Below are 288358 nucleotides of genomic sequence, written 5' to 3'. Positions count from 1 at the left end.
TTCTGATGAAACACGGTTGTTTCATATTGTTTTGGCCGAATTTGGCATCTTGCCATTACGGTAAATAGGCCATGGAGTGGTACGCTGCCAACAACGTGCAGGTGGTTCCCAAGGACAAGAACCCTCCCAACACGCCAGAGCTCCACCCAATTGAGAAATACTGAGCTATTGTCAAGCGGATCCTAAAGAAGACTAAAAAAACTGATAAGGACGAGCAGCTATTAAGTTTGTCATATCATAAGATAATTTATTTTTTATTTTTTTAATTCTCATAGAAACATGAAAATATCAAGCAATAGATGAACAAATTTTTACACTTTTTAATGCCGTAAAAAACTTTGCCCAGTATTGCGGGTTGGCTTTATGATATCACCAAAAAACTTTATCTTGCTTTTACTATCCTATACGAACACTGTTGGTGTAAAAATATTTTTCGGACAATCACCTAAGTTTTTATAAAAAATATTTTTATAATTCAATCACCAGTCTGGACCTTTGAAATCGTGTTTCCAAATGCTGGAATATGATTGCTTTGCATCACGCGTCTGTTAATTTCATCCGTTCTAAGATAAATTTTAATTATTTTAGCTAGTAGAATTTTGTTTGTAGTATTTTTCACCCCTAAAAAAAAAAAGAAATTCGAACAAAGCCAAAAATCTCATCTTCTGCTTTACACTCACCTGTGGAAGTGGACGACGAGAGCGACAATGATGGGGTTAATGTCACCATCAAAACAACAGAAGTGCCGAATATAGAGAAAAATCTCGACACACGGCTGCTAAGTGGTGCGGCCAAGAGACGGCTAAGAAAGCTTATGGCTAAAACGTACCGTACGAAGAGGCAATACGCCTAATTTCCACTGCAAAGGGTACGCCCCCCAGCAAAAACGCCAAACGGGCGCGCAGTGGAAATAGCGCTGGTTCGAGCAGTGTGGAAAAATCGAAAGCCAAGAAGGCTAGAGGGCCACTAGCCCCAACGAGACAGCCATACTCAAATGAACCAAGACAAGCTCCACCACACGTCAATGATGCTCCTCAAGGTCTACATAGGGCCAGTCGCCCAATAAGACCCAAAGAGAAAACAAAAGGCAAGTCCAAGCAAAGGTCCTCCTATAGTGAGGTTGCTGGTTGCTGGTTTTTGGATATTAGCCAAAAATTACCCCAGCACACAGCTGAAAACAGAACAACTTAAAACGGTACAGCAGGCGATAAAACGGGCTGTTCCCGGTCAAAGGCAGGAGAAACTTAAACCGAAGTTTGCTCAATGCTCGTACAAGTCTGGCTTCATGGTTGTGACGTGTCTTGACCAGGCTACATCGGACTGGCTAAAGCAAGTTAGCAAGCCATGGGTAGGAGCTGAACTATTCGCCTTTGGAGATAATCAAATCCCAAGATCGGAGATCCTGAAGACTCACCTACCTGGAGCTTCCGAGGACGATATAGGTACGATTCAGGCTACAATTGAAAGCCAAAACGATGAGCTTAGTACTGAAAACTGGAGATTCTACGATATCCACAAAAAAGAATGAAGCTCTCGAAGTGGTTTTCACCGTTGACAAAACCTCGATGAAAGAGTTGGAGAAGAGGAACTTCGTCATTTACTATGGATTTGGTCCCAGTAAAATCTGGAAAATAACCAAGAAAAATTCAGAAAGCAGAGCTGTTGAAGGGAACACCACCGATAAAGCTGCTCAAGGACCTAGGGACCTAGGGGACCTAGGGACCGACTTCAGAGATACACGGAAAGTGAGGGCGGACTCTCGGGGAAACAGTTTGGTTTCCGTCGAGGTCGCAGCACCGTAGATGCCATCCGCTCGGTCATCGAGGTAGCGGACAGAGCCAGGCTGACCAAGAGGAGAGGGCTCCGCTTTTGCGCGGTTGTCACTCTGGATGTGAAGAACGCCTTCAACAGTGTCAGTTGGACAGCGATTGCGTCGTCGCTCATCCAAATGAGGATCCCGGCATATCTGTATAGGCTTGTGGAAAGTTACTTCCACAATCGCCAACTGCAGTATATGACCGGCGAGGGTTTGCGAACACAAGAGGTTTCGGCGGGTGTTCCACAGTGGTCAATACTCGGCCCGGTTCTGTGGAACATCACTTACGACGAACTCCTACGAACGAGCCTCCCATCGGGAGCCGAACTCGTAGGATTTGCAGATGATGTAGTCCTCTTGGCGAGGGGCTCCTCAACAGCGGAGGTTGAGCTACTGGCCACGTATCACCAACCTGAAATCACCCCAAACAGGTACCATTGCCGTTTGACCGTGCAATATCGTGTCCAAACGCGCAATCAAGTACCTAGGGGTGATGATTGAAGACAGGCTCAGCTTCACGAGCCATGTCGAATACGTGTGCAAGAGAGCGGCAATGGCCACGGCCGCACTCACACGAATGATGCCGAACTCCTCGGCCATCCAAAGCAGCAAAAGGTGGATCCTGGCAAGTGTGACCACATCGATCTTGCGGTACGGAGCAGCGGCCTGGAGGCAGGCCTTGGGAGGAAGCTGTAACCTGCAGCTACTTAGCAGCGTTCAGCGGCTGATGAACCTGCGGGTTATCAGCGGATACCGGACCATGTCGTCCGAAGCCGCCTGTGTAGTAGCGGGTGTTATGCCCATCTCGGTTTTGCTTGAGGAGGATGTCTATTGCTACGACCACAAAGACACGCCCAACGTTCGAGATCTCGCCAATGAGGACTCGATGTCCAACTGGCAGCAGCTGTGGGACAGCTCAACGAGAGGAAGGTGGACCCATCGTCTGATCCCGCACATCGGGAGCTGGATCGGAAGAAGGCACGGTGAAGTGGACTTCTATATGACGCAATTCCTGACTGGTCATGGATGCTTCATGAAGTACCACTACCGGTTTGGACATGTGGCTTCGCCATATTGCCCAGATTGTGGTGATGAAGAGGAGACACCCGAACATGTGATGTTTGTCTGTCCGAGGTTTGCGGCGGTACGTACCTCCATATTTGCCGCCTGTGGGCCTGACACGACAGCAGATAACGTTGTACAGAGGATGTGTGCGGATTCCAACACTTGGCATGCGGTCAGCGATGGGTTCACCCGGATCATGACTGCCCTGCAGAGGAGCTGGAACCAACGGCAGTCCGCGAACGGTGTAGGATGACTCCATCGGCGGGGAGCATCTGAGTAGTGTGCGTCCGATCCCTTGATCGAAGCTACAAAGATAAGGCAACATCTTCTGCGTAGCGGAGGTCAGGGGTGCGCCGCGAACGTGTGTAGGATACCCCAATGTCGGGGGGTATCCGAGTTGTGCCGCTTCCTAAGAGGGAAACTGCGGGGATAAGACTTTACCTTCCTCGTAGCGGATCTCGAGGGAAGAGGGTTAACCACTGTCGGGGGATACCCACGGGTAGAGAGGCTCTCGACGCCGGGCGAGCCTCTCGAGTCGGTGTAGGATGTCGTCACCGTCGGGAAACATCCGAGTCGTAGCGTTCCAAGTCCCGAATGTGTGCCGTGACAGGCGCGAGTCTAGGATAAGCTGCTCTCGATCTGGCACACAACGGGCAGGAAAATCCGCGGGCCAAAAATCCTAGGGTTGCCAACCAAGGGGGATAAAGAAGACCGGACAACGGTCGGAGTAGACTGACCCCATCGACGGGGGGCTGTCGAGTAGAGTGCGTCCGACCCCACGGTTTGAAGTTACAAAGATAAGACAATACCTTCTGCGTAGCGGATGCCGTGGGTGCGCCGCGTTCGTGAGTAGGATGCTGAACCTTCGGGGAGTATCCGAGTAGAGCGGTTCTCAACGACAGAAGCTGCGGGGATAAGACATGACCTTCTTCGCAGTGGAAATCGTTGGGAAAGGGTTATTCCACGTTCGGGGAATACCCACGGGTAGAGTGGCTCTCGACGCCGGGCGAGCCATTCGAGTCGGTGTAGGATGACGTCTTCGTCGGGAATCATCCGAGTCGTTGCGTTAAGTCCCGCGCGTGTGCCGTGACAGGCGCGAGTCTAGGATAAGCTGCTCTCGATCTGGCACACGACGGGCAAGGTGGCAAACTTCGAACCCTGAAGATAAGAGGTCGGGCTTCGAGTCGGAAGAGGAGAGGTCAGGCCTCAAACCTTCAGGCGGAGAGGTTTGTGTGGTAAACCCCGAGTCTTTATGATAAGAGGTCGGGTCCCGAGTCGTAAGAGGAGGGATCAGGCCCCTTACCAACAAGAGGAGGGGTACAAGTGGTCACCTCGAGTCATTACGAGGAGAGGTCAGATTTCAAGTCGTTAGAGGAGAGATCGGGCCTTGAATCGTGCAGAGGAGAGGTAAACCTCGAGTCGATGCGAGGAGGGGTCGGATCTCAAGTCGTTAGAGGAGAGATCAGGCGTCAAGTCGCGAAGAGGAGAGGTTTGTGTGGGAATCTCGAGTCATTGCGAGGAGATGTCGGTTCTCAAGTCGTTAGAGGAGAGTTCAGGCGTCGAGTCGTAAGGATGAGAGGTTTTGCTGAAAGTGGTCTCGTTAATGAGTATTGCCTTTGAGCGCGTTAGCGCGAATAGACCTCCCACTATTGAAGCATAGTGTACCAAACAGTTCGAGGTGGGAACCAGGTCTGCGGCCCCAGGTGGAGTTTAGGGAGTAGGGGGTATACACGGAGTATATCATGAGTCTTCCCATTGTACCCATGGACCCAGAGTAGCAAACTGGGGGGACGCGGTGGCTCGCCGTGCCTTGGAATACAATCCGTAAACCGGGATTTACCACCTGTGGTTACCAACTAAAAAAAAAAAAGGACCTAGGGAGCTAAAACAGGCCCTTGTAAAGGACCAGTCGGCGACAGACCAGGTCCAATCCTCAGAAGGAGAGTCGATTAGCAAAGAAAGTACCTTGGCGACACTCAATCTCAATGAACCAGGGCCAACCTATCAACCAGGGACAAAACTCAGGGACAAACGGGAAAAATGAGAAAAACCTCAGTAAATTCAATGCAGATTGCTCACCAGAAGGGACTAGGTTGTTGAACATGGGCCCATGTTTGGAACAAGATCAACTTAAACCAGGCCCGAGTGGAATGAGCAGTTCTAAAGGTAAAGTAACCATCAACAAACCTGCTAACACAAAATTCAGAACTACAAAGACTGGTTCAAGAAGCCTCAGCACATGGAGCAAACCAAAACGAGACAAGCAAACATGTGCAAATGGCAAAAAGCCGGTGCCTTGCCCCACCACCACGGGCAAAAAGGGTAAGGTACAAGTGCTTTATACGCCGAATGGTAAGATTCTTTACAACCCAGGGCTGCTTTACTAGTTAATAAAAGAATTCAATTTACTTCCTTTACAGAATTTATCGACGGAGACATCACGGCTATACGAATGGAAATACCGACACCTAGAGGTAAGCACACGGTGAGTGTAGCCTCGGCGTATTTCCCAGGAGATAGCACCGATATACCCCCACCGATGGTAGTAGACCCAGCAGTTTCTCATCTGCTGCGATCCTAACGCACATCACACGCTGTGGGGAAGTACAGACATCAACAAAAAGGAGCAGGACATTTACCGTAATTTTACAGGTCGAAAACATGATTACGTGACATTTAGTTTTTACTGTACAACTTTTTTATGGGACATTTGCTGTAATAATAAATGAAACTTTCAAGGAAAACAATTTAAAATTACAGGTTTTGTTAATTACAGGTGATTTATTTTAAATGTTGCAGTTTTCAGTGACACGTAAATAATAGTCAAAAAAAATTTCTGTACAAGGTTTCTACCAAGTAAATCTCTACTGTAAAAGGAATTTCAAAGAATGGCACTAGAACGAAAATCCTTTCCTCGTACGAGCAGGAATTTTCCGCAAGAAAACTACCCTCCGAAATCATATACGTGTACAAATTCCGAATGGAGTCCAAAGCTGACGCAAAATACGCCCTCAACCATCTTAAGATTTCGTAAGCACCGATGGAGTGAACAGCAACAACAATCGAGGACATAAGCATGTAAGTATGGCAAAGGTAATTGCCTTCATAGTTATTATCTGGAATGATACGGTGCTTTTCTCCCTCAGCTCCGAACATCCACCGGAAGCAATGTTTGCCGACTAAAAGGGGTTTTTTGCCGATGATATTTCTGTCAGACAGACAGTTTTCGACAATCGTCAACCAGAAGAGGAAAGGGGTGGAAGGAATATGTGAAGAATTTTCTCTGTCTTGGGTTTGGCGTTCGTTTATGTTCTTATGATTAGGCCGATTGTCGTTTGAGGGAGAAGAAACACATGTGAAATAATTCGGTTTATTAAACTGTTTATTTGGGTAAATATTGTTATAGTCGGTATGCTTTGGAGCATACTTTAGCTCAATTAGATATACGTTGCCTTAAGGAGCGTCGAGTGAATAAAATTGTATTGGAAGTAATAATTACATTGATGTGTTCCTCTGAAGTCGTATACGTTTACTGTGAAATTTCTTATAAGGTCTTAAAATAAGTTTGAATAAAACTTTCAAGACAAAAAAGAAACGTTTATTAACATTTATTCAAAAGGGACAGTAAACTAAAAAAAGATTTGAATATCTGAGAATCTCGCAGTATGGTATCTCGATGGTATCTTATTCACGCAAATTCTCAGCCTCACCATCCAAAACCTAACACCCGGGAATAAATTCATAACTTTTTGCACCCGCTGACATCCTCCTCAACCGGATTTCCATTTTTCTTGAGCGTGGCCCATCTTCAGTTCATTGTCTCTAGAAAACAGCCATCTCCGGATGGCATGACATAAATTTTGCAAATATGCAATTCCTTCTGGCGCGAGGCTACCCTCGTCTGAAAAATGCAAATTCAACAGCAACAGGAAGAGGAATGGAAAAAAAATCCAACCGAAAAGTGCCATCCATCAAAATATGCGTGCGAGCGCGTCAAGTATTTTTATAATGTGCGAAACATGTACTTATGACGTCAGGAGCACTCAATTTCCCCTCGGCTGTCAAAAGACGAGTAGGCCGAGGAAAAAATCTTTCGCAAAAATTGCCGGAACGGAAGGGCATTTTGTTGCGAAAAGCAAGGGACCAAGGAAAAGAAAGGTAATTCCTTGCAAATTTTCCAGCTGGGGACGACAAAACGCGAACCCACCGGAAAACAAAATAACAACAAAGGCAGCTGCTCTGATGGGATAAACGAAGTAGGCCACTGGAATGGAAGGACTCCCGGACTTGGTCTGGAAGACGAATGTGCTCGACATTTTTGTCGGTAAGGGAGCTGGAACCTGTCCGGATTAATACCTTGATGTTGCGAAAATCTGCCTCTTCGGGAAAACCACCACCCGGGAGCCATTTGCTGCCACATTCGATTGGTCCCGGGCACTCTGTCGAAGCGAGCGGCTTTTCCGGCACTCCCCAGCTTTGACATTAACGAGTGGCAATGCGTCAAACAGTAAATGTCTTTAATTAGAAATAAATTAGAAAACAGCCATTAAGTGCGACATTTAATATTACGTATAAATTAGACCCGGTGAGCTTCCATTCCGTCCTGATAGCTCCGTGCGAAGGTGGAAGTTGGATTTTTATGGAACTGTGAGACAGGGGAAAGAAAATTGGCCACTGACAGTTCACCGCAGCAAAGAGGAAGAGGAATTACACAAATAAACCATTATTTGTTTTATTGTTTTCGGGATTAATCACTGAAGCCTACCTATTCGCCCATGAAATGGGGACACACGAGCAAAGGAAAAGAACTAGAGAGGTGTCAAGATAGCAAATGAAGTGATTTTGGAGTAAATAGGAGGAATCTTTAAAAATTTAGCGACCGTTTGCCTCTAGCAGTCATAACAATTGATCAGTAGGAAAGCTTCCTGTAGAAAATGTAGCAGTTTTTCCAAAAACGGCTTAAAAAGATGGAGGACACCATCGGCACAAAACGTTTTTACTGATGATAAAGGGTATCCGAGAAGAAATTGCTACACTGAAGGATGATACAGTCAAAATTTGGTCAATATCAACTTGACGTATTTCTTTCAATTTTGCATTTAAAAAACCTGAACACCCCTCATTTTGAAGGTGTGTGTGTGTGTGTGTAGAATGTTGCTCCTATTTTGATTTTGGAATTCACTCTTCAGTTGTCAAAATGCCGTCCACGGAAGAAGAGCAGGGTATCAAAATTCGCGAATCGCGAAAATCCGAGCTACTCGCACGCGAAGCTGGCAAAATCGCTAAAAGTTGCCAAATCAGCCGTTACAAATGTAATTAAAGTGTTTGGGGAACGTTTGTCGACAGCCAGGAAGTCTGGATTGTGGGGAAATCGAAAACCGGATGCCGCTGAGACGACAAAGAGAGTTGCCGGTAGTTTCAAGCGAAACCCTAACCTCTCTCTCCGAGATGCCGCAAATATGCAGATATTTTCAAGCACATGAAATTGTCAAAGTTCGCGAAGAAATATCTGGTTTGACAAGCCATCTGTACCTGTGGCTAGAAAAGCAGCATTTTCATAGCTTCCGGGACTGTCAACCAAGAAATTTACGTGAAAGAGTGTTTGAATAAACGTCTGCTGCCTTTCCTGGAGAAACACGGTTGTTCCGTACGGTTTTGGCCGGATTTGGCATCTTGCCATTACGGTAAAAAGGCCAACAACGTGCAGGTGGTTCCCAAGGACAAGAACCCTCCCAACACGCCAGAGCTCCGCCCAATTGAGAAATACTGGGCTATTGTCCAGCGGAACCTAAAGAAGACCAAAAAAACTGCTAAGGACGAGCAGCAGTTCAAGGCAAACTGGCTTTCTGCGGCAAAGAAGGTGGACAAGGTGGCTGTACAAAATCTGATGGCAGGGGTTAAGCGTAAGGCCCGCCAATTTGAATTTGGAAAAGCGGAAGCCTAACTGAATATTTTTCCTGAGTTTTATACTAATTAAACTAATTTACACGCGTTTTCCCTTGACCAAACTTTGACCGTATCACCCTTTATGAAATTGCTCTAACTTTTTTACCATTGGGTAGAATTTTATGAAAATTTGGGTGGATTTAGTTCACAGTGCATTGTTTACATCCTGCAAGTTTTAAAGTCCTGTGATCAAAATTCGCGGAAATGGAGTCGAAAGAACAGCTCTTGCGTGATAAAATATTGCACATTCATCACGAGAACAAGGATCTCTCGCATCGTTCCATCGTTTGGGATGTGACGAAGAACTGCATCCAAGCCGAAGTTTTGTCCAGAAGGCCAAAACTAAGGCTAGGCTTCGAACGTTCAAGGTACAAAAGGCCCCTAATCGCGACGAGAAGCAGAACAAGTCCGCCAAAACCCATGCCAGGAAGTTGTACCTCAACATGCTGACGAGAGTTGAATGCTGCATCATGGATGACGAAACATATGTGAAGGTAGACTTCAAACAGATCCCCGGCAACCTGTTTTTCACGGCCAAGGATAAGTTCAGCGTTCCGGAGCATGTCCGCACTCAGAAAATGGGCAAATTTGTGAATAAATTCCTGGGGTGAAATTATGAATGCTATTCGATTCGAGTTACCCGTTTCGAGTTGAACTCGAATCGAATTAGAATCAGTATTACGAATCTCGTTCGAGTTCTAAATTTTAACGTACTAGATTTCGAGTAAATCGGGTAGTAGATCATCTCGAAACGTTCTATTCGAATCGAGATCGGTAATGCCAAAGTTGGTCGAATCGAACGAAACTCGATTGTTTCGAGTTCCATAATCCCGCCCCTGGTTTGGAAAGCCATCTGCACATGCGGGAAGCGGAGTGCACCTTTCGTGACCCAGGACACGATGAACGGACAGGTGTACATGAAAGAGTGCCTCTAGAAGCGATTGCTTTCTCTTTTGAAGGCCCACAACGTCCCAACAATCTCTTGGTCGGATTTGGTCTCATGCCTCCAAGGACGTGTTGAAGTGGTATGCGGACATAAGGTCAATGTTCAACCCTCCCAACACTCCGGAGCTCCTTCGAGAAGTACTGGGCGATTATGAAGCAGCACCTTTTTAGACGACCTAAAGTAGTGAAGACAGTCGAGGAACTGAAGAAATTAGAGGTTTACTTTACATGCAAAAAACGGTTGATTCACAGGTTGTGCAGAATCTTATGGCCGGGGTTAAGGCCAAGGTGCGGCCATTTGCGTATGGACTGTAAATTAAATACGAGTAAAATGGTAAAATGAAGTTTAATAGTTATTTCCAATCCCTGAAAATTTGATAACAATCGGACGAAAGCTCGAAAATAAATAAATAAATAAATAAAAGCTCGAATTTTGCGAGTCAATTTTGTGTGTGACAATTTCATCGTGGACACCTTTTAATGACAATCTGGAGAAAAACCATCGAATTCCGGACGACGGGCTTGAGTAACAAACGACTTGGAAAAAAAAGTTGCTAGATCGGTAAAACGGACACATATGTAAGTTTCACTAGATAAAGGATGATACGGTAAAAATTTGGTCAAGGGAAAACGCGTGTAAATCGGTGAAATCGTTTATTTAAAAAATCTAATTAAATTTCTTTTTCAAGTTTAATTAGTTTTAAAATTCAGGAAAAATATTCTTTATTCATTCATTTCTTTATTAATACATGTAACATAAGATCAATGATCTTTTTAATCGCTACAGTTTAGGATATAATATTAAGTTGAAAAATTTAACTAATCCTGAAGTTTCTTGTAATATAAGGCCATATTTTTATCTTGGTTTCATTCATTTCTATTAAGTAAAGTCAGTAAGTCCTCTTTGAACCTGTTTCGAGAGAAATTTAATTTTAATTGCATTGGGAGCTGGTTCCAGTTTTTAATACCTCTAATAATGAAAGAATTACTGTAGTATAATGAAGTATGATGTGGAATGAGAAAACGAGAGGAACGTACACTGCGCAAGGGGGTCAACAATGAATATAAATAGGGTGGTTTTTTACTGCTAACGATTTTAAAAATTGACATACAATTGCGAAATTTATAAAAATTGGAATAACTGCAACCAAGTAGATTTTTCTGAAGATAAGTTACACTGGAAAAACGATCGAGGCTGTAGACATATCTTATGCAAGCATTCAGAGCTATTCTCATGCGGTCCAAGTGTGAAAAGTTAGCGTTTGAAAAAACGAAACAACTGTATATGAAGTGTGGTAGTAAAAAAGTTTTGAACAGTTTAAGCTTGGTGTTGGAATCTAAGTGTCTAGTGCTGATATTTAATCTTTTCAGAGTAGCGTAAATTTTTGAAATCTGCTGCCTAATTTGCAGGTTCCAAATGAGATTTTTATCAAAAATGACTCCAAGATTGTTGACCTTATCAGAGAATTGAATAAGATCTCCATTTATGACTAAACTCGGTGGCTCTAAATCAAACTTGCTTCTAGAAAAAATGATGGCATTAGTTTTGGATGAGTTGATAGCTAAAACGTTATTGGCAGACCACTCTGCAAGTTTAGCTAAGTCTTTATTTATTTTATTAGCTACTAAAAAACGATTATATTCACCCGTATTACATAGATAAATTTGAACGTCGTCAGCAAACAAGTGAACTTGACAGCTTTCGAGTACCGAAGGAAGGTCATTAATAAAAAGGGAAAATAAAAGGGGACCAAGAACAGATCCTTGTGGTACACCAGAAGTAATAGTGGTACAATTTGAAAGGATATTGGAATGTAATACGGCTTGTTTGCGTTCACTTAGGTAAGATTTGACTAAATTTGCGGCAGATGAGCTAAAGTTGAAGAAAGAAAGTAGTTTCTGGTAAAGTTTTGAGTGTGACACTCGATCGAACGCTTTTGAAAAGTCGATCAACAACATGATTGCAACTCCTTTTTTATCGATACAATTCGCAATATCGTTATGAACTTTGATGAGCGCTGTTTCCGTACTATGATTTGCACGAAATCCAGACTGAAATTCATTTAGAAGATTAAAGTCATTAACATAAGCAGAGATTTGTTGTTCAGTTAGGCTTACGCTTTTCCAAATCCGAATTGCCGGGCCTTACGCTTAACCCCTGCCATCAGATTTTGTACAGCCACTTTGTCCACCTTCTTCGCCGCAGAAAATCAGTTTCCCTTGAACTGTTGCTCGTCCTTAGCAGTTTTTTGGTCTTCTTTAGGTTCCGCTTGACAATAGCCCAGTATTTCTCAATTGGGCGGAGCTCTGGCGTGTTGGGAGGGTTCTTGTCCTTGGGAACCACCTGCACGTTGTTGGCAGCGTACCACTCCATGGCCTTTTTACCGTAATGGCAAGATGCCAAATCTGGCCAAAACAGTACGGAACAACCGTGTTTCTTAAGGAAAGGCAGCAGACGTTTATTCGTACATCCTTCCACGTAAATTTCTTGGTTGACAGTCCCGGAAGCTATGAAAATGCTGCTTTTCAAGCCACAGGTACAGATGGCTTGCCAAACCAGATATTTCTTCGCGAACTTTGACAGTTTCATGTATTTGAAAACATCTGCTACCTTTCCCCTTCCTTTTGCCGTATGAAACTCCTGTCCCGGAAGCTGCTTGTAGTCGGCTTTGACGTAGGTTTCGTCGTCCATTAACAGAATATCCGTCATAACATTGTTTTTTTTAATTATTTTTATCTCAACACACACCCGAGATATTAAAATTGTCCCACGTTTCTCCATGGCCCACAATACTCTTATCTCCCCTACAAAAAAGATTTTATCAATATCTCTTCTTTTGGTTTTTTTAATCGTACAAATACAACAAGATCTTCATCTCTCCTACATCAAATAAATGATCTCAAGAGGATTCAAACCGGTAAAAAACGACTTTTTCACCTCGTTTTCCAACTCTACAACTTACCAAACGATAATTGCCATTGCCAGGCGGGCGGCGGCGGTCAGCAGTGGCAACAATTTCATTTCCATCAACCATTGCCATCATAAAAAAGCCGGGAAAATCCCTTCCGAACCGAAAAGTCCCGAAGCAACTCGACCGAATCTCATCAGCAAATATTTGCATACTCTTCAAAAGTGAAATGAATTCCTCCCATTCATCCTCGAAGTTGATACCTACCGACTAGTGACCAAAACGCCAAAACAAATGTCAACCCTCATTTGGAAAATCCGGTCCCAGGAATTCCGGTTTCACTTCGCTGGACCGGTAATTTGTTTGCCTTTTCCTTCCGATTAGCAAAGGGAGAAAAACAGCATGTTTTCGTTCTAATTTTAAAATTGTAAACAGTAACAGTTTGACCCCACTTTTTGGATCGGAAAAATTAACCTCTTTCCCTCTTTTTTCTTCTTCTTGTGGAACACAACGAAAACATAAAACCATTAAATCCCGGTTGCCAACTCATCCAGATTAAAAACTAAAATACACATTTAGCCCAGAGAAATTGATTTAAATCATTCCAGTTGTCGAGTTCTTTGAACGGAGTCAAAGGGGTTTGTACAAATAAATCATCCACAGCCTGCTGCCACTGCCTGGCTGTTTTCGAGAAGTAAGCTCCTGGACTTGTCACCCTCGTTGATGGGATTAATGGCACGCGCCCGCCAACTAAGAAAAGATTTCCATTCAGGGAGTGGGAAAATCTTCGTCATGGTTGACTTTGACTAAGTTTAATTCACATTCCCCTGAACGAACGGTTATGTTCTTTGATATTGAACGTTAATTTTCGTGGGGGTGGTTTTCTTTTTTGTTTGTTTTAAGGGTTGATAAATATTCTTTCAATCTTGAATAAGGTTTGAAAACTTAGAATGCATTTGTTTTTTTTTAGCTATAGGTAGTTAGATTACAATCGTCAATTCAACCCAATATCGTTCACATTCAAAGGACAACTTTTGGTATTCCAAAAACGTGACCTTCACGAGGATATTTCAAATATTCAAAGTGTCAAGAAGTTTTTGGCAAAATTCAACAGTCCTAGACGTGGTTGATCAGCGAAGGAAATTCTCTCATAAGAAAGTGCAATCACTTCTCTTAAGAGCTGAATCAACCAAAGAAGAGTCAACAAAACATTTGAGTTGGAAGAAATCAGATTAACTCATACATAATTCATTTTGTCTATAGAAAAAAAGCGTACTAGAACTGGAGGAGTGCACCAGAAAGTTTTTCATTTGATTATGAGAGGATTTGAGAAGTCGTCGCCGTCAGCCGTCGATATGCTTCAGTCTTCTAGAATTCATTTTGCCAAAACCTCGAAAATCAACTGCTAAACAGAAAGATTGTTTGATGGGATCAGTTATTTATGAACAGAAAAAGTATCCTCCTCGGTCAGGAGAGAGCGAACAGAGAAAGGGAAATATTTATGATGTCCTTGCATGTCTTATCACGAACATCATTAATCATCGGTCTCGGGAGAAATAATTGTTTGATGTGATTTGATGTGGGATGGGCTGGCTGGACGTGGCTGGAAAATTACAACAACTGCCATTGCATTGATTTTGTTCTTAGGAACGATATCGGAGAATGTGGCGTAATGTAGATTTGCGGTTGTTACTTTTTTCGACCTTTAAGGTTTTTTTTTAGGAAATCGGAGCTGAAAGACATTCTACTGGAAGGAAATTTGTGGCGTTACAAATTAGAAATAAAAATGTTGCTAAAACGTACTTATTTTATCTATTTGTATTTCATTACTGGTTTGTAGATTTTTATTATAGTAAAATTCTACCTACTGGTTGGTTAATGAATAAATTGGTTTTCATCGATTTCAGTCACGTGACAGAAATCGCCGAAAATCAATTTATTGATTTTTATTATATTTATTTCAAATTTTTCATCGGTTTGATCCTCCATATGCTTTCAGAAGACCTTGACAAGGGCAATTGTCTATCAAAAAGTACCCAGTATCTCAAACAGGCCATACAAGCTGCTAAAAGTTGATCCCCGAAGAAAACAGCGCAAATTAAATACGGAATTACGGAAACCACGTTGTTCCTCTACCGGATTCAGAGCAGTTGATTCAATTTTTGTTTGAAAACATTCTCTGATACTTAATTCACAAAAATATGAAGGTAGTAGAACAGTATTTTTTTCGGCAATATTTACCTTTCCTACGCAGAGTTCGTTTTATCCGACCATTTTGAAATTATGGTTTAATTTGCAAGCATATTTAAGATTGCTTTAAAAACAATCTTGATGAAGGAAATTTACTAATGTCAATTGTAAATGTGACAGAAAACAACCTAAACTGCCCATCTGCATAAAGACTGCGATGAAAAAAGCAATATATGATTATCAATTGCGATTCTACCTTAGGATGTCCGTCCTACCCCACATTCCCCTATATCTTGACATGTATATCACTAATTTTTGTCATTTTTGTCATTTTTGTCATTTTTATCATTTTTGTCATTTTTGTCATTTTTGTCATTTTTGTCATTTTTGTCATTTTTGTCATTTTTGTCATTTTTGTCATTTTTGTCATTTTTGTCATTTTTGTCATTTTTGTCATTTTTGTCATTTTTGTCATTTTTGTCATTTTTGTCATTTTTGTCATTTTTGTCATTTTTGTCATTTTTGTCATTTTTGTCATTTTTGTCATTTTTGTCATTTTTGTCATTTTTGTCATTTTTGTCATTTTTGTCATTTTTGTCATTTTTGTCATTTTTGTCATTTTTGTCATTTTTGTCATTTTTGTCATTTTTGTCATTTTTGTCATTTTTGTCATTTTTGTCATTTTTGTCATTTTTGTCATTTTTGTCATTTTTGTCATTTTTGTCATTTTTGTCATTTTTGTCATTTTTGTCATTTTTGTCATTTTTGTCATTTTTGTCATTTTTGTCATTTTTGTCATTTTTGTCATTTTTGTCATTTTTGTCATTTTTGTCATTTTTGTCATTTTTGTCATTTTTGTCATTTTTGTCATTTTTGTCATTTTTGTCATTTTTGTCATTTTTGTCATTTTTGTCATTTTTGTCATTTTTGTCATTTTTGTCATTTTTGTCATTTTTGTCATTTTTGTCATTTTTGTCATTTTTGTCATTTTTGTCATTTTTGTCATTTTGTCATTTTTGTCATTTTTGTCATTTTTGTCATTTTTGTCATTTTTGTCATTTTTGTCATTTTTGTCATTTTTGTCATTTTTGTCATTTTTGTCATTTTTGTCATTTTTGTCATTTTTGTCATTTTTGTCATTTTTGTCATTTTTGTCATTTTTGTCATTTTTGTCATTTTTGTCATTTTTGTCATTTTTGTCATTTTTGTCATTTTTGTCATTTTTGTCATTTTTGTCATTTTTGTCATTTTTGTCATTTTTGTCATTTTTGTCATTTTTGTCATTTTTGTCATTTTTGTCATTTTTGTCATTTTTGTCATTTTTGTCATTTTTGTCATTTTTGTCATTTTTGTCATTTTTGTCATTTTTGTCATTTTTGTCATTTTTGTCATTTTTGTCATTTTTGTCATTTTTGTCATTTTTGTCATTTTTGTCATTTTTGTCATTTTTGTCATTTTTGTCATTTTTGTCATTTTTGTCATTTTTGTCATTTTTGTCATTTTTGTCATTTTTGTCATTTTTGTCATTTTTGTCATTTTTGTCATTTTTGTCATTTTTGTCATTTTTGTCATTTTTGTCATTTTTGTCATTTTTGTCATTTTTGTCATTTTTGTCATTTTTGTCATTTTTGTCATTTTTGTCATTTTTGTCATTTTTGTCATTTTTGTCATTTTTGTCATTTTTGTCATTTTTGTCATTTTTGTCATTTTTGTCATTTTTGTCATTTTTGTCATTTTTGTCATTTTTGTCATTTTTGTCATTTTTGTCATTTTTGTCATTTTTGTCATTTTTGTCATTTTTGTCATTTTTGTCATTTTTGTCATTTTTGTCATTTTTGTCATTTTTGTCATTTTTGTCATTTTTGTCATTTTTGTCATTTTTGTCATTTTTGTCATTTTTGTCATTTTTGTCATTTTTGTCATTTTTGTCATTTTTGTCATTTTTGTCATTTTTGTCATTTTTGTCATTTTTGTCATTTTTGTCATTTTTGTCATTTTTGTCATTTTTGTCATTTTTGTCATTTTTGTCATTTTTGTCATTTTTGTCATTTTTGTCATTTTTGTCATTTTTGTCATTTTTGTCATTTTTGTCATTTTTGTCATTTTTGTCATTTTTGTCATTTTTGTCATTTTTGTCATTTTTGTCATTTTTGTCATTTTTGTCATTTTTGTCATTTTTGTCATTTTTGTCATTTTTGTCATTTTTGTCATTTTTGTCATTTTTGTCATTTTTGTCATTTTTGTCATTTTTGTCATTTTTGTCATTTTTGTCATTTTTGTCATTTTTGTCATTTTTGTCATTTTTGTCATTTTTGTCATTTTTGTCATTTTTGTCATTTTTGTCATTTTTGTCATTTTTGTCATTTTTGTCATTTTTGTCATTTTTGTCATTTTTGTCATTTTTGTCATTTTTGTCATTTTTGTCATTTTTGTCATTTTTGTCATTTTTGTCATTTTTGTCATTTTTGTCATTTTTGTCATTTTTGTCATTTTTGTCATTTTTGTCATTTTTGTCATTTTTGTCATTTTTGTCATTTTTGTCATTTTTGTCATTTTTGTCATTTTTGTCATTTTTGTCATTTTTGTCATTTTTGTCATTTTTGTCATTTTTGTCATTTTTGTCATTTTTGTCATTTTTGTCATTTTTGTCATTTTTGTCATTTTTGTCATTTTTGTCATTTTTGTCATTTTTGTCATTTTTGTCATTTTTGTCATTTTTGTCATTTTTGTCATTTTTGTCATTTTTGTCATTTTTGTCATTTTTGTCATTTTTGTCATTTTTGTCATTTTTGTCATTTTTGTCATTTTTGTCATTTTTGTCATTTTTGTCATTTTTGTCATTTTTGTCATTTTTGTCATTTTTGTCATTTTTGTCATTTTTGTCATTTTTGTCATTTTTGTCATTTTTGTCATTTTTGTCATTTTTGTCATTTTTGTCATTTTTGTCATTTTTGTCATTTTTGTCATTTTTGTCATTTTTGTCATTTTTGTCATTTTTGTCATTTTTGTCATTTTTGTCATTTTTGTCATTTTTGTCATTTTTGTCATTTTTGTCATTTTTGTCATTTTTGTCATTTTTGTCATTTTTGTCATTTTTGTCATTTTTGTCATTTTTGTCATTTTTGTCATTTTTGTCATTTTTGTCATTTTTGTCATTTTTGTCATTTTTGTCATTTTTGTCATTTTTGTCATTTTTGTCATTTTTGTCATTTTTGTCATTTTTGTCATTTTTGTCATTTTTGTCATTTTTGTCATTTTTGTCATTTTTGTCATTTTTGTCATTTTTGTCATTTTTGTCATTTTTGTCATTTTTGTCATTTTTGTCATTTTTGTCATTTTTGTCATTTTTGTCATTTTTGTCATTTTTGTCATTTTTGTCATTTTTGTCATTTTTGTCATTTTTGTCATTTTTGTCATTTTTGTCATTTTTGTCATTTTTGTCATTTTTGTCATTTTTGTCATTTTTGTCATTTTTGTCATTTTTGTCATTTTTGTCATTTTTGTCATTTTTGTCATTTTTGTCATTTTTGTCATTTTTGTCATTTTTGTCATTTTTGTCATTTTTGTCATTTTTGTCATTTTTGTCATTTTTGTCATTTTTGTCATTTTTGTCATTTTTGTCATTTTTGTCATTTTTGTCATTTTTGTCATTTTTGTCATTTTTGTCATTTTTGTCATTTTTGTCATTTTTGTCATTTTTGTCATTTTTGTCATTTTTGTCATTTTTGTCATTTTTGTCATTTTTGTCATTTTTGTCATTTTTGTCATTTTTGTCATTTTTGTCATTTTTGTCATTTTTGTCATTTTTGTCATTTTTGTCATTTTTGTCATTTTTGTCATTTTTGTCATTTTTGTCATTTTTGTCATTTTTGTCATTTTTGTCATTTTTGTCATTTTTGTCATTTTTGTCATTTTTGTCATTTTTGTCATTTTTGTCATTTTTGTCATTTTTGTCATTTTTGTCATTTTTGTCATTTTTGTCATTTTTGTCATTTTTGTCATTTTTGTCATTTTTGTCATTTTTGTCATTTTTGTCATTTTTGTGTCATTTTTGTGTCATTTTTGTGTCATTTTTGTGTCATTTTTGTGTCATTTTTGTGTAATTTTTGTGTAATTTTTGTGTCATTTTTGTGTCATTTTTGTGTCATTTTTGTGTCATTTTTGTGTCATTTTTGTGTCATTATTGTGCCATATTTGTGCCATTTTTGTGTCATTTTTGTGCCATTTTTGTGTCATTTTTGTGTCATTTTTGTGTCATTTTTGTGTCATTTTTGTGTCATTTTTGTGTTATTTTTGTGTCTTTTGTGTCATTTTTTGTCAAATTTGTGTCATTTTTGTGTCATTTTTGAGTCATTTTTGTGTCATTTTTGTGCCATTATTGTGCCATTTTTGTATCATTTTTGTGTCATTTTTGTGTCATTTTTGTATCATTTTGTGTCATTTTTGTGTCATTTTTGTGTCATTTTTTTGTCATATTTGTGTCATTTTTGTGTCATTTTTGTGTCATTTTTGTGTCATTTTTGTGTCATTTTTGTATCATTTTTGTGTCATTTTTGTGTCGTTTTTGTGTCGTTTTTGTGTCATTTTTGTGTCATTTTTGTCATTTTGTGTCATTTTTTTGTCATTTTTGTGTCATTTTTATTTTTTGTAAATTATGCTTCCTCGTCAACAATGCCACAAAAATGAACTCTGAATTTTTAGAATCTTTTCCGCAGCCCAACTAAAAGCAAAATAAATGAAGCCATTCGCCTAGTCCACTTGGATAAAACTTGCTTCCAACTCTCATAAAGCAACTGAACTGGTCATAAAACACCCAATTCCAAACTAGATAGTGGAAGAAATATTCCCCCGACGGACGGAGAATGGCCGGACAAACCATGTGTAATTAGTATCCGCACTCGGAATTAGCTAGGAAGATCAAGACGACGAAGGCGGCGTTCCCAAGTCCTTCGCAGCTGGCAAGAATAAGGTTAACCTCTGACCGCCATCCTAGAACAGGACCACTTCATTTACGTCAACTAGTGAACCGAAATCCCGAAACCGGAAGTTTTGTCCAGACGGTCCGGTAAGTGCAGCACATGTGAGAAGATAGATTGTACTTGGAAATGCTTTTCTTGGCACGTCGTTTTGTCCCCCCCAACTCATGATTCTCACCGTATTTCACTTCCTTCCTCCTAAACTAGTCCTTACAAAAGTGTGTGGGCGTTCGTTTGGTGGCTATCGTAAGTAATGAACCGGAATTCACGGAACCGGAGACACATCAACATCCCTTCCCCCAGGTCTGTGTTTCGGAATCCTTGAGACGGTCATACGGAAAAAGAAAGACATTAAATTTATTTCCTCATCCGAAATGAGAGATGAGGTTAATGAGAGGCACTTCATCTCAAAGAAACGAACTGAACTGAACCGAACCTGGGCACATGTCCTGGAGTAGTCGAATGGCCTGTGGGATTCCAGGAGACCATAAAGCACCCCCGACAAATCTAAGGTGAACTTCGAAGGAGGGAACATCTGTCTGCATACCCAGGAAGGCCAAGAGAATGTGGGCCGATTCTCACGAGAATTGTGACATAAAACAACAATGTCTAATGAGTTGGTCGTGTTTCTTTGTTGTTCGTTTAGCTATTTCTGAATAAAGTAGAGAAGGGGTCAGATTTATGAGCTGAACTTCGCTCTTCAATCTAACGCTTTGGCCCTTCTATTTCCGTTAACAAGAAACAACATAAATTCGACAACATATTAAATTTCCATAGGTCATTTTTTCCGAACATTTCCAGCTTGAATATTCACTCACATCGTCAAAATTGTCGAAATTGTCAAAATATCAAAATTGTAAAAATTGTAAAAATTTTCAGAATTGTCGAAATTGTCAAAATTGTCTAAATTGTCAAAATTGTCAAAATTGTCAAAATTCTCAAAATTCTCAAAATTCTCAAAATTCTCAAAATTGTCAAAATTGTCTTACCTAATTGTCAAAATTGTCTAGAATCAGGATTTAAGATTAACGATTACATTTTGTAGGTGCTAGTTAAGGAGGAATATCGAAATTTATCTACTTAACTTTACTCCTGAATCGGACAATAAATCCTATAAAATTAAATGATAATATCTTCCCGGAGGCCACTTGAGGAAACCAAATTAGGCATCTTTCCGATTGACTTTAAATTGACTGTAAACAATTGGACAAACCGAAGGGTTGGCCAAACTTCTCCAATCCGAAATTGCCATTCGAAAATGGCCAGATTCTTACGCTTCGAATCATCCCCCCTTTCCCTGACTCTGAAAATCCAAGAAGCAGCAGTAGCAAAAAAGGTCAAAAAGTAAATCAAACTTGAGGTTATCCCCCGGAAAAAAGCATGTCCTTCCGAGCAGTTGAATTCGATTCCATTTGGTTCCATCATCGGTCCTGAAGGACGGACGGACGCTTCCGTTTGTTATTTCTTCCCCGCAAAGACGAGAGTTTTCGGTTTCAAGTTTTCCAAAAGGACCAGAAATAACATTTTCTTACAGCTCGGTTTGGCGTGCCCCTTCCTTCTTCCTGGTAAGTTTGGTTGCCCCTCTCGGTCGGTTTCGGTCAATCTTCGAATGTTTGCCAACAATCGTGGCTTTTCTGCTGTTGTTGCTGTTTGAGAATTTTTGGCACTCCAAAAAGAAACACATCTGTTCCGGTCCGGTTGGCCGAAGAAAACTCACGTCTTTCGAATAACCATTTCCGCAAGACAGGGAAAACCCCAAACATAAGTCATCTGCTTTTTGCTTTTGCATTCTTTCGGAACATTCAGCGACAGGATTCAGCATTGCAGCATCGATTCGGGACAGTGGTTCTTATCCGTTGTAAATGAAAATTACGATAAAAAATTTTACTGTTTAGAATCAACTAGAAAGCTTATACCTGGTAAAACAATATCAGAGCCCTGGATGGTATTACTTAAGATTTAAATTCATACTCAAGATTGTGATTCGGTAGGGATGGATTTACTTTTGTGAAGATTTGTATCTAAATTCCCATAACGGTAATATGTTCCTGTTGACTGAGAGAAAAATAAAACAGGGTTGAACTCATAAATTTTCAAAGGGTGGATGTGTCTTAACCTAATCATCCGCTTCTTGTATTCAAACTATTGCTTTTGGAACACTACTGGAACAGTGATATTCTTAAAATGGATAAACAAAATTCTAAGCCCGTTCTTTATAGATCAGATAAGTATAGACAATCAAATTGAAGAAAGTTCTTCAAAACTCCTTCCGAGATCCTAGTTGGGAGAGTGGAGAGACTTGATTACATTAATTTTCTAGTTTTTATCATAACTTTTTGTCCCGTTTTGAAAAAAACTAAACCTTAATTCTTGTTTCAGGAGACCTCAACCGTTATCAACTGTCAAGCAGAGTAGATAGATGAAAGGTCCATTGGCTATGTTTTCGACAAAGTGAGTCCTAGAAAAAGAGGATCCTTATCCCCATCCCAATCAACACGAAAACAAATGAGTCGTGAAATAATTTCAAGGATCTCAACATTGGAAAACCTTAAAAGAATTTCCTAAGTTCAGGAGCAACAATCAAATCCGGGATCTGAGAGCAAGATTGAGGATCAGGATTCGGGATTAGGCGTCAGGACTTAAAGTCCATGATTACCTAAGACGCAGAGCATACGATATCATATGACATCCGAAATAGGGATCCGATATCAAGCTCAAAATCTGAGCTGTAGATCCAGGATTATTATGAGAACCCAGTATTCTGGATCAGCATTCAGGATAAGGGTCAAGACTCAGGATCAGGGCTTAGAATCAGTATCCAGAATCTAGATGAAAGATTAGAATTCCGATTGAGTCCAGTTTCCAAGGTCAGTTTACAAAATGTGAAACCGGATTAGAATCCGGGATGTTGATCAAGATCTAGGATTTGCATCGGGATCCAAAACCAGAATCCAAGATCAGATTCCAGTTTCAACTAGAAATATCTGGAACCAGGATTACAATCCAAGATTTATTTTCAGTACTCGGACACGTGATAGTAATCCTATTCAATGATGCTTGATTCAGATTCATGATCTTTTAAGGATCAACAGCATTCTGATTTTTTCGAGAAAGCTTCGCTAACCGTCCTTATACTGACCATCCAGCGAATGTAGGCCTCGGATTCATCTCCCGGTTGGCGCACCACTTTGACTTTGAGTCTAGGTCACGTAAAGTATTACAAGCTCATATATTGCGTAAGAATTATTAACCCTCATCCGCATTAGATTTCATTACCCTAATCAGCACTTGTGGTGTCAATTTGACACCACAAGCTCAAATCGTTATAACTTTTGGCGTGTTCGACCGATTTAAACAAAACTTACATCAAAAGAAACCTTGTAATGTCAGTGAAATATGTTTAGAACATTATATATAGCTAAAGTTACAAGTTTTCTCGTTATTCAGCATGAAAGAAAAAAAATCCGAAAAAACATGCCTCACGAAAACTGCTGTAGTTCATATGTTACACGTTCAAAAAAAATATTTGCCTTATGCATATGAAAGCTGAAGTTAAGTCCTACATCATGAAGACAAGAAATATTTTTTTAAATTTTTTTTAATGAAATGGTCACAAAAAGTTCAAAAAAGTGGTCACGACACGCATCATTATTTCGTTTGTCGGCTTCGCTCTCTGCCCGAATCACCACCCACCGTACCTACTCGGAGAGCAAACAAACACGTTTTGCTGGACGAGATGCTTGTAGTTCTAGAAATTCTGGAATGGTTTTACGTTTATAATTTTCATAATTTTGTGAAATCTCACAGCGAGGTTTGTTGCACCTCACTAGAATTAAGATTAAAAGTGCTTTCCAATGAATATACTCTTGGTTGGTCCAAACAAAGTAAAAGCACTGATAATCCGGGTACAACCTGACGGTGGACCACAAAAAGAGATGAAATTTCAATTTGTAAAAAAATCGCGCAAAGTAGTGAACTTTGAAAAATTCCAGTAAATTCAATTTTTGTTGCATCAAAAATCTAAAGACAGCAAAATGTTGGAATTTTAATACATTTTGTAGTCATATTTTTTTCAAAACACTACCATCGCTCAAACAGTATTTACTAGCAATCGAATGAAAAGTAGGGTTTTTAGACCACTTTTTTGAACTTTTTGTGACCATTTCATTAAAAAAAATTTAAAAAAATATTTCTTGTCTTCATGAAGTAGGCGTTAACTTCAGCTTTCATATGCATAAGGCAAATATTTTTTTGGACGTGTAACATATGAACTACAGCAGTTTTCGTGAGGCATGTTTTTTCAGATTTTTTTTCTTTCATGCTGAATAACGAGAAAACTTGTAACTTTAGCTGTATATAATATTCTAAACATATTTTACTGACATTACAAGGTTTCTATTGATATAAGTTTTATATGAAGTTCATAATAATTCAAACGACTTTAATAGATTTTACTTTTGTGGTGTCAAAATGACACCAAAAGTCGGAAAAGGGAGTTTTTTTGTCCAGGCTTCCAGGGTTCGTCCATAAAAAAGTAAAGATGCAATATTGAAGAACTTTTGAATTCATTTAGGGTCCCCGAAGAAATTTTTGTATTTTGAAGCTTCTGAAAAAAGTTACAAGCCTTCAAACTTGCAATGGTGTCAAAATGACACCCTAATGCGGATGAGGGTTAATGAACACGATAGGTTTTGGTACCAAGGTACGAGAATCGCGATGTCTGGATAATGTAATATGATTCTTATTAAATGCTTTATCTGAGACTATTCGAAATATTGAGTGGATGATATGACATTGTGCTTATATTCTAACTACATACATAAATTACACAAAATTCAGCTTACTTGCTAATTCTCCGAAACGTCCTCCTCAGCGGTGATCACGGGGCCCCGGGTGTTTCTTCTGCATCCATGCACATGCAACGCACTCCCATGCACTGCTGCTGATCAATTTCTCTTTCGGTATTTTAATTTCCAATTCCACATAGCTACCCTATTCTCAATGAGATTCCTTCCTTCTCGATGTAAACAAACCGATTCATAAAGTGCATCGGGGAATCCCCAATTGGATTTTTGCTCACGACTCACTTATTGCTTGTTTACACCAACACTCTTGCATGCAGCTTAGCGGCGTCACCACTAGCATACAACCCAGGCTCTTACACACACTGTTGCCCGCAGGCCATCCCTTAATTCTCCACACTATGCTGACATCAATACGGCCGTAGCCCTTTCAGCAAACCATTCACAATCGACTATCGCCGCGTCAGCATTCCGGCGCCGATTCACCTGATACCGATAAACTTCGTTCCCGTGACTTTCACTAGCGTACCGGTGCCTACTAGGCACAGCCGACGCGTTTGATACGCTTTCCTTCGACGACGCAGATCCGAACCACCGTATACAGTAGAGAAAGCGCTCGTACTGGCTGATGCGAGAAATTGGTCACCAATACTCCGTGAGGTAATTGGAGCTTTCGATCGGCACTCAACTGGCTCGGCTTTCCACTACCACAGGGACGACTGGCTTGTTTATGTACCTAGTCACGATTGGCCATCGATGAGTGATTTTCACCGCCCGAATACGAAAATATTGTAACATAACTGTTCCTGTTGTAGTTATAAAACGATTAGAAACAGCGTAAAAAAACGTTTAGAAAATGATATCTGAAACCATAAAAAACATTGCACTTATCTTGAATTCCAAAACGACGGTCTGTTGAATATGGCGTTAAGTTATGTTACTGTTTAAAACTGTTAAAACAATTGTATGGGGAGACTGTTCTAGAAACAGTTTAGATAAAATCTAAAAATTGCTTACGGAAGCGTATTTTTTGTATCGAACTGTTTTTGTTACAGTTATTCTTAAAATTCCCTTGTAACTGAACTTTTACAGTAATAGTCGCAAAACGATTCGATATGACGTTCTTCCAACGTTATGCGTATCGTATTCTGAATCGTATACGGGAATGGAGCACGCACACACACTTACAAAAGTAAGCTTTATTTTCGTGTAAATATTACAAAAACGATTTTTAGATTTTATATACATTTTATTCACTTTTATTATACACTTTTATCACTTCTATGTACTAATAATAATAAACATAATTACCATCAACTCGGTAATCCATCAATCAACACCGGTTAGCGAATGGACGAATGGAGCAGGGATTCTCCTGGAGCGACGGCACCAAGTCCTTTTCGACTGAAGGATTCTAGGTCTCTTTTCCGATACACCATCCGTGTCCACCCGAACGTTGGCGTAGCTGCTGGATCCAGAAGTCAGGATGGTTTCTCCCTCCGTGACTTTTCTCCTCCAGGGAATATGTTGCTGAAATATAAAAAAACCTTTCTCATATGCGTTAAGATTAATATTTTTGCTAATGAAAATTACCTCTCGGAACATCGCTGGTGTTCGTTTCCCTGTTTGCAGCTGCCGATTGCCGTTCGTCGAACCGGAAAGGGTGCTTCTTGTAAAGCGTCCGGGAGTTGTACCACTTCGATCGCGCCGAAAATCGAAAATTTTTCTTGCGGTTGTTGACGTTTTGTTTATGTTGTCGGCAGTGATGCCAACTACACTGATTTTATTCATAATTGTAGAAATATAAAATAAAAAATATGAGAATTAAAAAGAGACATGATGATATGCTTTTACAGAATGTTATCTAAGCCGATAAGTTTTAGGAACAGAAAAATTTCAAGGACATTACATTTAAACGACATATCATTGAAAATAATTAAACGGAAGTAAGTGATATTCCTTGAACTCAACCAGCAATGTGTTCAGTTCAGTTTATTTTATAAATGTATTGCATCATGAGATAATTAATTAATGCAAAAATGATCAAAACTAATAAATCTTTGTTCGGTAAAAAGGTTAAATATATATTTATGAATGTGGCATGATTCATAAGTAACAAAAAAGAATTTTTTTATATGTAAAACTCATGTCAAAGTTCATTGTAGATAGCATGAGTCAAATCCAGAATAGAATATCAGAAACTCATATTAGTATCTAAATGAAAAGCTTGAAATTTTATCTATGTATCTAACATTTTATCGCCATCAACTATAAATGCTTATTATCAGCCCAATAATCTTAATGTAATGTAAGTTTTATTTTCTATGTACAATGCGTTAATTTTTAGTTCATATATCAACAAATAAATGATTGATTCGAAAAATATTTTTTAAAGATATATTAAAAACCTATGCTGAATTTTCTTTTTTCAAACCATCTGGCATCAGTGATCCGCGTTTCGATCATTTTTTACGTGAGTTTGACATTTGACATGGACGCTTAGTGTTATGGTTCTTGAAAAGTTTAACGATTATTGATAAAATTGAAGTAAATCGTTTAACCATTCTTTCACCTTTCCATGATACCGTCACTTATTCACATGAACGTTTATTTTGAGTTCTTATCGTTGTCGGAGTAAAGTTTAATATTATAGCTACGTTTAGAAATACAATCACTTTTTTTGGGACCGTAGATGTATCGTATTAACTATTTGAGATATAGTTTTTTAGTATGCGGGCGTACTTGCGAGGTGTTCGATGCACAAGGCCTTGAAGCAGCATTTAAAGCAGGCATGTCAAACTCGTTTAGGTGTGCGGGCCGCATTAAAAATTTTCTATGACGTAGAGGGCCGCAGCCAAAATCAGTTAAATCGGTACATTCAGCTTTAGTTTTTTTGCAGTAATATTTTACATAAAAATCAGTGGTTTTTTTTGTGACAATTTAAGACGGGGCTACGCGGGCCGTATTGACCCAGGCCGCGGTCCGCATGCGGCCCGCGAACCCCCAGTTTGACATGCCTGATTTAAAGGGCTCTGTAATTTTGATGAATGATTTAGAAAAGGGCGGTTCTAACTTTCGGGTCTACGAACGTACCTCGATGAGAGCCCTCTTTGCCTGGATGTGCGTTCACTGGTGTATCGAAGTTCACGGTCGATATTCGGTTAAAGTCTTCGGGATTATTTCTAAGGATGTACAATGAACTTAGCTTCGAGAATTTACAACTCGCGGTTATCTGTTACCTGATCAGAAACTAGGCCGTTGGAATAGTCAGAAACTGCCTGTTTGATTCCGTGTTGCAATGAGCTGTTAGGTGGGTGATAATGAGAAGAGCTATAGCACGTGTTTGTATTATTGACTTACATTCCAATTACCAAATAAGCCGGATGTTTCAGGAATGATCTCGCTGCTGTTCGCTGCTCTCTGCACGATTATTATCACCCGTCTTTGATAGATGTCTACAATAGTTTGTTGAAATACTAAATCTGATTTCGTTTTAATGTAAGGCATTACCTTTAGGCTTGTTGGCTTGGCATGCGCGACCCGGTTGTTTTGTGGTTTTCTTCTGGGCTTCTATAGGCTAGAATTAAATCCTTTTAGTTACCATACATTAGCGTTTACTTTTCTTTACCTTTACAGGGCTAGCTTGTCACTTATTCCACTTTTAGCACACTGTTGGTAACTTTGTTCACGCTCCTTACAAGCCTCTTAGAAGAATAAGCACCAGTTTTCAAGCGGAAGTCAAGCGGTGTCAAATTTCCTTATTTTTGATCAGTGGATTAAGTGGTTACATGACAGATGGGTTGTTTGTTGCGGGGGTATCTTGTTTTTGATGTACAGTGAGAACTCTGGTTTACTGTTCATTTTTATCACCTCAAACTGACAGCATATATTTTAACAATTTACGTTCACAAACAATATTATACTGTAATAAAAGGTCCAGGTCAACTTTGATCGAGGCTACAGGATTTCCGGGGAAATTCACTTTCTTCGCCGAAGAACGCCAATTTGCTGTGAACTGCTTATTCCTGCAAACCGGTTTTTGAGTCTTCTTAAGGTTCCGCTTAACTATCGCCCAATATGTTCCGATTGGACGAAGTTCTGATGTTTTGGGAGGGTTCTTATTCTTGGGCACAACCTGAATGTTGTTAGCTCATACCACTCCATGGCCTTTTTTCATAATGGCAGGATGCTAAATCCAGACAAGTCTTCAGAAAAGTTAGCAAACTTTTTCGAAGACATTCTCACAAGTAAGTTTCCCGGTTGCAATGAAAATGTCGCTTTTCTTGTCCAGGAAGCTGTCTGAAGTCTGCCTGCCGTCGTCCAATACCACGGAATCAAACTTTGTCAACAATGTCGTTTACAACTTCTGAGATCTAATTCTTTCCATCACCTACGAAAATGTGATTATTTTCAGGTACAAAGATGTATCAAGCGATTTCATAACACAGTATTGATTTCTGAGATCTTGTTTTTGTCGCAAGATTTTGCTTATCGTTTCGATTTGGTGTCACTACCTTCTTACAAGTCGATAGTCCGGATCGTTTTTTAGCTTCATGCACGTCTGTAGACAATATTCTCAACTTTTTTGCGACATCTCGAACGGAAAGGACGGGATTGCGCTTGAAAGCATTAGTCACTCTTCTGTTCGTCATTGCGGCACCCGGCTTTATATTTCCCCCAAATCCAGGCTTCCTATTTAGTTGTCGACAAACGTTCCCTGAGCCCCGAAAACTTTTTTCAACTTCTGTGATTTGGCTACATAGAACGACTTTGCTTTTTTTGCGAGTTCGTTGTTTTGATTTTCACGACGCTTGTACAAAATTATGATTCGTAGCTACTCTTTCTTGGACGCCATTTTGAAAACTACAGATCTATTGTCAAAATCCAAAAAGAAGCATCATTTTACACACACACCTACAAAATAAGGGGGGACGGTGTATTATGTTTTTTTTAGTTGATTACCCAGGTGGTAAACCCTTTTCTCGGATTGCATTCCAAGGCGCAGCAAGCCACAGCGTCCCTCCAGTTTGCAACTCTAGATCCTCTAACGACTTGAGATTCGACCCCTCCTTACATATACCTCTCCTTTGCAAGGCTCAAGGCTCGATCTCTCCTCTAACGACTTGAGATCTGATCTCTCCTCGTAATGACTCGAGGTAACCACTTATACCCCTCCTCTTGTTAATTAAAGACCTGATGTCTCCTCTTGCGACTCGAGACCTGAGCTATTATCGTAAAGACTCGGGGTTGACCACACCTCTCCTCCTGAAGACGTGAGGCCTGACCTCTCCTCTGCGATCCAGAGCAGCTTATCCTAAAGTCGCGCCTGTCACAGCACACGCGTGGGACAGCGCGCGACAAGACGTCATCCTGCACCGACTCGAATGGTTCACCCGGCGTCGAGAGCCACTCTAGCCGTGGGTATTCCCCGATCGTGGAATAATCCTTCCCCAACGATTTCCACTACGAAGAAAAGTCTTATCCCCGCAGCTTCGGTCGTTGGGAACTGCACTACTCGGATACTCCCCGAAGGTGGAGCATCGTAAGCACGAACGCGGTGAACCCACGGCACCCGCTACGCAGAAGATGTTGCCATATCTTTGAAGCTTCAAACTATAGGGTCGGACGCACACTACTCGACAGCCTCCCGTCGATGGAGTCAGTCTACTCCGAGCGGTCTTCTTTGAACCCTTTGGCTGGCAACCCTAGGATTTTCAGCCCACGGCTTTTTCTGGAGTCGCGCCTGTCACGGCATACATTCGAGACTTTGAATGCTGCGAATCGGATTTTTCCCCACAGTGACCTCCCGAGAGGATCGCCCGGCATCGAGAACCTCTTTACCCGTGGGTATACCCCGACAGTGGTTAACCCCCTTCCTTCGAGGCCCGCTACGAGGAAGGTATTGTCTTATCCCCGCAGTTTCCCCCTTAGGAAGCGGCACTACTAGTATACTCCCGGTGGTGGGGTATCCTACACACGTTCACGGTGGACCCAAGACCTCCACTATGCAGAAGACGATGCCTCTTTTTTCTTGTTTTTTGATTACACAGGTGGTAAAGTCGAAGAAGGAATTTTAAAAAAGAGGATGCCGAAATATCTCTGGGGAGGGGGAAACGAAGGCACACTACTCGGATGCTCCCCGGCGATGAAGTTACCCAGCATCGTTCGTGAACTGCCGTTGACTTCAGCTCAACAGTCATGATCCGATTGAACCCATCGCTGACCGCATGCCAAGTGTTGGAGTCCGTACACATTTTCTGCACCACGCTGTCTGCTGTCGTATCGGGCCCACAGACGGCAAGTATGTTGGTACGTACCACCGCAAACCTCGGATAGGCAAACACCACGTGTTCGGGTGTTTCCTTTCCGTCACCACAATCTTTTTTTATGAGTTGATCACCCAGGTGGTAAATCCTTTTTACGGATTGCATTCCAAGGCACGGCGAGCCAACATTCGGCCTCTTGTCACAATTTGAGGCTTAAGGATCGGCGCCTCTCCTTGGACTCGAGACCCTCTCACGCTCATCCCTCTTGACACAATTAGAGACGAGAACAACTCGCCTCTCCTCGTGTCTTGAGGGCCCTCTTTTGATCCGTCTCTTGACCCAATTCGAGACGAGAACAACATGCCTCTCCTCGAGTCTGAAGATACTCGCATCACCTAACGTGTTCTCCATCTCGACTCCTCGAGACTCTGGCCTAACCACCGTCGTGAGGCGATCATATCCGCGAATCGGGGCCAGGAACCTCCCCAAAAAGCAGACCGATCAAAACCCGCTCGAACACATGGTCGTCCCGTATATCGGGGTCGCGACTACCCGATACGCGTGACGACCCCATCCAAGTATTGACCCCTATGGCACAGCTGCCGAAACCTCTTGTGTCTGTATGCCCTCACCGGTCATATACTTGGCGATTGTGAAAATAACTTTCCATAAGCCTATAACATATATACCGAGACCCTTATTTGGATAAGCGACGACCCAATCGATATCCAACTGACGCTGTTGAAGGCGTTCTTCACGTCCAAAAGCGGGGCCCTCTCTTCTTTTTTATGCTGGCTCTGTCCTCTATCTCAATGACAGAGTGGATGGCGTCAATGGTGATGCGTCTTCTATGAAAACCAAACTGTTTCTACGAGAGTCCGCCCTCACTTTCAGTGTACCTCTGAAGTCGGTTCTGAATCACCTTCTCCAGGACCTTACCCGCTGTGTTCAGTAAACAGATCGGCCGATAAGCCTATGGGCTTCCTAGAGGCTTACCCTGTTTTGACCGAAGGACTAATTTCTTCAGGTTGTCCAGGTTCCTCTCCAAATGTATCACCTCGACGAATACGTTTTGGTCGAATTTTATTGTCTCCCAGAGGCGTTCATCTGTCCTAGACTCTCGTCTACCTGTCCGCGTACTTGATCCCAACTGATAGTGGATAGGTTGGGATCGCTATGTGTGTAGGCCTCGCACACCACCCAGTTGCATACCAACCGAAGGCTACCGAAGGTGACATCAATGGTTGACTCGCTCCCGTTCCTGTGGTAGATCCTCGTGTTACCTACAATCGCCACACACAAAATTTCCGAGGCCGAAAATTAGCAAAATTTTGCTCAAATTTGACCAGCTAAAAACTTAGCAATCAATTCAGCAATTTTTTTTTACTAAAATTTTAGCAAAATTGGAAAGAAGGTGTCCGGACTAAATTTTTGCTAATTTTTCAGTAAAAAAAATTATTTGCTAAAATTTAAGCAAAAATGATTTTCCAATTAAATTTACTAGAATTTAAGTAAATTTTAATTTTTAAAGATACCGTTGGTTTTCTTTTATAAAAAAGTAAACTTAAATTGGATTTTAATTGTTTTTAATTTATTTAATCAGGAAAGCTAGAAACGTCTTGTTTCATTTATTCACGCCGGGAAAATTATATTCCAACAGTTTATGGTATCCGGAGTCCGGAGCCTGAAATACCATGCGAGTTTCCATGCCGGTAGGAACGACGCTACTGAGGACGTTATCAATATGTCGGCAGATTCTGGGTATAAGGGTGATGCTGTTCTGTAAAAAATAAATGGTTTGAACAAAATTTAACTAATCATTAACGAATTTCTTGACACGAATGCCAAAGCGTTGGTAAAGTGTCACAAATAAACAAAAAAAAATTAACGAATTTCGAACTTACACCATTTTGCTAGCCCGCTTGATTCGACGGTTTCTGGTTTCATCCAAAGCATGACCGCGACCAAAACTTTGATAAAAGCGGAATACAGTCATTACAGGCCAGATCAATAAGCTTACCTGAAATTTTGTAAAAGAGTAAATTTTAATATTTTGTTAGACACCTTCCTTAAGTATGGATATATAAAATGGAAATTTTAAAGTTTTCCGGTACTCCCGGATTCCTAGCCACGCTGATTTTAATTAAGTATGAATCATATGAATAGCATAATTCTGAATAAGAAAAAAAATTGTGTGACTCAGCATTCAACCTAGAATTATATGATAATCAATTTAGGATCATTCTTTATTTTTCGATTATCCATTCCAGAACTGTAGGGATGAATCATTCGGGATGAAAATCCCGAGAAAAAGGAAAAAAAATCCAGAACTGTAAATAGTTTTTGAGTTTTGAAGATGAAGAATTATGAGACTACGAATCTCAGTTCAAAGTTCATGCTGAAATTCTTAACTTTTTTTTTCTTTCCGATAGACCTACATGAACTGGAAATTCATTGCTTAAATTTAATTCTAAGTTCTGAATCTGAATACTTAAAATTTGAATTCTAAATTTTAAAACTGCGTAGAAAATATGTATTTCAATTATCACTTTTTTAAAAGATATAGAACCATGCACAAATAATTTGAAAACAAAGGTTTGATTTTTTTTATCCTTGTGATTTTAATCTAAATAGTTTTCTATATTCTGACTTTGGTACATAGAAATTTGGAATCCAATTTCTTATTCTAAATGTTTAAGTGTACTGACTTAATTTTGACTATTTCTTTAAGATTGCAAGAAGTTTGGAATCTGAAGCTCTACCGAATTATGAAAACAAACTTTGATTTCGAAAGTATTATTTTACATATTTTCTGAGATTATGACGACGCAGATTTAAAATCAGGCCTACCATACTCGTATCACTGTGGTAGAATTTCCGTATGAGTTTAACTAATTCCCACCTGGAAGAGCTTTTTCCGGTGACTTCCGGGGGGAGGTAATTAGGCGTCACCAGTAGTCGTATGTTCGGGAGCAGCAGTAAGCTAGGGAAAATTATGTTTAGTAAAATATTTTTTTAATTAAGTTTAACTGAGGATTGGTACCTGTCAGCTTCCGATGTCAACTAGACCGGTCGTCCAATGGGCACATTAAGCACAATCATAATCGTTTCCTTTTCCGGAACCAAACAGGAAATTAACCATGGAAACCGTCAATGCAGCTGCATTGTTACATTCTTCGGATGTGCATTTTGTTCGGCATCTTTCCATCCAACCCGCTCAATGCAGTTCCGTACTTTCGATTTCAGATGAAGTTCCATGCATGGATGACGAGTCAACTAAAAATAATAAAACAGTTATCATCGCTGGAAATTTCAAATCTGAAAAAAAAATTAAAATGTTTCTTTCGAATTCAATGTTTCGATTTATTTGTTTCGTTGAATTTATATGTGATACACATTTCATTTATTTCGAAACAGACTTACCTTTCCGTCTGACGACACATAGAAAAGCGCTGGTTGGCCTGTAAGATTAGCCAGATTAGCAACTCGAAAATACAGCGCGGGAAAGGATCTGGTCACTGGCTAAGTTCGAACAGCAACTTTAGAAAGTCACCCCTTTATGCGCTATCTACCGTCAATACCAGCTGTTTCCGAATCGCCACACACCTACTTTTCACTGACACTTTCATTCTAACATCCCGGTGGAAATAGCGACCCGGGCCGAAATTTAACTGGAAACGAATAGGTACCGGGATCGATAACAAATTAAATTTTTTTTTTTTTTTAATTTGCTTGTCCTCCTAGGGACGGCTGAAAATTAAAATTTTCTCGCGACCGAATGGATGCACAACCGGTTAGGTAAACAAAACAAAAAGACGACCGTGGGTTGAGTACAGACTAAACGTTTGTGTCCATGCTGCTATAAATGCTGAAGTTGGTAGCAACTGAGTTGTTTTAACTCAAATTGAGCAAATCACTCGATGGAATGGGGAATTACTAACCCATCAGTAAAAAAATATTTATGCTAACGGAAAGTAACAGCGAAATTTTGCTAAGTGGAGCCCCGAAAGTTTTGTGTGCAGGTCTATATTCAGCCTTGCCACCAAGCCTTGTAACAAGTGTGCCTTGTAGTTCTCTTGGCCGTACACCTGCAGGTGGCAAGTCTGCAGACACGTTTCCACTTCGGACGACGAGGAAGTGAAACTACGGCCCAGAGCAGCGTTGATGTAGGTGTGCATCAACCTGCTTCCTATTCTCTTTATTCAAACAGAACGAAGTTTATCCTAAATGGTTTGTATCCTAAATGGTCGTCCAGACATAAACCCAAGTTATTCCGATACAATATTGCAGTATATTGTATCGGAATAACTTGGGTTTATGTCTGGACGATCGGTATGTACAAACCATTTAGGATAAACTTCGTTCTGTTTGAATAAAGAGAATAGGAAGCAGGTTGATGCACACCTACATCAACGCTGCTCTGGGCCGTAGTTTCACCTCCTCGTCGTCCGAAGTGGAAACGTGTGAAGCATGTATTAAGGCTTGACTAACGATCCTATTTCGAACAGTTTGGAGCCTGCATACAAGCTTGTGATTCATCGGTATGCTTCTAGGTGTTAACAAGGTAAGTGACTTTGGAGGGAGGAATACCATGAGTAAACCTATTGTAACCCTTAAACCAAAGTACCAATCTAGGAAGACGCAGTTTCTCGGTTGTGTCCAGTAGTCGTTTTTCAGCAGTATTAGAGTTGAAATCGGACATAACAGCAAATTACATATGTCTTCACTGTAGCACTTGGGCCGAATACTGGTGGCACCTTTGGTTGGAAGAACTCATTGGTAATATCGACGTTACCAGTTGCCGTAAGTTGTAAATATCAAATCAAATCAAAGAAAATGACCAGAAATTCAGTATTCAAAACAAGTGAAATCCGAAGTTGAGAAACACTTTTTCGAGAACCTAATCCATCCCAGCCCTCTTACGGTCGCTTTTGGAGGTCCACATATCCGTAACCGCACGGCTGGGCTTCGGACATAAATTTCCACAGAATCGAAACAGGACTGGAGCAAGGAACCGGTCAATTCTGCCAGACCCGCCGAGGTGTCCAAGCGGCGACCGGCACATAATTCTTATCGTGTTATTTCGGAAGCACTCCCAGTGGTGTCGTAAAAGACATTAACGTTTATTGGTCGGTGGAAGAGAGTCATCGACGACGCCGCCGTCACCATTCCGGAGAAGGTCGCCTTCCTTTCTTTGAATAAAAAAAATTGGCAAAAACTGAAAATAATAATAGTTAAATCAAGGAAAGGGTTTCTCCACGGTCGGTGATAAAAACGCCGATTTGGTCGGTGCGATAAATCACCTCTAATTGATTGGAAGGCCGTGGACAGGCCAAACGATACACTTTTCTTTTTTTTCTAACAGAAGACACCAACATCACAATGTGATAACAAGCAATCAACGTCAAATTATTGTCTTTTTGCTCAGTTGAGATAAAAAAAAACTTCCCCAAAGCAGCCGAAAGAAAATTGTCCGTCACTTAAATGATTTAATCTGATGGAAATCTTCCAAATCGAGGGAAATCCTTTAAAAAAAACAGAAGACTCAACAACAATGAGGGTGAAATTAGCTCTTGATCTTCGCTTTTTTATTCCGTGTTTTTTTTTACAAAGTAGAAAAAATGCCCAACAAATGACGACACAAGTGGATGGCGGTGGGAATCCGGAAGTCCTCAGGGGGTGACCCTGGAATCCCAGAGCAGGAGGGGATGTTTACTTTTCGTCATTCGTCACTCTTGCGGTACGATTCATCAAGTGGTGAAACACATCCCAAGGAATTACCTACCAAGGCTGACTGTGTAGGTTACAAGATCTGCCCCATCCCGTTAACTCTATTTATCTTTGAGATTTTCCCCCTCATGAGATTCTTGTGATTTTTTTCTAACTTTTGAATCAACAAGAAATCCAAACCATCCCTTGGCTCTTAGATGACTAAAGCTCTGGGTGGGGGATGTTTTTTCTTTCACAAATTCCTGCTAATCTCGTAATTTTCCTGGGCCATGTAGGGAGTTGGGCTGTTGTCGTGTTTTTTTTATTCTCTGTCTTTTTTATTGTCGACAATCCTTGATGTCTCGTAACTGGTGTGTTGATCGGAATGATCTCGACCCGGAAGTTAGACGAAAGATACGGAAGAAATTCCTCGTATAATTCAATCACATTTTCCTGGTCGTCTTTCGAGGGCCTTGGGCTATGGAAAGAGCGAAGAAAAATTTCGAGTGAAAAGTATCTGGTTTCTGTTTGACGTTTTGTCGGTGGGAAATTGACGATGAAGACGATAAGATGTCTTGGTAGATTGCGAGAATTTGATTCACTTGCCGTGTGGCTTTTTCCCTCCCACAGGAAGGAAACTTGCTTCCTACGAAAGTGGGAGGGGGTAGCGAAAATTTGCGTTTCAAGAATGATTTAATATCGTTAAAAGAAGCGAAAGAAAGTTTTACCCTCGCGTCCCCCCGAAAAATGGGACTAATATGAGAGCACCGAATAAGGAGATTAAACGAAAGAAAATGTTTTCGCAGCGAGGAAACGATAGGCCGGCTGCTGTTCTGATATCGCTAATCTAATTAAGATTTCCTCCGGACTTCCGCCGAACGACTAGAACTGGGACCGGTGAAGGTCTTGGCCCAAAATTTTTCGGAAAACGGCAAAATCTGTGGCCGAACAAAAAAAAAAAACAACTAAAGAACCGACCAACCGCCATCAACATCAGCTGCTGCATGCAGATTTTTGCCCCGCTCTTGCGGATGGCGCTCGATGCTGAAATTAGAAAACATTTCTCATTAAAGCTCATCCCCCGTCTTAAACACCCTCCCATCTTGCAGTTCTTTAACCGGTGAATTTGGGCGTGCTCAACGTTGGGTGTACGTATATGAATGTGGGAAGAAAAGTCAAAGATCAACCGCAGAAGGAGCCCAACCCAACTAAATTTTCGAAAAAGTAGAGAAAAAAAAACCACCAAGAAATATCTGAAAAGTCCAATCCGGTGTGATGGCGGCGAAGATCAAACGGAGGATGCTTTCCGGGAAAATTAAAAGAAAGTTCTGCTTCTGGCCGTTCTTCCTTTGACCTGGTGGCAGCCTGCAATTTTTTTGATGATGAAACCTCTCCGGGGCCAAAAGTTGATCACGTCAGTTTCATTCGAGTTTGCTTTGCATATAGCTCATCCCCACCGGTGTGCTTTCTCAGTCGATTGGATTTATTTAAAGAAAATCGATGCTTCCTATCAGTTTACTTTGTTTATTTTGTTTACTTTCTCTGTTTATGAAATTTCGGATTTTTGAGAAAATTTCAAAGAAATTTAAAACATGAATAAACCCTAGGCTGAAATAGTCCAAACGTTCATTTTTTATGCAAGAATTAAAATCAAGCATCAACAAACACGAACATCAAATGAAGCATTCAGATCACAGGTAAATTTTTCTTTTTTTTCCGTAGACCAAGAGCTTCAAACAAAAATGACCAAAATTACAGGAATGACAAAAATTACACAAAAAATGACACAAAAATGACAAAAAACGACACAAAAATTAACAAATGACATAAAAAAAGACACTAAAATGACACAAAAATGAAACAAAAAAGACAAAAAATGACACAAAAATGCCAAAAATGACACAAAAATAAACCAAAAATGACACAAAAGTGACACAAAAATGACATAAAAATGACACAAAAATGACACAAAATTGAAACAAAAATGACACAAAAATGACACAAAAATGGCACAAAAATGACACAAAAGAGACACAAAAATGACACAAAAATGACACATAAATGACACGAAAATGACACAAAAATGACACAAAATAGAAAAAAATGACACAAAAATGACACAAAAATGACACAAAAATGACACAAAAATGACAAAAATGTCACAAAAATGACACAAAATTGACACAAAAATGACACAAAAATGACACAAAAATGACACAAAAATGACAAAAAAATGACACAAAAATGACACAAAAATGACACCAAAATGACACTAAAATGACAAAAATGACAAAAATGACAAAAATGACAAAAATGGCAAAAATGACAAAAATGACAAAAATGACAAAAATGACAAAAATGACAAAAATGACAAAAATGACAAAAATGACAAAAATGACAAAAATGACAAAAATGACAAAAATGACAAAAATGACAAAAATGACAAAAATGACAAAAATGACAAAAATGACAAAAATGACAAAAATGACAAAAATGACAAAAATGACAAAAATGACAAAAATGACAAAAATGACAAAAATGACAAAAATGACAAAAATGACAAAAATGACAAAAATGACAAAAATGACAAAAATGACAAAAATGACAAAATTGACAAAAATGACAAAAATGACAAAAATGACAAAAATGACAAAAATGACAAAAATGACAAAAATGACAAAAATGACAAAAATGACAAAAATGACAAAAATGACCAAAATGACAAAAATGACAAAAATGACAAAAATGACAAAAATGACAAAAATGACAAAAATGACAAAAATGACAAAAATGACAAAAATGACAAAAATGACAAAAATGACAAAAATGACAAAAATGACAAAAATGACAAAAATGACAAAAATGACAAAAATGACAAAAATGACAAAAATGACAAAAATGACAAAAATGACAAAAATGACAAAAATGACAAAAATGACAAAAATGACAAAAATGACAAAAATGACAAAAAATGACAAAAATGACAAAAATGACAAAAATGACAAAAAATGACAAAAATGACAAAAATGACAAAAATGACAAAAATGACAAAAATGACAAAAATTAAAAAAATGACAAAAATGACAAAAATGACAAAAATGACAAAAATGACAAAAATGACAAAAATGACAAAAATGACAAAAATGACAAAAATGACAAAAATGACAAAAATGACAAAAATGACAAAAATGACAAAAATGACAAAAATGACAAAAATGACAAAAATGACAAAAATGACAAAAATGACAAAAATGACAAAAATGACAAAAATGACAAAAATGACAAAAATGACAAAAATGACAAAAATGACAAAAATGACAAAAATGACACAAAAATGGCACAAAAATGGCACAAAAATGACACAAAAATGACACAATAATGACACAAAAATGACACAAAAATGACACAAAAATGACACAAACATGACAAAAATGACCTAAATTTAAAAAATTACAAAATTTAAAAAAAATTATAAAAACTATTGAACTTACAAAAATTACAAGAATTACAAATAACAAAAATGACAAAAATTACAAGAATTACAAAAATTTCAAAAATTTCAAAAAAAATTTAATATGACAAAAATGACATAAAAAAATCAAAAATTAGAAATAAAACAAAAATGACAAAAATTAGAAAAAATTACGAAAAATTTGAAAGTTACCAAAATTACTAAAATTATGAAAATAACAAAAATGACAATAATCACCAAAATCAAAAGAATCAAATGTGTCTAAACGACAAATAAAAATTAAAACATATGTCCTGAATCTAAAATCATATTTTTTTTCTCTGGCGAACGTCATAACTTTAAATCGGATATTAACCGTGGGATGATTTTTTGTCAATCTTCACTTGGTACATTGCTGAAATTTCCATGAATTTATAGAAAAATTTGAATCTTAAAGATTTGTCAAATTATGTGGAACAAGTTTTCGTTGCCTTTTTCAAGATTTTTTTTTATTGTTAAATAGAGAGACACCGTGAAACGGTAGGCCTACCCCCAACAGGCCGAGTTGTTGCGGGAATTGCCCAAAGAGCAATTCCGGATTCCGTCCTGTTCCTGAGTTCGCCCGATCCCGTTACGTCGTTCCAGCAGAAGTCCCCCAACGAGTCAACCACCGAGAAACGGCCGCAACGAGATCATCGAGATACCAAATAAAAGCGCAAGTACAAAAAAAAAACCAAAAACTTACCATTTCCTCTTCTAAAACTTTATATACATTCGAGAAACAAAACTCTCAAAGAAAAGTGGATTGGAAAATTTCATGAATAAATTTTGTATGGTCTTTTCTTTCATCCAAATTGTCGAGTCTTTCTTTAAATGTGCATTCCCTGAAAGATTAAGAATATTTTTCCTATTGTTGTTTGTTTCCGTAAAGTTCAATTAAGGTTTAAAAGTCCGCCCTAGAATCACTATTTTAACAGTTTTAATTGTTGTAAAAGTTCCTCCGGTGATCAATACCATTTCCCCTGTTGAGCTAGCGCAGGGAAGTAGGGTCTAAACAAATCTAACAATTGGCGCCCAACGTGGGGCACGAACCCACGACCCTGAGATTAAGAGTCTCATGCTCTACCGACTGAGCTAGCCGGGCCTTTCTTTTTTTTTATTTTTTTTTTTTTAACAAGACACCACACAAACATGAGATATCTTATCCTAATTTTAGACATTTACGAACAATAATTTTTATTTACAATATTTACAAAGTTTTCATCCAAACTGGCCCAAAAATCACAATTTTTTTATTGTAACCATTAAATGAATGGTTACAACCGACGGCACATATCCACAATGGGTCGACGACAGCCATCAGTTGCCAGCCGAGGGAAATCCATTATCGGGGAAAACTCATTCGAATTTTCGCCAACTCATTCAATCACAATCCATCTCGACCCAGAGCCGGAGTCATCTGTCGTCGGCAGCATTTGCTGCCATCATCATCGCCCGGAACGCAGTCAAACTTCAAAATGAACAGTTAGTACAGTACAGAACGTACTAGAATTTTTCTGTTTCCTTTTTCGCGCGACGATGACGAACGTCCCCCCTTCCTCATTAGTTGCAATAGTTTTTTCCAACGAGAATTTTCCGAAAATTATCGAACCTCGAACGACGGGGAAAACTGATTGCTTTTCCTTCGACTCATTTCCACAACCACCATACAATGACGAAGAGACGCAACGACGACGACGTCGATGAATGGTTCATTAGAGTTTCAGGATTTTTTTCTCCACTCTCATTTCAGGTCCCTTTCGTCGCCTCGAAATTGTTGTTCTTAATTTCGTTCAGAGCTGACACTTGTCGTGACAGGAGACAAATAGTTGCCCATTCCCATTTTTGACAGCGACACACGAGCATGTTGGAGTTTTCATGCATCGCTTTCAGTACAAATGTTTGCTACCAAAAGTTAAACCTTTACAAGCACCGCACAACAAAATAACCAATTTTTTTTTTTTATCATTTAGGAATAATATGTAGGCACTTCAAAGCAGCATTTCCCAACAAAACATATTCAGTTTTCTTTTCAATAAGTTGAGTTTACGAATTTTGCAATTAATTTTTTTCCGGATGAAAATAAATTGACTTTATTATTTTCGATTATTCATCATTTATAACATAATTTTTTTTGAAAAATTTTGCTAAGTAAAGAAATTTTACTGCAAAATAACACTGCCGGCCATTAATTTGGAATCATCCCCTAAAATATTTGAATTTTGTTTGGTCATGTTTCAGCCATCTTATGATATATCACATATCTTTGGATTTCATTCGAAAGAGCTTAGACGTAGCTTAAAGTTGGAACATTTTCTGCAATAACTAAACTTAAAATTCAATCCCGGTGTGGGGTCTGTACGTCGGTTTGTACGTCTCGGTGGTCGAGTGGTTAGCGTGGTAAGACGGTAATCGCTGATCCACTGATGGCATGGGTTCGATTCCCATCTCGGTACTGGGTGTTATTTGTTAATCTTAAGTTGTCCACGTCATTTATTCAGTCTGTGAAGCCTAAATCGGCTAAGACGGTGTATGTCTTTTTTTTTGTCTTTTTATCAAAACACATTTGAAGAATTTTGTACATTTGCAGAAATTGCAATGTAAGCACTCAAAAAAAATTTAAAAAAATTGCTACTCAGATTGTCAACCAAAAGTTTGGTATCAGTCTTATAAAACATGCAGTATTATTTCGAGCTGTTATCAAACACCATTTTGTTTCTCTGATAAGCTGATTTGGAAGCCTTTGAATTAACACGTTCGACGCTACGTTCAATTTGGTTGTTTTACTAGCCGGGCCCAAAGAAAATCTCGGAGCGAAAAAGAAAAAGTTCTACCATTATTTGCAACCTGCAAGGACTAAAATCAAAATCAGAATCAAGATAAGAGTCAAGATTAGAATCAAGATCAGAATCAAGATCAGAATCAGAATCAAAATCGGGATCAGGATCGGAATTAGGATCAAAATTGTAACCGTTTGTAACCTAAAAATAATGTGTCTCCGACACTTTTGCAAAACAGACTACATCCCTGGTAAGGGGTTCTCACTAGCTCTCATCGAGAGACGTCAAAACAATCGCCACTCAGGGGTTCGTCCCATTTTACCTCCCATCCCTCTCACTACGCGGCTACTCTCTCCCGAGAGATACCCATGGGCGTGGATGAACAGGCTTTTGTTATCGCGAGGAAGTGTCATCACCCAATCAACGTCGCACACGTCATTTCCATTTGCCGACGTACTTATATATTGGTGTTACGGTCGGATGAACTCTATGTGATTCAAGGTTGCTTAGATTCGGCCTAGCAAGTAAAGGCTTCTTTCTGTCCGTGAACGCCTTAGGGCTATGAAGTGCGCGCCGTGTCCGTAAAGTTAAAAGTAATAATCACGTTTTTTAAAGTGGTTCAACTAATTCTAAAGAATAAATACTAATTACAGGTTAAAAAGTACAAGTAAGGTCTACAAGTTAAAAGACGTAAAACACGGAAAGTTAAAAGTGGCTAAAAATATAAGTTGTATGTTTGATAGAAATAGTACGTATAAACAAAGTCACGTGTTAAAATGTGTAACTAAAACATATTTTGTGTATCACACAGCTAAAAACGTCGTAAAAGTTTATAATAACAAAATAATAACAAGTTACACCGAATTACGAACGAAAAGGTAAAATTCTTAAAGTTTAGATTAAAATGTTAGAACAAACACCACGTGGATCTGTGCGAGAATACTTAAATTGTTTTCTTATATCAAATAGCCGTAAAACCACGTGAAATGTTACATAGAAGAAACACTGAAACAGATTAAAAACAAAATACGAAGAAAAAGGTAAATTTTGTTAAAACTTATATTCATATAAATATTGTAAAATAGTTATAAGAAAGAAAACATGCGGTAAACAAAAATATGACATCACGTGTAGTAATTGCTCTGGTCAGGTCCAGAGGACCTTTTTCTTCTTGGTTTATTCCCTTCAAGCTTTGCATCGACCTCGACAGGTGGCGGTTGTGGCCAACACAAATAACCACGCTAAATACGGACAGAAAAGTAAGACGCATCGGGTGGACATAACCTCAATCCAGTCTACCTAACAACAACCGCACCAACTCGGACCTGTATCAGCTATTGTTGATTCGACACCGTTTCGGGACGCCGAAATCGGTGAGAATCTACCAGAACAATCAACCGGGTCGATAAGGAAAGCTTCAAAGATCGCAACGCAAACAACTAACCAGAAACCTACACCTGTAAAACCGCAAGTATAAGAGCAAACGTGATGTTGAGTTTAGGGTTATTGTCGCCAATAAATAACCCCGCAGTACTTTGTAAACCCAATATCCTGTGTTAGTACTATTTATTTAGTTGAAGTTGTTTCCACTTTTTGATTTGTTATCGTTAATACTACGTTTTCCCATGCCTCCCCCTGATACGTTCCGAGAAAGAGTTTCTACTTTGGTCAGCTATGAAAATTAGTCTCCGAAAAACGGTTGGTGACATGCGAGGTACCACTCGCTTTTTATAACAGGGTTTGTTTGTTACGCTTTTGGACATCTCTATTTTGGGTACCCTTGCAGCACTCAAGAGGGAGTAGCCCGTGGTGATTCCTGATTACGACCCTGAGTCCACAATTCCACTCAATACACCTTTAACCAAAACCACCCACCCACTGAGTTAACCTCGAGTTACAAAATAAGGGTCAGAATCAGGAACAGAATCAGAATAAGAATCAGGATCAGAATCAGGATCAAAATCAGGATAAGAATCAGGATCAGAATCAGGGTCAAAATCAGAATCAGAATCAGGAACAGAATCAAGATCGGAATCCGAATCAGAACCAGAAACAAGATCAGAACCAGAATCAGAATCAGAAGCAGTATAAGGATTTGAATCAAAATCAGGATCGGAATTAGGATCAAAATAGGGATCAGAATCAAGATCAAAATCAGAATCAGGATCAGGATCGGGCTAAAGTTGAAAATCAGAATCAGTATAAAATGTATAATCAGAAACAGGATCAGAATCAGGATCAGAATCAGAATCAGGATCAGAATCAGTATCAGAATCAGAATCAGAATCAGAATCCGAATCCGAATCCGAATCCGAATCCGAATCCGAATCCGAATCCGAATCCGAATCCGAATCCGAATCCGAATCCGAATCCGAATCCGAATCCGAATCCGAATCCGAATCCGAATCCGAATCCGAATCCGAATTCGAATCCGAATCCGAATCCGAATCCGACTCCGACTCCGAATCCAAATCAGAATCCAAATCAGAATCCAAATCAGAATCCGAATCCGACTCAGAATCCGACTCCGAATCCGAATCCGAATCCGAATCCGAATCCGAATCCGAATCCGAATCCGAATCCGAATCCGAATCCGAATCCGAATCCGAATCCGAATCCGAATCCGAATCCGAATCCGAATCCGAATCCGAATCCGAATCCGAATCCGAATCCGAATCCGAATCCGAATCCGAATCCGAATCCGAATCCGAATCCGAATCCGAATCCGAATCTGAATTCGAATCCGAATCCGAATCCGACTCCGACTCCGAATCCAAATCAGAATCCAAATCAGAGTCCAAATCAGAATCCGAATCCGACTCAGAATCCGACTCCGAATCCGAATCCGAATCCGAATCCGAATCCGAATCCGAATCCGAATCCGAATCCGAATCCGAATCCGAATCCAAATCCGAATCCGAATCCGAATCCGAATCCAAATCCGAATCCGAATCCGAATCCGAATCCGAATTCGAATCCGAATCCGAATCCGAATCCGAATCCGAATCCGAATCCGAATCCGAATCCGAATCCGAATCCTAATCCGAATCCAAATCCGAATCAGAATCAGAATCGGAATCAAAATAAGAATCAGAACCAGAATCAGAACCAGAATCAGAATCAGAAGCAGTATAAGGATTTGAATCAAAATCAGGATCGGAATTAGGATCAAAATAGGGATCAGAATCAAGATCAAAATCAGAATCAGGATCAGGATCGGGATAAAGATGAAAATCAGAATCAGTATAAAATGTATAATCAGAAACAGGATCAGAATCAGGATCAGAATCAGGATCAGAATCAGAATCAGAATCAGAATCAGAATCCGAATCCGAATCCGAATCCGAATCCGAATCCGAATCCGAATCCGAATCCGAATCCGAATCCGAATCCGAATCCGAATCCGAATCCGAATCCGAATCCGAATCCGAATCCGAATCCGAATCCGAATCCGAATCCGAATCCGAATCCGAATCCGAATCCGAATCCGAATCCGAATCCGAATCCGAATCCGAATCCGAATCCGAATCCGAATCCGAATTCGAATCCGAATCCGAATCCGAATCCGAATCCGAATCCGAATCCGAATCCGAATCCGAATCCGAATCCGAATCCGAATCCGAATTCGAATCCGAATCCGTATCCGAATCCGAATTCGAATTCGAATCCAAATCCGACTCCGACTCCGAATCCAAATCAGAATCCAAATCAGAATCCGAATCCGACTCAGAATCCGACTCCGAATCCGAATCCGAATCCGAATCCGAATCCGAATCCGAATCTGAATCCGAATCCGAATCCGAATCCGAATCCGAATCCAAATCCGAATCTGAATCCGAATCCGAATTCGAATCCGAATCCGAATCCGAATCTGAATCCGAATCCGAATCTGAATCCGAATCCGAATCCGAATCCGAATCCGAATCCGAATCCGAATCCGAATCCGAATCCGAATCCGAATCCGAATCCAAATCAGAATCAGAATCGGAATCAAAATCAGAATCAGAATCAGAATCAGAATCAGAATCAGAATCAGAATCAGAATCAGAATCAGAATCAGAATCAGAATCAGAATCAGAATCAGAATCAGAATCAGAATCAGAATCAGAATCAGAATCAGAATCAGAATCAGAATCAGAATCAGAATCAGAATCAGAATCAGAATCAGAATCAGAATCAGAATCAGAATCAGAATCAGAATCAGAATCAGAATCAGAATCAGAATCAGAATCAGAATCAGAATCAGAATCAGAATCAGAATCAGAATCAGAATCAGAATCAGAATCAGAATCAGAATCAGAATCAGGATCACAATCAGAACCAGAATCAGAATCAGGATCAGAATCAGAATCAGAATCAGAATCCGAATCCGAATCCGAATCCGAAACGAAATCAGAATCAGAATCGGAATCAAAATCAGAATCAGAATCAGAATCAGAATCAGAATCAGAATCAGAATCAGAATCAGAATCAGAATCAGAATCAGAATCAGAATCAGAATCAGAATCAGAATCAGAATCAGAATCAGAATCAGAATCAGAATCAGAATCAGAATCAGAATCAGAATCAGAATCAGAATCAGAATCAGAATCAGAATCAGAATCAGAATCAGAATCAGAATCAGAATCAGAATCAGAATCAGAATCAGAATCAGAATCAGAATCAGAATCAGAATCAGAATCAGAATCAGAATCAGAATCAGAATCAGAATCAGAATCAGAATTAGAATCAGAATCAGAATCAGAATCAGAATCAGAATCACAATCAGAATTAGATTCAGAATCAGGATCACAATCAGAACCAGAATCAGAATCAGGATCACAATCAGAATTAGAATCAAAATCAGAATCAGAATCAGAATCAGAATCACAATCAGAATCAGAATCAGAATTAAAATCAGAATAAGAATCAGGATCAGTATCAGGATGTTAATCAAAATCAGAATCTGGATCAGAATCAGAATGAGAGTCAGGATCAGAAGCAGGTTTAAAATCTGGATAAAAATAAGGATTAGAATCAGGATCGGAATAAGGATCAGAATCAAGATCAGATTCCGGATCAGATTCTTGATTATGATCAGGATCAAAATCAGGATCAAAATCAGAATCAGAATCAGGATCAGAATCAGGATCAGAATCAGGATCAGAATCAGGATCAGAATCAGGATCAGAATCAGGATCAGAATCAGGATCAGAATCAGGATCAGAATCAGGATCAGAATCAGGATCAGAATCAGGATCAGAATCAGGATCAGAATCAGGATCAGAATCAGAATCAGGATCAGAATCAGGATCAGAATCAGGATCAGAATCAAGATTAGAATCAGGATAATAGTCAGGACTGATCCTGATCAGAATCAGGATAAGAATCAAGATCAAAATCAGAATCAGAGTCAGGATTAGAATAAGAATTAGAATCAGCATTAGAATCAGGATCAGAATCCTGATCAGGATCAAAAGCAGGATAGAAATCATAGTTTTTACCACGATCTAGAAACACCGTACGATTGATTTTTAGAAGATGTCTTTAATAGTGAAATAATAGAGTAATGAGATTTTTTTTTCGAAAAAAAATTATTGTACCATTATTTAGTTCCTTTCTTACGATGACAAAATATGCATTCACCAACAACACTTTTCTACCTATTCCTAGAGCTTGCAAGCATTATTTCATTCATCGTCTAATGTAATTTGTTCCTAAACATCATAATTAAGCAATAATGACTCTAATCCAATCATCAAACTTGACTGAGTTGTTACCAAACTGATTGCGACTCAATTGCAAAATTTCTGTTTCTCAGACAAGACTTCCGTATAATTTCATTGAAAATGCTAGGAACTAGTAATTTTCATACGACAAAGCTGAAGTTTCATAAAAATCTTTGATTTTTATAATTTCATGGAACAAAACAAAAGTTAGGGTTGCCATAATATGGAGGCAGTGCATCCATGAGAAAAACTTTATCAAATCTGTTTTCAGATCTTCAATTCTCTCTAAATATGTTAATTAGAGCTTTGATTCAAAGTTTTATTGATAATAATCATGTTTTTATTCTATTTAACCTGTTATTTTAGGATAAAGCCATTTTACAAACTTGATGGGGGCAAACAAAAACACTCCTTTATTTCATTTTCCAATAATTATGGAACCTCCATAGAAGCTTTATTTTTTTCTTTTTAAGTTCACTTGAATAAAAAACAAAAACCACTCATTTTTTTTTAGCTTCTTTGAATACGTATAATTTTGAAAAGTCAAAATATTACGTTAAAAGGTATCAAACCATTGCTGTATGAATTTTTAAATTTATTTTAGTCGTAAATTTATAGACATATCTTTACTCTGAACGTAATCTGAAGTTCTAAATGAATGATCATATCTAAGCACTTCAAGTTCAATGATTTAAGGTGGATATAAGTATTTAGTTAGCTAAGCAAAGCTAACAGTCAGTGGTAAAGGAACGCACTATGACGTTACAACTCCAATCGTTCATATTATGAAAATTATAAATTCGATAAAAACAGATTGATGCGCTTGTTTTCCTCAACTTACAAATATATTTTCAATAAATGAGCGCTATATTTGGATTAAAGATTTCTGGATTAATAACTCAGAATTCTGCTTTGGGAAACACAAAAAGTCAATAGCAAATTTTGATAATTCTATTTATCATAAAAATTGTTGCAAAATTTTAAGCTTTTCCATTTTAGGAAAAAACAATCTTGTCTTATTTCAACAAGACACAGCTCGCGGAACAACCGTTTGATGAAACTATTCGGCTCCCATTAGTCTTCAAGAAATCATCAAACATTAATGTAATTTTCCGACGCGTGGGTTTGGTTGATACCTACGCGGGAAAGCTAGACACACAAAACATAATAATCCAAAATCAGAAGAAGGAAAGGGAAGGGAATCAAAAATGGGCCTCCGCGCCGGTGATAAAATGAGCATTGACAAGCTAATAACATTCAGAAGTGAATAAATTATGGGCCTCGCTGATGAAGTCCTCGAGTTCTTCTCGCGAACTCTGGAATTCGTGTGTGAGGTGAGTATTTCATTAGCGAGGCGACCTACCAGCAAGTCGGATTCTAGCTAGAGGGTCCCCGTCTTTTCGAAGCTCCTCGTTTTAATATTCCACGGGAAAATTGTCTCTGGCTCCGAGCACACAGCATCCAACCAGAGCAGAGTGACTTCACACGGAAAAGCGGCCTATGAAAATTTTAATACCTCAGATATGTAAGCAAATATACCTTCCCCTACCCGTTTGCCCTCAATCGGGACATTCGCGATTTGACTGTTTCCACGGCTTTCAGCTCAAGACTTCTCAAAGAAGGGGAAGACACCTTCCAAGGATTGGAACAACGAAACGAGACGCTCGGAGTTAATCTTCTCGAAATTATTTTGTCATTTTGAGGGAAATTCTCCCGGGGATATATTTTTCACTTTGTTCTTTTCGCGAAACATGTCAAAAGATCAGGCGGCCCCACAACAACAACAACAACTGCTAGAGCAACTTTGTCTGTGCGGGTGAAATGGAGTCGCTCTGGTTGAAGAAGAAAAGCGAGCATATCGCTTTAGGCGCTGCTACTGCTCAGGTTGCTCTTCAACCGCACTCGCGTTCAAACCCACGTAAAGCGCAAGAAAACAGCGACTTCTTTGGAGTGGAACGTCATCTTTCTACTGTTGCTGCTGTCTATTTCACGAAAGAACGTGTGCGCGAAAAACGCGACAGTAACTCCGGAGAGTATCCTTGTGCTGGAGTTTCCAGTGGCGTACGAACTCAATCATTTTTTTAAGTTGATGAAATTGGTTAAGGTTCATGCTTGTAGTAAAAACTATCTAATTTTATGATTTTTAGAACGTAGGTACCGTGTCAGCAAGCAACACGACAGAAACTTAAGGGAAGAATAGGGTCTAACACTTTCAAAAAATCGTTTTTTTTTTATTTTCTTATTGTAAAACATTTCAAGAATGTTGTGTCAAATTTTCAAGTCAATCGAAGATAAACTGTAGAAATTATAGGCCTTCATCTTCTCTTATCTAATACTACAAGAGGGAGAGAGAGAGCAGAAACTTCAAACGCGTTTTTCTCGAAAGCACATTTTTAAAGTCCGTGGACATCGTCATTTGAAAACTACTTCACCGATTCTTTTCAAATTTGGAACATATTTTCTACATATAAAATACCAGACCCCAACGATTTTCTTTTTTTTTTAACTTTCGGGAGATTTTACAGCTAAAAAATGGCGGTTTTTTTCGTAAAAAATCGTAGTTTTTATTTCACACAAAAATTTCATAAAATTTTTTTAAGTTAAGTAAAATCGTTGGGGTCTAGAAAAACATCTATTAAAAATATTTTGCTCTGATTTTTTGACTTCAGATGATTCTGTGCTGAGATACAGTGTCCACCGCAAATCCTGTTTTCTAAAAAGCATACTCGAAAGTGCTCCGTCACCGGCTCATTTTTCAATATTTTTCTACGAAAAAATTACTAAATGTTCTTTTAACAATGCTTTGTATAATGCAAAAAATTTGAATACATTTATTTGAAGGATAGCTCTAAAAAAATTCGTGAAAATGGTGTTTTTTTTACCCGTTAGACCCTACTCCCCCCTTATACAACACCCGTTAACCAATGGGTAAACTAGGATCCTTATCCCAAAAAAACGAGGCCCAGCAGACCTTAAATAATACAATTCTTATGTGTATTTTTCTTGAGAAGTTAAATCTGCCAATATCCTGGCAAAATCCAGGCATTTCATTTCTAAATTGACGATCCAAAATCCGGGCAATATCCGGGCAAATTATGTCAAAACCCAAAAATTACTCAACAAAAATCAAGTTGAAAAAATTGAAAAAGAAACAGAATTTAAATCGTATTTTAGGTGTTGAAAAAACCTTTCATGATAATTTTGCAAAATCTGCTCAAAATATAATGATTTTTTGGTTAAATAAAAAAAAATTACAACACAATTAATTTTGTTTTGTTTGATTTGCCAAATAAAGAGAAAAAATCTGTGCAAAATCCGGGCATTTTTCATTTTTGTTCCCAAATTTTGAATCAAATATCCGGGCAAACCCGGATAAAACCGGGCAATCTGGCACCCTTATTTTAACCAGAACTATTAGTGTGTTGAGTAATTTTGATCAAAAAAGCTTTAGAAAAATATGAGAAACATAATGAAATAAAATAGAGCAAACTAAAACAATATAAAACTAGAAGATAAAGCATAACGGAACAACATAAACCAAAATTAAACAGGATAAGGTAAACAAGGAGAAAACTAGCCATAACGAAACAAAATATGTCAAAAAATATAAAATTGAATAAATCCGTATTAAACAAAGTAAAAAGACAAAACTTATTATTAAGAAACGGTCGTTAGGGAACCACGCGGCGAAACAAGTTTTTTCTGAGGATGACTGAAGTTCAGTAGGCCGAAACGTAAAAAAACAACAGTTTTAATTTTGTATTACATAAATCACCGAAAAATATCAATCAAAGAAAACCATAAATGATCAAGGTGTAATGGTAGGCTATGTCAGGCCCGTACGAAGTACCCGTCCATGGGTGGGTTTTCGAAATTCAAATTTAACTAGAAACAATAACAAAACCAAAAATGCACAATAAATCCGGTCTGTCATAAAAAAAATATTCAAAATTATGTAATTCCATATTTTTTTGTAAATATTGAAAAAGCAAAGCACTTCAAATGCATTGAATTTTTTCTTTCAAGTTGCTACTTGTAATTATTTTTGAAACTTTCCATAGATTAACTACAAAATCATGATCGATTCACGAAGATGATTTGAAATAACAAAATTAATTGAACCGTTCATAAACTTTCAAATGTATTTAAAATAGTTTTAAATTCAAGCTCTGAATATTTTTTTGCTGCCATTTAAAATATTGGGTTTTTTTTATAAAAATTTTAAGGAGATTTTGTTTTCAGAAACAAAAATTCAGTATTAAAAAAACAAAGACAAACTTATAATAGAATATCCCAACAAATTTAACCCTTTCCTTCCACGAGGTTTTTCACGTTTTAAAAATAGAAATATTGATTTACAACTTAAGTTCTAGAACAAAAGATGCATAATTTAAGGCTTCTTTGATGATCCATTCGATAAATTTGGGTCTTGAGGTGGATCATATATGCTCCATTGGGAAGATAACAACACATAGGGTGTAAATGAACAACAAGAAATAATTGCAAAAAACATGGAATTTCATCACCTCATGGATCACAAACTAAAACGATCCTATTTTGTGAAAAACTTCATTGGTATACGCATCCTCGATAGTCTATTTATTGAAATATTTGAAATTTTCATTTTTGCCATGCACAATGGCCGCCATGACACTTTGTGCCAGGAAAACAAAACATGCCGTTTTTCGAAAAAATCCCGAACTTTTACAAATATTTCGAGACATGTGGTCATTTTAGCAGATGAATTAACTAACCTGAAACGAAATTTTTTTTTGACAAAATGATTTTCATTAGCATTGACAAAAAGCTACTCAAGAAGAAATGTACGTTTTATTCCCAGTGTATCACCAGTGATCCACTTAACTTACTCGAAAATTTATATGTTTATGTGGAAATCTAAGTATACCATCATTTGATTCTGCATGCATAAGCAACCTTCTGCACGTCAGTATTATTTTTTGAGGGAAATTATAAAAACTTGTCAAGTTATTGAACAAGAAATGACGGCTTGATTTAAATTCGGAAAAAATTCGACTCCGAGAAAAAGGTGATTAGTAAATGAATAACTTTATTTCAGTTTTTCTTGTAATGTTTTAAAGTTTTGTCAAAAATATTCCGAATTTTCTTGAATTATTTATACATATGTTTAAAAATTATTTAAAAAAAAACAAAAGTTGATAGAAAAAATTAATTGCATATTGGGATTAAATGAATATAATGAAAAATAGCTCTAAAGTTCTTTGCACCTCGGAAAAATGTGAATTTTGTGGCCTTGTTTAATTTATCAAAACTCTCTTGAATGTAGAGTTGAGCATTTACAAGAACAAGAGGAAAACATAAAATTGAAGCCTGAAATTGTTTCTTGTAGAAAATGCATTATTATCAGAAAATTGATTATGAAGTTTATTGATAATCAAAATGATAAATATTAAAATTGAGGTGTTATATTTTTAGCTAATTCTGTTGAATTAGCCAAAAACCGTAATCGACCTGTCACATGGCTATCAATTTGTTGACATGCAAAATAAGTATTTGATGAGAGAATTTTGAAGGTAAAATGGTTAGCACAGACAAACAGACAAGATACTAAGAAGAAAATACGCATGATTTCTCGTAATGTGATTACATTGTTATCTAGTGTCGGTATTGCCCACCAATCAGCTATGCAAAATGTACATTCTAAGATTTTCATTCGATTTCCAGAAAAAAAATGCTGGAAAAGTTCTTCAATCCAAATTGTGCTGGAAACCAGCAATCGGTTTTGTTATTTCTGGATTTTTCAACATTCGGTCGCGTTCTTGTCATTTTTGCTGAAAAAACAGTAATCGGTTTTCAAATCACTGAACTTTCCATCAACTGAAATAGTTTGCTGGAAAATCTGCAATCGAGTTGTAAAATTGGTGTCTGTTAGTTTTGGCACGCTGTAGCAAGGTGAGACTCTAATTTAAGAATTTTTATTAGATTAATACAATTTTTTTATCACTATATACTACAGTGAGCGAAATAAGAATAGCACCACTATGTGTTTTGCTTGTTAAAATATGAATGATTGAAAATTAAGAAAATTTTCTTCCACAGTTTGTTCTGAACTGCTTACCGGATAAATCAAGCATAAGTTTACTTTTTTTGGACGTAGCAAATGGCGTTGAGGACCAAAAATGTGAAAAAGGGGATCGAAATAAGAATAGCATCACTTGAGTTTTTCAACAAAAACAAGATTATTTTTAAAAATGTACTGTGAAAAAGTGAATAATAATGCTTCTACGAACTATTTGAATAGATAACTGCATTTTAAGGAGTTTTCCAGAATTCCTAAGTTTTTCAAAGGTTTTAAAAGGGGGTTTTAAGAGATGCTCCTTTAGCGTTAAGGAATTTGATATTTGAGCTGTAATTCTTTACCAAACTACTAACTTTTTTCATTCAAATGACGTGAAATGATGAAACAAACTTTCGGGATTAGTTTTGAATCAGAAAAAATAGGTTGAAAATCAAAAACTTTGATTTTGTTCAGTAAACCACACTTTTTTCCAGTTTCAAGTCGTAGATGGCAGCACTATCTTACAGTTAAAACCAAATTTAGTCTCAATATTGATTTTCCAGGTTTATTTAGGCCCATATTCATCATTTTGAGGTATTTTCCCAAAATTCCTGCTCATCACAACTTCCGATTCAATTGCAAATCATACCAATAATACTGCCAGCCGTCTGATCCATCAAGCTCCATCGCAAAGTAGGTATAACTTTATTCTGATAATCGGTCCAAAAAATTCAGTTTTAGTGACCTTCATGCAATTCTAATTTTTTTTGGATTTAGTGATCTTAGAATTTCCAAAGCGTTCACAAGGTACATGTATTTATTTCTTGACCAAAATCATCCAGCACTCCCTAATTAATCCTGGATATTCGAAAATGGGCATGAATTTGGTTAAATCGCAAGATAGTGCTGCCATCTATGACTTAAAACTAGAGAAATCTAGAGTTAGTTTTGATTACGTCGTATGAACCAATGTAAACAAAATTGAGTTATTGAATGCAAACGATTGATAAACATGTATTCTATGTTTGGTAAAAATTTGGATTCATTTATTTATAAAATTGCTTTATAAACATGGCTTGGATTTAAGACGTATGATGACTTTCTCATTTTCGAGTGCAATTTGGTTTTAACGACTTTTTGCGTTGCACTGGATTGCCGTGCAGCCAAAGGTCGCAAAATAAACAGTTGAACTAGTTGGTTCATAGGTCTTTTTGCATCGTCATAGAAAATGCTTAGGAAAGTAGTGAAAGTTAATGGAAAATACAAAATATTTAGATGAATACTGTTTGAAAGAATAACTTAGGCTATCTTAACAGAACAGCTGGCTTAAATTTATTGGTGGGTAAGTAAAATTAGTGTTATTTTTTACTGGTTGAAATATTGAGCATATTTTTACTCTACAACAGATGAATCCAGCATTAGATATATTTCCACAGTCCATGATCGGATAACGGAGTTACCGCCTGCGACTCAAGGATAGTAACAAGCGGTGAATAGAACATTCCTGATAGACAGTCCCCCTCAACAGCGATTCAGGAAACATTTGAACGGGGATTCCTCTAATTTTTTGGATTTCGATTGTTCTGTACTTTGTTTTAATCAACGTGCGGAACGGAACGGAGCAGAAAAGTGTAGTTTTAAACATACGGAATCAAGTTTAAAAGATAAAACTAGTCAGTTTGCAAAACGACGTTTGAGCCAAAAAAATCAATGCCAAAGGACGTAAGTACATTTACACAAGTAAGATCTGAATAATACCCGTATTGAATATAGCAACGGATTTGTCGTCTATTTTTGAATTGAATTAAAAACTTCCGAAAAATTCCGACCGATATTTTTAAAAAGAGAAATTAAAAGGTGGTTGGAAACTTCCACAGCGATTTTCTCGAAACTCGTCAAGTGGTTCATAAGACCTAATCAAAACAAACTCTAGAAATAGTGTTTGACTATTAAAAAACATTAGTATTTTTGAATTCCAACCTGCTTTTTGGATTTAAACTCAGCTTCAAATTATGTTTCATCATTTTGCATCATACTTATGAATGTTAATGAAGAAATAAAGCAGTTTGATAAAGTTTTATAGCTCAAATATCAAATTCCTTAACGCTAAAGGAGCATCTCTTAATCTATTCAAATAGTTCGTAGAAGCATTATTATTCACTTTTACACAGTACATTTTTAAAAATAATCTTGTTTTTGTTGAAAAACTCAAGTGGTGCTATTCTTATTTCGCACCCCTTTTTCACATTTTTGGCCCTCAACGCCAATTGCTACACCCAAAAAAAGTAAACTTATGCTTGGTTTATCCGTTAAGAAATTCAGAACAAACTGTGGAAGAAAATTTTCGTAATTTTCAATCATTCATATTTCAACAAGCAAAACACATAGTGGTGCTATTCTTATTTCGCTCACTGTATTAAACTAGAAGAAAAAGCATAACAAAACTACATAAACCAAAATAAAACAGGATTTAACAAGGACAGAACTGGGCAGAACGAAACAAAATATGTCAAAAAATATAAAATAGAGTAAAACCATTTAAAACAAGGTAAAAATATAAAACGGCGTATTGTATATCTTGTTTTATCTATGTTCTATCTAATTTAAAAAAAAAAGACAGATGATGGTGAAATAAAAAAATACGAGAACAATAAACAAAACTTCAACGAGAACAACTGCTTTTGCTTGTTTGTTTTACTTTTGAGGGTTATTCTCGTTCTTTGCTTGTGTGCTGTGGTCAGCAATGATGAACTGATCCAATCGTAGAGGACCACCAGCGTAGAGGATTGCCAATGCAGAGGCCACGAGGTGCTCCAGGTCAGCCAGAAGGTGTCACTGGAGTTCGAGGCCAAAATGTCGGGTTTCGAGATGGTTACTCTCGATGTCGTCACTATTCTCGATGTCGTCACATGTGCGGTTAGCAGCATGAGTTTATTCCCGACGGCCAGGGCCAAATGCTCAAAATGAAGAATTAGCCTGGGTCGAAGGTTGGAAAAAGCTGCTTATAGAGGGGGTTACTCTCACCATTTGGAGCTATGCTGCGATAAGAACGCGTGAGCTCATCCCAGCGACAATATGATTTTTCTGTGGCTGTGGCGACGGTTAGTTGCAGGCATTTTCATTAATGCATCAGAGCCAGATCGGACTCATGCTGCTGAACGCTGCTCTCCGGTTTTTTGGGGCACTTGAAGCATTTAAACAGTGGAATGAAAAGCCATAAAGCTGCAAGATTAGAGAATTATTCTTCTCGATGTCTTGCTCATTCTCGTAAGCATCGAGAATTAGCACTATTAGCTACAAGAGGTCGCTTTTCTGGGGTTACCAGAAAGCAACATTCAAGAAACTCTGTTCTTTCGCGTGCTGAGGTTATTCTAGAGTATATGCTGATAAAATAAAATAATTCATATTCTTGAAGAAATCAATATCAGTAAAAAATAAATTCTATCAAAAAATTCGTCAAAATAAATATATACGATTTCTTCCAGTGCATTGCTTTTGAGTTACGGTAACCTTCCATATTGAATTCACCTTGTTTGATCGACTTAACAAGAAAAAAAATCGAGAATCGGCTCGGACTCCCTCGGACAAACGAGACGCGCAAAAGTTTGTTTATACGCACGCTCTTGGTTTTGAACTTCGCGTATTGTTTCGATGTCATGAACTAAAAAAGAACACGCTCTTTTTTTAAACTCAAAATTAAGTAGTTTTGGTTTAAAACAGCACTTCAGTGGCCCTCAACTTTGAGTTTGTCTGGGCAATCGCAAAACTAAGTTCTGATAGGCATACTCAATACTAAGTTCGGCAGCCGAACTTGAATTTATCCTTTTTTCGAGGGTAGCTTATTTTCAGGGAATTAAAGGATGTACCCGGATGTTGCTGTTCCGGTACATTGCATTGCAATTACAGAGCGGTGGAAAGTTTTGACACTCCCGGTCAAAGAAAACTTCCGGATGTTACTTCCTACGGGAAGTAAACAACATCCAGAAGTTTCTGGACATTCCAAGCCGCTCACCGTATGATGACAATGACGGACAGAATTTTACGCTGACACGGTGAACATGCATTCCATTATGAAGTTCCTTCATAGTCTTCCGGTAATTGTTCCGGAACGACAAAATTTTGCGACGTGTTCGTTGGTTGCTGTTCTGGTTCGAACTAAATTCGCTAAGTGTTTTCAGTCCAACAAAGAGAGTTCAATTTTTAGTTCATAAGGTCGAACTCAGCTTTGCTCCCTCGCCGAAGGAAAAAAAGGGATCAATTTTGAGTTCGCAGTTCGAACTCCGTTTTGAACCATCGCAAGGAGGAAAAGGGTACTTAACTTTAAGTTTATAGAATGGAATATGTTTTACGTCGTACTTAATTTTGAGTTAAAATGAAAGAGCGTGAACGAACTTAACGAAACACAAGTGCACGCTAACTTTTGGCTACCCCTTAAAGGCGTAAAATTGACCCGTTATTGAGAACCCCCACGATCTGTCAAATAACGGGTCATTTTTGCGGGTCAATATTACCCCTTATTTCGAAAAGCTCGAGTCCACTTCAAAGGGGTAGTTTCAGATGTTGTTACATTCATAACGTTGTTATTTGTCCGGTAAATTGGAGGCAATTAGAAAGATTGTAAGTATTTGATTGAATAAATATTTGTATTGCTTCCTTTCTGAAATTATAATGTCGTCATCTTATTATTTCAGCGCTGCGCAGTTCCCGATGATGAAAATAAGCCGTTGTTTGGAGCAGATGTTTAAAGGTCGATTCGCGATGGAGGGTAAATTAAAATTTTCAAATGATAAATTTTTTTTTAATATTATTTTCATTTAAATAAACTACATGAAACATATGATATTTTGTTGTGATTTATTTCCCAGCAAACATTTCCTATAAGAAGCTCCTCAAAATTCTCGACAAAAGCCTTTCAAATAAGAGGCAATTTTGATCCGTTACAAGCATTTGGAATAAGGGGTAATTTTCATCCGCTGAAGCGTTATCAGGCTGAGTACCCCTTAAAGGGTAAAGCGACTTTATCCGTAAAAAGGAGTTCTCCCAGTCTTATCGAATAACGGGTCAAAAGTATTCGTTAAGGGGTAGCCAAAAGTTAGCGTGTGAGAGCCCGGCTGAACGTATACGATGGGGGTTAAACGAATCAGTTTTGAGAGTATCGTTGAAATGACGAGTTGTGTTGCGGAATAGAAAGTAAAAACAAATTTCGACGTGAAGCACAGAATATGACAGATATCCAAAGGATTGAAATCAACAGTTATCAGCCTCCGGAATCAACGAATCATCGATTACGGTGCCAGTCAGCGTATGGCACGAGACGAGAGCGATGATCAAGATGACAGCCCTGGAGAAGTATGTGGTATGATAAGCGGTTGGCTTACCCTAAGTGACAGGCATCGTTGTCAGATCTACGGATTTCTCCGTAGATTTACGGATTTTCAGCATTTCTACGGAGCTACGGATCGATGCCCAAAATCTACGGACTTTCGGCATTCGCTACGGATTTTCTACGAATTATCAGAAAAAAATCGGTATTCTGAGGATAAACGAAAATTCTACCTGGCGACCAGGTCGGGTCATCAAGTTTCATTTTACTAAAATCAGTACATACTACATTTTTCGATTTTCAGCAAACCTACGAACTTGAGCGGTTTGCAATCTGGCAACGCTGGTGACAGGTCTCGTGACATGAAAGTTCGCTGGACAAAGCTGAACGATGGTGAGGTTATCACCGAACAGCCGATCAAAAAGTTGATCGGTTGTATCGGCAATATCTGGCGATACCATCGAGACCAGATATTCGCGGAGCGGTTAGTGCATTAAGTAAATACCAGGCCAGCATAGCGGAGAGCCACTGGCAAGGCCTCAAGCGTATTCTGCGATATCATTGACGTAAATATGAGCGATATGGCGTCGGTATACCGCAGAAACGCGAAACCGGAAACAATAATTGGATATGCAGATGCAGAATGTGCCGCAGCCGTGACGTAGAGGATAGATTTAAAGTTTCTAAGCCAGCGGGTATGAGATCGAATCCCGGTTACGGCATACATAGTACACTTTTTGTGGGTTGGTGCTTTTAGCATTTGTAAGATGCTAGCCATCATATCCTCGAAAGATGTACGCTTAGAGTTAAGAAAAAGAAATCTCTTCGAGGAAATACAAGTTTCATTGAGATCCTGTATGTATTTGTGTTCGTTTTCAAAAAAGAATATGCCGATGATTCCGATGACCGAAGATCTTTATCGGATCACACATACATGATCTCCGAGAATCTAATTTCGTGGTCTACGAAATGTCAGCAGCCCTTTGCCATGCAGTCAAGGAAGCTTTGTGGTTAACAAAATTCCTAAGTGAATTGATTGTGGTTAGACCAAACCCACCGGGCGTTGCTATTTCGGTCGGTATTTTAGATGTTTTGATAGGTTGCTTTTTTATCTACTTACTGGTTTTCGCATTCATTGTTGTCATCCAGGTTGGTATTTGTGTATGTTTATTTTCTCATAGCGACGACTGGCTGCGTTGCTACATAAAAGAATCCTGTAACAACCTACTGCTCGAATGCTATTTCTTGAATCAAGTCAGCGACTGTTGGTGCGATGATGGGTTGACAGATATGTTGCTGAATGTACTCGATTCGAGGTTTAGCAACCATTGGTGGGCCTGGTCTTAGCACTTCTTTCACGTTAATGGAGGACACATCCCTTGCATCCAGTATCTGGAAAAGACTCGAACCCATCAGCGGATGAAGCATCTGGACGTTAAGTATGCTTTCATCAGAGACATCATCAGAAGCGGTAAGATTTCTTTACGACACATCTCCACTGAGGATCAGCTAGCTGAAGCGTTCACGAAGGCGTTATCAAGGGAGAGGCACGCGAAGCTGTTCAACATTCTCAATTTACGAATTGCGGGGGTGTTGAAACTTGGTTGGTTTTCTGTTTGTTCCTCCGGCATTCTTGTGAAAAAACTTACAAAGTTTACAAAATTTACTAAATTTATAAAATTAACAACATTAACAAAATTTACAAAATTTACAAAATTTACAAAATTTACAAAATTTACAAAATTTACAAAATTTACAAAATTTACAAAATTTACAAAATTTACAAAATTTACAAAATTTACAAAATTTACAAAATTTACAAAATTTACAAAATTTACAAAATTTACAAAATTTACAAAATTTACAAAATTTACAAAATTTACAAAATTTACAAAATTTACAAAATTTACAAAATTTACAAAATTTACAAAATTTACAAAATTTACAAAATTTACAAAATTTACATAATTTACAAAATTTACAAAATTTACAAAGTTGATAAAGTTGAAAAAAAATACAAAACTTACAAAATTTACAAAATTTACAAAGTTGATAGAATTAAAAAAATTTACAAACTTCGTCAGTTTTTTTCAATTTCATCAATTTTGTTAATTATAAAATTTGAGTTAGATTGACAATTTTATTAGTGTGGTCAAATTTGTCTGTTAAGTTACCTTTATCAATTTTGATTTTTTTTAATCATTTTTTTTCTTCATTTTTCAATTTTATAAATTTTGTAATTTTGTTAATTTTTAAATTTAGTTTATTTTGTTTATTTTGCCAAATTTGCAAATTTTGTTATTTTTCTGAATTTTTCAAAATTTTTGTTAACTTTGTTAATTTTGTCCATTTTGTCAATTTTGCCAGTTTTGTAAGTTTCTTCAATTATTTTTATTTTGTCACTTTGGTCAAGTTGTTTTTTTTTTTTTTGCAATTTTGGCAATTTCAAAATTTTTACCAAATTTGTTTCATATTTTATTATTTATTTTTTCAAGTTTTGATATTTTTGTCAGTGTTTTTATTGTTTAGTATTATGTCAAATTTGTCAATTCTGATAAAAAAAAATTGCATTTTTCAAATGTGAATCAATTGAAAACGACAACTTTGAAAATATTACCAAAAATTTACAAAACTAACATAATTATAATTTTTTCGACCTGTTATTGGATTCTTTGTTATCGCATCGTATTTTACGATTCTAATTTTGCATAATTATTTTTCAATACCCTCGTTTTCTTCACTTCAGAGGATACGCAGAGCAAAGATTGAATTATTTGTAACACATTATTTTTAATTTTTTTTTTTAAATTCTAAGTTACCATATGCTTCTTAATTTCATGATTCAGAATTTTGAACTGTATCATTTGTTTATTATTCAGAGTCATATGTAATAATTTACAGGCTGTCAGGAAGGGTACAATCCACTGTTAAGTATATAAGAACGGGTTTATATCTTGTTTTTATCATAATTTTTCATAGCTGGTATTTTTAATTTTATACTTTTTCTTTGGTCTTATTTTTAAATATATCCATATTAATTTTCATAAAAAATCAGATGACCAGATGTATTTTTGAACAACAACAAATTTGCTTTTCGGATTTACGCATCCCAACGCCACTGGCTAAGTGAAATTTGCCACACAGAACAAAGATGCAAAATAGGCGCGGAACAACAGAGAAAATTTTACTCCCTCCCCTGTTTTCCCCCGTTCCCAAAACTGTCTCGCAAAGAAGACAATGTTGACGTTTGTTTACCAAACGAGACGATGGCGCACAATTCGGGCGGGGGAGGAACTTCAAAAGAAAGTTTTCTCGCGCTAAGGAAGCAACCAACAACGACAACTCACAACGAGCCACGACGACGCCAACCAACCCCGAAAAGGCGACCGACGACTTTTGAGACGCTCGAGAAACGTCGTCGACGATGGTGTTTTTTTCCGGAAAATTGAAAATTCTTTTACACCCACCCAAACTCGAGGGAAGAATTTGCGGTGAGATGCTGTTGCTCTTTGACTTTCTTCTTGGAGTCTCCTCCGCGGATGGAAATGGCAAACGTGTTGTTTGATTACTAATTCATGGACCAAGCGCGTTATGAATAATTGACAATGTGAAAATATTGAAATTCTAGATTTTCAATCGCTTCGTTGTACAGGGTGTTTTCCTGTGAATTGTGGATAATTGTTTGAGTTTTGGATTGCTCTAATTCAAACAAACGATTTCAATTTCTTAGAAATGAGAAAATACTGGTAAAAATTAGAAATAAAAGTTTAATCAGAAAGACTATAAAATGAAACAATAGGTTTCGGCTGTGTACAAATTTTGAATAAATCAAAATTCTGATAAGGAAAAACTTGTTTATTAACTGTAAAATTTCTCTTTGATATGCCATTGCTTTTTTGTGAGCAATCTTCTGAAAACAGTAACATAACTAGCTAATTTGAGTGGTGATAATCTGAAGTGTGAGTGGCCAGTTTCAATCATCTGGATTAAAGGCTAATGAAATATGCTAAATCGTGGTCCCTTTCAGCGAATCAATTCATGCAAAATCCCATTGACTGAAATACTTTTTTTCCTGCTTCCATTCACTCGTTAGAGTAAATGCACACACACGAAAAAAAACACTCCTTTCAAAAATCATCACACTGATGTCGTCCTTTCGTTTTATCGAGATTAAATGGATTGAATAGATCCCTCTTGCACCTTTTGGCAAATTTTCGTCCGCAAAACGCACAAACATGCAATCATCGGAAAATCGGAATCCGTTTGATCCCGCCGGCCGGCTCGTTTAGTAGGGACAGCAAAAAATGAGGGGACCAAAAGCATTCCCGGGAAAAATCCGAAAAGGGCAGTGAGTTAAAATGTGGGTGGGTGAGTGGAAAAAGCGAACATTGCAACACTCTAGTTGGATAGGCATGTTCAACATTTGGATACATTCGTTTCAAGTTCTTTTTTTTCCCTTTTATTTTGAAATATCACACATTGGCCAACCCTCTGCAATCAAACGGCAGTCGCAGTTCCGCTGGAATGACAGATTCGCCAAATGGCCATATGCCCTAATAGCTAGTAGATGGTCCTGCTGCCACCCACCACACCAGATAGGTCATTACTTCGGGTCATAAAATTTTATGAATATGAGCGTGTGTTCTCACATTCACGAGCTCACTCACTCACTCAGAAATAGAATAGGAAAATTTGCCAGAATGTTACCCAGAAAGGTGTGGCTTTTGCAAATTGAATCTGTCCCCGGTACGTGAGGGGGCTGCAAAGTGTGTTTCAATCACTTTTGGGGAGATTATGCGTCCTCTGGTTTGTGGCATTGAAGATTTTTTATTGAATCGGTGAAGTAGATTTTTGTTGAAAATTGCTAGAAAATTATCTTTATTGCTACATAGGAAAAGTACGCGTCACATCAGCTGTCAATATTAATCAAACAGTAGGAAATATGTAAATCGGAAAGAATGCATGGTTGATTTTCTTTGGTATAGTCAACCATTTTATAAATATTTTTGCCTAAGTGATATAAAGGGTGATACGGTCAAAATTTGGTCAATATCAACTTGACGTATTTCTTTCAATTTTGCATTTAAAAAACCTGAACACCCCTCATTTTGAAGGTTTGTGTGTAGAATGTTGCTCCTATTTTGATTTTGGAATTCACTCTTCAGTTGTCAAAATGCCGTCCAAGGAAGAAGAGCAGCGTATCAAAATTTTGCTCGCGCATCGCGAAAATCCGAGCTACTCGCACGCAAAGCTGGAAAAATCGCTAAAAGTTGCCAAATCAACCGTTACAAATGTAATTAAAGTGTTTAGGGAACGTTTGTCGTTAGCCAGGAAGTCTGGATCGGAGCAAAATCGAAAACCAGAAGCCGCTGAGACGACAAAGAGAGTTGCCGGTAGTTTCAAGCGAAACCCTAACCTCTCTCTGCGAGACGCCGCAAATAAGCTGGGTGTATCGTCTACAACGGTGCATCGAGCCAAAAAATACGGACTATCGACTTACAAGAAGGTAGTGACTCAAAATCGCGATGATAGACAATATACGACGGCCTAAGCGCGATTCCAGAGGCTGTACACGACGATGCTGACGAAGTTTGACTGCGTGGTAATGGACGACGAAACCTACGTCAAAGCCGACTACACGCAGCTTCCGGGAGAGGAGTTTTATACGGCAAAAGGAAGGGGAAAGGTAGCAGATATTTTCAAGCACATGAAACTGTCAAAGTTCGCGAAGAAATATCTGGTTTGGCAAGTCATCTGTACCTGTGGCTTGAAAAGCAGCATTTTCATAGCTTTCGGGACTGTCAACCTAGAAATTTACGTGAAAGAGTGTTTGAAGAAACGTCTGCTGCCTTTCCTGAAGAAACACGGTTGTTCCGTACTGTTTTGGCCGGATATGGCATCTTGCCATTACGGTAAAAAGGCCATGGAGTGGTACGCCGCCAACAACGTGCAGGTGGTTCCCAAGGACAAAAACTCTCACAACACGCCAGAGCTCCGCCCAATTGAGTAATACTGGGCTATTGTCAAGCGGAACTTAAAGAAGACCAAAAAACTGCTAAGGACGAGCAGCAGTTCAAGGCAAACTGGTTTTCTGCGGCGAAGAAGGTGGACAAGGTGACTGTACAAAATTTGATGGCAGGGGTTAAGTGTAAGGCCTGGCAATTCGGATTTGGAAAAGCGGAAGCTTAACTGAATATTTTTCCTAAATTTTATACTAATTAAACTTGAAAAAGATATTTTATTTGATTTTTTTAAATAAACGATTTCACCGATTTACTCGCGTTTTCCCTTGACCAAATTTTGACCATATCACCTATTGTTGTTCAATTTTATCGACGTCTTATTGCTCTGTCTTCTAGTGCTACAACTGTGTTCTTTTTGTGTGAAAAAGGTCTCAATTAGTTAAAATCGAAATAGCGTCCTTCTTCATCCTTCGGGAACCATTCGGTCGTGATAAAATCCTCCTCTCGGCGCAAAATTGTGTCTAGGAACTTAATTTTACCGTCAGTCTCGTGTCCGATGGTGAATTGAAACCTGTTTGTGACCAAACCTATAGTTTATAATATGTGTAAAATTTCCTTGAATTATTTCTATTTATTGTAAAACGTAAAAAAATTAATCATCCTAGTATAAGAAATAGCATAGCAGTGAGTTACCGGATGAATTGTTTTGACACGGAAACTCACCAACCAGCTGATGCAACAACAAGTCAGCATAAAACCAGTTGAAATAAAGTCTCGAGGTGGCAACATCGTCTCCGTCCTACTTGTTGTCTGTTCCGTCGGTCGAGTTTGTAGAAGTTAATAAAGTGGTGTTTTAATTTGTTCAATCGGTCGTCTATTCATTGTTTTTGAAGCACATCCGAAATCCGATACAGGTTTGTGCTGTGTGTTGTACTGCAGTGGAGGAGCTGCGAACCAACCAACCAATAGCGCTAATCGATTGACCAACCCAAGGTGCACCCGCTGCTGTTGCTGTTGATTGATGCGGAAGCAGCAAATGGTAAAGCCTCCGATCTAATTGAACCCGGTAAGCTACCCCCTGAATCCTCAACAAAACCTTTGATGAAAACTGTTGAAAGTGTTCAAAATTTCGATTTGTTGCTCGTTTTTGGCAACCAACAAACAATCGTCGACGTATCGCTTAAACAACACCGACGTGATTAAAGCCACCACAGGACTCCTTTTTGGGACTCCAAACTTCTGGATGTAGAATTTTCCGTTGTATTGAGTTGAGTTGAGATGTTGAGAGTTTTGAGATGAAAAAAACGTTCTCAATATCATGACCCAATTATTTTTCACTTAGTTGAGAACCCAAAATATGATGATAAAAAAAATCGAATTTCTCTGTTTGTTTTTCGAAAGTAAAAATATATCTTGCGCTGACGATCGCCGTGATAAATTATAAACCATTGGATAGGAGAAAGCCTCATAAAAAAACATATCTTAAAATCAGCTGCTAGTTTTTGCTATATTTTGAATACTATAGTTTTGAGTGGAACGCGTTTCAAAAATGAAAATTTTAAAGTATATAAACAGAGTAACTAAAACCATAAAACATCAGTTTTGATATTCATGCATCTCACTTAGAGGTATTTCGGAGCCTATACTTAACTTCAATAAAAGTTTTCATATATTGAATTTTCCAGTATGAGGCTCTAAATTTGTTCTGGAAATTTTAGAAAAAAATTACAAACATTAAAAATAAACAAATTTTTTTCCAACTTTCCTAATACAGTACAATCTTCAATAAAAAAGCTGTTTAAAAATTTTTGCCAACATTTTTTTGATTTTGATTCACTGTGTGACGTCATTTATATTTATTGCCTTCAACAAGCAGTTTCTTCTTATTTGCTCAGATACAAGAAAACAAAAAAATCTTCAACTATATATGTACGGATGTGATTTGCAATTTTCTCTAATTTTTCAGAAATTTCTACTATGTTTAATGAATTACAGATCTTAGTCGTTCTAAGAAGTGAAAAAAGGTATTTGGCCTTCAAGTGTAAAATTGCCTTTTTAGTAAGAAATTAAAATTGTAGTCAAATTCTCCACCGGAGTGATCAGTTTTTCAGTAGGCGCTTAAGAAAGGTATGTCTTCGATTGACAGTCTTACTTTCTTATCTTTTTTTTTTCAACATTTTACCAAAATTTCACATACCAAATTCAATCTTATTAGGCGATGGAAACGAAAAGTTAATCTTTCTCTCTTTAAGGAAACCCGTAAGATCTGTCAATAGTTGGGTGAAATTTCAGCTGCAAGAAATCCATTTTAAATGAAGATTCGGGCAACAGAAGGTTAACAGTAGGACTTTTTTATTTCAAAATATTTTCAAAATCGATGGAAAATCATCAATTTAGAATCAGGACAAAACATTCTATTAAAACTTTACTTAAAGATAAAAAGCAAATACGAATTCCAATATAAATTAAAATTTCAAATTAATTTTATGCTGTACTATTTTCACTTGCGCTTACAAGGAATTCATGAATAGATTGCAAAATATGAATTAAGGTGCTGAATCACAGTAAAATTGCACAAATTTATTTCACCCACAGTTTCCCATCATTCAAATATGAATTCTGAAACTTCAAATTAACCTAGAGGTATTATGAAATTCAAAAATAAAAATTCAGATTTTTTACACAATTTAATTTAAATCATTTTGAAATCTATTACATCAAACATTCATGGATGACCGTTAAAAAATGCAAGTACTGCCAAACAGAAATCGAAAATGAAATATTAAGAGTTTAAATTTTAATAGTAAGAGTTTTAATTTTAAAAACCGTTTCAAGATTTCTAAATTCAAGTAATGCGTTAAAGCACATGAGATTCCAGCAAAAATAAACCAAAAAAAATAGATAGTGTGTTTGTAACTTTTGCGTCCCCTATGAGTTTTTAGAGCCAAAAAGAAATGAAAAGTAGGTATTTATAAAATCTGTTTTGATACGAAGGAATTAGTGTTTTGCGTAAGAGATTTTAATTCATCTCCAAAACTCCTAATTATCGTTCACAATTATAACACAAAGAAACCAAAATTCACATTTTCCGAGGTACTGAGAAAACTGATTTTTACTTATTTGGGGGCACTGGATGCAAATTTGTATTTTGTCTATCAGCTCCCGTTTCCGGTATGTATAAGTTTTGAAAATAGAAGGTAAAAATTCATTGAAAAAATTAGTACACTTTTTAACAAAAGTGTAAAATCTCAAAACGAATGAGAAAAATTGGTTTTAAATAAATGATCAATTGTCCTGAAGACTGTGAGTAATTTGTCTTTTTAATTTTGGACGACAAAATTATACAAGTAAGTTTGTTTGCTCGTTTTGTAAAAAAGGGGATTATGTAAACATTTTTAACCAAAATCAATCCAAGATATTTTTAATACATAAGTGAAAATGCTTTTCAGCCTTCAACAAAGTTATGAAATGGATCAAATTTTCCATTAAAAAATCTAAATCGTTTTTTTTTTTTGGGAACGGCCACCTTGTGACATTCTTCCCTAAAATCTGTATCGTTGAATGAATAAAGAATAATGAAAGATTCAAAATAATTTTTGTTGTTCATCAGTTATCATTGATCGATTTAACTCCAATTTAGTTTTAAAATTACAAAACGCCACTAAAGTAGAAGTGATACACAAAATCTTACAAAAAAATCGAGTTAAGGATGCAAAAATCTTCCAAAATCAGTATTCCTGTGGTTTAATTTTTGTCTTTTAAATTAAAACTTTCCCGTTATCAGTCGACTATTTTTTCGGCAACAAGGCAATCTATCAAGCTAAACATTCGGAGGATCTTATAGTAAATTACAAAAATATTGAAATTTTCGGTAAAAACCAGTTGATTTGCATCTGAAGGTTTGGCTATTTCAATTGCAATTGATTAGGACTCTTCATTAAAGGATAGTATTAACTGTCAGAATTAACCCTGCATTTCATGATTTTTTATTATAATTAAAAATCATTTTTAAAAAAAACTTGAAATTATGTGTAGGTACCTTCATGAAGAAACTTCACTTTCTGCACGGAAGAATACGTTTTCTCAGGCACTTCTCCTTGTACATCTTGGAGTCCATGATCTTTTTTGTCACAAAAAACCGGGGTTTTTCGTCCGCAGCTGCAAATAATGCTTAGTTCTTTTAGAAATAGGACACTTTCTTTTGACGATAGCTCATTTACTAGTAACATTCACAATTTTGACAGCATTTGGTTGCCTGTAAAAATTACTAACCGACTTTTTTTCAAAATTTTAAAATCACGCGTTTGTGAAACATTTTCGATGCAAGAGAAATAGAAATATTTTTGTTTTGGACAGTTTCCTTCATAATTAATCATTATCAAGTTGGTAGCTAACAAAACCGTTTATTTTTTAAATAATTATCATGTATGAGTGGTGGAAAAGTATGCAATAGAGTACCCCAAATGACCCGACATTTTTTTTCATTTTTTTAAACGAACACAAACACATACAGATCTCAATGAAACTTGATGTTTCTTCGAAGAGATTCCTTTTTTCTTAACTCTAAGCGAACATTTTTCGAGGATATGGTGGCTAGCATCTAGCAAATGCTTAAACCACCAACCCACAGAAAGTGTGGGGCCGTGACCGGGATTCCATCTCACGCCCGCTGGCTTAAAAGACTTGAAGACTATCGTCTACGCCAAATTCATGCCAAATTTGGGCCAGATCGGATCACGAGAAAGGGTCGCTCAACGCCTTAAGCCTTAAGTTTGTATGGAATTTTGATACATTTTGTTCGGGAGGAACACGAAAATCCAGTTTTCTATGAATAACTTTGATCCCTTTCGGCCGATTTCTTTTGAAGACGGTTTTTCTTAAAGCTCAAACTATGACAAAGATTTCATCCGAAAACTGCATTTCGATCCAAGTTAAGTCACAAAAGTTATTAAGCTTCAAAAAATAGTAATATTTTTTAAGGGTGATACTCATCACTATTAATGAGGGACACTGTTTCGAACATTTCGACGCAGCATTAACAGTAAGTTTAATAACTTTTACATCTTAAGTCGAATCGAAATGCAATCTTCGGATAAAATATTTGCCATAGTTTAGGCTTTAAGAAAAACCGTTTTAAAAAGAAATCGGCCGAAGGGGACCAAAGTTATTTATGAAAAACTGGGTTTTCATGTTCCTCCCGAATCAAATGGCTCAAAATCCCATACAAACATTAGGATCGTTGAGCGACCCCTTCCAGTGATCTGATCTGGTCCAAATTTGGCATGAGACCTTGTACAAGGCCTATGATCAATTTAAGCTTGTAGCGCATAACATTTCGTAAGCTTGAAATTTCTCATACAAATTTGGGGCAGTCTAGTATGCAAGCATGTATTTGCTGATTGTTTTGTATAAAATATAATGATTTCCCAAACTTTCCCCCTGTGGAAAAACTACAATTTTCAAAACAAAAACTTTTGTTTTTGCTATTTTAAAAAGCCTAAAAAAACAGTCTTGTATGTACCCTTTAAAACATACGATCTATATTAACCGTTTATACTTTAAAATTAATCTCATGATGGTTTTACTTCGTTATTGTCTGGTTTTACCATCTGAAATTCCATTAAAAACGCTTTTAAGTGGCTCAAAAATAATCAAGTTTTGTTAATTTCGAAACAGCTATATCCAATAAATTGCCATCAGTTTCTTTAAAAAGAGAAATATTGGACCGAAAAGTAGCAGGAATTGAAGGAGGGTGTATCCACCTAAAATACAGATTAGTCGAAGTCAAAGTTGGAACTGATCAATATCATGACTGAAAAATGTGTGCACCCGCCGATGGGAATAAAGTAGAAATTTTTCTTAAAAAAACGATAAATATTTTTTGTCAAATTTTATTCATGAATTGTTATAAGATAACCTTTATTTCCTTTATAGAAAGAAATTCGATCAAACAAATGATTTTTGAGACACACGCATTCGTAACATCCCACTTCCGGGCACGTCCTTTGGCTACTAAATTCTGCTTCAATGTCCGGTTTGATTGCTTACTAGCCCGATAAGATCGTATTTCTTCGCGCAGACGAATCCTTCTGACGGTGCACCGGTTTGCCTTGATCGAATAAAATCGAATCGCGATGAAATTTTAAGCACTGAAAGAGGACACATTCCAAAACAAAGTTCTGTCAAACATTTCAGATCCGATTTAAGATGAACTATGCTTTATGACCTCCTTATGACCTCCAACTATTGTGTTATTCCATGAAATTATAAAACTAATTGATTTTAATGAAATTACAACTTTGACCTATGAGAGATGTCAGATTCTAGCATTTTCAATTAAATTAATCTAAATATTGCTGAACAAACTGAAATTTTACTTATAAAAATAAATAGGCGCATTCAACCCGCATGGTTTGAGGTTTGACAATTAACACAACTTTTATAATAAAAAAATTGTTTTCTAGAAAACTGAAGAAGATTTCCATGTAAAAATTACTCTAATGTATAGAAAGCATATGTCTTCACTGTCTGCACATGTGTAGGTATATAGTTTTAATACACATATCTGATGACATATTTGATAAAATATGTTCTCTGCTAAATAGGCGCATATAGCCTGCTTCTCCCCTATGTCGTTCTTAAACTTCTCCACCGTTTTTTTGGATTTCACATTTTGTCTAATACAAGAAGGATGTTGGTGAAGTAGGTACCCACGCGATTTATCTGTTGAACTTTAAAATAAGCCTAAATGTGCTTTTGAAATGGTGTCACGATGATACACATCATAAAAATTCAAATCATTTTGTACATCCTGTACGAAACCACAGTTGGCGACGACCGAAATCAACCGAATAAAACCACAGCCCTTGAAAAAATAAAGGATTCGTTGAAAGTTGTTTCGGAAAACGTTACCCCGCAATAAAAGGTTAACACCAGGCCTACTGAGCTCTAATCGTTCGCCCAGCTAGTGTGAATTCCGCTATAAGGAGCTGTTTATGATCCAGGACGTGGTTGCATTTGACATAAAACACGTCTGGAGAAGACCGGGAAAATCCCAGCAAACCGAATGTGGTTTTTCCCCACTATAAAACTATGCCGCTAACCCTACCAAAAAGTTCGGCGACGGTTGGGCGAAAAAGGCCGACTTTCCTTAACCACCTTCCGCGACGTATGTGTGATGTGGTTTCCGGAGAAAAACAATGGCTTTTCCACGGTCTGTCTCGCGGTAGACCGAAAAGTGGCGGGTTCCGGGACATCATCACCGTCTGCTGGAACCGGCTGATTCTTGTTTTATTTGTTTCCGGCAATATGCTGGAATTTCTGTTCGAGATTCCGGTACTCTTTCCGTCCGGAGCGTTTATTCTGGTTAAATGGTCTGTGAATTGAAGAAATTTATTGTTTCGCAAAACATGGTGGAATGGTTTTTTGTTGTTAGATGTTAGAAAACAAGGGTGACATTAATAAACAAACAGATCAATTATTGTAAAAACAGTCTGAAGTCTGAGTATGTATATTGTATACCTTTAAATTTACAGAAGATTTTTTTTTAATATTTATCAGATTTCTACGAAATGCTTACTGATGCAAATTTCAACATACAATATCCATTTTCGAAATGCGGTTCAACATGCTTGTCATAAGCTAAACCCATTCGAATCAAAACCAACCATAAATCCGGTCCTCATCAAAAATCACACACTCTCCCAGATGAACTTTTGATGGCCGTTAAAGTTTATTACGAGCTGCAATATTCATTCGCTACCAAATCATCTCGGAAAGTTGGCCAGAACGTGGAATAATTTCTGAACGCTGCTTTTTTGATGTTGATATAAATCGAGGAACGTGTGTCTCCTCCCGAGAAAAAGGGCTTCGACTGGAGACAATTCCCCAACTTTTCCCACTCGGAATGGCCCATAACCGTTTAAAGTAATTGATATTTTTCCTCCCCCGGGAAAGCTTCTCCATGGTTGTTCGAGTCAACTGCTAGTATGTATGTAGGTTATGAGATCTTCTACATATGCACGGTGTAATAATATCCGATTGCCACACAGGGACCTGTCTCGACTTTCACATTTGAATCCATCCGGAAAGAAGGCATCCCCTGATGGTGGATGTGGCATGTGGATGGGGGTTGCTGATGGTAAAGTCATGCGGCCACATCATCGTGTCATAAAACACGGTCCCATAATGGTGCTTTGATACTGTTGGAAAAATTCTAACCCCTTATGGTGTTCGCTTCTAGCATCCGACCACAAATAGGATTTGAAAAAAATTACAACAAGGTTTGAAACTTCAAATACCTAAGAGCATGTTCACTCTTGTTTGGAAAAATTAGTAGAAATTTGGACATTTGTAGCACATTTTGAAAACTTCACCATGCAAAAACATTTTCAAGCTCTGCGGCCATCAAGTTTTGTCCACCGGACTCGGTTCCCACTTTATTTTTATATCCACAAAGCTGCTTTCCTCTCCACCCTTCTGAATTCAATTTCAGATCGCTGGAATGCTCAATTCTTCCATTTCCGCCAACTGATTCAGCGAAAAGTTGGAGATAGTGTTTGTACAGTGTACACGTTATATTTTTTCTTTTTTACGTGGAATTGCTTTTCATTTTCAATCCTGAAAAGTATAGCTCACGATACATAGTGTTTTATGTTAAATTATTAACAACAAAACCCAGCAGAAATCAGCTGTCCTCCGGAATGAGCAGGGTTGTATCAAAATCTTGCTTACATATAATGGGACACCTTAAAGTATAATTTTATCACTTTCCTTAGTTTAACTATCCTTGCTTATTATTGTTTTGTTACTTGCGGACCACGGTCACAAGGAAAAAATCAATTTCCGAATTTTTTAACGCTCCTTCAATTCGTTCGAAGTTGGATGGACACGTTTTAAAATCCTACAAATACAATTCTTCTAATGATAAAGAAATGTTTGAGGATGAATACAGTAGCTTACGTTTAGTAATTTCTCCTTATACTTCTTTCTGTCTTGATTCCAGAAATGTGTTTCCGCTAACCACCTTTTATTTTAAATATGCTTAGTTTAAAAATGTTACACAATTTCTCAACTAATTTCTCACCTCCACTCAATTCAGCTTTAAGAGGTAATTTGGCACTTTGAGAACTGTGTTCCCACGTAGTTGTCTCCTTTACTTGAGCGATTGCACTTCAGTTTCACCTCCGTACTATTAATTTCAGCTAGCACTTTTGCTCTAGGATTTAGAAACTTTCAATTAGGTCTAAGTATAAAGTTCGCTCGTTTACGCCTATGCCTACCTTAATTTGTAAGAACAGATTATGAATCGCAATGTACAACAGAGTATTTATAAGAAACTTGTTAAATATGCCTCTATTGAAGTTGATACGCAACCACAATCTCTCCGTACTTGTTTGTTTTGTTTTGTCTTTTCCTCTAGCTTGGCCGCCTAATTTGCCGAACTCACTTCTCACTTATGTTTTCGAACTCATCATGCCATTCATTTATCGACCTGTCATTAAGATTAGATGCGTTCAATGCCGTCGATTTCAGTATCGGTCAGTTCAATGACACTTATGCTTATGCTTGATACATACACAGGCAGATCTTGTCAGAATTCTGGTAGGTAGTAAAGGTACATTTTCTACTCATCTTTATTAGGCCGGGCCCACTGTGCAGTATTGGAGGCAAAGACAACTGGAACACAGGGAGGAAGAAACGTGGACAACAGTTCCATACGTTCCCATGATTTAATATTTTTTACGTTGATAGTGTGCTCCTGGATTCCGATCCCCGATCAGTGTTCCTAATATAACTCATTTTTACTGGGCGTTTCTGATGGGAATTCTCAACGGAATGAACAACATACGTATTGTTTCGTTCAATGTTGTTGATCCAATCAGATCGTCCGATGACACTCAAATCATCGATGAGAAAGGAAAAACATCGCACGATGCTTGCTGTCAAAACAGAGCAGTACTATAAAGCAATCGGTATCTCACCAATGAGAGACACGCTCGGCGGATCATAGACGCCTTGACCCAGTAAACATGAATCGGCAGAGAGGTTACTCAAATCCCCAGAGGAATCATAACGATCTCTCTGGCGATTTTGCATCATCACATCGTCAGAGAGGAACACGCTATATGCGTGTCTCGGGTGAGTGCTACGAGATCTGAGTAGAAATGCTTAGACCCGCCCCAAGAGAGCACGATCCTAATTGTGCTCGAGTGTTCCTATCGTGGTGTGTTCGGCTCAGATCAGGCAGACGCTTGCCTTTTTCCCGCAGCGTACCAAAACAGATACATATAAAAAACAATTAAATTTATATTTACTGATCTAATCCGTAGTTTTCAGAAAACTTAGGGCAATAGTGTTTGATTGAATTTTCTTATACTATATTCCTTTTTCCAAATTATAAAATTCGAAATTCTAATTTCTTTTTCAAAATCTTCTTGTATTTTTTAATACCCGGCTAAGAATTGTTTATATGCAAATAGATATAATCAGAACAATATAATCAAGCTTCAAAATAGGGAATTTCGATTCATAATTTCTACATGTCAATCTTTTGACTCAGATACAGAATTTTAATTCAAATTCAGAATCCAGATTCTTGTTCGGAGTTATCGACTGTGATTCTTATTCGATGTTTTGGTTGTTGGATGGCCAACTCAGTCTTAAAGACCATTCAACAACAAAAACATTGTAGGTATCCAGATTCAGATTTGAGATACTACTACTCCTTCTACTACTCCTAAATAATGAAATGTTGCAGGGTAAAGTATGGTGTACGTTAATAAGTTTCCTCGCAAAAATGCTCTTTCGCTCTTTTCAACATCTGTAAAATTTTCTTCTCACTTCTCTATCCATCTTTATCAATTTCAGAACTACTTTTCACCGATATGCCGAAAAATAAATTTACAAGATTTGAGATACAGAATTCAGATTTAGAATTTAGATTTAGAATTCAGATTCAGCTTTCAAATCAAATTTTAGATAAAGGTTTCCGTGTCAGATTTCAAATTTATTTTTCAAAATAATTTTCAAATAATTTCAGATTTATATTTTAAAATTTAGATTCAGATTTATATTTAGAATTTCAGGTTTCATTTTTCAAATTAAGATTTCAAATCCAGATTTCAGATTCAAACTTCAAATCCAGAAGTCTGATTCTCATATTCAGTTTTCAGATTTAGATAGGGGAGAGTGGGGTATCGTGGGCCATGGGGGAAACGTGGGCCACTTTTAATATCTCAGATGTGTGTTGAGATAAAAATCTCAAACCAACTGTCATCGTCGTCGCTTTGCGTGAGCATATATTCCTATATGTTGTTGACTGAAATACGCATCATCTGCTTCTTTTATTTATCAAGCTAAAAAAATTAGAAAAATTTACTTACATAATTAAAAAACCACCCGCTAATTTCATCGATGGGGAACCTAAATTGCATAACAAAAATATGCTCATACGCTTATGATCTTAGTTTTGTCATGATCTTTCACGAGGAAAAAGAATTTTTGATGAAACATCAATAAGTCACACAAACGCAACCAATTTGCAAATCATAGCTTGTGGGGAATCGTGGGCCACACATCTTGAATCACCTATATTTTTATGTTTTTAAACACATTCAGACCTTAAAATATGTTTTTTCTATCTGTAAAGTTTTCCTATGCCAAATGAAGAGTTATGAAAAATATTTTGTCCATCCTATATAAGAAATTTTGCCAAAACGTTCGCGAGCCAGGTTTTGGAATCTATGCGATCATACACAGCTCTCTTTTTTATTTCATCATCTGAAATTGCTTTAAAATAACGAAATGAGTTAGGAAATAACAGTTTTCGATCAACTCATAAACTTTGCATGTTATTTGGTCAATTTGGATTTGGTGGCCCACGATTCCCCCACCATTTTTCAAAATCCAAAAAATATTGCTTTTTTTCAAACAGTCAGAATTTGGGGAAAATAACTTATTAAAAATTTTAAAAAAATACCTTATGATACCTTGAAAATGTAGAAAACCATGCCATATTTTATTTTCATTTTATCTTTTATAATAAAGAAGTTTTAGAACAACGAAAAAAAGTGGCCCATGATTCCCCACTCTCCCATATAAGATTCAGCTTTATCAGATTTTAGATTCAGATTTCAGATACAGACTTCGGTGTCTGATTACAGATTCAGATTCAGCATTATTAAGATTTCAGATTCAGGTATGAAATTCAGATTTCAGATTTGAAAATCAGATTAAGCTTTAAATTACAGATTAAGCATAATTCAGATTTTTTCTTCAGATTTCGGATTAAGAATTCAAATTCACAATTCAGATTCACATTTTGGAATTCTGATTCAGATTTAGAATTAAATTCAGATTTCAGATTCATAGTTCAGATTTAGAATTTATTTAGAAGCAAAAATCGTATTCAGATTTAAGATTCAGAATTCACATTCTTATCCAGAGTGGTTATTTGTACTTTTACCACAGAGAACAGACGTATAAGCTCGAAAAATCTTTAAAAAAGTGTGTAAAATTTCATATGCTGACACCCAAAAATATGTTGAAAATTCATTTGAAACAGTGTCATCTATTGCGCCGTTTAAAAGTTACAAATCAAATTTTCACAGTTCTCGTTCGTGTATTTGGAGACATCTGGTGGCTAAGCCAAAAAGGAAAAATTGGTTAAAATGTTCGTTGGAAATTTTACACAAGTTTCGTGAGAAAGTTTGAACGTCTGTTCTCTGTGTTTATTCAAGAAAAATATTCTGTTAGGCTTCTGCTTTTCCAAATCCGAATTGCCGGGTCTTACGCTTAACCCCTGCCATCAGATTTTGTACAGCCACCTAGCCCTCCTTCTTCGCCGCAGAAAGCCAGTTTCCTTGAACTGCTGCTCGTCCTTAGCAGTTTTTTTGGTCTTCTTTAGGTTCCGCTTGACAATAGCCCAGTATTTCTCAATTGGGCGGAGCTCTGGCGTGTTGGGAAGGTTCTTGTCCTTGGGAACCACCTGCACGTTGTTGGCGGCGCACCACTCCATGGTATTTTTACCGTAATGGCAAGATGCCATATCCGGCCAAAACAATACGGAACAACCGTGTTTCTTCAGGAAAGGCAGCAGACGTTTATTCAAACACTCTTTCACGTAAATTTCTTGGTTGACAGTCCCGGAAGCTATGAAAATGCTGCTTTTCAAGCCACAGGTACAGATGGCTTGCCAAACCAGATATTTCTTCGCGAACTTTGACAGTTCCCCTTCCTTTTGCCGTATAAAACTCTTGTCCCGGAAACTGCTTGTAGTCGGCTTTGACGTAGGTTTCGTCGTCCATTACCACGCAGTCAAACTTCGTCAGCATCGTCGTGTACAGCCTCCGGGATCGCGCTTTGGCCGTCGTATTTTGTTTATCATCGCGATTTGGAGTCACTACCTTCTTGTAAGTCGATAGTCCGGCTCGTTTTTTTGGCTCGATGCACGGTTGTAGACGATACACCCAGCTTATTTGCGGAATCTCGGAGAGAGAGGTTAGGGTTTCACTTGAAATTACCGGCAACTCTCTTTGTCGTCTCAGTGGCTTCCAGTTTTCGATTTCCCCCCGATCCAGACTTTCTGGCTGTCGACAAACGTTCCCCGCATGCGTTGGCGAAACTGCGATGAATCCGTGCACCCATGGTTGATTACCTACATACATACATATACCAGAAATAGAAAATAGACTTTAAAACCACCAAAAAAGTATTGACAACCATTCAAAATAAATTGATTGAAGAGACTACGTTTCGGAAGAAAAAAATGTATTGAAAATTTGAATATTTTTTTCCAAGAGAAGTTTCCAGAAAACATTCATTTTTTCAATTAACGTTGATTAATTATTCTCTTGACTGCTTGACTGCTCTTGACGGATTCCCGCTCTAAACAGCGCCTAAGGAAAACGATGCTCAAAGTTTTTACTTCGCCGAGGGAAACTAGAAACGACGATCACTTTTAACGATTGACACATTTGGAAGTACCATATTTCAATTTTATTTTTCCAAGTTTTAAATCAATTTGATCACTAAAATATTGAAAAATAAAATTTTCCTCGACAGAGAAATTTGCAATTTTTTCTATCAATCTGTAATGTTCTCACTATTATAGAAATTACTGAACTTACTGAACTGTACGCTAATATAGAATTTAAGGATATCAAGTAGTAGGTTTTTCCGAAGTTTAAATAAAACACACGCTATTAAGATTGCCTCCACCTTAACTGATGGCTAGACTTAAAGTGATCTCTTCGATCAGCTTTTATTCTTTTCATGTTCGAATTCTCTCTCGAGATAGTTCACGCTTAACTTAAATTATTTACAATTGCATGTGGGATACCACACAATCCTTTCTTGAATTGCTGCCAAGGCCAACTCAAAATCATTTTTCATTCGATTTCATTCCCATTAACAGGGCCACTCCCGGGAAAGGTCCCGTAAACATCTGTAATTGTTTCACACAGGATCTCGGTTTCAAGAGTAAACAACAGCGACATAAACGACAGACAGGCTTTCAAAAACACGTTTGAGCCGATAAGAAAATAAGAGCAATGAAAAAAAAAAGTTGGTTCACAAACGAAAACGAACCAGAACCTCCCTCCCCGGGATCATTAGGCAGCCCTTCCCTAAGGTGCTCGGTCTAACAAATGGCATCCCGGAGTCGGGCCGCCTGTAAGGACGTGTAAAATTACAAACAATTTTCCCCCTCGATTCTTTTCTCTGTGGAACTTTCGCCAAAGAATCTCACGCGTCAACAGCTTTCCAGCCAGTCGCTCTGCTCGGTGACGTGGCAGCAGCAGAAACAGCCTCTGTGTCTTAGAGCAAATAAACCCAAACCTAACCTCTCCTGGACCAAGAACTTCAACTGCCTGGCCAATGATCCTGGAGTTGGGGTAATGATTTGCCAGAAATCGCTCGAGACTTTCTTCCTTCAGTTGTTGTTGTTTAGAAAGGAGCGCGTTCTCATCGTGTTAATCAAATAATAAATGACACTTTAGTTATTTTGCAGGCAGCCCCCAAGTAGGCGACGACATGCCACGCCACGAGATGTTCTCGCTTAACTTGGCTGGCAGGCAGGCGACAAGACTAAAACAGGGAGCTCTGAAAAATTCCACAATCCGCGCGACGAAATTAATGTGACGTTGATTAATCGTTTGGAAATTTGATTTCCACTTTCCAACAGCAGCCGAGGCAGGGTAGCCAGGGCCAACTTTGATGGATGGAAATTGGGACGCAATTTTTCGGCAGGGTCGGTCCCAGCTGGTTGTAGAAAAAGTGCGGAACCCAGATGCTGTCGGGATGATGGAATGGGTTGCTATGGGATGTAGAGCGTTGTTTTGACATATTCATAGCAGAAGCTTTAAACGAGTGAGTGGAAGGACAAGGAAGGAGTATCGACTATCAAGGTTTGGAAATTCATTCAATTATGTTTAATCCTTGGGAAGTGTCATGGTAATATTGAGTTCAATCCCGAAGGAATTGATAGACAGTTGAGACCCTCAAAGCCAAAGATGTGTAGGTGCAAAAATGATCAATTTTTAGTCAACGATTCTGCATATTTCAAACTATTTTTGGTGATTTTTTTCAGATTTTAGGTTTTTTTACATAGATACCAATTCTCCCATTGTGCATTCTCTCGTCAATAAAACATTATTGAACTTTTTTTACGGTCGCCATTAAAGAGGCAAAGTCCATAAATAGTCAATTCATCAGTAACGGATGGTTAAATTCATTGGGATTTTTTTATTCCAGCCTTGTACATACTTGTTAGAATAGAGTTTTCGATCAAATGTTTCTATCTGAATATTAAATAAATCTGTTTAATAAAAAGGTAAACATCGACAGTAAGTTTCTGTCAATCTCAATACCCAAACGACACCAATCTGTAGCCTCTTAGTTGAGTAAACAAATTTATCGTCACATTTAAGCCGGCTACAAGCCGATGTGGTCAATTTCGACCGACACAGAACGCGAATTACCGATGGCAAAACGAAATTAATGAAACCAGATAAGGTTCAATTAAAATTTCTTTGATTTCCTTTGCCCTGTCTCGTCTTGTCTTAAACTTGGAGCTTAGGGGGATTCGGTTGTTGGTACTTTAGTTTCGACGATTACGTTAACCCCACCCCCAGTTTTCTTCCACCCTTTAGCTTCTGCTTAGCTTCAATGTTTTGCAATTGATTCCAAATCTTTGCGGCTGGAGGCTTACTTTAAAATGGTTCCGTAATTCTCAACCCTCTCTCGGCGCAAAATGTAGGTCCTATCTACATGCGGTAGCTTGTTGCACCTTTATAGGTTTACCGATTGAGAGATACAGAATACAGAATGTGCTCCGTGATGCTGCCGTTTTGTGTGGCACCTGAATTGAACCATGATGATGTTGTTTATCCTGTAAAAAGCCGCCCTCGGCAATTAAGTTTACTGTTTCAGATTTAGATACAGAAACAACCATTGGCATCGTCTCGATTCATTCGGTTTCTTGTTCAGTGTCTCTGCTGTTTCTTGAAGGAAGACAATCTGTAGGTACCTACTTCTCGGTTGGCTGAATCAATGTAACTCAATAAAATGTAAGATTTGCTTACCAGAAATCAGGGAACGTTTATTCAGAACAATGCATGGCAAGGGAAGTTCTAACCGGATCCATAGCTGGTTTTCAATGTGGATCCCGGCCAATCTTTTTAATCATATTTGTAAATTTTGTCATTGAAATTTTTGTTATTTTGTAATTTTGTAATTTTTGTAATTTTGTAATGTTTGTAATTTTTTGTAATTTTTGTCATTTTTGTCATTTTTGTCATTTTTGTCATTTTTGTCATTTTTGTCATTTTTTAAATATTTGTAACTTTTGGAACTTTTGTCATTTTTGTCAGTCTTGTAATTTTTGTAATTTTTCTAATTTTTGTAATTTTTGCCATTTTTATAGTTATTGTAATTTTTGTAATTTTTGTAATTTTTGCAATTTTTGTAATTTTTGTAATTTTTGTAATTTTTGTAATTTTTGTAATTTTTTGTAATTTTTGTATTTTTTCTATTTTTTGTAATTTTTGTAATTTTTGTAATTTTTGTAATTTTTGTGCTTTCTGTAATTTTTGTAATTTTTGTAATTTTTGTAATTTTTGTAATTTTTGTTATTTTGTAATTTTTGTAATTTTTGTAATTTTTGTAATTTTTGTAATTTTTGTAATTTTTGTAATTTTTGTAATTTTTTGTAATTTTTGTACTTTTTGTACTTTTTGTAATTTTTGTAATTTTTGTCATTTTTGTAATTTTTGTAATTTTTGTAATTTTCGTATTTTTTGTAATTTTTTAAATTTTTGCATTTTTTGTAATTTTTGTAATTTTTGTAATTTTTATAATTTTTGAAATTTTTGAAATTTTTGTAATTTTTGTAATTTTTGAAATTTTTGCCATTTCTGTCATTTTTGTCATTTTTGTCATTTTTGTCATTTTTGTCATTTTTGTCATTTTTGTCATTTTTGTAATTTTTGTCATTTTTGTAATTTTCGTATTTTTTGTAATTTTTTAAATTTTTGCATTTTTTGTAATTTTTGTAATTTTTGTAATTTTTATAATTTTTGAAATTTTTGAAATTTTTGTAATTTTTGTAATTTTTGAAATTTTTGCCATTTCTGTCATTTTTGTCATTTTTGTCATTTTTGTCATTTTTGTCATTTTTGTCATTTTTGTCATTTTTGTCATTTTTGTCATTTTTGTCATTTTTGTCATTTTTGTCATTTTTGTCATTTTTGTCATTTTTGTCATTTTTGTCATTTTTGTCATTTTTGTCATTTTTGTCATTTTTGTCATTTTTGTCATTTTTGTCATTTTTGTCATTTTTGTCATTTTTGTCATTTTTGTCATTTTTGTCATTTTTGTCATTTTTGTCATTTTTGTCATTTTTGTCATTTTTGTCATTTTTGTCATTTTTGTCATTTTTGTCATTTTTGTCATTTTTGTCATTTTTGTCATTTTTGTCATTTTTGTCATTTTTGTCATTTTTGTCATTTTTGTCATTTTTGTCATTTTTGTCATTTTTGTCATTTTTGTCATTTTTGTCATTTTTGTCATTTTTGTCATTTTTGTCATTTTTGTCATTTTTGTCATTTTTGTCATTTTTGTCATTTTTGTCATTTTTGTCATTTTTGTCATTTTTGTCATTTTTGTCATTTTTGTCATTTTTGTCATTTTTGTCATTTTTGTCATTTTTGTCATTTTGGTCGTTTTTGTCATTTTTGTCCTTTTTGGTCATTTTTGTCCTTTTTGGTCATTTTTGATATTTTTGTCATTTTTGTCATTTTTGTCATTTTTGTCATTTTTGTCATTTTTGTCATTTTTGTCATTTTTGTCATTTTTGTCATTTTTGTCATTTTTGTCATTTTTGTCATTTTTGTCATTTTTGTCATTTTTGTCATTTTTGTCATTTTTGTCATTTTTGTCATTTTTGTCATTTTTGTCATTTTTGTCATTTTTGTCATTTTTATCATTTTTGTCATTTTTGTCATTTTTGTCATTTTTGTCATTTTTGTCATTTTTGTCATTTTTGTCATTTTTGTCATTTTTGTCATTTTTGTCATTTTTGTCATTTTTGTCATTTTTGTCATTTTTGTCATTTTTGTCATTTTTGTCATTTTTGTCATTTTTGTCATTTTTGTCATTTTTGTCATTTTTGTCATTTTTGTCTTTTTGTCATTTTTGTCATTTTTGTCATTTTTGTCATTTTTGTCATTTTTGTCATTTTTGTCATTTTTGTCATTTTTGTCATTTTTGTCATTTTTGTCATTTTTGTCATTTTTGTCATTTTTGTCATTTTTGTCATTTTTGTCATTTTTGTCATTTTTGTCATTTTTGTCATTTTTGTCATTTTTGTCATTTTTGTCATTTTTGTCATTTTTGTCATTTTTGTCATTTTTGTCATTTTTGTCATTTTTGTCATTTTTGTCATTTTTGTCATTTTTGTCATTTTTGTCATTTTTGTCATTTTTGTCATTTTTGTCATTTTTGTCATTTTTGTCATTTTTGTCATTTTTGTCATTTTTGTCATTTTTGTCATTTTTGTCATTTTTGTCATTTTTGTCATTTTTGTCATTTTTGTCATTTTTGTCATTTTTGTCATTTTTGTCATTTTTGTCATTTTTGTCATTTTTGTCATTTTTGTCATTTTTGTCATTTTTGTCATTTTTGTCATTTTTGTCATTTTTGTCATTTTTGTCATTTTTGTCATTTTTGTCATTTTTGTCATTTTTGTCATTTTTGTCATTTTTGTCATTTTGGTCGTTTTTGTCATTTTTGTCCTTTTTGGTCATTTTTGTCCTTTTTGATATTTTTGTCATTTTTGTCATTTTTGTCATTTTTTTCATTTTTTTCATTTTTGTCATTTTTGTCATTTTTGTCATTTTTGTCATTATTGTCATTTTTGCCTTTTTTGTCATTTTTGTCATTTTTGTCATTTTTGTCATTTTTGTCATTTTTGTCATTTTTGTCATTTTTGTCATTTTTGTCATTTTTGTCATTTTTGTCATTTTTGTCATTTTTGTCATTTTTGTCATTTTTGTCATTTTTGTCATTTTTGTCATTTTTGTCATTTTTGTCATTTTTGTCATTTTTGTCATTTTGGTCGTTTTTGTCATTTTTGTCCTTTTTGGTCATTTTTGTCCTTTTTGGTCATTTTTGATATTTTTGTCATTTTTGTCATTTTTGTCATTTTTGTCATTTTTTTGATTTTTGTCATTTTTGTCATTTTTGTCATTTTTGTCATTTTTGTCATTTTTGTCATTTTTGTCATTTTTGTCATTTTTGTCATTTTTGTCATTTATGTCATTTTTGTCATTTTTGTCATTTTTGTCATTTTTGTCATTTTTGTCATTTTTGTCATTTTTGTCATTTTTGTCATTTTTGTCATTTTTGTCATTTTTGTCATTTTTGTCATTTTTGTCATTTTTGTCATTTTTGTCATTTTTGTCATTTTTGTCATTTTTGTCATTTTTGTCATTTTTGTCATTTTTGTCATTTTTGTCATTTTTGTCATTTTTGTCATTTTTGTCATTTTTGTCATTTTTGTCATTTTTGTCATTTTTGTCATTTTTGTCATTTTTGTCATTTTTGTCATTTTTGTCATTTTTGTCATTTTTGTCATTTTTGTCATTTTTGTCATTTTTGTCATTTTTGTCATTTTTGTCATTTTTGTCATTTTTGTCATTTTTGTCATTTTGGTCGTTTTTGTCATTTTTGTCCTTTTTGGTCATTTTTGTCCTTTTTGGTCATTTTTGATATTTTTGTCATTTTTGTCATTTTTGTCATTTTTGTCATTTTTGTCATTTTTGTCATTTTTGTCATTTTTGTCATTTTTGTCATTTTTGTCATTTTTGTCATTTTTGTCATTTTTGTCATTTTTGTCATTTTTGTCATTTTTGTCATTTTTGTCATTTTTGTCATTTTTATCATTTTTGTCATTTTTGTCATTTTAGTCATTTTTGTCATTTTTGTCATTTTTGTCATTTTTGTCATTTTTGTCATTTTTGTCATTTTTGTCATTTTTGTCATTTTTGTCATTTTTGTCATTTTTGTCATTTTTGTCATTTTTGTCATTTTTGTCATTTTTGTCATTTTTGTCATTTTTGTCATTTTTGTCATTTTTGTCATTTTTGTCATTTTTGTCTTTTTGTCATTTTTGTCATTTTGGTCATTTTTGTCATTTTTGTCATTTTTGTCATTTTTGTCATTTTTGTCATTTTTGTCATTTTTGTCATTTTTGTCATTTTTGTCATTTTTGTCATTTTTTGTCATTTTTGTCATTTTTGTCATTTTTGTCATTTTTGTCATTTTTGTCATTTTTGTCATTTTTGTCATTTTTGTCATTTTTGTCATTTTTGTCATTTTTGTCATTTTTGTCATTTTTGTCATTTTTGTCATTTTTGTCATTTTTGTCATTTTTGTCATTTTTGTCATTTTTGTCATTTTTGTCATTTTTGTCATTTTTGTCATTTTTGTCATTTTTGTCATTTTTGTCATTTTTGTCATTTTTGTCATTTTTGTCATTTTTGTCATTTTTGTCATTTTTGTCATTTTTGTCATTTTTGTCATTTTTGTCATTTTTGTCATTTTTGTCATTTTTGTCATTTTTGTCATTTTTGTCATTTTTGTCATTTTTGTCATTTTTGTCATTTTTGTCATTTTTGTCATTTTTGTCATTTTTGTCATTTTTGTCATTTTTGTCATTTTTGTCATTTTTGTCATTTTTGTCATTTTTGTCATTTTTGTCATTTTTGTCATTTTTGTCATTTTTGTCATTTTTGTCATTTTTGTCATTTTTGTCATTTTTGTCATTTTTGTCATTTTTGTCATTTTTGTCATTTTTGTCATTTTTGTCATTTTTGTCATTTTTGTCATTTTTGTCATTTTTGTCATTTTTGTCATTTTTGTCATTTTTGTCATTTTTGTCATTTTTGTCATTTTTGTCATTTTTGTCATTTTTGTCATTTTTGTCATTTTTGTCATTTTTGTCATTTTTGTCATTTTTGTCATTTTTGTCATTTTTGTCATTTTTGTCATTTTTGTCATTTTTGTCATTTTTGTCATTTTTGTCATTTTTGTCATTTTTGTCATTTTTGTCATTTTTGTCATTTTGGTCGTTTTTGTCATTTTTGTCCTTTTTGGTCATTTTTGTCCTTTTTGATATTTTTGTCATTTTTGTCATTTTTGTCATTTTTTACATTTTTTTCATTTTTGTCATTTTTGTCATTTTTGTCATTTTTGTCATTTTTGTCATTTTTGTCATTTTTGCCTTTTTTGTCATTTTTGTCATTTTTGTCATTTTTGTCATTTTTGTCATTTTTGTCATTTTTGTCATTTTTGTCATTTTTGTCATTTTTGTCATTTTTGTCATTTTTGTCATTTTTGTCATTTTTGTCATTTTTGTCATTTTTGTCATTTTTGTCATTTTTGTCATTTTTGTCATTTTTGTCATTTTTGTCATTTTTGTCATTTTTGTCATTTTTGTCATTTTTGTCATTTTGGTCGTTTTTGTCATTTTTGTCCTTTTTGGTCATTTTTGTCCTTTTTGGTCATTTTTGATATTTTTGTCATTTTTGTCATTTTTGTCATTTTTGTCATTTTTGTCATTTTTGTCATTTTCTTGATTTTTGTCATTTTTGTCATTTTTGTCATTTTTGTCATTTTTGTCATTTTTGTCATTTTTGTCATTTTTGTCATTTTTGTCATTTTTGTCATTTTTGTCATTTTTGTCATTTTTGTCATTTTTGTCATTTTTGTCATTTTTGTCATTTTTGTCATTTTTGTCATTTTTGTCATTTTTGTCATTTTTGTCATTTTTGTCATTTTTGTCATTTTTGTCATTTTTGTCATTTTTGTCATTTTTGTCATTTTTGTCATTTTTGTCATTTTTGTCATTTTTGTCATTTTTGTCATTTTTGTCATTTTTGTCATTTTTGTCATTTTTGTCATATTTGTCATTTTTGTCATTTTTGCCTTCTCATTATTTTCTTCAAAATTTTAACAAATTTTCTTTGATTTTGACATTTTCGATGGAATTTTGACTAGTTCGTTCATCATTGCTTTAAACAATATCTTTCTTTCCAACCGAAATTTCAATACGATAAAGTGTAGTATGGAAAACAAAAACAAATTCATTGTCAGTCCAGTAAATCCAATTTCTCGGAAACGGATTTTTCTACTTGATTTTTTTTAGAATTCTCCCCCTTTCGTTGGAAGAATTACGTTCAAATTAACGCGATTTCTGACTGCGAGTATGAAAAAAAACAAAAACAATAGGTACGACCAGGTCACATTTCCCTTCCATCCGAACACCGTTCACGATAATTAGGTGAATGAGTAAGCACGATTGGTGGCAATAAATTATGTTTAATTTGAATGAGCGGCAGCAACAGCTAATTTATGGTTTTTGTGGACAAATTAAGCGTGACGACTTGGTTGATCGCGGGTAGATTACGATCAAATCAACACAGTGTCACTTGAGTAGGTAATATATAATTAAATTTCGGCGAATCTGGGGAAGAGATGGAGAAAATTGTAGATTCAGTATTCAGAATTCAATCCAGAATTCAGATGAAGAATTTGGATATTTTCATTAAAATTCTGAAAATTCTAAAGGTCTATCCACAATATAACTGTTTTCCACTACAAAGTTGCTTGGAGAAGTTCACGACAACAAACCCATCTCACTTGATGTCGAGGTGAAAGTGCGTGACTTGAAGGTTGAACTTGTACCGAGAAAATCATCCCCCCATTCCCTGTAGATAACAGCAGATGATTGACCGGGGCAGCAGCAGAAAAACACTCACCACTCATTCATTCTTGGACCGGATAACAGAAAGAGAAAATTTTCCTGTCCCTCATAAGATGAAAGCAATGTTTTTCCCTCATCTGGAAGAGTCCTTGGGGGAGAAAAACTCCAAAAGAAAACCGACCGAGATGCTGGTCTTTTGATCTGTCATCTTCGGTCTTTGGACCAGTTTTTGTGTGGGGGTGTTTATGATCGGCTTTCGAGTTCGGTTTTTCCCACTCATTCAGAGCTTCCCAAAACAAAAATAATATGATGAATGCCGACACAGATAAGGTCTCATTTGGCCACTTAATCATCCGGATCGTTGACACTTTCTTTCTTTCTTTCGGGTGTTTAGGAGCAAGCACACTATTTATCCTGACTTCGGACTTGGACCGGTCAAATTGGCTGGAAAAGTGGTTCTAGTTGGCTAGCAAAAGATGACGACGGCGACGAACCGGCAAAAGTGGACGGATTTTTTCCGGCTCGCCGATAATAATTGGTACGTGATTTATTGGCCGTCCAGGGGGAAATTGAGTCGTTTTGTGTTTTCGTGAATGCAAACATTTGTAATTTTTTTCTTATTTATGGTTCCTGAATCTTACAGTATTTATTTTGAGGCTATAGAAACACTTGTTTTTTTTCTCTTGAATGCGTTCATTCAACATACCGGAATTGTTAAAATTTAAACAAAATTAAGTGGAAATAGTCAAAACCCCATAAACATTTTGAGCAGAATTCAGAAATACTCGGATTTTTCGTAGGAAAGTTTCAAAATATTTAATATGTGTACAAGTTTCTGTGAAGAGAAGAAGCATTTTTGTTATGTAAGTTATGTGGTTCATTTCACTTCAGGAGCATGGATGAAAAACTGTCGAAACCATACTAATTAAAAATAATCAATGGGCGAAAATGTGTAGATGTAGGAAACATTTTGCGGAAATTTTTCTCCTAACGCTGTTGCATAGATCAGGGGGTATAAATAATTAAAATAATATTTACAATAGTTATGTGTTAGGAATCTGGAATACACTGGCAGTCAGCATTTTTCCGAAGTCAACCTAAAAAAAAATTATCTTCAAAACTTTTTTCTAACTGCCCGAATGTAAATGAAATTTCGGTGTGTTTCGTAGAAGGACTTAAAGAAAAAAAATACAGTAACGCTAATTTTTGCATGGGCAGAAAGTAGAGCTTTTCCGGTTCATTTTCACCAAAAATTAAAATATTTTGTCGGTGACCCCTCATACATTTTTTTTTAATCTTCAAAAAATAAATATATTTTTGATGTTTTCGGAATGCTTATTTTCTAAGTTTTAATTTTCAGTACTTTCAAATTGATCTGGTAACTCAACAATGTCATCAAAAACTTTTAATTTTTTTTTAAATTTTTTTAAACTAGTTACAGAGCAGTTTAAACCTTAAAAATGCATAAAAATTATATTCTAATCCTAAAATTTAAAATTTGGCTTTGGAAGGTCAAATTATCTGAAATTATTAGGATTATCTGAAATAATATGAATCCATTTGAATCCATTATCTTTAGATTTTCGGATTGTGGCAACACTGGAAGGAATTTTATTTAAAAAATCTCAATGATTAAGAAAATCCGTAAACACTAGGAACCGCTATAACTTTTTAATGATAACGCTTATCGTGATGCGATCTGGAGTAGAAACGTTTGTATTAATTTAGGCTTAGAAAAAATTAATGAGATAAAGAATATTGAAAAGTAAACGATAAGTTATAAACAATTTAAGAAGAAAATCCGTTTTTAAACTTCTCCTAAGTTAAATGTCTCAAAATTTCATTAAGCTTCGTCTTTAGAGTATTTATAGAAACATTATTGATGAGCAATTACTTTTTATATTTTTAATATCGATGATGAATGATGATGACGATTAAATTCCATGAAAGAAGAAGAGCTGGAATACAGCTTGTAATCCAGCGTGTAATTTAGACCAATTCTAACCTTTTCTACAAATGATTGTCAGGATCTTTTGGATTGAAATTATATTTAATATTTATGATGTAAATTCCTATGCGCTCACAAGATTTAAAATTATAGACATTCATTATTTTCCATGAAGCTCTCACCATTCATAAAATTTTATTGCTTTTTTCCCTATTACGGGTATTTTAATATTTCAGAAATATTGTTATGAATAATAAAGTTATTATGGAGAAAAATATTTTTAACACAATATAGATCGTTAGGGATTTAAGGAATTTTCAAAAATAAAACCATCTTTGATGTTTAATGAAAATAGGTTCATACAGTGAGGAGGAAGGGCGTCTTGCACACTGCCCTCCTCATTCAATTTGATTTCATTGAACTAAATCAGAAATATTTTGAAACAATTTAAAAACTTGTTCATCTAATTTTCTATATCCTTCGATAAAACCACAAAAAAAAATTCAATCTGCAAATCTGTAATTTTCCCTGCGGTAACATTTTAATTTTCGGTAAATAGATAATTTATGAATTTATAATACCAAAGGGTCAAAAAAATAACGACATATGACCTCATTAAAACACTTGTTGTATAAAAAGGAGAAAATTTTGAGGTATCTTTTAATTATCTCTTTTCCTGACCTTCTCCATATCGAAATATTAATTATTCCCATTTGCTCCTTTACGTTCGAAAAAGCATGTTATTTTGATATATTTTTCTGAATAGTGATTCGAAAATATCTTGTTGTTTTGATCATTTCTGAAGTTCTTTTTGCATTGTGAATTTTGGTTTAAATCTACATTTAATTCTGAAATAAAATTATGATTTGTGATTCTGATGTCTTTTGTAACTCTACTTTCATTGATTTGCAATTAATGTCAAGCTCTCATATAAAGCTTTTAATATTACATATAACTTGCAATGGATGAAATGCAATTTCAACCTTTCGTTTCGAGTAGCAAGAAATTTGCAACAGAGAATGTACGAAGAAAGAGAGAAAAAAATTGTATTCCCTAATGGGCACATTTTTTCCATTTTTTAAATTGATTTTTAACATATAATTTAAAATCATGAAATAATGAATCAATTTCAGCAAAATTTACATTTTTTCGCTATGCAAAAAATTTAAGAGCTGGTTTTGACTGAACGTGTGGAATTCAAATATTTATCTTATTTTATTCTGCCAAATATTACATTTGAGATTCAGCTAACATTTGAAAATTTGAAAAAAATCATGTGATAAATTTTTGCACTATTTAAAAAAAACTGTAAAATGTTACGAATATATTGAAAATAATATATTTATTTTTCACCAAGGGTTGAAACGACCCCTTTAACAAAGTTGTTAAATAAATTAAAATATTTAATATTCAAATCTTCAAAACACATTTTGTGAGGTCAAAAATAAATGTAGGTATTCTTTTGAATTAAGTTATCTAACCATTTTAGAATGTCGCTTTTTCTAAAGTACCTCTGAAACTTGAAAACTGGGGAAAAATCTGTATCCTAATTAAAAAAAAGATTTTTCAGATAAATTAACCACCGTTAATTGATTTTTGTAAATTTATTTTCGGCATATCGGTGAAATTTATATTCTTGGAGAAAGAATATCAGAATTCAAAATTTAAAAAAGATGGATAGAAAAGTGAGGAGAAAATTTACAGATGTGAAAAAGAGCCAAAGAGCATTTTTGCGAGGAATACTTCTCCTAAATAATGAAATGTTGCGGGGTAAAGTATGGTGTACGTTAATAAGTTTTCCTCGCAAAAATGCTCTTTTGCTCTTTTCAACATCTGTAAATTTTCTCCTCAATTTTCTATCCATCTTTATCAAATTTCAATTCTTATATTCTTTCTCCAAGAATATAAATTTCACCGATATGCCGAACATAAATTTACTAAGATTAAAAAAAGATTATAAAAAGATTTGATATTAGGTTTTGGTTTTTATGTAGGTTTATTAGTTTATCAGCATTCAGCCATCTATTTTTTTTTATATTCTCTTGTGGAAAGAAATGATTGATGCGTAACAGTTAGATATTATTCAAAATCATTGAATACAATTCATGGTATTAAGGGGGGGTAGGGTCTAACGGGTATAAAAAAAACACCATTTTCACGATTTTTTTCTAGAGCTATCGTTCAAACAAATGTATTCAAATTTTTTGCATTATACAAAGCATTGTTAAAAGAACATTTAGTAATTTTTTCGTAGAAAAATATTGAAAAATGAGCCGGTGACGGAGCATTTTCGAGGATGCCTTTTAGAAAACAGGATTTGCGGTGGACACTGTATCTCAGCACAGAATCATCTGAAGTCAAAAAATCAGAGCAAAATATTTTTAATAGATGTTTTTCTGGACCCCAACGTTTTTATTTAACTTAAAAATATTTTTATGAAATTTTTGTGGCTGTTTGAAGTAAAAACTACGATTTTTCACTTAAAAATCCGCCACTTTACACCTCTAAAATCTCCCCAAAGTAAAAAAAATCAAAAAAGAAAAACGTTGGGGTCTGGTATTTTATATGTAGAAAATATGTTCCAAATTTGAGCTCATTGATATTCTTGGTGGTTTGAGTAATAATTCAAGGATAAAATTAAAAAAATTGAAGAATTGGTACTGGTGAATTTAAAAGTACTCGTGTGATTTGTGGCTGAAATTGTGTCTTTCTCGGTCGTTTATGGTTGCTTCCTATGTGAAATTTAAATAAAGTACAACAGAACGGGAAAAGAAAGCATAAACTATTTTCATCTTGTGCTAAACGAAAATATTGCTATTCTTCTAATCTATTTGAGAAGCATAGTGATTAATGAAAGGGAGTTGTGCTGAAATGTGTGCAAAAATTGTGAAGAAATCGGATGATGAAGCCAATCGATTGCAAGCAAATCAGCAGCCAAAAGCGCGCGAGCGGCGGAATTCAACAAAACGGAGAATCCGGTGAGCTTGTTCCTTAATATTTTTGGAGTTTACCACTTTTCATTTCCTTATTCTAGCTTCTGAAAGGGTGTTTTCTAAAGATTTGTATAGAAGTTGAACACGAAATATTTTAACGAAGAATATGGGAAGAGCTACCTTCCAATTAAACGCTCAATGTTTTATTTTTCTTTACTCCACCCACACACACGATGGTTTGATCGCAGCAATCGATAATTTTTCAAAATTCATCACCAGTTATACCTATTTAGTGGGTTTTTTTTTTCTTTACTGTTCTTTCCCATTTTATTCGGGTGGGTACTTTGTTCATTTAGCTAAACGTCCGGTTGCTAATTGTTTCATGTACCCGATAGAACGTTGCTGTTAGGAATCATTTGAACTAAATTTGCTTAAAAGACACGTAATAGGTGTTGTTGGATAATTGCTGCGACTTCGAATAGATACTGCGAGTTCCGAATTTGACATTCGGATTGAGTAATTGTTCATTTCGTGCTAGGGCGATTCCGCCCAACACCGCCTGGTATAAAACTTATTTCCACATTTTTTTTGTCAATTAATTGCAGGCGTATGAATGTAAAATAATTTTAAATATAATTTATCTCCGTGTGTAAATAATCGAACACCATACTGAAGCACTATAAAACATCATTTCACATACAACATAACTTCACTTGTTTACTTAATTCATGTTGAATCAAAAATATTAACTGAAGTTTTTTTTTAAATTTTGAAACATAATCTCAAAATAGTTTTTAACAGGGTTAAGATATAAAAATGTTTTAACAATTGAAAATTTAGCTAGGATGCAAAGATAAAGTGAGCTAATATGCTCTCCATAGCATAAGAGAAGAAATATTTTTTTAATATTGTAGAGTAAATTGTTATATCAAATATTGGTGCTAAGGTAGACAGATTTTTTTTTCGATATATCACTCAAAGTGATTTTATGCTAAATCTGACAAATGCTACGTATTCAGGAAACCGAAATTTTGCAAAATGACTTTTTCAAACATATTGGCAGCAAAGACAATGCTCCTCAGTGATTTTGTTTTGGAACCATAAATGTTAAACCGACATTTGTTTCCTATTTATCGCATTGTTCGATTAAGATTTATTATATTATCAATGTTGCAATATTATGAAATCCGTAAGTCATTTTTTCGTAAATTTCCTTTATTAAAGTTTTTGATCAATTTGAAAAAAAAAAAGTAATCGTCACGTCAATTGATAAATTCCAAAATGTCATTATAAAACCTAAATTAACAATTAAACATCATAGTTGAAGGTTCTTTACAGAAACCATGACAACTGTATTGCCCCCTAACTCAACATAATATTTGAAATTTTTATTACATTAAAAAAAATCCGAAAAGTTTGGAGTATGGTCAACAAATGGGGTTGAGTTTAAAGCTGCGTTGTGATTTGAGATGTGTAAAAGTTAGATAAGGTAGACACAGTAAATGGTAAGATTTGGGTTTCATAAAATGGTAAGGTTCATTGATTTTTTTAAATGTATATACAAATATAAGAACAACCAGAATTACCGTTAAATAGAAATTTCTTACCAAATAAAATAAAATTATCATCATTTAGCTTGGAATTATGAAGTTTAATTCCTTTAAATAGCTTAAAATTTGTAAGTGCAGTTGAGTAGCCTAACTGATCATTCACAAAATAATATGATTTTTTCATTAATATTTTTAGAAACGGATTAAAAGTCGGTAAATAGAGCTATAGCTTTAACACAACTGGTAAGATTTAGGGTGGAGTATGAAAAGGTAAGAGTTCACGGAGTGGTAAGATTTCATAAGTTTTCAACAATTTAATTTATTAAATAAATTATTTTTGAACGGCCACTCAGTTGCCAGCTGGGCAGGTATCTACACGTATGCGGAATACCTGTCGAAGATTCATAACACTGGAAATGTTATGAATTTTATACGGTTGCGAAACTGATTGATCGTTCTACAAATAACACATACACATACACGTAACACTCATTACATAACAGTTCATACGAAGCCATGGTGTCGGGTATGTGGCTGTTTGAATTGTAGATAGGCCGAACAATTGATCTAAAGAATGCAAATAAACACATACGTTGGCGAAACTGTGGTGAATCCGTGCACCCATGGTGGATTACCTACATACATACATACATACAGAAAATATGTTCCAAATTTGAAAAGAATCGGATAAGTAGTTTTCAAATGACGATGTCCACGGACTTTAAAAATGTGCTTTCGAGAAAAACGCGTTTGAAGTTTCTGCTCTTGCTTTCTTGCAGTATGAGATAGGAGGAGATGAAGGCCTATAACTTCTACAGTTTTGCTTCAATTGACTTGAAAATTTGACACAACATTCTTGAAATGTTTTACAATAAGAAAATAAAAAAATAAAAAAATCGATTTTTTTTAAGTGTTAGACCCTACCCCCCCCCCCCCCCCCCCCCCTTAATTACCCGTACCAGAATTTATACCAAGTATGTCTCTCTGTCATCAGAAATAATAACAAAAATGATCCAAATATAACGTTGATACCATCTCTTTTTACTCTAATGAATTCAATCGATTTTTTAAAAAGTGTTTCGTTTTGTTCGTTTTTCATATATTTATCGGAAGTTACAATAAGCATTCAATCAAAGAAAATAAATACGAAGATCAAACGAAACCTACACCAGCTGGAGGTTAAGATGTGATTAATTGTTTAAAAATAATTAACTCGAAATTGGTAATGTTTGAACTTATTTCAAAGCCAAATGGTATAAACGACTCGTTCACTTCTATAATTTTTTTTTGTCTTCATTTGAGAGTTTTCCAGCCACAGGCTGTTTCGCCTCTAAACTATGAGTTATTGAAATAAATGTTAATTTTTTTTTAAAGAAGCAGACCTGTAGTTTTTTCTTGTATAATTAAAAATTGTGAATACTTCAGCAAGATTTGATTAGGCCAGAAAAAACATAAAATTTTTCTTTTGTTAAATCTTCCTACCCCCCCCCCCCCCCCCCCCCCCCCTCCTTTCGATTTTGGCGAAAATCCCGAAGGTATTTTATGGAAACATTTGATAAATTCCTCGAAAATTGAAACAAATGAAAGAGCGAATGTCAAATTTTAGAAAATATAAATAGCATAACCTTTTTTTTCAACTTTTCTATCTAAAATAATTCGTTTATTTTTTTATTTTGTGCAATGTAAATTGTATGCAAGTTCGTTACGCCCAAGCTTTTCGTAAATTTGATCCCATTTATCAAAAATTTTGATTATCTTATGACAAAGAAGGGTTTTAAAAGTGTTCCGACCTTATTTTATTATGTTTTTTTTTTATTTCATATTTTGTAGTTTGATAATTACTGCAATGTTTTTGAAATTACTTTTGAAATAGAAAACATAACGATTTCGGGTGAATTTTTAGCCTTGTATCACACATAAAAATTTATAATTTAATATTCAGACGTTAATTTATTCGACAATATAAACGGGTATCGACTGATTTTTCACTTAATTTACTTATCGGGGTCAGTGAGCTCGGAAATTTGGCAAAAGGGAGCGGTGTGTGAAAAAAGTTTGAAAACCACTGGTTTAGTTAATTTTATTGTCTTTTATACAGAATGGGATTTTGAGATTCCAAAATTGGGAATTGCCATTCGAAGTGTTTCAAGAAAATTGAAATTGAATTTTTAATAGGTTTTCACAAATAAAAATAAATCTCTTCATTTAAAAGATTTTCATTTTTATTCAAATTGTTGAAACTTACGGTATTCTATCGGTTCCTCCGGCACCCGATAACAACAGCAGACTTCTGTTGCCACGAGCAGAACCAAACCATTGTTTGTTTTGGCTCCTCTCGCTATGTCCAATTCGCAATCGAGAACAATGGATCATTGATTGCTGATGACAGGTGATGCTGTTAAACGCGATACAAATGTTTACATTATCACACGGTTAAGCGAGACTACTCAAATTGGGTTCGTGATAACACAACAGTGTTGCCAGATATTCTGGGTAAGAGTCATTGAAAAATGAGTTCTTTTCCGGTTAGGGAATATATGAAGTGGAAAGTGACAAATAGCTATCGCCAATGTATTGGGTAGTTGATTAAGGTTTTGACCAACAAACCTGAATAAAGATAACTCTATTCCACCACTGAAACCTGCGTATTTCAACACAAATTTTGTTTAACGGCTATGATATACATTCTCGGAAAAAAAATTTAAAAAAAAAGAATGCTCGTTTATGTTAAACCTACATGTCTGTTTTCAATTGAAAACCTTATAAAAAAAATCCAAAAAAAATGGTTTTGTTAATCCTCTAAAACCCAAATCCGCTTTTTGACGCAGTTCACTTAATCAGCATAGAACCAAAGCCAATCATTATTTTAATTTACTTTTTGCACAGAATATTTTAAAATATGTTAATCTAACTATCCATATTAATGGCAACTGTTTGACAAACAATTGTCAAAAACTATAGCTAAAAGAAGCTTCAAAACTGGAAATTGGACTTTCACAGTTTACCACTATTCTCGATTTTTTTTATTTAAAAAAAAGACCATGTTAGCCAGGAAGGAAGAAATATAAACCCCGTCTAAAGGTAGGGTTGGCAAAAACGATGACAACTCGACAAATAAGGTTAATATTTGCAACCTAAAAAGTACTGAAAATAAGTTCTTTAGCCCATGTGGTTATGCATCATTTGAAGAAAAAAAATGTTTCCTGAATGATAAAGTTTTTCGTAGAACAAAACTTCTATGTAATCATAAAACTGAACTTCTGTGAATTTTTCAGCGAAAGCAAAATTGAAATTTATGCGATTAACTTTGAAAAATTGTTGCAATGTTAAACGAAGGATAACAAAGTTAGACGTGGTTAGACTGACAGTAGAAGTCCTTCGCCTTTGAAGAACCTATTGGAAAATTGATTACCCCTATAGAGAATTTGACTGCATTTTTAATTCTTAACCATAACGGCAAATTAAATATCACCCCGATCACCCTCCCATGGGAGGACCGCACATGATACGAATCCATGGTGTCGGCTTTTGGAGGAAATTAAGCTTACCAGATTGTCCGGTGTTTTTTTTTTGGTTTGTCCAGATTTTTAATACAAAATTTGGGAAACGTTCGGTCCATCCCGGTAGCCAGGTTTGTATTGAAAATACCCGAATTTTGACGGTTTTATACACCTTATTTGCAAAATCGCACGAAAAAAAAAATAATTTCCTTTGTAATATTTTTTATTTATTTTTAATGGCAACCTAAAATACTTTTTAAAATCCGCTGGTAGTGGTGTGTGGTGTGTGTAGTAACTCCTGGATTTGATAAAATTTGCCTGGATATTGCCCAGGTTTTTGGTCGGTAATTTTGGAATCAAATGCCGAATATTGACAGGTTTTTAGATAAAATAGCACGGATTTGTTCGGCCCGGATACTTACAGTAAAAATTCATTGCATTGGAGATTTGTCGATTTGATATGTAATCTAAATAGTGCAAGCAAACACAGACGTTGACGAAACTGCGGTGAATCCGTGCACCCATGTACATACATTTGATAACTCCTTTATTTTTCAGTAATTCTTTTTTTAAGAACATAATAAATGTCAATTGGATTCCTTTGATGAAGATGATGATGTCTTCACAAAACTACTGTCTCCTTTCTAAGTACCTATTCCAACGTCAGTCACATTTCAAATATGCAATCTTCCAGTGATTCTATCTGACCAAAAGGGCAAACTGGTGATACCATTGCATCGCGGCCTGCCGTCACAAAGCCATGGACGACAAAATACCCCGAATGTTGTTATAGGACCGTGTTCATTCAAATCCTTTTATGCGATCCCGCAGTGATCTCCAGTGCGAAATGACACCGCCATCAGACTTTTCCTTGCTTCTGCCTCAGATAAGCTGATGCTGCGAAAGAACTGCATTCATAAAAGTGTCTTCACGGTGCATTTCTCACTGTCCGCCACTTGGCGGTTGCATGCAAAATTCTTGGATGCAGTTGAGGTTTTTTGTCTGCCCTGATCGTTTGTTTATTCTGCGGGTACCGAGATGCAGATTATACTTTTTGTCATCCGTGACAGCCATCCAAGCAAGCAGGCAGGCCGAGGATAAAATGATTAAAAATTTGTCATACAATCCATTCACTTTGGTCGGTTCGCTCGGCCTACTGGGTGCACTGGTTTTTTTTTGCTTCAGTTTTCCCCCTCGAGGTTCGCTTGATGATGTTTCACCCACGACAACATCTCCCTTCCCAGTTTTCAGTTGTCCCTTTTAAAATGTCAAGAAATCTTTGAATAACCGCGCGAGACAGGAGTCTGCATTTTGCATGCAACAGAAGGAGACTGATGGTAATCAGAAACGCTTGGCAGTTGCGCTTTTTTTTTGTTAACTCACAATAGCGTTGTCAAAGTCAAGTTTTGATCCGGTTTTTCACATGAATGGAAGACGTTGTTGGAACGCACAATTTTGAGCATGATCTGCTTATCTTTGGCCGAACGAATCGGATACTCTGCTGAGATGGGGACATCACAATGACAACCATTATTAAGGAGGTATAAGGGGTTTTTCTCCGGTCTGCTGATGGAGTAGCACGAGCGCAAGGATCAAACCGTGGCCAGTTCAATGGCCCCACCGACAAACATTTGGACAGGACAACGTCAGCTTGTGAATGGACGTGTTAAGTCCCCTCTTGACCGAAGGAAGCAAATAAAAGACGAACTCATTTGGCCAACCCCTGCAACAATCCTTAGATGTTTCAGAAGTAGCGACAAAAAAAACCCAAACAACATCAAACCAAACGAACCTCCAGCAGAATCATCATCAATTCGCAATAATCGGAATTACTTTATCGACCACCCCATGCATTGGCAGTTATCGGAATGTACCGAACAAGAAAAGAATTCGACCTTAATGACAGAGAATAAAACATTTGACATTTAATTTATTCCGATTCATTAATTATCACACACCGAGAAGAGACGAGAGAAAGCTGCTGTCTTGCTGTTCTCGGAATACTAATCACCACTTTTCGCCGTACACGGAACGACGAACCCACACTGGATAGCCCTAGAGATGTCCTTTTTTCCGAGCCAACCTTTTGGGCTAATGTCGAAAAGAATAGGGCACAAAATTAAGAGGATGTGTTACAGAAACAATAAAAATAAGATTAGTTGGGAGGGACCGCCATTGCCGACCTCGGGTTGGACATTTGTTCTGTAGCTTAGTCGGTTGATGGAAAAACTGTCACTTGTTTTATCGTTCTCGTTTTCACGAAACAATTATCTGTACCGCCACAAATACCTGAAGTTAAAGAAAAATTATTTGGAAATGTTTTCATTAGAGGGTGTGCTTCAAGGATTTCGGTAAAAATCTTAACGAAATTGGAAAGTTTCTGCAACATGGCGACTAGACAAATTCTTAAAATTTTACACCTCCCATAACTTTTTCTTATTGTTTTTGCTGCCAGAAATAGCTATAAAAATTTTGGAAGCGATCCATTCAGTCCTGAATTAACGCAAATAGTTTAAATTTTGTATAAAATTTTTTTTGGGAAAACAAGATTTTTCATTCAAAAATCGCCAGAGATGTACTGAAAGTTCCAAAAAATTCCACTTTGGATGAAAAATATTCCTTGATTCTTGTAGTACAATTCATGTGAACCTAACTCGTACCCCAGAAAAGTTATTCGATGTTATACAATCTTTTTTTCCAAATTTTTGCGTTTTAGTCTGCGTATTTGAAAGTTGTGTAACCGTAGGATGGAAATTAAAAAAAAACTCAAAAAACTGCTTTGCATTGTCAGAGAATTTATTGATTTACAGTGGGCGAAACAAGAATAGTAGGAAGAGTAGGCGTGTGCTGAAGCGTCAACACGCGTTTTTTTCGTGCTGCGGAAAATGTTCTCAAATAGAAAGAAATTGATTGGATTTTCAAAAGTTTAAAGCTCAAAAAGGAAAATTGTTGTGGAATTTTTTTTGATCATTAATTGCAGTGAATCGACCTGAGTGTTGTGAATACCTACATCTTGTCTTAAAAGGACCGACTATTTTATGTCTGAACGAGATCCAGATTGCTGAAGGAGTTTTTTCCGACCTCGCAATTTTCTCATTTGTTTTCGTGAAAACACAATGATTTTTAGCTGTTTTCGAACTTCTTTTTCGAAATATGTGTAAGGATAGCAGCGTGTTAAACAAAATATCAGCAGAAGAAAGAAGCACTCAAATCCCCAAAATGATTCATGAACACTTGCTGGATTATCAAGCAACAGTGACTAGAAGGTGCAGGGATGATCACCATTAGTACAACAGGACCATCAAATATAAATCAACCCATGCTGCCTCCTTCCCTCATCGCCTATTAATGGACTTTGGTGAGATTGTTTCATTTTATTTAAATTAAATTTATACATATTTTGTCAATCCTATTTGCCATGTAGGATTTTCCACTTAAACATCCCTCCCCATTCCTTTCTGAAACAGCTTTATGGGTATGATTTCTCTGCACCTAAAGAGTTATTTTTGCTGTTTCAGATAATCCCTTCTATGATTACATTGACTTGTCACGGTGTGCATCATGGTACCACACTGATCTTCAAGAGCAGCACTTGGGATGAATACCCAAGTAACCATTAAGCCGTATAAATGGCCCAGATTTGGCATTATAGTGGGATATAGAAAATGCTCAACAAAGCCTGAAAGCTCCATTTTCTACTTAAGTGTTGATTAAAAGCCACTTTTGGCCTGCAAATCGGCTAATATAGTGCCTAAGCGGAAACGTCAAAATATTTATCCAGTGGGTACAACCCACTGATGAAAAAATAAAAAAAAATAAAATAGATGTTTATGTTTTGTCTTATTTTCCTATGTATTTATTTGTTTTTCCTTCTTCCTCACTCCTCCGTTCCTTAGCTGTGGATTTTTTTAGTCGTATGTATTGCTGCAGAAGCAGGAATTGAACTTTCAATCTACCGGTGCTTTGCGTTTATCAACGCCTCTGCTCCTTGAACTATTTCGTACATCTATCAATCAAGGAAAATTTGTCGTATTTGAATTGAAATGATCTACCGTTGCCTAAACATGAAATTTCACCTGACCACTATAGAAAAGAAAAGAATTATAATTTAAGGGATTAAAGAAAGATAAAAACAACCAGCATGATTTTCTTCAATATTTTAGATTTATTCAATTTTTCGTCACAGAAATATCTTCGCCGTTCTTCCTTCTGACAACACATTTCAACAAAATTTTATGTCAATCACCGATTCACAAAATACAAACATTTCACATCTATCACATTATTGAAAGGAAACTCGGCTCGTTTTTCTGCTTCTTCAGAGCCAATGGGACATTATTTTTCGGATGATCTAGTAGTTCCCCACCTCCTTTAGCGCAGATCCTTTCACCTTCATGGCACTCCAGACTCCAGAGCTTCAAGGTTCAACGGGATCTTCACCAGCTCGGTGGTTAGCTTTAGCTATAGTCCGTCTTCTGCTCCAGGAACCACTGGAACAGCTCAAATCTTGTCTTCCGTTCACAATTTTGATCGCTGGCAAAATCCTCTGACTCGATAGGCATCTTGATCGAAGATTGTTATTCTTTTTGTTAAGAATAAGGTATTTCCCGACTTGTCAACAAAACAGCTGATTTCTCATGTTTATAATTTTCGGCATCTGGTGGTAGGGTAAAAATAACAACAACACTACGCATGTTCAATGGTGCGATAGTAACGAAACCAAATTGGCAGTGCAATATTAATGGTTATGCAAAATTCTTGATTTTTTAAACTAGCCTAAATTAAAAAATTGTAGGCATGACATACTTTGAAGGTAATGTTGATGTTATGTGATGTTAATTTGAATAAATTATATGTTTTGAAGAAATAATTTAACAGTGCTAATCTCCCAAGTTCAAAATGGCGACCAGTAGATGTTAACATTTTTCAAAACAAAAACAAAATGCTACCCTACCACGATCTGTCTCAGGAAATACTCTATTTGTCATCCGTTTTTTTTCTTTTTCTCAAAACGTCAAGCACAAAGCCGATTAATGGCACTAAAATTTATTGTCTTAGCTCAGACAGGGCCTATTTGACAATTAAATGTCACAAAGTCTATTGGCATTTGTGAATATTCTTAACAGCTAATGGGCACTGAAATGCTATAATGCTGCCTAAATGCGACTTACAACAGTGCTTAATGGTTTGTTGGGTATTGAATCCAGATAGGGAAACACGCTCTTTTATGCCCCATCTAAGCGATTAGCAAATTTGCCTTTATTCCGTGAACATTTCGAGTAAAAAACGAATGAACTCGTTGAAGAAAAGTGTTTTCTACAAATGTCAATAATTTTTACTTATTTGAAATCATTCAACTGCTTCAAAAGCTTGATTTTTTAAAACCTAATCAAAAGCCAGAGAACTAAATTGTGTTGCTAATTCGCGCTGGTGTGTATTCAATACGCGCCGTAAAGTCGAACACTCTCGAAAACAGCCGAAGACCGAACACACACCAATACTAAAAGACTTTTCGGCTGGAAATAAACATCAAAATGAATTTAATGAAATTAAAAAAAAAACAATCAAAGTTGATTTATTTGGGCTTAGTTATTCCTGAGAAGTGGTTTTAACACTTTTTGTTCACTTTTAATGAAAATTGGCCGTTATCAAAAATAATGCTATTTTCAGCATTTTATGGGTGGCGCGTTATAACGAGCGCATGGGCCGTAATAAAACGTACCCTTAAAAAGCATACTTTAGCGAGTGTAGTTTGATTTTTATACATCAAATCATAGTTTAGATTATTCTCTAGCGATGTATCATAAAATATTCTCTTAATCATTTTTCTTCGCTAACTGACACCTTATTGAAAGTGTCTTGAAATATACATGGAGATGAAGAAAAAGGAAGGAAAAAATCATACTTAACATGGCAAAGCAAAGCATTTAAAACACATTGGTAGTATTTCACAGGCTTAAAATGTAACAGTTCTTTGAAAACACGAGTGGCGCGTATTAGGGGCGTTATATGAACTTTTCCCCTACTCATGTTAGCATCTTGCGTCGCTCTTGATTATCAGTTGTACCTCGTGTATCAGCCAATGCAAGATGTGTGTAGTCACCCTATGCTATGCTATGCTATGCTATGCTTACAGTGGGCGAAACAAGAATAGTTACACAATGTGTTTTGCTTATTAAAATATGAAGATTGAAAATCACCAAAATTTTCTTGTACAGTTTGTTTGAATTGTTTAACGGATAAATCAAGCATTCGTTTTTTTTTTAATCTAGCAATTGGCGTTGAAGACCAAAAATATGAAAAAAAAAAAAAAAAAAGGGTGCGAAATAAGAATAGTACCACTTGTGTTTTTCAACAAAAACAAGATTATTTCTAAAAATTTACTGTGTAAAAGTAAAGAATAATGCTTCTACGAATGATTTCAATAAATAACTGCATTTTACGGAGTTTTCTAGAATTCCAAAGGTTTTAAAAGGGAGTTTTAAGAGATGCTCTTCTAGAACTAAGGAATCTGATATTTGAGGTATGGGACATCTCGCTGGCTGGTCTCTGCTCTGGCGGTCCTCTGACTGCTGGATGGCCTTCCCCGGTGGTCCTCTCGCTCGTCTGTTGGCTGGTTGGTCCCTCTGAGATGGCTAGTTGAGCACTTGCTAACCGCAAGGCTGATCAACTTGAGAGTACCCCTCTCACTAACTCTTTACTTCTGTATCCAGATGTTTCTGGGCCCACAACCTGTTGAAAACGCAGGGGTCAGTGGTGGAATAGAGTTATCTTTATTCAAGTTTGTTCGTCAAGTCCATAAACGACTATTCATTACATAAGCGATAGCTATTTGTCACTTTCCATATTCCCTCACCTAGAAAGTACTCATTTCTCAATGAGTACTTTGATACTCTTACCCAGAATATCTGGCAACACTGTTGTGTTACCACGAACTCAATTTGAGTAGTCTCGTTCAACCGTGTGATGATGTAAACATTTGTACCGCGTTTATCATCATCAACTGTCATTATCAATCATCGGTTCTATTGTTCGCAATTGCGAATTGCATGGAAAACAAACGATCCAAAACAATGTGTTGTTTCGGCTCGTCGGCAAATGTGCTCTGCTGAAGTGTTCGGGATATTCCGGAACCTATCCAAAACCGTTAGTATTAACACATCAAACAAAACAATAAGAAAATAATGAATGTCTGTTTGTAGAATACAAACAATTCACACACACTCATCATACCCCGATCAGTGGTGCTCTGTTAGCCTCGAGTTAAAAGTTCAAGTAAAAACGCGTTTAAAAAGGATTATAGTGAAAAATTAAAAAAATTGATGATACTTAGAATTGAGGAACAATGTGTACAATATGTTGCAATGCATACATTTCAGATCAATATGATTTAACGATCATAAAAGCTTATTTTCCGGTGCTCAAAATCAAAATAATTTCATCACTTGAGAACCTAGTTGGATTTTTTTTAAATATTTCTGTAAAGACGATTAGGAGATTTCTATTTTGCTGAAAAATTATTTCTAAAGGAACTACAAAACTGTTCCTCGTGAAAATTTATTTGAAAAAAATACGTATTTTCTTAGAAAAGAGAGATGTCCAGTTCGCTCCGGGTGCTCGTTATGCCCTTATCTCCCACACCTATCTTATAAAACAGTGAGCGAAATAAGAATAGTACCACAATGAGTTTTGAATGATTGAAGAATGATTGATAATCACCAAAATTTTCTTCTACAGTTTGTTTTAAACTGTTCAACGGATAAATGAAGCATAAGTTTACTTTTTTTGGGTGAAGCAATTGGCGTTGAAAACCAAATATATGAAAAAAAAGGTGCGAAATATGAATAGTACCAACCACTTATGTTTTTCTATAAAAGCCATCTTAAAATTTACTTTGTAAAAGTTATGCACTTTGACAAAGTAAATTTTAAGAAATAAGAAATGTTTCTACAAGTATTTTCTAGTATTCCAAAGGTTTTAAAAGAGGTTTTTAAGAAATTTTTTTTCCAGCGCTAAGAAATTTGACATTTGAGTTATAATACTTTATCAAACTGCTTAATTCTATGCTAGAATTGAGATTCAGACTTTAAAACCTGACAATACAAATTCAAATCAGCGTTTTTTTAAGGGATTCTATGTGATAATTAAAAAAACATAACTTTTTTTTCTTGAAATCCGAATAAGCTGATTTAAAGCCAGGACAATTTTGTTGTCTTTAAGAAAAACTATGTTAAAAAGCAGAGATATTTTTTACTACTTAGCATTTATATCTTGACGGACTTTTTACTAAAACAAGTTACAAGCACCATAAATTAAAAATTTTCCAATCAAAATAAAAAGCATCGGTTAAGAATTCATGTTTGAAAATTAAGGAAGTATAGATTTTAGGAATAAGTCTTCATTTATTTTATGACCTAAACCAGTTGCAATTTCAAGAACGTTAGAGCACCTGCAACGGTTCAAGCGTAAATATTGGTTTTAAGTATACCAGCTTAAGCACAATTTGAAATTTAAGAATCGGCTAAAACACCCACTCCCCACCGGTGTAGGAGCAAATTTAAAAAGGAAACACTTTCATTGCAGACACTCAATAATTGAGAAGAAAAAAACCCATTTTATTAGAAAAATTGCATAGGTTTTGAGTTTCACGGTTAATCGTCTTAAAATTAATTCTACGAATATTCTTTTTGACAGAACAATGATTTCAACTTTTCTACCAGGATTTCATTAATTTAAAAGCAAAAATGACTACACAACGAGGAAAAAAGGTCAATTGAGACAATTCTTCAATTAATTCAATCAAATTGCTTTGAATCAATGGAATAAGGTTTTGTTGAAATGAAATGAAAAAGCAATTTTTTTGTTTCAAGTTATTGCTGACATTGATAAAGGAAACGAGAAATGTTCATCCCAAAGTCAAAGTAAATTTTCCTTTGATTTGTCGACATTTTTGTTTGACAAATACTTGTTTCAATATTTGTAAATTTGTGTATGGATACAGAAAAATATGCTGATATTGACGAAAACTCCGAGCAATCCATTCGAAACTAAAAATCTCTCAATATCTAAAAAAAAACAAAGATTATAGAACAAACAATAAACATTTTTTTTACCTCATCGAAAAAGTATTAAAATTTTCTTTCGTTTATTTTTTTTTCAAATTTTAGAACGCTGACTGGATTCACTAATTCGTCGAGCCCAAATGAAAAGCTTTTTATTTAATTATATTAAATCGAGAATAATGTGACATCTATTATTTATACTTGATATGGTTTTTATTAACATCTATTCTCAATTTATGTTACGTATAGGGTGGTTGAAGCGAAAAAAAACATTCAAATAATATCTCAAAAAGAAACTATTATCACACCCAATGTTACCCAAACATGTGTGAAAGAAATCATTGTTGGTGGTTAAAATTTTCTCACCGTGAACTAAATCGGTCTGTCGTATATTTTTAAATTTTGTTCCAAATTTGCATGAATTTGGAACAAAGGCGTATAACTGTTGGGAATTTTGAAATCGATAACTGTGCTAAAACAGCAATATACGCCACCGGTGCCAGCCGAAATGTTTTAGCGTGGTCGAAAACCGTGTTTTGCATCTACCGTTGGGACAGCCCTTAGAAATTTTAATTTGTTCGTCGGTTTTCTTTAAGGGCACCTGCAACGGTTCAGGTGTAAATATTGGTTTTAAGTATACCAGTTTTAACAAAATTTGAAATTTTAGAATCGGCTAAAACACCCACTCCCCACCGGTGTAAGAGCAAATTTAAAACGGAAACACTTTCATTGCAGACACTCAATAATTGAGAAGAAAAAACCCATTTTATTAGAAAAATTGCATAAGTTTTGAGTTTCACGGTTAATTGTCTTAAAATTAACTTTACGAATATTCTTTTTGACAGAACAATGATTTCAACTATTCTACCAGGATTTCATTAATTGAACCGCAAAAATGACTACACAACGAGGAAAAAAGGTCAATTGAAACAATTCTTCAATAAATTCAATCAAATTGCTTTCAATCAATGGAATAAGGTTTTGTTGAAATGAAAGAAAATAAAGATCAACTTAATGATTAACTTTCCCGAAGACCGCTAGACATTTTGACTACTTAAAAAAAGTATGAAAATTTTCTTTTCGTATATTTTTTTCAAATTTTAGAACGCTGGCTGGATTCACTAGTTCGTCGAGCCCAAATGAAAAGCTTTTTAATTTAATTATATTAAATCGAGAATAATGTGACATCTATTATTTATACTTGATATGGTTTTTATTAACATCTATTCTCAATTGTAACATATAGGCTGGTTGAAGCGAAAAAAAAAATTCAAATAATATCTCAAAAAGAAACTATTATCACACCCAATGTTACTCAAACATGTGTGAAAGAAATCATTGTTGGCTAAAATTTTCTCACCGTGAACTAAATCGGTCTGTCGGGTCTGTCGTATATTTTGAAATCCTGTTCCAAATTTGCATGAATTTGGAACAAAGGCGTATAACTGTTGGGAATTTTGAAATCGATAACTGTGCTAAAACAGCAATATACGCCACCGGTGCCAGCCGAAATGTTTTAGCGTGGTCGAAAACCGTGTTTTGCATCTACCGTTGGGACAGCCCTAAGGGCCCTCCCAACGGTTCAGGCGTAAATATTGGTTTTAAGTATACCAGTTTTAGCAAAATTTGAAATTTTAGAATCGGCTAAAACACCCACTCCCCACCGGTGTAAGAGCAAATTTAAAACGGAAACACTTTCATTGCAGACACTCAATAATTGAGAAGAAAAAACCCATTTTATTAGAAAAATTGCATAAGTTTTGAGTTTCACGGTTAATTGTCTTGAAATTAACTCTACGAATATTCTTTTTGACAGAACAATGATTTCAACTATTCTACCAGGATTTCATTAATTTAAACGCAAAAATGACTACACAACGAGGAAAATTTCAGCTAGTTTTATATTTCGTAAGATTATTTTATTTAGCTCTTGTTATCGAGATACCTTTTGAAAATAGGTGAAAAATCATTATACAAAATTTTCACTTGTTTGGGAAAACTATAAAACATTGTCGATATTTTGAAAATAAAGATCAAATTAATGATCAACTTTCCCGAAGACCGCTAGACATTTTGACTGCTTAAAAAAAGTATGAAAATTTTCTTTTCGTATAATTTTTTTTTTAAATTTTAGAAAGCTGGCTGGATTCACTAATTCGTCGAGCCCAAATGAAAAGCTTTTTAATTTAATTATTTTAAATCGAGAATAATGTGACATCTATTATTTATACTTGACATGGTTTTTATCAACATCTATTCTCAATTTATGTTACGTATAGGCTGGTTGAAGCGAAAAAAAAAATTCAAATAATATCTCAAAAAGAAACTATTATCACACCCAATGTTACTCAAACATGTGTGAAAGAAATCATTGTTGGCTAAAATTTTCTCACCGTGAACTAAATCGGTCTGTCGGGTCTGTCGTATATTTTGAAATCCTGTTCCAAATTTGCATGAATTTGGAACAAAGGCGTATAACTGTTGGGAATTTTGAAATCGATAACTGTGCTAAAACAGCTATATACGCCACCGGTGCCAGCCGAAATGTTTTAGCGTGGTCGAAAACCGTGTTTTGCATCTACCGTTGGGACCGCCCTAAGAACAAAAGGGGTTTTAAATACAATTCTAAACGTTTCGAACGAAATAATAAATGATTTTGAAATTTAATAGAAGTGAAAAGACTGTTTGAATTAACTTCAATATCGTATAACATATAAGAAACAAAGATTTCAAAAACTCTTCTTAATAATCGGTGTTCACTTACATTGTTTATTCCTAAACAACGTTTGAAGCATCACAAAATTAGATTAGTATCAGTTAAAGTATAGACAGTTTTGCACATATAACAAGAGTGTGGTCTTCTTTAATTGATATTTTTCGATGATTTACGACGAAAAATAAAACTGCTGTTTTTTACGTTTCGGTTTACTGAATTTCAGCCATTCTCGGAAAAAAACTTGTTTTGCCGCGTGTTTCCTTTACCGTAAAGGAAACACGTGATAAAACAATTTTTTTCTGAGGATGGCTGGAATTCTGTAAACCGAAACGTAAAAAATAGCTGTTTTATTTTTCGCCGTAAATCACCAAAAAATATTAATTATAGAAACAACAAAAAAGTGCGGTGATCAAAACCAAACAAATATGAGAAAAGTCGAAAAAGTACCACTCATGAATGCTTTGGCTCGAAATAATGTTTTCGATTTCTAGAAAAAAAACGATAAGCTAAGAATTACACTTTTTTTGTTTGATTCTTATTCGGTTGAGTTCGATGTGAATATGTGCTAAGCTAAATCTGTACTTGGATCCAGGCTCCTTGTTTTCTTTCTAATAACTACTTTCTTTGATCGGAAACATGATATCGGACACATGTGTTCTGCAATAGTAATAGCCTATAGCCTGAAGTATACTTCAATAGCAAATACGAATCTAGAAACTTATCGAGGCCAGACATTGACATTTTCTTTATTATTATTTTATTAATCAAATGTTTATTGTTCGGTATGAAGATGTTTGATACAAATGCACAATGAAATCTATTCTAGGTCACTTCTAGCTTCTATTGGGGTTCCTATCATGTACTACAAAACGCTACAAAACTACACTTAACTGGTATTAAATAGTATTAGCAGTTTAAGTTACAGATACATATGTAATTCTCTCTAGTGATATCGTCCGAAGTACGACCGATCCTGCAGGCCCTGATCCGGCAGATAGTGATTACCGCCTCGGCCTGAATCGCCCAACCGTCCTCCGCCATTACTGTTGCCGAGCTGATACTGCCGACGACCTCCCGAGTTATTGTTGTTATTGTTATTGTTACTGTTGGTACCATAGGCTCCCTCCTGCCCGGCTAGATCCCGAACGATTTTGATCGGCGTCGAGCTCACGTACTTATCATCCTTGCGATCTGAGTCGGGGTTTTGGGTTGACGATTTGTAGGGAGCTTTCGTCGGATAAAGCGAATCGTACCGCGTATTGGTGGAGCTGCCGTATTTGTTGACGTAGTTGTGCAGTCGAACGTTTGGAGGTGTTCGAACGACTTCCGGGAGAGTGGCGTAGTAGATGATTCTTCGGTTTCGAGATGGGATGTAGACTGGAGGAGGAACGTAGGGAGTGTCCATCACGTCGTTTGTGAGGAGGTGGTTTCGATCTCGGTAGTAATATGGGACATCGAATCGTTTATCTGGATAGTAGTAGTACGATGGATAGGAGTATCGTGGGAAATAGGGATCGAAGTCATTATCGTAGCGTCGTTGATAGTATGTGTCGTATCGATGTGGAGAAGGAGGATGCATTCTATCCATCATGTCCCTGTGGAATTCGTCATATTTATTGTAGACTTTCGGATACATCGGCGAATTGGAGTACGCCGGGAAAGAGTCGTAGACCCTCGAAAGTTGATGCGGATAGTCGTAATACAAACGATTCAGCGGTTTCCTGTACAGTTCTGGAACGATCTTGTCTTTATCTTCCCGTGCTTCTGAAGATTCCGCTGAGATAGACTTTTTCTGAGTTATGAAATTGACTCGTGGTGCTCTCGCTTTGATGCCATCGCTCATCATCGATGCTTCTGCCTCCGAATCCATGGCATCCTGTGATTCCTGTTTCGTCGGTTTTTGCACCTGATAGGGCGTCTTTGCCCACGCTTCTATCGTTCGCTGTCCCATCGTGTGCTTCTCTGCTTTCGGCATCTGATCTGTCGGCTTCACTTCATCCGCCTCGCTAACATTTTCCACTTCGGTGCTCCGACGATTTCGCTTCCTGTTATGTTCTTCAGCATTCAAATCCTCATCTCTCGGTCTGAAATGACTTTTCAAACCGGGAGATTCCAACACCCGATAGGGAGGAATCTCTCGCTTGTCTCGTATCGCACGGTAGAAAAACGGTTCCAACAAACTGCGCCTCTCGTAAAAGTCATCCTCTGGGTTGAGTTCCGTTCCAGCTGATTCCAACTCGTAGCCCTCCAATATCTCCATATCTTCTGGAATGTGCATCGTACACACCTCGCTCGCCACACCGAGCCAGAATAACAGCGCAACTATCGGGAGGTGCGCCATTTCCGTCGTTTATTTCTGTGAATGAAAAAAAAACGATAGAGAAAACATCAAATTAGAGAGAGGTATAAGTGAAACCATTTGTCATTCGCTGAAAAAATTGAATATAAAAGCATGCAATCTAATCAGGTCAATTAGCTTCCCAGGTCATAAAAAATGCATCAAACCACCAAATTTAAATTCAATTTATGAGCAACATATGACACGCTATACGTGTCACAGCATATTCAAATTCAAACATCTACATAAACTTCACATATAGGCTTATGCCTAGTTCCAATCCAATCGCATTAGAAGCTAAGAAGGAAAAAAACGCGCTACCGGAATTGGTAAAATTGTCATCGGAAACAAAACATGTGCTTTCGAGTGTGATGCGAATCGAATCGAATCCGAATGAATGGATAATTTGAATGCGCTGCCAAATTGTGAGGTAGAACACGCTGCGATTTGTAGGCGGATGAATACTGCCGGTCCGGTGTCAAGGTCGGACTACATTTTATCACAATGTCTTCAATGAGCACACCGCAGTTCGCATTTGTTAATGACAAACAAAGAGCTGTCAGATATGGGGGAAACAATCGGGGTTCGTTTGGACATTTTCTAATTCAACCTATGGTGTTCTAAGTAATCTAAGTAGGTACTTATATACCTACTGTTGTTTAAAGATTGTGTGCCATTTGTTATTTTTTTAGAATTACCATAAACTGGGGGAACTTTGATCACCGGGGTAACTCAAAGGACTGAAGCAACTGTCAAATCACATACAAACGGACCGTACTGACTTTTTGGAATCAGAACGTCAGTTCCCCTTTGATTTCAATGGAATTTTGGTACCAAAACGTCAGTGCGGTACTGAAATGTCAGTTCGGAAATTTTCTTCTCTTTCACCCCCTTGGGGTAACTTTAAACAACATGAAATTTTTGCAGATAATCATCATCAACGAAGTCTGAAGTTAAATATCTGAAAACTGTTTTCTACGTTTGAAAGCCTATAAATTGTGTTTCAAATATTTTAAATTTGGTTTGTAGTTGAAGATTTTTTATATTACTTAAAATGTAGTTTTAAAGTTTTGAAATATCTGTTTTTTCGAAGACTCACAAACAAACACCTCTCCTGATAAAATGATAGCATTTAGAAGCAAATGGGTTGTTTGAAATGAAAGTTTAACTTTTTTTTCCTTTGTATAGAGACAGTTTTAGAGTTATGATTTATGATCATTCTATGATAATTTTTGGATATTTAAAAAACGGCTTTTCTATGAGTAAGCCTGTATTGAACAAATTAGGAATTGCATGGTGGAAAAATTTCATTTGTTTTTGAGGCCAAAGAATATATTGATAAATGTTTATAATTTTTGCCCCTAAATGTATGCAGCAACATTGTCCAACATTTAAGCATATTTGTTTTTTGAAAGAAAACGTTGAAAAATTTAAGTGAGTCCGAGCAAAAAATAACTGTTATTGATACTTTAAGCCTTCTGTGCTATATAGTATAAAAAAATGGTTGAAGAAGTTGAGTTACGTTAAAACCATAGTGATCAAAGTTACCCCCAAACATGAAATTTGGTTTTGTTACATACATTTAGTTATAGTCACTAATGTCGTTTGAATATTTTGCTATCAATGATCATGCTTCATACTTCTTACCTCAGTAAGAGCAAGTTCACTCGTGTTGGGAAAAAGTGGTAGAAATTTTGACATTTGTAGACCATTTTGAAAACTTGACCATGTAAAAACATTTTAAAGATCTGCGGCCTTCAAGTTTTTTACAACACGTGTTATTTTTTCGCATGCTGTGATGCAAAACTAGCTCGATTTCTATCACATTCGACTGTAATAGAAACGGTGTTCTAAAAAAATTCAAAGCCCAATGATCTTGAAAACAAATCTGCATGGTAAAATTTTAAAAATGTGCTACAAGTGTCAAAATTTCTACCACTTTCTCCCAACACGAGTAAACTTGCTTTGAGTAATTTAATTGTTTTAGTGTTACAAAAAAGCAACCCCTTTCAAAATATTTGAAAGTGAATTTAAAAGTGTTAAAAAATGTTCCCCCAGTTTACGGCAATTCATAAAGAAGACAGACAGACAGACAGACGGACAAACATTTATAGATTGTGCATTAAAATTTAGCTTTACAGCTGCAATTTCGATTCATTTTTTGAATTCGTTATAGATTAATCAAAAAAATTATGTTCTATTTAAAATAATAAAAATAAATGAATATTTTTAATTTTCGAGCGCAGGTTTTGTACTTTAAAATTCAAGGTCTGAATATTTTGTCGTCGTCTATTGGAATATTGGGTCCCGGAAAGGACAAAAGTTTGTTTTTTTAATAAAAAATTTACATTAATAGGATTCCAAGCAGATTTTTTTTTCTAATCATAAAGACAAACTAATTGAAAATATTACAAAAAATTTAAAAATTTGACTTGACAAACGGTACATGTTTAAAAAAATATATGAAGATGAAAAAAATAGTTTTTTCTACATTTTAGAAATTTTTTTTTTTTCAATAAGATAAGTAACTACCGATTACTCAAAGAAACAGTTTTTTTAAGCTTATTTTCCAAAAAATAAGTAGATTTTGGCGTCCTGAAATCTAATCCTTGTCTAAGATTTGAAATCAAGTTGTGTTGAGTTTTGAGTGAAATCAATCATTGATAACTGATGAACTAACAAATCTACATGAAATGAAAAATAACTGTTTTTGAATTTGAATTTGAATACTCCATTCAATTAAGGAATAATATTTTGATGAAGATAATAATGAATGATCAAAAAAGTAGAATTCATCAGTTTCTACAGTACAAATATTTGTTTCACATCACCAGTATGACATTACTGAAGAAAGCTTGAATATATTTCATTTGCCAAATCAGTTAAATCCTGCAAAACGATTACGGGAAGGATTGGGTTGATGATTAATACGTCCAAGACGAAGTACATGCTGGCCTGCAGATCCGAGACCGACCGAACCCGCTTGTCCAGTAATAACAAGGTCACGATCGACGGCGACGAGCTGGAGATAGTCGAAGACTTTGTCTATCTCGGCTCACTGGTGACCGCAGACAATGACACCAGCCGTGAGATCCGGAGGCGAATAATCAGCGGAAGTCGTGCCTACTATGGACTCCACAAGCAACTGCGGTCGAGAAGACTTAGCCCTCGCACGAAGTGTAACCTGTATATGACGCTTATTAGACCGGTTGTTCTCTACGGGCACGAGACATGGATATTGCTCGAGGAGGACCTGCGTACACTCGGAGTATTCGAGCGACGAGTGTTAAGAACCATCTTTGGCGGCGTACAGGAGAACGGAGTGTGGAGGCGAAGGATGAACCACGAGCTCGCGCGACTCTACGGCGAACCCAGTATCCAGAAGGTGGTGAAGGCTGGCCGGATACGCTGGGCGGGACATGTTGCGAGAATGCCGGACGACTGTCCTGCAAAACAGGTGTTCGCTACGAATCCGGTAGGAACAAGACGAGCGGGGGCGCAACGAGCAAGGTGGTTAGACCAAGTGGAGCGTGATCTGGCGAACGTGGGGTGCCCGAGAAATTGGAGAACGGTTGCCATGGACCGAGTGAATTATAGGAATTATGTCCGTCAAGTTATGTCGTGAGACGGTATACTATGTAAATTAAAAAAAAAATAGGTATAATTTTTCTCGCAGAAGATGAAAGTACCAACCTTTTTCCTTCTTTAATTTTAAAGGTTTTGTCAAATAAATGCAGAAATTTCTTGAATGATTTTAGTAAGGGCACCCCCTTGGAAAAATGTGAATTTTGTTGCTTTGTAATAAGCCAATACCCTTTTGAATGTGGTTTTGAGCATTCTAAAGCGCAAGAAAAAAAATATTTGAAGCTGAAATGGGTTTTCTGAAGAATATTTCACAAAATAATATTCGATGCATGATTTTTTGAAGTTAAAATGATTGGTTAAAAATTCCGGACTTGTTTAGGTACATTTCTTAATAAAAACGCATTCGTACGGTAGGGTTTTTGTGAGTCAAGATTTGATTTTCAATACTAAAGGTTTATTGAATTGCAATTCTAAACCTTCAATAAAATGCATACAATGTCGTTAAATGAAATATCTTTGGCCTAGAGAGTGATTAAGGACTTAATTCCGTTGGAGGAGAGCCATTTTCGGACATGTTTATACGGCAAAAGGAAGGGGAAAGGTAGCAGATTTTTTCAAGCACATGAAACTGTCAAAGTTCGCGAAGAAATATCTGGTTTGGCAAGCCATCTGTACCTGTGGCTTGAAAAGCAGCATTTTCATAGCTTCCGGAACTGTTAACCAAGAAATTTACGTGAAAGAGTGTTTGAATAAACGTCTGCTGCCTTTCCTGAAGAAACACGGTTGTTCCGTAGTGTTTTGGCCGGATTTGGCATCTCGCCATTACGGCCAAAACAGTACTTGCCATAAAGGCCATGGAGTGGTACGCCGCCAACAACGTGCAGGTGGTTCCCAAGGACAAGAACTCTCCCAACACGCCAGAGCTCCGCCCAATTGAGAAATACTGGAGTATTGTCACAAGAAGACCAAAAAAACTGCTAAGGACGAGCAGCAGTTCAAGGCAAACTGGCTTTCAGCGCCGAAGAAGGTGGACAAGGTGGCTGTACAAAATCTGATGGCAGGGATTAAGCGTAAGGCCCGGCAATTCGGATTTGGAAAAGCGAAGCCTAACAGAATATTTTTCCTGAATTTAAGAATTTCCTGAATAGAAATGTTGAGTTGGTCAAACCGCGTTCAACTTTCATAAAGAACAACAGATCATTTATGCGATGTCGGTTCTCTAATAAATCAAGATCCAAAAGGTAACAGATGTGTTTGATGTCTCACAAAGCGTTTCTGTACTCCCTCCAGTCTGCTTATATGAACATTGTACATTGGCCTCCAGACTATACTCGCGAAATCGAATCTAGATCTTACCAAACTGACATGCAGGCTTTTGATAGTGTATGGATCTTCCAATTCCCCAGCAAAGCGCCGCACTACGCCGAAAAGTGCAAGTCCATCCGATACCAAGTTATTAATGTGGTCTCTGAAACTTAATCCGGAATCCAAAGTGACGCCTAAGTCCAATACGTCCAACTCTTTGAATGTAATCGCCGCCTAGGGAATACCTGAACAGGGTCGGAGTATTGCTTCTGGTTAACGAAATCGCTGAGCATTTGGAGATATTCACTTTTAGCTTGCATCCGTTCACAAAAGCAGAGAACGCGTCCAACTCTTTTTGAAGTTTCTTACAATCTTCCATCTTTTTTACTGGTAAAAATAATTTCACTTCATCGGCGTAGATTATAACGAATGAATCATTTAGGAAGTCAGGTAAGTCATTCATTAGCAAAATAAAGAGAAGTGGACCTAAATGACTATTTTGAGGCACTTTGAGGCAATCTTGCCTTAAGAATTTTTTTGAAGAAGATCCTCTAGACCAATATTTGTTATTCCGTTTTATCTTTGCCTGGTTTAGCTCCTAGACTCAACAAAAAAGGCATGGAGCGATATGCCGCAAACAGTGTTCAGGTGGTCTTCAAGAACATAAACGCTCCCAACAACATGCGTTCTTTATCAAAAAGTCCAATCAACAAACCGGTTCATCGTCGATAGTCTGTTACACGTGGTTTGAATGAAATTCGTCACTTTTTTCAATTCAACCAATACTAACCTTTTTCAAACCCTTTTTATCCGATTTTCGGTACTTTCGTAATCAGCCACTTTAATCCAATTTTTCCGTAGAATAATATCCGTTCATCGTAATGAAACAAATTCCACTTCTTTGGGGACCGGATAGTAAAAATCTCTCACAAAGCTAAAGATGCGGTAATCAATCCACTCTGGTCACCCACCACTGATATTACACAAGTATTCAAATTTTGGGCTCTGACCTCGAAAACTTTCCCCGCGCACTGATTCAACTATCTAGCACACGACCGATTTTCAGTAGTTTTGACGCCTCGATCAACTCGCTCAAATCCAAAACTAAAAACATCCAACCCGAACCGATCGCAAATCGCAACTGCCAAAGGCTTTGGCGGGTTTCGGAAAATAGCGGTGGAAAATTGTCATCATGGTCTGGAAAACTCAGCCCATGTTCCATCAACCGGCTTAACCTAAGTAAGTATGTAGTAGCTAGGGCTAGAAACAAATGTATGAAATAATCAACAAATGTGGTGGGGAGATCAGTCAGTAGTTTAGTTAGGCTAGAATGGTGGCGGTTGAAAAAAAGTTCTTAAATATGCACGTTACTCGTGTGTTGTTTGATTCTGTTTTTTTTATTATTACTGAGCCTCATTTTATACGCTTTGTGAGATTTAAACCGTATTGTACCGAAATGACACAGGTGAGTTATTTTTCCCATTAACAATGGGACTCTTTTTTTCTGGTATTTTGCTCTCTGCGGTTCGATCTTGCGTTGTCATATATTTGTGTTAAATTTTAGGCCAGGTATTGAAGATTCGATAAGGGCTTGAAAATAACCAATTTCCAATCATTTGATCGAAAGCTGATCTTATAAAAAACAACTAATGCGAATTGAAGATTTTGAAAAAAAAATATAAAAAATTTTTCGATCCCAAAGATTAAACACATTTAGCTAATTTTGAGAAAAAAAAGAAATTTTAGCAATTTTTACAAATTTGAGAATTACGACAATTTTGAAATTTATAACAATTTTTACAAGTTTGAAAATTTTGACAATTTTGACAATTTTTACAATTTTGTCAATTTTGCCAATTCTGTAAATTTTGACAATTTTGACAATTTTGACAATTTTGACAATTTTTTAAATTTTGACAATTATAACAATTTTGACAATTATGACAATTTTGACAAATTTGAAAATTATGACAATTATGACAATTTTGACAATTTTGACAATTTTAATAATTTTGGCAATTTTGACAATTTTGACAATTTTGAATATTTTGACAAATTTGAAAATTTTAAAAATTTTAACAGTATTGACAAGTTAGACAATTTTGACAATTTTGACAATTTTTAAAATTTTGACAATTTTGTCAATTTTGTCAATTTTGACAATTTGGACAATTTTGTCAATTTTGTCAATTTTGTAAATTTTGACAATTTTGACAGTTTTGACAATTTTGAATATTTTGACAATTTTGACAATTTTGACAATTTTGACAATTTTGACAATTTTGGCAATTTTGACAATTTTGACAATTTTTGACAGTTTTGACAATTTTGACAATTTTGACAATTTTGACAATTTTGACAATTTTGACAATTTTGACAATTTTGACAATTTTGACAATTTTGACAATTTTGACAATTTTGACAATTTTGACAATTTTCACAATTTTGACAATTTTGACAATTTTGACAATTTTGACAATTTTGACAATTTTGACAATTTTGACAATTTTGACAATTTTGACAATTTTGACAATTTTAACAATTTTGACAATTTTGACAATTTTGACAAATTTGACAATTTTAACAATTTTGACAATTTTGACAATTTTGACAATTTTGACAATTTTGACAATTTTGACAATTTTGACAATTTTGACAATTTTGACATTTTTGACAATTTTGACAATTTTGACAATTTTTGACAGTTTTGACAATTTTGACAATTTTTGACAGTTTTGACAATTTTGACAATTTTGACAATTTTGACAATTTTGATAATTTTGACAATTTTGACAATTTTGACAATTTGACAATTTTGACAATTTTGACAATTTTGACAATTTTGACAAATTTGACAAATTTGACAATTTTAACAATTTTGACAATTTTGACAATTTTGACAATTTTGACCATTTTGACAATTTTGACAATTTTGACAATTTTGTCAATTTTGTCAATTTTGACAATTTTGACAATTTTGGCAATTTTGACAATTTTGACAATTTTGACAGTTTTGACAATTTTGACAATTTTGACAGTTTTGACAATTTGTCATTTTTGTCATTTTTGTCATTTTTGTCATTTTTGTCATTTTTGTCATTTTTGTCATTTTTGTCATTTTTGTCATTTTTATCATTTTTGTCATTTTTGTCATTTTTGTCATTTTTGTCATTTTTGTCATTTTTGTCATTTTTGTCATTTTTGTCATTTTTGTCATTTTTGTCATTTTTGTCATTTTTGTCATTTTTGTCATTTTTGTCATTTTTGTCATTTTTGTCATTTTCGTCATTTTTGTCATTTTTGTCATTTTTGTCATTTTTGTCATTTTTGTCATCTTTGTCATTTTTGTCATTTTTGCAATTCCTGACATTGTTAACATTTAAACATTTTTTACTTTATAACTATGAAATTTTTTATGATAGTTATGTTATAATGATTAGTTCTGTATTGTATTCACGCAAAATGTCAATAACCCAGACTATAAGCGTACAACTTCATAAATACCACACAGCAAAACGGTAACAAGTGATTCAGCATCATCATCATCGTCAGGTTTGGAGCGTGCAGAACGTGCCCATTCGTCACCTGAAGCGTGAATCCGCAAACATTTCACCCACCGCGCCTCACGCAACCATGCCAGAAATCAAACAGCGCGTTCCTTACCACTTATATGTAGAAGCTTTGAGCTTAAGCTGTGTTGTCCTGGCAACGAGTGAGTTACCGTAGGGTAGCACACTTTGTCCGGATGCCTTTCTACAATGAAGTTCTAACATTTGAGACTGATTAGGTCACTTTACGGTGACCAAAACTCTGCAAAAATTACTGTGGCTCATAATAGAATAGAGATGCTGAACGAACACCACATTAGATGGTGCAACATGCGTATAATTTTAATCATGTCACACAAAAGAACCGTACCATTGATGGAGAATTTTAAAACGTACACCTTCTCCACTACTGACTGGTGGTTGGTTGATGAATTTGAAATGCTCTTTTTTCAGGAGAGAATAGTTCGAGAATCTGTTTTAAATACAATGCCAATGACGTGTACAGATATTACGCGAACTGGCCAACGAACGTCGAAGCTTCTCCATTTGTCACGTGGAAAATAGATATCAAGCCGCCATGTTGAAATTAACCGACACCGATCGGATCGATTGCTGGGGACAGACATAAATTCTTTTACTTGTATTGGATTGAATCGAGTTTTGTACTTTATGCTAATCAGATGCAGCGGAACCTAAAGGGACGCAACACAATTGGCGCGCACTGTCAATGCGATGCGTTTTCCCCCTACAACTACCTGCCCTTTGATAGGTTATGTTTTATGCATTTAATTAATGGGGCGCATCACACGCGGCTGCAGCATTGCAATCGGAACCTCGTGGTAAAATGGCTCATCGCAGTAGCCTGGGTTGCATTCGGAGGAAAATTAAAATTGAAAGTGCACTCTTTTGCACACAATAAGCTGTCAACTGTTGCATTGCAATAGATTCTAGATTCTATCGATGAAAGTAAAATTCGGGTTCTGAATTGGACATCCACGAAGCATAATAAGCTGATAAGCAACAAGTTAGTATTCCGAATTCATTTTGGGAATAAAAAAGTGAAACACATGCCCCAGTGGAAGCTCCCAATGGACGGGTACTTTTATCAATCGGACAATATACCTACCGGAGAAAAAAAACCATCTCAAACCATCAGTGCCAAACTGCATGAGGGGACAAACATCGTCTTTTTATTACTGGCAATCAATCAGTCAACCGGCCGGATATGGGCCACCAGTTTGGACAACAGATTCTGTTTTTGGAATGGGGTAGTTTTTTTCTGCTGTTACTGCTGCTATCCATCTTTTGGTATGTACTCGATTGGTGGAAACATGTAGGTAAGTACCAGATTAAACTCCCTCCTCCCTAGATTGACCTAATGCTTGAGTATCACCATCAGAGGGTATCACTTGTTGGATCTGCTTTTCTTTCGATGCTCACGATAAGTTAGGGTAGTTGGTCTGTTTCGAAGGGCCGAAACAGGAAAAGAAATCTTAGTTTTTCAAATATAATAAATCCTGGCTCCTTCTGGAAACCTGGATCCTTCTGGAAGATGATTGTCCTCTTCTGGTTCCGCTCGACAAGACCATTCGCTCTGCGGCAACCTGCCAGCGATTCGACAACTTGCCTTCTGGATAACGGCTCGACGATCTTTCAGTGACTCCTTCCTGTCGATCTTCCAAGATTCCTGACTCGATGCCCTCCAGTTGGTTTCCAAGTCTGATGACAATTTTGCTCCTCGTCCGACGTCCTCCACCTGGCTTTGATCCGACGACCTTCCAGTTGGCTTCTAGTCTCGACACCTTTCCAGCGGCTCGAAGCTTTTCCTGCGCTTTAACGGTTTTCCTGAGGCTACCAGTGGTTCCGGATCGACGATCTCCTCTCCAACGACCTACCAGTGATTCTGAATCGATGACCTTCCATTGCCCCGGTACGGCGCTCTTCTTTTGGCTCGACTCTTCACCAATGGTACGACAACCTTTCATCTGGCTCCTGGCTCCCACGGTTCCCGGATCGATGACCTTTCTATAGTTTCCCGACTCGGTGAGTCTTTCGGTGTCTCTTGCCATACTCATTCCGTTCAAGGTGGCTTCAAGGATTACTGGCTGGTGGTCGATTGTATATAGTTATTGATAAATAATCAGGAGCATTTTAGTGAAGTTGATACTTCAGCCGCAAAACTTATAGGTTGTTGCCTAAAACGTATGAGAGATGTGTACCTGAATAGCTTCTAACTTCCAAACCATATTGACGATCGCAGGCAGCACTAGCAATCGCTAGGGTAGAGGGTAGCTACGTAAAGACCTTATTGAGGTAGAGAATAACGAAAACTCCATTCCATCAGTGAAACGTGTTATTTCAACAGGGCCTAGATAAATTTGAAAAATTGAAAACTGTGGAGTCTCGGGTTAAAACCCTATTGAGGTCCAAATCTAGACTGCCGAATGATGACGACTACCTAGATAGCATAGCTTGCATATTTTTGCATATTTTGCATATTTGGCCTAGAAACCTACAACTACAGCTTGGTGCAGGATGTGGCCAGTGCCGAGGACGCGTGGGCGAAATTGAAAACTGCCTTCCAAGATACTGGGCTAACAAAAAGGAAAGGATTGCTGAGAAAATTCACGTCGGTGCGGCTCGTTAATGGTTCCAGCGTTGAACGGCGTTGACATCGGATGTGGTAAGGCCAAAATCCGAGCGACAAAGCGGCAAGAAGTTGAAGATCCTGCGTACCGACAACGGGACGGAGTACGCAAACCGAGGCTCCCGAAAGGTTCTAGAGCGCGAGGATATCCGGCATTAAACGACTTGTCCATACACGCCGCAGGAAAACGGCGACGCGGAGAGGATGAACCGTACACTGGTGGAGAAAGCACGGTGCATGCTGAACGATGCGAAGCTTGGTAAGGAGTACTGGACAAAGGCAGTCGCGACGGCCGCTTATCTCATCAACCGATGTCCGACGAGGTGTTTGGACAACATGACGCCGGAAGAGACGTGGTCTGGCAAGAAACCGAATCTTCGTCACTTGGAAGAGTTTGGTTCAAGAGTGACGACCCACATCCCGAAAGCGGAGCGCAAGAAGTTTGATCCCAAGGCGAAGAACGGCTTTTTTGTTGGTTATAGTGAAGATACCAAAGGCTATAGTGTGTATGATCCCGAGCGCAACGAGTTCCAGATCAGCCGAGATGTTGTGGACTTTGCTGAGGGCGAGGCGAACGCACGCGCAGCGAGTGATATGAAACCTGTTGAATTCTTCGAACTGAAATTCTAGGAAGTCATCGAGTCAGGCGTTAGTTGTGCTGGTCCAGACGCACGACAACCAGGCGGCACCGTTATCCTTCCCGGCATCGATAATGCTGGAGATGAAGACCAGCTAATGAGCAGGGGTTGAGGCGCAGCGGTCGGGAGCGCAGGTATCCAGGCAAGTATTCTGATTTCGTTAGCTATGGATCCTTTTCTGGTAAAAATGTTTCCCCTCAGTTGCCACCCGAGACGGCCGATGATGCGAAGCAGATGGACGATCCAACTACCTACGACGAGGTTCTGTGTCGGTCCGACAGAGAGCATTGGGTTCGAACCATGGAAGAAGAGTTGCAGTCGTTGAGCGAAAACGAGACGTGGGTGCTAACCGATCTGTCCGAGGGGCGGAAAGCTATACGGAACAAGTGGGTTTTCAAAACGAAGCGTGAACCCGATGGAGTTGTTCAGCGGTACAACGCTCATCTCGTAGTCAAGGGCTGTTCCCAGACGCCAGGTCTAGATAACGATGAGGTGTATTCCCCCGTCGTGCGGTACGCGACGGTCCGATACCTCATGGCGCTGGCGGTGCTTTTGGATCTGGACATTGATCAAACGGACGCCGTGACGGCGTTTCTACAGGCTGAGCTGAGGGACGAGGAAATATCCATGGTGCAGCCGCAGGGTGTGGAGAACCAGAGCGGTAAAGTTTGCCGGCTGAAGAAGGCGCTGTACGGCTTGAAGCAGTCGAGCCGCCTTTGGAATGCTCAGCTGGATGATGGACTGAACCGTTCTTCAGTCGATCCTTGCCTGTACTGGATGGTGCGTGAGGAAAAGTTAATGTTCGTCACTATGCAAACTGGACATTCACAAGGAATCACTCAACCTGCAACACACGACTGAACCCCGTCAAGGTTGACTCCTCAATGAACGTCACGACAAGCAAGCATTCACTTACGTACACAGTGATACAGAAAATGCGGAGGCTTTAGCAATCACGTATACACTGAACTGATACAATAGACTGTGGCATACCACACAGTCACCATCTACGTTGACGATTTCTTGATCTTCACCAACGACCGGAAGTTGAAGCAGAAGCTAAAGGCGTACTTATGCGAGCAGTTCAAGATGAAGGATCTCGGTGAGGCCAAGTACTATCTAGGTGTCCGAATTAAGAGGGATCGAGAAGAGGGAAAGCTCTGGCTTGATCAACAAGCGTATGTCGGTTTGGGATGGCAGATGCGAAACCGGTGTCCATTCCAGCAGATCCGAACGTGAGGTTGGGCAAGTCCATGGAAGAAAAGCTGAAATGAAGAAGTTGCCATTCAAAGAAGCGGTGGGATGTCTGTCGTTCGCAGCTCAAGTAACTCGTCCAGATGTTTCCTATGTGGTCAATGCAGTGAGTCAATTTTGTTCGAAACCAGGACGACAGCACTGGGAAGCAATCAAGAAAATCATCCGCTACTTGAAGAGTACTACAACGAAGAAGCTGGAGTACAGCAAGCATGGATCATCTGAGCTGGTCGGTTTTGGCGATGCCGATTGGGGAGGAGATCCGGACACTGGCTACGTGTTCACGATGCAGGGAGGAGCCATCTCGTGGAACGTCAAGAAGCAGCCGACTGTCGCCCTGTCATCTTGTGAGGCGGAGTGCATGGCTCTGTCTCGAACCATCCAAGAAACCATGTGGTGGACGAACTTGCGGTCGCAGATTTTCGAGGAGGAATCAGTACTGATTCATTGCAACAACCAGGGAGCAATCAGCATCGCTGGAAACGGAGCGTACAACCCCCAAACAAAGCACGTGAGCATTCGTTACCACTTCGTGCACGAGAGTCTGAAGGAAGGAGTGGTCAAGGTGAAGTACATCCCGACGACGGATCAACCGGCTGATGGGTTCACGAAGCCTTTAGCTGTCCAGAAGCAGCAACTATTTTGTGAACTTGTAGGCGTCACGGATTAGGGAGAAGTATAGGAGGCGTAGAATCAATTATGATCTTATCTTAGTATCCCGTGCCTAGTTGTAAAATAAGAAAATAAATCATTCCACTATCACACGCTAACTCAATCACACGTGTACTTCAATTGATTATTTTCCTTTAAACTAGTGAACCTGTATATAAGGGAAGTGACATCTGAATCACGAAATTCCAATCGAGCAAAAGAACTGTCAAAATCGATTCCAATCGATCCGAGCATTTTGTCGCAGAGCTTTTACCTTTCTTATTGAAAACTCAACCAAGGAAGGTATTGTGATTGTTGTTATAGTTCAAACAGGTAATTTTTCAGCTGGTCATATCAATTTATGATTAGGTGCTATTTTTTTCAATTCTTTGGTGAATCGTGTTTCTAGTTAGAAAACTAACTGATTATTAACGAAATTCAAGTCATTCATACACACGATAAACGTGATTTTTCGGGCATCGAGTTCAATGTTGTTTTGTTGGATTGAAGGAGCGTTCACTTTAGAGCTTGAACATTGAGCCAGAAAACAGTGCTGGGGATTTTTTTGTCCAAGATTTCCTCGATGTTGCCACATATTTTATTTTAAGAGGGATCAGATGTCGCTTCTCTTATATGAAGGTTCACTACTTTAAACCATGTACCTAATAAACCGAAGGAAAGCGTTAAACGTTTAAATATCCCAGAATTCGCTGCGGTTTTAAGAGTTATAGGGAAGAATGACCCTGGCAGTTAAACTCCCTTAAAAAAACAAAAAAAAAAACGATTCCAAGAAAATCAATTGTAAAAAAACTTCATAAATTTAGTTGGATTTATATTATAGAGAATCTGAAAAAAGTGGTTCTGAAATATTTAAAAACTATAACAAGAAACGGAAATTTACTGTATTAACATCCTTTTAAGCAAACCTGAAGATAGTTTTTCATGCCCACGAGTACCTTAACAAAAGGTATTTCCTTCAAAAGGCACCTATATGAAAATAGAGACGAGGAGAAGATAAAAAAAGAAGAATATGAGAAACTGGAAAGCGTAGACGATCAAAAGATAAATAAAGAAAAGGAAATGAAAGAGAAAAAATGAGAAGATGAATAAAGGTAAAGATGATATTATGTATGTTGCAATGCAACGGAAATGAGACAAGGAAGAAATGAAAAGAAGAGAAGATGCTAGATGTTATTAAGCTTCCTGGGAGATCAGATGATGAGAAGATGAAAGATATAAAGAGCAGAAGACGAGAAACGGGTCGGCTAAACGATGGAAGCTAAAGAAATGAGAATAGGAAATTAAGATATGAATGGTTTGGAAAATGAGAGTGTGAAAAGATAAGAAAAGCATAAGATGATAAACTGGGAAGATGAGATGAAGAGAAGATGAACCTATAAAAAAAACCGAAAATAAACTGTTAACCCTCTTACGTTGAAAGATAATAAAAATGAAAAAGAATGATTAAAGTGTTTAAAGATGAAAAGCTGTGAAGATAGGTCGAAAGGAAGGTTGAAAATCGGTGTGGATCAGAGAAATGAGAAGAGTATGAGATATAAAGATAGAAAGATAAGACTGAGTGATGAATTTAAAAATGAGATGATCTGAAGATGAAAAAAGATATGAAAGATATGAAAATATGAGAGAAAAAACAAGGACAAAATAAAAGAAAAGATGAAGAGAAGATCAGAAGGAATGCGATGATCCAAGGGTGAGAATATGCGAAATATAGATGATCAGACGAAGAGAAACTACAAAAAATAATATTCCAAGTATGACTACCGTTTACCCTAGCGAGCCGATTCGATTTTTTTTCACTTTTCGCCATCGATAAAAAAGAGATTTCATCTCCCCAACCCAACCATAAATCCACGGTCGCCGTACAGTGAATGAAGAGAGACCAAAAAAAGTCAATACGATGATATATGGCCACCCCTGGAGGAAAAAAAAAAGTGAATAAACTAGAACGACATATCGAATCGAAAAGTGCCCTGATAAAATAAAAATTGCCATTCCCCCTCACCAAAATGTGTAGGACCATTTTACCTGTTTCGACAGGCGACCAACATCATTGTGGAAATTGATGTTGGGCGTGCTGCTATTTTGTGTGGATCGTAATTCGAACACGCGTTCGAATGATTTTGGCAGGTATCAACTGGGGGGAGACGACTTATGGCACTTTAAGTGAGCTAATCTTTCGGACATCATAAAATGTTTGAGGTGTGGTTTGGCTGGTTGGTTGCTTACTAAGGTTTTTGGAATTTTTGTGGTTGTGGAAACTAGAAAAAATATGAAAGAATGTTGTCCACTCAATTTCGCTACTTCATTTTCCTGGGTGGCTGAAGAAATAAGCTTATTATCTAATAATTTGGAAATACAAATCTAGAATCTTACAGATTTAGCTGAGAGTTGGTAATTGAACTGGTATTAACTTCTATTTTATTCCTGTCTATCTTTAATTCTCTTTTCCATAGAAGCATGCCTTACCGGAGAATTGATGACAGGAATTCAATACCACAGCGATATGCGGCGATAAAGAGCCTAACCTTTGCATAAAACAGGTCAACTACCGATGCACGATTTGCGACAAAATCACACCTTCCTCCGCGGCAAGCTTCACTTTAGCCAAGGACAGACAGATTGAATGAAAAGAGAAAGAGAAGCAGAGCTGCTGCGGGACCCTACGCGACAACAAGAAAAATGGTGTTCAATTACCGTGACTATCGCGGGATCGATCTTTACCGGGCGCAACTCGCTGCACAGAGCACATTTTTCCCGCTTTTAAAGGAAAAAATGCTGCCGTGGTTTAACGCAAATTTGTTTTACTACTTGTTGTTTGGTAGGATCACAACAACCACGGAGATTTGAAACAGTAAACGGAAAATTTTTGTTCGCGTGATCACAAACTCCACCTGGGTGAGAAAGGAAGGATCAAGCTGTGTAAAAAAAATCACGAAGAAGGGATGACGACGATCGAGTTCCACGCGATCTCATTTGCTCAAGCTACTCTCCTCCAGAAAGGGGACAAAACGGTTTAATTAGTTTTTTAGCACTTGCACCGTATCTAGATGGGGAACAGACGACTCAAACGCGAGAGGCTTTACTGGCAAGGAGATGAAAAATTAGCAGCTGAAGCAGCATGGCTTGGGTTTGCGGTTAATCGCAGATTAATTAATGGCCTGAAGGTACTTTCGTTTGGTATTTAATATTGAGCCTTCATGGAGGTGATATTCAAACAAAGAAAATAGTATTGAACGTTAAATTACTTATTAGATTTTGATAACTATTTTAATTTTTGTTTATTCAACTTTCTAAAACAATCTAACGCATGTTCGACGCACTAAATTTAAAAATTATTAGCAAGATTTTGTTTTTCAAGTTGTAAAATACGAATTCCACGAATGGTTTTATGCTATGTATAATTGGGATGAGAGTGTTTGAATATAATATCTTAATCTATACAAAACTATATAGGCTAATCCTAAACACGATGTTGGGATTATGATGATTTCTTCCATTCGGAATTACATCTAAAATTTTAATGCAGAACTTCCGTCCACATTCGACATCATATTTTGTGTCGCGTTCGTTAATCTATAATTTCAAACCAGAATATGTATATAAAAAAGCAAAAATAATTTACACAATACAGATTTATATTTGCAACAAGAATAACACGTGCGCGACAGGGGGGCGGTGTGGTGTGTGTCCTCCGGGGGCAAAAAATATTCCATAAAACATCCACTAAAACCACCCACACCCATTAATCGTCTATCAAGATAACGTCACTGTCGCCAGGAGAATCAACCTCCATAGCTTCCACCGATTTACCCACAACTCTATTGCTTTCGCGTTTTTTGGCCTTAACACTATCACTGCTAGTACTACTAGAAGAAGAAGGTATACTACTATCATCACTACTACTAACAACATTATCACCATTTTTGCTCGGTTGTTGACCCTTTGCCAAGAACTTACTGATTAAACTGTTCTTGGTGGTTTGATTGATCTGCTGCCCTCGGGGAACCGACATCAGCAGCTGCACCCGTTTCTTTTCACCAGGTTTGGTGGTGCTACTGCTGCTGCTGCTGGAAGCTTCTTCCTTCTTAGCTGCGGTGGCCGCCTTGGCCTGGGTAGCGGCACTTTTCAACGTTTTTTTGCTGCTGGTGCTAACTTCACCGGTGCTGTTGGTAGATTTGCAGCTCGGCTCGATCTTGGTCAGCTGTTTTCGTTTGTCCTCGTCCGACAGCTTCTTGGTAAACTTGGTGATGTTGGTGGTGGTAGCCGTTGCGGTTGCACTGGTTCCGTTGTTGCTACTAGTCGGTGGACCATTTGTAGAGGCAGATGCTTTCGAGGATCTGCAAAGATTAATGTTAGTTAGCATAGTTTACTTATTAGAAACTAGACATAGAGGGTATTTTCCGTCAGTTTTCGTGTAGTGCTAATAACTTATTGAAGATATTTAGTTGTCTGAATATGCTGGACTTTGCTCTGCTAGTTGAACCAGGAGATAAAAAGGATTTTATACGAGAGGGGTTATGAGGGTTATGATGGGCTGATAGTAAACCCTGTGGAACCAGAAAGATCAAAGCGTGTCCGTACAAGAGGAAAGACAGAGAAAATCGAGGAACACACTTCGGGAGTCCGAATTAGTCCGAAAAAGGTTGTATACTATTGTATTCACAAAAGAGAGTTTGTTGAATATGACTTTATTCTTCAAATGGTGATTACAGAATGAATTGAAATCTTTTCAGTCGAAACCTAACAAACCTGATTGCTATGATTTGACCTAATTCGAATATTGGATTGCTATGATTGCACGTGGTAACATTTCCTCCCTTCTAATCTTAGAATAGATTTGATTGAAATCTAGAAGGGATTCTTCGTGTTCGTTGAGGCCGACCGATGGATACAGGAATGAAAGCCTCTGAAGATGAACCACAATCAGCAACAGCGTCATGGAAATCTTCATCTCGTGGTAGGCTAGAAGGAACAGGGCTGTTGATACCTACAGGAACGTCATTCTCTGGATCATGGATCGGTTGAGTTCCCACTTCAACGGGAACTTTGGCCATCGGTAGTGAATTCTGGACTGATTGAACCTTGTTTGGTAACCGCACAGGATCTTGAAGGGGTTCCAATCCAAACATGTCTACCAGTATAGTGAGTGGACTAGCTGATTCGGGGCTTTCTTCAATCGTGGTTTTGCAAGGCTTGAGATGGTTAACATGAAACCGGATCAGCTTCCGCCGCTGATCTAGTAGTACCATGTGATTGCCATTTCCGATTGATTCGATGATAGTTCCGCGTAACCATTTCCACTTGTTGTTTGAGTGATGTTTCGCATACACCTTATCTCCGGGCTTGAACTGTTCTGCACTGAGGTGGCATTGAATCTGGTTGCAAATCGATGATAGCGGATGAGACCAAAGATTGAACAGCTCCATCCAGTCGAGTCCGATTAAGTTGAGATTCGGTTGGCTTGTCACGTAACAGGTCGCAAATTTGGTGATGTTTCCCAGGGTAACGTGACACTGAAGTTTACCGGAAATGTGTAGTGTTTTTCCGGATGCTGATTTTGCTTGATGATCAGTTGATTGAAGCTTTGGAGATCCCAGTTTGTTCCAGACACGTCTTGAAATGACAGTGATGTCAGATGCAGTATCGAATTGCAACCTAACAACTTTGCCATTGATGGTAACGTTGGTGAACTTACGTCGGGATTCGGCAACATGGCTGATTGTGAAAATACTGTTGATGGTTGCCTTCTTCTTCATTTGCTTCTTCTTGTTGGGGTTTGCTGCCGTGTAGCAAAGACAATACCCTTCTTTATGACCGACTTTGCCACAGGATTCGCAGGTGTGGGTGGTGTAGGAACAATCACGAACGTAATGAATTCCGCCACATTGCCAACACGGGGTCCTTGGAATGTTTGAAGCTTTGCTGATGTTCGGCTGATCTTGAGTGGATTGTTTCGACTGATGTCTTTGTTGCTTGACTGCGCACACAAATGTTGATGTCGATGATTTTTGTTCCACCAGGGCCGTGTCATGCTTCAGGTTCTGCAAGCGCTGGCATTCGATGATTAAGGATTCGAGCTTGCAGTCTCCCGCGTCGGTTTCCAACTTTGATAGTAGCCGGGTTCGGATGTCTGAATCACTTGAAGAGCGTAAACCGCAAATAAAGATGAGGGATTTGAACTGATCAGGAGAAATGGCATTCAATTCGAAGTCTTCGCATCGCTTGTTAACGGTTCCAGCATAGGTTACGAAATCTTCGTCAACCTGTTTGGTGAGCTGGAAGCATTGATACCGTTTGCTGAACAATGAAACACGTGTACCAAAGAGTTGCTTCAACTTTTGAACGGTTTCGTGGAATTGAAAATCACGTGGATGATTCGGAAGCAGGAAATTCAGGTACCTGTCGTGGACACCTACGTGTAAACTTCGCAATAAAAGTCGCACCTTTGCCGCATCCTCGAGCTTTGCACCATCCTGGAGAAACAGGTCTTCATACTTTTGAAACCAGCGATCGAAAGTGTGTCCGTTCTCTGGATCATAGTGGAATTCCTTGATGTTGGATGCAAGGGATTCTAGAACCAGCTCCGGATTGTTCGTTGCCCGATTGGGTGCTTCTTGGTTGTTGAAACTTTCCATTAGGGCCATCATCCGTCGGTTTTGGTCAGAAAGTTGCTTGTTCTGCTCCAGAATGGTTAGGAAAATTTCCTCCATGCGCCTGCCAGAAGATTCTCCTTCGTTGGACTTGAACATCTTGAGGTGTGGGTTTGAAACTCTCGTCGCCAAATATTGTATTCACAAAAGAGAGTTTGTTGAATATGACTTTATTCTTCTAATGGTGATTACAGAATGAATTGAAATCTTTTCAGTCGAAACCTAACAAACCTGATTGCTATGATTTGACCTAATTCGAATATTGGATTGCTATGATTGCACGTGGTAACATATACGGACAATTAGCGACAGATCAGAGGGAGGGAACCCAAGCTGACGACTTGGTTGCAGAAGTCGAATAAGTCAGACAGACCAAAACAGGGACGAATTCCAGAGTCCATAGTCCGAAATCCAGACTCCAAAATCCGGTGTCCCGGATCCAGAGGCCGGAGTCTCGGTTACAGAATCCAGTGCAAGAGCTTGGGAACTCGAAGTTCGGAGTTTTGATTCCAGAGTCCAGAAACTGTAGTCTGGAGTTTAAAAATCAGAATCCTAATTCCGGAGTCCAGAGTCCATAGTTTAGAGTTCAACATTGTCCGTAAGAGTCAGCAGTCAAGAGTCTAGAGAGCGGAGTCCAGAATCCAGAGTTCGCAGTCCGGAGCCCGGAGTCCAGAGTTCAGCGTCAGGGTCAGAGTCCAGAATCCAGAATCCAGAGTCCAAAGTCCAGAGTCCAGAGTCTAGGGTCCAGAGTCCTTTGTCCAGAGTCCAAAGTCCACAGTCCAGAGTCCAAAGTCCACAGTCCAAAGTCCAGAGACCAGAGCCCAGATTCCAGAGTCTAGAGACAAGTGTCCAGAATCCACGGTCCAGAGTCCATTGTCCGTAATCTGGAGTTTAAGGTCCGGAGTCGAGAGTCAGAAGTCAAGAGTCTATAGAGCGGAGTCCAGAATCCAGAGTTCGCAGTCCGGAGTCCGGAGTCCAGAGTCCAGAGTCAGCGTGAGAGTCAGAGTCCAGAGTCCAACGTCCAGAGTTCAGAGTCCAGAGTCCATTGTCCGTAATCTGAAGTCTACAGTCCGGAGTCGAGAGTCAGGAGTCAAGAATCTAGACAGCGGAGTCCAGAATCCAGTGTTCGCAGTCCGGAATCCGGAGTTCAGAGTCCAGAGTGCAGAGTTAGCGTCAGAATCAGAGTCCAGAGTCCAAAGTCCAGAGTCCAGAGTTCACAGTCCAGAGTCCAAAGTCCAGAGATCAGAGTCCAGAATCCAGATTCCAGAGTCTTGAGACAAGTGTTCAAAATCCAGGGTCCATTGTCCGTAATCTGGAGTCTAAAGTCCGGAGTCGAGAGTCAGGAGTCAAGAGTCAGGAGTCAAGAGTCTAGAGAGCGGAGTCCAGAATAGAGTTCGCAGTCCGGAGTCCGCAGTCCAGAGTCCAGAGTCAGCGTCAAAGTCAGAGTCCAAAGTCCAGAGTCTAGAGTCCAGAGTCCATTGTCCGTAATCTGAAGTCTAAAGTCCGGAGTCGAGAGTCAGGAGTCAAGAATCCAAAGTCCAGACTCCATTGTCCAGAGTCCAGAATCCACAGTCCACAGTCCAGAGTCCAAAGTCCAGAGACCAGAGTCCAGAGTCCAGATTCCAGAGTCTTGAGACGAATGTCCAAAATCCAGGGTCCAGAATCCATTGTCCGTAATTTGGAGTCTAAAGTCCGGAGTCGAGAGTTAGGAATCAAGATTCTATAGAGCGGAGTCCAGAATAGAGTTCGCAGTCCGGAGTCCGGAGTCCAGCGTCCAGAGTCCAGAGTCTAGAGTCAGCGTCAGAGTCCAGAGTCTAGAGTCCAAAGTCCATTGTCCAGAGTCCAGAGTTCAAAGTCCAAATTCCAGAGTCCAGAGACCAGAGTCCAGATTCCAGAGTCTAGAGACAAGTGTCCAGAATCCAGAGTCCAGAGTCCATTCTATCTAAATTCTAAAAACCGGAGTCGAGAGTCAGGAGTCAAGAGTCTAGAGAGCGGAGTCCAGAATCCAAACTTCGCAGTCCGAAGTCCGGAGTCCAGAGTCCAGAGTCCAGAGTCCAAAGTCAGCGTCTAGAGTCCAGAGTCCATTGTCCATTGCCCAGATCCCAAATCCCAGAGCCCATAGTCCAAAGTCCAGAGTCCAGAATTCAGAGTCCAGAGTCCAGAGACAAGTGTCCAGAATCCAGGGTCCGGAGTCCAGAGTCCCGAGTACAGAGTCCAGAGTTCCGAATACAGAATCCAAAGTCCAAAGTCCAGTACTTAAAATCCAAAAATTGAATTTTTATGCAGAGTCCAAACTCCAGAGTCTAGAGTCCAAGGTTCAGAGTCCCGAGCCAGAATCCAGGATTCAGAGTCCAAAGTCTAAAAGGCAGCGTCCAGAGTTTAGAATCCAGAGTCCAGAGTACAAAGTCCATTGTCTGGATTCTTTAGTCTAGGATCCGGAGTCCAGAGTTCAGAATCCAGATTCCAGAGTCCGGAGTCCAGAATCCATGTTCCAGAGTCCAGAGTTCAGAGTCTTGAGTCCAAAGTTCAGATTCCCGAGTCCAGAATCCAGGGTTCAGAGTCCAAAGTCCCAAGCCCAGCGTCCAGAGTACAAAGTCCATTGTCTGGAGTCTTAACGGCGTGTTCGTAAATTGATTTTTTCTATCGAAGTGATTTTCTCTATCGATGCTGAAATTCGTAAATTAAACTAACTGTGGGCAATACAGAATCCAAAGTCCAGATTCCAGAGTCCAGGGTTCTAAGTCTATATTGACAGTCTTAAGGTTAGCCTTAGGCCTTAGCTTTTAGGACTACTCTGAAAGATAACGTTGATTCAATTCTTTGTTCCTGTCAAATTTAAGATAAACTTGAATCATCAATAAAGAGTGAAAACTTTTTTGCTAAAGATTATCATCAAACTGAATGTACAGGTACCTATATGATAGGGGACTTTAGAGCCCACAATTGAAAATACCACTTCTCTACCGATAACCACTTTTCATAAGAAACGTCAAAAAAAGTCAAAGGAGGCATCCGATTAGCGGATAAGTGAGAAGCCACTAAACTCAGCTACCAACAGATTTGATTAGTGATTATCTAACAAAGTTCGATTAACCAAATCACAGTAATAATCATTTTAAAATTTAACATTCCACCCACTTACTTGACTTTCTTGTTGGTCTTCTCCGCGGTTTCCTTTTTCGGCGGCGTTTTCTTGGGGCCTCCTTCCTCATTGTCCGCATCATCACCGGCACCATTGCCTTCACCATTACCAGCGGGATCCTTCCGTTCCCGGGTAGACTTTTTGACCAACGGTTTCAGAATAAATTGCCAACCGGTGGGAATCTTCATGTCCGTCAGCTCATATTTCACCAGCATGTCCCGATTTACGTACCAGCACATTTTATTCTGCATCGGTCCCTCATCGGGACAAGGTCGCCAGCTGGCAATTTCCCCGATTTTTGCTCGGATGCTTTCAGCTGAGAAATTGGGTGCCTGTTCCCCGTCGTCCCGTTTTTTAGCCCAGTACGCTAGAAACTCCATTAGCAGAAATTTCTTGCTTTGTCCACTTCCGTGGATGAGATTAATTAGCTCCTTGACACCTTCGTCAACCAGTTTGACCTGTTTGGACTTACGTTCCGAGGGTGCTGACGAGCCTGCTGTTTCTTTATCCTTCGAGGGCGAAGAATTGTTCGAGTCCGGTTCACTCTTCTGAACTGTGAAAGAGATCGGTTCCTCCGGATCGAACAGCATAGCCCGAGCTTTTAGGATATCCCAAATGACGGACGAGCACTCGATACCTCTTCGATCGTTCTGATCCCCGGAGTTTTCCCACAGGCACCCAATCAAACGGGGCTTGATCTTTTCCGTTTTCTTCTTCATTTCGGCGGCAAATTCTTGCTGCATAATTTTGAGCTTTGCCTTCTGAGTTTCGGGACTGTTGTCCTCGTCCACATCGTCTTCGGCCTGCATCTCCTCGTCACTGAGATGCCCATGCGGTACGAAGAAGTCGTTGTCCACCTCGTATTCCTCCTCCGGATCAACGTCCTTTTCGTCATCGCTTCCGTGCAGGGACTCGCCCGGTTCTTCCTCCTCCCATTCGTCGTCCGAATCGACCTCGTAGTCGAAAAATTTCTAAAAACGATATAGATGGAGAGTGAAATTTGTTCTTTCGAAAGCATCAAACCAGTGAACGAACCGTATCCTGAACGAACGGACGTCTAGGATGGATGACAGCACTACGTTTGCGCCAGGTTCCTCGATATGGTGGCCGCCGATTCTCCTCGAACAGGAAGAACTTGGCCCGGTAGCGTTTGCTCGGAGCCGCCGCAGGATCCGTTTCGATTTCATGGCACACGTCGTCGTCTAAATTTAGGTGAAAGGATTTATTTTGAGATCATTTAATTGACAAAGTTTACTCTAGACACTTACCTAAAAGAATAACATCGTCCTCTTCGGCTTCATCGTCTTGTGCAATCCATGTTCGATCGCATCGTCCAACTTCGTAACGATCGGCTTTGATCTGAGCCAGATACAGTTGATCTTTCGAGAAAGCAACTGCGTCATTTCCATTTTCGTCACTGGTTTTGGTTAAAATTTCTTCCAACTGTTGCTTCCTTCTTTTGCTGAGTTGCAGTCGACAAACCGGGGCCAGTCTCATATTACCCTTAACGCAAAACGGAATGAAGCGACTGTTTTGCTCACCGGATTCTCCATTGCCCGCGAGTTGATCCATGGAATTTTCATCATCCGATTGCTTCGGCTCTTTTCCGTTAGATTCTTTCTTAACAAAAAAGCTCTGAAAAGCTTGGGCGGTTTTTTGTTTACGCTTTTCCTCGGCTTCCTTCTCTTCTTCCTTCTTGCGGCGTTCCTCTTCTTTTTGTTCGTCCTTTTTGCGTTTTTCCTCATTTTTCGCTTCGATCTCAGCCAGTCGTTTCTTTTCCTTTTCTTCTCGTTCCTTTTTGCGCTGTTCGTCCTTTTCTTCTTTCTCCTTTCGTTTTAGCTCTTCCTTTTCTTCCCGTTCCTTACGTTTCTGTTCTTCCTTCTCCTCTTTTTCCTTCTTTTTCATCCGTTCTTGTTCTTCTTTTTCACGTATCTTCGCATCTTTTTCTTCCTGCTTCTTACGTTTTTTCTCCTCAATTTCCTGTTGTTTTAGAGCCAGTTTTCTTTCCGCTTCCTGCTTTCGAGCGACCTGTTTGGGAGTCAGTTTCCGATCCGAAAACGACTGCTTTTTGTTGCTATCGGAACCACTTCCGGAGCGTTCCTTAGTATTGGGCGTACACAGCATATAGGCATTTTCCTCAGCATTCGCCTCATCACTGGAATCATCCAGACAGATGCTCATCACCGTGCTATTGTTGGGATTGGACGAGGGCGTTTCTTCCGGCAAATCTTCATCAATCGTCATCGATTCGTTCAGGTCCGTTTGCTTCACCTTTTCCACCTGAGGATTCACAGGAACGGATCTGGTCTTTTCCGGGGTTCTTGGAACCTCCTGAAGCGCATCCTGCGAATCGATGGCACCGTTCGGCGGTGAACATTTCGCTTTTTTGTCCGGTGTCTGCACCTTAGCGAAAAATTTATCTAATGCTCCCTTTGTCGGCTTCGGTGGTGGTTTTGCAGACTCTTGCGATTTTTCGTTGGCTTTCGACTCCGTTACAGATTCGTTTTTGGAAGTTTTCTTGGTCGAGCCCGTTTTAGATGGTTCTGTCTTATCATCAGCTTTTTTGACAGTGCTCTTTCTAGCTGATTTCCTGTTCGAAGCTGTCTTGTTGTCAGTGGTTTCAACTTCTAGTTCTTTTTTATCATTATCTTTCGAGTTTTCCGAGTTTTCAGATTTATTTTCAATGGAATCTTTCCTTTGATCAGTTGAAGAACTTTCTTGCGAAACTGATATTACTTCAACCTCATCATCTTTCTTATCATCGTCAACTTTAGTTCCATTTTCCTTTGTGGTCGCACTCTTACCAGATTCTACCGAAGCAGTCTTAGCTGATCTGCCACGTTTCGGCGTCACTTTTTCGACGTTTGAGTCAGGCTTCGGAACAACTGAAGAACGCCCTCTTCTTTTGGGAGTTGCCTTTTCTTCAACGGTTTCAGATGTGTTCTTTTCAACCTTTGACTCTTTTACGGAATCAGCCTCAGTATCTTTTTCTGTTTTGCCAGCTGAGTTTTCATCTTCGATTATATCAGGTTTTTTCTCCTCTGAGGTGACTGGTTCAGCATCAGCCTCCTTTCCATTTACATCCTTATCTTCTTTTGACTCTTCCTTACCCTCCTTATCTGTTTTTTCTGTCTCTCCGTCTGAAAGTTCACTGTCATCAATTAAAATCGAAACCTCCGGATCCGTTACGGTTGCTTCTTTCTTCGACGAAACCGCCCCCTGCTTATCTTGATCCTTGGACTTTTTCTTCTTTTTCTTATCCTTTTTCTTAGCTGACGATGCTCCACCTTCCTCGCCATCGTCCTTCCTTCCAACGGAAGATTTCCTCTTGCTCACCGGAAGTTTAATCATAAACTTGTCCTTCCCGCTACTGGAAACCTTCTTTTCGCTGGACTCACCTTGGCCAGTCTTGGCCGGAGTCTTTGTCGCCGTTCCCTGTGTTTCCTCGGAATTGCTCTCATCATCCAGCAGCACCACAACCGGAGCATCCTTGACGTTTTCCTTTACCTCGGCGATGCGTCCGATCTTGGCGGCCCGCGTTTCCGCTTCGAGTGCCGACGTCGAGGGTTTACGTTTGCGGTTCGAGGAAACTTTTGGGACTTTGGTAGTGGAACCTTCCGTTTTCGATGACGTTGGTGGATCGTTTCCGTTGGACGAAATCACCACCATCGGGTGCGCTTTTACCGGAGTCGTCTTCCGGGCGGCAACCGGTGGCGTTGGGGAACCCGTGAGGACCTGTTGGGTAAAACGAGGAAATATTCGAAATTAACAAAGGCTGATAATTTCAAAATTAAACTGAACGTTAAAATCTTTGTAAAGGAAACTTGAAGACTGAAAAAGAGAACAGAAAAATAAAAAGCGAAAAATAAAAACCGATAACTTGAAAATGCCAACTAAAATTTATAACTCACATGAAAACTGTGAACTAAAAATTGAAATCTGATACAAGAATAAGGAAAAAATTAAAAACGAAAAAGGGTGAAACAAGAAGAAATGAAAAAAAAGGAAATAAGGAAAAAAGGAAAAGAATATAGGTGGAAAAATGGAAAAAGAAAATGAACAAAGGAAAAAGGGAAAAGAAAGAAAAAGAAAGAGAAAAATGGAAAATTAATATGAAAAAAAGGTTTGAAGAAAAAAAGCAGATGAAGAGCAAAAAAAATAAATTTAAACATCGTAAACAAAAATAAAATAAAAATGTGAAATAAATCATAAAAAATAGAAACAAATGCATTAAAGCGATAAACTAGCAAGACAGTCAAAACATTGACCTTAAAAAAGAAACAGAAAATTTAAAAAAAAATTAGAACAGAAAAATAAACAAATAAATATGAGAAGCGGAAAAAAAGAAAAAAAGAAAAAGGAAGAAGTAGAAAGAAAAAAGAAAACAAGAAAAAAGAACCTAAGGAAAATTAAAAATGTACAAACATATGTTTGAATGGTTAATGAAACAAGAATAATAAAAAATGAAGAACGAAAAAGGGAAAGGAGAAAGAGAAAAAAAACGGAAATAATAATGAGGAACAGTGTGAAAAGGAGAAATATAAGGAAAAGAAAACGAAAAACGAAGGAAAAAAATGAAAAATGGAAAAGAAAAAAGAAGGAATGAAAAAAGTGAAGAGAATAGTGAAAAATTAAATAGAAAGAATGAAAAAAAAAGGAAAACGATTAAGAATAAACTAAAAAACAAAAAAGGAAACAAGGAAAAATTAAACAGGAATAAAGAAAAAGGAAAAAAATGAAACAAAATAAAAGGAAAAAGAAAAAAGGGAAAATAGAAAAAGAAAAAAAACGAAAATAAAAGGGAAAATGGAAAAGAGAAAAATGGAAAAAAGAAAACAAAATGGCACAAAGAAAATGTCTAGTTGATTAATGAAACAAGAATAAGCAAAATTAAGAAACGAAAAAGGATGCAAAAGATACAAGAAAAACTTAAAAAAAATAAAATGAAAAAAAAGGAAAAAATTAACAAAGGAAATGAAGAAAGAAAGAAGGAATCAAGAAAGAATGATGAATCCGTTGATAAAAAATATTTTTGCTGTTAGAAACTTTTAACAAAAAAAATTAAACAAAAAACGAAGAAAAACACAAAAGAAGAAGAAAAAATTTATTGTAAAAAAACAGTCCACCAAAAACCCTATAAAATCAAAATTAAAATGAAAAACATACGAAAAATGAGCCAATAATTAAAAATAAGAACACACCAACAAAAAATCAATATAAAAAATAAACCAAAAAATATGTTAAAAACGCTAAAAAAGTGGAAACAAAACATCGAAAATTTGAAAAATGGAAAAGGAAAAAGAAGGAAGAAAACATAGAAAACAGATAATGGAAAATTAAATAGAAAGAAGGAAAAAAGAGAAAGGAAAACGAAAAAGGATAAACTGAAAAATAAAAAAAGGAAACAACGAGAAATTAAACAGGAATAAAGAAAAAGGAGGAAAGAAACAAAATAAAAGGAAAAAGAAAAAATATTTTGAAGAAAAAATTAAAGGAATAAGAAAAAGAAAAAGGGAAAAAAGAAAAAGGGAAAAAGAGAAACGAAAACAAAAGGAAAATGGAAAAAAAGAAAAACAAATGGAAAAAAAGAAAAAAAAACAATGGCACAAAGAAGACGTCTAGTTGATCAATGAAACAAGAATAAGCAAAATTAAGATACGAAAAAGGATGCAAAAAGATACAAAAAAAATTAAAAAAAATACTTTAAAAAAAGGAAAAAAAGAGCAAAGGAAAAGAAGAAAGAAAGAAGGATTTTTTTTTAATTCCGTTCCGGTGGTGAATCCGTTGTTAAGAAATATTTTTGCTAATAAAAACATTTATAAAAAAAAATCAAACAAAAAACGAAGAAAAACCCAATAGAAGAAGAGAACATAAAAAAAATACACCAAAAAATCCTATAAAATCAAAATCAAAAATAAAATAAAAAAAATTAGAAAATTAACCAATAATTAGAAATAAGAACAAACCATTAAAATATTAATATAAAAAAGTAAACCAAACAAAAACGCTACAAAATTGAAAAAATAAAAAAGAAAAATAAAACACCGAAAATTTGAGAAACGGAAAAGGAAAAAAAAGAAGGAAAAAGACATAGAAAATAGAATTATAGAAAATTAAATAGAAAAAAGGAAAACGAAAAAGGAAAAACTGAAAAATAAAGGAAACAAGGAGAAATTAAACAGGAATAAAGAAAAAGGAAAAACAAAACAAAGTAAAAGGAAAAAATATTTCAAAGAAAAAAGGAAAAGGAAAAAGGAAAAAAAGAGAAAAAGGAAAAGAAAAAACCAAAAACAATAAGAAAAATGAAAAAAGGAAAAAATGGCACAAAGGAGATGTCTAGTTGATCAATGAAACAAGAAAAGGCAAAAATAAGAAAAAAAAAAAAAAAGACGCAAAAAGATACAAAAATTGAAAAAAAAAAGGAAAAAAAAGAACAAAGGAAAAGAAGAAAGAAGGAATTAAAATTGAATGATGAATCCTTCGATTAAAAATACTTTCGCCGATAGAAACATTTATTTTAAAAAATCTAACAGAAAACGAAAAAAAAAAAACAAAATAAGAAGAAAAAATTCATTGTGTAAAAACAGTCTGCCAAAAAGCTTAGAAAATCAAAATTAAAAATAAAATGAAAAATATACGTAAAAATTTTAATTTAATTCATTTAATGAACTAATAATATGTATGTGTCTACTAATGATTGACGAAATAAATAAATAAATTAAAAATAAAAACAAACCAATAAAAATTATTAAAAAAAAAAGAAAATCAAAAAATATTTTAAAAAAGCTTCAAAGTAAAAAAAAATAATTGAAAAACGCGAAAAATAAAAAAAAAATAAGCCAAAATTTAAAGAAAATAAAATAAAAATCAAAAGAAAAGTAAAGTAAGAATGAAATTAGATATAAAAAAGAGTAAATAAAATTAAAAGTTAACAATGAAACAAAAAAGAATGAAAATGAAAATTGTAATGCGGAAATAAACGGAAATCAATATAAAAATAAATGACGAGAAACAAAAATTTCACTTTCTTCTCAGATGTACTACATATTCAGCATATGTACTACATACATAGAATGATATTTAAATGCTTTATATCAATAAGTCACAAATAAATTACCTGAAAGGGTAACCGAGTTTGCTTCAATTTCTTGCTAGCCGAGGACGGTGAGGTCTTACCCTCACCATTGGCCACCGCTTCCATGCTGGACAAAGTCGAACTTTGTACCCCTCAACTGCCTAGATAACTCTCGATCCTCGATACCCCGAAACTCAACAGATGTCCAAACACCACTGTCGGCCTGCGCGTAATTACTTTGTCCCCGATTTTCTGTCTTCCAATAAGATGTTATTGAACTTCCTTTTCTTCCTCTCCTTTCCCACTACAGGCTTTCGCGGAGGATACGGCTCTTTTTCTTGCGATCTTGTCCCTACTCTTCTTGGCGAGGCTACCTGGGATGGGATCCAATTTCCCTTCCGATTCGAAAAATAGCAGAATTTCCAAACACTAAAAACAGCACCAAAATCGTTCGTCCCGGGCACAAAACCAATCCCCAATCACAGAACAAGTTCCGCACCGTCGATCGAGACACTTTTGGACCGGAAGTGGATCCGTTTTCAACCGAAAAATCCGAAATTATTTTCCCCCAACAAAAAGCGATGTGACCGAACTGTGCCTGTTTTCCTCCGTAAATTCGAAATTCAGAGGCGTTTTTGGGTGATTGACAGATTGAAAAGAGCGCGCGCGGTTTTCCGATCAACGATGGGTGTTCATCCGAATTTCCTCGCGCGCGGACGGCGGATGAACGCGTTACTAGTAACGCGGCGTAACGGCGGAACACCGGTGCAAATTGCTGTGTGCTTTTCGAGCGTAATGTTCTAAAACTAAAACCTTGTAGCTGTTTGAACCGAAATGGGAATTCTAAAATCTGAAAAAAATGTTAATTGACCAAAAAACTGCAAACAACTCCGTGTGAGGAACTTCATAATTCTTATGCTGACAACTTCGAAATGCATTTCTCAATTTTTCCTACAAAAACTGAGATAATTTAAAAGATAATTTCATTCTTCTAATATTTCCAGTATTTGAAAAAAAGTCGACGCTTTTAGAAACTTAAACTATTATCCCGAATAGAATTGTACAATGAAAAAACCACGAATTCCATATTCACATACCATAAATTTTATGGTTTACACAATGCTTATTATCGTCCACGATACCGTGAATGCACATAAGCATTCATAGTTTTCGACCATACATTTCATCGTTTTGACGAAAATAACTGTCGGATTCTTTGATCCGCTTTCGGACAGTAATTTTAAAAGCTTCACTTAAATGCAACCGTTACCGCCAAAATGCGTTAATCGACTCACTCTCTCACTAACATTCGTTTTTCATCTTTCTTTTTTTTATCTTTTTTACTCTTTCTCAAAAGGCCTTTTACACACTCAACAAATAATAATCAATTTGATGACATTATTCATCAAAATGTTTAACCATTATTTTTTTTATTCAGTTCCGATATAGTTCATCTGTATCCTACAATCTCCTTCGCCCCTACTCTTCGACTTTGATGATATTAAGACTGCTTGTAAGAATTTTGAAATTTTTTTTTGTATGAGTTTATGCTTAAAAAATTAAACATGGTGTTAAGTATAAAAATTGTTTTTAAGAATTTTCTAGAACGATATCAGAAATATTGAATCTTCACTATATGAATTTAACATTGCCGTACATACACCATAAATATCTTTATATCATATTGTAAATGTGATGAATCTCTTATATTTTGTTTCCACTTTTTTTTAAATTCTAATAATAAACTTCTATATACTAGGCAAATATACATTCTGTGTTTACTTCTCGCCTTTATCTATTGTTCGTTTCTGATTCCTAATCATAAAGTTAAATTTTTTTTTTTTGGAGCTTCGTCTACCCATCGAAATTATACAAGTAATAAATTATTATTTTTACCCAATTTTTGTTTTGAGGAAGTGACTCCTAAACAATTTTTTTTTTTTTGTAAGTTCAAATTCCATTTATTTTTAAATCTAAAAAAAAATTGTATTCTTGATAACCTTTCCATTTCTCTTTTAACATTGCCTTCAGCGTCCTCAAATCACTCGTTTAGCTTTTTTATAATTTGTTCCTCGTTATATATTTCTCATATTATTTTCATTTGCTTTCATAATTCAAAACCTTCATGAAACGTTTTTGTAATTTTTGCAATATCATGCCATATGAATTTTACGACATCGTATCTATTTCTTTTTCCAATCTTCTTCTTGAAGCCTAAATTTTAGAATTTCATCTCAATTAAGTTTCTATTATTTTGCCACTTGATATTTTTCAACCTTTTTTTCATAGAACTTATCCTTACCGGGATTTGAAATTTATGTGTGCTTCAAAGAGAAATTTTATTGATTTCAAATCTTAAAAAGAAAAGTTGCTACGAAAACAGTTGTTATAAAAAAAAACAATTTAGTAACATAGTTACATTAAAAAACGAAGATTATAACGAAGATTTCATAATGATTATTGATTGAGTTAAGTTTGTTAAATTCTGGCAACAAGATGGAGAGTGTAAACAGAAATAATTAGGAATGAATGAATGATGGAGATGATATGGCAAAAAGTAACAAAAATTGCGAAGGTTTTAGAAAATTGAAAGAAATTTCGATCTGAAAAAAGTGAATTAAAAAAAATTAAATTGATAACTTAATAAAAACAAAACTTTGAAAAAATTGATTTTTTTCTTAACGTTAAATTTTTTTTTATAAATTTCAAATCCCGGTAAGGATACCCAAGTAACAATTTAAGTTTTATAAGAAACTGGAAGGGTACTTCAATACTTTGTTATAAAACAACGTTTAGTTTTATAAACCCCATTAAAACATCTTTAAAACACTTACAAGTGTAAAAAGGCCCACCTACAGGAGGTTCTGGAGAACACATTACAAGTACCTTATACAACCATCATGGATTTCTGGTAGCTGTCAAATTCCAGTTAGGGTGAATTTTTAATTTCTTGACAGCGGTTTAGAATTGATTGAAAAAAAAACGGGGAAAATATTCTGACTGAGACACACAAAATAAGATGGTTCCATTTTGTCAGGAATCAACAGCATAATAAATAATCGATTAACCCAATTATAATTTATGATGTTTTCCGATCAACACAGGCACAAATCTTCTGCGCTTAAAATTTTATCGATGGATTTTTCGAAATAGACGTGAAAAAAACGCGCTCCACAATAGTTTTGCAAATTAAGAAAATAAAATACATAAATATTTATGTTTCAACATAATAATTACATCTGGATTTCTGTCAAGATGCTCATTTTGTGTATTTATGAGTATTTTATAAAATGTTTGTGAGGATAAGGTGTAGTTGCTGTTTTTTCCCATAATGCCTTATAATATTAAAACTCATGAGAATTATTTTCTCAAAATTTTCAATATACCATCAGAAAATGGCGTTTCAGATGAGATAAAAAAAGAATTTGTGATTCCAAGAAACAATAATAAAACATCAGAATTCACTTTTTATTCAATTTTTATTTATGTTACCTTATAGTTCGGACTTCGGACAATGGTTCTTGGAATTCTGTATAGTTGATTCTAGGGGGTTTTGATTTTAAATGGGTATCATCTTTCTGGTTTCCGTTGCCACAGCTATGCAGCAGCTCCGAAAGACGAAACAACGGATCAGGAAGTTTTCCGAGGGCTTTTCTTAAGCCATCTCCTGCAGGACACATTTCGCCACAGCTGCATAATAGTCCCGGCAGCCAATACGACAGAAAATCGCTTATTCCGGGTGTGTTGCTGCAGAAAAATAAACCATCCAGACACTTTGTGACTTCTGATGGCCGAGACAATTGTACCGGATTGCGGACGGACAGATCAGGCAGGGGATGCACTGTCTGCATATTTCCAGATATCACCTAAAACAGTTGAGAAAATAAATTAGCTCAACGATAAGGATTATCCAATAATGAAAAACTTACCTTTTGATTTTAAGGAATCGATTGCAAAATCCTCTTTTTTGTTTTCTTGTTCATCTTCTTCTTTTCGTTGTTTTTATTTTGTTTTCCGATCAATGACACTTGACGTTTTATGACTTTTTGACAGGGTTTTATAGCAAGGTTCCCCATAGGAAATACACCCTACTATTCACCATACTTAGTCGGCTCGCGAAGGGTGCGTCGGCCGATTTTCGATCATACTAATCGGCCTATTGTTGCAACGTCGCTTATGGGAGTTTTTGCTGGGCATCAGCCGATTAATAAGCCGATTTCGTAGGCCTATCAAATAGGGTGATGAGTAGCATGATTGTGTAGGAACCGACTAAATCGCCTGATTAGTAGGGCGATAAAGTTGATGAGATATTCCTACCCAATCGTACTAAATAGCCGGATTGATTGACAGCAAAAATTGATTTTTCTTCGTACCACCCAACTAAATCCGACTAAATAGCAGAATTGATTGGCCTTAAACATCGATTGTTTTTACTACCACCCTACCCAATCGTACTAAATAGCCAGATTAATTGATTGCAAAAATGGATTTTCCTTCGTACCACCCAACTCAATCCGACTAAATAGCAGAATTGATTGGCCTCAAAAATCGATTGTTTTTTCTACCACCGTACCCAATCGTACTGAATAACCGGATTAATTGATTGCAAAAATGGATTTTTCTTCGTACCACCCAACTCAATCCGACTAAATAGTAGAATTGATTGGTCTCAAAAATTGATTCTTTTTCCTACCACCCTACCCAATCGTACTATAAATAGTCGGATTGATTGACCGCAAAATAGAACCACCCGACCAAAAAGGATTATTTATTACATGATTTAGTAAAATAAACTTGCGAAGCCATATTTAATAGCAGTATGGACTTGATTGGAGCAAGTTCAGTATGAGAATGCCGAAATCTTTCAACTTAGCCGATCTGGAACGACATGTCCTGCGAAGAAGCTTGCCATCCAAGCTTTGCATCTAGAAACTGGCTCACGGTGAGGGCGGTGGAATTCATAAACGATGCCTCCATCGGAGTCAGGAACACCATCTATTACGGCTTCAGGCATATCCGGCAAACGTCCGGGAACTTGGTCAGGTTGAACGTCGTCATGATGGAACCGATAGAAATGCGCTCGCCACTCCAACGAACCGCTGGTGAGCACCGACGAGGCCTTCCGTGCTGTCGTGGGCCAAACTTTCCCATCGATGAACTCCATCACACAACAGATGTCAAAAACTAATTCAGTTATGACTGTTCCATACTAAATAGGCTTAAAGTATGCCAACTAAATAGAGTCATACGAAAACCTACTAAATTGACCGATCCTGCCCGATAACGTAGATCAACTTATTGTGCTACTTAATCATACGTAATTGTGTGAGCCTACTTATCAGCCGATTTAGTATGGCACCTATTTCATATTCAAGCGTAGCCCGATTAATCGGCATACTAAATAGGGTCATTGATTTAGTAGGGTGATTCGTAGCCAGACTAAATCGGCACCCAACTAAATATGTGAACGGCGAAATTTTTCATCTGTCAAATTTCCTATCGGGTTTTGAAATTGCTTTATAGCGTGTTTAAAAACCGCTATATACACGGAGGATAAAATATTCTTAAATTTGATTTAGGTTTTCTAAACAGGTTTTATAATCGTCCTGTAGATATCCTGAAAATGGTTTTTGTAAGTGTCTTGTCGAAAGACGCTTCACGGCTATAAAGACTTTCGCAATTACGTTATAAAACTTTGATATTTTCTTATAAAACCATCAAGTGTTTAAAATGTTGCTTGGGATAAGTTCTATGAAAAAAAGGTTGAAAAATATCAAGTGGCAAAATAATAGAAACTTAATTGAGATGAAATTCTAAAATTTAGGCTTCAAGAAGAAGATTGGAAAAAGAAATAGATACGATGTCGTAAAATTCATATGGCATGATATTGCAAAAATTACAAAAACGTTTCATGAAGGTTTTGAATTATGAAAGCAAATGAAAATAATATGAGAAATATATAACGAGGAACAAATTATAAAAAAGCTAAACGAGTGATTTGAGGACGCTGAAGGCAATGTTAAAAGAGAAATGGAAAGGTTATCAAGAATACAATTTTTTTTTAGATTTAAAAATAAATGGAATTTGAACTTACAAAAAAAAAGAAAGATGAAAAACGAATGTTCGTGAGAGAGTGAGTCGATTAACGCATTTTGGCGGTAACGGTTGCATTTAAGTGAAGCTTTTAAAATTACTGTCCGAAAGCGGATCAAAGAATCCGACAATAACCATGAAAAAGGGGTATTGTTATGCAGCGTGACCATGAAAAAAATGGCGATTTCCCATACATCCGGAAGCTAAAAAATATGAAGTTCATGGTGATAACAGCTTCCACTTTTTCATAGTAAAACCATGAAAACCCAATGATTTTCATTGTTAAGGCGCTGTAATTAAAATTTTTGCTCATGGTGGGGTTTTTGTTTTTATTTTTGGTTTTGTCATCATTTTCATAGTTAAGTATTATTGAAACGGACGGATTTTTCAAAACTTTTGATTTATTTAAAAAAAAATAACGCTACATACATTTATTTACTGTTCGCTGGACCGGTCTGAGGCTCACTATTTGGGATTCCGTAGCCGCTTCCGGCATCCATTCACTCGCAATGTGATGGTTTTTTTTTGCTGGAATTTATAAAAAAAATATAGGTTAAACTTGATTGTCTCTTGTAAACTTCAGTTTCAACTCTCCATTGCGTCCATCTCCGAAAACTTCGATTGAATTCTTTAATTTTAAAAATACTAGAAAGCTGCTGATTGTGTAGAGGAAAGAAAAACAAAGTGCCGCAGCCATCAAATCTTCCGTACACGAAAAACTTGGAATGTTTAAAATTCTTATATTTTTCACGCTCGGATGTACTTTTAACCATGAAGTACATGGTCACATTTGAATTCATTGGCTAATGAATGTGATACCATGGTTCTGTTCTATTCGGGATATGCAAAGAATTTTTCATATTTTCATTTTCTTTATTATAGTCAATTCTGTCATCTTCGATTTTCTTGCCAATTTTGTTAATTTTATCGTTTAGGTATTCAATAATTGATTGTTTATAGTACGTTTTGTTATTTTCGTCATTCTTATTATTGTCATTTTTGTAATTCTTGTCACTTATATCACTTTTATCATTTTGTCATTTTTGTCAATTTTGTCATTTTCATAATTTTTGTCAATTTTTGAAGTTTTTTTCTTTTTTGTTTTTTTTTATTTTTGTCATTTTGGCACTTATGTCATTTTTGTCACTTAATGTCTTTTTTGTCATTTTTTCCATTTTTGTCATTTTTGCAATTCTGTCATTTTTGTCACTTTTGTCATTTTTGTCATTTTTGTCATTTTGTCATTTTTGTCATTTTTGTCATTTTTGTCATTTTTGTCATTTTTGTCATTTTTGTCATTTTTGTCATTTTTGTCATTTTTGTCATTTTTGTCATTTTTGTTATTTTTGGAATTTTTGTAATTTTTGTAATTTTTGTAATTTTTGTAATTTTTGTAATTTTTGTAATTTTTGTAATTTTTGTAATTTTTGCAATTTTTGTAATTTTTGTAATTTTTGTAATTTTGTAATTTTTGTAATTTTCGTCATTTTTGTCATTTTTGTTATTTTTGTCTTTTTTGTCGTTTTTGTTCATTTTGTGGTTTCAGTCATTTTTGTCATTTTTGTAATTTTTTTAATTTTTGTCATTTTTGTAATTTTTGTAATTTTTGTCATTTTTGTTATTTTTGTCATTTTTGTCATTTTTGTCATTTTTGTCATTTTTGTCATTTTTGTCATTTTTGTCATTTTTGTCATTTTTGTCATTTTTGTCATTTTTGTAATTTATGTAATTTTTGTAATTTTTGTCATTTTTGTCATTTTTGTTATTTTTGTCTTTTTTGTCATTTTTGTTTATTTTTGTCATTTTTGTCATTTTCGTAATTTTTGTATTTTTTGTAATTTTTGTAATTTTTGAAATTTTTGTAATTTTTGTCATTTTTGTCTTTTTTGCAATTTTTGTTATTTTTGTAATATTTGTAATTTTTGTAATTTTTGTAATTTTTGTAATTTTTGTAATTTTTGTAATTTTTATAATTTTTGTGATTTTTGTAATTTTTGTAATTTTTGTAATTTTTGTAATTTTTGTAATTTTTGTCATTTTAGTAATTTTTGTCATTTTTGCAATTTTTGTTATTTTTTTGATTTCTGTGATTTTTGTCATTTTTGTCTTTTTGTTATTTTTGTCATTGTTGTCATTTTTGTCTTTTTTGTCATTTTTGTCATTTTTGTCATTTTTGTCCTTTTATTAATTCTTGTCAACTTTAATCAATTTTATTTCTTTTTGTAACTTTCGTTATTTTGGAAATTTTTTTTCTTTTGTGTTATTATTGTCATTTTTATAAATTTCTGTTGTTTTTTCAATTTTTAAATTTTTTATTTTTTTTATTTGAGTATTTTTTGTTAGTTTTTTTTTATTAAGGACCTTTTTAACATTCGGTCCAATGTTTGTTTTCGTATTTTTAGTAGTTTTTGTTATTTTTATACTGTTTGTCATTTTCTTCATTTTTGTCATTGTTTACATATATTTATGTTTATCATTCCTGTCAATTTTTATTTTGGTTTTTATTTGTCATTTTTGTAATGTTTTTTGTTCTTTTATATTTGTTATTTTTGTCTTTTTTGTCATTTTTGTTTATTTTTGTCATTTTTGTCATTTTCGTAATTTTTGTATTTTTTGTAATTTTTGTTGATTTTGTAATTTTTGAAATTTTTGTAATTTTTGTCATTTTTGTCTTTTTTGCAATTTTTGTTATTTTTGTAATATTTGTAATTTTTGTAATTTTTGTGATTTTTGTAATTTTTGTAATTTTTGTAATTTTTGTAATTTTTGTAATTTTTGTCATTTTTGTAATTTTTGTCATTTTTGCAATTTTTGTTATTTTTTTGATTTCTGTGATTTTTGTCATTTTTGTCTTTTTGTTATTTTTGTCATTGTTGTCATTTTTGTCTTTTTTGTCATTTTTGTTATTTTTGTCATTTTTGTCCTTTTATTAATTCTTGTCAACTTTAATCAATTTTATTTCTTTTTGTAACTTTCGTTATTTTGGAATTTTTTTTTCTTTTGTGTTATTATTGTCATTTTTATAAATTTCTGTTGTTTTTTCAATTTTTAAATTTTTTATTTTTTTTATTTGAGTATTTTTTGTTAGTTTTTTTTTATTAAGGACCTTTTTAACATTCGGTCCAATGTTTGTTTTCGTATTTTTAGTAGTTTTTGTTATTTTTATACTGTTTGTCATTTTCTTCATTTTTGTCATTTCGGTCATGTAGTTTACATATATTTATATTTATCATTCCTGTCAATTTTTATTTTGGTTTTTATTTGTCATTTTTGTAATGTTTTTTGTTCTTTTATATTTTTTTCTGTGATTTTTGTTGTTTTTTCTTTGATTTTTACTTTTTTTTTGTTAATGTCGTTTTTATGAACTTTTTCATTGTTTTTGTTTCAGTGTTTTCCGTCATGTTTGTGATATTTGTAAATTTAGTGGCATTTTATTCCTAGGATTTAAACTTTTTTTTTACATTTGTGATAATCATAATTTATATTATATTCTGTGTAATATTAAATTATGAAGCATATCGATAAATATCTTTAATTATTTTGACCATTTCACGTTGTTTTCAAATGTTAAATTTTTTCAGTGATTATTGCTGTCGTTACAAGCGTTACATTTTGGAAGAAAATAACACCTTGACACCCCTACTCGTTTTCCGAACGTCACAACACGCAAAAGTTCAGCGAGAGGCGAGAGACAGCATCCAGCAAAACCCATCAGCCAGCATCCGCGCGAGCTGTTCGAATTTGCGAAAAACGTTTGTAAAATAATTAATTAACTGCAATTAGCGCCCTATAACTTCCTCATATTTGTATGTGCAATAAGTTTAAAGTGCTGTTGTAAGAAATCCGTGTCGAGAAAGTGCTAGATTTTGTTGTACGACGCGGAACCAAAGCGGAAAAAGGGTTCTGCGTTTTGTTTGTTTTCATCGATTATTGATCTCATTTTTTTCGCTGTAGGTCAGTCTGCTAGCGAAAATGTTTTTCCATTTTCGCGATTGCCTTTGACAATCGAGTTGAAAATTAAAGTTTCTTGGTGTTTCAGGTTAATCCCCGGGTGGGGCGGCAGCTTTCCAATGTCTAAGATGACCAAAAATAAATTAAATCTAACCCTGCCGCCGGGTTCGGTGGATGTTCCGGCAGGGCAGCAAACCACACCGACTCCGTCGTTTAGGACGCCCTCCGGGACCGAGTACGTAATCGGGAAGCATAACTTGCTGGGCAAGGCCAAGAACAGTATCGATGCACTGACTGAAACGTTGGAGGAGCTCGAGATAGACGAGAATGCCCGTAAACGGATCAAGGTGTTCCTGAGTCAGAAAGAGAAAATCGGAGAACTGAGCGACGAGGATCTGGAGAAGCTGGGAGAGCTTGGTTCCGGCAATGGAGGCGTTGTGATGAAGGTTCGACACATTCCCACCCAATTGATCATGGCCCGGAAGTTGATCCATCTGGAGGTCAAACCGGCCATCAAGAAGCAGATCATTCGGGAGCTAAAGGTGCTGCACGACTGTAACTTCCCGCACATAGTAGGCTTCTATGGGGCATTCTACAGTGATGGAGAAATCAGTATTTGCATGGAGTACATGGATGGGGGTTCGTTGGATTTAATCCTGAAACGGGCGGGTCGAATCCCGGAACCGATTTTAGCCAAGATTACGAGCGCTGTCCTGAAAGGGTTGAGTTATTTGCGCGATAAGCATGCAATCATGCATCGGGACGTGAAACCAAGCAATATTTTGGTGAACAGCAGCGGAGAGATTAAGATTTGTGATTTTGGAGTGTCCGGACAGTTGATCGATTCGATGGCCAACTCGTTTGTTGGAACTCGGAGCTACATGTCGGTAAGTATCCTGTTAATTTTGAACTGAGAACTTGCATTTCCAGAACCTCCATTCTTCCAGCCGGAACGCCTTCAGGGCACTCACTACTCGGTCCAGTCAGACATCTGGTCCCTGGGACTGTCTCTAGTTGAGATGGCCATCGGTATGTACCCGATTCCCCCGCCGGATGCTCGCATGTTGGACCAGATCTTCCAGGATCGTGGTGGCGACGATAGTTCACCGGGACAAAACATAATCGAACCGAAACCGATGGCCATCTTCGAGCTACTCGATTACATCGTCAACGAACCTCCGCCGAAACTGGAGCACAGTTCCTTCACCGATCGGTTCAAAGATTTCATCGATAAATGTTTGAAAAAGAACCCCGAGGAGCGGGCCGATCTAAAGACGTTAATGGTAAATATTTCCTTCGAATGAACTTTAAACCCAATATTCTTAAAATGTTTTTTTTTTTTCAATTCACTTACAGAACCACGACTGGATCAAAAACATTGAACAGGAGCACGTCGACATTGCCGGGTGGGTTTGTAAAACGATGGATCTGCTTCCGTCCACGCCGAAGCGGAATGCATCACCCAACTAGATCGACCGTGAGGCCGTTCAGAGCGCATTTCCTTAATCTCTTGAATCCAATTTGTATATGTGTGTATTCGCCGGATCGCTGTTGGTCGTAATTGTGTGGAAGCAACTTCCCGAACCAGCTATCAAAAACAAAAACGTGAAACAACAAAAGTCTATTCTCGTATTACATGATATAGTACATATACGGTGTGTAAAAGATCGTTACAATCAATCAGGACAGCGCGCACGTCTCTCGTGTTTCCGTATCCTTACCTTTTGCGCCTAGCTTTTAAGTTGAGCCTTTTGTTTCGTTACTGTAAAAATTCAAAAGTTTCTCACAAAAGTTTATTTTATAAATTTTTTTTGTTCCAATTCGTATTCGTTGCTCCAATTTGTGATTTTTCTCTCGAGGATGGTTTGATTTCTAATACTCAGTCATAATTTTTGTTGCATTATTTTTTTTTAAATGAAAGCTCGAGGTACCCCTTATTTCTTAGGATCATTTTTTATCATTCGCACCAGCCAAAAATTTTAAACTACTCATGCAAGAAAAAGAAGAAGAAAAAACAACTCTGTAACTGAATGTCAGTGTTATATTCCTTATCCTCAGAAATATTTGAATAAACAAAAATTTTCAAGACCCAAACCAAAAACGAATTCGAGGCTCGATGAATTGTTGGAAAATCACAACCATGCGAAGTTACCTGTAATCAGGGTTCAACACGCAGGAGTGCGTCCAATGAGAAAGAGCAAATAAAACGCAGCTCTTTCGTTCTCGGTTCACGGGCACATTTGATTGCTCGAAATTCTCTCGAGAAATTTGCGACCAAAACGCAGATTGAAAATTTTTGAGCAGAGCGAATTCGCGCGCGCCTATTCGAGAGCGCGAGCGGTTCGGAAACTGCGTTTGCGTTTTTCTGCCGCGTGCGTGTAGGAACACCGAGCATCTACCGAGAGGACACGGCGGCTCACCGGACGGCGCGCGCGGCTCTCTTTACACCGTGTGTGTGTTCGCCGTGTTTTCGTTATAAAGGGCCGACGGAATAATCTGTGCGAATAATTAAATCAATGGATATGGTAAAACAGATAGAAGCAAACAATAGCCTTGGATGGAGGGTTATAAGAATCCATGTTAGAAGTTTAAAAATACATACTAGTAATAGTAACCAGCACTAGTAACTATGAAAAATTTACCATGCAATAGTAAAATTTCGCAAAATTCGCCAAATCAAACAGCATAACATAAGGATTGTTAAAATGCATGTTAGAAATATTCTAGCCACTAGTAATAGTTACCAGCACTAGTAACTATGAAAAATTTACCATGCAATAGTAAAATTTCGCGAAAAACGCCAAATCAAAGAGCTTCACACAAGGATTGTTAAAATAAATGTTAAAAATATTCTAGCCGCAAAAAATAGTTACCAGCACTAGTAACTATGAAAAATTTACCATGCAATAGTAAAATTTAGCGAAAAACGCCAAATCAAAAAGCCTTACACAAGGATTGTTAAAATGAATGTTGGAAATATTCTCGCCACTAGTAATAGTTACCAGCACTAGTAACTATGAAAAAATTACCATGTAATAGTAAAATTTCGCGAAAAACGCCAAATCAAAGAGCTTTACACAAGGATTGTTAAAATGAATGTTAAAAATATTCTCGCCACTAGTAATAGTTACCAGCACTAATAACTATGAAAAATTTACCATGCAATAGTAAAATTTCGCGAAAAACGCCAAATCAAAGAGCTTCACACAAGGATTGTTAAAATGAATGTTAAAAAGATTCTAGCCGCAAAAAATAGTTACCAGCACTAGTAACTATGAAAAATTTACCATGAAATAGTAAAATTTCGCGAAAAACGCCAATTAAAAGAGCTTTACACAAGGATTGTTAAAATGAATGTTCAAAATATTCTAGCCGCAAAAAATAGTTACCAGCACTAGTAACTATGAAAAATTTACCATGAAATAGTAAAATTTCGCGAAAAACGCCAAATCAAAGAGCCTTACGCGTAGAATGTCGAAATGAATGTTTGAATATCCTAGCAACTAGTTATAGTTATCACACTAGTAACTATGAAAAATTGCTAATTAAAATTTCGCAAAAAACGCGAAATTTTAATATTGCATGGTGAATTATTCATAGTTACTAGTGCTGGTAACTATTACTAGTGGCGAGAATATTTTTAACATTCATTTTAACAATCCTCGTGTAAAGCTCTTTGATTTGGCGTTTTTCGCGAAATTTTACTATTTCATGGTAAATTTTTCATAGTTACTAGTGCTGGTAACTATTACAAGTGGCGAGAATATTTTAACATTCATTTTAACAATCCTTGTGTAAAGCTCTTTGATTTGGCGTTTTTCGCGAAATTTTACTATTGCATGGTAAATTTTTCATAGTTACTAGTGCTGGTAACTATTTTTTGCGGCTAGAATATTTTTAACATTCATTTTAACAATCCTCGTGTCAAGCTCTTTGATTTGGCGTTTTTCGCGAAATTTTACTATTGCATGGTAAATTTTTCATAGTTATTAGTGCTGGTAACTATTACTAGTGGCGAGAATATTTTTAACATTCATTTTAACAATCCTTGTGTAAAGCTCTTTTAATTGGCGTTTTTCGCGAAATTTTACTATTTCATGGTAAATTTTTCATAGTTACTAGTGCTGGTAACTATTACTAGTGGCGAGAATATTTCCAACATTCATTTTAACAATCCTTGTGTAAGGCTTTTTGATTTGGCGTTTTTCGCTAAATTTTACTATTTCATGGTAAATTTTTCATAGTTACTAGTGCTGGTAACTATTACTAGTGGTGAGAATATTTTTAACATTCATTTTAACAATCCTTGTGTAAAGCTCTTTGATTTGGCGTTTTTCGCGAAATTTTACTATTACATGGTAATTTTTTCATAGTTACTAGTGCTGGTAACTGTTACTTATGGGTAACGTTAACCTCCTACATTAATTCTTATAACCCTCCGCCAAATCCCATTGCGCGCTTACATATATTTTAACTATTCTGTTGATAAAATCATACACACAGATTTCTCAATCGGCACTGCAAACAGAAACACGAACGAAACACAAGGCCCTCACTCGAGCCCGTGCGCGCCGCCCGGTGACGAAAAGAGGGCCGCCTCGGACCATTCGGAGAGCCGCCGCGCGCTGCATTGTGAGCCGCTGCGTCCTGTTATTTGCAAGGGACTGAAGAAAACAAAAATTCCCGTACCAAGTTTTCAGTCAAGAAACCCGCAGGAAGAAGAAAAATGAAACGAGTGAAACTCGTATAGGGGCAACATGGCGTCCTCATTGCAAAAATTTCAACCAGAGGCAATTTTTTAATAATCCTTAAAATGATATCTGCGGCTCGGGAATGTCAATCAAAGGGATCTTTGGTAGCATTAATAAATTATGGTTGGGCACAAAATGCGGAGTTTTTAGCAGAATCCTTGTTAAAATTGATTCTAAATCTGCAGTATGACAGCAACAGATGCGTTCGACAACCAAAATGTTACCCTATTTCGAGTCTGTTATAGGGTGAAGTGTTTAATTTCGGGAACCACACTGACGTTCTGGTACCAAAGACTTGGTACGGTGCGTTTGTATGCGATTTGACAGCTGGTTCAGTCCTCTGGTTATTTGAGCCAAAAGAGAGGCTTCACCCGCCGCTCGATTAGGACGCGCGAGAGCTAGCCATGCCTGTTCGACTCGGCCGCTCGCGCAGATTTCGGATAGTGCATCTCGTCGACGAGAACGAGGGGAAAAGATTGAGCGAGCGTGTTTTTGTTTCGAGCGAGAGCGCGTCAACGGCCAGAACGCAAACGAAGAAGTGTTTCGCTCGAGAGGAATGGTTTGCGTGTGCCGCGCGCGTCTAAAAGAGTGCGTTTTGTTGAACCCTGCCTGTAATATTAGCAAAATGATTCAACTGAACTATTTAATGGCCATCAGGATGAAGTCAAACCTTTTATGAGAAACAGCTAGTGAATTATCGAAAAGGTCTTCGAAATAGAAGAAGGTCCGCACACAAGAAGAAGAAGGTCCCCAACGAAGAAGCCAAATGTGTGCTAAATTAGAGAAAATCGTAAAAAGGATCCGCACTTATGCCGATCTGAGGCGTGGTGTGTCGGCAAAGAATGTAACAAATCACGACAGCGAGGTTGTCATTTAAATCCATTTAGACCCTAGCCTATGGGGCACCGGGATACACCTCATAGTATCTCAGTCCTTACTGCGCCAAGTGGACCTTTTTACCTTGCTACTCGTAGGATTCAAAAATGAGTAAATTATTTAAAAAAAAGGAAAGATGACGGATCGGAGGAGGGCGAGAGCCAGACCTTGTGGAATGTGTGAAGGGGAAGTCCAATATTCACAATGAAATACGCGAAAAGCTAGCCAGGGTGTTAGTAGAACTGGCAACCTTGGTACGGGATCGGACAAACGTCAACGCGTTGGCGCCGAAAAGGAATTGTCATTGTTAGAAAATTGATCGAAGCTGCGACACGTTTTTTCCTGACCTGGCAGTTAGTTAGTTTTGTAGTGAATAGTTTTTAGAGAAAACCGTATGTATTGATTACTATAGTTGTTCCGCTCATCCTTTAAAGTATTTTTTATAGTAGGTGGAAGCTATTTGGCCAGTTGCGCGTGATTTGAGTGCTCGCGGGTTTGTGAGTCGGAAGAGGTTAGGTTATAGAAATTCCTTACTGCGCAATTTGCCACTAAAATATTGTATTTCCTTTAATAGTTTGAGTGACCGTTCGGTTGTTCCGGTTAGGTGTACCGGGTTGAGCTCAATTAGAGCGGTAGGAAAGAAAAAGCGTAAGTACACAAGTGTACTTTTTATTTACCCGAAGATAAATATGATTTTCGTCCATTAGCTTCAAATAGCCGGTGATATCCGACGGTTTAGGGTTGCCAGAGCTAGAGCTTAGGGTAAACGGCGAAACTTATTTGTAAGTTAATAAGAGATTGTTTACATTATCATCATTTAATAATAAATGTATTTACAGTCGAGTTCGTTCGCATACAACGTACTACGGAACAGTTTTTATTTCCCACAAATCTCGAAAATAAAGCTGCAACGAGCAACCTAAACCTGGAACCGATGATGGAAGGCCCTACCGGAGAGCTGTTCAACTGCGTGACATGTCGCCGCCCGGATTCAGCGCAGAGCATGGTCGCTTGTGACGAGTGTTCGCAATGGCAACATTATGGATGCGCCGGTGTTACGGCTACCATAGCCGATCGAAGCTGGCTCTGCTGCAGATGCGTAGCTAGTCACAACGCAGTTAATTTGACTCAAACCGGCAACATAAACTCGCCCGAAGCACGCACAACATTTGCTTCTGCTCGCGCGGTCGATCGTGATGATAATACCACCGGTCCAATTAGTGGGAGACAGGACGATCGAAATTTCGGAAGACTTCAATCGTCGTCTAATTCGAATGCCGGATCAGTCGTCTCAGTCAATGCTATTGCTCATCTTCGTTTGAAGCACTTGAAAGAGCAAAAGGATTTGGAGGATCAAAAAGCGGAACGGGATCGCGAGTTTCTTGCTAGAAAGCAGCAGCTAGAAGCAGAAATAGCTCTGGAAGAGCTCAATGAAGGATGTGATCGTAGCGTAGGAGGAAAAAGTCATCGAAGTATCGCCGGTTGGGTGGAACAACAATGCGGATTTGTGCATACTTCTACCCCAGTCCAGCAGAAACCCGAGACAGTGGCTCCAAGTGCGAACCCACATTCCGCTATCCAACAACGAGAGGAGCGGCAAAGAATGCAAGCAGTTATTCAATCAGGTCAACAGATTCAACCAAGCACTGCGCCAAAACAAGCAGAGATTCCAGTAAGAAATCCTCCCCCAGCTATAGCACCGGGCCCAAGGAGCAATTATCTTGATTCGAATCCACGTTTTCAGCCAGTGGCTCAGAATCCAGTTCCACCTGTACCAGTGAATCCGCTAACATTGGCACCGCCGAGCTCGTCGCAGTTCCCTGGATTTCCAGTGATGAATAACCCCTACGGGGCGATGTATTTTCCGAATATTCCTGACATGCCGTCATCTGGTGCTGATTATCAGTTTGCGCACCCTCAGGGAGGAGTCTTTATCAACAACCCAGTCAGGCATCCGAACTTTGGTTTGAATGTACAGCCGTGTGCTTGGCAAGCATCCGAGCAGCACCCGCCTACAGTTCCACCAACAGTGTCAGCAGATTTGGGTAAAGGATTTCCTCATGCTACAGGTCGCATGATTACGCCACAGCAACTGGCGGCGCGTCAAGTTGTCTCTAGAGACCTCCCCAAGTTTTCCGGGGACCCACTCGAGTGGCCCATGTTCTTGAGTGCATTTGAATCGACAACGGCCATGTGTGGCATACAACCCGACGAGAACCTCGCTAGGCTACAGAAGAGTCTTATTGGTAGCGCTCGCGAAAAGGTTCAGAATATTCTAACGCTGCCGGATGCAATCCCGGAAATTATCGACATCCTACGAGCCGAGTGTGGAAGGCCAGACCAAATTGTATACTGTCTGCTATCCAAGATCCGGAAAACCGCTCAGCCGTCTGTGACGAAATTGGAGACGCTTGTGACGTTCGGCAGAGAGGTACGCAACATGGTGACGTACATGCAGTCAGCGAAACTGAACACCCATTTGGACAATCCACTCTTGCTGGCAGAGCTGGTCGCTAAGCTTCCACCCGACTTGCAGCTACAATGGGGTATGAATTTAGCAGCTCTTCCGGAACCATCGCTTGGTGATTTCTGTGCGTTTGTGTCGGCTTATCGAACAGCGGCATGCAAGGTGAAATTGACGTCGGATGTTGGTCTGAATGAAAAAGCCACAAAAGGTGTTGTGAGAAAGGAGAAGCCAGTTTATTTGAACGCACATTCCGCCTCCGTGTCCTCAGCGCCTGGACCACCAGCTTCGAAAGTTAATCCGGAGCTAAAGCCGTGCCTGATGTGCAAAAGTACAACGCACAGAGTCCGAACTTGTAAGCAGTTCGAAACGTTGCCGCTCGAAGAGAAGCTGAGTTTCATCAGTGAAACGGGAATATGTAGGCGTTGTCTGGCGCCGCATGGAAGGTGGCCTTGCCGAAACAAGCAGCCTTGCGGGATCAATGGATGCCCTGAGCCCCACCATAAACTGCTACATCCAGGAAGTTGTTCGACTCTCAAGAGTCGATCGGAATCTTCTGTATCGGTAACTGCCCATCATCAACACCAGCAAGGCACCACATTCTTCAAAATACTTCCGGTGACTCTTCACGCGAACGGGAAGTCGGTGTCCACATTTGCTTTTCTGGACGACGGATCCGACCTGACGCTGGTCGAAGACGAACTTATCGACGAACTGGGCTTGGTGGGCGAAAGAATTCCGCTTTGCTTGCAGTGGACTAGTAACGTCACGAGAAGTGAGAGTAACTCTCGTAAGGTCGAGATAGGTATCTCAGGTGCTTCGAACAATCGCATCCATCAGCTGGCGAACGTAAGAACCGTTGAGAGCTTGGAATTACCGAAGCAGAGCCTGGATTATGAGAGTCTCTCGAAGCAATTCCCCCATCTGTGTGGACTTCCCATCAGCAGCTACCGGACGGCCGTGCCACGAATTCTTATCGGTGTCGATAATGCCCAGCTCAACTTAGCTTTGAAGAAGAGGGAAAGATCCGGAGGAGAACCTATTGCTGCTAAATTTCGCCTTGGATGGGCAATATTCGGTGGAAGACGAGCACCTGAGACGAGAGGTAGTGCTTTCGTCCATGTCTGCGAGAGATCCGATAGCCGCGAGCTCCATGAACCGGTCCAGCAGTATCTTGAATTCGAAAACCTGGCGATATCCGGATTGAATCCACCCGAATCCGACGAAGATCGACGGGCCAGCAGATTGCTCAAAAAGACGACAGTTCATATACCATCCGGAAAGTTCCAAACTGGATTGCTTTGGAAAAGCGATGAGCCGATTTTTCCGAACAAATTTACCAAGGCAGTACGTCGACGCGGTTGTTTTGAAAAGCGCTTGCTGAAAGATCCCGAACTGAAAACTAATATTGACAAACAAATGAACGATTGTCTACACAAGAGGTACGTTCACAAAGCAACGTCGGACGAGCTCCGCAACAGTGACGACGGAAAGATTTGGCACCTGCCAATCAGCGCAGTGCGACATCCGAGCAAGTTAACAAAGGTGCGTGTATTCTGGGATGCTGCGGCTACGTATGGAGGAATCTTTCTGAGCTCCCAGCTTTTGAAAGGTCCGGATTTGGTGAAGCCCCTTCTATCTGTCCTCTGCCAATTCCGACAGAAACAGTATGCCATCGCTGGGGACATAAGGCAGATGTTCCAGTTGATTATTCGTCCGGCAGATAGAAACGCACAACAATATTTGTATCAGGAGAATTCTGAAGCTGCGCTCGACGTGTACATGGACGTCGCAACGTTCGGGGCAACGTGCTCCCCGTGTTCAGCACAGTTTGCTAAGAATGGAAACGCCCAGGAACATAAAGATCGTTATCCGGAAGCTGCTAAAGCAATTGTTGACAACACATATGTTGACGGTTTCCTTGCGAGCTGTGCCATTGAAGAGGCAACGAAACTGGCTTTGGAAGTGAGTCTGGTCAACCGATCAGCTGGTTTTGAGATACCTAGTTGGCAGTCGCACTCCAAACACGTTCTGAAACGGGTTGGGGTGACTACTGGAGATAATTTTGTAGTCAACATGGAAAATAGCTCGCGGTGTGGTGGTCTACTCAACCGAATTGCTAACCTGTATCGTTCTGCGCACCGCTTTAAGCGCTTCAAACGGGATCCTGCGGAATCTAGTGAGTTCTGTGGTGGTCTGAATGGTGATTATTATGTGTCGGCGGAAACAGCCATTTGGCGGGCTGTGCAGCGACAGGTGTTTGCAGGAGAAATTCAAGCGCTTAGAAGCAGTTCTGAGCCCTCATCGAAGCAGTGGAGGCGTATCGGCAAGGAAAGTGTCCTAGCGAAGCTAACACCGATGTTCGATGAGTCCGGTGTTTTTCGGAAGGCGAGCAGAATCGACCACCTGGCGGCTTATTATTCGTTCGACTTTCGAAATCCTGTGATAATACCAAAAGATCACCATGTCACCACTACTCTTTTGATCCTCCGACTTCACCAAAGGCACGGCCATGCCAATACCGAGACGGTACCGAACGAGATCAAGCTACGTTACTACATTCCTCGGATGAGAACCGGAGAACCGGAGTTCGGAGAAGGCGATTGATACTCTCTCGCACCATCGAAGGCTAGACGTTGAAGGACTGCGAACATTGCTCTCGGATGCAGAATTGATAGTCAACTCCCATCCGCTGACGTTCGTGCCGCTGGAGGATCCCAAGGAAGAAGTGCTGACTCCAAATCATTTCCTTTGGTTAAGTTCCGGTGAGGACAGCAAACCACCAAGAGTACCAATCGACGATGTTACACCTCTTCGACCCAACTGGAAGGCTATTCAACACTTAACGAACCAGTTTTGGAAGCGCTGGGTGCCAGCTTATCTACCTACCATAGCCTGCAGGAAGAAATGGTTCGCGGAAACGCGGCCGCTGAAGGTCGGCGATCTAGTGGTTATCGTAGGCGAGTCCGTGCGCAACGGATGGTTTCGAGGTAAAGTGGTGAAGACTTATCCAGGACGAGACGGACAAGTTCACAAGGTCGACGTGGAGACTTGCGACGGATCTACTCTTCAAAGACCAGCGGTAAAGGTTGCTCTGTTGGACGTGCAGGAGGAGAGTAAAGTCGATTGACTACGACGTTACGGGTTGGGGTGTTAGTAGAACTGGCAACCTTGGTACGGGATCGGACAAACGTCAACGCGTTGGCGCCGAAAAGGAATTGTCATTGTTAGAAAATTGATCGAAGCTGCGACACGTTTTTTCCTGACCTGGCAGTTAGTTAGTTTTGTAGTGAATAGTTTTTAGAGAAAACCGTATGTATTGATTACTATAGTTGTTCCGCTCATCCTTTAAAGTATTTTTTATAGTAGGTGGAAGCTATTTGGCCAGTTGCGCGTGATTTGAGTGCTCGCGGGTTTGTGAGTCGGAAGAGGTTAGGTTATAGAAATTCCTTACTGCGCAATTTGCCACTAAAATATTGTATTTCCTTTAATAGTTTGAGTGACCGTTCGGTTGTTCCGGTTAGGTGTACCGGGTTGAGCTCAATTAGAGCGGTAGGAAAGAAAAAGCGTAAGTACACAAGTGTACTTTTTATTTACCCGAAGATAAATATGATTTTCGTCCATTAGCTTCAAATAGCCGGTGATATCCGACGGTTTAGGGTTGCCAGAGCTAGAGCTTAGGGTAAACGGCGAAACTTATTTGTAAGTTAATAAGAGATTGTTTACATTATCATCATTTAATAATAAATGTATTTACAGTCGAGTTCGTTCGCATACAACGTACTACGGAACAGTTTTTATTTCCCACACAGGGTGATGTAGCTTTTCATCGCAGCCAATAAAGCTGTGGTGAAACGTCTTGCAGAACCCGAGGCCAATACTAAAGAGCGGGAGCTGGAAGAGACCCTCTGAGGGCGGATACCATCCGCCCGAAGAAGGTGAACACCTTTGCCCAAACAAAGGGTGGTCTTGTGTTTGTCAGTAACGAGCCCAGGATCCGTCTGTCCGGCAGACGAAAAGACCAGCCAAACCTCGACCCCAACGATTCAAACATTGCATCAGGGAGAGGGGAGAGGCGATTATCGCCAAGGCACCCAAGAGCACGTATGCAGATGTCCTAAGTCGGGAATCACGTACGGCGAGCTCCTACGAATGATCCTCACATCGGAAGCTGAACTCGTAGGATTTGCAGATGAGAGGCTCCTCGACAGCGGAGGTGCAACTTCTTGCCACAGTAGCTATCCAGGCAGTGGAAAGCTGGATGCACTCCCAGTGCCTGCGTCTAGCCCACCACAAAACCGAGATGGTGCTGATCACCAACCTGATTTCACCCCAAACAGCTGACATTGCAGTTAAACAGTGTGATATCGTGTCCAAACGCGCAATTAAGTACCTTCCTAGGGGTGATGCTCGACGACAGACTCAGCTTCACTAGTCATGTTGACTATGTGTGTAAGAGCGCGGCAAAGGCCACGGCCACACTCACACGAATGATGTTGAACTCATCGGCAATCCGCAGTAGCAAGAGGAGGATACTGTCAAGTGTGACCACGTCAATCTTGCGGTACGGAGCAGCGGCCTGAAGGCAGGCCCTGGGAAGATAATGTAACCTGCAGAGACTTAGCAGCGTTCAGCGGATGATGAATCTGCGGGTTATCAGTGGATACCGGTCCATCTCGTCCGAAGACGCTTGCCTAGTGGCGGGCGTCCTGCCCATCTCGGTTTTGACAGAGGAGGATGTTTATTGCTACGACAATAAAGACATGCCCAACGTAGGAGATCTCGCAAATGAGGACTCGATGTCCAACTGGCAGCACCTGTGGGACAGCTAAGCGAGAGGAAGGTGGAAGGTTGATCTCGTCTGATCCCGCACATCGGGAGAAAGAAGACACGGTGAAGTGGTCATCCATATGACGCAATTCCCTTCTGTTCATGGATGCTTCATGAAGTACCACTACCGGTTTATACATGTGGCTTCACCATATAGCCCAGATTGTGATAAAAACAGGAAACACCCGAAGTTGGCGGCGGTACGTACCAACATATTTGCCGTCTGTGGGCCCGATACGCTAGTAGATAACGCGGTGCAGAAGATGTGTACGGATTTCGACACTTGGTATGCGGTCAGCGATGGGTTCACCCGGATCATGACTGTCTGCAGGGAAGTTGGAGTCAACGGCAGTCCACGAACGGTGTAGGATGAGTAGTGTGCGTCTGGTCCCTTGAAGTTACAAACATAAGGCATAATCTTCTACGTAGTGGAGGGATCCACCGCCGGAAAGTATCCGAGTAGTACCGTTTCATAAGGAGGAAACTGCGGGAATAACACTATACCTTCCTTGTAGCGGTCCTGGCAGGAAAAGGGTTAATCACTGTCGGGGGTTACCCACGGATAGAGAGATTCTCGATTACGGGCGAGCCTCTCGAGTCGGTGTAGGATGTCATCACTGTCGGGAAACATCCGAGTCGTAGCCTTCAAAGTCCCTAATGTGTGCCGTGATAGGAGTTTAGGATAAATGTGGATAAACTGCTCTCGATGTGGCACACGAAGGGGAAGAGAAAGTCGCGGGCCGAAAATCTTAGGGTTGCCAGTCGAAGAAGACCGGACAACGGTCGAAGTAGACTGACCCCATGGACGGCGGGCTGTCGAGTAGTGTGCCTCCGACCCCACGGCATGAAGCTCTCTCCTTTTCGCTGCCTAGAGTGTTGTTACCACAGGTTATGGGCCTAGTACTCGTAGAACGAAGGAGAAGTGAAATCAATGAGTAGACAGTCATCCAGCAAGGAAGCCAATAGAAGGACAATGAGCCCAACGTTAGCATTAGGAGGTCGTTGTGCCGGGAGAAGGTTGTCGAACCAGGAGGCACCTGGAAGATCGTTGAATCAGGAAACCATGTGGAGGTTGACAAGCCAGTAGATCGTTAGACAGGTGTCATGTAAGGTCGTTTGGTCGGATCCATTGGAAACGGGGGCCAGCGGAAGATCGTCGTGCCATTGATAAGGCATCGGGCCAAAAGAAGATCGTCGAGCCGGAATGTAACAAGTCGTCGGACCGAAGCCACTGGGGGGTTATCGTGCTGGGATCACGACAAGGTCGCCGGGCCTGAATCACTGGTAGGTCGTCGGACTGGAAGGTTGGCAGGCCGGGAATACGTAGAGTCGTCTACATGTCACAGAAGGTCGCCGGCCTGGAAACCCAAATGGAGGTCGTCGAACTGGAACCAATGGGAGGCGTCAGCCTTCAGGATAGGCATCGAGGCAGAAGGAAAGTTCCGAGCCGTACGAAGAACGTCGAGACTAGAGGCATGGATGGTCGTCGGGCCCGAGCCACAGGAAGGTCGTCCTGCCAGATCACGGTGGAGGACACAAAAACTACACTCTAAAGTACAGACGAGACTTGAGGTCGACATAAAGCGGAATGAATAAAACCATGAAACAGGAGTAGTGGGTGAATGAGAACTGTGATATACCACGCACAAAATAACCTAAATCAAGAAAAATCGTATCATCGAACCTTTACATATATTTACTCCAATCAATCTAGGCTAGGGTAGGGGACTTAAACAAATTTTCATCTACAGTTTTCTTACGTTTCACTTGTTTACCCATCGTAGAATAGCCGTCACAAGTTTAGTTTACGTAGAAACTTAAAATAATACAACACATATTTTTACACCGAACTGCGCTTGGTTGCTACAAGCAAAAAACTTACTTGCGTAATAAGAACTCCTGTTCCGGACGAAGAGCTAGTTAGTGTTCAAACTATCTGATATGATCTGAAAAGCAGTTTTAAGGTATCTTACACAACGGTCAGTAGAATCTAATAGAGCTTTTAGCCTGGTTGCTGGCTGCGTCTTTATAGGGTCTGTAACCTAAGGTTTCAAAATAAGTAATTAAAAGATTTTTTCAAACAAAATTCAAACATTTGAAAAAAAAAAACAGAAATTAGTTCGCTCTGCTGCGCAATGCAAGGATGGATGCCTCCGGTTTGCTTTTTTTTAGATTTATCACAATTTTGTTGTTGAATGATTTTCGTGAACCACTGCGTCGTCTAATCCAGTAAGTTTGCGACGATGAAGGTTAGGTAGGTAGTTGACTCTGCATTTGAGGCTTTCGAAGTTCGACGTTCTCCAGAAGCAGAATTTCGCTAAAGTCGATTTAGTTTAAGCTTTGAATGTACGCTGTTTTGATTTAATTGATTTAAACTCGTTAGCAAAAGTGTTCCTGTTTTTTGAGCAAGCATGACATGATTAATCTCATTCTTTTACGAGCATTCGCACACTCGCCTCCTTCGGATAACAGTGTGTTGATTATGTGAATAATTATTGTTTTTTCTGATTTTTCTAAGTATGATTGGCGTCCTCAATGCGTTACTTCGTAGTTGGATTACCTCTAACCGTAATTTATTGTGATTTCACCCTTTGAGGGATTTGTTAAGTAGAATAATTTACAAATTGCTCTATCACGCGTGGCTACTCGCTTTGCTGGAGTAGCTCTCTTGCTTACCTCAATTTTGGTGGTCGTCTACCGACTACCGGATGCCGGCCCTCAGTGGTGGATATCCAAATCCACCACTAAGGAACGAAAGCCCCGGTCAAGGAAGTACCAGCGGTTTGAAATACGCCCGGCAGAAAATGGCCGCCGATGAGGGGGGCAAATCTTGGCTGCGGTAGTACGTGTTGCACTCCTTCTCTGTGAGTTTGTCGAAAACGGCTGCGTACTCCCGATGGAACGAGATCAGATCGATGTTGGCTCGCCCGAGGGCTATGAAGGCCAGGAACAGAATGTCCCGGTAAATGGAGTGGGTTCGATCGACGCCCCGGTGCTTCAACTTGTGTCGCTCGTTGGCCAACCGTTTGACCGGGGTTAGCAAATCGTTGCAGCGGATGGACGCGATCACCTGTTGCATGACGCTGTTTTTTATAGAAAAAATACGGTTATAAGATTTCGAGTAAAAGTACAAAAACAAACTTACGCCCTATTGATCGATGTTTGATCCGTCAGAAGTGCCTTCAACAGAGGACTAGCTGGTTGATTTTGTGTCCACAGCATGTACATTGCGGGACCGGCTTCCGAATGTAGCCGGGGGTTATCCCACAAACAGTGGACTGACACGGTTTTTAAATTGCTTAAAGGATCATCATTTTCACCCTCCTAAAGAAAAGAAAATATAACTAAGAGTTGATCTAAAAATTGAGGAACAAATAGACAAACCTGCTTGGGCAAACAAAGGTTCGGTAAATGCGTCGTTACATCGATGCGCTCCATCACCCATACCAGATTCCAATAGATGATGGGATGTTCGTCGACAAAGTTTGGCTTCGACGGGGCAAAGTCGCCTTCCTGGCTGAGAATGTTCTCCAACTCTTTGCGCAGGACAAGTGGGTTGAGATATGGCACGCTAATCACGTCTGGATTCGCTTGCTGCTGTTTTGTCGCAGTCAGTGCTCTCCTTTGCGCCCCCGAAAGGATATGCACATTCAGAAACGGTACCGTTACTTTGCTGCAGGCATGGCAGGTGGTGTTCAAATTGGAATCCTCGGCCGACCATCCGGCCATGATGTCTTCGTCGTACAGAAGCACGGAACAGTTGTGACACTGGGAACAGGACGTAATCTGGATCACGTAGTCGGCTTCATTGGTATCGGAAACCTGATGGGTAGAAAGTAAAGATAAGTTTTGTACTGAAGTAATTTCTAGCGATTTCGACTTACCTCATTTGTCAAAGGGTACACATTTTCTGGCAGGGTAGGATACGCGTTCAAGCTCACATTAGAGGTGGCATTCTCGCCCAGAGGCACTAGATTGTTGTAGCTGGACTTGCGCGACTCGCTGAAGCGACCCCACAGGTCAAACTCGCTCGAGACACGGCGAGATCGAGAGCCACCACCATTCACGGTGCTGCCATCTTCATTTACCAGATCCGATTCCGAACCTAGTGCATCCCGTTCCGAGTAACCGTTGCCACCTCCGGTAAGTATCGTTCCGGATCCGGTTTTTACCGGTGTCGAATTGGCCGAGATGGCTTCCTTGATCTCGTCTAGCTTTTTGGCCATCGAAGTGGCTGCGTACTTGATGCTACTGATACCACCCTGTAGTATCTCGTTGGATTTCTTACCCGTCAGACTTGGGCTAAAACAGAAAAGTATTAGATAAGTGATTCCATTTCAAAAATTCCCAAAAGGGATAACTCATAGACAAGACGTGCTACTGCACAAAAACTGCAATCAAAACAACGGACAAAACTTATCTGAAGAAAATCAAATGGGCCCAACTTACCTGACGCTGGAAATGCTTTCTATCACATTGGTTGAGAGCGATTTGAAATCTTTTTTCATGGATAAACGTGCAGGTGAGTAACGGCTAAAATGTTATACGAGCGAGCGAGCGGGCGCAAAAATGTAACAATGGAAAAACAAAAAGGAAAGAATAAAAACAATAATGATAATGTTGAAAAACAAAAGTCTAGAACAATCGATTCGGTTTATTTATGAGTCTAGCGATACCGAAAATAACTAAGAAGTTAATTGTATGATGCCGGGGCTGGATTCTCATGTGCGTGGCATTTTCTGCTATTTATTCAATTCTTCTTTACTCTGGCCCACCCTTCTGTATTCTAACTGACTACTATACTCTGCTCTATTCGTTTATATATTTACTACTGCACTACACTTTTCTTCACTCTATTCTACTCTACCATACCTAGCATATCCTATTATATTCTACCTTACTCTATTCAACTTTACCTTATCCTACCCTTTTCTATCCTACCCTAACCTATTATTACCAAACTCTATTGTATAATCTATCCTATCTAATTCAATCCTATCTTGTCGTACTTCTATCAAATCCAACCGAACCTGATTCTGCCTTACCCTAACTTAGCGTATCTTACCCTACTGTATCGTATCCTATCCTACCCTACCCTATTGTACAAGAGTCTATGCTACCCTACCCAATCTTTTCTTGTTATACCGTACCGTGCTCTACCCTACCTTACCCTAATCTACACTACTTGACACTACCCAACTGTACTTTATTCTACTCTGTTTTACCCTACTGCACTCTCACCTACATTATCTTTCCATTCTATCCTAAAGTAGTGTTCGGTAGAATTGAATAGATACGAATATGGGAGAGAAGGATAGTGTAGGGTAGGGTAGGACGGAACAGGCTTAACCAAACCTAACATATTCTTACACGGAAAATAATAAAAAGGTAAAATTTACCGAGACAGCAAAGGTGAATGCTCGCAAAAGCCAAAAAGGTAACTTCTACCTATTCGAGGTGAAACTAACCTCACAGCGAGGTAAAATATACCTGAAACGAAGAATGAAAAAAGGTACAATTCACCGAGAAAAAATGTGAATCCAAAAAAGGTAAATTTCACCTCGTAGCGAGGTGAAGTTCACCTGAATTGAGCTGAATCAAAAAGTATAATTCACCTAGAAAGAAAGGTAAATCCAAATAAGGTAAAACTTACCTCGTAGCGAGGTGAAGTTGACCTGGATTGAGCTCAACAAAACGGTACAAATCATCTCGAAAAAAAGTAACTATTTGACGAATCCGTTTATTGAGGTTAAGCTGTTTTGCCGTTGAGGAACAAGTTCTGCTTCGTGCACAATATGTGAAAATCGGAACAAAATGGTAAGTGTTTTCATTTAGCTGTGCTGGTTCTCTTCATAATACTTTGCTTTTGTTTCAGATCGGCCCACAGAGCTTCATGTTGTTTTCCCGTCAGCCTTCAGATATTATTCCGGACAAGCCGGACCTGACAAGCTTGGCGAACAAAGGACTTGCCTCAACAATTTTTAGAGAACACGGTGATATATTTCAAAAATAAATATTAGGTAACTCCCTATTTATTTCAAATAAATACCAATTTTTTCATGAATTGTGTTTTGTTTAAATTAATTATTATTGAAGAAACCAATCAAACAAACAAGCATTTACCTTTTAAATCAGTGAATGGGAAAACGGTATTATTTACTATTTTGCTAGGTGAATGAGAAAATGGTAAAATCTACCTTTTTGCTAGGTGAATTGAAAAAAGGTAAAATTTACCTTTTTGCTAGGTGAATGAAAAAAAGGTAAAATTTACCTCGAAAGAGGGGTGGAAAAAATTCACCTCGCAAAAAGGTAAATTTTACCTTTTTTTTATTTTCCGTGTAGCTTTTCTATTTTATTCCCCTCTACGCTACGCTAACACAACTCTAAAATACTCCACACACGTATCTACTCTACCCTACTCTATACTTTTCTAAAATAACTCTCTTTAACACTTGCGTTCTACCGATGCGATCTGATTGGTCGATCATTTTGTTACACAGCAAATGAATTTATATAAGTGGTTTTGTTTGAAATTTCTTGAAAATCCAGCCCTATTAATAGCCGATAAAACATATAGGGGGAAGTCGTCTATGGCCGGACATCGCCTATGGCCGGACAACATAGATTTTTCGAGAACACAATATCCTAATAATGTTTTAACACCATGCAAATAAAGTAAATAGTAGCCTGATATGGTGTTAGAAATATGGTAATCCAATCGGAAAAGGTAAACTAATGATAGGCATCTTAAGCTTTTGCCTAGTTGTACGGAGAGGATCGCATAAACTTTGCTTTTGTATTGTGGTCAGTTTTTTCGGCTTGTAAAATTTGAACTGCACAATAACGACATCGTTGATTGGTTATCTTTCGACTACAGTAGATATAAGATAACGAAACGGAAGTTCAAACGAATTATTAGGAAAATTAAAAATAATGCGATTTTTCTATGACCGGACACCAAATTGTTGTCTATGACCGGACAAGAAAATATTCAAAATTATAGATGATTTCAACTCGAAACTTTCATTTTTTCATCTCTTTTGCACCCTTAAATGGTTAGCAGAAGATAAGGATTCAATAACGAAACTATTTTGGTCCTCTGAGAAACTTTAAATTTTGCTGTCCGGTCATAGACAATTTTCTCTAGTTTTTTCGAAACAAATGTTCGATTTTTGGTTAGTCATAAAAACTTTTATGACTAGCTTCATAGAACGTTCAGTACTGGAAAACACATACTCACAAGACCTGTGCAAGTGATTTCAGTCATTTTGCTATGTTTTTGTGCCATTGGTGACAACTTTGGTGAAGTAATTCGTAGTGTCCGGCCATAGACAACACTTTTGGAAATGAGTGAAAACTAACAAGAAATGATTTCTCTTACCACGTGAATATGTTGTAAATTAATTTTTTTCTAATATAGTTAAGTGATCATAATATTGATACTCTTGAAATCAGTAGAGGAACCAATATTAACAAAAATATATTTTTGAAGATATTGCTTAAAAACCTTAAGTGTCCGGTAGTAGACAACTTCCCCCTAAAAAATACAAAAATGATTTGAGCCAGCCAAAATTACGATAACTTTTGATTATAAATTTAAAATTTAGCATGCATCATTCCGAACAAAAACATCGAGTAACATCAATTGAAAGGTATCTCCAAATTTTGAATTGTACCATAACACACCAAACAAACTCAACTTACCCAAAGTTGAACTTCAGTGACGACCCGATGCTGGCAAAGCTGGACGTCACCGAGCTGGTCACCGGCATCGTCTCGGACCGGTGCATGCTCTTGTTCAGCTGCAGCGAATCGTCGAAGGTGGCCGACCTCTGGCCCTTGAACAGAATCGGCTGGTCGGTGTAGATGGTGTTGTTGTGGGCCTGGAAATGATTTCCTCCGTTGGTGGTGCCGCCGCCATTGATGGACATCTTTTCGACCGATTGTTGAACCTCGAGCAACTCTTCAGTGTCGTTGAGGGCACCCAGTGGGTCGTCCTGCGTCACCAACGTTCGATTGCAGACCCTGAAATTAGGAATATGAGCTGTAGTATTTTGAGAAGATCCAAAGGTTTATCAATAGAACTTACTTAGTCGGACTTACAGCTGATTTGTCCAGATTACCATTGGATAGCTCCTCCTGGGAGCTATTTCCATTTTCACTCTGGAAATCAAGAACCCTTTTAACACGGGTTGCACCGCCATGCGTTCCGTCCAAACCATTCGGAGTGCCACCGTTGGTGGTGTGCTGTATCGATGATTGTCGCTGAAGCTTATCGATGAAATCGGAATCACCGCCGAAGCTTTCGGCCCGGGCCAGCATCCGAGGGCTAAGATTACAAGGGTTTGACGGTGGAGCCAGCGGAGGTTTGGTTCCGTTTTTCAAGTGAGCCGAGCCTTCGCCGCTGATGAGTAGTCCGGCACTTGAAAGAACATCCCCGGAAGATTCCTGAGGAACATTGGATTGCCGTACGATTGCCCCCAACCGTCCGCGGAGCTTATCGAAGGCTGCAAAATCTAGCAGGGTGCTAGAAGTGTGCTCGGCTTGCGAAATACCTGAATCGAGGCTGGTGCGGGATGTACCGTCCACACATTCTAGGGTGCTTAGATTGTTTTCGTGTGAGACTGAGAGTTTTCGTCGGGCGGCAAACTTTTTGCCGGCCCGTTTGAAGTGGGCCGCACCCAGGACTATGTTACGTAACCGGTTCCAGCGCATTTGGCTGGACAGGATGGAATCTGAAGGCCATTGTGCTTCCAGAACGCAGCGGTTGTAGAAGCCATAAGTTAGAGCGTTAGGTTGAATACCGGAGCGTTTCATCAGATAGTGTAGTCTGACTGCAAGTACCGGCACGTTGTGCATTCCGCAGAGCTGCATCATAATCCGATAGCAGACTTCATCGCACTGAATTTTCAGCTGACAGGCTTTGCTAAGCAAATCGTAGGCCGCTTTTAGGATCGAGTGTTCTCGACCAGCGTTTTCCGAAATGTAGCTGGGCAGGATGATAAAGTAGATTGAATAACAGGCAGCCAGTAGATGCTTGGCCCAGAGTTCTGGATTACCAAGGTTTTTGCGAGCCAGTTTTTGGGCGGTTTTTATTTCGTGTTTTGTTCGTCGAGCCATCGGTGAACCGGGAACCAAGCTGCTGTTGTGTTGCAATGCATTGATCAGCATACTTTTGCGGGATTGCTTCAGCAAGATGGGATTTAAAATGAACGAACCGTAGCTGTAGTTTTGCTCCGGTAGTCCGGGTTGACATTCGGGTGGTAGAATGAACTTGGTCCGCTCGCTACTTTGGCCCGAGTCCCAATCGATCAGCTTGATTTCCGTTGGGGTATCTTCGAAAGCGCTGACCTTTTCGGCGCACTCGTCGAAGAATGCCAGGTTGTGATCTCCATCCGAAACGAACGATCGCTCCTCGATGAACTTGATAAACATTTGCGTTTTCATCAGCAGCTGGAAAAATTTATGATGGGCTTTATCTCTCGACCTCAGAAAGGCGTTCATCTGAAAAAGGGCATCAGGATCGGTGGCTCTACTAGTTGGAGCCTTCGAAATCGGTACCAGATATTCCCGGTAGCCTTTCAAAATAGAAGCCATAAACTGGAGGAAAGCTTCCTGAATTCGTTGTTCTAGATTTTGTTCCCGTTTTCTTTTCTTGAAATCTCGATCCAGGCTGTTAGACGACTCATGGCCATTGCTCTGACTTAACTCTTCTAAATTTCTTAGAGTTTGCTTCAAAATGCGAGCCGCACGCTTCGGCAGCAGTTTTGTGATTAAATGCTTCTGGGATTCGCAGAGGCTGATGTTGTTGGTGTCCAAATCGACACAGGTCACGTCATTCGGGGGTTCGTAAAGGTCGAAAAACCTGGAGTCTACTCCAATCAGATAGGGTAGTGGGGCGTGAAGAACCTCGGCCAAGCCTAAGGGGCACAGTGGGATGTAGGGACACTGCCACTTGAAGGGGAACAGAAATGAAGAAACGGCTTCAGCGACGGCTGTGAGTATCGCTGTCCTCAGCGAATGGATCAGGATTTTCTGCTCGGTCATTACGAGCAGCAGCACGTGAAGACAGTTTTCCGGTCCCAGATTGGATAGGAGCTGACGAAATCCGGCTCCACTTCGAGGCAGGGGAGAGTCCTCCGGTAGGGTCAAGAGGATCCGATCGTTGCTCAGATTCGACAGCTGCAGCAGAATGCTCGGCGATGGGAATGGCACTTCGTCAAGTAGATGTGTTATGTATCGCTCGATAGGCACCGGAAGCGGTTCCTCGAAAGTGGATAGCGCCTGTAGGGGAAAGATGGTTTGTTAATTCGTATATTTTATATTTCTTTTTTATGGTTGGGACTAACATGTAAAAACTGCAACCATCGCTCGAATGTGTCTCCGAAAGGCCACCGGGATAGTAAACAGATGGATTTGTTCACGTGCAACGATTGTGTCTTGTGCGAATCCGGCGTCCACTCCAACAGCTCCCGTTGCTGCTCGTTTAGTTGTGATTCGCTGAAAAGAGAATTGAAAACTAGTTCAGGAGCTTTCACACGAAAAAGCAAATAAACTTACTCGAAGTCTTCGTAAAAGGTCAAAGCGGACCCATAGACCTTGTAAGTTCCATCGTTGACCGTCAGGACAAACGTACTAAAGATGGGTTGTATTGACTTCCTCTTCAATCTACCGTCGCCACCGGGCACATGTGGCCACGACTCCAAGGTGGTTCCCATGGGCAAACAAAACAACGGAACGCTAGGGCACAAATTCAGGGGGAAATCGTTGTGATCGATCGTCGGATATCGATGCAATATTTCCGGCTGGTAGCTGATCAGCTTCGGTCGGTTCATAGACTTTTTGTAGCACAGGAACACGTCGCTTCCCATTATGCCCTTGTTGAGCGTTTTGTGGATCATACAGAACGCATGCGGTGGCACTTCACCCTTGGACGGGATCACAACACACAAATCGGTCACAACCAGCTCGTTGCAGGGCATATCATTCTTTGCCCGCCGAAATGTGAGGAATGTTTTGGAGGATGAGTTGTTTACATTGGCTAGGCGATCTCCTGGGGTGTTCTGAACGATTTCAGCATCGGACATGATCCGTTCATGGCCCTCGTACATAACCCCGATATCAACAAGCGGGGGCTTATCCTTGCCCCTTCTAAAATATATAAAACAGGCCGTGGTCCGTACCGAACCAAAGTTGAGGTCCGCATATTGACCTGAAGGTGTCTTCTCCAGTACCTCATAGTCGACTGGAATTTTTTCGCCCAACGACGGGAAAAACACTCCGATGTCGGTGATCGGATCGATCACATTGGCCGACCGCAGATGGGACGAATCGTTGAAGATGTTTTCCTTCAGCAGCTTGGGATTCTCCGGCAAGCCGGCCACCACAAAGTAATCCGCCACCCGCCGTTCGTCCATGGTTCCGGCCACACTCCTGGTGGTGCGGGGTGCGGGCCCTCTATGGACGAATTGTGGCGGTTATCTGTAACCGAGAAAGAAATGGAAAATGTTTAATAAGTCAAATGTATCTAAAGTTGGCATCGAAAGCATAGTCAAGTAATTTTTTTTTTTCAAGGTTCCAGCCTTCCTGTAAAGTGCACCTTTTGATGTCCTACGACGAGTATTATTGGTTACCTACTTGCCTAGAATAAATTAAAAATAGTTTTTCAGTTTAAAAACGTGAATTATTTGCGAAAAAAAAACTTCAAACTATTCACTGGTGCGCTCCAAATTTTGTCCAATGTTCCTAATATTATCCTGTTCTTAAGTACCAAAGTTGGCCATTGTTTTTTTATGATGAATAAAATTCTTTCCAGCAAAATGTGAGGATATTGGAGAAGCCTCACATAAGGCACTATTCACAGTTGATAAATTTAAGATTAGTACTCGCGCACAAACCGGAAGGAAGTAAAAAAAGATAAAATAAAGATGTAACATAGAACACACAAAAAGTATGCACCGAATCTTCTGCCTTTCAAGTCCTTTTGCGAACAAAGTTCAATTCTATTCGTTAGTGGCCCCAATTGCTGTCGTATATAATGCATATATAGTGTGGTTAGTTTTATTTTACAACTCAGGCCAGGCACCGACCGGCACTGGATAATGCAATGGTCATACAAAGAAATTCATCTCAACGAGCTGGGATTGCAGCAGTGCATTGCACCAAAGAACGACTGGTCGGTGCCGCTGGACAATTCGGAACAGAGGAATAAAAAAGTTCTTTCGAGAGGACTTGTTAATTTCGATAAAATTTGACACAAATTTAAACTTTAAAAAGGAATTTCCTTTTTAAAGAAAAGTGGCCATAAGTCATTCTTTTCAATATAATAACTGGCGTTCCATAAGGTAGTCACTTGGGGCCTCTTATTTTAAAACCATCTATATATTGGTTAGTATCATTTTTCTATTTAACTTTTACTTACTTACTTACTTACTTACTTAAAGTTCTCGCGCCTTAAGTAAGTAAAAGTTAAATAGAATAAAGATACTAACAAATATATAGATGGTTTTAAAATAAGAGGCCCTAAGTGACTACCTTATGGAACGCCAGGTAAAAGAATGACTTATGGCCACTTATCCTAACAAGGGAGAATCTTTTTATGGTTTAAATTTGTGACTCATTAAATCGAAACTTTAGCTTGAAGTTAATTTAACACGTTGTTAATATATATCAGGTCATATTGCAAAATGGATAACTTTTTATACAGATGAAAGGGTCATCAAATAGCGACTGTTTCTACAGATTTTTAAGCCATGGAAGCGTCATCTACCGTCATTGACAAGTACTAACACCAATTTCGATCGAATTCCAATCACTGTTGCGCTGCTGGTCGAATCCAATAAATTGGTCATTTATGCATGCATCCAAGCCGGACGATAGTTCAAAAGGCCGTACGTCGATTCATTCTGTTTTTTTTTTGCTGTTACTGCTCTCATTTTGATTTTTGTTCAAATTGTAATTTACTTGTTTATGGTCGATTCCAGTTGGAGTCGTCGTCAGTCGATGGGTGAGGTTAATTTTTTTTGGTTGTTGTGTATCTCAGTTGCAAATTTGCAAATAATTTTCTGGGTGTTTATGTTTTTGTTGTTCATCCCAAATTAATGAGAGTTGTGTTTGATTTTATGATAAGAAGAACAAGACAAAAAATATACATACAGATATTTGAACTCACAACAATGGAGTAAATGTAAATTTTTAGCTCTATGCTTGAGAGAAAAACGTTGCCAAAATGACAACTTTAATAGAACTGAAGACTGAAGTTAATGTTGAAACATGAATTTCGCAGTAACGTGTCGGGAGTTGACGCGTTACGAAAGCATTTATGTATACTTGGATCCAGAATGATAGAAACATAGTATCAAAAATTAGGCACACACGAAGTAATATGGCGGTTAAAACAAGCATCAACTCAGACATTAGTATGGTCTGCATTTAACTTCTAAATTTGGTAGAAGCCCGTAAACTCGTAAATTCGGTAAAAAAACGAAGTGTTTCAACGAAAAAAGCATAGCAGATTTAGGGATACATTTTAAACCATTAGACGTGAAAAGAATTTTGTTATTTTTGGAATTTTGGTATGTTTTGTAATTTTTGTATTTTTTCAAAATTTTTGTCATTTTTATGATTTTTGCTATTTACGTGATGTTGGTTATTTTTGTAATTGTTGTCATTTTTTATAATTTAGGTAGCCTTCATCATTTTTGTAATATTTTTTTCAATTATGACATTTTTGTCATTTTTTCTTATGTTATCATTTTTGTCATTTTTGCCATTTTTTTCATTAATGTCTTTTTTTTTCTTTTTTGTCATTTTTTTTTTCGTTTTTTTTTTCATTTAAAAAAAATTCATTTTTTTTCATTTTTGTTTTTTTTAATTTTTGTAAATTTTTTTTTTCTTTTTTTTTAATTATATTTAGTCTTTTTTGTTTTTTCTTTTTTGTCTTTTTTGTTTTTTTTTGTCTTTTTTGTCTTTTTTATTTTTTTTGTTTTTTTTTGTCTTTTTTGTATTTTTTGCTTTTTTTTGTCTTTTTGTCTTTTTTGTCTTTTTTGTCTTTTTTGTCTTTTTTGTCTTTTTTGTCTTTTTTGTCTTTTTTGTCTTTTTTGTCTTTTTTGTCTTTTTTGTCTTTTTTGTCTTTTTTGTCTTTTTTGTCTTTTTTGTCTTTTTTGTCTTTTTTGTCTTTTTTGTCTTTTTTGTCTTTTTTGTCTTTTTTGTCTTTTTTGTCTTTTTTGTCTTTTCCTGTCTTTTTTGTCTTTTCCTGTCTTTTTTGTCTTTTTTGTCTTTTTTGTCTTTTTTGTCATTTTTGTCTTTTTTGTCTTTTTTGTCTTTTTTGTCTTTTTTGTCTTTTTTGTCTTTTTTGTCTTTTTTGTCTTTTTTGTCTTTTTTGTCTTTTTTGTCTTTTTTGTCTTTTTTGTCTTTTTTGCCTTTTTTGTCTTTTTTGTCTTTTTTGTCTTTTTTGTCTTTTTTGTCTTTTTTGTCTTTTTTGTCTTTTTTGTCTTTTTTGTCTTTTTTGTCTTTTTTGTCTTTTTTGTCTTTTTTGTCTTTTTTGTCTTTTTTGTCTTTTTTGTCTTTTTTGTCTTTTTTGTCTTTTTTGTCTTTTTTGTCTTTTTTGTCTTTTTTGTCTTTTTTGTCTTTTTTGTCTTTTTTGTCTTTTTTGTCTTTTTTGTCTTTTTTGTCTTTTTTGTCTTTTTTGTCTTTTTTGTCTTTTTTGTCTTTTTTGTCTTTTTTGTCTTTTTTGTCTTTTTTGTTTTTTTTTTGTCTTTTTTTTGTCTTTTTTGTCTTTTTTGTCTTTTTTGTCTTTTTTGTCTTTTTTGTCTTTTTTGTCTTTTTTGTCTTTTTTGTCTTTTTTGTCTTTTTTGTCTTTTTTGTCTTTTTTGTCTTTTTTGTCTTTTTTGTCTTTTTTGTCTTTTTTGTCTTTTTTGTCTTTTTTGTCTTTTTTGTCTTTTTTGTCTTTTTTGTCTTTTTTGTCTTTTTTGTCTTTTTTGTCTTTTTTGTCTTTTTTGTCTTTTTTGTCTTTTTTGTCTTTTTTGTCTTTTTTGTCTTTTTTGTCTTTTTTGTCTTTTTTGTCTTTTTTGTCTTTTTTGTCTTTTTTGTCTTTTTTGTCTTTTTTGTCTTTTTTGTCTTTTTTGTCTTTTTTGTCTTTTTTGTCTTTTTTGTCTTTTTTGTCTTTTTTGTCTTTTTTGTCTTTTTGTCTTTTTGTCTTTTTTGTCTTTTTTGTCTTTTTTGTCTTTTTTGTCTTTTTTGTCTTTTTTGTCTTTTTTGTCTTTTTTGTCTTTTTTGTCTTTTTTGTCTTTTTTGTCTTTTTTGTCTTTTTTGTCTTTTTTGTCTTTTTTGTCTTTTTTGTCTTTTTTGTCTTTTTTGTCTTTTTTGTCTTTTTTGTCTTTTTTGTCTTTTTTGTCTTTTTTGTCTTTTTTGTCTTTTTTGTCTTTTTTGTCTTTTTTGTCTTTTTTGTCTTTTTTGTCTTTTTTGTCTTTTTTGTCTTTTTTGTCTTTTTTGTCTTTTTTGTCTTTTTTGTCTTTTTTGTCTTTTTTGTCTTTTTTGTCTTTTTTGTCTTTTTTGTCTTTTTTGTCTTTTTTGTCTTTTTTGTCTTTTTTGTCTTTTTTGTCTTTTTTGTCTTTTTTGTCTTTTTTGTCTTTTTTGTCTTTTTTGTCTTTTTTGTCTTTTTTGTCTTTTTTGTCTTTTTTGTCTTTTTTGTCTTTTTTGTCTTTTTTGTCTTTTTTGTCTTTTTTGTCTTTTTTGTCTTTTTTGTCTTTTTTGTCTTTTTTGTCTTTTTTGTCTTTTTTGTCTTTTTTGTCTTTTTTGTCTTTTTTGTCTTTTTTGTCTTTTTTGTCTTTTTTGTCTTTTTTGTCTTTTTTGTCTTTTTTGTCTTTTTTGTCTTTTTTGTCTTTTTTGTCTTTTTTGTCTTTTTTGTCTTTTTTGTCTTTTTTGTCTTTTTTGTCTTTTTTGTCTTTTTTTGTCTTTTTTGTCTTTTTTGTCTTTTTTGTCTTTTTTGTCTTTTTTGTCTTTTTTGTCTTTTTTTGTCTTTTTTGTCTTTTTTGTCTTTTTTGTCTTTTTTGTCTTTTTTGTCTTTTTTGTCTTTTTTGTCTTTTTTGTCTTTTTTGTCTTTTTTGTCTTTTTTGTCTTTTTTGTCTTTTTTGTCTTTTTTGTCTTTTTTGTCTTTTTTGTCTTTTTTGTCTTTTTTGTCTTTTTTGTCTTTTTTGTCTTTTTTGTCTTTTTTGTCTTTTTTGTCTTTTTTGTCTTTTTTGTCTTTTTTGTCTTTTTTGTCTTTTTTGTCTTTTTTGTCTTTTTTGTCTTTTTTGTCTTTTTTGTCTTTTTTGTCTTTTTTGTCTTTTTTGTCTTTTTTGTCTTTTTTGTCTTTTTTGTCTTTTTTGTCTTTTTTGTCTTTTTTGTCTTTTTTGTCTTTTTTGTCTTTTTTGTCTTTTTTGTCTTTTTTGTCTTTTTTGTCTTTTTTGTCTTTTTTGTCTTTTTTGTCTTTTTTGTCTTTTTTGTCTTTTTTTGTCTTTTTTGTCTTTTTTGTCTTTTTTGTCTTTTTTGTCTTTTTTGTCTTTTTTGTCTTTTTTGTCTTTTTTGTCATTTTTGTCTTTTTTGTCTTTTTGTCTTTTTTGTCTTTTTTGTCTTTTTTGTCTTTTTTGTCTTTTTTGTCTTTTTTGTCTTTTTGTCTTTTTTGTCTTTTTTGTCTTTTTGTCTTTTTTGTCTTTTTTGTCTTTTTTGTCTTTTTTGTCTTTTTTGTCTTTTTGTCTTTTTTGTCTTTTTTGTCTTTTTTGTCATTTTCGTCACTTGTATAAATTTTGCCATTTCTGCCAGAGATATTTTTGTCAATTTTGTCCATTTTTTTTTTTTTGACATTTTTGTCATTTTTGCCATTTTGGATATTTTGGTCATTTTTTGTCATTTTTGTCATTTTTGTCATCTTTGTCATTTTTGTCATTTTTGTCATTTTGTCATTTTTGTCATTTTGTCATTTTTGTAATTTTTGTAATTTTTGTCTTTTTTGTCATTTTGTCATTTTTATCATTTTTGTCATTTTTGTCATTTTTGGATTTTGTCATTATTGGCATTTTTGTCTTTTTTGTCATGATTGGCATTATTGTCATTTTTGTCATTTTTGTAATTATTAATCATTTTTATCATTTTATCATTTTTGTCATTTTTGTCAATTATGACATTTTTGCTTTTTTTGTAATTTTTGTCATTTTTGTATTTTTGTCACTTTTGTCACTTTTGTCATTTTTGTCATTTTTGTCATTTTTGTCATTTTTGTCATTTTTGTCATTTTTGTCTTTTTTGTCATTTTTGTCATTTTTTTTTAAATTCTTGTCATTTTTGTCATTTTTGTAATTTTGGTAATTTTTGTCATTTTTATCATTTTTGTCATTTTTGTCATTTTTGTCATTTTTGGCGTTTCTATCATTTATGTCATTTTTGTCATTATTGGCATTTTTGTCATTATTGTCATTTTTGTCATTTTTGCCATTTTTGTCATTTTTGTCATTTTGGTCATTTTGGTCATTTTTGTCATTTTTGTCATTTTTTTGTCATTTTTGTCATTTTTGTCATTTTTGCAATTTTTGTCATTTTTATCATTTTTGTCATTTTTGGCGTTTCTATCTTTTATGTCATTTTTGTCTTTTTTGTCATTATTGGCATTTTTGTCATTTTTGCCTTTTTTGTCATTTTTGTAATTATTGATTATTTTTATCATTTTATCATTTTGTCATTTTTGTCAATTATAACATTGTTGCTATTTTTGTAATTTTTGTCATTTTTGTCATTTTGGTCATTTTGGTCATTTTGGTCATTTTTGTCATTTTTGTCATTTTTGTCAGTTTTGTCATTTTTGTCATTTTTTGTCATTTTTGTCATTTCTATTATTTTTATCACATTGTCATTTCTATTATTTTTATCACATTGTCATTTTCGTCATAAGAATTAGATCCAAAACATGTTGCCGAACAATCTTGCCGATTTTTTAAAATAGGTGAAATTCAAACTTATAAAAATGATACAAAGAAGACAAAGAAAGAGCCGGAAAATGAAAAAGAAATTATAAAATTCCAAATGACTGCAGACAATTTGTCTGGGTATTATTGAAGTTTTGTAGATCGTTTTCGTGTTGTGTTTTTTTAATTTTTATTTTTGTCGATTTTGTCAATTATAACTTTTTTTGATTTTTAATACCGTGAAATACCGTGAATAATACCGTTAAGATCAACAACAAAAAATATTCAAGGAATCCCTTGACTTTGTTGTTTCGGAATTATGCTAGGTATACAGAATAATCAGATTTACTTTTAAACTTTTTAAAGTTCCTCTTGCAATTATATAGTTTATTTGTCAATTCTTAAAAAGTTACAACATCTATTTTGTAAATACTTAGGTAATCAATTTGTTCTCAAATGAGGGTGTACGAGGGCTTTGCCATATAATGAATTTCCCAACATTAAAGGTACCTTCCTTTTCCTGCTTTATTAGACTCAATTATGTATGCTTTTATGCCCAAAAACGAACTCAAAAATTGGCCCACCTGGTGGCGCCGACTCAATGGCCAACAGCTTGAAAGCAGATGTCGGCCTACTCCCAAAAGTTTACGATCAGTTTACGTAACTTAGTATACGATGCGTGGCAAATAAAATAGAAGAAGTAAAAAAAACCTACGCATATTAGCACAAGCTGGTATACATATGTTTATTATTTTGGGTGCGTAAGGCGACAGCTAGCTAGAAATGTTATCATGAAACCTCTTTCAAAAAATTTCATTGTTTTCAAATTCCATATTCTTTTTAGAACGAATTTGAAATATTCGATTCACTTCTTCAACTTCTGTACGAAAATTTTAAAATTAAAATTCCTAATTTTGTATTCTGTTTACCACATTCGGCCGCTTATTTGCGATGCATCTATTCAACCGCTAAACAGTTCCATCTCTGTCGTTTCCTTTGTTGAGAAAAAAAAATCGGTACGCAACAATTTATTCCTAAACGGCTTTCCTGCACTCAATCGAGCGACACGATTCCTCATTAAGTCATGACGGGTGGGAAATTGATTAGATTGATTGATTTGTCCGACTCCGAATGGCGAATAGATGTTGCCGCATTCTTTTCCACAAGAATCAGTCCAGGCACAGTCGTCCCACAATTCTCTTTGAGATTTTTTTTCAAAGAATTATCTTTCTACAAAAATGAATTTCATTTTTACTTTAAAACCTTCAAGTATTTTCTTATCAAAGGTTCAAATTTTTTACGCAACTTAAGAATGTGTGAGGTTACTGCCGATTGCAAGTTTGTGTAGTCTAGCTAGAACACGCCGTCGTCGTTTGCAACTTCCGCACATTCTGATGAAGCTCTGTATGCTTCCGATACCGTATGTTGGAATTCGACCTACAACGGACGCATTGCGAAAAAATAAGCTGAAGTAAACAAACATCGGTCCCCGCTAGCTGGTTGGCTGGCTGGCTGGCAGTACCGTTGAACTTGAAATGTTGTTTGTTGCGTGTTATTTCTGCACCACGAATGGCAGTTGATTGCGCTTTTATTTATTTTGTTTCGATTTTTCCTCTCGACTTTTTGCCCAGGCTTTCCTACGACGAGGCACATGACATGCATGGCAATAGATGTAGTTGTAGAATGTCTCTCTGATTATATTCAGAATTAAGATTGCTGGAATGTTAGGAATTTCTTGTTCTTTGAATTACAAGTAGATGTTTTTTTTCTTGATTTTGCCAATAATCGATTTTCCATAGACATGTGTTGAAGTATGCATTATGCAATGCTTATTTGAAGCCTCTTCTATAAATTTTGAGACCTTATTGTCATTCCTAACATCTATAACAAGATGAACAAAAAAACAATTTACAAAACTTATCAACTCAAAATCCAAAACAAACTACATTTTTTTAAAGTTTACAGATTTTTTAAAGCATATTTTGAATAGTTAAAAGATTGATATGTATTCATATTTACCATTTGTACCTTGACGGCCAAAAGACATCGCTGCCCAGAAAACCTCGCCGTTCTAAAAATCCTGACGTTATAAAATTTGCGACGGTCTTAAAACCTTCACGGCAAGATCTTGAAGATTTAAAGATATTGATTGACTAAAAACCTCGCCAACCTAAAGCCCTCAACGGCCTCGAGACCTCAATTACATTAAAACTGCGAATATTTGAAACCTCAATGACCTAATGACTTCAAGAGCCTCAGAACCTTAACGACGGGACCTCAACTGTCTCAAGACTTTCACGGCCTGAAGACATTTACAACATGCAGACCACGATGGCATGAATACATCGACAGCTGGAAGACCATAGACGGCATTAAGATCTCGATGACCTGTATATCTTGACGACCTAAAGAACACGATGGCTTGTATACCTCGATGAGCTGGAAACCTCGACGGACTAAACACCATGTAGGCCTTAAGCTTTTCACGGGCTAGAGATATCGATTTTCTAATAATTTCTATGGTCTTAAAACTTCGGTGGCCTGAAGACCTTGACGATGCTAAAACCTTCACAGCCTTATGATTTCGGCTGCCTGAAAATTTCGACGGATTGAAAACCTGAACGACATAAAAACCTTTCCAGTCTAAAGATGTTAACAATTTCACGACGACGATGGCCTAAAGCCGTCAACAGCCTTAATTCCTCTATGACCTAAGAACCTCGAATACCTTGGAGGCTTAATGATCTCGAGAGCTTCAAAACCTCAAGAATTTTAAGGCCTAAAGACATCGACAGCATAAAGACTACGACGGCATGCAGACATCAACGGCATGTATACCTTAACGGCCTGAAGACCTCGGTGGGTTGCATACCTCAACCTAAAATCCGATGCATAAATATTTTGGAAGCCTGGATATCTCGATGAATTCAGAACCTTCATGACCTGAAAAATTCGACGAATAAAACATCCTGTCGCCTTCACGGACTAGATATATCGATTTCCTGATGATCTCTATGTCGGTCGGTCTGAAGATATTGACGATATATTGAAACCATCATAGCCTTAAAACCTCGATTAACTAAAGACCTCGATTAACTAAAGACCTCGACGGCCTGAAGACCTCGACGGCCTGAAGACCTCGACGGCCTGAAGACCTCGACGGCCTAAAGACCTCGACGGCCTAAAGACCTCGACGGCCTAAAGACCTCGACGGCCTAAAGACCTCGACGGCCTAAAGACCTCGACGGCCTAAAGACCTCGACGGCCTAAAGACCTCGACGGCCTAAAGACCTCGACGGCCTAAAAACCTCGACGGCCTAAGAATCTCGACGGCCTTAGAATCTCGACGGCTTATGAACCTCAACGACCTAAAGGCCTCGACGGCCTGAAGACCCCGACGGACTAAGACCTGGACGGCCTAAAGACCTCGACGACCGAAAGACCTCGACGGCTCAAAGACCTCGACGGTCTAAAGACCTCAACAGCTTAAAGCTCTCGACGGCCTAAAGACCTCGACGGCCTAAAGACCTCGACGGCTTAAAGACCTCGACGGCCTAAAGACCTCGACGGTCTAAAGACCTCAACAGCTTAAAGCTCTCGACGGCCTAAAGACCTCGACGGCCTAAAGACCTTGACGGCCAAAAGACCTCGACGGCCTAAAGACCTCGACGGCCTAAAGACTTTGTCGGTCGAAAGATCTCGATTTAAAGATCTCGACAGTTTGAAAACCTCGACGGTCCAAAAATCTCGACGGCCTAAACACTTCGACGGCCCAAAGACTTCGACAACTTAAAGTGCTCAACTGCCTAAAGACCTCGACGGTCTAAAGACCTCGACGGCCTAAAGACTCCGACGCCTCAAAATCCCAACGGCCTAAAGACCTCGACGGCTTAAAGACGTCGACGGCCCTCAATTCCTCGGCGGCCTTAAGACCTCGACGGCCTAAAGACCTTGATGGCCTGAAAGTTTCGACGGCCTGAAGACTTCGACGGCCTGGAGATCTCGACGGTCTGAAGACATCGAAGGTCTGAAGACCTCAACGGTCCAAGGACCTGGACGGCCTGAAGACCTCGACGACCGAAAGATCTTGACGGCTTAAAGACCTCGACGGCCTGCAGACCACGACGGCCTGAAAACCTCAACGGCTGAGAGACCTCAACGGCTGAAAGACCTTAACGGCCTTAAGACCTCGACGGCCTTAAGACCTCGACGGCCTAAAGACCTCGACGACCTGAAGTCCTCGACGGCTTCAAGACTTCGACGGCCTAAAGACCTCGACGGCTTAAAGAACTCGACGTCCTACAGACCTTAACGGCCTTAAAAAAAGACCTCGACGGCTTAAAGACCTCGACAACTTAAAGACCTCGACGGCCTTAAAACCTCTACAGCCTAAGGACATCGACGGCCTAAATACTTTGATGGCCTAAAGACCTCGACGGCCTTAAGACCTCGACGGCCTTAAGACCTCGACGGCCTCACTGCCTCGACGTCCTCAAGGCATAGACTACTTATAGAACTCAAAGGCTTTAAGATCGCGATTCGTAAAGCATTCGACAACCTTCAGTTTGATATCTTCGAGATCTCGACGTTCTCGATTAAATTACGGCTGAGAGACCTCGACGCCTCACTAAAAAATTTATTTATATTAAAAAAAAATCAATTTCAAAACATTTCCCAATGTTGCCGAAATTATGATACGAAAGATGAATTCAAATGTAGCTTTACAAAATATCAACCCTCAGTCTAATTGCGTGAACTGAAATTGTACACCTCAAGCCCAAAAAGTGCATCAGAAAGCCAGCTGCTCGATTGGAGAAGAAGCCCCAGCCCAGTAAATGAAACAATTAGTCAGAGAAACAAATCCGTGTCACGGTCATGGAAAACGACGAACTCAGGTACCCAGTGACCTTGTGAATGATTTTTTAAAACTACGTTTTGTTCCGCACTTCACATGGAATAAGATTTATGGGAAAAGCAAAAGTAGAAGAAGAAAAAACCGCAAAACTTGCTCAGTCGCTCCATTGAAAACACATTGCGGCGATATCTCACAATCTCGGTAAACAATAATCTGTTTATCTCGCCCGCGCTTCACGGCGGCAAGGCTGGGAAGTAGATTATGAACGTTTCAGGTGCAGCAGCAGCAGTTTTTGCCAATCCTAACCTACAAACGTTGATTTTTTTTTTAAATAAAGTCATTTCCAGTTTGCTACAAATGGCTTCCTGGCTGACGAGAATCAAGAAATATTTTTCTGGTAGCTAGCCAAATTTTCCCATTCAATGAGTCTGTCGCATCTTCTTCGTGAAATAAATGTCATCCGGCTTCATTTTTTTTCTATCAGACCTGGGAATGTATCGTTGTTTATAGGATTGGGATTTGTCGCCTGGTTCTGTTTCGAAAATAATCTACTTATATGACCATACACGTACGTACGTAGATGGCACATCCGATGCACCACTTGGGAATTGTGTTACGCATCAATTAAATTGGATGTTGTGGACAACTGGCTGTCTACGGAATATAGTTCCAGTTGTTACGAGAAAGAGAATTATTTGCCAAAAAGATGGGGAAGGTAGAGTACATAAATAATGGCTTTAGAGAAGCTCCATTTGCAGTTTCTGGGATAATTTTATGACTCTAGGTTGCAACCAGTTTTGTTGCGAAAAATTGAAATTTTTATCCTCCTTTACTCAGAGATCTTGAAAACGTAGTCCTTCGAATTAAAAGTTGAAAAGACTTCCACGAATCCATGGTGGCTTCAAAAATCTACATGTACTGATTCCTTACATTTTTCCTACGGGTTAGTTAGTTAGCAGTTATAAATGCTATAATTCAATTTCATTTCGATATAATCAGAATTACAGCTCTCATTTGCTCCGTAAGTCAAATGTTAGCCACCTGCAGTTTGTTTTAGTGTTTAAAAAACCAGCCCGGAAGAGGTCAATGTGTCGTAATTTGATTAGGTCATTTGCATGTAACGAACCTGGTGTTTTTTATTTCCACACACACGAACGATATTTTTTTCTACTAAATCTACTGGTCCTTTTCCATCCTACTACCTACCCAGAAGTGTACTTAAGCTGCCGCCAGTGTTTAGAAATATCAGCAAAGCTGCATCGCGGCTATACGATGGTGGAATATTTACGTTGCTGGAAAGCCGCCAAGAAAAGCGCCGATGAGTATCACCGGCCTGAAGCTACAGCTTTAGGCCAAAATTGTCGAAATTAATTTTATAGTTCCCCGGAGGAAATGTGTCCCCACATCTTCTGGCCCTGCTCCCCCTCCTTCGCCATTGAAAAATGTCTGACCACCGGGCGGCGGCAGCAGATAGATACCTATAGAAGGTTGCTAATCGATTAAAAATTCCAAACACATCAACACATGGCTGATGGCGGCGGGTCTCCCAAACATTTCCCCCTCAATCATGACCTGAGGGGGACCGCATGACTCCCGACGGCAGTGGAATATTAGGGTAATTCGAACCAACCGGCACCGGTCCAAGCGAGACAAATTATAGCCGCTGCACGGAAATGTTGGGATTTAGAAAATAAAAACAAACAAATTATTCCGGAATTCTCTGAATCTATTAATTTCAATTTAATATCACTTTGTATTATCTACAAGGTTCAAAGTTATACGAAATTATAAATATTTTCCGAAATTTCAGAGTTTCCGTCCGATCGGGGCGACACAGAGCTTGTGGAGAGGCGATATAAATTGAAAATAGAGAGAAAGAAAAAAAAACTGGGAGAGACACACATAAGCAGGGATGCCAGGTGTTGAGGATGAAAAATCTGGGCAATTTTCAAAAAAAGTCTGTGTGTGTCTGTGCATAAGGAAAATCACAAATTTGGTACTTAAATTTGATGAATCGTGAGAGCGGGGGGGGGGGGGGGGGGGGGGTGTTTGTGCTATGGTGTTCGGGTTATTTTCGAGTTGATAACTGTACAACAATTAACAAACACTGTTTCCTGCCAAGTACCATTGCCGATGTTATTTAAAAAAAAAAAGTTTAATTAATGATTGGGCAAATACCAATGAAAACAAGCCAAATTTCAGTCTAATCTGCCACTTACGGTTCAAATCCGATACATGAATATTGATTTTATCACTCAATTTTGAAAGTCTGTAACATCTGGGCACTCTCAGCAAAAATCTGGGCAAAATCTGTGTCTGACCAATATCTGGACGAAGGCTCAAAAGTCTTGGTTTTACAGACAAATCTGGGCACCTGGCAACCCAGCACATAAGCACATCCAGAACCTACAACTTAATTATGCGACGATGGTTCCGTTTAGTTTCTTTTTTCAATTTATTTCGGTTCAAGTGCCCAGCTGAAGAGGAAGCGTGCTTCCACATTATGGAAGTGTACTTCCGGAATCTACCATCCGGGTGGCGACAATCGATGATTGTGTGGCGTATTCAATGGGTGTTACATTTTTGAACTTGTAAAATTTAATTCTATTAATTTTATTTGAAAAACCTTCCCAAAAGCGTATTTTGATTGAAATCTAATTATTTTTCTCAGAAAAATAATTAGATTTATGAATCAAAAAATTTACTTCTATTTTTCGCAACCGATTTCTACAAAATGTATAGTTTAGGAAGCTTGTAACGTGACTCAAATTTGATTCTCAGATAAAATTCAGTAACAATAATTTACTTTAACGTTATTCAGTTGAATTTTTTTTAAACGTGCATCGGGATAAAGGGGGGGGGGGGGGGGGGAGGGGGGGTTGTTTGGGGTTGAAAATGATGAACTGATTTTGACTATTTCGGTAAGGAATTCAAATTGCAAGATATCGCAGGCTCATAATTCTGTTCGTTAGTTAGAATATAAAATTTAACCAAGGCAGTTCGTTTGCACAATTCAGCTGAAATGACAAAAAATAAATAGAATTTTATTTCATTTTGAAAGTTTTGTTTTATGAAATACTTATTTCAAAAAACCCCACCCGCCGGAATTTATTTTTAATGAAAAGTAATTGATAAAGAAAGATGTATCTTCTCTCGAAAAATTGCAGGGGATTCCATATGGTTTGGATTATTGTTAAAAATCATTAATATTGCAGATTTTTCAAGAACCAAATTTTAAGCTTAAACCTTTAATAGGGTCGAGTTTGCATAAATCTGGGGTGAAATTATGAATCCTATTCGATTCGAGTTACCCGTTTCGAGTTGAACTCGAATCGAATTAGAATCAGTATTACGAATCTCGTTCGAGTTCTAAATTTTAACGTACTAGATTTCGAGTAAATCGGGTAGTAGATCATCTCGAAACGTTCCATTCGAATCGAGATCGGTAATGCCAAAGTTGGTCGAATCGAACAAAACTCGATTGTTTCGAGTTCCATAATCCCGCCCCTGATTTGAATCGCAAAATTTTCATCTTTTACTTTTACTTTTAAAAATTAGGTTCATTTTTTTGTTTTTTTTTTTCAAAATTTAAGCATTTCATAAAAAAAATATTGTAAGTTCAAATCAAATAAGCAAAATTATGCTGGCCAGATTACCGGGTTTTACCTGGACTTGCCCGAATATTAAATAAAAATAAAATGGGGAAGGTTTGGCCCTGCCCGGTTGCCCAAATTTAGTTGAAAATCTCCTGATTATGTCCAGATTCACTCACATTTTTTTTTGGAAAATCATACGAAAAATACAAATTGCATCATTATTATTTTTAATTTTGCCGAAAATGAAATTGAAAAATTTATAACAATAAACATAAACGACTTTTTGGGAGCCTGAAATACAATTCAAAATCTGATTATGTTTTTCGATTTAAAAAATTATGATTCAATTGTTTTTTCTTCATTTTTGTTGAATAGTTCGTGGATTTTAGTCAAATTTTTCCGGATATAGCCCGGATTTTGGTTTGAAAATTTGGAAATAGAATGCCCGATATTCGTCAGGTTTTAAATAAAATAACCCGGATTTGCCCGGCCCGGATACGTGGGGGAGAACTTTTGGCAATCTTAAGCTAAGTTCACCAGATTTTGATGCAAATTTGGAGATTTTAACCATCGATGAAAGTAAGTTTCCTCTTTTGTTACTTAAGAATCTTTATACAAATCCAAATCATCATTTGAAAGAGTTTAGGATTTATTGTCAAAAGTTTCTATTTAACACGAAACTATTTATGTAAAAGAACTTAGAAATGAATAATCAAATAGTTTTTAAAAATAATGTTTTTAACTTTTTTTTATTCATGCATTATTTGAGCAAAATTGTCATGTAAAAAATAAGGTCACCAAACCCTCCCCATGAGTCAGTTCTTCCTACGGCCCTGTATTCGAGAAACATCTTAGTAGAAAATAAATGGACCACCCTAGTGAAAAAATTGAAGTCTAAGATGCCTCATAAATTTCAACGAGGTTTGAATGGAATCGTGATTTGTTTTACATACAAATTTTGAAATACTCAATAGAAATCTAATGGTTGTTCTAAAAAAAGTATATAGTCAGTTTTTGAAATTTGATATGTCGTTTCCGGCTTTCACGTGAAGCACAATAGATCAAGTTTTTACTACAAAAAGTGCTCAAACGTTTTTTTTTTTTTTTCAGAAAAAGCGTTTCAAAGTTGTCAGAGTGCTCGATTGTTCTTATATTTTTTTGAATTCGCGCAATTTTTCAAACGAAAAAGTGAGAATAAAAATAACTAAAATTATGAGTTTTGCACCAGATTGACATAGGAAAAATCGTTGGTGTCCTCTGATCCCGGGATCCTAGTTTCGAATGATAGTTTCGAAAAAAGACGCTTCAAAATTGTCAGAGAATCGTTTGGTATGCTTAACTAAAAATTAATGATTTTGGCACTTGCACCTTTCAAATCCTGAAAGCCTCATAATATAAACTTAAAAATAAAAGAAAAGAATTTTGTCTGAACATTTTAGTATTTAGTAGAATTGAAAATTTGTATTACTTTTCCTGCTTTTTTGAGTGTTGAACAACTCTTCGAGTTATTCATATTTAAAACAACTTTTACCATCTCGTTTGATACCGATAGTATGTGCAAACGATCCAGGAAAACTGCAATATTGTAAAAAAAGCAAAGAACTCAACGTATATAACTCAAAACTATTCTCAGTAAATTTGATCAACCTCAAGGTTGAAGATATCAAATATTTGAACATTATAAACTCTTATACGAAGATCAACTGGTTTATGTTTCAAAGCCTCTATTTTGTCTGATAAACGAATAATGAAAATATTATACTTACAGTTTTCAACGTTATTATAGAAGAACTGCCGTATCTGCTACCAACTTTTTAAGTGATCCTGCAATTAAAAACAAAAATTTTATATTAGTGTTTTTTCAATGATCATTTTTAATTCGAAATATCAGTTTTTATTACAGCAGAACAAACAGTTCTTATAAATATTTAACCCAACAGAACTCATACGGATATTTTTTTTTGCAGTTATACTGAATTAATATTCAATGAGATGACAACGCCTAACAAAATTGAATGCACTTTGGAACCCTTCAGTGATATGAGCGAAATTCAAAGAAAAAGTGACTCACTCCATTTGCCAACCAGATTTTCAGAAGATCTAGGAGTACAAAAATATATTCACGTTAGTCAATCATGTTTTATTCAAAAGATAAGTACAGAACCGTTTGACGAGTAAAGCTTTGTGGGAAAGATTGTAGCTGACTTTTGAATTTTAAAACATCAAACGCTTTGTAAACACACATTCATTATTAGTCATTTTAAGTGTAACTACGTTTATGATAGACCGTGGTTCCGGAAAATACTCATAATTTTGAGTGGGAAATACTAATTTGTTATTGAGCACTGCCTAAATAGACCTCACCCATAGTGGGCTCAAATTAAAGCTCGTAAAAAGAACAACGAGAATCAACATCCAAACATATAGCCTGTGCTTCCGAAAAAACATCAAAAGCTTTGTTTGAATAGTTTACCAGAACTTCAAACAATTTCATTCAAATCCTACATTTAAAATTATTCATAAAATCTTGATTCTAATCATTGTTCGAAAAATGTCATACATTTTTGCTACAGCCAAATACATAATGACGTTTTGGTACACCCAAAGAAGAGGTTGCAGAATCTCAATGCCGATTGGTGCTAAGGTTAACTATATGCCTCGAATGAGATGAAACGTGTGTTATTCTAAAGATGACATGATTTTCTGTAGCCCGGACTGGCATAGAGGCTTGAGCCTGCACTTCATAAAAACTTAAAAATGAAACAAATGAATAAAACCAAATCCGACAGGGCGAGTGAGAATCCAACTCAAAATAACACTTTCAACTCATTTTGCCAGTTACACCATTTTGCCATGTCTTCTTACTGGGTCAGTTGGAGAATGGTGTGTTTATTTTTGTAGTATTTTTCTGCAAAGCTTCTTAACGCCAATAATGATATCATCCTGTGCCAGTTACAATCTGCATGTCATGATTGGAGTGAATCCTGAGCTGTGGGTGTAGGTTTTGATAAGTTATTCTTCAAAACACCATCTATATCAACAAAATACTGTTCTAAACCCTCAACCCCCCTAAGAAGCTTACAGACTGGAAAACAATATTTTGGTTTAATAGAAATGTTATGAAGTAGTTCAGTGGCGCGAATCAGATGCCTCAATTTATGTAATAATTTGGCTGGCCTGCAGTTTATACGGAAAAACACTATTGAAATATCGTCTGAACCGAACATTATTATCGGTTAAATTTTTTTACTACCGATTTTTTCGATATCCTGAAAATTTAACTATAAATTCAATTACAATTTAGATATTTTTTTTTGAAAATCAGGACAATTCAGTACATTTAAAGACCATTTTTCAAAAATCAGGACAAATCAGGACAATTTTAAAAATCAGGACGGTCTTTTGAAAATTAGGACGAATCCTGATTTTACAGGACACCTGGCACCTCTGGCTGTAAGTCTCAAGATGGATAATACCTACACGGACAAAATCAAACTACCCACTGTACTACTCACTGCTGGGTAGATTAGCATTAACCCCAAAGTACGTTGTTTTGAGTGGGTAGTTTTAGTTCACTTGGAGGTTTTTTGCGATTAACCTAAATTTTGTAAAAACTACCCACTGCGTGGTCCGACATTTTGTTTCTCATTTTTAGACGCGGCGTGTGTGAAACTTTTTCTGCGCAGCTAGACACCGTTCTCCATAACTTAAAAGTAGTTTGCCACATATCCTCTGACAATAGAGCAAGTCAGGTAAGTTATTCTGTTTGTGTTTCAGAAAAAATGTAATGCTCCTCGAATTCAAAAATTTCTTTCCCTCTTTTTCAGTGAAAAAATCCACAAAACGAACGCCACTCTATCAGGAAGAAATAAGCGAAGATGGCAGTAAAACGAAATCCGGAATCCGATGGTCACCATCACCGAAGCAGCGGTGTATATTTTCGAGTGCTTCTTCCCTCGTTGAAGGATTGGTCATTATTTCCAAATTTCCAAAAAGCCAGGTAGGTTGGAGATTTTTTTTTGTTGAAAAATATAAAAATCTTTCAGTTTTCAGTGAATACTGGACCCGTATCTGCTTTCCCGGATTATTCGAATTCTCGTAGCGATGTCTTTAATAATTCCGATCAATTGCCCAGAAGCAACAGAAGTGTTCAATGAAAAATGAAAAAAAATATCCCGGAACCTACGAGTCACGTCGAAACAAAACCAATAATGGATGAATCGTTCCTAGTGGTAGTAGCATTTTTTGGAATCTTAATCAGCCACAGCCTGGGCCCATCAATCGGGAAGTTTAAAAAGTCACTCGGACTTGTGCGATCATTATACATAGAAATGGTAAAAACTAGAGATGTACCGAATAGTGGTATTCGGCGAACGGCCGAATACCGAATATTGACCTTTTCAACTATTCGGCCAAACGAATATTCGGCCGAATATTCGGCCGAATATTCGGTCGTATATTCTGTTGAGTTTATATAAGAATTTGAAAAGCGACAATTTCATTTGTCTTCTACTTCCTCCATCTTAATACTCCTTATGTTTTTGAATCGATTACTTTCAACTTGTTGTAAAAAGCATCAGATTTTCTTTAATTAGAGGTCTGTTTGATTTTCAAAATGTCACCAATAGCTGAAAGGACATCAGATGAATTGTCGCTTGTAGGATGTTTATTACCAAATAAATTGGGTTCCAGTAAAATCCGGGACAAAACTTGTCAAAACAGGTGTAAAGCTATTTGAAATGGTTTATTTTAAATTGAATTAGACGAATGTCGAATTTTAGCTAGATGCCTGTTAAAAAGTTGCATAAAAAACGCTTATCTTTAACGATAAGAATAGTTTCGACCAAACGAACCCACACGGCCGCGTCTAGACTCTTTTTTGAAAAATTTGTAAAAAAGGAACCTATCTCAACAGAATCTAGAATAGTGCCTAAATTCTTTTGAGATATACAAGTCATAAAAAAGGAAAAAAGGAAAATTAAACAAACAAGAGGAAAAAGAAAGTAGATTACTTAAAATTAAATGTTTTAATCGAATAACAGAAGCAGTGTTAAAATCGTACCTAAGGGTTGATGAAAAATTGATGTTTTGAACGTAAAATCTATAAATTTTCAAAGAGAAATTTCAGTATTTATTATATTCAGCAAATAATCTGAATAAACCTGGGAAACATGCGGAAAATTTCAAATAATATTTGGCTATCCTGGTCAGATTGGACTTTTTCGAATTCTTTATTGGATTTATTGGCAAGCCTAGAAATATGAAAAACCTGGAATAAACTATAATCAAAGTATAAAGCTATATATTAGGAAATATACACTGATATACCTAAGATCTTTTACTGAAACCATACGTTCTTGATGATTTTGTAGTTTTTTCAACATTACTTTTAGATATTTTATAAATTATCCAACATCAGTTGAAAATTTGACAAGTCTGTTAGTGTATAAAATTTGAAAAATAAGTATTCGGCCTATTCGGCCGAATACTTGGCTCAACTATTCGGTGAGCCGAATATTCGGCTTAACGGTTTTTCGGCGGTATTCGGCGCCGAATATTCGGCCGACCGAATATTCGGTACATCTCTAGTAAAAACTTTATCTAACTTTATTGTTAGTAGAAATTTAATTTTATTTTTATTTCATTCAGGTGTATTGCAACGCATTTCGAAACAATCCGCCCGGAAAAGTAACTGTAAAGACCGACAACAGGAGTGGGCAGTACCGGAATGATACTAAAATCATAAAATACACAGCACAAAGTTACGAGCTGCAAAGAAATACCGAACTGTTTCATCAGTTCAGCGACGGGCGACTGTCCGGATAGGAAAGGTAGTTTTTAACCCATTCGAGACGGCGACTTTTTTCGAACGCGTCCCCCAGGAGCGAAAAATTTGTATTCTTTGATTCGATCAATTTTTATCAGAAGAATATGAATACATTAAAATTTTCAATATTTAATCGTAAATTCCGAAAAAATGTCCATTGCACACCGTGTGTGCAGTCCGCTCCTCGTAATAAAATTATTTCCAGGAGCCGCATTGCACACACGGTGTGCAATGGGTAAAAAAAATAGAAATACACCATTTTAAACATATTCATCATTCGTTTCAATTTTTGTTTGGATATAAAAGAAATAATATAATGCAAAGAATATTATGTAATCTGGTTTTAACCAGAAATATGATTTTTTAAACTTTTTCCAATGAAAATGTTTTTTTTCTCATAATTAAGGATCATGTCAGGACTCGAATTTTTCTTCTGTGGGTTTTTTTTCCATTTGAGAACTATTTAAGTTGTCTAACTTTGTAAGTCCGGCTCACTTATTCTTATCATAATTTAGGACTATATTTCATAAAAAATATAGATTTTAAAATCCAGTGTTTATCACATAATCTTGCGTATATTTTACTGAATAGCACCTTGAAAGAAGGGTGAATTCTTCTACATTTCACGAAAGCACATCGAAAAGAACGTTAAAATTTCAAAAATGTAATACAATATAAAACTAGAACTTACTCAAAAATCATTAATTAATTGTTTGAAACATTCCATGCAAAAACATTAAAATCAATGATGATAATGTTTTTTGCTTACTCCATAGAGCTAAAGTTTATTTAATTTAATTTTTTTTTTTCAAATAAATTGTTTAAAAGTAACCATTGTTTAGCTTTTTTCCATTTGTTTAATTGAATAGCTACCGCAAACAATGCATGTTTTCAACTATAAGATACAGGTTCCAAGAACACCTTTGTGACAGTAGAATTTACTTAAAAAATCCCCGCCATGGGAAATGATGAACCCAGTAGCACGCTCTAAAGCTTGAGAATTTAAAATAAGGCTTAACAATACGCAATATGACAGGTCCTAGATGAATATCAACATCAGTTATTCTTCCCTTACCATAGCCTAAACAATCACCGACGCACACTTCCACAACAACAATACAAATAGCCAGCTATTGGCTGTGTCGATGAAACGAAACTCTGTCTGCGCTGCCTAATTTTATAAGTCATTTTTATCCCCAGATATTTTGAAGACATTTTCATGCACAGTGAAACCAATGCCAAATTACGTTTACCTATGCTTTACACATTGTATTGGTTCAAGAACCATCAAAATTGGTCCACTAGTTTATTCAAAATCATGAAAAAGTTAAAACTACTTCCATTGCACACACGGTGTGCAATCGGTCTTATAGCCTCGGAAAGTCATTGCACACACGGTGTGCAATCCGTCTCGAATGGGTTAAAATAGAGGTTTGATTATGAACAGGTTGCAACATTAAAATCAGACAAAAAAATCCAGAGAACCGTGTGATACTAAATATAATGAAATTTAATAAATTAACTTTGAAAAAGAATTAATTTGTTATCAACACAATACTCATGATCTAAAGAAAGCCTTAAAACTATTTACGATGCTAGAAAATCCAAATTTCCCTTGTTTTTAATCATTTTCTGCAATTTTATTGATTTTCTCGAAAGTTGACGAAGTAAGTCATTTTCACCCGCTGGGACCTTAAAGCGCAACTACCTACTTGTAGGTTGTTGTGTTTTAACCTACTAGTAAGTTCCTGCACTGAAGTGGCGATTTACGTAAAAAGTACCTAGAGTGGGTTGTTTTTTCTGTCCGTGTAACAAACAATTTAGTGCGAATATAAGCCTGTAATATTGTGTAGCATTATAATTAGGTCTGTGTAGCTATTCTGTTCTGAGCGTGTCCTACCATTAGAGTCACAGTGTACCAAAGAATAAGTGTTTAAAGTTTAGAGTGTAAATGTCAAAAGCAAATGCACAGCGAAAACGTAAAGAAAGAGAAACGAAAAGAAAAACTGTATCGTTGAAAACGCTTTAGCAGTTGTGTTCGCCATTGCTTTTCGCAATCGTTTCGTCCATGATGAATCTAGATATGGTGGTCTCACTTTGGCAAAAAGTAGACGAGGGTTGGATGCGGAGGAGGGGGCGAAACGCAGCCGAAATTTGACAGCTGGCTGGTTGGCTGGGATGCCAGGTGCTCTGATTTTTTGTAAAATACGAAGTTTTGCCAATCATCAAGATATTGCTTAGACAAAGATTTCGCCTTGATTTTTACATATATAATACATAGAATCGAAAAAAAATCTTCCGGCTGAGCTCTGGCTGGTAAGCAAAGCTAGACCTATAAACGACGGTGCCAGCTTTGTAAGTAGCGGTGAGTAACATTAATTATGCATTACTTAAGACAAATTTATGCTTATTCAACACCTTTTTGCTACCAATAGCTGTCTAGAAGCAGCAGAAAGTCATCGAATCGGATGGTAACATGGCGAGGCTGGCCCTCCTGCAGGAACATCCGATTTTCATCGAGATGAAGAAGCTGCTTCAGGAGGACCCCCGTCTGTTGCCATCGCTGCTCCAGAAGATCCAATATAGTAATCCGGATCTGATAGGTATCATTTGGGAAAACCAGATGAAGTTTTTGGCACTTTTGAACGAAGGAACCGATGAGCTGAAGGGTGGTGGAAGGGGCGGCGGTAGCAGTGACGTAGCGCATGATGTAGCCTCGATTGCTGCTTCGATGGTGAACACCCTGAGTCTGACCTTGATGCCAAGGATCGGACAAGCAACATCCGGTTAAGGATTTTGATGGTTTGGTCCACCCTTAAAAGATTCTTCCTTCTATCACGATTAATCACAGCTATTTCGGAGCATACGAAAAGTGCGGAGTGTATTGTAATTTAGGATACAAAGTAGTGTTTCGAATAAAATGAGTTCATTGAATACTCAAATCATTTCTTTGATTCCGGAAGTGTAATTTAAATAAAATTAAATAAACTAAAACACAATTTGGTTTTCAATCTTTGAATCTTTGGTCTACAATAAGCTTGTGCACAGACATACATAGACTTTTTTCCAAATTTCTCTGATTTTTTATCTCAAACACCTGGCATCCCTGGACCCCCTTTTTCGTAAACACTTCAGCCAGCTGTCAAAACTTTTTTCAATATGGCTGGACATTAGACTGGCCCATAACAAAAAAAATCCTTATATTCCACGCGGCACCCCCTAGGTTGGTGCCTTTATATGAAAAAATGACTTTCTGAAAGTTTCAGGTCATTTGGCAGAAGCACGAGCTGGCGCAAAGGACTTGAAATTTGTATGGAGATTTTCGACAAAATGTATGGAAAATCGACACACTTTCACTCTTTGTGTTCTAAAATATGATTCCAGTATGCTAGAAAGCTCAGAATTTCAGGAATTGTAGTTCAAACAATGACAAACAAGTTTGTAGAAGATTGTGACGCGATGCAAGTTGACTGTGATGAGTTATTTGCAATTGAATGTGTGATTTTTTTAAATAAATATTTTAATAATTCAGTTCGGTGTCTGGAGTAAAATGCAACAAAACGCAAATCAAAGAAACGCGTGGTAAATCTCGTTTCTATGTGCTGGAATATGAATGTTTTGCATCACGCGTTTGTAAACATTGAAATTTCTTTCATCCAAACATATATTTTTATGATTTCAGCTTGTAGAATTTTTCTTAGCATTATTTAACCCCTAAATGTATGCAGCATCCATATTTTCAGAAAAAAATTGGTGAAAATTGGTTTTTACGGACCAAAAAATCACTGCAATTGGTGTTTTCATGCGAAATGGTCTTATAGGCATCGCAAATATATTAAAAACTATAAATTTCCATACTTGTTATAAGATTTTTCATTAAAAACAAAGTTTGTTGCAAGTTACCCCATTTTCTAAGGAGGGTGAAAATCGCATGTTTTTAGAAAATTAAAAATAACTAAAGAAACCAATAATTTTTCTTGCTACGCCAATTTGATGTCCCATCATCCTTCAAACTTTTGATGCATAATGGGAGGGATTAACTGTGAACATAAGTTTTTTTAGAAGCCATTGAAATTGAAAATTGTTGCATGTTGCCCCAGTTGACGGTATCAATGAAATGCGAAAATAATCAAACATTAAATTGCAAATAACTCAACACAGTCAACTCGTATCGCGTCACAATCTTCTACAAACTTGTTTGTCATTGCTTGAACAACAATTTCTGAAATTCTGAGCTTTCTAGCATTCTAGAAACATATTTTAGAACATAAAGAGTGAAAGTGTGTCGATTTTTCATACATTTTGCCGAAAATCTTCATACAAATTTCAAGTCCTTTGCGCCAGCTTGTGCTTCTACCAAATGACCTGAAACTTTCAGAAAGTCATTTTTTCACCTAAATGCACCAATCTAGGGGGTGCCGCGTTGAAAAAAATGTTGTTAAAATCATCCCATACAAATTTGGGCCAGTCTACTGAACATGCGATTTGGCATGTGAGACCACCATACAAGATGCATCATGGTTTCGTCGGCAAAAGCATCCGGCCATTGGTCCGTATCGTGGAACCGGAGCCATCGAAGAACGAGCGCTAGTAGCGGCATCAGCTTAAAGATAGTCAAGATTTCTTCTTTTGGGACTTTTTTTTTCGATTATAGTCGTTTTACCATCTTTATGGCATTCGCGACTTTATCAACGTTGCAGATGGCGGATCGTTATTGAAAAACTTATCCGGTACAACTGTTTTCGATGTTTACTCTTGGGCTCGAACTCGCGGACATCGGCTCAAGAGACAACAGACTTGCCAACTGAGCTATATCACAAGCCCTTCTTTTGGGACTCTTTTTTGTGTCACTTCAGGCTTTATCGAGTTTCGTTTTTGAAACGGAATTCCCGACGCCGCCTTGCGATTCCATCGGTTTGAATCCAGCCGGAAGCAGTCTATGGAGGTGCTCCGGACAGTGGTGCGTGCTCCTGGAGCAGTGCAACCAGGCGGGATTGCAAGATATTCCAGTGATATTCAGCTGTGGTAAACCTGTGCCGTCCGATAGCTGTGATATGATTGTTGTGAGTTTGGGATGTAAAATTCGTAAATTATGGTAGGAAATGGGCCCGTGAGTAGTTATAATGTAAGCTGGCTTAAGTTTTTTAAATGTCTTGTGAAAGTAAATTATTGTAATAGCTACAAGCTTTGGGTTTTGTGTGTGTTTGTGTTTTGGGTATGAGTTAGCCTTGTAGCACACACTGAAGGTCAGTGGTGCTCAACTAGTTTCACTTGTACATTCACAGAAGAAGTTGAAAAAATTCAATGCCGATCGAATCTAACTACTAATACACTGCCGGCCAAAAGTTTGGGATCACCTGCTAAAAACATGCAAATTTTGATCGTCCATATCTCAGCCGTCTTAGGACATATTGCAAATCTTCTGATCTCATTTGAAAGGTGATGAGCAATAGCTACTGTACTATCTGAGCCGGATGAAGGTCGAGGGATAGTTGTCATAGTCTTTCTGCCACCCGTCAATAACCAAAAAAATACACCGCGGTGTCTAACTTGCGTTCTGATGGTAGTGAATTGGATCCTCCTTTCAAGGATGTTTTTTGTCTTGGTTTGCCGGTATTTTTTCCATCCTCTTTCGTCTTGTGGTGGGAAAGGGAGGGGCGTGAAAACGTTTTTATTTTGTTTCTTCTTTCAATCATACGCAATGCGGTTACGCTGGGAGGTTGATGCCGGCGGTCTCAAATCGAATCATCGCCGCACGCGTTCTTTTCTTATGCCAATTACGCTGTGATATCGAGAACTCATGATTGGAGTTAAGGCTGAATTTTGGGTGTAGTTATCATTTTTCAATGATGAAATGGGATAATAGATTCTTAGACGTCAAAACTTCTTCAAATGGTTTGAAATCCTGTCTTTTTCTTATATAGCCGATATAGTTTTTTGCGGTTGAACTTTGTGCAGATGTCATATTTGGCTTTACACACTTTTGGAAATATTTTTTTTTGAAAATTCTCGTAAACATGTGCAACTTTTCTCTTCCCTTTATGATTTCGAGTGACGTGACGCAGATAAGGTTTAAACATTAGCTACAACTTTTGAGCCCTTATTTTCGTATCAAAAGTGTTGCATAACTCAGCGATTACCTGTAAACCTAAAATTAAGCCATAAACAAACAAACCTCAAAACGAAGGCGATAAACAAAAAATCGAGGTATAAACAGCTATAACAGATAAACAAAAAAACACCTTCTTTGTTTTCATCTGTAAGTTGTCCAAACACCAAGCTATATACAATACCAAAACTAACCCTTGACTCGAAACGAGCTCGTCAAACACCACCAAATCAACGACCAACGGATAACGTGAGCAAGCGTTTTGTTTGTTTGTCCACCAAAGGTACTGTTATAAAGGTACCAATGTGTAGTTTCATTTTTCCGTCCAGCACCACCATCATTATGTGGGCCTCTCGTGTTTTTTTTGTTGATGATACCAGGGGATTTTTTTTTATTATCTGACAATTTGCGCCGGGGGTCTTCAGATTTTCCCCAAAATTGAAAATTTGGGTCATTTTTGCAACTTAAAAACACATGTATTTTTTTAGATTTCTAACATTTATATTTTTTGAGTTAGCTTCGGTTAGATTTTTTCGTAAATAAAAAATAACCATTTTTCAAAGCTACATAACTCTGTTATTTCTGAACGGAAATTATTAAATAGTACATAAAAATGCATTGAAATTTTATCAGCTTTCCAAATAAAATAGTTGGAAAAAATTAAATAATGACCTTCAACATGAAAAGTTGTAAATAAACTTTAAATGGCGTCTAAAAGTACCGTCTGCACCACCGAATATTTTGCAAAAAATACCATTGTATAGCTCGATTCATGATGCAACTTTCATCTGAAGACACCAAAGTGGGCCATTAACACCTTGAAGAGTTATGAAAGAAATAATGACAATAAATCTCTTTTTTTGCATCGAAAACAAATAGTGGTCGAACAACTGCACTCACATATGGAGATAGCAAGCACTTCTAACAACATGGAAACAAAAGAACTTACCAAAGCAGGTAAAAAACACTACTTTTTCGTGCTTTGTAGAGTGTTTGCAGCACAACTGACTTTAAATTTTAACAAAAATTCTAAGTATCGTATTGTTAATGTGATATAACTAATAATGGGAATGTTGCTTTTACAACCTGGACATATACTATATAACTTATTAACTTTTCGATCAAATATCATTGTAAAGCATAATCAATGCTAATAGTAGAAGGTTCAGTCCCTGTGTTTGGGATCACAAAAATGTGATTAAAAAATGAAATATAGACGTGCTTAACATAGTTTTTATATCGGGAGCTAAGCACTGGACACCAAAATCCTTTCCCATTGATCAAAAAAGTATGAGAAAGTGGCACAAATGTTGTAGAAATAATCGAATAGCTCAGTATGGCCAGCCCAGGCTGTAAAATGATGAAAATATGATACTTTTACGGTATCCGTTTTCTACATTCGCCCAGTTTTGAGGTTTACCATACTAGAACGAACATAATTCGTCGTCAGTGTTTTGCTACCTCGATCGCTCCCACACGAATCTTCAGTGTTCCACCGTCCATTTTAAATCAAATCTGGGGAATTACGGATGCAAAACTTAGCGCATAAACTTCTAAATATGACAGTAAAATGTGCATAGCTTGTTGTGACCAGGTGCAAAACTGGGTATAAACGAAAACATTATTAGATTTTTGGATATAACATGAAGTCAGTTAAGCTGCAACAATCTACTGCCCCTACTTTCATAACAGTCCCATATACAAAAACAAGCAAGCGAGACAATCAGCTTTTTCTGTTTTGGTATTTTTAAATTGTGACCACCACTTTCAGCATAAACGAAAATCGTTTCTAGATTGTCATAATAAATCGTTAGACCTGAAATTTTCGAAATTGGGTTATTGGTAAGGTCGAAAGCACCATTTTTATTCATGACTATTAATCGACCATATTTGAAACCTTTTTCAAATCTACTAGCATGACAGTCCCATACAGAATATATTTTTCTCACCAAGCTAACTTCTAAGACTCAAATTTGATCATTTTTGAACTTCCAAATTCAATTGTCAGAAAAAGAAATTTACTTTTGCAAAAAATATCGTGAATTCCACATTGTAAGTTGAATCTTTTTACGATTTTGATAGCATCCGATAGTTTTTCGCTCAGGAAGTCATTCCTAAGAAAGTCAGACCTGACTTCGAAAACTGTGATGCATCATTCGACAACAAGTGAGTTAAAAAAATGTTTAAATGATTCAAAGCAATAAACCAAAGACTATTTCGCCGAAAGAAGCATTGAAAAGAAACCAAATCCGTGGTGTTTCACATATGGGACTGTTATTCAGGTATATTTCATATAGGACAGCCACGAATTGATATTTTTTTTCGAAATTTCTAGAACAAAACCTCTTTTTTAGTGTTTTATGTTCAAGCCTTATGTTGACCTAAAATGACGAAAATTCATATGGGACTGTTATGCGAGTAGGGCCAGTCTGAAAAGGTCGAAAAAATAGTGTTTTTTACCTGCTTTGATAAGTTCTTTTGTTTCCATGTTGTTAGGAGTGCTTGCTATCTCCATATGTGAGTGCATTTGTTCGACCATTGTTTGTTTTCGATGCAAAAAAAAAGAGATTTATTGTCATTATTTCTTTCATAACTCTTCAAGGTGTTAATGGCCCACTTTGGTGTCTTCAGATGAAAGTTGCATCATGAATCGAGCTATACAATGGTATTTTTTGCAAAATATTCGGTGGTGCAGACGGTACTTTTAGACGCCATTTAAAGTTTATTTACAACTTTTCATGTTGAAGGTCATTATTTAATTTTTTCCAACTATTTTATTTGGAAAGCTGATAAAATTTCAATGCATTTTGATGTGCTATTTAATAATTTCCGTTGAGAAATAACAGAGTTATGTAGCTTTGAAAAATGGTTATTTTTTATTTACAAAAAAATCTAACCGAAGCTAACTCAAAAAATATAAATGTTAGAAATCTGAAAAAATACATGTGTTTTTAAGTTGCAAAAATGAACCAAATTTTCAATTTTGGGGAAAATCTGAAGACCCCCGGCGCAAACCCGTCAGATAATTAAAAAAAATCCCCACCACCAACCAACTTAGTTGTAGGTCAACTTTGGTCAGCGACACCATCAAACAAAAAAAGAAACATAGGGAAATTTTGGCAGTCAAGATAATGATATTATGTTTTCTTTTATGGTGCGCTTTTGACAAACAGACCGCGCGCAGCAAACAGTTGAGCAAATAAGGCAATGTTTGATCGCGTTTGGTCCCAGCAGTTGTAGTAGGTACTCTGCTGTTTGTGAAACGATACCACACAGATTGATATCGGCCGTTTCGAGTGTAAATATCATTAAGGTGGATAGTACTGTACTGGTGAAAAAAAAATTAAATTTGGAATTCTGGAAATTACATTTTTTTGGTCGGTTTTGTTTCGATAGACTTATTTTAAAAAGAAAGGGTTTGGACGAGTTCAACAGATTTACAAAATGCCTCCAGAGAAATTTGAGTTGGCAGCATCGCCATCAAGATATTCCAAATATTTGCAAAGGATTCAAAATACTGCAATAAAAATACTTGAAATTCGATTCTTCAGATACCTACTTATTTCACGTTCCAATTATACGCCTCATTAATTCTCGGAAGCGTGTCCCACAAAAAAGTGTCGCCCGGAAACTTTCAGCATACTTACTTCTGCCATACTCAGAGCACAAATCGATTAACAGTTTATTGTATTTATGTGTTTTCCATCTACGATAAGCATAGGCATGAAGAAATTATTTGTGCAACTCACAACGGGCTTCACCGATAGTTGCACTCTGTTTCACCCGAGCTTACATATATGTAGTGGTAGGTATTATAATAACTCGACTTCAACGGGCTGCCGCCTCAACTCAACTCAACTCGGCAAAGGGGGCCCAACTTTACCAGTAATGAGAAATTATCATTTTAACATCGTCATCAGCTGCTGCCTCGCGGTTGTTGCATAAGTTTTTGCTTAAAACATTGCCCAGAGTTTGAAGTCGGTTTGCAACATCGGAGGTACGGGAGATGGATGCAAAATTAAAAACAAAACAGCAACACACTTTTATATACTCGTAGGGTCTAAGTACTTTCGATCTTAGGTTATACTCTAAGTAAGCAACTAACACAGCACCCCGGAGGGCAAATGGGTCTTTGGCACAAAAGAACGACGCAAGCACTTGAGAGAAGTTAGCTAGCGATTCTTCGAGTTTAACCCAACTTACTTACATCAGCAGCGGAGATGAGATGGAATGAGTCCATCCGACGTTCGATGGCTGTAGTTGATGGAGTTAAAATAGTTACTACACAGAGCACCGTAGTTTGCCTGTCCGTTCCTAATAATGCAAGACCTTCCATCCAATCCGAGAGAGAGCAATCGGCGGGAGAGGTTAAGCAATTAGCTAGTAACGTGCATCATTCCCTTATAGTTAGCCGAAGCTAAAATATAACGACTTCATTAGTGTTTGTCGCCTTTTGATGACATTTTTGCTCGAGTGGTTCGGAGCTTCTTGAGAAATGTTTTTTGCGGTGTTTGAATGTTTCTGTTCAACAACTTAATTGGAGTCGTTCCCATCCAAATTCAATCACTGGTTTTAATCCACAAATCTACACAGGTTGAGGTTAGAAACATCAAATATCAGAAGTTTGAACAAGATGAACTTAAGTTATTTGAGGATTGTACAAGAGTAAAGCAAATACAACTCGGAATTCCGATGAAGTAAACACATTAAAGACTGTAACTATCCTTAGAGAGTGGAATTCCACTTGAAAATCCAATTCGCAAGAATTCGTTTCGTGTTCGTGAGTTTTCTAAGCGGATGATAATAGATCTCTTCAGTGTTGCAGAGCGTGTTTTTACAAAAATTACATCTTAAAGCTTTTTGTATGAATAAAACACGGAAACAAAATAAAACGGGCCAGTAGAATTATTCATAAAAATAAACTGAAAACAAGATTACTTCTAAAATAAACAAAAGTTGAATCTACTAAATCGTTAGCAAAACATATGAAATCAATCATACAAGGTGCCCCATTATGTCTAAGCACCATTTTGATAAAACCCTGCACATTTCGGATGACGTTTAAACAGCTAATTTTCGCTGTATGTGTTGTTTACAGTTCAATTTAAAACTCGGTGTATCGTGAGTTCCAGTTTTCATAATTTTCGTGAAAAAGTGAAAAATTTCCCCGGAAAAGAGCAAAAATATCGTGTACAAACGGTGTTCAATACCCAACATTTCGTTGAGTTGGTTGGCGAAAATGAAAAAGTAAGCATTTGATTTGGAAGTATGAAAAGGAAAGCAGTTTCACAAAATAAAATTTTGTGAATCTCGCAATTTATTTCACAAAATAAAATGCGAGGAAACTGGGTCCGGTGGACAAAACTTTGGACCGGGAGATCATGCGTGCTTACGCCAGTAAGAAAACTCCCTCAGTTCAGGATGAGGCCGAAAACGGGGATTTCCTCTCCTGTCTATCGTACAAAGGTATGGTTGGGTCTAAAGACAGTTAAGAAGCAGAAGAAGCCAAAGCCACTCAACCTGCAGGCAAGGTTGCCAAAAAAAAACTGTGTTTTTCGAAGAAAAAATCTGACATTCTGTGATTTTACCCAGATTTCAATTTCTTTGAAAAATCATGAAGAAATAAGTCTGCATCACATTTCACTTAAGAAAAATGTAACTGTAACCCATTTACCCGAAAACTTTTTCACAGAATAAATTTTCCCCAGAATGACAAATACCCGAAATCAAACCGCAGAATGAACCATTTCACAGAAAGAAATTCCCCAGAATGCACCATTTACCAGAAATTTGTATCCCAGAATGGACCATTTTTTTTCCACAGAACGGAACATTGCCCAGAATGGCACAAATCCCAGATTTTTTCCTCTAGTTTTTTTTTGTTTTTCCTAATGAATTCTTGTTAAGTTCATTTGATTCAAAATTTATTTTTTCAAAATGAGTTTTTAAATGAAACTACAGATTTGAAATTTTCCAACTTAATTTATTTTTTTCCAACTAAATTTAATAGCGTTATAAGAATCCAATTTTTGTAGAAATTTTTTTTTATTAATTCCAGGTTGGATTAATATATTCAATTTTTCTGGGAAATGTTAATTCTGGCGAAAAATTTCAGGGAAATGGTTCATCCTGGTATAAATTTTTCTGGGAAATGGTTCATTCTGGTAAAAAAAAATTCTGGGAAATGGTTCATTCACTCATTTTCAAGCGGATTTGTGCCAACGTAAGAACTTCCCAAGTGACGTTTTAAGTTTTATAGCAGGCTGCTAGATCAAGCTTTGGTTTCATAAGGGGCTTGAGGAGTTTTATAAAACTATCGGTGTTACTTGGGTTAACTACACAATTAACACACGACGTATTACAGGACACGACACTTAACGTTCTTACAAACGGAAAAAAGGATTCAAAATTACCTTTTTTTGTCGACCGGTTTCGGGCTCGATGTTGCCCATCTACAGGACGATGTCTGACTGATCACACGAAGAAATTACTGGCAGGATCGTACTACGAGTGACGTAGTATTCGTCGAAAGACAAATTCGTTGTCGAAACCGTTCAAAAAACCTGCCTCAAGGATTTTATGCTTTGCCTCTTCGAATTCTGCCTTTGTCCTCAAAATTCTCCGGAAACATGCCCGAAAAAAGTACCGAAGTGATGCAACCACCTTCAGGCCAGAGAAAGAAGAGCCCTATAGAGTTAGCCTGCCGTTCCACCCTAAACTAACTAATGGGATAACAAAAATCCATTCTCAACATGGTCTGAAAACAGCATACAAGAGCGGCAACACCCTTAAGGATCGGTTGGCCTCCTTGAAGGATAAGATCCCGAATGATGAGAGATCCGGAATTTATGAAATCCCCTGTGAGAGTTGCCCAGCAGTTTACATTGGCCAAACTCGACGAAAATTTAAAGTTCAACTTAAAGAACATAGAAATGCTGTAGACAGCAACAGGGCCAATGAATCTAGCGTAGCCACCCACGCAACGGAAATGGGTCACTCCATAAACTGGGAAAAAGTGATCTATAAAAAATGTGTTAGAAAAGCCTCACATTTGAACGCATGGGAGTCGATGTTCATAAGTACTTCCGAGAAACCGCTAATGAATGAAGATGACCCAACAATTATGTCGCCGCTTTTCACCTTCACCAAAAGAAAAATTTTATAAAGGAACCATCCTTCGACGAATACTACGACACTCGTAGTACGATCCTACCAGTAATTTTTTCGTGTGATCAGTCAGACATCGTCCTGTAGATGGGCAACACCGAGCCCGAAACCGGTCGACAAAAAAAGGTAATTTTGAATCCTTTTTTTCCGTTTGTAAGAAGGTGAAATGTCGTGTTCTGTAATACGTCGCACAATGGGGAAAAAAGTGTACAAACCGCGAAGAAATTCAATATCTTTTGTGCTACTTGACCAAAATTTATGAAAAAATACTTTCCTTTTGTGAAAATTTCCGGAGAATCGATTGGACATAGTTTCAAACGCCGCACAAGCTTACAAAAGGAGATATAGTGCCTTTTTAACCCCTTATTCCCCTATATTTTGTAAACATTCCAGAAAAACACTGATTCGAACCAGAGAATTTTGAATGAAAATAGACCTATCGTGTGTAATTTTTTCTGAGAAATCGAATGAAGGCTGTTCTGGCCTCCGCACGCTTCAGAAAATGGAGTTATGGCTGTTTTTACCCTCAATTCCCCTATATTTTTCAATTATTTCAGAAAAAAGCTTATTCGAACTTGAAAATTTTGAACCAAATGGGTTGTATTTTGTGTGATTTTTTCCGAGAAATCGAATGAATGCTGTTTGAGCCCCCGCACGCTTTGGAAAATGGAGTTATGGCTGTTTTACCCTAAATTCCCCTCAATTTTTCAAATTGTTAAGAAAAAGCATGTTCGGACTTGAAAATTTTGAATCTTTTGGAACGTATCTTGTGTAATTTTTTCCGAGGAATCCAATGAACGCTGTTTGAGCCACCGCACGCTTCGGAAAATGAAGTTATGGCTGTTTTTACCCTCAATTCCCCTACATTTTTCAATAATTTAAGAAAAAAGCATGTTCGGACTTAAAAAATTTGAACCAAATGGAATAAATCCTATGTGATTTTTTCCGAGGAATCCAACGAAGCCTGTTTGAGCCACCGCACGGATTAGGAACAGGAGTTATGGCTGTTTTACCCTCAATTGCCCAACATTTTTGAAATAGCTCAGAAAAAGCATGTTGAGACCAGATAATTTTGAACCAAAAGTAAAGTATTTTGTGGAGTTTTTCCCGAGGAATCGAATGGAGGCTGTTTGAGCCGCCGCACGCTTCGGAAAATGAGGTTATGGCTGTTTTACCTTCAATTCCCCTACATATTCAAATTGTTAAGAAAACGCATGTTCGGACTTGAAAATTTTGAATCTTTTGGGACGTATCTTGCGTGATTTTTTCCGAGGAATCCAATGGAGCTTGTTTGAGCCACCGCATGCTTTGGAAAATGGAGTTATGGCTGTTTTTACCCTCAATTCCCCTACAGTTTTCAATGGTTTAAGAAAAAATCATGTTCGGACTTTAAAATTTTGAACCAAATGGGTTGTATCTTATGTAATTTTTTCCAAGGAATCCAACGAAGCCTATTTGAGCCACCGCACGGATTGGAAACAGAAGTTATGGCTGTTTTACCCTCAATTTCCCTACATTTTTCAAATTGCTCAGAAAAAGCATGTTCGGACTCGAAAATTTTGAACCAAATGGAACGTATCATGTGTGTTTTTTTCGGGGAATGCAACGAAGCCTATTTGACACACCGCACACATCGGAAACAGGAGTTATGGCTGTTTTACCCTCAATTCCCTTTCATTTTTTCAAAAAGTTCAGAAAAACCATGATCGGACTTGAAAATTTTGAACTAAACGAGACTTATCTTATGCAATTTTTTCCGAGGAATCCAATGAAGCCTGTTTGAGCCACCGCACGCTTTAAAATAGTGCGTTATGGCTGTTTTTACCCTCGATTCCCCTACATTTTTCAATGATTTCAGAAAAATGTAGGGGAATTGAGGGTAAAAACAGCCATAACTCACTATTTCAAAGCGTGCGGTGGCTCAAACAGGCTTCATTGGACTCCTCGGAAAAAATTGCATAAGATAAGTCTCGTTTAGCTCAAAATTTTCAAGTCCGATCATGGTTTTTCTGAACTTTTTGAAAAAATGCAAGGGAATTGAGGGTAAAACAGCCATAACTCCTGTTTCCGATGTGTGCGGTGTGTAAAATAGGCTTCGTTGCATTCCCCGAAAAAAAATTACACATAATACGTTCCATTTGGTTCAAAATTTTCAAGTCCGAACATGCTTTTTCTGAGCAATTTGAAAAATGTAGGGAAATTGTGGGTAAAACAGCCATAACTTCTGTTTCTAATCCGTGCGGTGACTCAAATAGGCTTCGTTGGATTCCTTGGAAAAAATTACATAAGATACAACCCATTTGGTTCAAAATTTTAAAGTCCGAACATGATTTTTTCTTAAACCATTGAAAACTGTAGGGGAATTGAGGGTAAAAACAGCCATAACTCCATTTTCCAAAGCATGCGGTGGCTCAAACAAGCTCCATTGGATTCCTCGGAAAAAACCACACAAGATACGTCCCAAAAGATTCAAAATTTTAAAGTCCGAACATGCGTTTTCTAAATAATTTGAAAATGTCGGGGAATTGAAGGTAAAACAGCCATAACTTCATTTTCCGAAGCGTGCGGCGGCTCAAACAGCCTTCATTCGATTCCTCGGGAAAAACTCCACAAAATACTTTACTTTTGGTTCAAAATTATCTGGTCTCAACATGCTTTTTCTGAGCTATTTCAAAAATGTTGGGCAATTGAGGGTAAAACAGCCATAACTCCTGTTCCTAATCCGTGCGGTGGCTCAAACAGGCTTCGTTGGATTCCTCGGAAAAAATCACATAGGATTTATTCCATTTGGTTCAAATTTTTTAAGTCCGAACATGCTTTTTTCTTAAATTATTGAAAAATGTAGGGGAATTGAGGGTAAAAACAGCCATAACTTCATTTTCCGAAGCGTGCGGTGGCTCAAACAGCGTTCATTGGATTCCTCGGAAAAAATTACACAAGATACGTTCCAAAAGATTCAAAATTTTCAAGTCCGAACATGCTTTTTCTTAACAATTTGAAAAATTGAGGGGAATTTAGGGTAAAACAGCCATAACTCCATTTGCCAAAGCGTGCGGGGGCTCAAACAGCATTCATTCGATTTCTCGGAAAAAATCACACAAAATACAACCCATTTGGTTCAAAATTTTCAAGTTCGAATAAGCTTTTTTCTGAAATAATTGAAAAATATAGGGGAATTGAGGGTAAAAACAGCCATAACTCCATTTTCTGAAGCGTGCGGAGGCCAGAACAGCCTTCATTCGATTTCTCAGAAAAAATTACACACGATAGGTCTATTTTCATTCAAAATTCTCTGGTTCGAATCAGTGTTTTTCTGGAATGTTTACAAAATATAGGGGAATAAGCGGTTAAAAAGGCACTATATCTCCTTTCGTAAGCTTGTGCGGCGTTTGAAACTATGTCCAATCGATTCTCTGGAAATTTTTACAAAAGAAAAGTATTTTTTCATAGATTTGGGTCGTGTAGCACGAAAGATATTGAATTTCTTCGCGGTTTGTATACTTTTTTCCCCATTGTGCGTCGTGTGTTAATTGTGAAATGGTTCATTCTGGGGAAAAAAATCTGGTAAATGGAGCCTTCTGGGAAAAAAAATTCTGATGTAGTGGATTTCTGGTCATTGAAATTCTGGTGATTTTTCATTCTGAGCAATCGTTTTCGGGAAAATGGAGTACAACCGAAAAATCTATTAACATTACCAATCTTGACCTGATTTTTCAAAACAAAGTCAGAAATCCAAAATTCATGGTGACAAAAATTTTATAATTTAGGAAAAACGTAAAAAATTTAGAAAATCTGTGAGTTTCTAAAACTCTGTGTTTTGTAACACAGATTCTGTGATGAAAATGTGATGAAATTCTGTAAAATCATAGATTTTCTGTGATTTCAGCAAGCTTGCCTACAGTTCGAGGTTCGAATCCTCCTGGCTGTTTCCAAACTTTCCAAAATTTGTGCAAGTTTAAAAGAATGCATAAAAGTTTGAGTACAAGGTAGAAGGGAGTTCAAAACTGCACACAAGTTAATAAGTACAACGCAGACATTGACGAAAGCTCGCATGCAAGAGTTATATTTTTGCCTTTTTGGTGGTCTCAATCCTATCTGATTGAGATATAATCCTGATATAATGCTATCAAGGAGTGATTTAATTTAGTTATGCTTGCATGGACTTTTTGTTATAATTTGAGGTATTTCAACATCCTACGAGTACTAAATTATATCTCATTTTGATAGGAAAAAATTGAATATCAAAATATCTCATCTTGATATCATTTTGGGTTTCTCTTCTGATCGGGCAACGCACACATTGCATGTAAGCTTGTATGCAAGATCCATATTTTTGCATTTTGGTGGTCAATATGCTACATCTGATCAAATTAAAATCTTGTTATAATGCTATTAAAGGACTGCATGGATTTTTTATATAATTTGAATGAATGAAATGTTTGTTTATTTAAAGAGGAGTTTAACCACGCAGGGTCATTCTTCCTCTGGGTTTCTAGTAAAGTTACAACTCTTCAAACAATTTTGATTTCTTAAGGAACATTATCACTTTCCTTTACTTTTCTCGATTGTTGGCCAGTATAACTGGAAGATCTCCTACAATCCCGTTCTGTCGTCGAAGCATTTCAAATTTTCTGCAGCTGGTAAATAAGTGTTCAATTGTAAATTCCGTGTTACAAACATTGCACAAATTAGAAAAGTTTCGTTCAACAAGATGTTTTTGTGTGAGTCTGCTATGCTCGATCCTTCATCGTGTAAGTAGAACTTGCTCTTTACGATCCGGACGATCTACCCATGGGTCGATGGTGAGTTTAATTTTCCGAAGTCCTTTCAGCGGTCGTTGGTTCCATGTTTCTTGTTGGTGAGCCGTGATAACATTCTTCATCCATCTAACAACATCAGAATTATATAATTTGAAAAGTTTTAACATCCTACGGGTACTAAATTATATCTCATTTTGATAGGAAAAATTGAATATCAAAAAATCTCATCTTGTTATAATTTTGTTTTTTTTTTCTGATCGGGAAACCACCCATTCAAATTTGAGAAAGTTGTTTTTTTTATCAAATGTGGTACACAAGCAAGTTTCTGTCCATCCGTCTGTCTGTTCCCTATAGACTCGGAAAATACTGAACCGATTTGTGGAAAACTTGGCAGATGGGGTATTGGAAACCCCTTCCCCTCACAGGCAAGGGGGAGGGGTCTTAAAAACAAAATAAAAATGTTTGCAGAACTTGAAAACCGATCAAGCAAATGGAACCAAATTTGGCATGGAAAGGTGTTCCGATACGATAAATGATTCTTTGATTATTCGAGACCCCTCCATTTTTCCAGTGGGAAGAAACGAAGTGGAAGGGGGGCTTCCATACAATTTTTTACATAACTCACTAATTAATCAAGCAAATGGAACCAAATTTGGCATGAGAAGGTATTAGGGTACGAAAAAAGCTTCAATGAATATTTTGCACCCCTTCTTTCTTCCAGGAAGGCGATAAGGAAAGAGTGGGGGAGCTCCCTTACAAATTTGGGCATAACTGAAGAACTTATCGAGCAATTGTTCTATAATTTTAAAAAGCAAATTTGTATTCCGAAATAATTCATTATTATTTGAAGACTTCTTTCAATTTCTAGAGGATGCTTCCATACAAATTCATCAAAAATTCAACAGAACTCGAACAATTTCCAATCAAATTAGTATTCAGATATTGTTGAAAATTTAAAACATGGAAACAAAAGACTGTATTTGCAGACCTCACCCTATTTTGATCAGAGCTCCCACAGAAATTCAACAAACAATTTGACAGAATTTCAAATAATGTTATGTGTTCTTTATCAGACTTTCTACATAACTATTTTTGTCGTATCGTGATAGTATCGAAAAACCTCTCCTACTTATAGCAGGCGGGCTTTAATAAAAAAAAAAACATGGATAGAACTCGAACAATATCGTTTGTAATTTTACACAAATTTAGTATTCAATCAAGTTTCGACAAAGCTAGAAGATATACATTTTTATTTGAATCATCAAATCTGGATCACGAGCAATTGTTGGCATAAATTTGAAGAAGATGAACTGACAAACCGGAAAAAATTATTGTATTGAAAGACTCCTCACAGTTAAAAAAAGACTAGAGGCTCCCAAAGAAATTTCACGAAAACTAGAAATTAGAACATTTTCTATGTGCTTTTGTTATCGAATTGGTAACACAAACCAATTTTTCAATTTATTTGAATACTTGCAGATGTTAAGAAAATTTATGCACACTTAGGCGAAATAAGGGCGTGATTGTCACATGGGATGAAAACTCTCAACTCAAGTTTTGCAAAACTGTGTGTTTTTTAGCCTTTTTCAAAGCACATCTTATTTAAAAGTTAAATTCCTATTTACTGCCGTATCAAACATTTGGGTTTTATTTTTCAATGCACGTTCGTTTACAAAATAACATGTTATTTCCATGAGGTTAAAAAAATCAATTTTGATCCACCCCAAAAAAGCTCTCGCAAGATTTAGAACGAATTTCACCTTTTAGTTTTGCAACTAATACTTTTATTAATCGCTATCACTCACACCTTAAACCTAAAGCCTTGAAAGCTGAAGTAAAAGAAACGTCAATCAAACGAAGAACACCAACTTGGAGGCTATCTTAAACCGTAAGCCAGAAAATCATCAGATTCCAGCTTAGATTTCAGATACTAGATTCCAATTTCAAGTAGGTTGACCTGATCTTTTTGTCTATCCTTAAAATTTTCATGAGTTTTATATCCCACTCTAGTCATCTGTCAAATAAGTCTAAAGTTTGTACTTAATTTCTCTTTTTAAAACAGTAACCTTGAAGTGCTCGTCTTGCCCTTATTCTCCATAATAATTAAATTATTTTGTTCTGAATTTATACACAGTATAAGAAATATTAAAATCGAAATAACTAACAATTTCATGAAAACGAGTCAAAAATATATCCAAAGGGTTGTGTTGTCCGTATCGGTTTCGACGGAGAATAAACCTCAGGAATTCCTGCGTCCGCGTTTTTCTTACGGGGACGTTAAACAGGAATCACAGGAATAACGACAATAACTCCGCACTTACATAAACGATTTATCTTATATATAAAAACGGAGGCGTTTTCTTTGTAACACCATCACATATGAATGGTCGGTCGGAATGAAGTGAAATTTGGTATCCGAGGGTTTTTCGGGCCAGAGATGGTTTGTATAATAGTTTCGAGATTACTTTTTTATGGAAGGGGGGCTCCTTTAAAAAATCAACTAGAAACGGAACAAAATTCGAACAACTTGAAGACGATTTTCATGAAAACTGATTCACGAGCACGAAAGAATTAAAGAACTGTAAACATTTTACCGGGTCAGCTAGTTTGAATAAAAAATCTCTAGCACTTTTAAAAAAGAAGCAATCAGCAAGAAGTTTTATAAAACAGTTATCACTATTTTCATTCTAGAACTGATTGCCTTAGGTATAAATCTGCCAGAATTGGGCACTTGATTTTCAAATTTTCAACACAAAATCCGGGCAATATTCGAGTAAATTTGGGCAAAACTCAGAAATTATTCAATAAAACCCAAAGGGCACACAGTGGTCCAATTCTCAAAAAAAAACCTGGCAAAAAGTCTATTTTCAATATTTTTGGCTCTGAAATTTACTTAAATTGTTGAATAATCATAATTCTACTGAAAATAACTTATTATGTTCATATTTTAATTGAAATTTCAAGATTTTCTTTATACCGTACGAACTTGATAAATTTTTATTGCTCAGTAAGTAGTTCCTTGTATTAAATTTTTTTGATAGATAGCTGCAAAATCTCTCACATCCTAGAAAGGTTCATTGAATCTAGAATCATCTCAAAATTACAAAACAAATAAAATTGAAACAAACATATGACATGATAACGCTTTGGTTCTGATCACTTTTTTAATTTTTCATAAATTAACACGTCAATACAGGGATTTTATGTTAGATGAGAATTTTTTAACAATTTCGCAAATATTGATTAAAATTGTGAAATTTAGGTATATAGAGTTTTTTTCTTAAAATATCATTTATTCTATAAATGGGTGTTTTAACACATAACACTTCATCTGCATTTTACATGAGAAAAAGATGCATTATGTTTCATATTTTCTTATTTTTTATTTTGACTTCTGATTTTATTTTTGACTTTTATCATATATCATATCTTACCATATAATACCATGAAAGTTTTTAACTATTTTTTTAGGTTTCAATTGGTTCCAATAAATTTTGATCAGCAAGAAGGTTCTATGATTTGGTCAATAATCAGAAGAATAAATTTGAGAAACCGTAATTAAAACATGTTATAGGAGTTATTCCATTTTTAAAAAAAATTACACATAAATTCATACTGATGGTGCATCCAAACCTGATAAGGATGTTTCATGAATGAATTTTTGAGAAAACTGAACCTAGAGATCAAATTTAATAGCAATTTAGTTCGTGATCCGGGAGGTTATTTGCTAAGAAGTCAAATTTGAAGAAAAAAGTGATTCAACTCTTCTGAATCGTTCTCCAAAAATGGTAAAAAAGGCAGCCCAATTTGAAAATATTTTCTAGTCCAGAGAAGTGGAAATCTAGCCAACGTAAAATAAGAGCGGAGTTATGTGGATTTTTTTTTCAATTTCTAATTGAACTTTTAAAACCTTAAATATTTATCGTGTTATGTAACTAAATTCCATATAAAAAATGAACTTCAACCATATTTTTATTGAATTTTGTAAAATATGCCTAACCAAAATATAAAAATATTTTTCAAGCAAATTATGTATATTCGCAATTTTGCTATCGATTTGTTATTCAATGTAAGCAAATCTTTGCGAATTTTTCAGAAATAGTAAAAATCTATCGACTGGTTGGGAAATGACTAAATTGATCTTCGGCGATTTCAGTCAAGTACTAAAATAGTCAAAAACTTTTTTTTTTAATTTTTCAAAAATATTCAAACTTTTCTTAGCATTTCTTTGAGAACTCCTAAAAGGGTTAACTTATGATGACTATCATTTTCATGGTTTAATTTAGCCTGGAAATGCCGGAAAATGATAAAATATTTCGATAGAAAATTTTGAGCGCTTCAAAAATCGACTTTCTGCCAGCTTTTCTGGGTTTTGGAGCACTGTGGGGCGCTTCATCTATCCAGCTACATATTTTACAAAGTCTTAAATCTCTACCTGAGAATTCATCTCGCCGCAATGCCATTAAAATACTATAATCAATAATTATAAAGACGATAAAAATCTGAAATATAAATTTTGTCTCTAAAAAGATTGTGTGCTAAAAGTTTTCTTCCAATGAAGGGGAGTGGTGTACCATAATTTTGGAACAGGAAAGGTTTAAACATATTGCTACAGAAAACCGTTAATAGCAACTACTACTTCGTGCTTTTTGATCCAACTTGCCCGGTCGATGGTAAAGTCGATTGTAGAATTGTAAAGTCAATGGTTGTTACGTTGAACAGACATTAGGTCAGATAGCCATACATAAGGTCGAAAGTACGTTAGGCCGAATTGACCGTTGGCTACGAACTTGTAACTTGTATGAATTTTTTGTGAAATTTTGTCCATTCGGCTACCATCAATTTGTCATAACGTTCATTCGGCTTAGTATCTATCTATCGGATTCGAATAACCTTTGGCCTTATCATTTAATGTCTCATTCGGTCCAGCGACTTTTGGCCGAATTTAGGAGTCCCAAATGAGTACCAGGAATGAACAATCGTAACATTTGTTTTGGGTGTACGAGGTATCGTAACGAAACCTCAAAACTGATTGCACCCATATGATTAACAACATTCAGATAATGATCAAACATAACTTTTATAACCCCTAGGTAAACTCTACTGGTAAAATTTGAGCTTAACTGATATCGTGATTTACCGAGCACACCGAACAGTAGCGCGACGGCATTCCATAAATGCCATAAGTAAGTAAGCATCAATTGAAAAGATAGTAACAAACTATCACTTAACTTGATCTTCTCTCGTGCCTATTGTATTGTCGCCTCGTGCCAGCGTCGTCGCCGGTAAGTTCCTCGATCAACAAACGACGTAAACGGCAACGGCTGTTGACGATCAGCGAGTTGTGATTTAAGTGGTTCAACTCTAGACACTAACTAGAAGCGTCGGCCTTGTGTTTGTGTACTTTGAACTCAACCCATTAGGGTGGTGCAGTTTTATTGTAATTTCTAAAATAAGACAGATAGATAGACTTTCAAGTTTATGTTTGAAATACAATCGTTTAGGAAAAAAAAATTCTACAGCAAATAAATCCACACCTAGAGCACTCCGTGTCTCCATCGTTTTGTTGTCAATACAACAAACCTAGGTTTGTTGTGAGCTCGACCCCCAGAGAGCACAAAACGTGACTTCTCAACGACTAATGACTCGTTTTCTCGGATGATTCATGGTCGATTAATTCGCGATACACCGTAAACATCTTCCTGTGGGCAGGAAATTTAGTCTACCGGCTGACTAGTACACTAGGTATTTAGAATACCAGTTGAGCAGGCTTCAGGCGATTCTGCGTATTAGTTGGGGCAAAAAACTACGCCTTCTAATGACGGTTGATTTGATATCAACTTTGTCTTTTGGAATTGTTTTTTTCCTCTCCCCCTCTCTCTTCTCCAGAATATAAAGCGACGTTTTATTCATCGATCTGATAGCACCGAGCGGGTCCAAAGCTGTTGGTCCAAACACGCGAGCCAAATGTACCCTTGGCACGCGATGCCCGGAAACAAATCGAAAATAGCCTAACGAAAACTAATCGTTCTTTGAAATTATTTTGCCAGTTGCCTTTTACCTATTACTTCCTATAGGAATTAGGAAGTTTGCCGTGTGGTTCTTGGAACCGTTTGTGAATTCTAGCTTGAAAAGAAAAATAGTAAATTCAAAATCAATAATTTAAAAAATCTAAAGGAAAATTTGCATGAACATCAGATGTTTGTCCCGAATGTTCCCACATACATCCATAGGAAAAACTTGTCAGTTTCAGAAATGGAAATTTACTACCGAGGCCCTGTCTTTTTGTGCCTGTTTTTATGGCATCCAGAATATTACTATAACGCTCTACCTTCGGCTGTCGTTGAAGTCGAAAGGAAGGAACCTTGACATTTGAACTTGTGTGTGCAGTAGCCGTTTATGGCCACCGGTAGTAGCTCGGGATAGTTTGTTGGAAAACTTTTTCTACTAGTAATACATACACACATCCATACGCAGCAACAGAAAAAAAAATGGACGAAACAAACACAGTTAGACAGTTACATCCGGTGAAAAATATCGACCTCAAGCGATGTAGGGAAATGCGACTGCCACTAGTTTTTCCCCGTAGGAAAGCACCCGATTCTTCTAGGTTTTGGTTGGGGGTGTGTCCCTTTTTTCCCGTGAATATTTAATGTGACCTTTACTAAGTTGAGCAGGTTGAATAAGATGTTTACTTTTCTTCAAATGTTGCATGTTTGAAGGAAAAGTCAAAATTAATTCCAAAAACAAATAAGTTGAAAAATGGGAACGGATCATTGTTCAACAAGATTCGGAATATGAAACATTTTTATTTTACGTAATAAAGCTTTTGAAAGCTCGAAATGACTTGAGGCTATGAAGTTTCAATTGAAAGTGGGTTCCTAAACCAGGAGAATTGGGGGTAAAACAGGAAAATATGCATTCTCTAATTAAAACTATGACTCGAACAGCCTTCAATCGATTTTCAGATATGCATGATTTCGTTCAATGTGCCTTAACTCGCAAACGCTTTTAATTGATTTCTAGGAAAATCATGTAAAATTTTATTTAGCTCGAAAACGTCCAAACATACGTGTATTTTTCTTAACATTTGAGAAAAGAAGGAAATCTCCAATTCCTCCAATCGGTTTTCGCGATTTTTTTAAATAATGTTGTGGCCATGAAAAGCCATTGGACTGTACTCGGGAGGGCACTTGGCAAAACTACCACTGCTTGCCCTTTCCCCCTCAGGGATTAGGCTTTGACAACCCCTGGTGGTTGCCAAACAGTGGAGGCAGGTCCGCAGACTGTCTGCCTGGGGGCCAAGGCCGGGACAAGGTGAGCGCTCGGGAAAACTACCACTGATGGTCCGCTCCCCTCGTGGGATTGGACCTTGAGAGACAACCACGCATGGTTGTCCCATCAGTGGAGGCAGGTCCTCATGACGCTGCCTGGCGGCCGAGGCTCGAAGGGATCTCGATCGCCTGGTTGACCGAGATCCAAAACTCTTTCGGATGGAGGGCTCTGAAAAGAGCCGATTGTGGCAGCTAGACCCGGGAGCAAGGCGACGGTACAAAGCAGCGAAGAAGAACAAGACACTCTTTCTTGATTACATTCTATTTTATTTTCTCTAACTTATCACTACTATATACACTATTTACACATCCGCCCTTCTTGACGGTTTGATTACAACTGACTCCTAGGCGCATAAAGAATGCGCCCTTAAATAGGCTGACGATCAAGCACACAAGAACGTGCTCCCGCCATATGGAACCGCCTAGAACATTCCTTCTCGCTTCCAGTGAGAGCAGCCGTCGTGCTCTCTTGGTGCGGTACTCTCGCGTCTATTCTCAGTCCGCTTGTCGGACTGAACATACTCCCCACCGGAAAGTGAGAAGTTGTCACGGCTGGTGGTTGTCGTCGACCTTTCTGGAACTTGGCGGTCCTCGGGAATGCACCGCTTCGTGATGACTTGTGGGAAGTGTTCGTCGAAGTATCAGGAACATGGAATCCAACGGGTTTTGTAGAAGCTCCACTCCTTTTTAGGCTTCCTCTGTCGCTGATGATGCTCTCGAAGAAGATCACTCCTGGCCGGATCTTCTTCCCTCTGGATTGTGTCGGTTTCTCGCTGCACCGACCTCGACCTCGGTGGGGAATTTTGGAAGTGCTAGTTCGTTTTCTCAACTTGCTCGTTCTCGTTGACTTTTCGATGCTTGCTTTCTTCCTGCTCCGCTCGCCTACTTTGCTGCCCGATCCACTCCACACACACTCATGACGGAGGTATTCCGTCGGAAGGTACCGGTTTCTACATCCAGCTCGAAGGACCATTTCATGTTGTGGCCATGAAAAGCCATTGATGGACTATGGGTGCGGCGCTTGGCAAAACTACCACTGCTCGCCCTTTCCCCTTCTGGGATTGGGCTTTGACAACCCCTGGTGGTTGCCAAACAGTGGAGGCAGGTCCGCAGACTGTCTGCCTGGAGGCCAAGACCGGGTCGATGTGAGCGCTTGGGAAACTACCACTGATGGTCCGCTCCCCTCGTGGGATTGGACCTTAAGAGACAACCACGCATGGTTGTCCCATCAGTGGAGGCAGGTCCTCTTGACGCTGCCTGGCGGCCAAGGCTCGGGGGGATCTTGATCGCCTGGTTGACCGAGATCCGAACTCTTTCGGATGGAGGGCTCTGAAAAGAGCCGATTGTGGCAGCTGGACCCGGGAGCAAGGCGACGGTACAAAGCAGCGAAGAAGAACAAGACACTCTTTCTTGATTACATTCTATTTTATTTTCTCTAACTTATCACTACTATATACACTATTTACACATCCGCCCTTCTTGACGGTTTGATTACAACTGACTCCTAGGCGCATAAAGAATGCGCCCTTAAATAGGCTGACGATCAAGCACACAAGAACGTGCTCCCGCCATATGGAACCGCCTAGAACATTCCTTCTCGCTTCCAGTGAGAGCAGCCGTCGTGCTCTCTTGGTGCGGTACTCTCGCGTCTATTCTCAGTCCGCTTGTCGGACTGAACAAATAAAGAAAGCATTTTTTAACAGGTTTTGTTCCACCAAAAGCAAATACATATATTGAAATTTTTCGCGTTGCCTGCATACCAGTTTTTTGTCCACGGTGTAATTTAATTTTCGTAGTAAATATCATAAAATTATCACTCCAAAAAACGTGTCCATTTCCCTTGCTAGCAATAATCAGGTTGATCGAAAATATGACGTTATAGACGCGAAAGGCCAATGACTCGCTTTCATGATATATAGTTTCCCTTGTATAAAAGAGGGGCGGCTTAGACAAACATGACAATTATGACAAAAGTTCAAAATTGACAAAAACCACCCAAGTTGTCAAAATTGCAATTTAGAATAGTTAAAGCATTTTTTGTCCAGTTCAACTTTTGGTCGAACCGGATCTAAAAAGTTAGGACTGTACCCCGGTTTCATAAAAACATTATTTGGATGGCACCGAGGGGTAAAACTCCGAAATTAAATGAGTCAATCATAAGGACTTGATTCTCACTGCGTATGCTACGATAGCGATTGTAAGTCTCATCCTTCGCCCAACACTATAATCGCAACCATAGATTGCCCTGAGAAGGAAAAAAACGACACGGGGACAGTGATGCTAACTGTTTTTCAGAAATGTCTGGAAGATTTTCAAGATCTGTGGCCTTCTTGTTTTTTTTTTACAACACGTGGTGTATTTTCGCATGCTGTGATGCAAAAATAGTAATATTTCTATCGCATACAGCTGAAATAGAAACAGTGTTGTAAAAAAATACAACGCCGCAAGATCTTGAAAACATTTTTGCATGGTAAAATTTTCAAAATGTCAAAATTTCTACCACTTTTCCCAACACCAGTGAACTTGCTCTTACTTCATAATAATCATTGCCTGATCAATGCCTGAGACTATTGTAGTGATGTTGGCGGTGAAAGCATACGTTTAATGCTTTACTTCCTGTTTTACTACCATCTTCGTGGCATTTCTCACTCTAATTTGAATTTCTTGCCATTTTACAACCAAAATTTTGAATTTAGATTGTTTTGTCAGAAAATTAAGGTCGAAACCCAAAAGTCTGAAAATGCCTGGAAGAAATGACAAAAGCCTGGGAGTCTGAAAACTTAAAAAAATGTCTGGCAAAAGTCCAAAAAGTCTGGAAGATCCAGAAAAATCTGGAAGGTTGACATCACTGTACGGGGACGCGGCGATGCACAAAATCTCATCTTCCCTCAAGAGAGAATTTCGTTTGTGGGAGCAAATTGAAACAAACCTGACAAATGCTACTCAATCGTTTCAAGCTCTAAGCAGAAATGCCAATGTACCTGATTTCCCTGATTTTTGAAAATATGCCTGATTTTGCCTGATTTTTGCGAATGTCATGAAAAATGGGTAATAAGGAACTGGTGTAGGTACCATAGCTGAAGTTATTATTATTATTATTATTTTAATTAAAGACATTTTACCATTGATATGGTATTCGTGTCTGTGATATAGCTGAAGTGAAAAAGTGAAAATGTGGCTGAATCAAAGCAATCGAAAGATTTCCGTTAATGAAAAAGAGAATTGAAGGGAATCTTTTGATTGCTTTGATGCAGCAGAATTATTCAACTAAGTAGGCTCACGACACAAATTGGAGTGTAAATGTGGAGCGATGACCATAAAAAAAGGTATTACTTTGAGCGCAATTTCCGTAACTTTTACGTAGCCTGATTTTGCCTGATTTTTATTTCGCAAGTTCCCTGATTTTTGAAAATAAATGTTGGCAACCCTGGCTCTAAGCTCTCAGGTTCGTTTTTCTTAAATTTCTTCTCTCTTCCCTTCTACACACCTTATGTTGCTTCCGTTCGCAGAAAACCCTGAGCAGTACGATCGTTGGGTTGCTGTTATTTTTTCTTTCTTATAGACACTACAATCTGAAAAAGCAGATGACGGGAACCGTTGATAATGTCCATGCCCAAACATAACTCTCTCAATTGCAAAAACAGTACAGTATATTGTATAATTTTTTTGTCACTTCAATTTGAAACATCTTTTGATAAAAAATCAATCCTTAATACCTCTATGGTAAAAGAAAATTGTTAAAGTTGTGTAAAATATGTAAAGCAAATTTTTGACAAATTTAACACAAATGACAAAATTTACACAATATACGAAAATGTCGAAAAAGCCAAATCTACACAATTGACATTCATGACAAGAATAATTATTTGATGATATTGACAAAATTGACAAAATAACAAAAATGACAAAATAACTAAATCGACATCTAGAAAAATACTGACCATATTGACAACAGCAACAAAAATGACAAAATTAATAAAATTGTAAACAACCGACAAAAACGACAAAAAATTACATAAATGATATAAATGACAAAAATGACAAAGATGCCAAAAATTACAAAAATGACGAAGATGACAAAAATGAAAAAAAAATGACAATTACAAAAATGACAAAAATAGCAAAAATGACAAAAATAACAAAAAAAGACAACACATACAGAAATAACAAAAATGATCAAAATGACAAAAATTACCATCGAAACTGACACAATTGATGGAATTGACAGAATTAACTAAATTAAAAAATTAAAATAATTGATATAACAGACAAAACTGAAAAAATCGACATTCTGTAAATTTTCTCAATTTTGTGAAATTAGTCAATTTTTTTTTCAATTTTATCAAATTTTTTAAATCTTGTCATTTTTTATTTTTGGCATTTTGGTCGATTATGTCAGTTTGTTTATGGTGAATTAAGTATTTTTTTTTTCTAAATTTGACATAAATGAAAAAAATTGACAAAAACTAGCAAAATTTACTAAATTGACAATACAAAAATAACAAAATTGCTAGAAAAAAAAACTAAGTGGAAAATTCAACATTTTCTAAACTTTTGCAATTTGGTCAAATTAGTCTTTTTTTTTTCTTCAAATTTGCCAATTTCATTAAATTTTGTCAATATCGTAAAATTTATCAAGTTTGGTCAAATTAGTAAATTTTGTAATTTTTGTAGTTTTTTTTAATTTTTCGTATTAAATTTTTTATATTTGCCATTTTTGTCTTTTTGTACATAGTCATTTTTCCCCAAATTTGTCATAAATTAAAAAAAAATGAAAATACGACAATACTGACATAATTTACAAAATTTACTAAATTGACAAAAATACCAAATTGCCAAAAAAGACAAAACAAAAAATTAAACGTTTTGGAAACTGTCGCAATTTGATCAAATTATTAAATTTTTTCAATTTTGTCAATTATTTTTTTATTTATTTTTTATTTTTTCAAGTTTGGTCAAATTAGTCAGTTTTTTTCATTTACGCCAATTTTGTAAATTTTTCCATTTTTTTATTTTCTTTTCAACTATGCCATATTGTAATTTTTCATATTTGTCATTATGTACATTTAAATATGTCATTCTTGCTGTTTAAAAAATTTTGTCATCTTTGTCGTTTTTGCCATTATTGTTACTTTTTTTTAAATTTTTTATAATGATAGTCGCTTTCGCCATTTTTGACGTTTTTTGTCAATTTTGTCTTTTTGTCAATCTTGTCATTTTACTTAATTTTGTATGATTTGTCAATTTTGTCCATTGTGTTTATTCAGCCAGTATGTGAGATTACACCCAAACATATTTTCTATACTCTAGTTTTTTTTGTCACTTCTATTTGACACATCTTTTGACAAAAAATGAATCCTTAAAACCTATATGGTAAAAGAAAATTGTTAAAATTGTTTAAAATATCTAAAGCAAATTTTTGCAGAATTTACCATAAATGATAAAATTTACATTATTTACAAAAATGATAAAATTAATAAAATTGTGAACAACTGACAAAAAAATGACTAAAATAACAAAAACAAATGACAAAAAAAACAAAAGTGACAAAAAATGACAAAAACGACTAAAAATGACTAAAATGACAAAATAACAAAAATCTCAAAGATGGTTTAAATGACAAACATGACAAAAATGACAAAGATAGCAAAATAACAAAAATGAAAAAAAAACACAAAAAATAAAATAACAAATATAACGAAAATATCAAAATAAAAAAGGCCCAAAATGACAAAGATGACTATAAAAACTGATTTAATTGACTAAATTGACAAAATAAACATTATTGACAAAATTGACAACACTGAAAAAATCAACATTTTGTAAATTTTCTCAATTTTCTCAATTAAAGCTTTTTCAATTTTATCAATTTTTGTAATTTGATCAATATTGTCATTTTTCATTTTGGTCAACTACGGTTTTTTTTGTCATTCTAGTTAATTTAGTTATTTTTTCCTATTTTAAAAAAATGAAATGAATGAAAAAAAATGACAAAACTGACGTAATTTACAATTCACTAAATTGACAAAATTAACAAAATTGCCAAAAAACACAAAGTTTAAAATTCAACGTTTTGATTTTTTTTGCAATTTGATCAAATTAGGCAAATTTTTCAGTCTGTTTTGTCTTTTTTTTTTAATTTTTTCATCTTTGTCGTTTTTGCCATTTTTGTAACTTTCTTTCTTTCTTTTTTGTCATGTTGATCACTTTTGTCATTTATGTCTTTGTTGTCAATTTTGTCAGTTTAGTCATTTGAACTAACATATTGACAAAATTGACAGATACACAAACTGATATTAAAGACCATATCGACATTGAAAAAATGCCAAATCCACAAATATATACAATGATAAAATTGCCAATCAGTGTTACCACATCCGAATCTGTACTTTCGACAAAAAAAAATTTTCTCATCTGTACTTTTTTAATAAAAATCTGTTCCAACGATAAAAAAAAACTCAATGCAATTAACGCTATTTTTTCCAGTTTTACAACTCCATTGTTTGTAATAGATACAATTTCTAACATTTTTAACCATATTGTTTCTGAAACCAATCTTTCTAATAAAATATAAATGTTTCATTAAGTCAGTATCACTTATATGGTTTATTTGAAGCCGCACTGCTATACATACATCACACCAAATTCTGTACCAAAAATGAGTCCAGAGTTCCTTACTTTTCTAGATAAATCTGTACATGTGGCAACCATGTTGCCAATATAGTCAAAAATACATTTTGTTATATATTAGACCGATTGTTGGACCCTATATCACGGCATCGTATATTACTCTAGCGATTGTAAGATCGTGTAAGCTGATTTATAATTTAATAGACGATGGAATTGCTGAACCGTTTGGGTACTGGATTTACATTAGGGGGTCGTTCAGATACCATGTGAACAGAAAAATTAGATTTTTGACCTCCTCAGATTTGAAATTGTTTTTTTTTAATCTAATTTGACAGTAAGAAAACAATAATTTTTGCATTTTTGACGAATAAGCATTTTCTGATATAAAGTAATTGTACGTAATGTAGTACCGTAATCTGGGGTAATATTGATCACTTTTTTTAAATATTTTTTCGGATTATTTTTCCTGTTAAGGGGAATGTGGCATGTTTCATATTTTTAGAATCAGTACTGGACTCCAATGAACGTAAAACATGGTTGCAGAAATTTATTGGACTACTTTAAATTTGATTTAAAAATCGATTTCGCTGCTGTTCAGGAATTGATGCTTTGGGGTTACATTGATCAGTCTCCATTTTGATGGTTTTAACGAGTTTTCTTGATTTTAAAGGATCGAAACACCTTAATAATTGTTTAAAAAATCTAATTTATTTATTTTACCTTGCTTTATAACGTTTTCTTTCAAAAAAATTTATAATCGAAAAAATAACAATGATGCTGCATACATCTAGGGGCAATCTAAGATCCCCATCCATTTGTCCAATAAGAGCTTTCCTTAAACCTTAAATTATTGAAACAAGCTAAGCTAATCTAATTTTTGTATGTAGTGGTCTTGTATCATTTTGCCCGTGAGCTCGAGTCTTTATGCCAGTAACGGGAAAGCAATCATACCATCTTTGGTGCAATGCACATATTAGTGCATTTTCGGCACAAAGTTAGCTTAGAATCAACATTTGCACATAAACCCAACTTTCTAGTTGGAACATTTCTCCCGTTTGACTGTCAATGAGTATATTTCAAACAAACATCTGACAGTGACTGATCATAAGCAATCGATGCGTCACGATGAAATCCGCTTGGTAATCAAACAGTCGCAATGCTTTTGCGGAATTCCCTTGAAAGTGTGAATGTTGATGGAATAAGGAAAATTTATTGCACAATAATTGTACTGATAAGAAAGTCGCAGGGATTCGGTTAACCGTGTGCTTAACATTGAAGCGTTGTTTTTTTTTGTGATATTAAGGGTGAAGTAACATCTTGGAAACTTTGAACAGAGCTTACAAACTTTAATGAAGAAGTTCTGCATTCGTCCTAGCTAACTCACAATTATCATTTTTTCTTAGAAGCGATCATTCCTTTAAAAACTACTACACGAGCCTCGGGTCACTGGACGCAAAACTCGTCTTCATCAACCGGGCGGGACTACCCATTGTTGTGTTCCTGAATCACGCACAAATATTGACTTGGAAGATCAGACGTGCGAATAGCTTCAACTTCAGAAAAACAACATTACTAAAAGATCACCCCCGTGACCAGACTTCGCTCTTCGTCGTCGCCGTAGTTTTCATCTTCATCTTCGAATGGCGACGGTCAGCATCCGCAAAACGGGCGCGGGAAGTTCGCGTACATATAAACACATTCTTCCCTGACGTCAGCTGCCCGCCCGTCCGTTGATGTCTTAGGGAGGGTTCCTCGATTCGTCGAAACGTCGCGTCGTCGTCGTCGTTTTCAGTCGAGGAGACGTCAAAGTAGCGGCCGCGCCCGCTTGTTTTGGCATTATAAATAGCAGCGAGCAGCAAACGTCAAAAAAATGCCGCCCCCGATTCAAGAAGAACAAGCTCGAAATGACGCGAGCTTGCTTCTATTTTTGGGCAGCAGTTATCTTAACCACCATGAAATAGGAGCTGTTTTATTTCTTGTGCACCACGATGTTTTCGATGAATCGAGGATAAAACGTCGACCAAGTGCTGGTCGTGTTTCAGGTTCAGCAAAAAGTTTGGTTCCCCATTGATTGATTGATCGTTTCGTCCGTGGCTCACCTGAGATGCACCGTTTCAAAGCCGGGCAGCCGGTTAAAAATAAACTTTTTTTTCCTATTCACTCTGTTGCTAATCGGAAAAGGTAATGGAAGTAGCTTCTTCAAGATAAAGACACGGCTCTTGAGAATGGAGGTGTAAAGTAACTAGGTACGTTTTTTTCGTAGAAATCAATATAATAACAACGGAAATGTCTCATTTTATCTTCCGATATGTGTAAGACCTAACAACACATGTTTGGAGTCATTTTGAATTTCTCAAGGACTGAAGCCTAAAAGCTTCGTTTTGGTTCCGAACTTATTCAAGATTATTTGCAGAATTTCAAACTAACGTCAACATGAGTAAATTTTAACTTATAGGTGGGTATGGGAAAATGTAATGTTTCGTTCTGAAAAAAAAAACATCTTTTTTATGCCGTGGAGCTGAACCTTCAAACTGTTTTTATGCTAACCTAAAAATTCTTTAAACGAAAAAAACTTTGTACATGACCGTACGTAACTCCGTATCTTAAAGCCCACGCGGGAGGAAAACATAAGCGAAATCATTTCAAAATTTAAATACAAACATGGCGGCCTTCCTACCAAATCCGATTTCAACCGACTCAATACGACTGTTTATACGATCGTTTGACTGTTCAGTTAGAATTGTGATTCGCAATATCGTTGTTAACGATTTAAGCTAAGTTTTTGAAACAATTTCATGTTTTCTGAGCAGAAAATTTACCATTGAAAATTTTTAAATTGGCATTAAAACCGTTCAAAGGCTTGGTTCCATAGATTAAAGAAAAATTGTGTTAATTTTTCAGAACAAAATATGGAATTTTCCTTTACAAACCTAAAAATAAAGATAAAATTATATAAACGTTAGTTGAAAATTCTGCAAAAAAAATCATGGGTGAGTTTTGAATCGAAGCGAAGCATTAACAGACTCAGGTACTGGAGAAATTAAAAAATAACCTCAAATCGACTCAGTTGAATGACTCATATCTGAAATTTAAATACCCAGGTCTCATGCCTTATGTCCTATATTTCATGTCTATCTCTTGTCTCACGATCTTAAATATCTAAACTCATGTATCCAGTTTTCTGCCTTATGTCTCCGGTCTCAGAACACCAGGCCATAAATATCAGAGCTCAGGTCTCAAGACTCCTAAGATCCCAGTCAAATTTCGAAATTTACGCAGATTTCGGATTTTTACGCGGTTTTCACCATTTGGCACTATATTTTAAACTGTACTAATGAACAAATAATATATATCTGAAAAAACATTGGTTTGTCTTTAAAATCAGACTAAGCTCATCTGTTCAGACATGTATTAGCCAAGCTCAGTGATTATTAAAAAAAATTTATGTTGGTCACACGTTTTAAAGAGTAAACGTGTAACGTTCGATGGGGCTGGTTTAAATATTCAGCAATATTTTTTTTTTACACGGGTAAACTGCCCTACTCGCATAACAGTCCCATATGATTTTTTGTCATTTTTCATCTAACCTGACAGTTCGTCATTTTGAACATTTTACTTCAATATAAAAAAATAAAAAAAGAGACTTTTTTTTAGAAATTACGAAAAAAAATATCAACTAGTGACTGTCCCATATGAAATATACCCGCATAACAGTCCCATATGTGAAATACCACGGAGGTATTTACCTTACTATGTTTCTTTTGGTGAAATGATGTTCGATTTATTGCTTTAAGTCATTTAAACAAGATGCATCTCACTTGATGTCGAATTATGCACACTACACAGTAAATTTAACTACAGTTTTTGAAAGGCAGGCTAAGATAAAGTAAGGATGGCCTTCCTGTTAGAAAAACTATCAGAAACAACTAAAAACCATGATAAGATTCATCTTACAATGTGGAATTCACGAACTACATTAACAAGTTCAGAAATGATCAAATTTAAGTCTTAGAATGTAGCTTGGTGAGCAAACCATATTTTGCATGGGACTGTTATGCGAGTAGATTTGAAAAAGTTCTCGAATATGCTCGCATAACAGTCCCATAACAAACAAAAATGGCGCTCCAGACCTTACCAGTTGCCAGTTTTCGAAAAATTCAGGTCCTACGATTTATTATGACAACCTAGAACATATTCCATTAAACGATTTTTGTTTATGCTGAAAACTGTGGTCACAATTTAAAAATGTATTCCAAAACAGAAAAAGCTGATTTTATCGCTTGCTTGTTTTTGTCATATGGGACTGTTATGAGAGTAGGGACAGTAAAGTATTGTGTCAAAAAACTGTGTTATTGCCCGAAACCATATAAAAAATGCTTATTGAATACAACTGTAAAAAAGTGCTTATTGCGGAAAACCTTTGCCAGCGAAAATATTGGCTGCTTCTTACATTTCAAATACACTATCTGATTTGTAGGAATCTGGTTGAACTGCTGGTCGCAGAGAGAACAACATGGATGTTTTCTCACTTGAAGCAAACGCGGGAGAACAAATTGAGCAAAATTGAGCGTCTTCAGAAAGAATCTGCAAATATTGCAAACACTCTTTATCATATCTGATCCTAAACGACTTCAACTAACCATTTTTACGATCGTTTACTTATTTAGTAAGAGTTACAATTCGCAGTAACGTTGTTAACGACTTGAACTATCATTTTTTATGCGATTAAGTGTTTCTTGGGCCGAAGCTCTGAAACTTGAGACAATAAACCATGTAACCTGAGACTTGAGCCATTAAACCTGAAACCTGAGATTTACACCTCAGACCTCAAACGTCATATTTGAGACCTGAGACCGTGAGCTGTGACCTTAGATCTAGGACCTGAGACCAGAGATCTAAAATCTGGACCTGGAACATAAGGACTCATACATGTGACAAAACCTTCGACGTGAGACCTGAGTCCTGAGACCTTAGCGTCATGTGTCCTCATCCTCATGTATCAGGTCTCAAGTCTTGGAACTGAGGACACGTGACTTATGACTTGAGACATTAGACACATTAGACGGGAGATGTGAGACTAGAAAAGTGAAACGTGAAAAGTGAAACGTGAGGCGTTAGAAGTGAGAAGTGTGAACAAAGATGTGATAAGTGAGAAGTAAGACGTGAGACATCAGACATGGAAAGTGAAACGTGAGAAGTGGTACGGGAGACATGGAAAATGGGACGTAAGGGACGAAAGTGAGATGTGGGAAGTGAGACGTGGACGTACTGTACTTTTTATGTCTTATACCTCAAGCCTCAAGCTTCATGTCTCATTAGACTGAGTCGATTTGGGGTCATTTTTGAGTTTCTCAAACCCTGGGGTCTCAAAAGCTTCGTTTTGATCCAAAACTCAACCATGATTTTTTGCAGAATTTTTAAGTAACGTTTACATGAGTAAATTTAAACTTTTAGGTTTGTATGGGAAAATTGGATATTTTGTACTGAAAAATCATCATCATTATTGTTGCTTCTGTGGAACCGAGCCAGCTGATGGTTTTTGTGCCAATTTATAAAATTCTTTAAGGAAATTTTCCGCTGAACAACTTTGTTGAAGACCGTAACTTCGTATTTTATTAGACAAAAAAGTTATTAGCTGTTTAACAGGGGAATAACTTTTCGCATTGATAAACAATAAATTCAATTGACATCACTGCATGGTGCCTAGCGAGGTATTGCATGACTACTTTTCATGCAATACTTCGCGGGGCACAAGCAGTGGTGTCAATTGAATTTATTGTATATCAATGCCAAAAGACATACCCCTGTTAAACAGCTAATAACTTTTTTGTCTAATAAAAAATGAATTTTCGGTCTTCGACAAAGTTGTTCAGCGGAAAATTTCCTTTGAAGAATTTATAAATTGGCACAAAAACCATTAGCTGGCTCGGCTGCAGAGAAGAAACAAAAATTATGTTGATTTTTCAGTACAAAATATTCAATTTTCCCATACAAACCTAAAAGTCCAAATTTACTCATGTAAACGTTACTTAAAAATTCTGCAAAAAATCATGAATGATTTTTGGACCAAAACGAAGCTTCTGAGACCCCAGGGTTTGAGAAGTTCAAAAATGACCCCAAATCGACTCAGTCTAATGTCTCATGTATAAGGACTCAGGTCTAAAGTTTCATGTCTGAAGGCTGAGGTCTCATGTCTCAGATTTAATGCACGATAATTAATGTTTCATATTTCAGGTCTCATGTCTCTGATCCAACGTTTCATGTAAAACGTCTCAAGTCGAGAGTCTCATGTCTCACCTTACATGTCTCAGGGCTTCGATTCTTTCATTTTCATCTCAAATAAAATCCGTTAAAAACCGCGAATCAAAAAAAAACTTTAGTGTATTTTGTTAGAAAAATATACTTCAAATTTAATCGCATTGTCAATGTATGTACAAAAAGGTTTTTTACGCGATTTGTTACACGGCTTTTTTACACGGTTTTCGGGAATAAGCACCGCTTTTGTACGCGATTTTCGCGATTAACGCAGTATCTGAGAGAAAATATTTTAAGTCCTTTTCAAAGGAAAACACTTCGATTTTTTGTTTTGAAGCTGGAAGAATCTTAGCTTTGATAATTGGAAAGTGAGACCTGAGATAAAGGATCTAAGACATGAGGCCTGAGACCAGAGACCTGACACTTGAGACATGAGACATTATGCCAAAGATATGAGAACTGAAACTTAGGACTTGATACCTGAGATCTGAGACATGGGACATAAAATATCAAACCTGAGACACGAGACGTGAGACATGAGACGTGAGACATGAGACGTGAGAAGTAAGACGTGAGAAGTGAGCTGAGAGTTGTGAGAAGTGAAAGTAAGGAGTGACAAGGGAAAAGTGAGACGTGAGGCGTGATATGTGAGGAATAAGCCGTGAGAAGTTAGAAATGAGAAGTGAGATGTAAGGAGTGGGAAATGAGCCGTAAGAAATGGGAAATGAGCCGCGAGAAGTGAGATATGAGTCTTAAGAAGTGAGATATGAGCCGTAAGAAGTGAGTATAGAGACGTGAGAAGGGAGACGTGAGAAGTGAGCAATGAGAAAAGATAAATGAGACGTTAGAAGCGAGAAATGAGCCATGGGAAGTGAGACGTGAGAAAAGAACTTCTCGCTTCTCACGGCTGATTTTTCAATACTCATTTCTCACAACTCAATTTCTCAATTCTTACTTCTCACAATTCACTCCTAATGTCTCATTTCTCACTTTAACGGCTCACATTTCACATCTCACTTCTTATGGCTCACTTCTCACTGCTTACTTCTTACTTTTTACGTCTCAGGTCTTAGATCTCAGATCACATGTATCATGCCTCAGGTCTCAGATTTCAGGTCTCATATCTTTCATTCATTTTTTGTAATTTTTGTCTTTCTTGTGTTTTTGTCATTTTTGTAGTTTTTGTTAATTTTGTCTTTTTTTTCCTTTTTGATATTTTTTGTTATTTTTTTTGTTTTTTGTCATTTGTGTAGTTTTTTTTTTGTAATTTCTGTCATTTTTATAATTTAGTTTTGTAATTTTTGTAATTTTTGTCTTTACTCATTTTTGTCATTTTTGTCATTTTTGTGATTTTTGTGATTTTTGTCGTTTTTGTCATTTTTGTCATTTTTGTCTTTTTTTTTGTCATTTTTGTGATTTTTGTCAGTTTTGTAATTTTTGTCATTTTTGTCATTTTGTCGTTTCGTCATTTTTGTAGTATTTTTTTTAAATTTTTGTCATTTTTTGTCATTTTTGTCATGTTTGTCATTTTTGTAATTTTTGTAGTTTTTTGTAATATTTGTTATTTTTGTAGTTTTTTTTTGTCATTTTTGTCATTTTTGTAATTTTTAAATTTTTTTGTCATTTTTGTTATTTTTGTCAGGTATCTGCTTTCATGTCTGTCAGATCTCAGGTCTCATGTATCAAGTCTCAGGTTTCAGGTCACAGGTCTCAGATTTCATGTCTTAGTATCTCAACATTCAGAGCAGGTCCCCAAGTCCCAATTTCAAAAGTTTTTTTTACACGGTTTTCGACAATAAGCACAGTTTTACGCGGTTTTCGGAAATTAATGCGATTTTTCACTCAGTTTTTTACACGGTAAAAAAAACTGCTGCTTACTGCTCATCTCAGCTTTTTTGTTAAAGAAGAATTTAACATTTTATACTGTATTTGTTTTCTCCACTCGTGGAGTGTTCCACCGTACCCGATAAAAACAAACACAAATCCTCCCCAGTGTATTGCTACCTCGCTCACTCACACGCTCTCTCGCAACACTGGCAAAATTATCGGTGGGCCACCGTCCGTAAGCAGAACTCCGACAGGTCAAAACCAGTGCAACACCGTCCGAATAAACAAACAGTTTGACAGCACCTAGTGGTGCACCAGTGCAACACTAGTGCAACACTAGTTCAACACTAGTGCAACACTCGGCATAAACAAATACGGTATTAATTTAAAGATTCAAATTATACAAAATATGTAGAACAGTATGCTTTTAAAGTCATCCTGATATTGAACTTTGTAAATGAGATTTAGTTAAAAGAGATAAATCCTTTATTATTTATACACCTACATATGTATGTAGGGTATGGCGGCAGCCACATGTGACATGTCGAATTTCTCAAACCGACCATATACACTTTGTAGATTAGCTGTGTAAAATTTCAGCTCAATCCGATTTCATATAGGGGTGCCTCAAAGCGCCCAAAGTTTCGGTTTTCACCTAAGGGGGGAAAATAAAAAAATTGAAAGTTTATAAAACGTCATCTGGTTAATCCCAAAAAAAATGTTTTTGGTAAAAAATCGACTTATGGATTTCAAAAATTTTAATTTTGATGCCAGATTTTTCGGAAAACCGACTAAGTCTCAGAAAGTCGATTTTTTTGCCAATTTTTTTTTTTTTTTTGAGACTCCAAAGTCGATTTGTAATCAAAAATTTGTTTTCGAGTAAACACCATATTTCGACGTTTATTGCATTTTTAAGTCATTTGGCATAGAAATTAAAATATATTTTATTCCGATTTCCACACATAGGTGATTTTTGAGGGTAGTCCGATTACGCTGAAATTTAGCACAGGCCAGTTTTTATGGGCCAATCTACAAAATCTATATGGTCGGTTTTCAAAATTCGATCATGAAATTTTTCCCATACATCCATTGCCACTCTAAACTAGTTAATGTGTATTTGAACGTCAAGTTTTGTAATTTCAATCCTTACTGTTGATTATAGAAAATTCAGACTTAATACTCGGTTCGATATCAGAGTTAAGAATTATTTTATGAGTATTCAGATTTCCAAAAAGATTAATGGTTTCTTCTCAGGCACTTAGAAAATTATAACATAATGAAGATTCATACTTATCTTACTGCTTCCTCGATAAGATGGCAAGAATGATACTGGAACTTACTGAAAAAAATAGAGAGAAAATAATTTCATTAGAACGATGAAAAGCGAAAGACATTATCAAAAAAAAGTACGTTTTTAAAAAATCGTAGGGAACATTTATAATTGGTTAATATTTTTTAAAATTGTGCTCCTTGAAGCATATGGAAGTTGATCAAAACATCGGTAATGGCGAGAGAAGTATTAATTAAATCTCCTTCAACGTCATAATCTGTTCAACAAAAACATGGAAAAAAAAACAATGATTTGTTCCACCTGATAAGAAAACTACTGTCGGGAGTTTACCGGGAAGTGTGAATGTTAATAGTCAGGCGCGGCATCGATTAGGTAATGTTTTACTACAGGCACTGATAAGAGATTGGCCTGATTTATTCAGGTTACCATTTTTTTCGATTGTATATAAATTTTTATGAACGGATTTTTTTTTTCTTTCGAGTTAATTTTCCCAAGCCAAAACTCAGAGAAAAACAGGTTCGATTTTTCATTCATTAACCATCGCAAGAAGTCAGTCACATAACTGAATGAAAAGTAATGCTCTCTCCTTGTCGCGGCAGACGTTCACGTTATCATCTGCCTGTCACTATAAATCAACCTTCCCTAGTTCACTCATCCAGGCTGGAGAAAGTTCTTCGTCACTTTCGCAAATTACTTGAAGCCACCAGCCAGCCGCACAGCAAAGCTGGGGCCATTTAACGAGCTCAAAGTTATGCGAGGGGCTTAAAGCCTTTTAGCCTATCAACCTGAGCCGCTGATTGTGGAAGATTGTTGTCGCAACATATCCATTAAAAATTTAAAAAAAAAGTAACGAGTTCGCCACGCCTCGGAAGATTTCTACAAAAGCCCTTAAAACGTTAAACGTCTTTTAAAGTGTTTTATAGGTACAACATGATCTGGAGCACTCTGGACTGGAGAAGGAGAAGAAAAAGGGTCTCGCGCAACAGCCTACGCATCGCATACGTGACAGATTGACGCAAACGCGCGAGCGTTTGTTGTATGCGCATGAATCTGTGAGTATGTGTGATGATTACGCGTCGTGTGGGCTAAACTGGACCCCGCCAAACTGGAACTGGTTGATCCACTTTTGGCCCCCGCTAGGGTCAACCCACTCACTTTCGTTAAATTTTGTCCGCTCAACGTAGTCCCTTCGTTCGAAAAAGGTCACAAAATATTGTAGACATGGACCCTAGTAAGATGCATCAACGTAAAGTGTTTCTCATTGCAGTAAATTATGACTCATTTTCGCGCATCAATTTTATTTTTTCGAAACCGCTACAATCGATGCGTCAATTTCCCGACCAAATAGGTAGCCACTTAAAAACAAAAACTACCAGCCCGAATCAAAAATTTACCGCAAATCCTTTGCAATCGACAAAGGCAATAAAATTTTCGCCTCGCCAAAAAAAGAGCGGGTGGAGGAACTTAGCTCGATTCTGTGTTTTATTTTTCAACTACGGCTGCAGATCGAATGAATAATTCAAACTTTAACCTACCTTTTCCGACCAAAAACGAAGAGAGATTCTTTGTGCTGCTGTTTATACTGTTGAATGAAATAATACAAGAGAAAGAAAGCGAGGGAAGAAAAAAATCCGAAAAACAAATCTGGTGGAAAACCCACGTCTTTCGAGCGATACAATACAACTAAATAACCAACCTACGACCGGTAGCCGGTAATAAAATATGATGATCTTCACAGACCCTCCCGGGAGAAAATTGGCCGCCTCCGGAAAGGATTGTTCACAGTGAGATTGATCCCGGAATCGAATCGAATTTCTTATTAAATTTTAACAAAATCTATGTTGTACAATGAAACTGTCAGACGAAACCTTTGATTTTTCTTTCAATCAAACTTTGACCGCCAAATGACAATTTTTTTCTTCTATGAAATTGCCAGGGATCCCACTATGAAGCATCGAATTGAAAGTACAAAGAGTCCCATTTTGGATGCATCAACAACGAAGATGGGTCTAAAGTCTAAAACCAGCAACCGCGAACAAGATCGACATGAACCGAGAAAAAGGGAAGGGGTCTAGGGACCTTGGCTGACTGGCGTGCCGAATTTCTAAGTAAAGCCAATTTATGGCACATGGCTGCCCCATCATCTTCAGCTCCCCTTAACCTAACCAAAGACAGATGATTTTTTTTCCTTTCTCCCTCTCGCTCGATTCATTGCAATCGCTGCGGTTCATAAAGAGTTGTGGACGTGCAATGAACAATCGCGAGACGAGAGCTCCAAGAATTGTCCGTGACGGGACGATGGCAATCGACCGAAATCGGGGTCCCAATATGACCGAAAAGAAGAAAAAACGCGGAATACCATTTGCTTCCTGCTACCAGTAGCGATTGATAGGAGGATTAGGTTGGTTCGATGTTTATAATTCAAATTTCAAGTTCTGGTCTCAGCTTCATTTAGATTTTAGATTTTTTTCCATTTACAGAAATAAGAATCTAGATTAGAGCCTTTCTAGATTTCAGAAGTTTATATTTAGTTTGGCATTGGATATTGCCGTATGATTGGTTTTGGAAAATAAAAAGCAAAACGACTTCAAAAATGTGCGATAAGGAACCTAGACATTATTTTGAACGATGAACACGGAATTCTATGTTAGAATTTACTAGAATGTTTTGTTAAAAATGTCCTTTGGATGAAAAAATACATTTGTTTTATTTTTCAAATAATTCTCATTTGACTTCTACAAATTTTCTCCATTTTCCTGGCCGATTGAGCATTCCTTGACCAAGTTGTAAAGATTGACAATTTGATCTTAAACATCTTTTGTCTTCCCAGTTTTTTTACTGCTCGCCTTTCGGTCTTTCATATTCTCGACCTTTCAATTTCACAACGTTTCGACTTCTCAAAATCCCAACTAGGTGTTTGTCTCCTCGACAGCTCATGTCCATGACACTTGACATATGCACTTCTAGACTTTTCAATATTTATCTTCTGGAATTCACGTTTTTTTTCGTTTTTCTTTTTTCATCTCTAGTTTACCTGTTTTCGCGATTCCTCGACATGTTGACATTTTTACATCTCAACTTCTTGACCCCTTGACTTCTTGATATTTTTTCTTCTGATGTTTCAGATATCGACTTTTTGACATTTTTTATGCTAGACTTTTCAACTTCTTAACAGCCCTAATGATTCTTCGGCTCCTGGACTCACGAATTTACGATTCCTCAATTTCTAAGCTTCCCGATGTCTATACTTCTCAACGTCTTGGGTTGCGTTGCGACTTCTTTAATTCTCGCCTCTTGGACTTAATCACTTCTCGACTTCATGAATTCGCCACTTTTCGACTTCTGGTTTTCCGACTTCACGTTGGCTCGACATATCGACTCCTTCACTTCACTTCTACTCGGTTTTTCAACATCTTAACATTTTTAGCCGTCGACAGTTCTTGGACTTATTGACTTCTTGACTCGTCGATTTTCCTTCACTCGACTTCTCTATTTTAAGACTCATAGATTTTTCAATTTTTTGGACTTCTCAATTTCTTCATAGGGTTCTTCACGAGTTCTCGACTCAACTTTTTGACTTTTCTACTTCTTAACGTAAGGTTGCTAGAATTTTTTAGCACATATCCGGGCCGGACAAATCGAGCAATTTTCTTTAAAAATCTGGCAAAATCTGGGCATTTCATTTCCGGGCAATATCCGGGCAAGTTTTGGCAAAACCCAGAAATAACTCAACAAAAATCAAGATGAAAAAATTGACACATTTTTTTTTCTCATCAAAATTCATAAACAGATTTTAAATCGTATTTTAGGCTTCGAAGAAACTTTCATGATTAGTTTTGCAAAATCTGCTCATAAAATTTTGTTTTGGTGGCTAAATAAAAAGAATTACAACACAATTACCAAATAACGTGAAAAAATCGGGACAAAATCCGTGCACTTTCCAGTTAAATCCGGGCAACCGGGCCGGCCGGACTGTTCCCAAATTTTGTATCAAATATCCGGGCAAACCCGAATAAAACCAGAAAATCATAACGTTTTGGTGACTACTCACTGTCTCAAGCTTTCGGCTTTTTGATCTCTCAAAATTATTTTATTTTCTACTTTAAGACTTCTGGTCTCCTCATTGTTTAGACTTTTCCATTCTTGATAACTGGAATTCGCTGCTTTTTGACTTCCAGATTTTTATTCCTCGCAGTTTCGATATATCGACCTCTTGGCTTATTGTCTATTCAAGTTTTCAACTTCGCATCATCTCGACTTTTCGACCTTTTCTAATTTTTCGAAAACTCTTGACAATTCTTGACTTGACCGCTTTGGATTTTTCAACATCTTCAATTTTCGACCTATGGCTTCTCAACTGCTTCACTATTCGACTTCATGACTTATCGACTTTTTACCACTTTCCAATTCTCGAACTTTTTAAGCCGAAAGATGTTAGGCCAAAAGCAGAATGGATTAACAGGCCAAAGGATGTTCGGCCGAATAGGAAAATAGGACGAATGGTCATTAGGCCGAATGGTCGTAAGGCCAATTGAATGATAGGCCGAATGGTCGTAAGGCCAAATGGGTGATAGGCCGAACGGTTGTAAGGCCAAATGGGCGATAGGCAGAAAGGTTGTTAGGCTGAATGATCATTAGGCCGAATAGTCGTCAGGAGGAATTGTCGTAACGCCGAATGGATGCTAGGCCGAAGAGTCGTTAGGTCGATTGGTCATAAGCCGAAAGTTTGTCGGGCCGAATAAACGGAAGGCCGTATGGATGCTAGGCCAAAATAAATAGTTAGGCCAAATGGTCGTAAGGCCGAATGGATGCTAGGCTAGGCTTGCCAGATGGTTTTCAAAAAAAGCGGGACATTTTGAGAAAAAAAAGCGGGACACAGCCGAAAAAAGCGGGACATTTTAAAAATTTGTTTTAAAAAGTCATGAAATCTATTTACACATATGTAAATATGTTCTTTTCTTCTCTTAAAGTACGGTGCTTTTTTAAAACTGAGTATAAAGTTCAATAAATCGATAATGGAGGCATAGTTCAGTTGATATAACATCTGCTTTCCGAGTCAACGTCTATATGCTTTCAAATCCAGGCGTAAACATCGAACAAAGTTGAAGCTTTTCAATGCCCTTCCGTTTGTAAAAAAGTGCGAATAACACAAAGACCTTAAAACAACATTGATGGAATTAAAAATTAAACCAATAATGAAAAAAATATTACTATTACAAATGGTTTTTTTGGTTTAAAAAATGTTAAGATAATTTTTGATTCTTACCATACTAACCATACTTACCATACCATGCGATTGAATGTCATGACAAAACGAATGCTTGGATAAGGCTCTCATTAGACAAATCAGCTTACGTTTTAAACGAATAAATGTGTTTTTGTACATATTTAGTTAATATGTACTACCTACATTCACTGATTTTTTTATGGAATGTAATTAAGCTTGAAATTTCTGGATTGCGAAAAGAGTTTCATTACATTTATTTGCATAATTTTTGTAAAAGCCACAGAAACTTCGTTTCAAGATGAAGAAGATTTCAAAATTATAAAAATTAAATGAAACATTCTCCAGAATCATCATAATTTAGCAATCTAACACTAGCATTACACAATATGAGATCTTTATGGTATTATTTATCTAAATACTGAAACTTATAGTTTAAGTTTCGCCATGAACATATAGTTATTTATGCGACAAGTTGCAAAAAGTAGATTTTCTCAGCGCGAGTCATAAATTCATCCAACGAGAGTTGTCGAATCGGATAATTACATCGAGTGCTAAAAAATTTCGAGTTTTGAAACGAGTTGTATACACAATTTTATGCAAATTCGAAAAATTCCCTTAAAAAATTCAACAAATAACAACATGTGGTCGATGCCAACAACTAAAAATTTATGATCAAGTAGGTCGTGGAGTGTTCCTTTCGACACTGAATTCAGTGCTGAAATGTAGCACTTTTTGATACTGTTTTAAGTGTCCAAATGTTTGTTTTTCAACACTGAACTACATAAACGTCATTTTGAATAAAGAAAGTGCTTTTTAAAAAAATGGCGCTTGACAAAAAAAATGCATAACACATGACATTCATTCAATTAAAAACCAGTTTTACTTACAACTTTAAATGCAATGTCATGTTTGATTGATTGAAATCTGACAATAAAAGGAATTGCATAGAAGAAATTTAAAAGATCATTCCCATTGAAATAAGGGATCAAAGAAAAAGCAAGCAACTTTTTTGTGTGATGTGCAGTTTTGATAAAGCAAAATAAATTAAACGTTGGGAAATTTGATTTTTTAATTGAAAACTTTGTTGAAAAAAAGCGGGATATTTTGAGTAAAAAGCGGGACGGCGGGACATTTGCCAAAAAAGCGGGACATGTCCCGCTTTTGCGGGACGGATGGCAACCCTATGCTAGGCCGACAAGAAATATTAACGCTTGTTTGCATGTTGGGGCGAAAGGCTTTAAGGTCGAACGGTCGTTAGGCCGAATGGATGTAAAGCCGAATGCAATGGTTGTTCGGCCGAATCGGTTTTTGTAATTTTTATAATGGTTGCTAGGCCGGCTTGACCACCATTCGGCCAAGCATCCATTCGGCTTTACGACCATTCAGCCTATCTTCCATTCAGCCTTGCGACCATTCGGCCAGATATCCATTCGGCCTGATGACCATTCTGCTTAATGGCCATTCGGCCTTATGACCCGGCCTAACATTCTTTCGGCTTTGCGTCCTTTCGGCCTAACAGCCATCGGCTGGATAACCGTCGGCCGAATAACCCATTCGGCCTAGTGGCCTATTCGGCTTGATAACATATTCGGCCGAATTACCCAGCCTCTTAAATATTCGACTCTTCAAATTTTTGACTTCTTGACCTCGATTCCTCGATTTCTTGATTTATAAACTTCTTGGTCTCGAACTTTGGGCTGCTGTTTAAAGAGCCAGTAATTTAACCTTAAGAATTATATGAGAGCTTCTCTTGTCAATGGCAGCCCTACCAAGGACAATGGAAATAATCCATATTAACCTCAACCACGACAGCTCTGGCGACGAATTTCGTTGTAGAGAAGATAAGAGACCTAAACGACACCTATTGAAAGACCAATAGTGTTTATTTGGTCGTAATAGAAGTCAAAGGCTTCATGAAAAATAGGTTTCAAATCTTATGAGCTTAGCTATTCCGTTACACTATAAAGTGCTGTTAGCGAAAAGCAACAAGTAGACGCCATTTACATAGACTTCTCCAAAACATTTGATAAGGTTCCTCATGAGATCGCAATCCGTAAATTTGTACGCTATGCCCATCGTGATATACAAAGTGGCTGTTCTCGTACCAGACAAATCGACGAGCATTTGTAAACTTATGGGGTATCCGGTCTCAGCTATTTGTAGTCCCCTCCTGTGTGCCTCAAGGAAGCCACCTAGGACCTCTCATTTTTACTATATTTGTCATCGATTTTAGATATTCAGGAACATTGAATTACTTATGGACCGTGCAGCACTTCAAACAGACATCTCGACCATCCTGAATTGGAGCAGATGTCATAGAATGGTAGCTAATGCTAGTAAATGTAGATGCAGTACGTTCTGTAAAACGAGAGAACCGTTACGTTTTAACTATGCAATGGATACCGTGGAATTGGAACAAGTGGTTTCGATTAAAGATCACGGTGTTACATTGAATCACAAACTAACTGGGTTTCATCCGTAGGAACACTGCAGACTTTGAAGATGTTGATTGTCTGAAAGCAGTTTTCTGTGCTCTGGTGCGTAGCGTTTTGAAATATGCCGTGGTAGTTTGGAGCCCTCATCAGGCAGAAAAAATTGAATGACTGGGAAGGGCACGAAAGAAGCTCCTATGATTCGCACTCCGTCGATTGGCATGGAATGATGCTCTTGAAACCCTTCGCGGGAGACGGACGTATATTCAAAGAACGTTCGTCTTTGACTTGTTAACGAACAACATAGACTGTCCCCAACTAATGCAAAACATTAACATTTACGCGCCAGCTAGACGAAATCGCCAACAGAACTTTCTGTGAATACCATACAGCAGCACTGTTTTCGCAAAAAATCATTCTTTGTATAACTGCTGTCATGTTTTCAATGAAGTGTCAAACGTTTTTAACTTTAACATTTCCAAAGATATATTTAAAAATAGTATACGTAGTTCTAGAAATAAATGCATGTTTAGTACATATTTGTGTGATTATAATCAAATACATTAATAAATAAATAAATAACTTAATAAAGGATAAAGCATGTCAGCCGAGGGAGGTTACTCAGTACTTACAATAAACAGCTAGGTTATGAGCGAATTTGCTAAGTCGCTTCAGTTGGAAAAAGGCTTGGGACAAGTAGGTATCCCGAGTATTGCAGTAAAGACCAAAACCATGGAATTTCATTAAATGTTCCGATTCTCACTGCAAATGTGTATTGAGGATGTTTCCAGAGGTGTGGAAACGGCAGTACCCATCGGCTTATCTGGTGCTCGTTGGAAATAGTCCGAGTGGTTCTGGAAAAGGTAATCCTAAAACATCCAGCGGTACGGAAAGGATGCATGACTGTCATACTTGAGAAAACTGGTTGGAAGTTACTTCCGCGAGCTACAGTTCATGACGGGCAAAGAACTTCAAGATATGGAGGTTACAACGGGAGTACCGCAAGGATCGACAAAAAGCCTTGTAATGTTCCTCGACAAAATTCCTTCGGCAACAAGTTCCAGAGACGTGTAGGAGCTATAAGCGCTCCAAAAGTTTGCAGTTGGTTATCACGAAACCGAGATAGTCATGATCACAAACCTCATTTTACTGTAAACAGGTACAATTACAGACGTATCGTTGGGAATAGAATCCAAGCGTGAGGTTAAATACCTGCAAGTGATGATCGATGAGCGGCCTCATTTTAAAAGCCACGTCGAAACATATATATGAGTAAGAAGGCTGCAACGGCAACGGCCACACTCAAGAGGTTAAAAGTGAACACCTTGAAGCTCCGTAGTTGTCAGAAGAGCGTAATACCGAGTGTAACTCGCCAATTTTACGATACGAAGGAGCGGGCTGGAAATCAGGCTTAGATATAGATACAGTGTAACTAGCAGAAGCTCTACAGAGTGAACGGTGCCCGAAACTTAGGGTCATCAGAGGTCACAGCACCGTCTCGTTGGAGGCACCGTCCTGCTCGTTTTGGAATTTTTAGTTGGGGACGCCTATTGCTTTAGAAATATAGGCTCGATCTACAAAATAAGCCAAAGAGACCTCTATGACCGACTGGTAACAGCCATGGAATAGCTCAGAGAAAGGAATGTGGACTCACCGTTTGATCTCAAACATCAGGCAGAGGATGGAGAGAAAACACGCGAAAACACGGGACGCGGACAAGACAGAACTCTGACGCTTACATATCGCATCCTCTAAGAATTCTCATCCGTTATATTGGGACTGGTTTAGAAGACCTTAAGGCAGCAACCACCTTCGTAGGATTTCCAACCACCGAGACGTGGTGGTTGGTAATCCTACGAGGAAATCCTTTTGAAGATTAACTCCGTCACGACCACCCCTGGATAGTTTCCACTTGCGACAAGAACGATCCTGACCATACGGAGAATCTGGGGTAGGATTTACGCGCCTGTGAAATCACATCGCTTTTAAATGAAGGTATAAGATACGAGGCCCAAGACCTTCCATTCGGCGTAGTTGGCTAGCAGAACGCTCAGTTGTTCTGAATTTGTAATGGTTCGCACGTGACTTGTAAATTTTCTCAGACTTCAGATTAGTATGGATCATACCTGACCTGACTCTATTTAAATAAAGAAAACATACGATTAACCGCGAAATAAAGTTGGTTGAAATCAGATCTCTGAAAACCGACTGTAATCCCATCAATTTATTGTAAGGGTAAGCAGAAATCTATTATATAAAATTCTCTTGTAACGGTGTTTGTAGTACTACTCCTCCGAAATGACCCAAACGATTCGAATGAAATTATTTTTAGTATATTCTGTAGCCATGCGAATCGGTTTATATCGAATAAAAATGACAAAAAGTCGCATCATTTGTCCGCAATAATTAAATTTGTAGTTATTTGAATCAAATTAAAGTCATGGCATCCATTTTTTCGAGATTTTCTTTACTTTGGGCGGTTTGTTTTTCGTGTCCAAGGTCGAGGCGTTGCGAGCCAATGTTGCCAGAGGATAGTAACCATGGCATAGCATACTGATCAGTGAGAATATTTAGATTTACATACAGTTTTATTATGCAATACGCCTAGAAGGTTAGTTTTGATTCATATCGATAACAGGAAAAAAATAAGATGTTTTTGACAGTAATCGATCGAAAACATTTTTACATGAACAAATGTACTTAATTGAAGATGTATCAAGCGCCTTTAAATTTTTTGGAACAACATCAAAATTATTCAAAATCCGATGTAAAAGAACAAACTCATGAACGGAACAAGGGCCTGTCCTTTCAAATAGATTATATAGGATTGATGTATTTAAAGGCCGAACGAGACAACTTTTTGATTTTTTGCAAGTATACGTGAAAGTTATCAATAAAATAAACCACTTTTTCATAACAAACAGTAAAGATATGCATTTCCTGGAATAATTTTCAGTTAAGAAGGTACACTAGAGCAAGTGCAAACGTTCATCATTTACAAAAAAATGTATAAATTATTTCTGCATTTATAAATTGTTGGGCCCAAATAAATGTCTACATAGAAGAAACTTTGGATCCACTGTTTTGTTGAAAAGTTTTTTTTTGTGTTAGATATTCCAGTGGCAGCATAATTTTTATAATGAATTTTTAATATGACCTGAAAGTGTTAAAAATAATATTGATTCCTGTAATTTCATACGTTGGAACAAGTGTAAACACGCCTTTTAACCATGAAACATCTACCATTTAAGGGGGGGGTAGGGTCTAACGGGTATAAAAAAACACCATTTTCACGATTTTTTTCTAGAGCTATCGTTCAAACAAATGTAATCAAATTTTTTGCATTATACAAGGCATTGTTAAAAGAACATTTAGTAATTTTTTCGTAGAAAAATATTGAAAAATGAGCCGGTGACGGAGCACTTTCGAGGATGCCTTTTAGAAAACAGGATTTGCGGTGGACACTGTATCTCAGCACAAAATCATCTGAAGTCAAAAAATCAGAGCAAAATATTTTCAATAGATGTTTTTCTGGGCCCCAACGTTTTTATTTAACTTAAAAATATTTTTATGAAATTTTTGTGACTGTTTGAAATAAAAACTACGATTTTTCACTTAAAAATCCGCCATTTTTCACCTGTAAAATCTCCCCAAAGTAAAAAAATCAAAAAAGAAAAACGTTGGGGTCTGGTATTTCATATGTAGAAAATATGTTCCAAATTTCAAAAGAATCGGATAAGTAGTTTTCAAATGACGATGTCCACGGACTTTAAAAATGTGCTTTCGAGAAAAACGCGTTTGAATTTTATGCTCTTGCTTTCTCGCAGTATTAGATAGGAGGAGATAAAGGCCTATAACTTCTACAGTTTTGCTTCAATTGACTTGAAAATTTGACACAACATTCTTGAAATGTTTTACAATAAGAAAATAAAAAAATAAAAAAAATCGATTTTTTGAAAGTGTTAGACCCTACCCCCCCCCCCCCCCCCTTAAGAATTTTATCTGCAAAATGGCCAGAAATGATATCCCGAGTGTTAAATCTAAAGCGGAAATTTATAAATATTAAACGTCTTTGTAAATCAAAGTCTTTTGGTTAAACAGCATTCAGTTAAATTGAAGTACCAAACATTTTTTTTCCGGAGAGAAACTGCAGATTTATCAATGAAAGTTGTAAAACAGACAAACAAAAATAAAAAATATTAAATCTTGAAAATATAACATAATCCTACATTATATCACAGATCACCACCAACAGTATTTAGGGAATTTTGAAATCAGAAAATCCCAATGCTTCAACTTGAATCTCTAAAAAAAATGGGTTAAATGAGCACATATGCCCTCTTAGATAAAATAGAAAAGAATGCTTTGGTTCGGTTGAATAACAAAAAAAAAATTAACATATTTTTTTCTCTATTCAAAACCAATCGGATTAAAGTTTAAGATTGTCGCGATATTCAAAACTCTATTTCTATAAAGTTCATATGCAAAATAAACTCCAATAAATAAGAAACTTTTTATTTCGATTTAAACCATAATGTGAACTTGAACAAAGCGGAATGAATCAACTAAATGTTATACAATAAATGAATCATACATATTATCAACATACAATCACTCAGAAAAATACTAAAATGTATGCCATAAGATTCTCTTATGAAGTGGCGCCATAAGAAAAAATAATGAAATTCATAAGATTGTCTTATGACGCGAATGAATTCTGAAGATGAACGCCTACTTCAATGAGAGGTTGTTGCTTTTCATAAGAGATTCTTATGGAAACAGTAAATCACTTTCTAATAAGAAAAATTCTAGATATTCAGCAGCGCATCAACAGACGGCTCCATCAAAGTTTTTTTTCGCCGCATCTTAATCTTCGACCTTTCATTTTTTGCCGATCAGCTTGCTGAAAAGTAAACAAATAATGTATTTTAGTTTACTAATATATTAAACGTTCACACCAAAACATCAAATTGAACTTACCATTCCGGAGATAACAATAACATTTAACATTGAAGGAAAACTATAATAACTATGAACTGGCGATTGCTTCGTACTGTTAGATTATGAAAAAAAAAACTGATGCTACGAATGAATGTGTTCATCTTTTTTCACAATGCCATTTCTTCTATTTTTCATAAGAACATCGTATGAAAATTGAAAGAATTTCATAAGACTCTTATGAAACATTATTTTACACTCTAAAAAGCGGTTCATAAGATGCATCTTATGAAAATTATAATAAGAATTTTCCTGAGTGATTATTTATGGAACAAGTTACAATTGGGGATTTTTTTAGCACGAGGCTTACCAAGTTGGATGATTACGTGGAGTGCTGAAAAAAAATCAAATTTGCAACGAGAACCTGATATCTGATCATTTGGCGATAAACAAAAAATCCAAATTAAAGCGAAGTAAATAAAAAATTATTCATATGAGATGCGATTTATAGACGGTGTTTTTTTTTTTGAAAATTAAATTAAAGACCCGTAGAGTTGAGTTAATTTTTTTAACTTAAGCGGGACAATCCGAGTAAACGGAAAAAAGGGAAATGTAAAAAAACTAGGACATGTTCACAAAAGCGAAATGATTAACAACTCAATTTATAATGCTTTTTTAAAGTTAATCAGCGAACAAAAAATGGAAAATGAACGCTAAGTTTCACATGGTAAGGCGAAGTTTACCGGGTCTGCTAGTATCTATATATATAAAACAGGGAGAGAGACAGCCCATACAGAAATGTGCGAACACGCAAAACTCTTCACTGGATCATCCGATTTGCATGCGATTTTTTTTGTAGTGTTCGTCTTCACGTGAAGAATAACACAACGGAGAGATAATTTCGAAAATATTTATGTTGAATTTTAAAATTAATTTTTAGTTTTGATTCGTATCAAATAAAAGTCATGGCACCCAATTTCCATTTTTTTCATTCGAATCACCCAGAGTAGGAAGGCGCCAAAAGCAATCAAGGCTTACTGATGTGCATCCATCTCTCTATAAGAAGTTTTGGCGCCAATTTTCGTTTCAAATGTACTTTTCACGTGGCACCAGTAAAATGGATACTTGGATGTGATTTTCCCTATGGGGTTCCGCAACTACGAAGCATAGCAAAGCATGTACGAAGAATATTGACAAAATTTGTAATTTTTTGCATCAGAATCAAGGCAATTCTAAGATTTTTTTAGATGATTGTTCGTTCACCGTTTATTTTTTTTTTTAAATGTCATATTCTTTTAGCAACTCAAGCAATATGGCTGTAACATTTCCAATAGACTCAAAACAACTTAATGAGATTGAATTGAAACTTTCCATTATCAAATCATTTTTATGAGTTTTGGTAACAAGTCATATAACTGATAAAAGATCACCTTAATTTATTTTTCGTTGATTTTATCCAGTTGGTTGAGAATTGAAGGTTATTAATTTTGTGATTCCAAGTTAATTTTTTTTTTTTTTTGTATGGGTTTATGAGCTACCTGGCTGACCCGGAAAGGAAAAACAGATCGGGGGACAGAAGAGGAAAATTTACATGAGAGTAGAATAGCTTAGAGTAGGATAGCGGCAACAGAGCCCGAGGGTTCTGAAGCACCAGTTTAGGGAAGCGTTAAGATAGTGCTCGACGGACTGGGACAATTGGGCCCTACATGAGCTTCGAGTTAACCCAACCTTCAATTCAACCGAGCAGTAACAGTATGGTAGCAAAAGTTATCATATGCTTACGTCTCGATATCATTGTCAGAAGGGTTCACTATCTTACCGTAGTTGAGTTATCCCTACCTGCCACCTAACCTTACTCGATGCAATAATTTTGAATTTATTATCGTTTTAGATTGACTAAAAAAACATATTTTCCGAATTCAGAACAAAACATCTAGATAAGAAGCTATCTCTCAATGCAGCAATTAATAGAATTTCGCTAAACACAAATAATAATTGTACCAAATGTTTTGGAAATTAAAAAATAATATAGAGATACAATTATGAATTGCATGTTCAATATCTTTTGTACTATCATTGACTTATCAAAATAACAGGATTTAAACCATAATGCAAATGGCGATGCTGTTCTTCTAAAACCTCATTGCTAATTTTGAACAACTTCTCAAACAACTTTCCTCAATCTTTGGTTTGGTTAAAATGAATGTCAATTTTTAAAACCCCGATATTATTTTCCTGGACGAGTAGGTTCTTGTTTATCAGAATCATACCTTCTATCTTCTACATTCCTTATTTGAATTTCAAACCTAATCATGCTATAAGATCGAACTACAATAAAAAAAAGTATTAAAACGAGAAAGAACTATGCTGTTCTTCTAAAATCTCGAACATTTACAACTTCACAGAACAACTTTCTTCAATATTTTTCGGGTGAAATAAATTACACTCCTATTTATAAATCTCCAATATTATTTTGCTGTGCTATCATCTATCTTTTACTTCATTATTTGAATTTCGTACCTAACCAAAAAATAGACAATTCTATCAAAAAGTTTTGAAACGCAAAGGAAATATTTTTGACAGAAAACTATCTAAACAGCACCTTAATCCAATAAGCCTCTAGTTCTTGTAAAATGCTTGATTTAAGAATAAGCCTTCGAAATTCATAAACCGCAAATGCACACTTACTAGAGCATTGGGGAGAAGGAAACTGTTACTTTACCTTGCCTAGTAGCACATTGAACATTGAATACCTAACCATGCCAATTGTTAACATCCTCATCCATCTAATTCTTGTACAATTAAAATGCCTATCTAATTTTGGCAGTTATCATTCATTTACAATACTGTCTATTCTAATCTAACTTGCGCATAATGGAAAAGTGGAAATATCAACATTAAAACAACAAATTGTGATATTTCCACTGCGCAATGCTGTTGTTGTCCAACGGAAGGGAGGGCAAGTGTTTCAACTCCCATTCACCTTATCAACATGGATCATCAAAGAAAAAGTATACGATATTGAATCACCTTTTAATTTATTTTCTATGATCTCATATCGAATAAGGCTACGTGCAACCGCCCTCTCAGGTTTATGTTAGTTTAGAGTCTGTTTCCAAACCTTCAACTTCCATAAACACAGTAATGCACGCCATCGCCGTGACCCATTACAGCCTAGGGTACGGAATTTTGTGATTCCAAGTTAATTGAATCATTATCATAAAAACGGATTGGAGGATCAGGAAACATTGGAAAATCCACACTACCTTTCATGCTCAGTGATTAATCGGAACTTTTGAAAATTTTAGCTATATAGGACTTTATCTCGATATTAGATCCAACTCTCAGTTTCAAAAGTCAGAAAAAAGGATCGTAATCAATAATATCATCAAGTACTGAAAACTTGAAAGAATATAAAAATTACACTTAAGTATAGAGAAAAATCTGAACCAATACACAAAAATACAAAAAAAAATTGTACCAGATATAAAATCTAAAAAAACAATCCGTCAAGCATAAGTAAATTAAAGAATATAAACACTTTAATTCGACCAAAAAAAAAATAAAATCAAGATCAACGAAAATCCAGCTTTTAAATTTACGTTTTAATAGAACTGAAAATCCAGATTCATAAAGCCAAATTTAGAATATTGATACAAATTAACAATTAAATTCAGAATTAAATTTAACTGTCTGGATTACAGTTTCTTATCTTACGATCATCAACTATAAATTTTGAATTTTTATTCCAAATACTCAAAATAGATTTGCTTTCATTCAGGGTTTGTCTGTGAAGAGAAAAATAATCTAAATACAAGAAAGTTTAAATTCTTTTTTTTTTAATTCTTTAATTCTAAGTGCAATTTGCCAATCCCTAACTGAAAATTGAAAAAAAGATAATGATGACACATATTTCGAAGACATTTTCAAACATTATATTGATTAGAAAAGTGTTGCTGTAAAATGAAATGAAATGAAACTTTTTCTGAATTGTTAAATATTTGTCAAACTCAGCTCTGTAAGTTCACAATAAGATTCAATTAGTGTATTTAGTGAAAAGTCCGAAAAAAGACATTTGAAATAATTAAAAAAAAAAATAATTTTATATTCATTATTCTTTAAATGTTCCGGGTCCATTTTTTTAATTTTTCTATTCTGACGACCATGTTTAAAGAAAACTGTAATGTATTTAAATACAGAGGTTCACACAAATCGAAAATACAACTCTATTTATGACGACTCCAGCAAAAAAGATCCATTTTCTGTTGAAATCAATCTTCAACATTTTTAAAATACTTTATCAGATAGAAGTTTTTGAATAGGAATGATGACTATACTAAATTGAAACTTGATAGATTAAGCGTTCTTAAGTTACCGGAACTGATCATTAGCAGAACTTTATCATACGCTTCCTCAACAAGAAAATAAGTTCACTAAACAAAAGTTTGAGCAAATCGTAGGGGCGTTTTTGTGTCACGAACTGCCGGTTTTGAATATAAATTTATGTATGATATTTTCCATTCCATTAGCGGTTTTTTGAATGAACTTAAAATAATGAAATTCGAATAACGAACCATAATTCTGGATTTTTTTCTGATACAAAGGTATCCACTAGCTTCTATACACTTAAAAGGAAGGCTGTCTAAGGAACAGTGCTAAAATATAAAAAAATACTCAAAAATTACAGGCTAAACAAAGTTTGCCGGGTCAGCTAGTTTGTTATATAAATCCAACTAAAGAATGTTTGAATAATAGTTTATGAAAGTTCCCAACTAGTTCAACTTAATCTCAATGGTTGAATCAACCTAATTTTTCCAGTAAGCACACAAACTCGGTACCGAGTGATACAGAGAAACAGATCTACCCGGCTGATCTTGGCAATCATTGCGGTTGGTTGATCGTAGAATTATACTGGCACAGTTTGCAATCGACGGCAATGGCTGCTGCTGATGACTCATCCAAACAACCAACCAAGAAAAACAGCCGGGCTGGGTTTTCGATTCGGGGCCGCCGGCAGCCATCGATATACGCGAGAGCCAAACCACCTTCCACTTTTGGAAACATGTTTTTCAACTTTGAGCCAGACCAAACTCTCGTGCGAGTACCTAGTCGGCGTTTTCTTTGTGCAGTTCAGTTTTTCCTTTCGATTGTTTTCGATTTGGGCACGAATTGACGATCGCATCGGTTCAATGTTGGGGTTGGTGGTTGAAGCTGCGCGAAAAGATCATATACCAGGTTTGGGTCCTAGCGGTTTGACTGCTTCTTAGCGCACTGTTTTATGAAATCGTTGCGTTTTTTGGTTTAAGTTTTGACCGACGTAAACAAACTGGATTTTAGAGTGATCAATGCGTTTGCAGTCAGTGCATAGAAGATTCAATTTATACAGCAGTAATTTACGGTCTTTGTAAGGTCGTTGAAACGATATAAGCTTTCAAACTGAAATAGTACTGTCGTATTATTTATGAGAAGATTCAAGTTTGAATAATTCAATATGGTGTCCACCAACGTTTCTTCAGAAGCTCTGTTTGAATTTTTAAAGTAAGTTCCATTATGATAAGAGTAAGACACTTTAAATACTGCATCATTTCTTGTTTTGAAGTTTTTTTTTTTGTTTAAACAACTTACTGAATACTTGAGTGGTCACGAGATTCCAAGAGCACTGCATAAAGACCGGGATGTTGAAGGCTATCAATTCAGTTGACATCAACCAAATTTTAAGTCGTCAGCAAGAATTGGTATCAGAGGAAACATCTAACACTAGACCAAGTCCTATGTGGTTGCAAGATAATTTGCGAAAGCTTTAAACATGAAACGAATGATTGATTGTAGAAGACTTAAAGTGCTCAGAAATTGTTTTCAGAGTTTTAAGTCAGGAAATAGAAGAATTCAAAATGCTCAGCAATATTTCTCCACCAAAAGAAGAAGTTACAAAATTTCAATGCCGCTAGACTATGCCAATCTATGCCAAAAATGCGCTGAGAAGTGTACTGTACCAAAGATTATATGACTGGAAAAGCACTACTGGAATAAAGACTCGAGTTCCCAAGCCTTTTATGGGATTTTCATCCCATTTTCCAATCATTTTTTCTATGGGAATTTTATTCTATTGGATAATTTATTCCCAAAACCGAATTGGATAATTTATTCCGAAATCGAAAAAAAGTGAGAATCGAACCTAACGCAACATTCTTATTTCGAATTGCGCCAGGGTGTCGACTCATATCTGGTAATAAAATTCCCTGATTTTCCCTGATTTTCCAGTCGTTTTTCCAGAAAATTCCAGGTTTCAAAAACAACCTGAGGAAGCAACTTAAAGTTATAAAAAATAAATTTCCCCCGGAAATAAACGCACAAAATGTTTTGAGTCGAGAATACTAATTTATTATGATAATTTTATTGGAAGTATAATTTGTGATATTAAACATTTTAAGATTAGTCAGTCAGTTCGGATCCACTTGTAGAAATTCTTAAGATTTCAGCATAACAATTTTCTCTTGCAAGCTATCAGCCTCCTTCTGTGCGTCTTCCAAAATTTTCCTCCGTTTCACCTCAAGCGATTTTGCTTCTGCTTCTCGATGACGCTTCATCAGCTTTGTTCGATCTGATTCAAGAGCTTCCTTTTTGCGGCGATCTTTGTCTTCCAAATACAGAGCATGTGAATTCCGAACTCTCTGAATAAGTTTGTTGGAAATTTGGACTGATTTTATGCCTCCAGCATAAAAAACAGCATCATAGATTTGCCGTTTCGCCACCACTGATTCTTCACGCATATTTTCGAAGAGACATTCGGAATTTACTAAAAAACCACGTTCAACATTCGCGTTGCCATGTGAAAGACAGCAGATCATTTTGACGATATTGAAGAATTCTGGACACTTGGAATTTGCTAGCACTCCACTCCGAAAATGATCCAGCCTATCTTTGCTACGGTCATAATTATCAAATTTATCGCCTCTGGCAATCACTCCGGAATACTGCCGTACTGCTAAATCTGCCGAGGATCCACTAACGCGTCCAGTATCTGTCAATATAGTCAAAGTCTTCTCAAATCGTTTTTTGGCCAATTTAGTATCGCTGCTGATAACTGCCGGATGAAGGCAAGAAGCGGCCTTGGTCAGAGGATAAGTTAATGGCGATCGCTTCATTAACTTAAGTATAATTGCCTTCAGCATTTCTTTGCATTCGATACGAAATTGCAGAACTTGTTTTTCGCTGAGCTTAGGACATTTTTTAAAAGCATTCTTAGTGTCATATCCGAGAACAATGTCTTTTGATGGTAGATGATTGTTTATTCCATTCACTTCATCCACTGTAACCTAAATAAAATTAAAAAAAACATGTAAGTTTGAGTTGTTCAATCATCGCTGGAGGTAATGAGGTAAGATTGGTCAACATTTATCATTGAAGTGCAAGTCATGGGCGAGTTTCATGTTATGCTCAGAAAACAAAACTGTACCAAACGATGAGCTATGATGAAAAGATGTTAACAAAGAATAAGGAAGCTAAGGTTTTCAAACAGAATTGACTTGAGAATTGAAAGTAATTCTATTCACACTTAACTTAAATGACTTAAATTCAAGGTTGAATGTTAAACTGCGTAAAATCGTTTTGAATGTTTAAGTAAGGCCAAACTTTTTTAATGTCAAACATGTAGAAAATCAGATGTTTTGGGAGGAAAAAAAACAATCTCACCTCGGATCACGGTATTATGTATGTATGTATGTATGTATGAAAACCCACCAGTGGCTGATAGGTCTTTCGACCCGAGGCGGTACGGGAAGTCTCGATCGCATATTCAAATATTGTTCATGCTTAACTCATCAACAATAATTGCAGCACAACCAAGGGGTCCGTTACCACTGGTTTGGGACAGGTTTGGCTCATATTACTTCCTTCCAACTGTTCGAAACAAATAAAGAATCTTGAAAAGGTACCTAAGTACCCTACTCATGATTCTAAATTTGTCGAGATACTCCGGCTGGCTTGAACCCACAATCCATTGTATATCAGTCTTCCGATCGTTTGATGTCCTGTCCAACCCCCCGCTAAACCCCATAATAGAGTTAAGCTATTTTGAACATATGAAAAAAATAGGAACACTTTTTACATCTTACCTCTTTTCATTTGAAAAGGATACTTGTCTTCATACCATAGAATTTTTCGGGAATATTTAAAAGGCAGGAATGGACAATCCTGCACCCAAATCCGTAAGTTGCCAACAATTGCTCTTCTTGCACTTACCGGAGGTTGGTCAAAGTGTGAACGGGTTTGAGACAACGGCTAGACAACATCACCCACCTTGCGAGCAACAGCAATCGCTCAGCAACATTTGGGACCCTTAAAAATTCCACGAGGTCCGAAATTGAAGGTTCGGCACCACCATTGCCACCTGGTTCACCACGTGCGTTCCTCGAGCCCTAAGACATCCCGCAGCAGCAGTTCCTATTGGCCTGCCACCTCATCGAGTACACACTGTACGTTGTTTTGGATTTCTTGACGAGTGTCACCCCTCGTCAAAGCCAATCCGAGGTTCTTCGTAACATCTGCTCTGCTAGCCAACCAAAAGCGGCCGCATGAGGCACAGTCTCATCTAAATCCCCGTGACTTGGATAGGAATTCAAGGGTTGTTGTAGCTGGCCCTTCTGGTCAGCTAATAATAAACTGACCTGTTGCAAAGCGTTGATTTTACTTCTCGCAGCATTGCTGATACTGATTGCATTGCAATGTATTGGTTGCAGAGGGCACTACTGGCTGCTGTTGACGTCGTGGTAATCGTTCCGGGCGTTCTTGAAAACACACTGAGAATCTCCAACATCTGAACAAATTTTCAGCACAAATGATAATAAAAAATGATTTTTTCTTCAGGAGTTCAAATAGACAGCGAAAAAAATCACACCCGTCGTCCACGGCCGCAGCCTACTCATCCTTCAATTTCGAAATATATCTCACCTCGGATCACGGTATTACAGAAAAAATAAAAATATATGTTAAACGAACCTGGTTAATATTTTTCAGCTACTCAACCTTCATAAATCTTTCCATTATCCCTCGAACCATTTGACTCAACGAATTGTACAGAAAAGGTACCATCGGGCTGTCCGACTGAAATTCTCGTAAGAAAGGTTCCACTTCGCCTCCAACGGATACGAAGAAAGAATTTGACAAGAAGAAGCGGATCCTTGAGGCATGCAACAACGTCTCGATATGAATCGGGTGTCGGCTCTATCTTGTCATTTTGAACACCTTCAACAAACTTTTTCATGTGTGGAGTGATTATTTTTGCTCGCTGAGCAACTCTCACGTTCTCTAACCAACGGTGAGCGCAAAATTTCAAAGGAAACACGGTACTTTTAGAATACTGTGTATATAGTGCGCGGCGTGTAGGTACATCCTTCATCAGGTTGTAGCTTCTTCTCAGATATTTGAGAATATCCCAGCCAGTAGCGCGAATACCATCTTTGAATGCGCCATGTAAAATATGTAATCCGCAACTTCCCAAGTCCAGAAGTTTCTCGTCATTATTTTGGGTATCCTGCTTTAGCTCACGTAAAAACGCCCAATTTACATTGGGCCCATCCATCGATACTTGCAGCAACTTATTCAGAGGGATACTACCAAGACCTTCCTTAAAAGCTTTCAGCAAATCTATTGCACGGGATCTGCCGAGAAACTTCGAGGTCAGGTATCGAGTGGACACTTCATTTTTATGCTCATCCCAGAATCGTACGTTTAAATCCATTTGTTGATTTTTCGTAGTCTTGTTTAAGGATTCAACCACCATATTGTTTATGTTCTGCAGGGTTTCGTCGAGTTCCGGATAAGGAGCAATTCCAAAAAAGTAGCGTATAGCTGATTTTGTCCCGACCAAGTTGAATTTTGTCCGCAATTTGACTATCAGTGAACATCATCTTGAATACGGCAGTGTCTTTTTCAGCGGTGCGCAGCGATTTATGACTTACGACTGTCTCCAGGCACCAAAAGATTTCAGCTTTTGTAATATCGTTTTTCAGCATAAATTTATCGATAGTCTTCGAGGAAGAAGAAAAATTGCTGGTAGAAGGAAGCGAATAAGGATGAACGGCAGATGGCGATTTCTCAGCAATGAGAGGAATTTCCGTATTACTTCCAACGCTATTAGAAGCACCGGGCTCCAGTTCCTGGTTCTGCGGTTTTTGTGTAAGGTATTTCATCATACTGCCGGATACAGTTCGTTTATTGTTATGCTTCTTCAATTTCATATGACTTTTCAAAGCCTGCTTGCCCATGTTGCTGAGAAAAATTTCACAGGCACACAAGCAACAGTACGCGCAACGCTATGTGGTGTATCTATAGGTGCGGTCAACTAAAAACTTTAGTGTTAGTTCGTTGTATCCATACAGTTGTTTATGAACGATTGTGACGTAACACGACGCCGTCGCGGTGGCAAACATTCAACGCATCAATGAAACCGTAGCAACGTCCCAGAATGTTTGTTATTAACGTGACCAGGATAGAAAGTTACTAAATTTTCGATACGCCGTCGTGTTGTGAATGCAAAAATAATCTCGATGATTTTAGATGTCAAATTCATTCTTCGGGTTCTCGAAATAGTTTGACGGATTCAGTTGCAAAAGAATTCGTTGCTTTCATGAAGTCTCAACCATCAACAACGGTAGGTAAAAAGTTCTTGTAGAAAAAGCTGGCAGAGGAGAATTTATTGAGGAATTTTAGCGAATACTGTTCGGAACCATTTGTTTTTTTTTCAGTTACAGAAAACAAAACTTTTTTATCATTTTCATAAAAAGCTTCTCAAAAATCAGATTTTAATTTTATGGTGAACTTATAAAAAAGTTGATTTATTAAAATTCCGCCGATATAGTATGCAAAAATTATGATCACATTTCGATTAAGAGCTTAGGTTTAAAATGCACATTTCAGGTTTTCCATATCAGATTTGAAACTCAAATCAAGATTCCACATGCAGTATTCAGGTTCAGTTTGAAGATCTAATAGTTCGATTTAGAATATAGTGCCAGTATCTCGGAAATTCGAACTAATTTCGCAATGTGCAAACAGTACAAAATGTGTTAGATTTTTTCAAATCATTTGAAAATTATTTAATCGCTATTGAACGGAAGGATACCGAACATGTGATTCGATTTTCAGCATATTCTGATTATAACTTCCACTCGATGGTATGGTGTACGTATGAAAACTGCCGTCGCAAGGCGACTCCGACGTCGAGACGCCTTTGAACGATTGTGACGTAGCAATCAAAACATTGAAAAAACTGATTCTCACACTCGTGCAATGGTAGTCTTGTCCGCACCTATAGATAAACCTCATAGCGCGCAATGTACGCGTACGCAAGCACAGAGTTGATAGCCAGTCGAGAAGAAACCCAATGAAAAAAGCACAGAGCTGTCATGACAAAGCGCGAAAATTGAAGGGCTAACACAACTCGCATGCAAAACAAGCCACGGAAACGCAAAAAATTAAAGGGCTAACAATAATTACATCAGCAACGTACACTGAAGTAAATTTTTAAGCTGATAATAAACTATGACGTTTCAATTTCTTCAAATAAAATCAGGTTCATTATTTTTTCCCTGATTGGTGGAAAAATTCCCTGATATTCCCTGATTTTCCCTGATGCAAATTGAATTCCCTGATTTTCCCTGATTTTCCAGGTTTTTCCAGGTAGTCGACACCCTGCAGTCCTATTACTTAACTGAGTGAGTTAGCAAACAAAGGTTTATTGTCGTAGTTCTTCTGCCACACCCGATCACAGAAAAACGCAATGCGTTGGCCGTCTGCCTCTTGGCCGGTGCTTGTCTATGGGAATGTGAAACGAGATACTGTTTTCTTTTGTCGGTTTACCTACACACGCACAGCTGCTTACACATCTGGACATCTTAGCCGGGGGTTGGAAACAAGGAAATGTTTTTTTTAATACAGGTTTTCATACTCACACAGCGCTCGTTTGGTTTCTTTCATACATATGCAATGCGGTTGTGAGATGAGAAAGCTTGCTAGTGCCGGTCCGGCAAAGAATATTATGCCGATAATTCCACCTCCACGGAAGGTCATTTTTGTAGTAAAGTCCGATTTGTGGGTGTACTTTTTAAGTCGCGAGAGTAAAGCAAGAGTTATGTACCTGTTTGAGAAGTCTAGAGACAACAAATTGAATTTCGAATGGAGCATCCAGAGATCATGGCAATGTCGATGGTCGATTTAGTGAATTCACCGACCTCAAATACTGCTCAAGCTGTGAATTCTTCTGTACCAGAGTACCCCGTTGCGTACGACTTCAGCAGGTCCCGGAAGGTCCGTTACTTAGTGGTTAGCAGTATTGATCAATTACTCGAGATATCCACATAAACTACTCCTCTTCGTGACTAGAGGCTGATCTCTCCGCTTACAACTCGAGATCCGACCTCTCCTACAATCGACTCGAGGTTGAGGTACACATACCTCTCCTCTGCACGGCTCAAGGCCCGATCTTTCATCTAGCGACTCGAGATCTGACCTCTCCTCGTAATGACTCGAGGTCTTATACCCCTCCTTTTGTTGGTTGAAGGCCTGATCTCTCCTCTTGCAACTCGAGATCCGACCTTTTATCGTGAAGATTTGGGGTTGACCACACAAACCTCTCCTCCTGAACACTCCAGGCCTGACACCTCTTCTAACGACTCGAGGCCAGATATCTCCTTTAACGACTCGAAGCCCGAAGATTTGACTCCTTTATGCCGCCGTGTGCCGATCGAGAGCAGCTTATCCTACTCGCGTCTGTCACAGCACACGCACAGGACTTAACGCAACTATACGGATGATTCCCGACAAAGACGTTATCCTACACCGGCGTCGAGAGCCACTCTACCCGTAGGTATTCCCCGATCGTGGAGTAACCCTTTCCAAACGATTTCCACTGCGAAGAAGGTTAAGTCGCATCCCCGCAGCTTCGGTCGTTGGAAACCGCACTACTCGGGTACTCCCCGAAGGTGGAGAATTCTACGCACGAACGCGGCGTACCCACGACTGTAGCTTCAAACCGTGGGATTAGACGCTCTTCCGATGGGGTCTACTTCGGCCGTTTTCCGGTTTTCTTTATCCCTTTGTCTGGAAACCCTAGGATTTTAGGCATGCGGCTTTTTCTGCCCGTCGTGTGCCAGATCGAGAGCAGCTTGTCCTGGATTCGCGCCTTTTACGGCACACATTCGGGACTTGGAACGCTAAGACTCGGACGTTTCCCGACAGTGACGACACCCTACACCGACTCGAGAGAATCGCCCGGCATCGAGAACCACTCTACCCGTGGGTATCCTCCGACAGTGGTTTACCCCCTTCCTACGAGGTCCGTTACGAGGGAGGTATTGCCAGTTTCCCCCGTAGGAAGCGGCACTACCCAGGTACTCCCCGGCGGAGGGATATCCTACTCCCGTTCGCAGCGCATCCATGACCTTTACTGCCTAGAAGGTGATGCCTTATCTTTGTAGCTTCGATCAATGGACCGGACGCACACTATTCAGATGGTCCTCGGCGATGGAGTGTAGGATGACTCAGTAGTGTTCACAGACTGCCGTTGACTCCAGCTCCTCTGCAAGGCAGTCATGATCCGGGTGAACCCATCGCTGACCGCATACCTAGTGTTGGAATCCGTACACATCCTCTGCACCACGTTGTCTACTGTAGTGTCGGGCCCACAATGTACCGCCGCAAACCTCGGACAGGAAAACACTACTTGTTCGGGTGTCTCCTCTTCGTCACCACAAGCTGGGTCATGTCCAAACCGGTAATGGTACTTCATGAAGCATCCATGACCAGTCAGGAATTGCGTCATATGGAAAACCTCTTCACCGTGTGTTCTTCTGATCCAGCTCCCGATGTGCCGGATCAGACGATGGGTCCCCCTTCTTCTCGCGGAGCTGTCCTACAGCTATTGCCAGTTGAACATCGAGTACTCATTGGGGAGATCTAGTACGTTAGGCGTGTCTTTATTGTCATAGCAATAGACATTCTCCTTTAGTAAAACCGAGATGGGCACGACGCCCGCCACTACGCAGGCGGCTTCGGACGAGATGGTCCGGTATCCACTGAGAACCCGCAGATGCATTAGCCGCTGAACGTTGCTAAGCCTCTGCAGGTTACACTGTCTTCCTAGGGCCTGTCTCCAGGCCGTCGCTTGGTACCGCAAGATTGACATGATCACGTGATCACCCCTAGGTATTGAATATAGCGTTTGGACCCGATATCACACGGTTCAACTTTAATGGTACCTTTTTGAGGTCAGATCAGGTTGGTGATCAGCATCATCTCGGTTCTGTGGTGGGCTAGACGCAGGAACTTGGAGTGCATCCAGCTTGCCACTGCCTGGATAGCTACTGTGGCAAGTAGCTGTAACTCCGCAGTCCAGGAGCCTCTCGCAAAAGAGGACTACATCATCCGCAAATCCTACGAGTTCAGCTCCCGATGGGTACGTGGGTACGTGATGCTCCAAAGGACTGTGTACAACCGCGGAAACCTCTGGTGTCAGTATGCCCTCAACGGTCTTATACTGTAGTTGGCGATTGTGGAAATAACTTTCCACAAGCTTATGCAGATATACCGGGACCCTCATTTGCATGAGCGACGATACAATCGCTGTCACAACTGAAGCTGTTGAAGGCGTTCTTCACGTCCAGAGTGACAACCGCGCAAAAGCGGAGCCCTCTTCTCTTCATTAGCTCGGCCCTGTTCCTTATTTCAATGACAAAACGGATGTTGTCTACGGTGCTGCGTTCCCTACCGAAACCATACTGTTTCTCCGAGAGTCCGCCCTCACTTTCAGTGTACCTCTGGAATCGGTTCTGAATCACCTTCTTCAGGACCTTACCCGCTGTGTCCAGTAAACAGATCGGCCGGTACGCCAATAAGTCTCCACGAGACTTACCTGGTTTTGGCAGAAGGACTAATTTCTGCCGCTTCCACGTGTCAGGGAACACCCGTTCCGTCACATATCGTTGCAATGATGACCGGAACATTTCGGGAAATTCCTTGATCGCGGACTTCACTGCGACGTTCGGAATTCCGTCCGGTCCGGGGGCCTTCCTTGGTTGAAGAGACTTGACGATTTCGCGAAGTTCATCCACCGTAATCGTCTCCTCTATGCTGGTGTCCCAGTTGTACGGGACTCTTGGCCAGCGGGTAACATCGTGCTGTGGGAGCAGCTCGTTGATGATCACTCTCAATTTGACTCAATTTGACAATTAACTTAAGTCCAGGGTTGAAATGCGCACCTCTAGGAGGGGTAAATCGGACACCCTCTGCCGCATACAATACTAGAGAACAAGAGCTGATGAATCCAATTGTATCTTTGACCGTTCTACTCGTGATATCGGAATCTTCGCAAATCAACTTACGGAAAATAACATACCCTAAGAGCGTATATTCATAAGTGTGCTTATTATGCCCCATAGGGTGCTCACTTTGCCCCCTAGACCGATTTTAAGTTTTTAATGCACGAACTGAAATTGCTTTTTCGTTGTTATTGTCACCTCATCACTCCCAATCAGTTTGGAAATCAACTTCTTTATTGACTCAAAATCTTACCAATGATCTCACATTTCAATACTATTTTGTATGGTTAAACAACCGTCTACCTTAAGGAGCCCATTTAGCCATTTGTGCCCTAAATTGATTGGAAGTTTTTGACCGAAAAATCAAGGATTCGCAAACTGTTCTAAACACTCAGTGCTAACATATTCTAAGGTCCTATTCTGGATCCACACATATCAGTAATGCTTCCAAGTTCAACTCTCGGTTGTATGTAGTTTTTGACAGTTTAAGTCCAGCATGAGCAAATGAGCATGGTATCGTTTCTGCCATAAAAGATGTTAAATATTTGTTGTAACTTCTACGTCAGTCAAGGTAGACTGATAGCAGACGACCGAGAAGTTTATTTACGTTTAGTATTCAAAATATGAATTGATAAAGGAATCCAGACACTAGAAATGAGAATTCTGTATCAGGAATTCTGAATGGAAAAATCATAAATTTACTCGTTCCAATTTGTGTATGTAGACATTTTAATGAATTTTTCAAGAACTATATTTGATCAGTAACGCTCAATAAGTTTGGGACAGCACCAACCCAGAAAGAAAATCAAAATATTTTCTTCGAAAAAGTACGAGAAACCGCGCGCGACATTGAAAAAAAGCACAAACACGCCAACCTCAATTAGCTGGATCTGCTAGTTTGTATTTTTTTTTTGCGTGTCTCTCAGTGTGTCTACGATCATTATAAATTAGTAATAATAGACTCTTGGCGCAGCGGGCAGTAGCCAAGAGCGACTGACAGCCACTGAACCGACTGGGGGACATCGGACAGCGCCATTCAGTTGTCTTTCAAGATCAGAGGTCAGATTTTTTCTCTCCATCATCAGCATCATCTCGATTCGATTCGATGATCAAAATGTGTGGTTGCTATTCTGCGATCGTGTCGTCGCCAATTGAGCGCAAAATCATCTGACAGCTAGAGACTGGCAGAATGTGTGCTGTGCTGTGGATAATTGGTGGACTCATGTGATATTTTTATTTATTGGTGCAATATTGTATCGTTCTGGTTCTCCGAAATGGGAATTAAACTCAGTTTGCAGTAATTTGTAAGAATTTTAGAGTGCTTTTTTAATACTTCGGAATAAAATGCCTTTGTCGGGATTTGAAGCCTCATCTTTGGCTTAAAAGACAGATTTTTTTAACTTTTTAGTTCGTGGTAAAATTTTCAACTGTTCAAGTGTTCGTTGCACATTACACGACTGAAGTTCTCAAAGAGTTAATTTTCAGGAATGGATGTGAACTCAATCATGGGCACAAGCATAATTGGTTGCAACAGTTTTGCAATCCATCAAGCTCAGCGCCACGTTTCGCGCTATTGGCTCATTCGGCCTGTAGTCCTTCGACTACTCGGAACACAATCACTGCGCGCGCGGAAAATCGCACCGGTTATTAGGTGCGAGCCTCGATTAGATTGTTTCGAAATTCAACAAATTATCATACACTATACATATCTATCTCCAAGAGCCTAGATAGGCGAGCTAATCTCTCGACAGCCACTATAGTTTTCTGACGCAGACCGCCAATTTGCGCGTCCATTCTGATTGAACGACGACAACGAAGACAAAAAAGCGTCGACGACCGTGATAATTTTCGCGACCCCAGATTGTCCGTTCACTTGACAGACTGCAGCTTGATGCTGGCGTTTCTGCAGAATGTGCATTTTTATTTTAAAATTAACTGTCTGCGACGAGTAAAATTCGATGATTTGCGGATTTTGTTTGAGTGAGAAATTACTGTTTGCATTTTTCTAGGCAGGTGGCAACTAAAAATAACAATCTGGGTAGTTATTTTATAAAAGTTAAGAATCGAGAAATCTTTTGCGATAATTTATTGAAATTTTTTTTTTCCAATCAGTGTTATAACCCTTAAAGAATAATAACAACCCAACAATCCTCACTAGGATTGCACTGACCGCAACCTTGCAAACATAATTAAATTCAAAAACTTGTGTGTCGAATCCCATTAAAAGCTGACTGAAGCAATAAAACATGGCTCAAAAATAAGCTGGCCCAAGCCCCGCCAAAACCGAAACAGTGGCTCAGTTCGAAGGGGGTAGCGCAAATTTACTATTTCTTCTTTGTGTGTACCTTTCCGAGAAAACTCAGCCAAGGTCGCGTTCAGTTCAGCAGACTGAAGCTCTAGCCCCGCAACATAAACGCCAAGTCATCGACGAGCAAGTTGATGCAATTCCGTCAGATTTGTTCGACATTTAAAACGAGGGGGCAAAACAGAAGTGAAGCTCAAGGTGCGGCATTTATGAAAGGATTGCTTCCGCGGGTTTTTAATCGATTTTCAGAACAGATTTCAGAATTAGATTTCAAATTCAGATTTCAGATTCAGTTTCAGATTTTAGATTCAGATTTCAGATTTCAGATTTCAGATTCAGATTCAGATTTCAGATTCAGATTTCAGATTCAGATTTCAGATTCAGATTTCAGATTCAGATTTCAGATTCAGATTTCAGATTTAGATTTAGATTCAGATTTCAGATTCAGATTTCAGATTCAGATTTCAGATTCAGATTTCAGATTCAGATTCAGATTTCAGATTCAGATTTCAGATTCAGATTTCAGATTCAGATTTCAGATTTAGATTTAGATTCAGATTTCAGATTCAGATTTCAGATTCAGATTTCAGATTCAGATTTCAGATTCAGATTTCAGATTCAGATTTCAGATTCAGATTTCAGATTCAGATTTCAGATTCAGATTTCAGATTCAGATTTCAGATTCAGATTTCAGATTCAGATTTCAGATTCAGATTTCAGATTCAGATTTCAGATTCAGATTTCAGATTCAGATTTCAGATTCAGATTTCAGATTCAGATTTCAGATTCAGATTTCAGATTCAGATTTCAGATTCAGATTTCAGATTCAGATTTCAGATTCAGATTTCAGATTTCAGATTCAAATTTCAGATTCAGATTTCAGATTCAGATTTCAGATTCAGATTTCAGATTCAGATTTCAGATTTCAGATTCAGATTTCAGATTTCAGATTCAGATATCAGATTCAGATTTCAGATTCAGATTTCAGATTCAGATTTCAGATTCAGATTTCAGATTCAGATTTCAGATTCAGATTTCAGATTCAGATTTCAGATTCAGATTTCAGATTCAGATTTCAGATTCAGATTTCAGATTCAGATTTCAGATTCAGATTTCAGATTCAGATTTCAGATTCAGATTTCAGATTCAGATTTCAGATTCAGATTTCAGATTCAGATTTCAGATTCAGATTTCAGATTCAGATTTCAGATTCAGATTTCAGATTCAGATTTCAGTTACTGATTTCAGATTCAGATTTCAGATTCAGATTTCAGATTCAGATTTCAGATTCAGATTTCAGATTCAGATTTCAGATTCAGATTTCAGATTCAGATTTCAGATTCAGATTTCAGATTCAGATTTCAGATTCAGGTTTCAGATTCAGATTTCAGATTCAGATTTCAGATTCAGATTTCAGATTGAGATTTCAGGTTCAAATTGTCATTCGAAGTTTCAATTTTGTTGTTTTGGTCATTTTTACAATTTTTTATATTATGTTTTAAATTTTGTCTCATTTTAATATTTTTGTTAATTTTAGCACTTTTGGATCATTTTTGTTATTTTTGGCAACCTTCTAGTTTTTTTATGATTTTTCTTTCATAACTGAATCTTTTGTGCTACTCTCGTAATATTTTTATAAGTATGGTTTCATGTATGTGCCATTTTCGTATTAATACTGTGTCAATTTTGCAATTTTATTCTATTTTTACGGTGTTGTCAGCAAGGTTGCCGAAATCACGGATAAACCTGTATCACAGAATAATGAGCAAAATTTCGTCACAGAATCTGTTTCACAAATCACAGAATTTTATAAATTTTCACAGAATACACAGATTTTCTAAATTTTGTACAGACTTCCAAAATAATGAATTCTTATGTCGCGTTCGACTATTTTTTTATGACTCTTTTTCATGAAAATATGAAAAGAATTTGAACATTTTTCTATTAAAATTGCTAGTAGTTTCCAGCTTTTTGATGTGTCACATGATTCTAAAATGAAATTAATAGAAATAGCGTCACAGAAGACCGTCACAGAATTTTAGCTACGAATCACTGAATTCGAGAATTTTTTTTTGTCTGAAAAACAGAATTTCAGATTGTCAGTTGGGTGTCTTATTAATCTATTTTGAGGTTTTATTTTAAAATATTTTTGCTATTTGTAATTTTTTTTTTAAAGTTCAGATTTTAAATTTGTTTTTTTTTAATTATTCATTTCACTTTTACAGTCAATTTTGATTTTTTTTTGTAATTTTCGTAATGTTTCTCATTTCTGGAAATTTTATATTTTTGCACTTTAAATCAATTACTACTAGCTTTTGTCATTTAAGTAACTTTTGTTATTCTTGTTATTTTTTTTTGCGTTAGCTTGTGGGAAATTACAGATCCCTTTGAGGTTAAAAACTTTACATTGGCGGGAAGCTAGGTAAATGAATTGGGAAGGAGTTGGTCGAGACCGTAATACACCTGAAACTGGCGCTCAATTGAACACTGGTTTCTTTTTGATAAATTAGAAGGGAGCGGAATTACGAGCGAAGGGGTTTAACTATTCATTATGTAAAGTGTAAATGTGTTGCAGTTTGGATGCTCCGATATGTAACACTTTGTTGTGTAAAAACAAATAAAAGCCACTGTGGGCTAAGCTTTGTTGTTACGATGTGTAATGCTGAACTGTGTAATATAAAAGACAAATAATAACCACAGAGGGCTGAACTATATTTTTACGATGAGTAATGCTAGGCTGTGTAATGCCTCAGACAAGTAAAAGCTACTGTGAGCTGAGCTTAGTTGTTACGATGTGTAATGTAATGATGTGTAATGCTAGGCTGTGTAATGCCTTAGAGAAATAAAAGCTACTATGGGCTGAGTTTTATTGTTACGATGTGTAATGTTAGGCTGTGTAATGCCTCAGGCAAATAAAAGCTACTGTGAGCTGAGCTTAGTTCTTACGATGTGTAATGCTGTGTTGTGTAACGCGACAGACAAATAATAGCCACTGTGGGCTGAGCTTTATTGTTACAATGTGTAATGCTAGGCTGTGTAATAGCCACTGTGGGCCGAGTTTTATTGTTACGATGTGTAATGTTATGCTGTGTAATGCCTCAGACAAATAATAGACACTGTGGGCTAAACTTTGTTATTACGATGTGTAATGCTAAGCCACGCAATGCCTCAGACAAATAACAGCCACTGTGGGCCGAGTTTTATTGTTACGATGTGTAATGCTAGGCTGTGTAATGCCTCAGAAAAATAATAGCTACTGTGGGCTGAGCTTTATTGTTGCGATGTGTAATGCTGGACTGTGTAATGTAACAGACAATATCCCAGAAACTACTCAACGCTTATAATTAAAATTTTGCACAGTGATAGTTGAAATATAAAGCCAACATGTCTTGAAATTTCCAAAAATCCTATCAATCAGGGATAAAAAGTCATGCGAGTTGCAATATTTGAGGGTTGGACTGAAAAATACGATTTCACAAAATGGAAATGGAAATTTGTATGGAAAAAAAATTACATATAAAATCATCCTGAAAATTCAAATTAGCATTGGAATAAAGTTTGTCTTTAGTAATTGGTTTCGCATATTTTTAAGCTACATTTTTTGCTAACATGAGAAGAATCTAAGTATTTCATTAAAAAAAAATTAAACCACTTCAAAATAAAAAAAAAATCTGAATCCATTGAAAAGTATTGAAAAATGACACAGGCTTTACTTGCTATAGAAAATAATTTCATGAAATGATTTTGCCAAGGTTCTACAAATCAACAAACTCATTTGCTGTGCAAAGCAGTTTTTTGCAATTTTTTTATTTTCATCGTACGGTTCAACAGCTTTCAAACTAGCAGGGGATTTTTTTTTATTATCTGACAATTTGCGCCGGGGGTCTTCAAATTTTCCCCAAAATTGAAAATTTGGTTCATTTTTGCGACTTTAAAACACATGTATTTTTTCAGATTTCTGACATTTTTATTTTTTGAGTTAGCTTCGGTTAGATTTTTTTGTAAATAAAAAATAACCATTTTTCAAAGCTACATAACTCTGTTGTTTCTCAACGGAAATTATAAAATAGCACATCAAAATGCATTGAAATTTTATCAGCTTTCCAAATAGAATAGTTGAAAAAAATTAAATAATGACCTTCAACATGAAAAGTTGTAAATAAACTTTAAATGGCGTCTAAAAGGACCGTCTGCACCACCGAATATTTTGCAAAAAATACCATTGTGTAGCTCGATTCATGATGCAACTTTCATCTGAAGACACCAAAATGGGCCATTAACACCTTGAAGAGTTAATGAGAAATAATGACAATAAATCTCTTTTTTTGCATCGAAAACAAACAATGGTCGAACAACTGCACTCACATATGGAGATAGCAAGCACTTCTAACAACATAGAAACAAAAGAACTTACCAAAGCAGGTAAAAAACACTACTTTTTCGTGATTTGTAGAGTGTTTGCAACAAAACTGACTTTAAATTTTAACCAAAGTTCTGAGTATCGTATTGTTTATGTGATATAACTAATAATGGGAAAGTTGCTTTTACAACCTGGTCATATACTATATAACTTATTAATTTTTCGATCAAAGATCATTGTGAAGCATAATCAATGCCAATAGTAGAAGGTTCAGTCCCTGTGTTTGGGATCACAAAAATGTGATTAAAAAAATGAAATATAGACGTGCTTTACATAGTTTTTATATCGGGAGCTAAGCACTGGACACCAAAATCATTTCCCATTGATCAAAAAAGTATGAGTAAGTGGCACAAATGTTGTAGAAATAATCAAAGAGCTCAGTATGGCCAGCCCAGGCTGTAAAATGATGAAAATATGATACTTTTACCGTATTCGTTTTCTACATTCGCCCAGTTTTGAGGTTTACCATACTAGAACGAACATAATTCGTCGTCAGTGTTTTGCTACCTCGATCGCTCACACACGAATCTTCAGTGTTCCACCGTCCATTTTAAATTAAATCTGGGGAATTACGGATGCAAAACTTAGCGCATAAACTTCTAAAAATGACAGTAAAACTGGGTATAAACGAATACGTTATTAGATTTTTGGATATAACATGAAGTCAGTTAAGCTGCAACAATCTACCGCCCCTTCTTTCATAACAGTCCCATATACAAAAATAAGCAAGCGAGACAATCAGCTTTTTCTGTTTTGGAATATATTTTTAAATTGTGACCACCACTTTCAGCATAAACGAAAATCGTTTCTAGGTTGTCATAATAAATCATTAGACCTGAAATTTTCGACATTGGGTTATTGGTAAGGTCGAGAGCACCATTTTTATTCATTATGGGACTGTTAATCGATCATATTTGAAACCTTTTTCGAATCTACTAGCATAACAATCCCATACAAAATATATTTTTCTCACCAAGCTACTTTCTAAGACTTAAATTTGATCATTTTTGAACTTCTAAATGCAATTGTCAGAAAAAGAAACATACTTTTGCAAAAAAATATCATGAATTCCACATTGTAAGTTGAATCATTTTACGATTTTTGATTGCATCCGATAGTTTTTCATTCAGGAAGTCATTCCTAAGAAAGTCAGACCTGCCTTCGAAAACTAGTGTGCATCATTCGACATCAAGTGAGTTAAAAAAATGTTTAAATGATTCAAAGCAATAAAGCAAAGACTATTTCGCCGAAAAAAACATTGAAAAGTAACCAAATCCATGGTATTTCACATATGGGACTGTTATTCAGGTATATTTCATATAGGACAGCCACGAATTGATATTTTTTTTCGAAATTTCTAGAACAAAACCTCTTTTTTTAGTCTTTTATGTTGAAGCCTTATGTTGACCTCAAATGACGAAAATTCATATGGGACTGTTATGCGAGTAGGGGCAGTCTGAAAAGGACGAAAAAATAGTGTTTTTTACCAGCTTTGATAAGTTCTTTTGTTTCCATGTTGTTAGAAGTGCTTGCTATCTACATATGTGAGTGCAGTTGTTTGACCATTCATTGTTTGTTTTCGATGCAAAAAAAGAGATTTATTGTCATTATTTCTTTCATAACTCTACAAGGTGTTAATGGCCCACTTTGGTGTCTTCAGATGAAAGTTGCATCATGAATCGAGCTATACAATGGTATTTTTTGCAAAATATTCGGTGGTGCAGACGGTACTTTTAGACGCCATTTAAAGTTTATTTACAACTTTTCATGTTGAAGGTCATTATTTAATTTTTTTTAACTATTCTATTTGGAAAGCTGATAAAATTTCAATGCATTTTGATGTGCTATTTTATAATTTCCGTTGAGAAACAACAGAGTTATGTAGCTTTGAAAAATGGTTATTTTTTATTTACAAAAAAATCTAACCGAAGCTCACTCAAAAAATAAAAAGGTCAGAAATCTGAAAAAATACATGTGTTTTAAAGTCGCAAAAATGAACCAAATTTTCAATTTTGGGGAAAATCTGAAGACCCCCGGCGCAAATCGTCAGATAATAAAAAAAAATCTCCAGCAGTCAAAAACGTTGAAGTTAAAAAAAATTGTTTGTATAACATTGAATATATTTTCTGGAGTACAAGTTAGGTGAGTACTTTACTCACATAAAATGTACAAAAAGAATCAAGAAACATTTAAAGTAATTTGGAATAATTTAAAAGTTATATTTTACAGCTCTGGTGATTTTTGAATTAAAAATTTTGTTATCCCATGCAAATTTCCAAACGAAATTAAAACGCGTTGCACTAAAGGGTGATAACAGTCAAAATTTGATCAAGGGAAAACGCGTGTAAATCGGTGAAATCGTTCATTTAAAAAATCAAATTAAATTTCTTTTTGAAGTTTAATTAGTTTAAAATTCAGGAAAAATATTCAGTTAGGCTTCCCAAATCCGAATTGCCGGGCCTTACGCTTAACCCCTGCCATCAGATTTTGTACAGCCACCTTGTCCACCTGCTTCGCCGCCGAAAGCCAGTTTGCCTTGAACTGCTGCTCGTCCTTAGCAGTTTTTTTGGTCTTTTTTAGATTCCGCTTGACAATATCCCAGTTAGTTCCCGCCAGTGGGCGGAGCTCTGGCGTGTTAGGAGGGTTCTTGTCCTTGGGAACCACCTGCACGTTGTTGGCTGCATGGCCTTTTTACCGTAATGGCCAAATCCGGCCAAAACAGTACGGAACAACCGTGTTTCTTCAGGAAAGGCAGCAGACGTTTATTCAGACACTCTTTCACGTAAATTTCTTGGTTGACACTCCCGGAAGCTATGAAAAAGCTGTTTTTCAAGCCACAGGTACAGATGGCTTGCCAAACCAGATATTTCTTCGCGAACTTTGACAGTTTCATGTGCTTGAAAATATCTGCTACCTTTCCCCTTCCTTTTGCCGTATAAACTCCTGTCCCGAAAGCTGCTTGTAGTCGGCTTTGACGTGGGTTTCGTCGTCCATTACCACGCAGTCAAACTTCGTCAGCATCGTCGTGTACAGCCTCCGAGATCGCGTTTTGTCCGTCGTATTTTGTTTATCATCGCGATTTGGAGTCACTACCTTCTTGTAAGTCGATAGTCCGGCTCGTTTTTTGGCTTGATGCACGGTTGTAGACGATACACCCAGCTTATTTGCGGCATCTCGGAGAGAGAGGTTAGGGTTTCGCTTGAAACTACCTGTAACTCTCTTTGTCGTCTCAGCGGCTTCCGGTTTTCGATTTCCTCCCGATCCAGACTTTCTGGCTGTCGACAAACGTTCCCCAAACACTTCAATTACATTTGTAACGGTTGATTTGGCAACATTTGATATTTCCTAGGACGGCATTTGACAACTGAAGAGTGAATTTCAAAATCAAAATAGGAGCAACATTCTACACACACACACACCTGGAAAATGAAGGGTGTTCAGTTTTTTTAAATCCAAAATTGAAAGAAATAAGTCAAGTTGATATTGACCAAATTTTGAACGTATCACCCTTTATCTGAAGTTCGGTTATTTTGAATCAAAATCAAGCATTTTTTATGAACGTTCGATAATTTTTACACCAAAGTTAATTGTGTAATTGTGGGAGGAGGGATAAATTTTCAACAAAAACTTTACATAACCCCAACCTTGAAATTAATATTGTCCATATCATTTTCAATTTTTTTTTCGCCACGTAAAGAAACGGTTCATTATTCTGAAACCCATATCGAACTATCACAAGAATCTGCAGACATAAATCAAAATAATCACCTCGCTTCGCCGATCCAGTGTAACGAGTTCGATTTGCGTACCATGCACAGTAAATACGCGTTCAATCGATCGACCCTGTTATGGTGCTGCAGTAATTGATATTTGTGCATGTTTTCGTTCGTTCCTTTTCATCAAGGTAACGACAATCGGTGGACCGATAATGACAGTTGTTGCCAGTTGCCGCCGCCAGCCAGAGAGTAGTGGTATCGATTTCGTGTTGTGTGTGCAATATCGATTGCAATTAGGTTGGTATGTAGTGTTGTTTGCAGCAGCAGCAGTTCCATCCGTTCGGAAAAGCTCGAAAACACTCCCTTAACCTTTCTGTGCTTCGATCGCAGTTGGTACTGGCGGGGGTGTCAACCCCCTTTCGACACCTACCCCTGCATACTGGTAGCAAAAGCATCAGCCGCAAGACAAAACTGACTGCAGTTCCGTTTGCAGAGAACGACCGATGCAGTTTATTTTTTACTGCGACCAAGGTCTTTTCCTTCCATTTTGGCGTCATCGTCGCCTCATCATCACTTCACTCGAACGGATTTTGATATTTTATGGCCCTGTTGGCTTCTGCTTGCTCGCTGCTTGGGTGACTTGACTGGGGGCTGCTATACTTCTGTCGCTGGACCAGGGCCAACACGGATCAATAACTCGGTCACTGGTTTGTTTGTTTGTTTTGTCTTCGGTTGGGACATTTACAAGATACTCTCTCGGTCTAGGTGCAGATTGGATTTGGAATCCTCCCAACTGGAAAGGAAGGGATAATTTTTAAATTTATATTGAACTTTTTCCACTTTTAATCAATTTCACCAAATTTATAGATTCTTGGAGTTGTTTATGGTCAGTGTAGGAGCTATTAAAAAAAAGAAGCATCTTACATTTCTGGCACCACTGCAGAACATTTCTTAGAACTTCTAGTTAATAATTTTATAACTGTATACAACTTGTTAGAAAATCTCTAAAAAATTAGAGCTTATGTCAATTGAGTTGTTGAGATTAACTTTTACATCAAGGTTTAGTTTTACATGGTATTTTTTGCACGATTACACGACTTGTTTTACACGGTTTTCGGTGACAAGCTCAGTTTTTTACACCGTTTTCGCAATTAACACGGTATTCGAGAGAAAATACCTATAATACTTTTCAAGGGACAACATTAAAAAATTCAAGAAGTTGGATAAATCTAATCTGTGAGGTTTGGAAGGCGAGACCTGCGATGTTGGACCTGCGACATGAGGCTTGAAACTTGAGATCTGAGTTATAAGACATGATAAACGGGACTTAAGGCATGACATTTTAGACCTGAATCTCATGTCACGGTTTCTTTTTTTGGATCTTTGAAAATAAAAAATTGTCATCTCTGAAATTTGCCACATTTTAGAGGAGACTCTCCTCTATTCTAACGAACTATTCAGAGAAAAAACAATCGAACTTGCTTCTCTCAACTCAAAACTACCAGTAGTGATTGTTCATACTTCATGCTTCGTGGTGATCAAGCAGGTATAAAGAATCGATTGGTTTCGATTAACCGAATTAGTTGCGCAAAAACACTATAAATAACACAACTTTAAGCTACAAGAACTTACTCAGTCAAAATCATGGAGTACATTTTGAAGTTCCTACTGCTGATGTTTCTCAGCTGTAAAGCCTTGGCCAAAATCTCAAGTCCCTACTGCAATTGTGAGTGCTCAAAACGTCAGCAACTGAACCTGGAAAATTTTCCCAACAACTGTGCCAAAATCGTTTCGGTGAAGTACGGAGGCGATCTGATTGCTGACGTGGATCGAGTCTACAAATGGGACAAACTCCGGTGGGTTTACGTGACAGATAACCCGGTGAAGGTTCATTCGGCTGAATGGTACTTTTACACCAAAGATTCTTGGAACGTATCTTATGCTCTGCGGAACGTTAAGCTGAATGAGTGGCTGATGGTGGGCGATGATGAGGGAGCTAGGGCTGCCGATAAACGAAGGGTCCTGACAGATAGGGCCATTATGAAGATCCTGAAGACGGCCTATTGGCAGTTCATTCCGGCTTGGGATGGCTCAAGGCCGGATCAGTACCGGATTCGGAACTCCTGGTCCGGAGAGTTTTTGTACGCAGACGACGAGGTTCATCATTCGCCGATTTCCAATGGGCGCATGGCAGTGGTTTTGAGAGGGCAGACTTACGATACTAATCAGGACAAATTTTGGTGGAAACTGAAGCGTTGCTATTCGCCGGTTTGAAGAGCGGTTATACGGATTTTCCTGGGCGTGGCAGGAATTTCTTCACAAATAAAAGTTTCAAATCATGAGTCAAAGTATTGGAACAATAACACATATCTGTAGTATCTTATAGAATATTTAATCAGATCGATCGAAAAATAAAAATAAAACTTTTTTCTCAAATGTTTTCGATTGTTGAAAATAAGCAGTTTGTTAAAAAAAAATCGTAGAATACAGTTGAAATCAAAGATAAATAAATTGAATTATTGAAAAAAAGCTTTTCAGACTCATCTAAACACAAATGAAAGGTATACAGCCATAATATGACATTATTGGCGCAAACATTGGTTTATATAGGGTACCTTTTTTTGGTCATCAATCCACATTTTGAGCTCCACTAATATCCTTAGTGCAGTTCCGTACTACTCTTTTTCCATCATATTCACAAAAATCAGGAAAAATCTGGCTTATTTCAAAAAATCAGAGGAAACGGAGACTTATCAGGTTCTCAGTTTGGGGTTCAAAAAATCAGGCTAATCCTAAAAAATCATCCTGGCAGAGTTGCCAACAATTTTTTTTCAAAAATTAGGGACTGGTGATATAAAAATCAGGCTACGTCAAAGTAACGGAAATTTCACTCAAAGTGATGACCTATTTTTGGTCGTCGCTCCTTGTTTCCATTTCAGCAATTGTATATAATGCGTTCCTTACTATCCATTTTACATCGCATTCGCAAAAAACAGGCAAAATCAGGCTTATTTTCAAAAATCAGGGAAATCATATGGCTTATCAGGTTGTCAAGCTGAGCCTCGAAAAATCAAGCTAATCCTGAAAAAACAGGCACATTGGCATCTCTGGATAGACCAGTTAATATGCGCCTTCGCTGCTGGCCGCTGGCTGCCCTTGCAGGTATTCTGCTTTCCTAGAATATTACAACTTCGAATCTTAGTTGCCGGTAGAGCAACGTCTAGTCGTGGCCTCGGGGCATCGAGTTATTTATCATTTCGAAGGGTTGCGGTTCAAATCTTGTATCAAGGCTTTTTTTATAATTAGGTTATTTGATTATTTGAGTAAATTTCCGATTAAAATTTATTTTCTTTTTAAACGCGAAGGATGAATTCTCTTGCTCACGGACAAGAGAAAATTTGAAGCTAAGGGCGCAGAGAGTCCGAAGTCTGAATCAGCGATGCCAACCTTCCATTTTCCATGCTCCATTTTTCTGGAATCTTCCAGATTTTTATGTGTCATCCAGAAATACAGACCGCATGTTGTCTGGTCCAGACTTTTCATAAATCATCCTGATTTGTCCAGAAATGTCTATCTATTCAACTTCAATGATTCTGTCATGAAAAATTTGACTGTTTTGGACCCTGTAAATGTTAATAACAGGAAACACCAATCGATTCTGCCGCTCACCGAATGTTTCCCAAACCTTATCAGTCGTGACATCGTTGAAGAAATTGATCAGGAATTCAGAGGGCTGCGGAACATCGACTTTTCGGATTACTCTTCAGACGAAAGAACCAGTGTGATTCTGTTTTGGAACAAGATCTTGACTACGACTAGATGTACCGGAGAAATGGATTTTCCGCATCTAAAGAAGTTTATTCCAAGCCACTCCTAGCTTTACCTCATTCGGCAGCTTATGTCGAGCGCTTGTTTTCTGAGTATAGTATAAATAAGACCAAATCAAGGAATAAATTGAACGTTTCGACCATGCGTGGAATATTGGCTACAAAAAACTATGTTAAGCTTGACTCTGAGGATAATGAACTGGTGAATATTTCTGCTACTATTAAATCTAAGTACAATGTCGCAATGTATTTCATTTTTAACTATCTAGACAAATCCAGACTTTTTTATTGCCAACTTCCAGAATTTACTAAAAAAACACCTGGCAACCCTGGTCCGAATGAACGCAAATAGTTGGATAAAGCACTTTCTGTGCGTTTGTTTTTTTTTTTGCTCGATTCCAGTTTTGTCGGAGAATATTCTCAGAACTAGAACTGGCTGAGAGAAAATGATTTCGAGCGAGTTATCTTGATCGTCATTGGAAACGGATGAGAAGTCTTCGCGTTCTCACATTTATCGCTTATGTTGAACAAGTGATAAACCAATTATCATTATCAGTTCTGCTCGAGTTCCATGTGAAAACCGGTAGCACAACATGGAAGGCAGCAGAATACCAAAATAAGGCGGGGTCTGGTGATAACCGAATTAAGAGAGAAGAGGAGAATTGTGAGCTGAACAGAAGGTCGTTCAAATTTGTAATGGAACTTCAAAGTTTTAATAAGAACTTAAATTTTGGGCTGAATAAAACGAACTTAAGCTCATTGATTGAGCTGATTAAGTTGAGTTTGACCTGTTTAATGAGACTTTTGGTAGATTGAGATGTCTCAATAGGAATAGACGGAGTCGATTTGGGTAATTTTTGAATTTCTCAAACCCTGGGGTCTAAAAAGCTTCGTTTTGGTTCAAAACTCATCCATGATTTTTTGCAGAATTTTTAAGTAACGTTTACGTGAGTAAATTTGAACTTTTAGGCTTTTATGGGAAAATTGAATATTTTGCACTGAAAAATCAACATCATTTTGTTTCTTCTGTGGAGCCGAGCCTGCTTATGGTTTTTGTACTAATTTATGAATTCTTTAAAGGAAATTTTCCGCTGAACAACTTTGTCGAAGTACAAAATATTCAATTTTCCCATACAAACCTAAAAGTTTAAATTTACTCATGTAAAGGTTTCTCAAAAATTCTGCAAAAAATCATGGATGAGTTTAGAAGTAAAACAAAGCTTTTTAGGCCCCAGGGTTTAAGAAATTCAAAAATGACCCCAAATCGACTCAGTCTAATGTTTCAAGTCATAAGTCCTTTATCTCTGTCGTGTTCTTATGTCCCAGGTTCAGATCTAAAGATATAAGGTTTCACGTCTTAGCTCTTAGACCTAAGATCTCAAGTTTCAGATTTCATGTCTCAGGTCTCATTTTCTAGGCCTCAGGTCTCAGGTTGCAGGTTTCATTTCTGAAGTCTCAAATTATTTGACTAGTTGTCTCAAGTCTCAGAGCTCTTCAGAATCAGCGCGGTTTTTAAACGGTTTTACGCAATAAGCTTGGTTTATCACAAATAGTATAATGATAACTGGTTTGTTTTTACACGGTTTTTGGGAATTTACAAGGTTTTTAAACACATCTCTGTGCCATCTAATTAAAAAAAATAAATATTATTATTTTTATTTAAAAATTGCCATTCAGGCCAAAAACAGAAAAAATAATGAATTTGAAAAACAATGAAATTTCAATTTTGTTTTGTACGAAATGCAAGTCAGAAATATTTCACATGGGTTATATCTGAAATCCAATTTAGGTAAAGTTTTACTACTATCAACATGTAGCAATCGATTTTGGGTTATACTTGTTCCTTTAAGTTATAAGCTCGAATTTTGTTCAACAACTTATTTTATGTTGTTTTTTTTTTGTATTGATTTTTATAATTAATTTTATAATTGCCTGATCTCCTTCTTCTAAGAATTTGTTTGAGAAAGTGTCCATGTTGAAATTGGAGAACGATACTAGCACTACTAGCAGTTATTTTGGCACGTTCTGAAATGTTCACTCCTAAACTTTATACATACATTGCTTTTGGAAGATGAATGTTAAAATTGGCGAGTGAACTTCCTTTATTTATTTGTAATTGACTCTGTTACGGGAATGGTAAACAAAGATTTAACCCTTCGTTTCATGATTTTTTATTTTTCCTTAAAAATTATTTTAAACAATTGGAAATGAATTTTTTTTTGTCATTTTGTACATCAAGAAAAAAAAATTAAAATGAAATACGATTTTTCAATTATTCCATACATTAATTGTTGCAAATTTGTTACTTTATGTAACGAAGGGGTAATTTGTCTAATGACAGCCATTTTTGAATAATGCAAAATTCATTTTCCGAAAGCCACGGCACCGATACGGTGCAGTATCTCTCCTTAAAAGATAACGAAGAAAATACCCACATACAGTAAGAAAAACCCAAAACGTTCAAACAGCGGCAACACTCTTATCTACATACGTTTTTCGCTGTTGCTGCACCACGTTGACCAATTTCGCTCGATTATTCTGCTGAAATCATAATAGAAGCGCCTCGCTGCTCGTGTAAAAGGTAAGGGTTACGTGGCGCTACGGTTATTACTGGAGACTACCGTCTACAGTTCTACACATTTAATCGTCAACGCCTCTTCTAAAGATGATTATAAAATAAAGATTCGGCGGGAAGCTACACGTGTGGGCGTTATCTTCCCGTTTAATTGGTTAGAAATTTAATTAGTAGGTCGGCCTACTGAAAGTTCTTCGTTTGAACAGTTTGTGATTAAGAGGTGTATTAAGTAGATATCTGATTCCGCCGCATATTTGCATACAAAATTGTGCATTGTACATCAAAGTTTACTTTGCAATTTTCTTTGTGCAGGAAGCTAATATGTTTACAAAGATCGGCGCACGTAGTCTAAACTTGAAGCGCGCTTTAGCAGAAACTGTAAATGTACCTCAGATAAACAGTCATAGAGTTGTGAATTGTTAAAAAGTTTTTCTTCTAAGGATTATTATTCAATGTTGAGTAGATTTTACGATTAGATACTGGAAAAATCAGAACCATTTTTAATGCCAACGACCACCAATGCAACCTTTGCAATATTCCTCCGGTAGCAATGCAGCAAATCAATTATTGAGCTATTTGTACGAGTACAATAACGGATATAGCGATAATATACCTTACCTTGGGTGCTGATGGATGTTCTCTCTCGTTTTCACCTGCTTCTTATCAAATCGCTGCAACGGTATTTGTTGGCTGTTTTTTTTCTTCTATTTTTCTGTGTCAACAACCGGGCCCAGTTAGCTACTGTGCTGCTACTATTGGAATCGAGAATAAATCCTATTTTTGTTGCTTGTTGTTTTTGTCACTGTTGTTGGTTTTTTCTTTCGAAAAAAAAAACGGCCTGCTTTTCCAATGGGCACAGATTCAGTATCCTGGTGATGGGATGTTATTTTTCGATTTGCTTTTCCTTTTCTGGCAGACTACTTCACACACTGTTTAATAGTCGTCCGGTACTTTTTTCTTTGGATTCCCCGGGTCGATATCTACGAACCGAATCCAAAATAATCTTTGATTTGTGTTTTTCTTCTTTTTTTCTTATGAAGTGATGAGGGTGGTGTGGCACACCTGGACGTGTTTGTTTCCAAAACTTTCACAGACAATTAAGTTATCCAATGGGCATGTTTTTCTATTATGATTTAAGCACTAAACTCCCTTAAAAAAAACAACTGAAAGTTATATTTTCGAAAAAAAAACTTCTATTAGCTTCATACAAATAACAGATTAATTTAATTTGGATTTTGTTAAAGGGTGTTGTAGAAAAAAGAGTTTTAGATCATAGTTGTTTGGAGTTATTGGGATTCTTGTTTCCATGAATCAATTTTTGAAATATGGATTAATTTTTTATGGAGAAAGAAAACGTTTTGCTACGAGTATTTTTCTCTTCGTAACAAAACTTCGCACTCTGTTGCTTCCAATTTGAATTCCATTTCCCATAAGCCGACGTCGTCTCGCTTCTAGAACCACTCTTGAGCTTTCAGACAGTAGAAAAACAACTTGATTTCAAACATGCACACACGCTTAAAATCACGCAAATGGCCACGAATACCAGTTCGAGAACAGCCAGGCCAGGCCAGGCGGCGACGGAATTCTTCTACACAACTGTGAAAAAATGACAGTGCCCGATAATCAGACAGAATGTGCTTCAGAGGTGAATTTCCTGGGAAAATTACCTTAGCAATCGATGCACGTTACTATCAAATACTATCGTCAAAACATTGGAAAATGATTCGTTCGATTTGTTTTACATGTTTGTTGCTGAGAAGGTATGTGTTCTGTGAACAAAACAATGCCTAGTTTAACTACTTTTTATTCTAACAACTAGAGGTAGGAAGGGTAGTAACCATTAACAACAACAGCAACAAACACACCTGAAAAAGGTTTGATCAATCTCATTATAACTCTTTCTCTAGTGACCATAAACGGCTCAACAAAAACAAAGCCTTCCTAGGAAAATATCCTGAACGAATTAAAATGATGCAAGAATACTATCGAAATACATCGAATTCTACATTAACAGGCTAACAATGACGTTTTCATACACACAGTTCTGCATACATTCCCGGGAGCCCCCCCACAAACAACCCCTCGGAAAAGTTCCACTCAAACCCAAGAAAGAGGGAGCAGGACACCAGTCAGCCCCCCCAAATACAAGGACTACTCCTCTCGACTGGTTGTTCGTTTCGTATCCAGTAAGCACCAGAACGAGAGACAAGGATAACAAACCGAAATCAACCAACCAACAAAAACCAGCTTATGGCGAACTGTGAGATAATGCACACAAACACGTCACTCACACTTTGATAGCCGCCAAGAACACCGCGCGCACACTTGGACCGAAATTCGGGGAGCAACTACGAAACACAACCGAACGCAACGAACTCTCGACGAAGACTGAAATGAGCGAATGCGAATCCTAATGAAAGAGCACTCGCCTTTGGATTTTGGATCGCTCATTTTTGTAAAAGAGAATTGAAAAGATAAATCCACCCATCAGTTTAGTGAGTTCTTCGTTATCTTTTCTGTTGAAATTTTTAAAAAGATTTTTTGAAACAAATAGACATATCATTAAAAAGGAAACCGATAGTCTTCAACATAAAGCAAGTCAGTTATTTTTAATTTTCGATAATTTTCAGTTTTCATTATAACAGAAAAAAAACTGATAATTCGGATTGAGAAAACGCCTTTCTATGCTTCATTAATATACGATAACTTTCTTCCAAAAGATCTGTCATTAAAGCCATATTTCTCAATCGAAGCTATCTTCCTTGCTTATTTCAAACTTAATAATTTCGAGCAATTTAACATGTTCATAAATCTCCTCAATTTACAATTTCAAGCCGTCCTTAGAACTCACAAGAATATCCCCCAAAAGTATTTACGCCGTCTATTGAATTTTCTTTTGAACAACCCACTAGGATATAAACTTTGTAGCAGCATTTGAGCTGTCTTCTCACTCAACTATTATTTTTTTCACGTTTTAAGGATGTCCTGCCCTATAAACTCTCTTTAAGTCATCACCCAATTTATTTGCTCTTCTCTCGACCCATTTTATGATACTTTTTTTCTTTTCTTTTCAATTCAAATCAAATTTTATCAAAATTTTACAACATTGACACGAGTTTCTTCATTTTTTTTTTCCTCAACTAAGGTAACAGAAGAATTAACAGTTCACAAGAATTACTTCGTTCAACTTTCCTTATTTTTATCTCTAAGAAGATCACAGAATAATATTTTTTTTTCCATTTCAGGATTTTTTAAGTATTCAACGTGATTCATCATGCTAAAAAAGGTAATATAAAAATTA

At 36.9% G+C, this 288358-nt stretch overlaps 5 protein-coding genes, 3 long non-coding RNA genes and 1 other non-coding gene across 11 annotated transcripts; 4 read left to right on the top strand and 5 right to left on the bottom strand.

Moving 5' to 3' along the window:
• Nucleotides 1–41146: 41146 nt before the first annotated feature.
• Trnak-cuu (transfer RNA lysine (anticodon CUU)) lies at nt 41147–41219 on the bottom strand. Its single transcript has one exon. It is a non-coding gene; the product is annotated as a tRNA-Lys (tRNA).
• A 2176-nt stretch (nt 41220–43395) lies between these two features.
• LOC129758073 (uncharacterized) lies at nt 43396–44441 on the top strand. Its single transcript, XR_008739881.1, has 5 exons — nt 43396–43487; nt 43548–43642; nt 43706–43772; nt 43864–43934; nt 44045–44441. It is a non-coding gene; the product is annotated as an uncharacterized LOC129758073 (long non-coding RNA).
• A 67166-nt stretch (nt 44442–111607) lies between these two features.
• Nucleotides 111608–119364, bottom strand: LOC129754301 (uncharacterized). Its single transcript, XM_055750271.1, has 2 exons — nt 118916–119364; nt 111608–113253 (listed from the first exon to the last, which is right to left on the bottom strand). Exon 2 carries the CDS (start codon nt 113236–113238, stop codon nt 111841–111843), a length of 1398 nt encoding a protein of 465 aa, XP_055606246.1. The 5' UTR covers nt 113239–113253; nt 118916–119364; the 3' UTR covers nt 111608–111840.
• Nucleotides 119365–126228: 6864 nt separating this feature from the next.
• Nucleotides 126229–126882, top strand: LOC129753872 (uncharacterized). The gene has a single exon (XM_055749722.1). The coding sequence runs from the start codon at nt 126229–126231 to the stop codon at nt 126880–126882; it is 654 nt and encodes a 217-aa protein (XP_055605697.1).
• Nucleotides 126883–130501: 3619 nt separating this feature from the next.
• On the bottom strand, nt 130502–144407 carry LOC129754300 (chromatin assembly factor 1 subunit A-B-like). Of its 2 annotated transcripts, none has more exons than XM_055750269.1 (5): nt 143794–144402; nt 137945–140411; nt 137712–137878; nt 136677–137647; nt 130502–131221 (listed from the first exon to the last, which is right to left on the bottom strand). In XM_055750269.1, the coding sequence occupies exons 1-5, from the start codon at nt 143875–143877 to the stop codon at nt 130627–130629; spliced, it is 4284 nt and encodes a 1427-aa protein (XP_055606244.1). In that variant the 5' UTR covers nt 143878–144402; the 3' UTR covers nt 130502–130626. The 2 variants fall into 2 exon arrangements, with proteins under 2 accessions (XP_055606244.1, XP_055606245.1); XM_055750270.1 differs by having other exon boundaries at nt 131085–131221; nt 136673–137647; nt 143794–144407.
• Nucleotides 144408–147211: 2804 nt separating this feature from the next.
• Nucleotides 147212–147789, bottom strand: LOC129758449 (uncharacterized). The gene is made up of 2 exons (XR_008739990.1): nt 147681–147789; nt 147212–147617 (listed from the first exon to the last, which is right to left on the bottom strand). It is a non-coding gene; the product is annotated as an uncharacterized LOC129758449 (long non-coding RNA).
• Nucleotides 147790–153518: 5729 nt separating this feature from the next.
• On the top strand, nt 153519–155896 carry LOC129754344 (dual specificity mitogen-activated protein kinase kinase dSOR1-like). Its single transcript, XM_055750349.1, has 4 exons — nt 153519–153798; nt 153884–154682; nt 154743–155078; nt 155152–155896. Exons 2-4 carry the CDS (start codon nt 153915–153917, stop codon nt 155263–155265), a joined length of 1218 nt encoding a protein of 405 aa, XP_055606324.1. The 5' UTR covers nt 153519–153798; nt 153884–153914; the 3' UTR covers nt 155266–155896.
• Nucleotides 155897–164588: 8692 nt separating this feature from the next.
• Nucleotides 164589–165669, top strand: LOC129758437 (uncharacterized). The gene is made up of 2 exons (XR_008739983.1): nt 164589–165317; nt 165381–165669. It is a non-coding gene; the product is annotated as an uncharacterized LOC129758437 (long non-coding RNA).
• A 2717-nt stretch (nt 165670–168386) lies between these two features.
• On the bottom strand, nt 168387–287437 carry LOC129750760 (DENN domain-containing protein Crag-like). 2 transcript variants are annotated; one of them, XM_055745785.1, is made up of 12 exons: nt 287349–287437; nt 285677–286220; nt 194870–194927; nt 177277–178197; nt 177066–177216; nt 174806–177000; nt 174421–174741; nt 171166–171249; nt 170601–171018; nt 170101–170538; nt 169862–170040; nt 168387–169799 (listed from the first exon to the last, which is right to left on the bottom strand). In XM_055745785.1, exons 4-12 carry the CDS (start codon nt 178131–178133, stop codon nt 169481–169483), a joined length of 4962 nt encoding a protein of 1653 aa, XP_055601760.1. In that variant the 5' UTR covers nt 178134–178197; nt 194870–194927; nt 285677–286220; nt 287349–287437; the 3' UTR covers nt 168387–169480. The 2 variants fall into 2 exon arrangements, with proteins under 2 accessions (XP_055601760.1, XP_055601761.1); XM_055745786.1 differs by lacking the exon at nt 171166–171249.
• Between the last annotated feature and the right edge of the window lie 921 nt (nt 287438–288358).

The sequence above is a fragment of the Uranotaenia lowii genome, chromosome 3 (assembly GCF_029784155.1).
Source record: "Uranotaenia lowii strain MFRU-FL chromosome 3, ASM2978415v1, whole genome shotgun sequence".
Classification (NCBI taxonomy): Eukaryota; Metazoa; Arthropoda; class Insecta; order Diptera; family Culicidae; genus Uranotaenia; species Uranotaenia lowii.
Note: the sequence above shows the minus strand (reverse complement) of the source record. Positions and strands in the feature narration are given on the sequence as shown.

What these genes read in the sequence shown, in the direction of transcription:
- LOC129754301 (XM_055750271.1), bottom strand. Translation starts at nt 113,238, where the DNA reads ATGGCGCACCTCCCGATAGTTGCGCTGTTATTCTGGCTCGGTGTGGCG.
- LOC129753872 (XM_055749722.1), top strand. Translation starts at nt 126,229, where the DNA reads ATGAAGAAGTTGCCATTCAAAGAAGCGGTGGGATGTCTGTCGTTCGCA.
- LOC129754300 (XM_055750269.1), bottom strand. Translation starts at nt 143,877, where the DNA reads ATGGAAGCGGTGGCCAATGGTGAGGGTAAGACCTCACCGTCCTCGGCT. An exon ending in GGACGATGTTATTCTTTTAG is followed by an intron (nt 137,879 to 137,944) that starts GTAAGTGTCTAG and finishes ACCTAAATTTAG; the next exon opens with ACGACGACGTGTGCCATGAA. An exon ending in AAGACCAACAAGAAAGTCAA is followed by an intron (nt 131,222 to 136,676) that starts GTAAGTGGGTGG and finishes TAATCTTTGCAG; the next exon opens with ATCCTCGAAAGCATCTGCCT.
- LOC129754344 (XM_055750349.1), top strand. Translation starts at nt 153,915, where the DNA reads ATGTCTAAGATGACCAAAAATAAATTAAATCTAACCCTGCCGCCGGGT. An exon ending in GAACTCGGAGCTACATGTCG is followed by an intron (nt 154,683 to 154,742) that starts GTAAGTATCCTG and finishes CCATTCTTCCAG; the next exon opens with CCGGAACGCCTTCAGGGCAC. An exon ending in CCGATCTAAAGACGTTAATG is followed by an intron (nt 155,079 to 155,151) that starts GTAAATATTTCC and finishes ATTCACTTACAG; the next exon opens with AACCACGACTGGATCAAAAA.
- LOC129750760 (XM_055745785.1), bottom strand. Translation starts at nt 178,133, where the DNA reads ATGGACGAACGGCGGGTGGCGGATTACTTTGTGGTGGCCGGCTTGCCG. An exon ending in GATGGTTGCAGTTTTTACAT is followed by an intron (nt 177,001 to 177,065) that starts GTTAGTCCCAAC and finishes TTTCCCCTACAG; the next exon opens with GCGCTATCCACTTTCGAGGA. An exon ending in TCACTGAAGTTCAACTTTGG is followed by an intron (nt 171,250 to 174,420) that starts GTAAGTTGAGTT and finishes ATAACATTTTAG; the next exon opens with CCGTTACTCACCTGCACGTT.